The sequence below is a fragment of the Syngnathus scovelli genome, chromosome 9 (assembly GCF_024217435.2).
Source record: "Syngnathus scovelli strain Florida chromosome 9, RoL_Ssco_1.2, whole genome shotgun sequence".
In the NCBI taxonomy this organism is placed as follows: Eukaryota; Metazoa; Chordata; class Actinopteri; order Syngnathiformes; family Syngnathidae; genus Syngnathus; species Syngnathus scovelli.
This window is the reverse complement of record NC_090855.1, coordinates 15,767,907-16,055,256: the sequence shown is the minus strand read 5'-3', so window position 1 is coordinate 16,055,256 and position 287,350 is coordinate 15,767,907. Positions and strand designations below refer to the sequence as shown.

At 46.2% G+C, this 287,350-nt stretch overlaps 8 protein-coding genes and 6 long non-coding RNA genes across 29 annotated transcripts; 5 read left to right on the top strand and 9 right to left on the bottom strand.

Moving 5' to 3' along the window:
- Positions 1 to 17,106: 17,106 nt before the first annotated feature.
- Positions 17,107 to 38,153, bottom strand: LOC137840594 (uncharacterized). The gene is made up of 5 exons (XR_011087345.1): positions 35,263 to 38,153; positions 34,405 to 34,690; positions 23,477 to 34,261; positions 19,137 to 23,190; positions 17,107 to 18,421 (listed from the first exon to the last, which is right to left on the bottom strand). It is a non-coding gene; the product is annotated as an uncharacterized lncRNA (long non-coding RNA).
- A 16,784-nt stretch (positions 38,154 to 54,937) lies between these two features.
- decr1 (2,4-dienoyl CoA reductase 1, mitochondrial) lies at positions 54,938 to 58,736 on the bottom strand. 3 transcript variants are annotated; one of them, XM_049729787.2, is made up of 10 exons: positions 58,501 to 58,736; positions 57,649 to 57,851; positions 57,432 to 57,489; positions 57,256 to 57,342; positions 55,954 to 56,101; positions 55,780 to 55,873; positions 55,504 to 55,576; positions 55,274 to 55,420; positions 55,146 to 55,208; positions 54,938 to 55,075 (listed from the first exon to the last, which is right to left on the bottom strand). In XM_049729787.2, the coding sequence occupies exons 1-10, from the start codon at positions 58,546 to 58,548 to the stop codon at positions 55,016 to 55,018; spliced, it is 981 nt and encodes a 326-aa protein (XP_049585744.1). In that variant the 5' UTR covers positions 58,549 to 58,736; the 3' UTR covers positions 54,938 to 55,015. The 3 variants fall into 3 exon arrangements, with proteins under 3 accessions (XP_049585744.1, XP_049585743.1, XP_049585746.1); XM_049729786.2 differs by having other exon boundaries at positions 55,780 to 55,879; positions 58,501 to 58,733; XM_049729789.2 differs by lacking the exon at positions 57,256 to 57,342 and having other exon boundaries at positions 55,780 to 55,879; positions 58,501 to 58,734.
- Positions 58,737 to 59,164: 428 nt separating this feature from the next.
- On the top strand, positions 59,165 to 268,145 carry LOC125974886 (uncharacterized). Of its 3 annotated transcripts, none has more exons than XR_011087340.1 (5): positions 59,165 to 60,238; positions 67,930 to 68,272; positions 68,351 to 68,602; positions 68,682 to 69,948; positions 265,227 to 268,145. It is a non-coding gene; the product is annotated as an uncharacterized lncRNA (long non-coding RNA). The 3 variants fall into 3 exon arrangements; XR_007483751.2 differs by lacking the exon at positions 265,227 to 268,145 and having other exon boundaries at positions 67,930 to 68,063; positions 68,195 to 68,272; positions 68,682 to 78,472; XR_007483750.2 differs by lacking the exon at positions 265,227 to 268,145 and having other exon boundaries at positions 68,682 to 78,472.
- pmvk (phosphomevalonate kinase) lies at positions 89,254 to 91,540 on the top strand. Its single transcript, XM_049729793.2, has 5 exons — positions 89,254 to 89,467; positions 89,564 to 89,627; positions 90,266 to 90,418; positions 90,490 to 90,619; positions 90,717 to 91,540. Exons 1-5 carry the CDS (start codon positions 89,373 to 89,375, stop codon positions 90,857 to 90,859), a joined length of 585 nt encoding a protein of 194 aa, XP_049585750.1. The 5' UTR covers positions 89,254 to 89,372; the 3' UTR covers positions 90,860 to 91,540.
- LOC125974880 (tropomyosin alpha-4 chain) lies at positions 91,538 to 96,668 on the bottom strand. Its single transcript, XM_049729791.2, has 9 exons — positions 96,475 to 96,668; positions 95,893 to 96,033; positions 95,691 to 95,824; positions 95,508 to 95,625; positions 92,571 to 92,641; positions 92,299 to 92,374; positions 92,169 to 92,231; positions 92,002 to 92,071; positions 91,538 to 91,926 (listed from the first exon to the last, which is right to left on the bottom strand). Exons 2-9 carry the CDS (start codon positions 96,022 to 96,024, stop codon positions 91,844 to 91,846), a joined length of 747 nt encoding a protein of 248 aa, XP_049585748.1. The 5' UTR covers positions 96,025 to 96,033; positions 96,475 to 96,668; the 3' UTR covers positions 91,538 to 91,843.
- On the bottom strand, positions 96,780 to 112,360 carry arhgef2b (rho/rac guanine nucleotide exchange factor (GEF) 2b). Of its 3 annotated transcripts, none has more exons than XM_049729750.1 (23): positions 112,344 to 112,360; positions 112,057 to 112,270; positions 109,997 to 110,144; positions 109,823 to 109,890; positions 109,416 to 109,479; positions 109,164 to 109,296; positions 108,981 to 109,084; positions 108,768 to 108,911; positions 108,420 to 108,670; positions 108,200 to 108,325; positions 107,534 to 107,651; positions 103,424 to 103,672; positions 103,268 to 103,344; positions 103,017 to 103,189; positions 100,560 to 100,627; positions 100,274 to 100,495; positions 100,125 to 100,202; positions 99,999 to 100,048; positions 99,717 to 99,758; positions 99,222 to 99,272; positions 98,879 to 99,154; positions 98,253 to 98,412; positions 96,780 to 97,449 (listed from the first exon to the last, which is right to left on the bottom strand). In XM_049729750.1, exons 2-23 carry the CDS (start codon positions 112,111 to 112,113, stop codon positions 97,400 to 97,402), a joined length of 2,709 nt encoding a protein of 902 aa, XP_049585707.1. In that variant the 5' UTR covers positions 112,114 to 112,270; positions 112,344 to 112,360; the 3' UTR covers positions 96,780 to 97,399. The 3 variants fall into 3 exon arrangements, with proteins under 3 accessions (XP_049585707.1, XP_049585708.1, XP_049585709.1); XM_049729751.1 differs by having other exon boundaries at positions 108,768 to 108,908; XM_049729752.1 differs by lacking the exon at positions 99,717 to 99,758.
- Positions 130,526 to 132,790, top strand: LOC125974881 (transmembrane protein 79). The gene is made up of 5 exons (XM_068651895.1): positions 130,526 to 130,664; positions 131,706 to 131,822; positions 131,902 to 132,096; positions 132,188 to 132,419; positions 132,481 to 132,790. The coding sequence occupies exons 1-5, from the start codon at positions 130,607 to 130,609 to the stop codon at positions 132,677 to 132,679; spliced, it is 801 nt and encodes a 266-aa protein (XP_068507996.1). The 5' UTR covers positions 130,526 to 130,606; the 3' UTR covers positions 132,680 to 132,790.
- Positions 133,782 to 148,253, bottom strand: gon4lb (gon-4 like b). 8 transcript variants are annotated; one of them, XM_049729736.2, is made up of 29 exons: positions 148,118 to 148,216; positions 147,562 to 147,657; positions 147,367 to 147,482; positions 146,859 to 146,933; positions 146,728 to 146,778; positions 146,616 to 146,654; positions 146,448 to 146,543; positions 146,272 to 146,331; positions 146,083 to 146,199; positions 144,318 to 144,552; positions 143,637 to 143,744; positions 142,970 to 143,010; positions 142,769 to 142,884; positions 142,378 to 142,555; positions 142,231 to 142,317; positions 141,972 to 142,152; positions 141,750 to 141,900; positions 141,454 to 141,604; positions 141,275 to 141,391; positions 138,682 to 139,449; positions 138,381 to 138,615; positions 138,068 to 138,228; positions 135,611 to 135,805; positions 135,165 to 135,308; positions 134,798 to 135,094; positions 134,648 to 134,731; positions 134,259 to 134,593; positions 134,090 to 134,192; positions 133,782 to 133,976 (listed from the first exon to the last, which is right to left on the bottom strand). In XM_049729736.2, the coding sequence occupies exons 1-29, from the start codon at positions 148,149 to 148,151 to the stop codon at positions 133,863 to 133,865; spliced, it is 4,485 nt and encodes a 1,494-aa protein (XP_049585693.1). In that variant the 5' UTR covers positions 148,152 to 148,216; the 3' UTR covers positions 133,782 to 133,862. The 8 variants fall into 8 exon arrangements, with proteins under 8 accessions (XP_049585693.1, XP_049585688.1, XP_049585691.1 ...); XM_049729731.1 differs by having other exon boundaries at positions 134,259 to 134,731; positions 147,562 to 147,654; positions 148,118 to 148,253; XM_049729734.2 differs by having other exon boundaries at positions 134,259 to 134,731; positions 142,231 to 142,308.
- On the top strand, positions 148,547 to 154,247 carry LOC125974871 (ankyrin repeat domain-containing protein 34A). Of its 2 annotated transcripts, none has more exons than XM_049729773.2 (3): positions 148,547 to 149,120; positions 151,167 to 152,795; positions 153,056 to 154,247. In XM_049729773.2, exons 2-3 carry the CDS (start codon positions 151,199 to 151,201, stop codon positions 153,193 to 153,195), a joined length of 1,737 nt encoding a protein of 578 aa, XP_049585730.1. In that variant the 5' UTR covers positions 148,547 to 149,120; positions 151,167 to 151,198; the 3' UTR covers positions 153,196 to 154,247. The 2 variants fall into 2 exon arrangements, with proteins under 2 accessions (XP_049585730.1, XP_049585729.1); XM_049729772.2 differs by having other exon boundaries at positions 148,549 to 148,979.
- LOC125974883 (ras GTPase-activating-like protein IQGAP3) lies at positions 154,241 to 155,471 on the bottom strand. Of its 2 annotated transcripts, XM_049729795.2 has the most exons (3): positions 155,000 to 155,471; positions 154,435 to 154,543; positions 154,241 to 154,371 (listed from the first exon to the last, which is right to left on the bottom strand). In XM_049729795.2, exons 1-3 carry the CDS (start codon positions 155,104 to 155,106, stop codon positions 154,360 to 154,362), a joined length of 228 nt encoding a protein of 75 aa, XP_049585752.1. In that variant the 5' UTR covers positions 155,107 to 155,471; the 3' UTR covers positions 154,241 to 154,359. The 2 variants fall into 2 exon arrangements, with proteins under 2 accessions (XP_049585752.1, XP_049585751.1); XM_049729794.2 differs by having other exon boundaries at positions 154,360 to 154,543.
- On the bottom strand, positions 197,247 to 198,195 carry LOC137840621 (uncharacterized). The gene is made up of 3 exons (XR_011087397.1): positions 198,051 to 198,195; positions 197,742 to 197,912; positions 197,247 to 197,596 (listed from the first exon to the last, which is right to left on the bottom strand). It is a non-coding gene; the product is annotated as an uncharacterized lncRNA (long non-coding RNA).
- LOC137840620 (uncharacterized) lies at positions 199,717 to 200,546 on the bottom strand. Its single transcript, XR_011087396.1, has 2 exons — positions 200,422 to 200,546; positions 199,717 to 200,060 (listed from the first exon to the last, which is right to left on the bottom strand). It is a non-coding gene; the product is annotated as an uncharacterized lncRNA (long non-coding RNA).
- Positions 203,849 to 205,624, bottom strand: LOC125974887 (uncharacterized). The gene is made up of 5 exons (XR_011087395.1): positions 205,511 to 205,624; positions 205,124 to 205,279; positions 204,163 to 205,015; positions 204,008 to 204,078; positions 203,849 to 203,871 (listed from the first exon to the last, which is right to left on the bottom strand). It is a non-coding gene; the product is annotated as an uncharacterized lncRNA (long non-coding RNA).
- LOC125974888 (uncharacterized) lies at positions 262,212 to 264,509 on the top strand. The gene is made up of 2 exons (XR_007483754.2): positions 262,212 to 262,947; positions 263,045 to 264,509. It is a non-coding gene; the product is annotated as an uncharacterized lncRNA (long non-coding RNA).
- Positions 268,146 to 287,350: the final 19,205 nt, after the last annotated feature.

Below are 287,350 nucleotides of genomic sequence, written 5' to 3'. Positions count from 1 at the left end.
TTCAACCCATTCCAACTTTATTCACTTTGGTCACCTCATCCTTACCATATTCACCACCTTCACCCCCACTTCCACTATGCTTACAAAATTCAACCCTTGACCCCCACTTCCAGTGTGGCGGCCATCTTGGATTGACCCTGAAGTGCTCCCAATGAACCTAGAATGAACCGGAAGTGCCCCAAATCGAACCGGAAGTGACCTTAGGTAAACAGGAAGTGACCTCAGGTAAACCGGAAGTGACCCCAAATCAAACCGGAAGTGACCTTTTTAAACCGGAAGTGACCTTTTTAAACCGGAAGTGACCCCAAATCAAACCGGAAGTGACCTTTTAAAACCGGAAGTGACCTTTTTTAAACCGGAAGTGACCCCAAATAAACCGGAAGTGACCTCAGCTAGACCGGAAGTGCCTCTACTCAAACCGGAAGTGACCCAAATAGACCGGAAGTGACCCAAATCACCCCGGAAGTGACCTTATTTCAACATTAACTGCCCTAAATAGCTACATTAGTCGCTAACTTTGGCATTTTTTGTCCGATTGAACCCATTTCAACATTTTAACCCCAAAAGTGAACCTCCTGAAGCCGTTTTCCTCCTTTTGTTCCAAATTTCAAAAAATTTTGGCGCAATTGCTTTTTCTTTTAATTCCCATTCATTCTCTATGGGGATTCAAGATTTGCTCTAACTTCTACATTTTTTAACCGTTTCAACCCGTTCCAACATTCAACTGTTCATCTTTTGCCTACCTATTCCACAACCTCCCACTTACCAAAAATCCCAAACTTTCAAATTTGTGATTCAACCAAATTCTCCAAAATTTAGTATTACACTTCTATTTTCCACATTTCTCAAGAAATTCAACTAATTTCAACATCATTCGGCATGATTCCCCAAGAAGTGATTCAAAGTCTTCGCCTTCACACGCAATTTCTCCAGAAATTGCATTTTCTAGTTGTGTGAAGGCGATGGCCTTCACACATATGTTATTCTACACCATTCTCTATTATTATTATTATTATTATTCTTCTATTTTATTCTCCACACTTTTTTGTCCCGCTTCTTCTTCCACATAGTTCATCCGATTCACTCCGTTCCACTTTTGATGTATTCCAAATATTCACGAGATGAGCGCTTCCATTTTTCTCGTTCCGAAAATTTTCCGATTTCGCAAAATTCGCGAATTTACGACAAATTTTTCCCCATTCATTCTCAATGGCAGATTCGACATTTCACATTTACGTCATTCCCCTTTTAAATTCACCTCATTCAGCACATTCAAACCACATTCGGAATGATTCTCGACATTCCCAAAATTCCCAAATTCAAAAATTTCACGTTTTCACGTTAAAAATTCCGACAAAATTTCACGAAATTTCGTTTTTCACCTCTAATTTCTACATTTTTCGACCGATTCAACCCGTTCCAACTTCCAACTGTTCATCTTTTGCCTACCTATTCCACAACTTCCCACTTACAAAAAAATTCCAAATTTTCAAATTTGAAATTCAACCAAATTCTTCGTAATTTCGTTTTTCTACTCTAATTTCTACATTTTTCAACCGATTCAACCCATTCCAACTTTCAACTGTTCATCTTTTGCCTGCCTATTCCACAACTTCTCACCTATCAAAAATTCCAAAATTTCAAATTTGAAATTCAACCAAATTCTCCAAAATGTCGTTTTTCTACTCTAACTTCTACGTTTTTCAACCGATTCAACCCATTCCAACTTTCAACTGTTCATCTTTTGCCTACCTATTCCACACCTTCCCACTTACCAAAATTTCCAAATTTTCAATTTTGAAATTCAACCAAATTCTACAAAATTTGGTTTTTCTACTCTAATTTCTACATTTTTCAACCGATTCAACCCATTCCAACTTTATTCACTTTGGTCACCTCATCCTTACCATATTCACCCCCTTCACCCCCACTTCCACTATGCTTACAAAATTCAACCCTTGACCCCCACTTCCAGTGTGGCGGCCATCTTGGATTGACCCTGAAGTGCTCCCAATGAACCTAGAATGAACCGGAAGTGGCCCAAATCAAACCGGAAGTGACCTTAGGTAAACAGGAAGTGACCTCAGGTAAACCGGAAGTGACCCCAAATCAAACCGGAAGTGACCTTTTTTAAACCGGAAGTGACCTTTTTAAACCGGAAGTGACCCCAAATAAACCGGAAGTGACCTCAGCTGGACCGGAAGTGCCTCTAATCAGACCGGAAGTGACCCAAATGGACCGGAAGTGACCCAAATCAACCCGGAAGTGAACTTATTTCAACATTAACTGCCATAAATAGCTACATTAGGCGCTAACTTTTGCATTTTTTGTCCGATTGAACCCGTTTCAACATTTTAACCCCAAAAGTGAACCTCCTGAAGCTGTTTTTTTACGTTTTGTTCCAAATTTCAAAATATTTTGGCGCAATTGCTTTTTCTTTTAATTCCCATTCATTCTCTATGGAGATTCAACATTTGCTCTCACGTCTACATTTTTTAACCGATTCAACCCGTTCCAACATTCAACTGTTCATCTTTTGCCTACCTATTCCACAACCTCCCACTTACCGCAAATTCCAAACTTCAAATTTGAAATTCAACCAAATTCTCCAAAATTTAGTATTACACTTCTATTTTCCACATTTCTCAAGAAATTCAACTCATTTCAACATCATTCGCCATCATTCCCCAAGAAGTGATTCAAAGTCTTCGCCTTCACACGCAATTTCTCCAGAAATTGCATTTTCTAGTTATTATTATATTTTATTCTCCACACTTTTTTGTCCCGCTTCTTCTTCCACATAATTCATCCGATTCACTCCGTTCCACTTTTGACGTATTCCAAATATTCACGAGATGAGCGCTTCCATTTTTCTCGTTCCGAAAATTTTCCGATTTCGCAAAATTCGCGAATTTACGACAAATTTTTCCCCATTCATTCTCAATGGCAGATTCGACATTTCACATTTACGTCATTCCACTTTTTTCTACATTGTTCAACCGATTCAACTCATTCCAACTTTTAACTGTTCATCTTTTGCCTACCTATTCCACAACTTCCCACTTCCCAAAAATTCCAAATTTGAAATTCAACCAAATTCTCCAAAATTTCGTTTTTCCACTCTAACTTTTACGTTTTTCAACCGATTCAACCCATTCCAACTTTCAACTGTTCATCTTTTTCTAACTATTCCACAACTTCCAACTTATGAAAAATTCCAAATTTTCAAATTTGGAATTCAACCAAATTCTCAAAAATTTTGTTTTTCTACTCTAATTTCTACATTTTTCAACCGATTCAACTCATTCCAACTTTCAACTGTTCATGTTTTGCCTACCTATTCCACAACTTCCCACTTACCAAAAATTCCATATTTGAAATTCAACCAAATTCTCCAACATTTTGTTTTTCTACTCTAATTTCTACATTTTTTAACCGATTCAACTCATTCCAACTTTCAACTGTTCATGTTTTGCCTACATTTTCCACAACTTCCCGTTTACCAAAAATTCCAAATTTGAAATTCAACCAAATTCTCCAAAATTTCGTTTTTCTAATCTAATTTCTACATTGTTCAACCGATTCAACCCATTCCAACTTTCAACTCTTCATCTTTTGCCTACCTATTCCACAACTTCCCACTTACCAAAAATTCCATATTTGAAATTCAACCAAATTCTCCAACATTTTGTTTTTCTACTCTAATTTCTACATTGTTCAACCGATTCAACCCATTCCAACTTTCAACTCTTCATCTTTTGCCTACCTATTCCACAACTTCCGACTTACCAAAAATTCCAAATTTGGAATTCAACCAAATTCTCAAAAATTTGGTTTTTCTACTCTAATTTCTACATTTTTTAACCGATTCAACTCATTCCAACTTTCAACTGTTCATGTTTTGCCTACCTATTCCACAACTTCCCGTTTACCAAAAATTCCAAATTTGAAATTCAACCAAATTCTCCAACATTTTGTTTTTCTACTCTAATTTCTACATTGTTCAACCGATTCAACCCATTCCAACTTTCAACTCTTCATCTTTGGCCTACCTATTCCACAACGTCCGACTTACCAAAAATTCCAAATTTGAAATTCAACCAAAATCTCCAAAATTTCGTTTTTCTACTGTAATTTCTACATTGTTCAACCGATTCAACCCATTCCAACTTTCAACTCTTCATCTTTTGCCTACCTATTTCACAATTTCCCACTTACCAAAAATTAAAAATTAAAAATTTGAAATTCAACCAAATTCTCAAACATTTTGTTTTTCTACTCTAATCTTTACATTGTGCAACCGATTCAATCCATTCCAACGTTCAACTTTTCATCTTTTGCTTACCTATTTCACAACTTCCCACTTACCAAAAATTCCAAATTTGAAATTCAACCAAATTCTGCAAAATTTCGTTTTTCGACTCTAATTTGTACATTTTTCAACCCATTCCAACTTTCAACTCTTCATCTTTTGCCTACGTATTACACAACTTCCCACTTACCAAAAATCCCAAATTTGAAATTCAACCAAATTCTCCAAAATTTCGTTTTTCTACTCTCATTTCTACATTTCTCTACCGATTCAACCCATTCCAACTTTCAACTCTTCATCTTTTGCTTACCTATTCCACAACTTCCCCTTACAAAAAATTCCAAATTTTGAAATTTGAAATTCAACCAAATTCTCCAAAAATGTGTTTTTCTACTCTAATTTTCACATTGTTCAACCGATTCAACCCATTCCAACTTTCAACTCTTCATCTTTTTCCTACCTATTCCCCAAATTTCCACTTGCCATTAATTCCACATTTTAAGATTTTAAACTCAACCAAATTCTCCAAAATTCTGAAATTCCACCAAATTCTCCAAAATTCCGTTTTTCACCTCTATTTTCTACATTTCTCAAGAAATTCAACTCATTTCAACATCATTCGGCATCATTCCCAAAGAAGTGATTCAAAGTCTTCGCCTTCACACGCAATTTCTCCAGAAATTGCATTTTCTAGTTATTATATTTTATTCTCCACACTTTTTTGTCCCGCTTCTTCTTCCACATAGTTCATCCGATTCACTCCGTTCCACTTTTGACGTGTTCCAAATATTCACGAGATGAGCGCTTCCATTTTTCTCGTTCCGAAAATTTTCCGATTTCGCAAAATTCGCGAACTTACGACAAATTTTTCCCCATTCATTCTTAATGGCAGATTCGACATTTCACATTTACATCATTCCACTTTTTTCTACATTGTTCAACCGATTCAACTCATTCCAACTTTCAACTGTTCATCTTTTGCCTACCTATTCCACAACTTCCCACTTACCAAAAATTCCAAATTTGAAATTCAACCAAATTCTCCAAAATTTCGTTTTTCCACTCTAACTTTTACGTTTTTCAACCGATTCAACCCATTCCAACTTTCAACTGTTCATCTTTTTCTAACTATTCCACAACTTCCAACTTATGAAAAATTCCAAATTTTCAAATTTGGAATTCAACCAAATTCTCAAAAATTTTGTTTTTCTACTCTAATTTCTACATTTTTAAACCGATTCAACTCATTCCAACTTTCAACTGTTCATGTTTTGCCTACCTATTCCACAACTTCCCACTTACCAAAAATTCCATATTTGAAATTCAACCAAATTCTCCAACATTTTGTTTTTCTACTCTAATTTCTACATTTTTTAACCGATTCAACTCATTCCAACTTTCAACTGTTCATGTTTTGCCTACCTATTCCACAACTTCCCGTTTACCAAAAATTCCAAATTTGAAATTCAACCAAATTCTCCAAAATTTCGTTTTTCTAATCTAATTTCTACATTGTTCAACCGATTCAACCCATTCCAACTTTCAACTCTTCATCTTTTGCCTACCTATTCCACAACTTCCCACTTACCAAAAATTCCATATTTGAAATTCAACCAAATTCTCCAACATTTTGTTTTTCTACTCTAATTTCTACATTGTTCAACCGATTCAACCCATTCCAACTTTCAACTCTTCATCTTTTGCCTACCTATTCCACAACTTCCGACTTACAAAAAATTCCAAATTTGGAATTCAACCAAATTCTCAAAAATTGTGTTTTTCTACTCTAATTTCTACATTTTTTAACCGATTCAATTCATTCCAACTTTCAACTGTTCATGTTTTGCCTACCTATTCCACAACTTCCCGTTTACCAAAAATTCCAAATTTGAAATTCAACCAAATTCTCCAAAATTTCGTTTTTCTAATCTAATTTCTACATTGTTCAACCGATTCAACCCATTCCAACTTTCAACTGTTCATGTTTTGCCTACCTATTCCACAACTTCCCGTTTACCAAAAATTCCAAATTTGAAATTCAACCAAATTCTCCAAAATTTCGTTTTTCTAATCTAATTTCTACATTGTTCAACCGATTCAACCCATTCCAACTTTCAACTCTTCATCTTTTGCCTACCTATTCCACAACTTCCCACTTACCAAAAATTCCATATTTGAAATTCAACCAAATTCTCCAACATTTTGTTTTTCTACTCTAATTTCTACATTGTTCAACCGATTCAACCGATTCCAACTTTCAACTCTTCATCTTTTGCCTACCTATTCCACAACTTCCGACTTACCAAAAATTCCAAATTTGAAATTCAACCAAAATCTCCAAAATTTCGTTTTTGTACTGTAATTTCTACATTGTTCAACCGATTCAACCCATTCCAACTTTCAACTCTTCATCTTTTGCCTACCTATTCCACAACTTCCCACTTACCAAAAATTAAAAATTAAAAATTTGAAATTCAACCAAATTCTCAAACATTTTGTTTTTCTACTCTAATCTTTACATTGTGCAACCGATTCAATCCATTCCAACTTTCAACTTTTCATCTTTTGCTTACCTATTTCACAACTTCCCACTTACCAAAAATTCCAAATTTGAAATTCAACCAAATTCTGCAAAATTTCGTTTTTTGACTCTAATTTGTACATTTTTCAACCGATTCAACCCATTTCAACTTTCAACTCTTCATCTTTTGCCTACGTATTACACAACTTCCCACTTACCAAAAATCCCAAATTTGAAATTCAACCAAATTCTCCAAAATTTCGTTTTTCTACTCTCATTTCTACATTTCTCTACCGATTCAACCCATTCCAACTTTCAACTCTTAATCTTTTGCTTACCTATTCCACAACTTCCCCTTACAAAAAATTCCAAATTTTGAAATTTGAAATTCAACCAAATTCTCCCAAAATGTGTTTTTCTACTCTAATTTTCACATTGTTCAACCGATTCAACTCATTCCAACTTTCAACTCTTCATCTTTTTCCTACCTATTCCCCAAATTTCCACTTGCCATAAATTCCAAATTTTAAGATTTTAAACTCAACCAAATTCTCCAAAATTCTGAAATTCCACCAAATTCTCCAAAATTCCGTTTTTCACCTCTATTTTCTACATTTCTCAAGTAATTCAACTCGTTTCAGCATAATTCGCCAGCATTCCCCAAGAAGTGATTCAAAGTCTTCGCCTTCACACGCAATTTCTCCAGAAATTGCATTTTCTAGTTATTGTGTGAAGGCGATGGCCTTCACACATATGTTATTCTACACCATTCTCTATTATTATTATTATTGTGTGAAGGCGATGGCCTTCACACATATGTTATTCTACACCATTCTCTATTATTATTATTATTATTGTGTGAAGGCGATGGCCTTCACACATATGTTATTCTACACCATTCTCTATTATTATTATTATTATTATTGTGTGAAGGCGATGGCCTTCACACATATGTTATTCTACACCATTCTCTATTATTATTATTATTATTATTATTATTCTATTTTATTCTCCACACTTTTTTGTCCCGCTTCTTCTTCCACATAGTTCATCCGATTCACTCCGTTCCACTTTTGATGTATTCCAAATATTCACGAGATGAGCGCTTCCATTTTTCTCGTTCCGAAAATTTTCCGATTTCGCAAAATTCGCGAATTTACGACAAATTTTTCCCCATTCATTCTCAATGGCAGATTCGACATTTCACATTTACGTCATTCCCCTTTTAAATTCACCTCATTCAGCACATTCAAACCACATTCGGAATGATTCTCGACATTCCCAAAATTCCCAAATTCAAAAATTTCACGTTTTCACGTTAAAAATTCCGACAAAATTTCACGAAATTTCGTTTTTCACCTCTAATTTCTACATTTTTCGACCGATTCAACCCGTTCCAACTTCCAACTGTTCATCTTTTGCCTACCTATTCCACAACTTCCCACTTACAAAAAAATTCCAAATTTTCAAATTTGAAATTCAACCAAATTCTTCGTAATTTCGTTTTTCTACTCTAATTTCTACATTTTTCAACCGATTCAACCCATTCCAACTTTCAACTGTTCATCTTTTGCCTGCCTATTACACAACTTCTCACCTATCAAAAATTCCAAAATTTCAAATTTGAAATTCAACCGAATTCTCCAAAATTTCGTTTTTCTACTCTAACTTCTACGTTTTTCAACCGATTCAACCCATTCCAACTTTCAACTGTTCATCTTTTGCCTACCTATTCCACACCTTCCCACTTACCAAAATTTCATAATTTTCAATTTTGAAATTCAACCAAATTCTACAAAATTTGGTTTTTCTACTCTAATTTCTACATTTTTCAACCGATTCAACCCATTCCAACTTTATTCACTTTGGTCACCTCATCCTTACCATATTCACCCCCTTCACCCCCACTTCCACTATGCTTACAAAATTCAACCCTTGACCCCCACTTCCAGTGTGGCGGCCATCTTGGATTGACCCTGAAGTGCTCCCAATGAACCTAGAATGAACCGGAAGTGGCCCAAATCAAACCGGAAGTGACCTTAGGTAAACAGGAAGTGACCTCAGGTAAACCGGAAGTGACCCCAAATCAAACCGGAAGTGACCTTTTTCAACCGGAAGTGACATTTTTAAACCGGAAGTGACCCCAAATAAACCGGAAGTGACCTCAGCTGGACCGGAAGTGCCTCTAATCAGACCGGAAGTGACCCAAATGGACCGGAAGTGACCCAAATCAACCCGGAAGTGAACTTATTTCAACATTAACTGCCATAAATAGCTACATTAGGCGCTAACTTTTGCATTTTTTGTCCGATTGAACCCGTTTCAACATTTTAACCCCAAAAGTGAACCTCCTGAAGCTGTTTTTTTACGTTTTGTTCCAAATTTCAAAATATTTTGGCGCAATTGCTTTTTCTTTTAATTCCCATTCATTCTCTATGGGGATTCAACATTTGCTCTCACTTCTACATTTTTTAACCGATTCAACCCGTTCCAACATTCAACTGTTCATCCTTTGCCTGCCTATTCCACAACTTTCCACTTACCAAAAATTCCAAAAATCAAATTTGAAATTCAACCATATTCTCAAAAATTTAGTATTACACTTCTATTTTCCACATTTCTCAAGAAATTCAACTCATTTCAACATCATTCGGCATCATTCCCCAAGAAGTGATTCAAAGTCTTCGCCTTCACACGCAATTTCTCCAGAAATTGCATTTTCTAGTTATTATTATTCTTCTATTTTATTCCCGCCACTTTTTTGTCCCGCTTCTTCTTCCACATAATTCATCCGATTCACTCCGTTCCACTTTTGACGTATTCCAAATATTCACGAGATGAGCGCTTCCATTTTTCTCGTTCCGAAAATTTTCCGATTTCGCAAAATTCGCGAATTTACGACAAATTTTTCCCCATTCATTCTCAATGGCAGATTCGACATTTCACATTTACGTCATTCCCCTTTTAAATTCACCTCATTCAGCACATTCAAACCACATTCGGAATGATTCTCGACATTCCCAAAATTCCCAAATTCAAAAATTTCACGTTTTCTCGTTAAAAATTCCGACAAAATTTCACGAAATTTCGTTTTTCACCTCTAATTTCTACATTTTTCGACCGATTCAACCCGTTCCAACTTCCAACTGTTCATCTTTTGCCTACCTATTCCACAACTTCCCACTTACAAAAAAATTCCAAATTTTCAAATTTGAAATTCAACCAAATTCTTCGTAATTTCGTTTTTCTACTCTAACGTCTACATTTTTCAACCGATTCAACCCATTCCAACTTTCAACTGTTCATCTTTTGCCTGCCTATTCCACAACTTCTCACCTACCAAAAATTCCAAAATTTCAAATTTGGAATTCAACCAAATTCTCCAAAATTTCGTTTTTCTACTCTAACTTCTACGTTTTTCAACCGATTCAACCCATTCCAACTTTCAACTGTTCATCTTTTGCCTACCTATTCCACACCTTCCCACTTACCAAAATTTCCAAATTTTCAATTTTGAAATTCAACCAAATTCTACAAAATTTGGTTTTTCTACTCTAATTTCTACATTTTTCAACCGATTCAACCCATTCCAACTTTATTCACTTTGGTCACCTCATCCTTACCATATTCACCACCTTCACCCCCACTTCCACTATGCTTACAAAATTCAACCCTTGACCCCCACTTCCAGTGTGGCGGCCATCTTGGATTGACCCTGAAGTGCTCCCAATGAACCTAGAATGAACCGGAAGTGCCCCAAATCGAACCGGAAGTGACCTTAGGTAAACAGGAAGTGACCTCAGGTAAACCGGAAGTGACCCCAAATCAAACCGGAAGTGACCTTTTTAAACCGGAAGTGACCTTTTTAAACCGGAAGTGACCCCAAATTAACCGGAAGTGACCTCAGCTAGACCGGAAGTGCCTCTAGTCAAACCGGAAGTGACCCAAATAGACCGGAAGTGACCCAAATCAAACCGGAAGTGACCCCAAATGAACCGGAAGTGACCTCAAGTAAACCGGAAATGACCCCAAATCAAACCGGAAGTGACCTTTTTAAACCGGAAGTGACCTTTTTAAACCGGAAGTGACCCCAAATAAACCGGAAGTGACCTCGGCTAGACCGGAAGTGCCTCTACTCAAACCGGAAGTGACCCAAATAGACCGGAAGTGACCCAAATCACCCCGGAAGTGACCTTATTTCAACATTAACTGCCCTAAATAGCTACATTAGTCGCTAACTTTTGCATTTTTTGTCCGATTAAACCCGTTTCAACATTTTAAAGGGAAAAGGGAACCTCCTTAAGCCGTTTTTTGTCCTTTTGTTGCAAATATCAAAATATTTTGGCGCAATTGCTTTTTCTTTTAATTCCCAGTCATTCTCTATGGGGATTCAAGATTTGCTCTAACTTCTACATTTTTTAACCGTTTCAACCCGTTCCAACTTTCAACTGTTCATCTTTTGCCTACCTATTCCACAACCTCCTACTTACCAAAAATTCCAAAATTCAAATTTGAAATTCAACCACATTCTCCAAAATTTAGTATTACACTTCTATTTTCCACATTTCTCAAGAAATTCAACTCATTTCAACATCATTCCCCAAGAAGTGATTCAAAGTCTTCGCCTTCACACGCAATTTCTCCAGAAATTGCATTTTCTAGTTATTATTATTATTCTTCTATTTTATTCCCGCCACTTTTTTGTCCCGCTTCTTCTTCCACATAGTTCATCCGATTCACTCCGTTCCACTTTTCACGCGTTCCAAATATTCACGAGATGAGCGCTTCCATTTTTCTCGTTCCGAAAATTTTCCGATTTCGCAAAATTCGCGAACTTACGACAAATTTTTCCCCATTCATTCTTAATGGCAGATTCGACATTTCACATTTACATCATTCCACTTTTTTCTACATTGTTCAACCGATTCAACTCATTCCAACTTTCAACTGTTCATCTTTTGCCTACCTATTCCACAACTTCCCACTTACCAAAAATTCCAAATTTGAAATTCAACCAAATTCTCCAAAATTTCGTTTTTCCACTCTAACTTTTACGTTTTTCAACCGATTCAACCCATTCCAACTTTCAACTGTTCATCTTTTTCTAACTATTCCACAACTTCCAACTTATGAAAAATTCCAAATTTTCAAATTTGGAATTCAACCAAATTCTCAAAAATTTTGTTTTTCTACTCTAATTTCTACATTTTTCAACCGATTCAACTCATTCCAACTTTCAACTGTTCATGTTTTGCCTACCTATTCCACAACTTCCCGTTTACCAAAAATTCCAAATTTGAAATTCAACCAAATCTTTCTAAATTTCGTTTTTCTACTCTAATTTCTACATTGTTCAACCGATTCAACTCGTTCCAACTTTCAACTGTTCATCTTTTGCCTATCTATTCCACAACTTCCCACTTACCAAAAATTCCATATTTGAAATTCAACCAAATTCTACAACATTTTGTTTTTCTACTCTAATTTCTACATTGTTCAACCGATTCAACCCATTCCAACTTTCAACTCTTCATCTTTTGCCTACCTATTCCACAACTTCCGACTTACCAAAAATTCCAAATTTGAAATTCAACCAAAATCTCCAAAATTTCGTTTTTCTACTCTAATTTCTACATTGTTCAACCGATTCAACCCGTTCCAACTTTCAACTCTTCATCTTTTGCCTACCTATTCCACAACTTCCCACTTACCAAAAATTCCAAATTTGAAATTCAACCAAATTCTCAAACATTTGGTTTTTCTTCTCTAATCTTTACATTGTGAAACCGATTCAATCCATTCCAACTTTCAACTTTACATCTTTTGCTTACCTATTTCACAACTTCCCACTTACCAAAAATTCCAAATTTGGAATTCAACCAAATTCTCAAAAATTTTGTTTTTCTACTCTAATTTCTACATTTTTTAACCGATTCAACTCATTCCAACTTTCAACTGTTCATGTTTTGCCTACCTATTCCACAACTTCCCGTTTACCAAAAATTCCAAATTTGAAATTCAACCAAATTCTCCAAAATTTCGTTTTTCTAATCTAATTTCTACATTGTTCAACCGATTCAACCCATTCCAACTTTCAACTCTTCATCTTTTGCCTACCTATTCCACAACTTCCCACTTACCAAAAATTCCATATTTGAAATTCAACCAAATTCTCCAACATTTTGTTTTTCTACTCTAATTTCTACATTGTTCAACCGATTCAACCCATTCCAACTTTCAACTCTTCATCTTTTGCCTACCTATTCCACAACTTCCCACTTACCAAAAATTCCATATTTGAAATTCAACCAAATTCTCCAACATTTTGTTTTTCTACTCTAATTTCTACATTGTTCAACCGATTCAACCCATTCCAACTTTCAACTCTTCATCTTTTGCCTACCTATTCCACAACTTCCGACTTACCAAAAATTCCAAATTTGAAATTCAACCAAAATTTCCAAAATTTCGTTTTCTACTCTAATTTCTACATTGTTCAACCGATTCAACTCATTCCAACTTTCAACTGTTCATCTTTTGCCTACCTATTCCACAACTTCCCACTTACCAAAAATTCCAAATTTGAAATTCAACCAAATTCTCCAAAATTTCGTTTTTCCACTCTAACTTTTATGTTTTTCAACCGATTCAACCCATTCCAACTTTCAACTGTTCATCTTTTTCTAACTATTCCACAACTTCCAACTTATGAAAAATTCCAAATTTTCAAATTTGGAATTCAACCAAATTCTCAAAAATTTTGTTTTTCTACTCTAATTTCTACATTTTTCAACCAATTCAACTCATTCCAACTTTCAACTGTTCATGTTTTGCCTACCTATTCCACAACTTCCCGTTTACCAAAAATTCCAAATTTGAAATTCAACCAAATCTTTCTAAATTTCGTTTTTCTACTCTAATTTCTACATTGTTCAACCGATTCAACTCATTCCAACTTTCAACTGTTCATCTTTTGCCTATCTATTCCACAACTTCCCACTTACCAAAAATTCCATATTTGAAATTCAACCAAATTCTCCAACATTTTGTTTTTCTACTCTAATTTCTACATTGTTCAACCGATTCAACCCATTCCAACTTTCAACTCTTCATCTTTTGCCTACCTATTCCACAACTTCCGACTTACCAAAAATTCCAAATTTGAAATTCAACCAAAATTTCCAAAATTTCGTTTTTCTACTCTAATTTCTACATTGTTCAACCGATTCAACCCATTCCAACTTTCAACTCTTCATCTCTTGCCTACCTATTCCACAACTTCCGACTTACCAAAAATTCCAAATTTGAAATTCAACCAAAATCTCCAAAATTTCCTTTTTCTACTCTAATTTCTACATTGTTCAACCGATTCAACCCGTTCCAACTTTCAACTCTTCATCTTTTGCCTACCTATTCCACAACTTCCCACTTACCAAAAATTCAAAATTTGAAATTCAACCAAATTCTCAAACATTTTGTTTTTCTTCTCTAATCTTTACATTGTGAAACCGATTCAATCCATTCCAACTTTCAACTTTTCATCTTTTGCTTACCTATTTCACAACTTCCCACTTACAAAAAATTCCAAATTTGGAATTCAACCAAATTCTCAAAAATTTTGTTTTTCTACTCTAATTTCGACATTTTTAACCGATTTAACTCATTCCAACTTTCAACTGTTCATGTTTTGCCTACTTATTCCACAACTTCCCGTTTACCAAAAATTCCAAATTTGAAATTCAACCAAATTCTCAAAAATTTGGTTTTTCTAATCTAATTTCTACATTGTTCAACCGATTCAACCCATTCCAACTTTCAACTCTTCATCTTTTGCCTACCTATTCGACAACTTCCCACTTACCAAAAATTCCATATTTGAAATTCAACCAAATTCTCCAACATTTTGTTTTTCTACTCTAATTTCTACATTGTTCAACCGATTCAACCCATTCCAACTTTCAACTCTTCATCTTTTGCCTACCTATTCCACAACTTCCGACTTACCAAAAATTCTAAATTTGAAATTCAACCAAAATCTCCAAAATTTCGTTTTTCTACTGTAATTTCTACATTGTTCAACCGATTCAACCCATTCCAACTTTCAACTCTTCATCTTTTGCCTACCTATTCCACAACTTCCCACTTACCAAAAATTAAAAATTAAAAATTTGAAATTCAACCAAATTCTCAAACATTTTGTTTTTCTACTCTAATCTTTACATTGTGCAACCGATTCAATCCATTCCAACTTTCAACTTTTCATCTTTTGCTTACCTATTTCACAACTTCCCACTTACCAAAAATTCCAAATTTGAAATTCAACCAAATTCGGAAAAATTTCGTTTTTCGACTCTAATTTGTACATTTTTCAACCGATTCAACCCATTCCAACTTTCAACTCTTCATCTTTTTCCTACCTATTCCCCAAATTTCCACTTGCCATAAATTCCACATTTTAAGATTTTAAACTCAACCAAATTCTCCAAAATTCTGAAATTCCACCAAATTCTCCAAAATTCCGTTTTTCACCTCTATTTTCTACATTTCTCAAGTAATTCAACTCGTTTCAGCATAATTCGCCAGCATTCGCCAAGAAGTGATTCAAAGTCTTCGCCTTCACACGCAATTTCTCCAGAAATTGCATTTTCTAGTTATTGTGTGAAGGCGATGGCCTTCACACATATGTTATTCTACACCATTCTCTATTATTATTATTATTATTATTATTATTATATTTTATTCTCCACACTTTTTTGTCCCGCTTCTTCTTCCACATAATTCATCCGATTCACTCCGTTCCACTTTTGACGTATTCCAAATATTCACGAGATGAGCGCTTCCATTTTTCTCGTTCCGAAAATTTTCCGATTTCGCAAAATTCGCGAATTTACGACAAATTTTTCCCCATTCATTCTCAATGGCAGATTCTACATTTCACATTTACGTCATTCCCCTTTTAAATTCACCTCATTCAGCACATTCAAACCACATTCGGAATGATTCTCGACATTCCCAAAATTCCCAAATTCAAAAATTTCACGTTTTCACGTTAAAAATTCCGACAAAATTTCACGAAATTTCGTTTTTCACCTCTAGTTTCTACATTTTTCAACCGATTCAACCCATTCCAATTTTCAACTGTTCATCTTTTGCCTGCCTATTCCACAACTTCTCACCTACCAAAAATTCCAAAATTTCAAATTTGAAATTCAACCAAATTCTCCAAAATTTCGTTTTTCTACTCTAACTTCTACGTTTTTCAACCGATTCAACCCATTCCAACTTTCAACTGTTCATCTTTTGCCTACCTATTCCACACCTTCCCACTTACCAAAATTTCCAAATTTTCAATTTTGAAATTCAACCAAATTCTACAAAATTTGGTTTTTCTACTCTAATTTCTACATTTTTCAACCGATTCAACCCATTCCAACTTTATTCACTTTGGTCACCTCATCCTTACCATATTCACCCCCTTCACCCCTACTTCCACTATGCTTACACAATTCAACCCTTGACCCCCACTTCCAGTGTGGCGGCCATCTTGGATTGACCCTGAAGTGCTCCCAATGACCCTAGAATGAACCGGAAGTGCCCCAAATCGAACCGGAAGTGACCTTAGGTAAACAGGAAGTGACCTTAGGTAAACCGGAAGTGACCCCAAATCAAACCGGAAGTGACCTTTTTAAACCGGAAGTGACCTTTTTAAACCGGAAGTGACCCCAAATAAACCGGAAGTGACCTCAGCTAGACCGGAAGTGCCTCTAATCAAACCGGAAGTGACCCAAATAGACCGGAAGTGACCCAAATCAACCCGGAAGTGAACTTATTTCAAAATTAACTGCCCTAAATAGCTACATTAGGCGCTAACTTTTGCATTTTTTGTCCGATTGAACCCGTTTCAACATTTTAACCCCAAAAGTGAACCTCCTGAAGCTTTTTTTTTACGTTTTGTTCCAAATTTCAAAATATTTTGGCGCAATTGCTTTTTCTTTTGATTCCCATTCATTCTCTATGGGGATTCAACATTTGCTCTCACTTCTACATTTTTTAACCGATTCAACCCGTTCCAACATTCAACTCTTCATCCTTTGCCTGCCTATTCCACAACTTTCCACTTACCAAAATTCTCTACAATTTCGTTTTTCTACTCTTTTTTCCACATTTTTCAACCGATTCAACCCATTCCAACTTTATTCACTTTACCTTATGCTTACCATATTCACCTCCTTCACCCACACTTCCAGTGTGGCGGCCATCTTGGATTGACCCTGAAGTGCCCCCAATGAACCCAGAATGTACCGGAAGTGCCCCATATCAAGCCGCAAGTGACCTTAGGTAAACAGGAAGTGACCTTAGGTAAACCGGAAGTGACCCCAAATCAAACCGGAAGTGACCTTTTTAAACCGGAAGTGACCTTTTAAAACCGGAAGTGACCCCAAATAAACCGGAAGTGACCTCAGCTGGACCGGAAGTGCCTCTAATCAAACCGGAAGTGACCCAAATCAAACCGGAAGTGACCTTATTTCAACATTAACTGCCCTAAATAGCTACATTAGTCGCTAACTTTTGCATTTTTTGTCCGATTGAACCCGTTTCAACATTTTAACCCCAAAGGTGAACCTCCTGAAGCTGTTTTTTTTCGTTTTGTTCCAAATTTTACAATATTTTGGCGCAATTATTTTTTCTTTTAATTCCCATTCATTCTCTATGGGGATTCAATATTTGCTCTAACTTCTACATTTTTTAACCAATTCAACCCGTTCCAACATTTGACTGTTCATCTTTTGCCTACCTATTCCACAACCTCCCACTTACCAAAAATTCCAAACTTCAAATTTGAAATTCAACCAAATTCTCCAAAATTTAGTATTACACTTCTGTTTTCCACATTTCTCAAGAAATTCAACTCATTTCAACATCATTCGGCATCATTCCCAAAGAAGTGATTCAAAGTCTTCGCCTTCACACGCAATTTCTCCAGAAATTGCATTTTCTAGTTATTATTATATTTTATTCTCCACACTTTTTTGTCCCGCTTCTTCTTCCACATAGTTCATCCGATTCACTCCGTTCCACTTTTGACGTGTTCCAAATATTCACGAGATGAGCGCTTCCATTTTTCTCGTTCCGAAAATTTTCCGATTTCGCAAAATTCGCGAACTTACGACAAATTTTTCCCCATTCATTCTTAATGGCAGATTCGACATTTCACATTTACATCATTCCACTTTGTTCTACATTGTTCAATCGATTCAACTCATTCCAACTTTCAACTGTTCATCTTTTGCCTACCTATTCCACAACTTCCCACTTACCAAAAATTCCAAATTTGAAATTCAACCAAATTCTCCAAAATTTCGTTTTTCCACTCTAACTTTTACGTTTTTCAACCGATTCAACCCATTCCAACTTTCAACTGTTCATCTTTTTCTAACTATTCCACAACTTCCAACTTATGAAAAATTCCAAATTTTCAAATTTGGAATTCAACCAAATTCTCAAAAATTTTGTTTTTCTACTCTAATTTCTACATTTTTCAACCGATTCAACTCATTCCAACTTTCAACTGTTCATGTTTTGCCTACCTATTCCACAACTTCCCACTTACCAAAAATTCCATATTTGAAATTCAACCAAATTCTCCAACATTTTGTTTTTCTACTCTAATTTCTACATTTTTTAACCGATTCAACTCATTCCAACTTTCAACTGTTCATGTTTTGCCTACCTATTCCACAACTTCCCGTTTACCAAAAATTCCAAATTTGAAATTCAACCAAATTCTCCAAAATTTCGTTTTTCTAATCTAATTTCTACATTGTTCAACCGATTCAACCCATTCCAACTTTCAACTCTTCATCTTTTGCCTACCTATTCCACAACTTCCCACTTACCAAAAATTCCATATTTGAAATTCAACCAAATTCTCCAACATTTTGTTTTTCTACTCTAATTTCTACATTGTTCAACTGATTCAACCCATTCCAACTTTCAACTCTTCATCTTTTGCCTACCTATTCCACAACTTCCGACTTACCAAAAATTCCAAATTTGGAATTCAACCAAATTCTCAAAAATTTTGTTTTTCTACTCTAATTTCTACATTTTTTAACCGATTCAACTCATTCCAACTTTCAACTGTTCATGTTTTGCCTACCTATTCCACAACTTCCCGTTTACCAAAAATTCCAAATTTGAAATTCAACCAAATTCTCCAAAATTTCGTTTTTCTAATCTAATTTCTACATTGTTCAACCGATTCAACCCATTCCAACTTTCAACTCTTCATCTTTTGCCTACCTATTCCACAACTTCCCACTTACCAAAAATTCCATATTTGAAATTCAACCAAATTCTCCAACATTTTGTTTTTCTACTCTAATTTCTACATTGTTCAACCGATTCAACCCATTCCAACTTTCAACTCTTCATCTTTTGCCTACCTATTCCACACCTTCCGATTTACCAAAAATTCCAAATTTGAAATTCAACCAAAATCTCCAAAATTTCGTTTTTCTACTGTAATTTCTACATTGTTCAACCGATTCAACCCATTCCAACTTTCAACTCTTCATCTTTTGCCTACCTATTCCACAACTTCCCACTTACCAAAAATTAAAAATTTGAAATTCAACCAAATTCTCAAACATTTTGTTTTTCTACTCTAATCTTTACATTGTGCAACCGATTCAATCCATTCCAACTTTCAACTTTTAATCTTTTGCTTACCTATTTCACAACTTCCCACTTACCAAAAATTCCAAATTTGAAATTCAACCAAATTCTGCAAAATTTCGTTTTTCGACTCTAATTTGTACATTTTTCAACCGATTCAACCCATTCAAACTTGTAACTCTTCATCTTTTGCCTACGTATTACACAACTTCCCACTTACCAAAAATCCCAAATTTGAAATTCAACCAAATTCTCCAAAATTTCGTTTTTCTACTCTCATTTCTACATTTCTCTACCGATTCAACCCATTCCAACTTTCAACTCTTCATCTTTTGCTTACCTATTCCACAACTTCCCCTTACAACAAATTCCAAATTTTGAAATTTGAAATTCAACCAAATTCTCCAAAAATGTGTTTTTCTACTCTAATTTTCACATTGTTCAACCGATTCAACTCATTCCAACTTTCAACTCTTCATCTTTTTCCTACCTATTCCCCAAATTTCCACTTGCCATAAATTCCACATTTTAAGATTTTAAACTCAACCAAATTCTCCAAAATTCTGAAATTCCACCAAATTCTCCAAAATTCCGTTTTTCACCTCTATTTTCTACATTTCTCAAGTAATTCAACTCGTTTCAGCATAATTCGCCAGCATTCCCCAAGAAGTGATTCAAAGTCTTCGCCTTCACACGCAATTTCTCCAGAAATTGCATTTTCTAGTTGTGTGAAGGCGATGGCCTTCACACATATGTTATTCTACACCATTCTCTATTATTATTATTATTCTTCTATTTTATTCCCGCCACTTTTTTGTCCCGCTTCTTCTTCCACATAATTCATCCGATTCACTCCGTTCCACTTTTGATGTATTCCAAATATTCACGAGATGAGCGCTTCCATTTTTCTCGTTCCGAAAATTTTCCGATTTCGCGAAATTCGCGAATTTACGACAAATTTTTCCCCATTCATTCTCAATGGCAGATTCGACAATTCACATTTACGTCATTCCCCTTTTAAATTCACCTCATTCAGCACATTCAAACCACATTCGGAATGATTCTCGACATTCCCAAAATTCCCAAATTCAAAAATTTCACGTTTTCACGTTAAAAATTTCGATAAATTTCACAAAATTCCGTTTTTCACCTCTAATTTCTACATTTTTTGACCGATTCAACCCATTCCAACTTTCAACTGTTAATCTTTTCATTCAGCATCATTCCCCAAGAAGTGATTCAAAGTCTTCGCCTTCACACGCAATTTCTCCAGAAATTGCATTTTCTAGTTGTGTGAAGGCGATGGCCTTCACACATATGTTATTCTACACCATTCTCTATTATTATTATTATTATTATATTTTATTCTCCACACTTTTTTGTCCCGCTTCTTCTTCCACATAATTCATCCGATTCACTCCGTTCCACTTTTGACGTATTCCAAATATTCACGAGATGAGCGCTTCCATTTTTCTCGTTCCGAAAATTTTCCGATTTCGCAAAATTCGCGAATTTACGACAAATTTTTCCCCATTCATTCTCAATGGCAGATTCGACATTTCACTTTTACGTCATTCCCCTTTTAAATTCACCTCATTCAGCACATTCAAACCACATTCGGAATGATTCTCGACATTCCCAAAATTCCCAAATTCAAAAATTTCACGTTTTCACGTTAAAAATTCCGACAAAATTTCACGAAATTTCGTTTTTCACCTCTAGTTTCTACATTTTTCGACCGATTCAACCCGTTCCAACTTCCAACTGTTCATCTTTTGCCTACCTATTCCACAACTTCCCACTTACAAAAAAATTCCAAATTTTCAAATTTGAAATTCAACCAAATTCTTCGTAATTTCGTTTTTCTACTCTAATTTCTACATTTTTCAACCGATTCAACCCATTCCAACTTTCAACTGTTCATCTTTTGCCTGCCTATTCCACAACTTCTCACCTATCAAAAATTCCAAAATTTCAAATTTGAAATTCAACCAAATTCTCCAAAATTTCGTTTTTCTACTCTAACTTCTACGTTTTTCAACCGATTCAACCCATTCCAACTTTCAACTGTTCATCTTTTGCCTACCTATTCCACACCTTCCCACTTACCAAAATTTCCAAATTTTCAATTTTGAAATTCAACCAAATTCTACAAAATTTGGTTTTTCTACTCTAATTTCTACATTTTTCAACCGATTCAACCCATTCCAACTTTATTCACTTTGGTCGCCTCATCCTTACCATATTCACCCCCTTCACCCCCACTTCCACTATGCTTACAAAATTCAACCCTTGACCCCCACTTCCAGTGTGGCGGCCATCTTGGATTGACCCTGAAGTGCTCCCAATGAACCTAGAATGAACCGGAAGTGGCCCAAATCGAACCGGAAGTGACCTTAGGTAAACAGGAAGTGACCTCAGGTAAACCGGAAGTGACCCCTAATCAAACCGGAAGTGACCTTTTTAAACCGGAAGTGACCTTTTTAAACCGGAAGTAACCCCAAATAAACCGGAAGTGACCTCAGCTGGACCGGAAGTGACCCAAATCAAACCGGAAGTGACCCAAATAGACCGGAAGTGACCCAAATCAACCCGGAAGTGAACTTATTTCAACATTAACTGCCATAAATAGCTACATTAGGCGCTAACTTTTGCATTTTTTGTCCGATTGAACCCGTTTCAACATTTTAACCCCAAAAGTGAACCTCCTGAAGCTGTTTTTTTACGTTTTGTTCCAAATTTCAAAATATTTTGGCGCAATTGCTTTTTCTTTTAATTCCCATTCATTCTCTATGGGGATTCAACATTTGCTCTCACTTCTACATTTTTTAACCGATTCAACCCGTTCCAACATTCAACTGTTCATCCTTTGCCTGTCTATTCCACAACTTTCCACTTACCAAAAATTCCAAAAATCAAATTTGAAATTCAACCATATTCTCAAAAATTTAGTATTACACTTCTATTTTCCACATTTCTCAAGAAATTCAACTCATTTCAACATCATTCGGCATCATTCCCCAAGAAGTGATTCAAAGTCTTCGCCTTCACACGCAATTTCTCCAGAAATTGCATTTTCTAGTTATTATTATTATTCTTCTATTTTATTCTCCACACTTTTTTGTCCCGCTTCTTCTTCCACATAGTTCATCCGATTCACTCCGTTCCACTTTTGACGTGTTCCAAATATTCACGAGATGAGCGCTTCCATTTTTCTCGTTCCGAAAATTTTCCGATTTCGCAAAATTCGCGAACTTACGACAAATTTTTCCCCATTCATTCTTAATGGCAGATTCGACATTTCACATTTACATCATTCCACTTTTTTCTACATTGTTCAACCGATTCAACTCATTCCAACTTTCAATTGTTCATCTTTTGCCTACGTATTCCACAACTTCCCACTTACCAAAAATTCCAAATTTGAAATTCAACCAAATTCTCCAAAATTTCGTTTTTCCACTCTAACTTTTACGTTTTTCAACCGATTCAACCCATTCCAACTTTCAACTGTTCATCTTTTTCTAACTATTCCACAACTTCCAACCTATGAAAAATTCCAAATTTTCAAATTTGGAATTCAACCAAATTCTCAAAAATTTTGTTTTTCTACTCTAATTTCTACATTTTTCAACCGATTCAACTCATTCCAACTTTCAACTGTTCATGTTTTGCCTACCTATTCCACAACTTCCCACTTACCAAAAATTCCATATTTGAAATTCAACCAAATTCTCCAACATTTTGTTTTTCTACTCTAATTTCTACATTTTTTAACCGATTCAACCCATTCCAACTTTCAACTGTTCATGGTTTGCCTACCTATTCCACAACTTCCCGTTTACCAAAAATTCCAAATTTGAAATTCAACCAAATTCTCCAAAATTTCGTTTTTCTAATCTAATTTCTACATTGTTCAACCGATTCAACCCATTCCAACTTTCAACTCTTCATCTTTTGCCTACCTATTCCACAACTTCCCACTTACCAAAAATTCCATATTTGAAATTCAACCAAATTCTCCAACATTTTGTTTTTCTACTCTAATTTCTACATTGTTCAACCGATTCAACCCATTCCAACTTTCAACTCTTCATCTTTTGCCTACCTATTCCACAACTTCCGACTTACCAAAAATTCCAAATTTGGAATCCAACCAAATTCTCAAAAATTTTGTTTTTCTACTCTAATTTCTCCATTTTTTAACCGATTCAACTCATTCCAACTTTCAACTGTTCATGTTTTGCCTACCTATTCCACAACTTCCCGTTTACCAAAAATTCCAAATTTGAAATTCAACCAAATTCTCCAAAATTTCGTTTTTCTAATCTAATTTCTACATTGTTCAACCGATTCAACCCACTCCAACTTTCAACTCTTCATCTTTTGCCTACCTATTCCACAACTTCCCACTTACCAAAAATTCCATATTTGAAATTCAACCAAATTCTCCAACATTTTGTTTTTCTACTCTAAATTCTACATTGTTCAACCGATTCAACCGATTCCAACTTTCAACTCTTCACCTTTTGCCTACCTATTCCACAACTTCCGACTTACCAAAAATTCCAAATTTGAAATTCAACAAAAATCTCCAAAATTTCGTTTTTCTACTGTAATTTCTACATTGTTCAACCGATTCAACCCATTCCAACTTTCAACTCTTCATCTTTTGCCTACCTATTCCACAACTTCCCACTTACCAAAAATTCCAAATTTGAAATTCAACCAAATTCTGCAAAATTTCGTTTTTCGACTCTAATTTGTACATTTTTCAACCGATTCAACCCATTCCAACTTTCAACTCTTCATCTTTTGCCTACGTATTACACAACTTCCCACTTACCAAAAATCCCAAATTTGAAATTCAACCAAATTCTCCAAAATTTCGTTTTTCTACTCTCATTTCTACATTTCTCTACCGATCCAACCCATTCCAACTTTCAACTCTTCATCTTTTGCTTACCTATTCCACAACTTCCCCTTACAAAAAATTCCAAATTTTGAAATTTGAAATTCAACCAAATTCTCCAAAAATGTGTTTTTCTACTCTAATTTTCACATTGTTCAACCGATTCAACTCATTCCAACTTTCAACTTTTCATCTTTTTCCTACCTATTCCCCAAATTTCCACTTGCCATAAATTCCACATTTTAAGATTTTAAACTCAACCAAATTCTCCAAAATTCTGAAATTCCACCAAATTCTCCAAAATTCCGTTTTTCACCTCTATTTTCTACATTTCTCAAGTAATTCAACTCGTTTCAGCATAATTCGCCAGCATTCGCCAAGAAGTGATTCAAAGTCTTCGCCTTCACACGCAATTTCTCCAGAAATTGCATTTTCTAGTTATTATTATTCTTCTATTTTATTCCCGCCACTTTTTTGTCCCGCTTCTTCTTCCACATAATTCATCCGATTCACTCCGTTCCACTTTTGACGTATTCCAAATATTCACGAGATGAGCGCTTCCATTTTTCTCGTTCCGAAAATTTTCCGATTTCGCAAAATTCGCGAATTTACGACAAATTTTTCCCCATTCATTCTCAATGGCAGATTCGACATTTCACATTTACGTCATTCCCCTTTTAAATTCACCTCATTCAGCACATTCAAACCACATTCGGAATGATTCTCGACATTCCCAAAATTCCCAAATTCAAAAATTTCACGTTTTCTCGTTAAAAATTCCGACAAAATTTCACGAAATTTCGTTTTTCACCTCTAATTTCTACATTTTTCGACCGATTCAACCCGTTCCAACTTCCAACTGTTCATCTTTTGCCTACCTATTCCACAACTTCCCACTTACAAAAAAATTCCAAATTTTCAAATTTGAAATTCAACCAAATTCTTCGTAATTTCGTTTTTCTACTCTAACTTCTACATTTTTCAACCGATTCAACCCATTCCAACTTTCAACTGTTCATCTTTTGCCTGCCTATTCCACAACTTCTCACCTACCAAAAATTCCAAAATTTCAAATTTGAAATTCAACCAAATTCTCCAAAATTTCGTTTTTCTACTCTAACTTCTACGTTTTTCAACCGATTCAACCCATTCCAACTTTCAACTGTTCATCTTTTGCCTACCTATTCCACACCTTCCCACTTACCAAAATTTCCAAATTTTCAATTTTGAAATTCAACCAAATTCTACAAAATTTGGTTTTTCTACTCTAATTTCTACATTTTTCAACCGATTCAACCCATTCCAACTTTATTCACTTTGGTCACCTCATCCTTACCATATTCACCACCTTCACCCCCACTTCCACTATGCTTACAAAATTCAACCCTTGACCCCCACTTCCAGTGTGGCGGCCATCTTGGATTGACCCTGAAGTGCTCCCAATGAACCTAGAATGAACCGGAAGTGCCCCAAATCGAACCGGAAGTGACCTTAGGTAAACAGGAAGTGACCTCAGGTAAACCGGAAGTGACCCCAAATCAAACCGGAAGTGACCTTTTTAAACCGGACGTGACCTTTTTAAACCGGAAGTGACCCCAAATTAACCGGAAGTGACCTCAGCTAGACCGGAAGTGCCTCTAGTCAAACCGGAAGTGACCCAAATAGACCGGAAGTGACCCAAATCAAACCGGAAGTGACCCCAAATGAACCGGAAGTGACCTCAAGTAAACCGGAAGCGACCCCAAATCAAACCGGAAGTGACCTTTTTAAACCGGAAGTGACCTTTTTAAACCGGAAGTGACCCCAAATAAACCGGAAGTGACCTCGGCTAGACCGGAAGTGCCTCTACTCAAACCGGAAGTGACCCAAATAGACCGGAAGTGACCCAAATCACCCCGGAAGTGACCTTATTTCAACATTAACTGCCCTAAATAGCTACATTAGTCGCTAACTTTTGCATTTTTTGTCCGATTAAACCCGTTTCAACATTTTAAAGGGAAAAGGGAACCTCCTTAAGCCGTTTTTTGTCCTTTTGTTCCAAATTTCAAAATATTTTGGCGCAATTGCTTTTTCTTTTAATTCCCAGTCATTCTCTATGGGGATTCAAGATTTGCTCTAACTTCTACATTTTTTAACCGTTTCAACCCGTTCCAACTTTCAACTGTTCATCTTTTGCCTACCTATTCCACAACCTCCTACTTACCAAAAATTCCAAAATTCAAATTTGAAATTCAACCACATTCTCCAAAATTTAGTATTACACTTCTATTTTCCACATTTCTCAAGAAATTCAACTCATTTCAACATCATTCCCCAAGAAGTGATTCAAAGTCTTCGCCTTCACACGCAATTTCTCCAGAAATTGCATTTTCTAGTTATTATTGTGTGAAGGCGATGGCCTTCACACATATGTTATTCTACACCATTCTCTATTATTATTATTATTATTGTGTGAAGGCGATGGCCTTCACACATATGTTATTCTACACCATTCTCTATTATTATTATTATTGTGTGAAGGCGATGGCCTTCACACATATGTTATTCTACACCATTCTCTATTATTATTATTATTATTATTCTTCTATTTTATTCTCCACACTTTTTTGTCCCGCTTCTTCTTCCACATAGTTCATCCGATTCACTCCGTTCCACTTTTGACGTGTTCCAAATATTCACGAGATGAGCGCTTCCATTTTTCTCGTTCCGAAAATTTTCCGATTTCGCAAAATTCGCGAACTTACGACAAATTTTTCCCCATTCATTCTTAATGGCAGATTCGACATTTCACATTTACATCATTCCACTTTTTTCTACATTGTTCAACTGATTCAACTCATTCCAACTTTCAACTGTTCATCTTTTGCCTACCTATTCAACAACTTCCCACTTAACAAAAATTCCAAATTTGAAATTCAACCAAATTCTCCAAAATTTCGTTTTTCCACTCTAACTTTTACGTTTTTCAACCGATTCGACCCATTCCAACTTTCAACTGTTCATCTTTTTCTAACTATTCCACAACTTCCAACTTATGAAAAATTCCAAATTTTCAAATTTGGAATTCAACCAAATTCTCAAAAATTTTGTTTTTCTACTCTAATTTCTACATTTTTCAACCGATTCAACTCATTCCAACTTTCAACTGTTCATGTTTTGCCTACCTATTCCACAACTTCCCACTTACCAAAAATTCCATATTTGAAATTCAACCAAATTCTCCAACATTTTGTTTTTCTACTCTAATTTCTACATTGTTCAACCGATTCAACCCATTCCAACTTTCAACTCTTCATCTTTGGCCTACCTATTCCACAACTTCCGACTTACCAAAAATTCCAAATTTGAAATTCAACCAAAATCTCCAAAATTTCGTTTTTCTACTGTAATTTCTACATTGTTCAACCGATTCAACCCATTCCAACTTTCAACTCTTCATCTTTTGCCTACCTATTCCACAATTTCCCACTTCCCAAAAATAAAAAATTTGAAATTCAACCAAATTCTCAAATATTTTGTTTTTCTACTCTAATCTTTACATTGTGCAACCGATTCAATCCATTCCAACTTTCAACTTTTCATCTTTTGCTTACCTATTTCACAACTTCCCACTTACCAAAAATCCCACATTTGAAATTCAACCAAATTCTCCAAAATTTCGTTTTTCTACTCTCATTTCTACATTTCTCTACCGATTCAACCCATTCCAACTTTCAACTCTTCATCTTTTGCTTACCTATTCCACAACTTCCCCTTACAAAAAATTCCAAATTTTGAAATTTGAAATTCAACCAAATTCTCCAAAAATGTGTTTTTCTACTCTAATTTTCACATTGTTCAACCGATTCAACTCATTCCAACTTTCAACTCTTCATCTTTTTCCTACCTATTCCCCAAATTTCCACTTGCCATAAATTCCACATTTTAAGATTTTAAACTCAACCAAATTCTCCAAAATTCTGAAATTCCACCAAATTCTCCAAAATTCCGTTTTTCACCTCTATTTTCTACATTTCTCAAGTAATTCAACTCGTTTCAGCATAATTCGTCAGCATTCCCCAAGAAGTGATTCAAAGTCTTCGCCTTCACACGCAATTTCTCCAGAAATTGCATTTTCTAGTTATTGTGTGAAGGCGATGGCCTTCACACATATGTTATTCTACACCATTCTCTATTATTATTATTATTATTATTATTATTATTATTCTTCTATTTTATTCCCGCCACTTTTTTGTCCCGCTTCTTCTTCCACATAATTCATCCGATTCACTCCGTTCCACTTTTGACGTATTCCAAATATTCACGAGATGAGCGCTTCCATTTTTCTCGTTCCGAAAATTTTCCGATTTCGCAAAATTCGCGAATTTACGACAAATTTTTCCCCATTCATTCTCAATGGCAGATTCGACATTTCACATTTACGTCATTCCCCTTTTACATTCACCTCATTCAGCACATTCAAACCACATTCGGAATGATTCTCGACATTCCCAAAATTCCCAAATTCAAAAATTTCACGTTTTCTCGTTAAAAATTCCGACAAAATTTCATGAAATTTCGTTTTTCACCTCTAATTTCTACATTTTTCGACCGATTCAACCCGTTCCAACTTCCAACTGTTCATCTTTTGCCTACCTATTCCACAACTTCCCACTTACAAAAAAATTCCAAATTTTCAAATTTGAAATTCAACCAAATTCTTCGTAATTTCGTTTTTCTACTCTAACTTCTACATTTTTCAACCGATTCAACCCATTCCAACTTTCAACTGTTCATCTTTTGCCTGCCTATTCCACAACTTCTCACCTACCAAAAATTCCAAAATTTCAAATTTGAAATTCAACCAAATTCTCCAAAATTTCGTTTTTCTACTCTAACTTCTACGTTTTTCAACCGATTCAACCCATTCCAACTTTCAACTGTTCATCTTTTGCCTACCTATTCCACACCTTCCCACTTACCAAAATTTCCAAATTTTCAATTTTGAAATTCAACCAAATTCTACAAAATTTGGTTTTTCTACTCTAATTTCTACATTTTTCAACCGATTCAACCCATTCCAACTTTATTCACTTTGGTCACCTCATCCTTACCATATTCACCCCCTTCACCCCCACTTCCACTATGCTTACAAAATTCAACCCTTGACCCCCACTTCCAGTGTGGCGGCCATCTTGGATTGACCCTGAAGTGCTCCCAATGACCCTAGAATGAACCGGAAGTGCCCCAAATCGAACCGGAAGTGACCTTAGGTAAACAGGAAGTGACCTTAGGTAAACCGGAAGTGACCCCAAATCAAACCGGAAGTGACCTTTTTAAACCGGAAGTGACCTTTTTAAACCGGAAGTGACCCCAAATAAACCGGAAGTGACCTCAGCTAGACCGGAAGTGCCTCTAATCAAACCGGAAGTGACCCAAATAGACCGGAAGTGACCCAAATCACCCCGGAAGTGACCTTATTTCAACATTAACTGCCCTAAATAGCTACATTAGTCACTAACTTTTGCATTTTTTGTCCGATTGAACCCGTTTCAACATTTTAACCCCAAAAGTGAACTTCCTGAAGCCTTTTTTTTTTCGTTTTGTTCCAAATTTTAATTATTATTTTTTCTTTTCATTCCCATTCATTCTCTATGGGGATTCAACATTTTCTCTAACTTCTACATTTTTTAAACCAATTCAACCCGTTCCAATATTCAACTGTTCATCTTTTCCCTACCTATTCCACAACCTCCCACTTACCAAAAATTCCAAACTTCAAATTTGAAATTCAACCAAATTCTCCAAAATTTAGTATTACACTTCTATTTTCCACATTTCTCAAGAAATTCAACTCGTTTCAACATCATTCGGCATCATTCCCAAAGAAGTGATTCAAAGTCTTCGCCTTCACACGCAATTTCTCCAGAAATTGCATTTTCTAGTTATTATTATTATTCTATTTTATTCTCCACACTTTTTTGTCCCGCTTCTTCTTCCACATAGTTCATCCGATTCACTCCGTTCCACTTTTGATGTATTCCAAATATTCACGAGATGAGCGCTTCCATTTTTCTCGTTCCGAAAATTTTCCGATTTCGCAAAATTCGCGAATTTACGACAAATTTTTCCCCATTCATTCTCAATGGCAGATTCGACATTTCACATTTACGTCATTCCCCTTTTAAATTCACCTCATTCAGCACATTCAAACCACATTCGGAATGATTCTCGACATTCCCAAAATTCCCAAATTCAAAAATTTCACGTTTTCACGTTAAAAATTCCGACAAAATTTCACGAAATTTCGTTTTTCACCTCTAATTTCTACATTTTTCGACCGATTCAACCCGTTCCAACTTCCAACTGTTCATCTTTTGCCTACCTATTCCACAACTTCCCACTTACAAAAAAATTCCAAATTTTCAAATTTGAAATTCAACCAAATTCTTCGTAATTTCGTTTTTCTACTCTAATTTCTACATTTTTCAACCGATTCAACCCATTCCAACTTTCAACTGTTCATCTTTTGCCTGCCTATTCCACAACTTCTCACCTTTCAAAAATTCCAAAATTTCAAATTTGAAATTCAACCAAATTCTCCAAAATTTCGTTTTTCTACTCTAACTTCTACGTTTTTCAACCGATTCAACCCATTCCAACTTTCAACTGTTCATCTTTTGCCTACCTATTCCACACCTTCCCACTTACCAAAATTTCCAAATTTTCAATTTTGAAATTCAACCAAATTCTACAAAATTTGGTTTTTCTACTCTAATTTCTACATTTTTCAACCGATTCAACCCATTCCAACTTTATTCACTTTGGTCACCTCATCCTTACCATATTCACCCCCTTCACCCCCACTTCCACTATGCTTACAAAATTCAACCCTTGACCCCCACTTCCAGTGTGGCGGCCATCTTGGATTGACCCAGAAGTGCTCCCAATGAACCTAGAATGAACCGGAAGTGGCCCAAATCAAACCGGAAGTGACCTTAGGTAAACAGGAAGTGACCTCAGGTAAACCGGAAGTGACCCCAAATCAAACCGGAAGTGACCTTTTTAAACCGGAAGTGACCTTTTTAAACCGGAAGTGACCCCAAATAAACCGGAAGTGACCTCAGCTGGACCGGAAGTGCCTCTAATCAGACCGGAAGTGACCCAAATGGACCGGAAGTGACCCAAATCAACCCGGAAGTGAACTTATTTCAACATTAACTGCCATAAATAGCTACATTAGGCGCTAACTTTTGCATTTTTTGTTTGATTGAACCCGTTTCAACATTTTAACCCCAAAAGTGAACCTCCTGAAGCTGTTTTTTTACGTTTTGTTCCAAATTTCAAAATATTTTGGCGCAATTGCTTTTTCTTTTAATTCCCATTCATTCTCTATGGAGATTCAACATTTGCTCTCACGTCTACATTTTTTAACCGATTCAACCCGTTCCAACATTCAACTGTTCATCTTTTGCCTACCTATTCCACAACCTCCCACTTACCACAAATTCCAAACTTCAAATTTGAAATTCAACCAAATTCTCCAAAATTTAGTATTACACTTCTATTTTCCACATTTCTCAAGAAATTCAACTCATTTCAACATCATTCGCCATCATTCCCCAAGAAGTGATTCAAAGTCTTCGCCTTCACACGCAATTTCTCCAGAAATTGCATTTTCTAGTTATTATTATTATTATATTTTATTCTCCACACTTTTTTGTCCCGCTTCTTCTTCCACATAATTCATCCGATTCACTCCGTTCCACTTTTGACGTATTCCAAATATTCACGAGATGAGCGCTTCCATTTTTCTCGTTCCGAAAATTTTCCGATTTCGCAAAATTCGCGAATTTACGACAAATTTTTCCCCATTCATTCTCAATGGCAGATTCTACATTTCACATTTACGTCATTCCCCTTTTAAATTCACCTCATTCAGCACATTCAAACCACATTCGGAATGATTCTCGACATTCTCAAAATTCCCAAATTCAAAAATTTCACGTTTTCACGTTAAAAATTCCGACAAAATTTCACGAAATTTCGTTTTTCACCTCTAGTTTCTACATTTTTCAACCGATTCAACCCATTCCAATTTTCAACTGTTCATCTTTTGCCTGCCTATTCCACAACTTCTCACCTACCAAAAATTCCAAAATTTCAAATTTGAAATTCAACCAAATTCTCCAAAATTTCGTTTTTCTACTCTAACTTCTACGTTTTTCAACCGATTCAACCCATTCCAACTTTCAACTGTTCATCTTTTGCCTACCTATTCCACACCTTCCCACTTACCAAAATTTCCAAATTTTCAATTTTGAAATTCAACCAAATTCTACAAAATTTGGTTTTTCTACTCTAATTTCTACATTTTTCAACCGATTCAACCCATTCCAACTTTATTCACTTTGGTCACCTCATCCTTACCATATTCACCCCCTTCACCCCCACTTCCACTATGCTTACACAATTCAACCCTTGACCCCCACTTCCAGTGTGGCGGCCATCTTGGATTGACCCTGAAGTGCTCCCAATGACCCTAGAATGAACCGGAAGTGCCCCGATTCGAACCGGAAGTGACCTTAGGTAAACAGGAAGTGACCTTAGGTAAACCGGAAGTGACCCCAAATCAAACCGGAAGTGACCTTTTCAAACCGGAAGTGACCTTTTTAAACCGGAAGTGACCCCAAATAAACCGGAAGTGACCTCAGCTGGACCGGAAGTGCCTCTAATCAGACCGGAAGTGACCCAAATAGACCGGAAGTGACCCAAATCAACCCGGAAGTGAACTTATTTCAACATTAACTGCCATAAATAGCTACATTAGGCGCTAACTTTTGCATTTTTTGTCCGATTGAACCCGTTTCAACATTTTAACCCCAAAAGTGAACCTCCTGAAGCTGTTTTTTTACGTTTTGTTCCAAATTTCAAAATATTTTGGCGCAATTGCTTTTTCTTTTAATTCCCATTCATTCTCTATGGGGATTCAACATTTGCTCTCACTTCTACATTTTTTAACCGATTCAACCCGTTCCAACATTCAACTGTTCATCCTTTGCCTGCCTATTCCACAACTTTCCACTTACCAAAAATTCCAAAAATCAAATTTGAAATTCAACCATATTCTCAAAAATTTAGTATTACACTTCTATTTTCCACATTTCTCAAGAAATTCAACTCATTTCAACATCTTTCGGCATCATTCCCCAAGAAGTGATTCAAAGTCTTCGCCTTCACACGCAATTTCTCCAGAAATTGCATTTTCTAGTTATTATTATATTTTATTCTCCACACTTTTTTGTCCCGCTTCTTCTTCCACATAGTTCATCCGATTCACTCCGTTCCACTTTTGACGTGTTCCAAATATTCACGAGATGAGCGCTTCCATTTTTCTCGTTCCGAAAATTTTCCGATTTCGCAAAATTCGCGAACTTACGACAAATTTTTCCCCATTCATTCTTAATGGCAGATTCGACATTTCACATTTACATCATTCCACTTTTTTCTACATTGTTCAACCGATTCAACTCATTCCAACTTTCAACTGTTCATCTTTTGCCTACCTATTCCACAACTTCCCACTTACCAAAAATTCCAAATTTGAAATTCAACCAAATTCTCCAAAATTTCGTTTTTCCACTCTAACTTTTACGTTTTTCAACCGATTCAACCCATTCCAACTTTCAACTGTTCATCTTTTTCTAACTATTCCACAACTTCCAACTTATGAAAAATTCCAAATTTTCAAATTTGGAATTCAACCAAATTCTCAAAAATTTTGTTTTTCTACTCTAATTTCTACATTTTTCAACCGATTCAACTCATTCCAACTTTCAACTGTTCATGTTTTGCCTACCTATTCCACAACTTCCCGTTTACCAAAAATTCCAAATTTAATATTCAGCCAAATCTTTCTAAATTTCGTTTTTCTACTCTAATTTCTACATTGTTCAACCGATTCAACTCATTCCAACTTTCAACTCTTCATCTTTTGCCTACCTATTCCACAACTTCCCACTTACCAAAAATTCCATATTTGAAATTCAACCAAATTCTCCAACATTTTGTTTTTCTACTCTAATTTCTACATTGTTCAACCGATTCAACCCATTCCAACTTTCAACTCTTCATCTTTTGCCTACCTATTCCACAACTTCCGACTTACCAAAAATTCCAAATTTGAAATTCAACCAAAATCTCCAAAATTTCGTTTTTCTACTCTAATTTCTACATTTTTCAACCGATTCAACTCATTCCAACTTTCAACTGTTCATGTTTTGCCTACCTATTCCACAACTTCCCGTTTACCAAAAATTCCAAATTTAATATTCAGCCAAATCTTTCTAAATTTCGTTTTTCTACTCTAATTTCTACATTGTTCAACCGATTCAACCCGTTCCAACTTTCAACTCTTCATCTTTTGCCTACCTATTCCACAACTTCCCACTTACCAAAAATTCAAAATTTGAAATTCAACCAAATTCTCAAACATTTTGTTTTTCTTCTCTAATCTTTACATTGTGCAACCGATTCAATCCATTCCAACTTTCAACTTTTCATCTTTTGCTTACCTATTTCACAACTTCCCACTTACCAAAAATTCAGAATTTGGAATTCAACCAAACTCTCAAAAATTTTGTTTTTCTACTCTAATTTCTACATTTTTTAACCGATTCATCTCATTCCAACTTTCAACTGTTCATGTTTTGCCTACCTATTCCACAACTTCCCGTTTACCAAAAATTCCAAATTTGAAATTCAACCAAATTCTCCAAAATTTCGTTTTTCTAATCTAATTTCTACATTGTTCAACCGATTCAACCCATTCCAACTTTCAACTCTTCATCTTTTGCCTACCTATTCCACAACTTCCCACTTACCAAAAATTCCATATTTGAAATTCAACCAAATTCTCCAACATTTTGTTTTTCTACTCTAATTTCTACATTGTTCAACCGATTCAACCCATTCCAACTTTCAACTCTTCATCTTTTGCCTACCTATTCCACAACTTCCGACTTACCAAAAATTCCAAATTTGAAATTCAACCAAAATCTCCAAAATTTCGTTTTTCTACTGTAATTTCTACATTATTCAACCGATTCAACCCATTCCAACTTTCAACTCTTCATCTTTTGCCTACCTATTCCACAACTTCCCACTTACCAAAAATTAAAAATTAAAAATTTGAAATTCAACCAAATTCTCAAACATTTTGTTTTTCTACTCTAATCTTTACATTGTGCAACCGATTCAATCCATTCCAACTTTCAACTTTTCATCTTTTGCTTACCTATTTCACAACTTCCCACTTACCAAAAATTCCAAATTTGAAATTCAACCAAATTCTGCAAAATTTCGTTTTTCGACTCTAATTTGTACATTTTTCAACCGATTCAACCCATTCCAACTTTCAACTCTTCATCTTTTGCCTACGTATTACACAACTTCCCACTTACCAAAAATCCCAAATTTGAAATTCAACCAAATTCTCCAAAATTTCGTTTTTCTACTCTCATTTCTACATTTTTCTACCGATTCAACCCATTCCAACTTTCAACTCTTCATCTTTTGCTTACCTATTCCACAACTTCCCCTTACAAAAAATTCCAAATTTTGAAATTTGAAATTCAACCAAATTCTCGAAAAATGTGTTTTTCTACTCTAATTTTCACATTGTTCAACCGATTCAACCCATTCCAACTTTCAACTCTTCATCTTTTTCCTACCTATTCCCCAAATTTCCACTTGCCATAAATTCCACATTTTAAGATTTTAAACTCAACCAAATTCTCCAAAATTCTGAAATTCCACCAAATTCTCCAAAATTCCGTTTTTCACCTCTATTTTCTACATTTCTCAAGTAATTCAACTCGTTTCAGCATAATTCGCCAGCATTCCCCAAGAAGTGATTCAAAGTCTTCGCCTTCACACGCAATTTCTCCAGAAATTGCATTTTCTAGTTATTATATTTTATTCTCCACACTTTTTTGTCCCGCTTCTTCTTCCACATAATTCATCTGATTCACTCCGTTCCACTTTTGACGTATTCCAAATATTCACGAGATGAGCGCTTCCATTTTTCTCGTTCCGAAAATTTTCCGATTTCGCAAAATTCGCGAATTTACGACATTTTTCCCCATTCATTCTCAATGGCAGATTCGACATTTCACATTTACGTCATTCCCCTTTTAAATTCCCCTCTTTCAGCACATTCAAACCACATTCGGAATGATTCTCGACATTCCCAAAATTCCCAAATTCAAAAATTTCACGTTTTCATGTTAAAAATTTCGACAAAATTTCACAAAATTCCGTTTTTCACCTCTAATTTCTACATTTTTTGACCGATTCAACCCATTCCAACTTTCAACTGTTCTTTTTCCTACCTATTCCACACCTTCCCACTTACCAAAATTTCCAAATTTTCAATTTTGAAATTCACACCAAATTCTACAAAATTTCGTTTTTCCACTCTAATTTCTACATTTTTCAACCGATTCAACCCATTCCAACTTTATTCACTTTGGTCACCTCATCCTTACCATATTCACCCCTTCACCCCCACTTCCACTATGCTTACACAATTCAACCCTTGACCCCCACTTCCAGTGTGGCGGCCATCTTGGATTGACCCTGAAGTGCTCCCAATGAACCTAGAATGAACCGGAAGTGCCCCAAATCAATCCAGAAGTGACCTTAGGTAAACAGGAAGTGACCTCAGGTAAACCGGAAGTGACCCCAAATCAAACCGGAAGTGACCTTTTTAAACCGGAAGTGACCCCAAATAAACCGGAAGTGACCTCAGCTAGACCGGAAGTGTCTCTATTCAAACCGGAAGTGACCCTAATAGACCGGAAGTGACCCAAATCAACCCGGAAGTCACCTTATTTCAACATTAACTGCCCTAAATAGCTGCATTAGGCGCTAACTTTTTCATTTATTGTCCGATTGAACCCGTTTCAATATTTTAACACCAAAAGTGAACCTCCTGAAGCCGTTTTTTTTCGTTTAGTTCTAAATTTCAAAACATTTTGGCGCAATTGCTTTTTCTTTTAATTCCCACTCATTCTCTATGGGGATTCAAGATTTGCTCTAACTTCTACATTATTTAACCGTTTCAACCCGTTCCAACTTTCAACAGTTCATCCTTTGCCTGCCTATTCCACAACTTTCCACTTACCAAAAATTCTCTACAATTTCGTTTTTCTAGTCTTTTTTCCACATTTTTCAACCGATTCAACCCATTCCAACTTTATTCACTTTGTTTACCTTATGCTTACCATATTCACCTCCTTCACCCACACTTCCAGTGTGGCGGCCATCTTGGATTGACCCGGAAGTGCCCCCAATGAACCCAGAATGTACCGGAAGTGCCCCATATCAAACCGCAAGTAACCTTAGGTAAACAGGAAGTGACCTTGGGTAAACCGGAAGTCACCCCAAATCAAACCGGAAATGACCTTTTTAAACCGGAAGTGCCCTTTTTAAACTGGAAGTGACCCCAAATAAACCGGAAGTGACCTCAGCTGGACCGGAAGTGGCTCTAATCAAACCGGAAGTGACCCAAATCAAACCGGAAGTGATCTTTTTTCAACATTAAGTGCCCTAAATAGCTACATTTTAGCTAACTTTTGCAATTTTTGTCCGATTAAACCCATTTCAACATTTTAACCCCAAAAGGGAGCCTCCTGAACCCGTTTTTTGTCCTTTTGTTCCAAATTTCAAAATACTTTGGCGCAATTGCTTTTTCTTTTAATTCCCATTCATTCTCTATGGGGATTCAAGATTTGCTCTAACTTCTACATTTTTTAACCGTTTCAACCCGTTCCAACTTTCAACTGTTCATCTTTTGCCTACCTATTCCACAACCTCCCACTTACCAAAAATTCCAAACTTTCAAATTTGAAATTCAACCAAATTCTCCAAAATTTAGTATTACACTTCTATTTTCCACATTTCTCAAGAAATTCAACTCTTTTCAACATCATTCTGCAGCATTCCCCAAGTATTTATTCAACCTCTTCACCTTCACACGCAATTTCTTCAGGAATTGCAAATTCTAGTTATTATTATTATTCTACTTATTCCGCTCACTTTTTTGACGCTTAACTACTTCCACATACTTCAACCGATTCACTCCATTCTACTTTTCACTGATTCCAAATATTCATGACACGGCTGCTTACATTTTTTTTCGTTCAAAAAATTTTCCGTTTTCACAAAATTCACAAAATTCCGGCAAATTCTTCCCCATTCATTCTTAATGGAAGATTCAACATTTCACATTTACGTTGCTCCAGTTTGAAATTCACTTAATTCAACATATTCAAATCACATTGGGGACAGTCCCAAACTTGCCAAATTCAAAAATTTCACGTTTTCACTAAATTTAGTTTTTCACTTCTAATTTCTACATTTTTCCACCGATTCAACTCGTTCCAACTTTCAACTCTTCATCTTTTGCCTACCTATTCCACACCTTCCCACTTACCAAAAATTCCAAATTTTCAATTTTGAAATTCACACCAAATTTTCCAAAAATTTAGTCTTTCCCTTCTAACTTCTACATTTTTCAACCGATTCAACCCATTACAACGTTATTCATTTTGTTCACCTTATGCATCTCAGGCACGGCACATGACAGATATGAACGTAAAGGAGCCGTGTGAAACCAGGCAAGCGAGCCACGGGTTGGCCACCCCTGAACTAGCGGCTTGTCGCCATCCCCTATAAGAAATTCAAACTACAAAAGCATTAAAAGTGTACTTACATTGTATGTGAGCAGGGTGGCGGACAATCTACAGGTTTTTCTGATCTGAGCTCATTAAGGGGAGGCTCATAAGGAGCTTGCGGCAAGCAGATCCTCACCTGAGTGTTTGCCCATGTGATTGCTGTCAGGGTTTTCCAGGTTATCTTTATCGTATGATTATGTTGTAATGCAACCTGTAATAAATAACCTAGCTTGTCCCATCCTACACAACGTCGTAAAACACCCCCTGATATGCTTTGACTAGAGGTCAAGGGCTTCAACCCTATCCAGTCCACTCTTACCCCCACCCTGTTCCTCTTAATCAAAATGCTCTTGCAGGAGGCGCGAGTCAGACCTCCATTTGATCATCGCTGTACGCACACCGACGAATGGACTCTCCACCTACAGGTGTCTAAAAGGACTTACTTGTCTCCCGTGTGGTTCTTGCTAAATAAGTTAGAGTGAGCACCACTCTAACAATTGCCTCCACGCCCGTGTATTCGCACTCTGATCTACCCTGTTCGCCTTCGCCACATCTCCTAGCTCTCCGGTCTGCCCGTTCGCCCTCTGCCGCGTTACAATCGAACCATCTGACAAATCTATTGTTGTCTTCCAGCTCCTGGATCCACCTCGCTGACCTCACGATAGAATCCACTCCTCCATGGCGGCACTTCACACACTCCACCTTCGAGGGACCAGTTCTGTTATTCCTGTCCTGGACCCTCAGCTCTGCTATTCCATTCCCCATTTTCAATAAACACTTAAAGATCACCTCGGTCTCCTGAGTGTGTTCTGCATGTGGGTCAAACGACCGCTAAAACCATAACACTCATATCACTGGATTCGGAGTCCAGAGTCCTAACCATTACACCATAGAACCCTCCGGTTTTGGGAGGCAAATAGTTTCATGGAGCAGCACACAAGCTACCATTTTGCAAATTTTTCCCATCTAAAGGACAAAATATTTGTGGTCCCACCGAGACTTGAACTCTGATTGCTCACCATTACACCATGGAACCCTGGCAGTGATCCAAGGAAGAGCATAATTTTTCTGAGCGAAATGTACTAAGGTTTTACTAAATTGACAAAATTAGTGGTGGTAGGGTTTATAGACTCATAGCGCTGTACACAAAGTACTGAATTGAATTTCAAAATGTTTGTTCCAGGTAAATGACAAATTGGAACTTGCACCTATACTTTAACTTATATTACTAGATTCAGTACTCACAATCACACCATGTAAACATTACACGGTAATTCAGGAGATCATTAGCTTTAGGACCATCCAAGATCTAAATTAAGTTCCACCAGTTGACAATGCAACTCTGAGAACACGTGATTACTTAAAGGGCTAGGGACATCCCTTTTTTTTTTTTTTTTAAATTAGAACGGAATTTGATAGAATGTATAAACTGAACACATTTGCCGCATTGGAAATTAAAAATGGACACCGATTACTAAGAATAAAGCTGAAATGAAATGTCAGTTTATCGATCGGGTCCCGCACGAAGCCAAACTGGCGGCGCCATTACTGTGACGTCACAAGTTGTACATCTGGATGTCAACAAACCCAAACAACATGGCAGATGATAGCGAGAGCTCCGTTTCTAGCGGCAATATTAGCATCATTTTATCCAATTCAGAAACCTCTTTTGACGCAGAATATGAAGAATCTAGCAGTTCACTTGGGCTGAGCTGAGCACATTTTCTGAATTGTGCCCCTCCCGTCACTCTGGTTAGGTTGGCATAGTAAAAAGTGCTCTTGGGGGCTTTAGAGTGCCGAGTTGATCTCGGCACATGAAGACATGACCACCTGCAACGTTTGGTTTAGGTTTTATAAGCATTTTTAATTTTATTGCTTAAATCGCATTTTTTCGTCGAGCTGAGCACGTTTTCTGAATTGTGCCCCTCCCGTCACGCTTCGACATACTTTTCAAAGTCAAAGTCTCAAAGTCTCCTTTATTGTCAATTCCTCCGCATGTCAAGACACACAAAGTGATCGAAATTACGTTTCTCACTATCCCAGGGTGACAAGACAGCGTTCACAACGCACATACAAGTAAACAACACAGGAAAAATAAAACAAGAAGATGAACAATAAGAGTGATAGCACGCTAGCCGCTCCCGATGCACAGCAGAGTCCGGAAAGATGACAGTCAACCAGGCCACTGTGAACACGAGCACACAGCAGGCACGCACTGTCCGGTTCGTGGATCCTATCAGGCGAACTCAACCCATCTTGTCGTCCCGCAAACGAACGTACGCCAGGATAATGGAAGGCACGGCTAGGCGAGCTGGGTTGGCCGCAAACCTGGCCCGACGTCTCCGCGCTGGCCCCGCTTCTCTTTTTGTTTACATTCACTGAAACTAAACGCGTACAACTTGAGACGTCATGAGACGTCACTTCCGGCTGGCGGCTCGGTGCAGTCAAACTCGTCTTTGCGGCAAATTTAAATTATATTTTTCAGAGCAACAGCTTCCTTTTCGTTGTTTCGAGCGTCAATTTATATTTATAAGCCCATAAGCTAACTAAAACCCATTTATACATATACCGGTGTCTCTAGCCCTTTAATACATAAATCTAAGATGGCAGCGCGCGCGGGTGCAGCGGCTCTTAGCGCTCCAATTAGAAAATTGGCATGACAATGTGATTGGAGCAACAAAAGTAAAACTTGGTGCAAGTCCTAAACCAGGGATGGCCAACCTACGGCTCACGAGCCGCATGCGGCTCTTTACCTGGTTTCATGCGGCTCTTTTACGTTCATATCAACATTTGTGTTTATTTTTCGTGCGTATTCGCTTCGCTTGAGTTCAATATGGTATTTTGGTCAAACGCGCATGCGCATGAGGTGAAATCCCGCTAAGGAGGAGGGACAAACCCATTCGAGGAGTGTCAATTTCGCTCTCAAAATGGCAAGGAAAAAATGCACAGCTAAACGAATATATCAATACACAGGACGTTTCTAACAAAGTGGGAAAGTTTACATTTTTTTGTTGAACGTAATGGCAAGCTATTCTGCCTGATATGTCGGACGTCATTAGCGTATTTAAAAGCTTCAAATCTTCAGCGCCACTTCAGCTCACTTCATGCAATATCGATAGATCAAGATCATCAATATCGATAAGAACTTCCAAAAGGGACTGAATTTTGCAAGCACAAGTTGGACACTTTGAAAAGTCAGGCAGAAAAACAGGTACAGTTTTTCAAAAAAATTACGAAGCATTCAGGACTGTCACGCTTGCATTGTTTCAACTGGCTTGGAACATTGCATGGGCTAAAAAGCCATACAATGAGGGGGAGTTCGTTAAGAAATGCCTCAGTGACATTATTGAAATCTTGTCTCCTGAAAACGGCAAACTAAAACGAATGGTAAGTGAAAAAACGCGATTGTAAATTATTTTGGTTTTTGTTTGTGGACTTTGGTGAACTGAGAGTTTGTCTGTGTGTGACAATGCACACACTGTTCATTGTTGAAAATGTGGTCTATGGTCTTAGTACTTTGTGTGTGTGTGTGTGTGTGTGTGTGTGTGTGTGTGTGTGTGTGTGTGTGTGTGTGTGTGTGTGTGTGTGTGTGTGTGTGTGTGTGTGTGTGTGTGTGTGTGTGTGTGTGTGTGTGTGTGAGTGTGTGTGTGTAAGAGGATTGGGTGATATTCATGTGTGCTCGCGTATGATGTGGCTCTTTGCGGTAACGCAGTAAAATATGTGGCTCTTAGTCTCTGATTGGTTGGCTCGGACCTAAACCAAACGTTGCTGGTGGTCATTTCTTTATGTGCCTTGGTCAACTCGGGACTCTGAAGTCCTCAAGAGCATTTTTTACTACGCCAACCAAACCACAGTGAAGGGAGGTGGACGATTAGAAAACCTGCTCAGCTCAGCCTGAAAATGCGACTGGAGCAATATAAGTAAAAGTTGGGATAACACCAAAACCAAATGTTGCAGGTGGTCATTTCTTCATGTGTCTTGGTCAACTCGGCACTTTGAAGTCCCCCAAAGTTTTTTTTACTATGCCAGTTATAAACCAAACCACAGTGAAGGAGGTAGGCAATTAGAAAATGTGAGGTTACGGATTCTAGTTATTGATCTGACTCCAAATTGCGATCAACACGCCTCTCTTTATTTACTGCTTGTTCAATCAACTGTACAATACTCTGATCCGCCCTTTCGCCTTCGCCCTCGACATCCACTACTATCCTGCCACCCAACATTTAGTTTAGTTTAGTTTAGTTTATTGTTTAGCACAAATAACAGTGCAAGGAGGGAGACGAAGCCTAGGGCTTGTAAGAAGCTCCACTCCTGCTATATATACAAATAAAGTGCAGAAACAAACAAAGTGTTGTGCAGTCAAATGTCATTCAAGTGTTTAAGAAAAGAGAAAAAAAATATATATATATATATATATATATATATATATATATATATATATATATAATATATATATATATATATATATAAGTATACAAGTAAATAATGAAAAGCATAACAAGCTAAGTATTAATTTTTTCATATCTATACATGCATATATAGGAGCATGCATGTATACATACATAAACAGATACATCCATCCATCCATCCATCCATTTTCTGAACCGCTTAGTCCCCACGGGGGTCGCGGGCGTGCTGGAGCCTATCCCAGCCGTCATCGGGCAGTAGGCGGGGGACACCCTGAACTGGTTGCCAGCCAATCGCAGGGCACACAGAGACAGACAACCAATCGCACTCACACTCACACCTAGGGACGATTTGGAGTCTTCAATCGGCCTACCAAGCATGTTTTTGGAATGTGGGAGGAAACCGGAGTGCCCGGAGAAAACCCACGCGGGCCCGGGGAGAACATGCAAACTCCACACAGGGAGGGCCGGAGGTGGAATCGAACCCGCACCCTCCTAACTGTGAGGCGAACGTGCTACCCAGTGCGCCGCCGAGCCGCCCCATAAACAGATACATGATACAAAAATAAGAAACAAGCGAAACAAAATGGACACTTATCGATGTTGAAGCAATCAAAGAGATACCAGATAGGACTAGCTAAAAGGAAAGAGAAGAACTGTAAACAGAAAATAACAAAACAAAACAAAGAAGAATCTGAGTCAAAATTGTGGATTAAGTTGATGATCATAGTATGGATCAGCTGAGTGCGGCGGAGTAATTATGGACTGGTAGGATCATGAGTGGAGAAGGTGGTGTTTCAGGTGCTTTGTAAAAGCAGCCTGTGCAGATATGGATCGGATATGGATTGGTAGCTTATTCCAGAGTGAGGGCCCTCTAAAGTGGATATTATATTGATGGCGTGATGTTCGACAGAAAGGTGGGTGAAGATTGTCCCTCTGACTTGTTGGATAAGAGTGAAAGTCTGATGCAAATGTGAAGAAATTATGAAAAGTGGCTGGAAGACAGTGTTTCCTATATATGTATTTATGGATGAGTAGACAGTTTTGATGAATGTTTACTTTATCAATTGGCAGTAATGAATAATTTCTAAACAGTGGTGCTGATGGTTCATATCTATTTGAAAAAGAGATTATTCTTAGGAACTTCTTTTGTAAAATGAGTACCGTATTTTCCGGACTATAAGTCGCTCCGGAGTATAAGTCGCACCAGCCATAAAATGCCCCAAAAAGTGAAAAAAAAAAGATATATAAGTCGCTCCGGAGTATAAGTCGCATTTTGGGGGCAATTTATTCGACAAAATCCCACACCAAAAACAGTCATGAACGAGCAACAACAGGCTAAACGATAGCAACAACAGGCTAAACGATAGGTATGCTAACGTGACAAACACAAACAAAGAGCTGAGAACGGGCCTGACGTAACATATAGAGTGATTAAGGACAACTATTACATGAATAACATGTTTATAAAACCATCGGTGTCACTCCAATTCATTAAATAGCAACAACAGGCTAAACAATAGGTATGCTAACGTGACAAACACAAACAAAGAGCTGAGAACGGGCCTGACGTAACATATAGAGTGATTAAGGACAACTATTACATGAATAACATGATTATAAAACCATCGGTGTCACTTCAATTCATTAAATCCATCGATCGTTCTTTGTCAACAATGGGTGCGCACGGCTGAGGGCGCTTGCATTTCAAAATATTCCACAGGCTCATATAACGATAGATAAACTATATTTCAAATAACTATAATACAAGCCAATAATATTATCAAACCATCCGTGCATTTTAATTCCATTAAATCCATCGATCAAATTCCTCGTCCTTTGTCAACATCGCCGCGCGTGCGCCCTGACATCAGCCTCGTCTTCATTCCACAGATCTACTATATAACTATATTGTAGCGTTAACAAAGTACAAGGATAGACGTGGGTTTGGTAAACGGCTCTTTATTAAACAAAACAAACTTCCAAGCGTGTGGCGGCGTGGACTTCCAGACAGACCGGGCGTGCGTAATGGCCATGTCCGAGCCCCGCGCACCGTTCGCGGACAACCACTCGGCCGAGCACCGGCCCCCGACTCAGTAGAGTAGGACCGGGCATGCGTAAAAGCCATAAAAGTTTTTCAAACCTTCTATGTCACTCCAAATCCTTAATTCCTTCAAACTCTTTGTCCTCCGTGTCACTTAGAAATGATCACCGCGAATGATGCCGGTAGTCCTTGCGTTTGTATGTAAACAACCGCGCGCCGCGCTACTGACGTCACTTGAAATAGTAATCCATTGGTACATCATGGTTCTCCAAACTTTCTTTCTGCTGCTCGATTACTGTTTTCAGCTGCATATTTTACAACTTGAAGTTTGGAACCTGCAAAATATGAGTTTCTTTTTGGTGCCATTTTTCTAAAGCCCACCCAGTTGATGAGCCACGGCCAACGGTGAAATTTAGAGCGCCCTCATCCAGTTTCGTCTGAAAATAAAAATTTTTTTGGTTGTTTTATCAAAGTCAAAGTCTGCTTTATCGTTGATTTTTTTTTTTTTTTACATACTAAGACACGCAAAGAGATTGAAATTACGTTTCCACTATCCCTTGGTGAGATAGTACACATATGCATACAAGCAACACAAAAAAAAAACAAGAAGGCACAAACAATGAATAAATAAGAGTGTTGAATAAATGATAAATAAACAAATAATAATAAATAATAATAATAAATATAATAGGAGCAAAAATTGAGAAAGTGTACATACAGCAGACAGTGGACTTGGATATGGTGCTTTAAAGTGTTAATTGCTTTATTTGATGTTTTCTCTATTTTTTATGTTTTGAATATGTTCAAGATAAAGATATAAAAGCATGTGAAGTGATCAACTATACTAAAAATAACATGGGAAGTGGTCAACTATACTTGTAAGTGATGTCTTAATGATCAAGTAAAAATTTGTGAAAAAAAAACATATATAAGTCGCTCCTGAGTATAAGTCGCCCCCCCACCCAAACTATGAAAAAAACCGCGACTTATAGTCCGGAAATTACGGTAATTTGTTGAGGTATGTTGGATATGTGGCTGCCCAGATTATGTTGCAGTAATTGAGTAAAGGAAACAGGAAACTATAATACAGAGTGAGATGAGCAGAAGGATGGACCAAGGGACAAACTTTTCGTAAAATACCTAGCATTTATATATATATATAACTCCTACGAATTTGGTGCTAGTAACTTGATGGATTTCGTTATTATGTAAATTTTGGTCTGATCTTTGGGGTAAGATTTGTTTATATTGCAGAAGATCATGAAGTTACATTTTTTTATATTTAGTGTCAACTTATTTAGTTTGAACCATTTTGTAATAGCGTACAACTCAGCATTCACACTTGCAATGAGGGAATTAAAATCATCGTGGGTGGCAATGAGGTTGGTATCATCCGCAAATAACAAAGGGAGAAAATTTGAACAAGACATGGAAAAATCATTTATGTACACCAAAAATAATAGAGGACCCAATATTGAGCCCTGCGGGACCCCAAATAGTATTTTAGATCTGTTGGAAGAACAACCATTTAAATATACATATTGTTCTCTGTTGGCAAGATAGTTTGTGAACCATTTCAGGGCAGAATCCTTCACTCCATATCTCTCTAGCTTAGCGATAAGGATCTTATGGTCGACAGTATCAAATGCTTTAGTTAGATCTAGAAAGACATCAAGAGCGAATTTCTTATTGTCAAGAGCTGTTGAGATATGATTGACAAGCTGAAGCAGTGCATGCTCAGTGGAAAACTTTTTGCGGAAACCATATTGATGCTTGTAAAGAATATTATTTGTTTCTAGGTGCTTTGCCAATCTTGAATAAACCAATTTTTCTAGAATCTTGGAGAAGCATGGAAGAATGGATATAGGCCGAAAATTACCATATTCATTTGTCTCGCCAGCTTTGAAAATAGGAATGACTTTAGCAATTTTTAGTTCTTGGGGTACAATGCCAAATTTTAAAGATAAGGAGAAAATGTGTGTTATTGGGATTATTATTGAATGGATGATTCTCTTAATAAGTAAGCTTCTGATCTCATCATGGCCAGGGGCCGAGTTTTTCAAGCTCATGACAATGCTGTAAACTTCCTCAACACTAGGAGGGTCAAGAATGGAGAGTGAAGGAAACTGTCCTTTAATTAGGCAACAGGGGCTTGTATCAGAAGTTGAGAAGCTAGATGCCAAGGTAGCGCCAACATTTACGAAGAAATCATTGAAACCATTAGAAATGTCTACTGGGTTTGAATGGGCTCCATTTTTCCCCAGCATCTCATTTGGGGTAGATGTTTTAGATTTTTTGCGATGTAATAAATGGTTGATAAGATTCCATGTTGTTTTGATGTCACCAGAGGCTTAAGTAAATTTGTCAGCATAGTAAGTTTGTTTGGTTGTCCTTAGTAATACTGTAAATTTATTTTTATATTTCTTGTATGTTTCTATATTTATAGGAGTGGGATTTGCAATAGATTTTCTATAAAGTTTATTTTTTTTACGTGAAGATTTTTTTAGTTCATCCGTTATCCATGGTTTCCCTTTGGAGTTATTTTTACGATTAGAGATTAAAGGAAATGAGGACTCTAATGCATTTGTGAGTATTGTTAAAAAGGAGTGATAGGCTTTGTTGACATCTTGCAACAGGATAACCTCATCCCATGACACAGAGCTGATGATAGATATAAAAGATACCATGTTTTTCTCGGTAAATTTGCGGAATTTCATTTGATCACCAGTATAACCTTTGATTTTTGGACCACTATCATTGTGGATGAAATTGAAGACAGGAAGATGATCAGATACATCACAGATCAACAGGCCAGATGTTATTTTGTAGTCTAGAGAATTAAATAAAATGTTATCAATGAGAGTGGCCGTTGAGCTTGTGATCCTGGAGGGTTTGTTAATAAGAGGGAAAAAGTTACTGGAGTATAATGTATTAAGGAAGTCTGTTGTATATGACTGCTTAGTTTCAAGTAAATTAATATTATAGTCACCAAGTAGGACACACAATTTATTTTCTTTGTTTATGATTTCTAGAGTGGAGTCAAGGGCTTCATTGAAAGTGATTTTATCAGAGTCTGGTGGTCTATATATACATCCAATTATCACATTTTTGTTGTTTATAAGTGAGCAAGATGAAAGTTCTATAAACACAGATTCTGCTATAGTCATATCAAAGTTACCACTTAGATCCTTTCTGGGAGAGAAATTAAAATTATCAATCACATACAGTGAGACTCCTCCACCTTGCTTGTTTGGTCTACATGAGTGTATAGGAGTGTAGTGAGAGAGAGGGTAGCTAGATGTATTATCAACCATCCAGGTTTCAGTAAGAGCTATTACTGAAAAGGAATGTGTTAAGGTTGATATTTAGGTTTGCAGACTATCATGATTTTTAGAGATACTCCGTACATTAAAGTGAACAGTGGAGAATACATTTGTTAGGCAGTGGCCAGGAGGAGTATTGCACAGTTTGTTAAACATATCTTCAGAAAAATATTCGCATGACAATTCAACAGATTTTAGGGCAGTGTAATTAGTATCTGGGTTCAAGAAGGACTCATAAATACCAGCAGTAACATTCTCTAGGTCAGGGGTCACCAACACGGTGCTCGCGGGCACCAGGTCGCCCGTGAGGACCGCATGAGTCGCCCGCAGGACTGTTCTAAAATTAGCTCAAATAGCGGGACTTGTCTGTGAGCTGCATCTATTTATTTTAAAGTCAAACCTCGGTTTTCGAACGTCCCAGTTCTCGAACAAATCGGAATTTGAACAAAAAATTCGAGATTTTTTTTTCTTCGGTTGTTGAACAAAATTCGGAGGTCGAACCTCGCGAGATGAGGCGGGAGGACCCGAGAAAACCCGACCGCGCGGCCCGGATGCCGACTGACTCCGTAGTTAACGTATTTTCGTCACTTTGAGGATTGTATTATCCCCTAATCATGCTTCCAAAGAAAGCAAGTGGGAGCAGTAAAGCCATCCTAAAACACAAAGACGCTCTTAAAGCAATGCGACAGTGAGCGCCCGCCGGCGCGCTGTGGTTGCGCGATCGGACCAAATTAAGCTCCCTGCGCACTGAGGTCCACTAAAATTTAAGAAAGTACATCAGGACTTTAAAAATATTTTCAAAATTTCAGCGACGGCTCTGTCACAATAATGCGACCAGCGCGGTGCAGTTGCGCGGTCGGCCACGCGCTACGGTTGCGCGTTCGGCGGTGCGCTGCAGTTGCGCGATCGGACAAAATTATGCTCCCTGCGCACTTGGGTCCAGTTAAATTCTGGAAAGTACATCAGGACTTTAAAATTATTTTCTAAATTTCAGCGACGGCTCTGTCACAGTAATGTGACCAGCACGGTGCAGTTGCGCGGTGGGCGACGCGCTACGGTTGTGCGTTCGGCGGTGCGCTGCAATAGCGCGATCGGACAAAAATGCGCAAATGAAAAAATGCTTAATAAAAGAGGTTTTTTTTTTTTAGTCTTGGAACGGACCAATTTTTTTTCCTATTATTTGTAATGGGAAAAATAGATTCGAAATTCAACCGATTCGCTTCTCGAACCGCCTTCTGGAACGGATTGTGGTCGAAAACCGAGGTTTGACTGTATTTTTGCTATTCTTGTTAAAATCACACTTACATGTGAACTGGAAATGACAATAATAACACATAGTGAAAGCTAAATTGAGCAAATTGGCTATTTCAGAAGTGTGTGTCAAACTGGTAGCCCTTTGCCTGAATCAGTACCCAGGAAGTAGCTCTAGGTTTAAGAAAGGTTGGTGACCCCTGCTCTAGGTCAAATGAATTAAATAATAGAGTCTAGATTCGGTGGGACAGAAATTCCTGCATTTTTGAGAGTGTCACTGGATGCCATGAAGGGTGTAAAGGGACGGTCTACCTGAGTTGGATGTCCTCCCCGCCAGTTTCTGTTTGCCATGTTGTACTCCGCTGTAATCCACCATTCTCGTCAGGAGGGTCCAATAGGTACCAGTTTATGGTCATCAGTTCAGCCATTGTAGATGTTAGGTTGCACCAGGCCATAGATCTTCAGTTCTTCCAGTTCACTCACAACGAGGGTTTTGACCTCTTCTGGTGTTGCTCCGTTTGTTTTAATCCATACTTTGCAGTTTCTGACCCACGTTGCGAGAATCTTGTTTTCCTTCTTCAGTTTGCGTGCGTTCCAGGCTATCTCAGCATTCTTCGTAGTGAGGTGTTCATTTAGCTAAACACCCGTTCCTTTTAGTTTCCTCCCTTGCTTCAAAAGATCCACTTTATGTTTCCTATTGACGAACCGAATGATAATTTTCGGAGCATCTTTTGGTCGTTTTCGGTTTCTTGGGAGTGTGTGACAAGCGGCAATGTTTCCTTTCTGGAGATCCATATGCTTACTCTCGAAAAACTGTACTACCTGATTTTCCAGCGTTGACAGTTCATCCGATGGAGAGTCATCTGTCGAGGGATCCGGAGGACCCGCCGCCCTGGCATAGGAGCGGTGTGTTGTTTTAAGACCAGTGATTATGAGGTCTTCTTGTCGGGAGTACTGCTCCAGTGCATCTACTCTCCGTACAAGCGACAGGATTTTTTCATCTTTCTCCTTGGATAATTTCTTAAGCTCCGTTAGTTCAGACGTTAGCTGGAGCAGGGTGGCTTGCTGCTCTAACGTCACCACAGGAGCCATTACTCCGGGGTCGCCGTACGGCGGCGGTCCAACATAGCTCACTCCGAGTGTCGGGGCACTCGGGTGTGTCACATCATGCAAAGATGGATAAATGCCCTTGTATTCATTTTTTTTCCTTGTCTATTTTCACTGCTTTCTCTACCCTTCTTTCTCATGCTCTTGTTAGCCTGCAATTGTCCAAATCAAAAATGTTATTTTCTTTTAACTGTCTTTCTTTTGAACCTCTAAATCGCTCGTGTTGCTAACCTAACCTTAAATAAAGGACAAACAGATTACTCCCAATAGCTCCTCATTATTTACGAGTTAGCCCCCCTTTCTTGAACATTCTCTGATCCATGCCGTCTTCCTCCTCACTCGCCTGCACCCACACACGGTGTGCACATAAACGCACACACCGAGCGCGCACACAACCGCACGTACACACACACACACACACGCATCCGCACGCACGCACACACAGACAAAGGGATTCGAATCCATCTCTCATGTAGCTTCTTTGCCACTTTCTATCGGTCAATACCACTCACAATTCGCGCTTCCACATCAGCATATACATTCCTTCAATCTCACTGCTTCAAACATTCACTGAGAAACTCACACTGTCCCTGCCCCGCCCGGGCCATAGCACCACCCGTGCGAGGGGGGTCGCGGCATCAATGTTGACTGGTTACAGGCTGGCCATTTCCTGCAACAATCATGATGCCGGCCCACCGCCCGCACGAGCATAGCACAGGCCCACGCGCACAGCCCAGACCCGCGACTACGCGCGAGTGCAGGCACGCTCATCAGTCTCAACCTCTCAAAGGGCAGGCCAACTTTGCTGTTGCGCCCTTCATCATGTTCACATTCGACATCTTTCAATGTCTTCTACACAACATTTGTTGTCTCTTATTCACATCCTATCAAGCCACCGTTCTAGTAACTTTCTGTCACATGCCTTATTTTCTCTACTGCCACACCTTGCTCATCTTAGTTTCTCTAACCAACTTAAACACACCATTGTCCACTTCTCAATTTCCCTATTATCGCTCAAAAGCCTCCTAAACATTCTCCATTACTGATTTCTTCCATAGAACACACATCTCACTCACACACACTCATATACACACCCACTCATGAGGATCCTCTGCGCGCACACACACTCTCCCCCCAATTTGGTTCATTTTGGATATTTTAGCGGTCTGATCTCTCACAGGAGGAACTGTTACCACCGGATATTTTTTGAGGAGGCCTCACTTCCCCTCGAGGATCTCTGAAAAACCCCAGCTATTTGAATACGATCGTCACCGCACCCTTGTCCGCCACGACGAAGCACTAGGTCCCTGACCTATCCTTAGTACGCGTAAGTCCCTGACTTTACCGTACACGTTACACACGTAAGTTCCAAACTTATTCACCGTATGTATCTTAACTTCATGCACACCTTATTTGATCTGAACGACAGTCTCCTCTTAAATTTCCTCTTTCAATTTGCAGCATTTCGACTTATAGTAACAGGTATTCTGCTTACCTTATTGGTGATGAGCTCAGGGTTGAGGAGACGTCGTACCAGCTCAACGTTGTGCGCTTATTCCAAACGGTTCGCCGACCGGGAGACAGTGTCCCTGACACTGTCCGGTGTCTTGGCTAAAGACCACGAGTTGTCAATTACCCTTCTCTTGACATCACGTCCGCGGTCACCAAGAAATTGTTAGGTTATGGATTCTAGTAATTGATCTGACTCCAAATTGCGATCAACACTTAACACATAAATTGCTATGTCCTAATCCACACACTGGCGCACCTAACAATTTTGCGAGTTCGTTCTGTCAAAGAGAAGACCAGTAGATGAATCAGACCAAATTTACCAAATGTTTATTCCTGACAAAGCGCACTAATACAGGCCTGGGTCTCGGGTCCCTCACACTAAAACTCGTGCGTTTTTGTGACCACCAAAAGACGACACATTCTTCCGGGTTGCCCAGTTTTAACGAAACACAATATGAATATTAAAGCATGCAAAATATTGTGAGATGATTGGTCGATGGCCATCTCCTCCCCGTCTCGGTGCTATCGCTGAGGTCAGGTGGTTGGATTTTCCCGCGAAGCCCGGGCCACATAGACGTGCTGTTGTTCTCGTTCCTCAACGACCTTGAGGTGTTCTCGTCCGGTACTCCCTGTCTGGGCCTATACACAACACTTCGAAGAAAACAAGTTCATGCAGTTTGCCTGCACATTCTTCGCCCCCCACCAATCCACACGAGCACTCCAATACTAGATATTAATATGATTATAAGTTTAACACAACCTTAAAAAATATGTTTGCAAACTCCCAAAAGCACATTTCCCTTTAAAAACCTGCTCAGCCCACCCTGAGAATGCGATTGGAGCAACAAAAAATAAAAAGTAAAAGTTAGTGTAACTTCTAAACCATAAGTTGTATTCTGTGAAGCTCCTGAAGTATGCGGACGACACCACTCTCATCGGACCGATCCGGGACGGTGACGAGACTGCGTACGGACAGGAGGTGGAGCGGCTAGTCCACTGGTGCAGCCAAAACCACCTGGAGCTGAACCCGCTCAAGACCGTGGAACTAACATTGGACTTCAGGAGAAACCCTTCGCCACTTCCACCCCTCACCATCCTCAGTAATGCTATTCCCACCACAGACACCTTCAAGTTCCTGGGATCCACAATCTCCCGGGACCACATAGACTCTGTCCAGAAGGATGCCCAGCAGAGGTTGTACTTTCTGAGACAGCTCAGGAAGTTCAACCTGCCTCAGGAGCTGCTGAAGACCTTCTACACTGCCATCATCCAGTGTATCCTCTGCATCTCCATCACTGTCTGGTTTGGATCGGCCACCATACAAGACAAGCACAGACTGCAACGGACAATCAGGACTACGGAAAAGATAATCCGGACCAACCTCCCATCTATCCAAGACTTGTACCTGTCCAGAACCAGGAAACGTGCAAGTAACATCTCTACAGACCCTTCTCACCCAGGTCACAGTCTGTTCGAACTACTCCCCTCCACACGGCATTACAGAGCGCTGTACGCCAAAACCAGCAGACACAGACACAGCTTCTTCCCCCAGGCTGTCGCTCTGATGAACTCACACCACTCATAAAGTCTCAGAGTCATTACTGTGCAAGAACATCCTGCTCTCGATGCTTTGCCTTTGGATTGTCCATATTATGTGTACTATGTGTCCTCTCTGCATCCATTGCAGCCTGGTCATCCTGGAAGAGGGATCCTCCCATCTGTGGTCTCTTCTCAAGGTTTCTCATTTCCCCTAGTATGAGTTTTGAGTTTTTCCTTGCCCTCCTGGGAGTTTTAAGATTAGGGGATGTTTGAGAATAATTGTAATTTTTTGCACGTTGTCCTGAATGTTGGTAGCTACCTAAATATTGTACAGAAGCAGAGATGTACCGGAGTCAAATTCGTTGTTTGGCATGCTCAAACTTGGCAAATAAAGATTGATTTGATTTGATGTATTTATATTGGACTTCGACACGAAATTGTTTTTTGGCAAATGGACAGCAAGTTCAACGAACAGCGCCAGTTTACAGCGAGTGTGCAAAAACAGCTCTTGTTCCAAAATGACTTCTGTATGAGCACGTCGCTACACACTGGAAATACCAGCATACAAAAAGCGTGTTTAGCGTACAAAAAAACGTACTTGTACACACTTTGGAGTATGCTTGCATTTGTTTATTATGTTGACAAAAACGGAGAAGCTCAGTTTGACCGTGACATCACAGAGCGGGAAGCTCTTTAGGCTCCTTTGGTGCTCCTGATCATCGTTTCCATCACCTTCCATTGATCAGCCGTGACCTGAGCATGGCAGAAGAAGCAAAGCTAAAGCGAAGAAGAGCGAGAAGAGAAAAGGCGGAAAAGCTCCAACCATGCGCAGCTCGTTGAATTCTCCCGCCATCATCACATACTCGCCACCATCAAAGCGAATCACCTGAAGGCAAACAATTGGGTTAAACTCTTGGCCGTCTTATGGGAAAAAGCGATGGTGCAACTCACCGCTCCCGACATCCAACTGGCGTAGTCGCTGCACACGTACGATGCCAAGTTGGCCATTTCAGCAGGTCGGCCCAGTCGACCCGTTGGAATACGACTCAGCATTCCGGCTTCAAATTGCCCCTTAGGGTCCAAGCGGCTGAAGGCGCCCTTGAAGTATTATGAACCTTATTATGCAAACATCACCGCAGCAGCTCGACATGTGGAAAAAAACAGAGGAATGCATACACTACCTTGGTTCTGATGGGTCCAGGTTGGATGATGTTGAAGCGGAGCCCGTAGCGTCCCCACTCTCCCGCCAAAGACCTGATGAGGCACCCGTCACTGTGGTGACCACCTTGACAAGGGTCCCAGCACTATGCCAGCTTAAGAAGGTGCCGGTTGGCGTGGCGACCCCATTTCAAAGACGCCGGTAATCCTAGTGGCCAGCTCGCCGAGGCGGCGGTCACAGCAGGGACCCCATGGATGAGGTTCCGGACATCAGTGCTTGTCGCGCGTGCATGACTCACTTATAGAGCGCCTCGACCCCGGCCTTGGCGGCAGCGCTGGGAACCACAAAGCCGGAACCCGACTCAGCGTAGATGGTGGTGACGGCCAGGAAGGCTGCACCTGACGGACACAGGACTGCAAGTGAGCCAGTGACGCCTGACCTTAGCTGCCCCAACACTTTGGCACCCTATGACCTTTCTGGCTGCGGACCAGTCTCTTCCCCAGCTCCAGCGTGACGAACGCGGTGCCGTTCAGGACGATGTCACTGATGCTCTTCCAAGCGTTGGCCGACAGATTTTCCGACGGACACACAAAGTTTCCCGCCGCGTTGTTGATGATCACCTGCGCGCACAACTGTGATGTCATCCGACAAGCCGACTTTCCCTTTGCCATGACACGTCTGTCAATCTGCATCCACTCATGATGGTGACAACCAGGGCTGTGGACTCGGGGACTCGGTCGGACTCGGTCATTTTTGCCGGACTCGGTGCTGATTTTGACCGAGTTCACCGAGTCCGACAATAAAAAAAATACGTTAAATTTTATTTTCATCACGCTGCTGAGAATGCGCGTAGGAATACTGTCCAAAGCCCTGCTTACGATCAATGCGGCCACGTTGAGTTGCACTTAGGCTAATGTTTACATTATGTACTAATGTCAAGGACGATTATGTCACCCAGCTTATATCATTGATGTGTTTCGATAGTTGTGGGGTCGTCACTAATTATTTGGGTTTAGATAAATGTCTGAGCTATAATGGTGTAATTAATGATTAAAAAATATTCTTACATGTCCTGTGTTTCAGAATGGTTATTTAATTGGGCGAGAGTGTGTTTTCAAGCATTTTGCCTTTTGCCTCATGCCAATGGCACTCAGGGCTAAGGGTGGGCTTCAATTACTATTTTTGTAAAGCCATGCATTTAATACCATGTCAAATAATATATAAGAGTGTAGGTTATGTTTCAATGTATCCACTTCTATCGGTTAAATTGTCAACCGTACATTTATGACTACGCCATGAGTGATCTACGTTCTGAACTAGCAGGGAAAATGTTATCGATCCGACGTCCGATTGGAACGTCGCCTCACTTTTACGTCCGCGCTCTCAGCAAGGGATCCTATATAAGCCGAACCAGCCAGTGTGAAAGCAGTTGCGTTCGTTCTGGTAGATCTTAATTAGCCTTGAATAAAGACTAAGCAGTCACATGAATTAACAGAAAAAATGCACAGCCGGACTCGGTGGTCAAGAGGCCGGACTCGGACTAGGTGCAAAAATCCGACCGAGTCCACAGCCCTGGTGACAACAAAGGCCATCGCGCGATACAAGGCGCCAGGCGAGAAGCGTGGCTGACGAGTTGTCTGATTGGTTCATTTCATCGCCAGGAAAACTTTGTGATATTGCTTCATCCACAAATGGCGGATGATTCTCAGCTTAACTTCATCGCATAGGAAACATGTCGGATCTGCACGCTAGGTGTGTGCGGTTGCACTCTTACGTCAGGCAAGCCTGTCAGACTTTCCACATGTTCCATACAACATGTGACAGCCTGAGGATCTCTGACATCAAGCTGGACCACATGGACCTCAAAGATCAAGGCAAGACCACACCGGTGAATCAGGCGGGCTGAGACCAAGACCAGCATGTTGTGCCTTTGTTTCTTTGATCTTCCACCTTGTTTCCAGTCCGACTGCTGATCTCATCCGCCGTCTGCTGCAGAACCTCCAACTTCCTGTACCATAAACACTTCACATTAGCCTCAGCTCGCACATATGGCCAGACACCAAAACTTGAAGATAGACGCTGTCGCCAAACTCAAGCGTGAACTCCCACCCCATATCTGACCATGACTAGATCGAATTCCTACTTAGGAACTACGCGGGGGTTTGACCTGCTAGCGATGATGCACTGCGCCCCCAGGTGAGAAAGCATGGTGGTCATGGCGCGCCCCAGTCCGGTCCCGCCCCCTGTGATGAAGGCCACTCGGTCCTGAAAGGTTCCAGGCGGCAGCATGGCCGCCTCCAGCGGCGGGAAGAAGCGCGACTGAGGAAGAGGCGGCTGCTGAGCGACAGCCGGCGAGCTGTGGAAACACGACTGGCAAGGGACCACGTGGCCACGTCATGTGTGGACCAACGCTTGATGAGACAGATGCAAAGTGCTTCACATTTGAGCCTTTTATAAACTTTGGGTTATTTCTCAGGGTCCTTTAATTGATTTTTTGTATTTACTTTTATTAAAGTGCATTCCACAGGGCATTTTCAAGGTTGAATTTATGCAACCCAAATGTTTGGAATAAATGGGTCAGATTTCCTCATACATTGCTGACTATTGCTCTTTGCCTGAATTGTATCACTTGGTCAAGTCCTCTTGAACATTTCATACTAAAAACATAATAAATAAAACCACGTATCCGATATCGCAACAGAAGTTTAAAAAAACAAAACAAAGTTGTCTCGAGACAATCTAAACGCCAGCATGGTCAACTCGGGACTTCGGGCTTTCTGCATCAGACTGTTAAATTTTTAGTTTGTCCCACATTTGAACTAATAAGACGGTGTAAAATAAATGCCCAAAATTCAAATGTACCTGGCAAAGTAGCAGAACGAAATTTTCAGAACGCAAAGGCTGCAGTTTTTTCATATCGATTAGTCATCTAAAAAATTGTCTTGACTAATGTTTTAAGCGAGCCCAACCATCTAGACTAAACACGATATTGATATTCACAAAGGAAAGTGAGGCTCACCGCCATGAAAGTTTGAAAAGTTTTCCGTCCAAGAACCAACGCCGCCATGTTGCCAAAATCTTCCGAATCTGAACTTTGTCCATGATGTAAACGCGCACCTTTTCAAAAGAAAGTGTTGAGAAAAAAATAAAGAAAGTAATACTAAAAAGTAAAGGAAGAAATAAAGTCAACAGCAAAGAAAGCCGATATGCCATCGTATTGTCGCAGTTTCGTTGCGTGAAGGACTGAAACGCGATGTGAACTAGTGTTGGCTCGTGAGCAAACGATTCGTTCAAAAAGAAAGACTCTTTTCAGTGAACGAATCACTTCCTAAAGCGAGTCGTTCTTTTTTCCTTTCATATAACTTCAACCAGTAGATGTCAGTAATGCCCATTGAAGCTGGTGCTACCTCGCCGTAAAATAAAACGAAGAAGAAAATGTTGAAACTTCCCGTTCACGAACGAGTCGTGAATTGCATTTCCCGTTCACCAACGAACGAATCTGTGAGTAAACAAATCACTCAGTGAGTGAATCACTCACTGAGTGATTCGCATTTCTAGTTCGCCGCGAGAACGGATTAGTGAGGGAACGAATCCTGGCTTTCCCGTTCCCAAACGAGTCAATGAGTGAACTGCCTTCCTGTGCATCAACGGATCCGTCAGTGAATATGTTGCGTCTCCTGGCGTCAAGTATGGAAGCCAGAATGTAGATTTACGATTTACTTATAGTAGTTTTAAATAACGTGTATATATGCCTAAATGTTGTTATCCAATATATCGACTGCAGTTTCACATTAGATTGCTGGTTTGAAATGTACTTTTATTATTATTATTATTATTATTATTATTATTATTATTATTATTATTATTATTATTATTGTAAACATGTACGTATATATTATAACTTGTCTGGTGTTTTATTCCTTGTTTTTATATTCGCCAATCAAAACATAAGAATCTGACATTTGGTTAACTGCTTTATATGACAGTATGTATGTGTTTTACGTTGTTATATGAGTTGGTGTCCCCAAAATTGACAAATGTCGGCATAACGGTTTTTTTTTTTCAACCTTTTATTCAAACACAAACACATTCGGTATAATAACACCATCAACTACTAGCCAACAAATACAAAATTAAAATATCAATGTCGGCATAACGCAGGGGTGTCCAAACTTTTTGCAAAGAGAATCAGATTTGATAAAGTGAAGGGGCCCGGGGGCCAATACTTTTTTCAGACATTTTTTAGCTACAGACATTTTATGCGAATACATACTGTTATGAAACAAATTTCATTGTCTCAATTGTTTTTATTTTTTAAATGACAAAATAACCAAATATAAGCCACTCAGGCAGATGTGAACAACTTTAAAAACACAAATTCTGCCTTTCCATCATATCTGAAGAGTCAGATAACATTGAACAAACTGTATGAAATAATTTAATTTACAAGAGTTTAAAATTATTTTTGCCTCATGAACATTTTAAACAGGAGTTATAAGTAATGCAACGTTGTCTGTCACTCCCTGTTAGCTTGTCGTATGTGTTAGCATGTTTAGATGGTGTCTCTTTAGCTTGAAATCCTTAAACAAGGCAACAGTCTCTTTACGAATTAGACACAATTGCCTTGATTTTTAGTGAAGAAGTATTGTAATTCCCATTTCTCTTGAAAGCGATGGCCCTCAATGTCAACTTTCCTCGTTTTCTTTGCAGTCGCCATGGCAGAAATGAGCGAAGAGGGCTGGTGCTGCCACCTTTTGGTAATAGGAGGAATTACAGTTTCAAGTTTCATGATTATTTTTTTTTATTCAGTCTGACAGTGCAGGCGGACCATAGAGAGATGATCAATGCATAAAGCTTTAATGTCTATTCATATGCAAATGAGCTATCCATCCATCCATCTTCTTCCGCTTATCCGGGGTCGGGTCGCGGGGGCAGCAGCTTTAGGAGGGACTCCCAGACTTCCCTCTCCCCAGCCACTTCGTCCTGCTCAATCCGGGGGATCCCAAGGCGTTCCCAGGCCAGCCGAGAGACATAGTCTCTCCAGCGTGTCCTGGGTCGTCCACGGGGTCTCCTACCGGTGGGACATGCCCGGAACACCTCCCCAGGGAGGCGTCCAGGAGGCATCCTGATAAGATGCCCGAGCCACCTCATCTGGCTCCTCTCAACGTGGAGGAGTAGCGACTCTACTCCGAGTCTCTCCCGGATGACCGAGCTTCTCACCCTATCTCTAAGGGAGAGCCCGGACATCCTGCGGAGAAAACTCATTTCGGCCGCTTGTATCCGAGATCTCGTTCTTTCGGTCACGACCCATAGCTCGTGACCATAGGTGAGGGTAGGAGCGTAAATCGACCGGTAAATTGAGAGCTTTGCCTTTTGGCTCAGCTCTCTCTTCACCACAACGGACCGGTACAGGGTCCGCATTACTGCCGACGCTGCACCGATCCGCCTGTCGATCTCGCGCTCCATCCTCCCCTCACTCGTGAACAAGACTCCAAGATACTTTAACTCCTCCACTTGGGGCAGGATCTCATCCCCGATCCGGAGAGGGCATTCCACCCTTTTCCGATCGAGGACCATGGACTCGGATTTGGAGGTGCTGACCCTCATCCCGACCGCTTCACACTTGGCTGCGAACCGTTCCAGCGAGAGCTGGAGATCACGGCCTGAAGAAGCCACCAGCACCACGTCATCTGCAAAAAGCAGAGACGCGATGCTGAGGTCCCCAAACCGGACCCCCTCAACGCCTCGGCTGCGCCTAGAAATTCTGTCCATAAAAATTATGAACAGAATCGGTGACAAAGGGCAGCCTTGGCGGAGAACGAATCCGACTTACTGCCGGAAATGCGGACCAGACTCTTGCATCGGTGATACAGGGACCGAACCGCTCTTATCAGTTGGCTCGGCACCCCGTACTCCCGAAGCACCCTCCACAGAACCTCCCTAGGGACACGGTCGAACGCCTTCTCCAAGTCCACAAAACACATGTGGACTGGTTGGGCGAACTCCCATGCACCCTCGAGGATCCTGCCGAGGGTGTAGAGCTGGTCCACTGTTCCACGGCCAGGACGAAAGCCACACTGCTCCTCCTGAATCCGAGGTTCGACCTCCCGACGGACCCTCCTCTCCAGCACCCCTGAATAGACCTTACCTGGGAGGCAGAGGAGTGTGATTCCCCTGTAATTGGCACTGTCCCCGATGTCCACGCAACGTTGTAGAGGCGTGTCAGCCATGACAGCCCCACAACATCCAGAGCCTTTAAGGACTCCGGGCGGATCTCATCCACCCCCGGGGCCTTGCCACCGAGGAGTTTTTTAACTACCTCAGTGACTTCGACCCCAGAGATTGGAGAATCCGCTTCAGAGTCTCCAGGCCCTGCTTCCTCAATGGAAGGCGTGTAGGTGGAATTGAGGAGGTCTTCGAAGTATTCTCCCCACCGACTCACGACGTCCCGAGTCGAGGTCAGCAGCACGCCATCCCCACTGTAAACAGTGTTGACGTTGCACTGCTTCCCCCTCCTGAGACGCCGGATGGTGGACCAGAATTTCCTCGAAGCCGTCCGAAAGTCATTCTCCATAGCCTCAACAAACTCCTCCCACGCCCGGGTTTTTGCCTCAGCAACCGCCGAAGCCGCGTTCCGCTTGGCCATCCGGTACTTGTCAGCTGCCTCCGGAGTCCCGCAGGCCAAAACGGCCCGATAGGACTCCTTCAGCTTGACGGCATCCCTTACCGCCGGTGTGCACCAGCGGGTTTGGGGATTGCCGCCACGACAGGCACCAACGCCCTTACGGCCACAGCTCCGGTCGGCTGCCTCGACAATGGAGGCGCGGAACATGGTCCACTCAGACTCAATGTCCCCCGCCTCCCCCGGGACGTGGGAAAAACTCTGCCGGAGGTGGGAGTTGAAGCTCTTCCTGACAGGAGATTCTGCCAGACGTTCCCAGCAGACCCTCACAGAGCGTTTGGGTCTGCCAGGTCGGACCGGCATCTTCCCCCACCATCGGAGCCAACCCACCACCAGGTGGTGATCAGTTGACAGCTCCGCCCCTCTCTTCACCCGAGTGTCCAAAACATGCGGCCGCAAATCCGATGACACGACTACAAAGTCGATCATCGAACTGCGGCCTAGGGTGTCCTGGTGCCAAGTGCACACATGGACACCCTTATGTTTGAACATGGTGTTCATTATTGAAAATCCGTGTCGAGCACAGAAGTCCAACAATAGAACACCGCTCGGGTTCAGATCGGGGGGGCCGTTCCTCCCAATCACGCCCCTCCAGGTCTCACTGTCATTGCCCACGTGAGCATTGAAGTCACCCAGTAGAACGATGGAGTCCCCACAAGGGGCGCTCTCCAGCACTTCCTCCAGGGACAAGGGTGGGTACTCTGAGCTGCCGTTTTGGTGCATAGACACAAACAACAGTCAGGACCCGTCCCCCCACCCGAAGGCGGAGGGAGGCTACCCTCTCGTTCACCGGGGTGAACCCCAATGTGCAGGCGCCCAGCCGGGGGGCAATAAGTATACCCACACCTGCTCGACGCCTCTCACCGTGGGCACCTCCAGAGTGGAAGAGAGTCCAGCCCCTCTCGAGAGGGTTTGTACCGGAACCCAAACTGTGCGTGGAGGCTAGTCCGACTATATCTCTTCGATATAGTCGAGCTCCTTCTGGGGACTCCATCTTTCTGCCTCGCACACCAGCTCGGGCTCCTTTCCAGCCAGAGAGGTGACATTCCATGTGCCAAGAGCCAGCTTCTGCAGCCGGGGATCAGACCGCCAAGGTCCCTGCCTTTGGCTGCCGCCCAGCTCACATTGCACCCGACCCCTTCGGCCCCTCCCACAGGTGTTGAGCCCATGGGAAGTGAGCTAGGGGTCATAAAATTTTATGACCTTTTTATGACTTGTTATGGTATCACCCCCTTTTGAATTGGGGCGGGGTTGGGGGCATCAAGATGGCGCCAGTCGTGACGGCGCCGTTTTGGTTTGCTGGCGCCATTTTTAAGATGTGGATATGTATGGGCATGTATTTTTATGAATCAAGACAGGTGTAGCATCTGAGCTAGCTTTGCTACCACCCCTCTGAGCTAGCTTTGCTACCAGCCCGCACGTGTGGCTTGAAGGGGCCCGTTTTGTTGAGAAGGCGAAGGGGAGGGGTGTTTGTGTCAGCGTGGGAGGGGGGGTCGTCATTATTGGTGCCAAAGTTGTCTGTAAGCGAGAGAGACGCATGTAATTTGAGAAACAATAGTTTAGCCAAAGTTATCTGAAAGCGTAAATGGACTTAGTTTTCCCTCGCCCGGACGCGGGTCACCGGGGCCTCCCTCTGGAGCCAGGCCTGGAGGCGGGGCTCGAAGGCGAGCGTCTGGTGGTCGGGCCTTCGCCCATGGGGCCCGGCCGGGCATAGCCCGAAATGGAAACGTGGGTCCCCCTTCCCATGGGCTCACCACCTGTGGGAGGGGCCGAAGGGGTCGGGTGCAATGTGAGCTGGGCGGCAGCCAAAGGCGGGGACCTTGGCGGTCTGATCCCCGGCTGCAGAAGCTGGCTCTTGGGACATGGAATGTCACCTCTCTGGCTGGAAAGGAGCCCGAGCTGGTGTGCGAGGCAGAAAGATTCCGACTAGATATAGTCGGACTAGCCTCCACACACAGTTTGGGTTCCGGTACAAGCCCTCTCGAGAGGGGCTGGACTCTCTTCCACTCTGGAGTTGCCCACGGTGAGAGGCGTCGAGCAGGTGTGGGTATACTTATTGCCCCCCGGCTGGGCGCCTGCACATTGGGGTTCACCCCGGTGAACGAGAGGGTAGCCTCCCTCCGCCTTCGGGTGGGGGGACGGGTCCTGACTGTTGTTTGTGTCTATGCACCAAACAGCAGCTCAGAGTACCCACCCTTCTTGGGGTCCCTGGAGGAAGTGCTGGAGAGCGCTCCTTCTGGGGACTCTATCGTTCTACTGGGTGACTTCAATGCTCACGTGGGCAATGACAGTGAGACCTGGAAGGGCGTGATTGGGAGGAACGGCCCCCCTGATCTGAACCCGAGCGGTGTTCTATTGTTGGACTTCTGTGCTCGACACGGATTTTCAATAATGAACACCATGTTCAAACATAAGGGTGTCCATGTGTGCACTTGGCACCAGGACACCCTAGGCCGCAGTTCGATGATCGACTTTGTAGTCGTGTCATCGGATTTGCGGCCGCATGTTTTGGACACTCGGGTGAAGAGAGGGCCGGAGCTGTCAACTGATCACCACCTGGTGGTGGGTTGGCTCCGATGGTGGGGGAAGATGCCGGTCCGACCTGGCTGACCCAAACGCTCTGTGAGGGTCTGCTGGGAACGTCTGGCAGAATCTCCTGTCAGGAAGAGCTTCAACTCCCACCTCCGGCAGAGCTTTTCCCACGTCCCGGGGGAGGCGGGGGACATTGAGTCTGAGTGGACCATGTTCCGCGCCTCCATTGTTGAGGCGGCCGACCGGAGCTGTGGCCGTAAGGTCATTGGTGCCTGTCGTGGCGGCAACCCCCGAACCCGCTGGTGGACACCGGCGGTAAGGGATGCCGTCAAGCTGAAGAAGGAGTCCTATCGGGCCGTTTTGGCCTGCGGGACTCCGGAGGCAGCTGACGGGTACCGGATGGCCAAGCGGAACGCGGCTTCGGCGGTTGCTGAGGCAAAAACCCGGGCGTGGGAGGAGTTCGGTGAGGCCATGGAGAATGACTTTCGGACGGCTTCGAGGAAATTCTGGTCCACCATCCGGCGTCTCAGGAGGGGGAAGCAGTGCAACGTCAACACTGTTTACAGTGGGGATGGCGTGCTGCTGACCTCGACTCGGGACGTCGTGAGTCGGTGGGGAGAATACTTCGAAGACCTCCTCAATTCCACCTACACGCCTTCCATTGAGGAAGCAGGGCCTAGAGACTCTGAGGCGGATTCTCCAATCTCTGGGGTCGAAGTCACTGAGGTAGTTAAAAAACTCCTCGGTGGCAAGGCCCCGGGGGTGGATGAGATCCGCCCAGAGTTCTTAAAGGCTCTGGATGTTGTGGGGCTGTCATGGCTGACACGCCTCTACAACGTTGCGTGGACATCGGGGACAGTGCCTCTGGATTGGCAGACTGGGGTGGTGGTTCCCCTCTTTAAGAAGGGGGACCGGAGGGTGTGTTCCAATTACAGGGGAATCACACTCCTCAGCCTCCCTGGTAAGGTCTATTCAGGGGTGCTGGAGAGGAGGGTCCGTCGGGAGGTCGAACCTCGGATTCAGGAGGAGCAGTGTGGCTTTCGTCCTGGCCGTGGAACAGTGGACCAGCTCTACACCCTCGGCAGGATCCTCGAGGGTGCATGGGAGTTTGCCCAACCAGTCCACATGTGTTTTGTGGACTTGGAGAAGGCGTTCGACCGTGTCCCTCGGGAGGTTCTGTGGAGGGTGCTTCGGGAGTACGGGGTGCCGAGCCAACTGATAAGGGCGGTTCGGTCCCTGTATCACCGATGCCAGAGTCTGGTCCGCATTTCCGGCAGTAAGTCGGATTCGTTCCCAGTGAGGGTTGGACTCCGCCAAGGCTGCCCTTTGTCACCGATTCTGTTCATAATTTTTATGGACAGAATTTCTAGGCGCAGCCGAGGCGTTGAGGGGGTCCGGTTTGGGGACCTCAGCATCGCGTCTCTGCTTTTTGCAGATGACGTGGTGCTGTTGGCTTCTTCAGGCCGTGATCTCCAGCTCTCGCTGGAACGGTTCGCAGCCGAGTGCGAAGCGGTCGGGATGAGGGTCAGCACCTCCAAATCCGAGTCCATGGTCCTCGATCGGAAAAGGGTGGAATGCCCTCTCCGGATCGGGGATGAGATCCTGCCCCAAGTGGAGGAGTTCAAGTATCTTGGAGTCTTGTTCACGAGTGAGGGGAGGATGGAGCGTGAGATCGACAGGCGGATCGGTGCAGCGTCGGCAGTAATGCGGACCCTGTACCGGTCCGTTGTGGTGAAGAGAGAGCTGAGCCAAAAGGCAAAGCTCTCAATTTACCGGTCGATTTACGCTCCTACCCTCACCTATGGTCACGAGCTATGGGTCGTGACCGAAAGAACGAGATCTCGGATACAAGCGGCCGAAATGAGTTTTCTCCGCAGGATGTCCGGGCTCTCCCTTAGAGATAGGGTGAGAAGCTCGGTCATCCGGGAGAGACTCGGAGTAGAGTCGCTACTCCTCCACGTTGAGAGGAGCCAGATGAGGTGGCTCGGGCATCTTATCAGGATGCCTCCTGGACGCCTCCCTGGGGAGGTGTTCCGGGCATGTCCCACCGGTAGGAGACCCCGGGGACGACCCAGGACGCGCTGGAGAGACTATATCTCTCAGCTGGCCTGGGAACGCCTTGGGATCCCCCGGGATGAGCTGGATGAAGTGGCTGGGGAGAGGGAAGTCTGGGAGTCCCTCCTGAAGCTGTTGCCCCCGCGACCCGACCCCGGATAAGCGGAAGAAGATGGATGGATGGATGGATATCTGAAAGCGAGAGAGACGCATGTAATTTGACAAACAATAGTTTAGAGCAGGGGTCTCAAACTCATGGCCCGCGTGCCAATTGCGGCCCTCGGGACAATATTTTGCGGCCCCCTCCGTGACATCTAAGCTGTGTGTTAGTGCGGCCCGCGAATTTCTTTTCGCACATGCATCTGGCCGTTTTACTTTTTTTGACACGTATGGGCTCCCGTAGCTCAGGCTCGTGACAACTGGGCGAATTAGCAATTGGCTAATTGGCGAATTAGCACTTTGACATGTTTGAATGAGCGAGTGGAGGGAAATATCTTGTCACTGTCACCTAGTGCTGTACGTTGTTTGTCAGCCCCCGTCATGTCTGTTTCAAAACCTGCCGTGAAGAGAAAAGTTGCGGATGAGCACAGGCAATTTCAGGAGAAGTGGGAGGCGGAATATTTTTTTGTTGAGCACAGGAACGTCGCAACCTGTCTAATATGCATGGGTAAAGTTGCTGTTAACAAAGAGTTTAACATCAGACGTCATTACTCAACTAAACATGCTGAGGAGTATGCAAAATACCTGGGAGATGAGCGAGAGGATCGGGTCGCCAAACTTAAATAATCTCTACTGAGGCAACAAGTTTTTTTCAAAAAAACAAGCAAAGAGAACGAAGCGGCTGTGAAAGCTAGCTATGTTATGAGTGAAATGATAGCAAAAGCTGGAAATGGATTCAGGCACAGCATTCAGTGGTGAGAAGTATGCTGATACCATTGGGAAGCTACAAGAAGAATTTGATCACAGGTTTGCAGACTTCAAGACACACAGAGCCACTTTCAGCATGATGCCAAAGGTATCTGAAAGATAAAAAAATCAAGGTGTTGGCGCATGTAATTTGACAAACAATAGTGGCGTCGGCATTATTGGGGCCAAAGATATCTGATGAGCTAGAGCCTTTGATACGTCATCAACATACGGCCAAAGTTATCTGATTTCCCGCGACACGTGATCCCATAGGCGTGGTCTTATCCCTGCCGAATTTAAAGTTTGGTGTGGATGAGCATCATTTTGGAGAAGACAAGACAAGACAAGCCATCGCTCTGAGCAACGGAGTCGAAGCGCGTCAAAAAGCTGTTTCGAGAATGGTTAAAGTTAAGTCATTTTAGTACTTTTCTTGTGATAATAATGATAATAATGACAAATAATAATAATAATAATAATAATAATAATACACCGCGGTTATTTTATAAAACAATATGTAATGTTTATATAATATTTGCAGACATCATCGCTCTTGCTGATGTCCACGCATCTTTTGACGACGATTTTAGCGACGTTTACCTAACACAATCAGACTACGGTGAGTCAATAGTGCATCTACGATAGTTCATATAAATGTCAGTAGTTGATGATTTTATTTTATGTATGTATGTATCAGATCTCGTGGCCGCGGCCACTAGGAAAAACAATCGGCCGACACAAGCTGCCTTCGACCGCCATATTGGAGCAGTCGAAACGACAGAGCCATCTAGACCAGCAACATCAAAGTCACGTGCTACTGTTGAAACCAATCCAATTGCATCCCACGCCGACCGACAGGAAGCAGCGACGGACTCAGAACTAGTTGAAGCTCTATCTACTTACGAGGGTTTAAACCATCACCATCAAGAGTCGACAAACAAAGTTGGAGGTATTCCTTATATTTTTTCTCTCTTTGTATGCTATCGTCCGACATGCTATTTTCGATATTATAAAGGATTAACTTGCAGGTGAGCGTCGTGACACGGCGGCACAGAGAGAGAGGAGGAAGAGGAGGAGGAGGGGGCACCCCTTCTACAACACGCGCCACTCAACTAGCAGGGGGCCTGTAAAGTGCCGTGGTAACTGTATCTACAAAAGACGGTTACAAGAATGTTTTAAGATTATACGTGCTCTTACAGATGTAGCCGAATCAAAATAGGTTTGTGTTGTTTCTGTTGTGTTTTGTAAAAGAAAATATAATGGATCATCCAAACCTTACGTCAACGGAGTCAGATTTCTTAGCAAACATTGATGAAATAGATTTGCCACCATTTAGCGAAACAAGCCAAAGAAGTGACACCCCAGAGCTAGATTTATCAAACGTTAACAATACGTCTACGAGTTAAATAACAGATTTGCTCAACAATGTGAGCACGGCTTTGTTAGAGGGGGAGAGACCAGACAGTCCTGCTTTTCTTACCCATTTACAAGCTGTCATAGATGAATTGAACAATCAAAGTCTGAATGAAGGTGGACAGAGTCCTACACAAATCCCGTCACAATTGCTAAACATGATAGCAGAATTAAACAACCAAGCTAATGACAACAACGGGCGTATCAGTCCTGACATTCCTGTCCAGTTGCTAAACATTATCCAAAATCTAAATACGCAGCCTCTGGTTGACCCGTCGACCGCTAACACTGTCGATTCATCGCCGGTTGCTATTGACGACCTTCCACCGACATTTCAGCCTAACAACTGCTCTGTTATAATTGATCACGAAATAGATGTTATTGGTGACAACACACCCCAGCAATCTAACAGCGGTTCTGTATTAGCTGATCAGCGCGGCGGTTCTGTTGTAATCAATAGGCCGCATTTCAATAATGTAGAGATAAGGCGACAGTTAAATATACCATCGCAACAGAACATTAATGATTTTGCGACCTTCTACCTCCAGATTGAAGATAAAATAGATGATGTCATGCAAGAGGTAGCTAGCAGACCCCAAACAGGTGATGTAATTCAGATCGACCTAGCGGGTGGTAACGATAGAGCTCACATCTACCAGCAAACTAGTGATATAAACTCTATCAGAGATAATGTATCAGACATGCTTGAACGTTTAGCCCAGTGGTTCCCAAACTTTTTCAGACTAGCGCCCCCTTGGCTCCGAAGTGAATTCCTAGACTGACGAAGCAATGGTTTGGCACAGATTGTGTTGATGAATTTCTCAGATTTTTTTCAAAGGCCACGGTTTAAACAAACTACGTTTGTTGCACATAATGCGAGAGGTTTTGATAAGGAGAATGCTTGAATTAGGTCTCAAACTTGACATTCTGATGCAAGGGAGTAAAGTTCTATCATTTGTCGATTTAGACAAAATCTCGATTCATAGACTCTCTCTCATTCTTGACGATGCCTCTAAGTGCAATGCCTAAGGCCCTGGGGTTTGAGGACAAATCAAAGGGTTACTTCCCACACAAATTCAGCTCTTTAAAGCATCTAAACTATGTAGGGTCTCACCCTGACCCCGCGTGCTACGGTACCGAGCGAATGTCACCCTCCCAACGATCAAAGTTTGACGAGTGGTATGCCAAAGAAGCTAACAATGTGTTTGATTTTGCTAAACAGGCAATAGCCTACTGCGAGAATGATGTTGATCTGTTAATGTGTGAAAAATTCAGGAGCGAGTTTTTTGAGGCCACCGGAACAGATCCATTCAATGCGGTAACAATTGCCTCGGCGTGCATGAAAGTTTTTCGAGCTAATTTTCTAACCCCTCAAACACTAGCCATTACACCATCAGACAACTATATGCGTCAGCACAAAGCTTTCTCGCACGATTCTATTCAGTACATGCAATGGATCATGCACAGCCAAAATATCCAAATTAGACATGCATTGAACGGTGGTGAAGTTAGGATAGACAACTACTTTGTAGATGGTTATTGTGAAATCGGGGGCGTAAAAATAGTGTTTGAGTATTTTGGTTGTTATCACCACGGCTGCGCAGAATGCTTCGACCTCTCTAAAATATGCCCGACAACCAAACGCCCTTTTCAGGAGAGGTTTGATAAAACACAAAAGAAAATTCTGGATCTACAGCTTAGACAGGATGTGTACCTTGTAATTATGTGGGAGCATGAATGGTTGCAAATGAAAAAGGTGAAGGAATTCCTTAAAAAAACAAATTTCCTACACCGCTCAAACCGAGGCAGGCTCTTTTTGGGGGCCGAACAAACGCATTCGTTTTAAGATACACGGCAGAGCCAAACGAGCGTGTGTTGTATGTTGATGTGACGTCATTATACCCTTTCATCAACAGTACAGGTACCTACCCTATCGGTCATCTAACGATTATCCACGATGATTTTAAAGACCCTAGGTCGTATTTCGGTTTCATCAGCGCCACAGTCAACCCACCCCGTGGTTTGTATTTTCCTGTTCTACCCTTCAAAACAGCTAAAGGTAAACTCGTCTTCACACTGTGCCGTACATGCGCCGAGTGTAACAACCAGCAGACGGCGTGTACACATAGTGATGAGCAAAGATCGTTAACAGGTGTTTGGACAACCCCTGAATTTGTTAAGGCACTTGATCTCGGGTACACGGTTGCAGATATTACCGAGGTATGGCATTACACAAGAACGAGCGTCACAATTTTCCGCGATTATATGCGTACATTTCTAAAAGGTAAACAGGAATCTTCAGGTTATCCGGCTCACGTGGTCAACCAGGCTGATAGAGAAAGATATATACAAGAGTACGCCATTCATCAGGGTATCCAACTAGACCCTTCCAAAATTGCTGTAAACCCTGGCAAAAGGCAAGTGTCAAAACTCTGTCTTAACAATCTGTGGGGAAAACTCGCGCAACGTGACAACATGGCAAACACAAAAATTGTGACAAAATCTGAGGATTTTTTTGAACTTCTGTTTTCAGGTCTGTACAATGTGAAATTCTTCCATTTTATCAGTGAGAAGCTTTCAATTGTGCAGTATTGTATCAACATAAACAATGAGATCCCCGCCTCAAAAACATCAAACGTGGCTGCAGCGTGTTTCACAACAGCCTATGCACGCCTAAAAATGTACAGCTATTTAGAAATTTTACAGAGGCGTGTCCTTTACACCGATACAGACAGCCTCGTGTACACGGTTAAGTGTTCTCCCTCTAGGGGATTATCTGGGTGATTTGACAGATGAGCTTTCGAATGACAGCATTTTAGAATTTGTCTCAGCGGGGCCAAAAACATACGCTTACAAAACACGAGGATCATCTCAGATGGTCATGAAAGTGAAGGGGATCATGCAGTCTCACGAAAGCGGTCAGAGCATCAATCTCGATAGCATGCTCAGTTTGGTTCAAGGGTACATCGATACAGCAGGTGCAACCTCAGATGTGCTATACGCTCCCCAACATAATATCGTTCGCAATAAGAGAGGGTTTCATCTCAGAAACATGTCATTTTCCAAGCGGCTTCGTGTGGTGTACGATAAAAGAAGGCTGCTAGAGCGAGGCACCACTGAACCGTTTGGCTACTGATATTTCTATCTATCCATACGTGTGTCTGTGTGTGTGTGGAAATGGCTTTTAACCAGATTGAATTTGACCCTAGATTAGAACTTTCTTTTTCATCTCTAGTAGCAGGGCCTTCAGGTTGTGGCAAGACTTTCTTTGTAAAAAATGTATTGGAAAATCCTGAACATGTTATGAGAAAAAAAACTGATAATATTGTTTGGGTTTATACTTCATATCAACCAATGTACGATGAGCTGAAAAACCTGAATAAAGACATTGTTTTTATCAAGGGGCTGCCTGAATCTTTTGATGACGAGAAGCTGTTCCTGCCACAGCAGCAACATCTACTGATTTTGGATGACGTCATCTTCCAAGCTTCGGATAACCCGGAAGTGGTCCGAGTATTCACCCAATATAGACATCATAAAAATTTAAGCGTTATAATGCTAACGCAGAATGTATTCCATCAGGGCAAATTCAGATTTTGTTCAAAAACCCCCGCGATAAACTTGCAGGTGAGTGTCCTGGCAAATCAAATTTCTCCCAGCAACCGGAAGTTTTTCCTGGAATGCTTTGAAGATGCTACAAGAGAGCCGCATGGGTATTTACTGGTAGATTTGACACCTTCATGCCCAGAACAATATAGACTACGTACAGGTGTACTACATAACCAGTGGCCTGTCATTTATATACCCAAACAATAAAACGATGACGAAGCTTTTAAAAACAAACGCGCCGTTACTCAAATCTCTGTTTACATCCAAACCGGCCAAACGTAAGCATTTGCTACTCAGAGGTCCCAGTAGTTTAGTGAAAGCATTATGTGAGATTGCTCTAAATCTTCTTAAAGGACATGTACCCTTAAAATCAAAACTTTACAAGAGACTTAAAAAGCAAAAGAAAAATATCTGCTTTTTGGCTGATAAGAAAAATACTTTGAAGAAGAAAAGAGCTGTGTTAGTTCAGAAAGGTGGTTTTATATTGCCGTTACTGGCCGCTTTCGTACCTGTTCTCGGAAGTGTCATTAGTGGCTTTATGAACAAATCATAAAATGAGTTTGAAAACGGCTCAGAAAATGTTCCTGATTTCACCTTATCAGCTCGAGAGGCTGAATCGACCCGCTCCGACCATCCGTGATACAGCAGAGCATTCTTTGGATGAAGAGATGAAACAGGTTTTGGATAATAAAAATTTAAATCAATATGAAAAGATCAAAATTTATCAAACCTTAATGCAGCGTTACATGGGGTTGGTCAAACAAAAAGACTCCGAGCAAATTCCTATTACGATTCGCAACGAAGCCAATGAGAGGGGTGAAATAAAGACCACGGATGAGGCCACAATTGAGGTGACAGGTAGACGCTATGAGGATATTTTGGACGCCATAGGTCCACGTTTCCGACGCAATGCCAACTATGTGCTGAAAAGACTGTCGGCAGAAGATGTAAGCTGGACGCCGTTAAGTGAATTTATTTTTAGAGGAAAAACTATCAAAGGCTCCCATATGAGCGATTTGTTGAGACATTTGTGTGCGAGTGGGAAAAAAATCAACGAGAAACCGGTGGGATGGAGTGAATTTCTTCGGACGCTAGCCCGGTTAAACTTACCGGAAACAAGCATCTCCAACCCCTTGGCTCGCGCAGATTTTAAACGTTTAAAATACGCTACAGGTGATGAGGATGTTTCTTATGTAGAATATGTAAGCATGATGAATAAAAAAAAAAGAAAGAGGACATCGCCGATACTAAAATGGGTTAGTTATTAGATAATACTCTATTGTTGTTAGTGAAAAAAAAACGCATGACTCTGTAACTCTCTTTAACAATGTTTATTGAATAAAAGAGATTTTTATAAAACATTAACACGGTTTCAGACAATGACATTTTTTAAATTTATGCAATGAACATGATGTTTTCCCGCCGCACATCCGGTCTGGCCTTCGACATTTTTTGACAAACTCACTAACCATGGCGTCGTTATGGAGAGGATCGGAATTGTAATGAGTCAGCACTTCACGATAGGTGAGCCCCCACCCACGTTGACTTAGATAATACACACAGTGTTGGCCACAGGTGTCTGTCAGCTCGTGTTGCAGCTGCCCGTTCTGATATTCGACCCGTTTAGAATGCTTCTTCAAAAATCTGTATATACTTGACGGGTAACATGGACTATCCGGTGGCAGACCGAAAGGATCAAAGAATGTGGCCGAACCGTCCGATTCTAAAGTCAAAGCGAGCCAGTGCTCTCCAGGTAGATGTCTTGGATGGGTGTTGACGATGTAATATTTTGGAGGCGGGTCTCTGACGTCAGCTAACTCATCCGATGCGAAAACACCTCCAAATAAGGTTCTCTGCTTCCGAGTCATAATCAAGTCCAATTCACGACCGTTCATAGCGTTAATAATAGTCCATCAATACTTCCCTCTTAGCGTTAATCTTGTCATGTAACATGGGGGGTAGAGATGGTGCAAATGGTAGAATATGGATTGTTCACAGGAATAAATTGGCAGAGTTGAAATTCCAAATTTGTCCAAAAGATGGCGCCAGACCAAAACGTAGGACCAAAAGAGGGGCCAGAATAAGCTAAGCCAGTTAAAATAGAAATAAAAGAGGAACACGGTGTCAGAGTGTGAGTCACGCATGGAAGCACAAATGTGATTTTTATTTTTTGATTTCTTTGCTTGGCTAAAAATATATTCTGTAACCGCTTTAAGCAATATTATTTGTCAATTCGATCAAGAGACCCGTCACTATGAGAATAGTGGCGTGACATAAATTGTTTGGAGAAGCACAAATGTGATTTTTATTTTTTTATTTCTTTGCTTGGCTAAAAATATATTCTGTAACCGCTTTAAGCAATATTATTTGTCAATTCGATCAAGAGACCCGTCACTATGAGAATAGTGGCGCGACATAAATTGTTTGGAGAGGCACAAATGTGATTTTTATTTTTTGATTTCTTTGCTTGGCTAAAAATGTATTCTGTAACCGCTTTAAGCAATATTATTTGTCAATTCGATCAAGAGACCCGTCACTACGAGAATAGTGGCGTGACCTAAATTGTTTAGAGAAGTAGGTCAAGGGTTTGGATTTTTATTTCAGAGTTAATTGAAGCGTAACTTTAAAAAGTTATTTTCATGGAACAGGAAGAGAAGAAAAGGGGAAGTGAAAGGTTTTACCAGGGGCTAGCTGTGCATTTGGTGGAAAGTACTGCGTGGTCAGGGCGGAAACAGCTGCTGAAGGCCACAGATGTCCAAGCGTGGGAAGAAAACTGGGCACTCCTACTCTATAGTAGGCGTGGGAAAACTGACCAGTTCATTCTATAGGCGTGGGAAAACTGGGCAGTCTTACCCTATAGGGAAGGTATAGAACAAAGAAAGGGGAGGGGGGGGACAGAGAAGTCTATAAAAAGTCCCGCAGGGACAGCTTCAGGGCTTTTTCCCCCAAAAGAGCGCTCATACGTGAAGAAGCCCGGAGGAGTTTCAAGATTTTTTTTCCAAAGTCCCGAAGATCTTTGTGTGAGACGCAGGATCGTTGGTCTGAAATTAACTTGGATTTACTCCCAAAAATTGGACTGGACAACTTTACAGGAGAAAGAGGTGAGGGATTACCGTTTCTATGTATTTTAGCGAGAGGGGGGAATAGTCATCGGGCCGCCGGCTCCCTCAAGGCCAGCCTGTTTCTCTAATTTGGATTTTAGAAGTAAGATCGAATTGATCACTCGACTTTGCTTCCACCAAAAATAGCACGCAGCTGGTATTTACCTCTTCCCTCTTTCATGAACTGTGTTTTGCAATCGAATTGTTCTGGGATTGAATGATTTTATTGACACGGGTATCAGTGAGTGAAATTGTTCGGTTTCTGGAGTAATTGAGATTTGTAATTCTATTCCATGTTTCTTCAATAAATGTGTTTTGTATATTACTTACTTCGTTGTGCGCGGATTTGTACTGAATATGCAACCGATGGTTTGGGGCCGATTTAAATAAAATAAATTAACGGAAGTAGTTATTTGAGCCACGAGTGAATTTCGATCCGTTCGAAAGTTTGTTTCGTCTGAATAAATTAACGGAAGTGTTTAAATCGGATTATTGGCTTTGTGTAGAACGGAAAGTTATTTAACTATTTGAAAGGCTCAGGCCCGCTTCCCCCTTTTTGACGGGCCGCGTAAAAAGTAACTCCGAACACGTTAGAGAATTAAATAACTTTCGTAAATATTTAACGGAAGAGTGGATTTCGTTAAAAGTGAATTCGGTTGAAAATTTACTTCTTCTAAATAACATAACGACGACGGTTAAAATAAATCATTGGAGTTGGTGGAGGATAAAAGTATTTCGATCGTCCGTCGGGCGCGGCCCAGTTCCTAAATTTGTCGGGCCGCGTCAAAAGTTAAAAGGGACACGATCAAAAAATAGACTTGCCTTCCAAATTAATTATTGGGCAAATCTAAATAATCTCTTTTTATCCGGTTTAAGAAAGTTGTTATTCTTTTTAAAGCAATTAAGTGGGGTGAAGAACTCCTACGGTTAAGTGCTAGATCTACGTATAGGAAGTTAGAATTAATCACATAAAGTGCATTAATTTTCTACTTAAATGCTATTATTGTCACGCTTTTATTAATTCGATTCTCTTTCGAATAAAAAAGTTGGTCGGCTCGCTGCATGAGCGACCAATTGGAACGGACCCATATCAACATTTACTTCGGCAAAACTAGTGCTTGGGTGCGCTATACAAACGAATCCCTGAGGTCTTAACAAAGACATCTAAAAAATATCCGTAACAAAATAAGAACTTCAAACACTAGCGGGGAGCCATCATTACGATGCGGTCACTTCGAAGTCTTGCCTCGAATTGAGTTACTCGGCTCGAGCTTCGGGTGACTTGAGAGGGATTGGCGTCGTACAGAAATTAGATTGATTCCGGTGGAGTTAATTTAACTCGGGTGGTTAGATTACGGACGAATCTCCGAACCCGGCTAAAACAAACCCGTTACCGGGAAGCCGGGGGCACCTTAATCCAAGAGGTGCGTTTGACAATCTCTATAAGGGAATCGTATGCAGCATATACAACGAGAGTTGCTGTGTGCGGTAGCGGTACACGGAAACGCAAATCTAGTCTTAAAACCCCATTGTTTATGGGCGTTAACGCGCCGGAATCATCTGCCTGACTTAAATTGAAAACAAAAAGTGAGTAGCCCTGACTAAAATTCTGTTGATCTATACAGAGAGGTAGATCTTTCAAAAAACGACCTGTTGCTGTGTATAAATTATGAAATTCACGTGTACATTTCCCAGCTTCGAAATTGGGCTGAAAAGCTTTGGCAGGTATCTGTCGACCTTCGTGGCTGAGAGCTAAATACTCTGTTATAATGCAAAAAATTAAACGGGTTTAAATCTCTCCGTCCCATGAAACTGTTGTGGTTTGCGAGCGCTATTACAATTTGTTTAGGTATATGTCCGAGGAAGAGATTATCCTGATGTTGGAATAATTTTAAGTGAAGCTTTGGCCTGCCAGACCTGGAGGCCTCGCCTTTACGAGTTTATCTTTCCTTTTATCTAGGTTCTTCCTTTTTAGTGATAGGGATGTCTTTTGATCCCTGTCAGCCATTTGTATCCTTCCTGTCCTTATGTTGTCTGTGTGTTTTCGTTCCCGTAAGAGGCCTTCACAAACAATGAGCAGGGCTTATTTGCATGGGTGACATGTTCTTTGTTTGATTCACAGGAACTTCATTCCTTTTCATTTGGATGTAGGTTTGGTTCATAGATTGTAGTTTATCAGAGCTGTTTTTCTTTGTTAAAGGTTACATACAGTTAGAAGTAGTTGCATAAAAGTTATCCCATATTTACTCAATGTTTGTTTAAGGAACTGCATACCGGTTACCTCAAGTTTGCTTAATGTGTGTTGAAATGTTTAGGACAAGTTACTTATTATTATTATGTGTTAATTACCAAGTAGATAAAGTTAGCAAAGGTCTAGTTGCATTTGTTCCACAGCAAAGCGGCAATCAACATGCTTAAGTCGAGAACGAGTCAGCCAACTGTGAGGGAAGACGGCTGGGGACGGCCTCTGCGGGGGGTCAAGAGCCAACAACGAAGTGCTAATTCACACCACACTACATTCTTTTGCTAATCAGCGTTGCTCCAGACACAATCCCCCCTCCCTTAGTGTAGCAACGCCTCTGTAACCAGGGCAACCATAACATTAAAAAGAGGGGCACGTGGAGTAAGGACTCAGAACTGATGGAGGTTGTAACTGAGATTGCTTTCTCTATCGTTCTCCTCGCGAGTAAACCTGTTCTGGTTGTCTTCTCCTCTTCATTCCAGCGAGTGATTTAATGTCTAATCGTATTTAGACCTAACACCTGATGACAAATTCTTGAGTTTTGTGGGATCGAGAAAGTCTTCATGTTTATTCGAGTTAACGGATACAGTGCATTACCTTTCTGTAAAGCGGCCGCGTGGCCTATTGCTACAGCCGGTGAGACTGTTACTTTTTTCACAAATAAGGATGCTCCTAGTATTTTGAGACACGAATCGCTGTCTGGAGCGCTCATGAGACAGAAATCATCAGAAGCTCTAGTTAACTTTAGACGCAGATCCACATTATTCAATAGATGGCGTTCGGAAAAGAAAATATCTCCATGAAGCGGTCCCGTTAGATGGAATTCACGTGAGCCTGCAATCTGCTGTGCGCGCCGCACAAAACCATCGTTGGCCCCCACCCCTTCGAGAGCGACGGAGTCCATGCGCCCCCTAGTGTCTTTTGCAAACGTTCCTGCTGTGAATTGTGACTCCAAAGAATCGTTTGAAAAGTTTAACAGCAGCTTGATGATGGATCTGTAGGCGTGTGTGGCACTAGATTGTGAGATTAGCCGCCCGCCCAACGAAATATCTAATTGACTAAAAATTGTGTTTATAGGGAAATTCACGATGCCAACTTGTTCTTGCGGTGGAATATTTGTCCCATCCCTACGCGTCACCTTTGCACGGAGATGTAGTAAAGTGTCGGATAAATCTAAATATTTTGAGCCGTCCCCGGGTATATAAAATTCTATGGGACCCTGGTCCACGATTGCGGACAAAGGTTGAAATTCGACATATGAACTATCTTCTATGGAGAATTGCGTCAAAGGGGCCGAAAACAAATCGAGACTTGATAAGGTTGCCTCTTGACTTTTAAAATGTAGATTTTTTTTAAGAGAAAATATCTGCCTTGCGTCTACTTCGCTTTTTCTTAACGACTGATCTGAGACCGGCCGAGCGCCTTTTCCTTTTAATGCTCCTTTTTCTCCGCCCACCAGGATGGAGCCCCCCACGTGACAATACAGCTAGCCCGAAACCTTGTTGCTCGGGGCCTTGTTTCTGGTGGATTCTTTGAATGACGCGCCCTGCTACATCCGTTGCTATGTTTTTAGCGGCGGCTTGAAGATGCGGCTTCGCCAAGTTAAACCCGTTTTTGAACATAGGCATCACGAAACGGAATAATTTTGCAAAAATAGACCCTAGGCCACGCCCATATTGCACTGGGCTTCCGGAATATCCCTGGAAATTCCCGCCAACTTGTGTTTCATAATAATCGATAAAACGATACAAGTCGGGATGTGTTGCTGATGTCGTCATTTTTTATCATTATTATTTCGATCTAAAATGCAGAATGAGAATGACCTTCCCGTATTCAAAATCTATTGGATTGTTCTGGTCTGTTCGCAGGTAAACCGAAATGGTTTCAATATGGCTTCTGCACACATCTAAATAGTAAACAGGATTAAAAGTTTTGTTTATAACGTCGCCATAGCTACCCTCAAGAGGTAGGGTCCTAAGCATTGGAGTGTAGGCGTCACCAACTGTCTGATGATGTATGACGTCAGTGTAGATGAACATGAAATATGATCCGGCTCGTCTGTCGGCAGGATGTTGTGCGTTTACGCCTTCCGGCTTGAGTGAGAGCCAATGTTCAGGGTTCATTCCAACAATGTACGCTAGGGGGCTCTTGAACATAGTTCTCAATCCTTCTTCGCCCGAAAACATGAACCTCTGTTTATGTTGATCAAATTGGACGTCAATCTTTTTGTTACTCGCTTTAGTTAATAGAGTTTGAATATCCAAAGCTAACGAGTCATGATTTTGATAAACCCCTCCTTTAGTTTTGAACATGGTTCGAACTTCTGAGTCATCTTGAAACGCGTCCCCTCTCGGAAGCGGGAGCTTAGGCTGTTTCAGATAGAAATTCCGTTTCTTCTCAGGAATGGTGGGTATTGAGTTGATGTATGAAATTTCACATAAACCAACCTCCCACGAACCTTTTAAATCGATATGTTGAGCCAGTTCCATTTTAAATTCTGTGAGGCTGTTTGAGCTAAATAGATCCATACTAGCATTTGACGCTAATGTTACGTAGAATTCTCTCTGGCCTTTACCCATCTTGTAATTTTTACAGAATGGCCGTTTTACCGATCGTCAGATGTTTTTAATACTCTTTGTGGGTACCCAACTGTCGAATTTGGCTAGCCAGCCCACCCAGTGGACGAGTGACTCGCGTTTGCCTGACACGGTGCGTGATTTAAGAATTGTCTGTATGCGAAATGTTTTTTATTTTTTTATTTTTACTTTTTGTAACTCCCCTTCGTAAAAGCTGCCTTCTACAGGCATACCATCCAAGTCGGATATTTTATAGACGGGAGGAACGCGATGGAGACGTTGTCTTATTCTGAAAATTTAATCTGTGTAACTTTGTAAATAACCTTTTTCAAAATTGCCTTTTATTTTGGAAATTCTCACAGTTTCACCCGGTGCGAACCGGAACTTGTCCCCCTGTCGGAAAGGATTTTTGGCGTACAGGTTGGTGAAAACAATATCCTTATTCTCTTCGTTTACGGCGTTCGGTGTCATTTTTATACTGCTGTGAAAACTGTCGTTATAACTGTCAATAAAATCCTGAATTACATCCACGTATCGTTGTGTGTTCTTAGCTGTGAAATAGCGCCACATTCGTGATTTTAGAGTTCGGTTAAATCTTTCGATGGTTTGCGCCTTGGTGTCGGACATGGTGGAAAAATGTGTAATACTGTACTTTCTCATTAATTTCTGGAAATGTTTGTTAAAAAACTCCGCCCCTTTATCTGTTTGAAGGCGTAATGGTGAACCGCTAACTGATAGGATATCTTCAAATGGTTTGGTGACCTGCGTACCTGTTTTAGCTTTCAAAACGCGTACATATGCACATTTCGAGAAAATATCGATTACGGTTAGTAAATATTTATATCCATCGTTGTAGCGTGCTAGTGATTGCATATCGCATAAATCTGCTTGGAATTGTCTCATAGGACCTCGAACAAAAACTTTATTTCTAGGAAAAGTTATTCTGGCTGGTTTGGGTAAAGTGTAAGCATCTTGATCGGATAAAAAAGCTTTCACTTTTTTAATATTAGTGTTTTTACACCTAACAGCCGCTGTTCTGTGTAGGCGTGTCTCTCCCCCAAAACTAGCTGGATTCTTAGCACAATAATAGAGTCTCTGAAGACATCTCTCGCCACCCATTGTTAGGTAAGTTCTGTTGGATATCAGAGTGTGATGCTGTTAATAAAACAAACTATGATTGACACCTTGTGATTTTAAATTGAATAAACACAGAGAAACAATCGCTTTTCCGGTCACAATAGTTTATTACAGAAAAAAATCAAACTAGTTCTTAAAAAACATTACTAATAAACAGAAACAAGTATAAAACATGGTAAAAATAAAAATATGGTAAAAAAATGTTTTTCTATAAATCCTAAGGTTTAACATAACGCATGAATGAATGAAGATAACATAGATGGTGTTACTTTGGACCCTATTAGAGTTTTAAACTTCTTTAGCTGCTCTCCTGTTAAATCTAGAAGTACTGTTAGGAAAGTCATCAATTGGCCCCACATTTTCTTCACAAAACCTCCCATTGTGTCTTTCCAAACGTTCTAAATAATAGAGCGACTTCGTTGCTACTCAACACAGTGTCACGCGCTTCTTGTTTTATAGCACGGAGCCGCGTAAAGATCTTGCACTCGTGAGCTAGGTCATGTAGAATGGCAGAAACAGAATTGCGAATGTTTGTAAGAGATGCAGAGGTTTTAAAATAGAAAAGCATTGTCGACAACGTGTGGAGGAAGTCAGCATTGCACAACTCAGCCGTCACTGCTTCATAATTCACGTAGAAATAAAAGTTTCGATCCTCAACATACAGGCACGTATGATGCATCTGGCTAAGATCATCAAGAGCACATCCGTCACACTTAAATTTAGCATGCTTCATTAAGGCATCATACAAAAGATGAGCCACCATAAATTTCAGGCGTGTATAATCTTCAATCATCAACCATTTAAGCGGCTCTACCCTCATATTATACTCTGAGTCCTGTTGTGTGTTGATTCTCACAGGCGTCGAAGTCACCGGAGGAACGACACCAAACTCAAGATCCATCAGTGGGATGTTTCCAGCTGTGGGCGATGGGTCATTGTCAGCGATCGTGTCGTCAGCCTCCTCAAAATGACCGGGCACCTCTGCCTCTGTCTCTTTGAGCATGACTCTAATGTCAGCAGCAGACAAGCAGGGCAAATCCATGCCATTTTCAGGATAGCGTGCGCAGGCATTGTCAAACAATTCGATGGCTCGTGACGAGGACCATGGTTCATGCTGTTGCGGCCTCTGCTTCTGCGGCTGCTGCTGTTGCTGCCCCGTCGTGCTTGCTAGGTTGTACCCCGAGGTTTCAGGGGTTTCAAACACGTCAAAGGTTGATGACAAAGCTCCATAGAGAGAATCGGGTTGCAGATCGTCGAGGCAGATCGGTGACATGCGTTCGCTCGGGTCGGGAGTAGGCAGTGGAAGAATCTCAAACCTTTACGCCCTTGTCTCAGGCCCCGCTGGCGTTGGTTCCGGTTGTTCAGCCACCGTGCTTGGCCGTGGCGCCGCTATGAAAGCTGTGTCCGCATCATCATCTGTCTCTGCATGAGAGTTGTCAGGGCTGGACCAGAATGTGATGCCTGGCTCATTGCCCATAGGTACAAAACGTGGTAAAAGTCTTCTGGCAAGCATTTTTTGAGCCATCTTTCTCTCTTGTGCGTGTGTGTGTGTGTGAAAGAGGCGTCTGCAAGTCCGCTCTTATACATTTTAGATAGTTATGCTAATGACTACAACCCCACCTTTCTGTGACTGCAGGTGAGAAAAAGAGGGGGGCTAGGAGGGGGTAGGAGGAACACAATCTTGTGTGCTGAGGAGGGCCAGGGGTGGGTAGTTTAAAGTTAATTTTTTAGTAAGGGTTAATCTAAAGCCAGTTTACGTTTCACTCCGACGACGTTTGTCCAGACACGGCTTGATAGAAAAAGTCCCGTAATAGTCTCACCAAATGCTTGCATCCTTTCCTACCATGCGGTCAATGGTATATTCAATATTGTCTGGAAAACTCCACATTTGCTGTTAAACACTTCTAGCTTTAGAAACATTAGATCGATTAGCTCTCCATCTTCTGCCCCATCAACAGTTTGAGGAGAAACTTTAAGCCGGAAAAATCATCTCCCGCTGGCTGTGATTTTTGAAATTCAAGTTGCATTCAGCTCACCTTCTAACCCGTATTCATTGAGAAATTCAGACAAGACCTTTGGCAGGAGTTGATTTAAAACACCCCGGTCATTTGAGTTCAACGTACCATATGCACCGGCCTGCTCATAGTTTCTGTTGTTTGATCCAGAGCTCTCTTGGTTTCTCATAAAGAAAGACAACTCACCAGTCTCGTAAAAAAATTTAAATCCCCATAGAGTCTCTGGTGTTAGATGCCAGCTCCGCTCAAGTTTTTCTGTAGGCCTTTGTTGCATACGCCTTAGATACATTTGTTTCTTCCTAGGGGCATCTAGCAAACCATCGGGGCCTTTACGGCAAAGATGGATACTGACCAGCGTTTCTGCTATCATGATTTGAGCTTCAGGTTTGCAGTTTAACACCACAGCTTTAGCTTAGCTCTTTTCTATGATCTAGCAGCACAATACTCTGGCGCAATATATGAACAACAGGTCCAGCCCCCCTCTCTCAAACCACACCTCTGTGTATCACGTGTTTTTTTTTTTTAATCAGGATATGTTTTAAACTTAGACAGCCTTCATAAAAACAGAGGCCTTCATCTGTCTCCCTCCAAAATTAAATGATTCCAACAGTCTCTAGCTCATCAGATATCTTTGGCCCCAATAATGCCGACGCCACTATTGTTTGTCAAATTACATGCGCCAACACCTTGATTTTTTTATCTTTCACATACCTTTGGCATCATGCTGACGATACTTCAATGATTTTCTCAACAAAACCCCCCTTGATCCTCTAAACCAGGGGTCTCAAACTCAATTTACCTGGGGGCCGCTGGAGGTAGAGTCTGGGTGAGGCTGGGCCGCATCAAATCGTAATCCACAAAAGTAATCCATAAAAAAGGTCCTGATCCAATCTTCTCAATTTGAACAAATTAACAGTCAGAACATGCAGAACATGAAGAACAGGAACAGTTCTTCAGAACATAGGCTTCATTTCTACTTCTTCCTACTCCTTGCTGCCAGAGACTTGGCAACGCTTCTTGAGGGAGGAGGCAACTGAGACCCTCAGTATGGCTTTAAGATGCTCATCTTTAATTCTGGACCTGTACTTTGACTTATTGAAGTTCATTGTGGAGAAGAGCTTTTCACACAGATAGGTGCTGCCAAAAAGGCACATGGTCCACTTGAACATCCTGGAAAGCTCAGGGAAGCTGGGGGGCAGTTCTCTCAAAAATTGTCCAAGCTCCACTGTTCTTCCACTCACTTCCCTGAACTTGGCTTTGAGTTCAGTATTGCACTGCAGGTCAATTAGCTCCATCTGCAGAACAGGGGGGGCATCCTCAACATCAAAGGAGAAGGGGTCAGCAAAAATGTTAAAAGTGGCTCTGTGTGTCTTGAAGTCTGCAAACCTGTGATTAAATTCTTCTTGTAGCTTCCCAATGGTATCAGCATACTTCTCACCACTGAATGCTGTGCCTGAATCCATTTCCAGCTTTTGCTATCATTTCACTCATAACATAGCTAGCTTTCACAGCCGCTTCGTTCTCTTTGCTTGTTTTTTTGAAAAAAACTTGTTGCCTCAGTAGAGATTATTTAAGTTTGGCGACCCGATCCTCTCGCTCATCTCCCAGGTATTTTGCATACTCCTCAGCATGTTTAGTTGAGTAATGACGTCTGATGTTAAACTCTTTGTTAACAGCAACTTTACCCATGCATATTAGACAGGTTGCGACGTTCCTGTGCTCAACAAAAAAATATTCCGCCTCCCACTTCTCCTGAAATTGCCTGTGCTCATCCGCAACTTTTCTCTTCACGGCAGGTTTTGAAACAGACATGACGGGGGCTGACAAACAACGTACAGCACTAGGTGACAGTGACAAGATATTTCCCTCCACTCGCTCATTCAAACATGTCAAAGTGCTAATTCGCCAATTAGCCAATTGCTAATTCGCCCAGTTGTCACGAGCCTGAGCTACGGGAGCCCATACGTGTCAAAAAAAGTAAAACGGCCAGATGCATGTGCGAAAAGAAATTCGCGGGCCGCACTAACACACAGCTTAGATGTCACGGAGGGGGCCGCAAAATATTGTCCCGAGGGCCGCAATTGGCACGCGGGCCATGAGTTTGAGACCCCTGCTCTAAACTATCCATCCATCCATCCATTTTCTGAACCGCTTAGTCCCCACAGGGGTCGCGGGCGTGCTGGAGCCTATCCCAGCCGTCATCGGGCAGTAGGCGGGGGACACCCTGAACTGGTTGCCAGCCAATCACAGGGCACACAGAGACAGACAACCAATCGCTCTCACACTCACACCTTGGGACAATTTGGAGTCTTCAATCGGCCTACCAAGCATGTTTTTGGAATGTGGGAGGAAACCGGAGTGCCCGGAGAAAACCCACGCGGGCCCGGGGAGAACATGCAAACTCCACACAGGGAGGGCCGGAGGTGGAATCGAACCCGCACCCTCCTAACTGTGAGGCGGACGTGCTACCCAGTGCGCCACCGAGCCGCCCCCTCTAAACTATTGTTTGTCAAATTACATGCGTCTCTCTCGCTTTCAGATAACTTTGGCTAAACTATCCATCCATCCATCCATTTTCTGAACCGCTTAGTCCCCACGGGGGTCGCGGGCGTGCTGGAGCCTATCCCAGCCGTCATCGGGCAGTAGGCGGGGGACACCCTGAACCGGTTGCCAGCCAATCGCAGGGCACACAGAGACAAACAACCATTCGCACTCGCACTCACACCTAGGGACAATTTGGAGTGATCAATCGGCCTACCAAGCATGTTTTTGGGATGTGGGAGGAAACCGGAGTGCCCGGAGAAAACCCACGCTGGCTCGGGGAGAACATGCAAACTCCGCACAGGGAGGGCCGGAGGTGGAATCGAACCCGCACCCTCCTAACTGTGAGGCGGACGTGCTACCCAGTGCGCCACCGAGCCGCCCCCTCTAAACTATTGTTTGTCAAATTACATGCGTCTCTCTCGCTTTCAGATAACTTTGGCTAAACTATTGTTTCTCAAATTACATGCGTCTCTCTCGCTTTCAGACAACTTTGGCACCAACAATGACGACCCCCCTCCCACGCTGACACAAACACCCCTCCCCTTCGCCTTCTCAACAAAACGGGCCCCTTCAAGCCACACGTGCGGGCTGGTAGCAAAGCTAGCTCAGAGGGGTGGTAGCAAAGCTAGCTCAGATGCTACACCTGTCTTGATTCATAAAAATACATGCCCATACATATCCACATCTTAAAAATGGCGCCAGCAAACCAAAATGGCGACAGTCAAAGATGGCGCCGTCACGACTGGCGCCATCTTGATGCCCCCAACCCCGCCCCAATTCAAAAGGCGGTGATTTATGATACCATAACAAGTCATAAAAAGGTCATAAAATTTTATGACCCCTAGCTCATTTGCATATGAATAGACATTAAAGCTTTATGCATTGATCATCTCTCTGACCATGAATAATACATTGTAAGACCGAATCTGTGGGCCGTATGAAATATGGCCGGGGGCCGGATTTGGCCCGAGGGCCGGACTTTGGACATGGCTGGAGTGACATTGAGTGAGTGAGTGAGTGAGTGAGTGAGTGAGTGAGTGAGTGAGTGAGTGAGTGAGTGAGTGAGTGAGTGAGTGAGTGAGTGAGTGAGTGAGTGAGTGACAGACAGCATTGCTGCTATGCTATTGCCAGCCGACACACGTAGCATAGCAGCAATGCTGTCTGTCACTCACTCACTCACTCACTCACTCACTCACTCACTCACTCACTCACTCACTCGTGAAGACCAATCAGCAGCGCCAGCGAGCGTTAGATGGAGGAGGGACTTTACGAGTCAGTGACGTAACTTCCCGTTCACGAACGAGTCGTCATTATTATTATTATTATTTATTTTAATAAACATTTATGTTAAAACTTTTCTAGTTTTTTTATTCTTTGTTTTTATACTCGCCTATTAAAACATAAAAATCAGACATTTGGTTAACAGCTTTATATGACAATACGTATGTTTTACGTTGTTATATGAGTTGGTGCCCCCCAAAATAACAAATGTCGGCATAACGGGATTTTTTCAGCCTTCTATTAAAACACAAACACATAACACCATAAACTACAAGCCAACAAACACAAAATTAAAACATCAATGTCGGCATAACGTGTGTCGGCTGGCAATGGTTTTAGCAGCAATCACTCACTCACTCACTCACTCACTCACTCACTCACTCACTCACTCACTCACTCACTCACTCACTCACTCACTCACTCACTCACTCACTCACTCACTCACTCACTCGTGAAGACCAATCAGCAGCGCCAGCGAGCGTTAGATGGAGGAGGGACTTTACGAGTCAGTGACGTTACTTCCCGTTCACAAACGAGTCGTGAATTGCATTTCCCGTTCACCAACGAACGAATCTGTGAGTGAACGAATCACTCAGTGTGTGAATCACTCAGTGTATGAATCACTCACTGAGTGAATCACTCACTGAGTGATTCGCATTTCCAGTTCACCGCGAGAACGGATCAGTGAGAAAACGAATCTTGGCTTTCCCGTTCATGAACGAGTCAATGAGTGAACTGCCTTCCTGTGCATCAGTCAGTGGACGTGTTGCGTCTCCTGGCGTGAACTATGTAAGCCAGAATGTAGATTTACGATTTACTAATAGTAGATTTTAAATAACGTGTATGCATATATATGCCTAAATATTGTTATCCAATATATCGACTGCAATTAGATTGCTGGTTTGAGATGTACTTTTATTATTATTATTAGTATTAGTATTAGTATTATTTTAATATACATTTAAGTTATAACTTGTCAGGTGTTTTATTCCTTGTTTTTATATTCACCAATCAAAACGTAAAAATCAGTTAACTGCTTTATATGACAATATGTATATGTGTTTTACGTTGTTATATGAGTTGGTGTCCCCAAAATGAACAAATGTCGGCATAACGGTTTTTTTTCAACCTCTTATTCAAACACAAACACATTCAATATAATAACACCATCAACCACAAGCCAACAAATACAAAATTAAAACATCAATGTGTCGGCTGGCAATGGCATAGCGGCAATGCTGTCTGTCACTCACTCGTGAATCTTCGCGAACGACCAATCAACAGCACCAGCGAGCGATAGCTGGAGGAGGGACTTTACGAGTCAGTGACGCAATTCCCCTTTCACGACCGGGTTGTCACCCACTTTTGCCAACGGATCAGTGTGTAAGTGTTGTATTGTAGAAAGAAATGAGTTAATTACCCGAGCCAATTATTATTATATATAATATTTTTTTTTGGGGGGGGAGGGGGTAGTTGTATTGTTTGATGTGTATGGGTTGTTTCCACTGGATGTAAAAAAAAAAAAAAAAAAAAAAAGAAGCCGTGTGTGTGTGTGTGTGTGTGGGGGGGGGGGGGGTAAGTGGGGATTCATTGAACGATTCTTTTGAACCGATTCTAAAGATTCAGTTCACTTAAAAGAACTGGAATGCACATCACCAATGTGAACGCCGCGCTACGACTCTTGTTTTGGAGTGCCTCCAGTCTGGTCCGTCACTTCCGGCATCTCTCAAAGCGTGAGACGTGAAAGATAATTTGATCGACTAATGAACCCTCATCTTGTGTGATAGCCACCTCTTCTGCTATGGAATGTTCACACTCGGAACCAAAACTCATTTTGATTTTCAGCGGTAAACGAAAGTCGGGGAAAGATTACGTCACGGATGTCATCCTCGATCGGTAAAGCCCACCTCTCTTAAAAAAAGAAAGTCCACCTCGCTTCCTCCGTTGATCACGTTTTGATACGCTCATTGATCGTGTGTTGTCGTGCTGCAGTTTAGGAGAAGACGTCTGTGGCGTCGTTCGTCTTTCTGCGCCCCTCAAACAAGCATATGCTCAGGTCAGTGACGTCATTCTTACGCCGCGGTTAGCGTCACACGCACCCATTAATTTCTTGGGGGAAGAAGCAAATGCCAGCGAACATTCAACGAAACTAGCAAGCGTGTTAGAACGACACTTAAATCGCAAACAGGATTTCTCTTATAAAAACGACGCAATGGAATAATAAATCCCAAATTTAACAATAATCCAAGTCCACTTTTCAAAAAATCTATACGGATCTTTGACGTAAATATACGGGACAGTAACGTAACTTATTGATGGAGCGCTGAGAGAAAATACAGCTGCAAACAAAGTGCTGTACTTGGAGTAAAAACTGACTTAAAATTAACGAAAGTCAAAACGACATATTAATCAACTAAAGAGACACAAGAAATAGGCTACAATCAAACAATCAATGCCGTGTCAAAAGCTGAAGAATTAATTTGACACGTCATAACAGTCATCCACACATGCGTACACGTTGCACGTCTTGAGCGTTCCCCTTCCACCAGTGACTGAGTCGGCTTCAAGTTGGCTCAACTTGCGTACTAGGTTTGGGTTAGGGTCATCTTGGTCTCACAACGGAAAGGCCTGTTCGGCACACGCTCGTGTGAATGTGTGCTCGTCATTGTCACGGTGTGTACCGCGCATGTGCAGGAACATGGACTGGACGCCAAGCAACTATCGGGTTCCGGCCCTTACAAGGAGCTCTACCGGGTCGACATGGTCAGCTGGGGCGAAGCTCGGAGACAGCGAGATCCCGGATTTTTCTGCCGGCTGGCAACAAGAGGAGCGCACCAGCCCGTTTGGGTTCGTTCCTCCACGACCTCTGATGTAGCCGTGGCAACCGGCGAGCGCTGCCCTACTCTGTGATTGCTCAGGTGGTGAGTGACGCACGGCGGATGTCGGACCTTTGCTGGTTTTGGGCCAAATTCCCTCAACAGACTCGCTGTGTGCGTGTGGAAAGTCGAGAAGAAACGCGCAGGCGTAGGGGGTGGATCTTCACCCCGGGTACGACGGACCGGGTCCCGTTTAGGTGCCTGCCTTCTTTTCCATCTTAATTCGGTGTGTGTGTGTTTGCGTGCGTGTGTGTGCATGCGCACGACAGGCGTGGATGACGCAGAGTCTGAGTGCGGGTTGGACAGTGGGGTGGACTTCGATTGGACCATCACAAATGAGTCCGACGCCCCATCATTAGATGACCAGTTGCGGCCAATCCTTGCACTGGCGGCAGAGGCGACCCGTCACTGATCGACCAAAACCAGCCAAGCCGCATTCAACAAAGCCTTATGACTCGGCTGATCATAACTGAATTACCCCCCAGGGATCAATACAGTATTGATCTATCTATCTATCTATCTATCTATGTGACGACACTTGACACTTTCCAAATTAGACCGCCTGGAAGGAATGTTTTCCACAGAACGAAACCAATGTTTACATCTGAGATGTAATTGCTAGAACTCGCTATTTTGGCCAAGGCCATCAAAGGCCTATTACACCAGTTTTGAAACAAAATTAATTGGTTTCAAAATCATTGATGTGCGTCTTCGCGACTAATCCCGGTTCACAATTTTGTTGGTTATGCTATAGCAAACATTTGAGTCATCTGTTTGTTCAACATATTAGACTCTAACCCGTGTTCCACTCACGATCAATACCTAAAGCCCACAGTCCCCTTCCAACTCACGATCAATACCTAAAGTCCCACCCTCCTGCTCGCGATCAATACTTAAAGCCCCAGATGTGTATTTGCAAGGGCACAAGCTTGCTTGTTTGATTCCTGTTGGCAAATCCCCCGTGCTGGTGGTAACCAACACAGACGTCCACTGTTTGTATTTGTAGGTACAAACTGGCCAAACCATGTCTGTTCCATTTGGTGCTGATTATCAGTCCGTACTTAACCTCCCAATAAAGATGGCGAACAAATGACATGGTGCTTTTATTTCAGAGAAAAAGGCTGTCATGACATCATGACAACTGACAGGTAGGCATCTATGATCTCTGATTGTTTTTTTTATGCTGTAATGATGTCACACATTAACATCACAGCCTAAATGAGCAACAGCCGCTGCGGAACGCAGTGGTGTGACTGACCTATAATTGGCCCCATAGAGTTGGCAGAAAAGCCTGATTGGCTGCTCCCTTCCAAGCACATGTCCACAAAGCGAGCAAGAAATAAAGCGCGTGTTTGATTATTGATCCCACTGACGAAGGTGAAAGGATGAGGAATGTTCAGCAGGCATTGAGCTCCTCCATGGTCCGGTTGAGCGTGGCGTGCAGCTCTAGGTTGGCCGTCTTTGCCAACGCCAGCGATTCTGCAAACACGCAAAGACGGACGGGTCAGCGTTGCGCGGCTTTGGAGTTGTCGGCCCACCGGGGGTGCGCCGCACCTTCCAGATCGTCCACTGTTCTCTCCAGCTTGGCCACCATGCGCTCGGCAGAATCGGCCCTGTTATCCGCCTGGACGTGCGGTAAAGAGGAAGCAGCGTGAGTGCTGCGTGAGCATCAATGCCCTCAGCCTAACCCAAACCGGGGACAGCTCAAGAGCATGTCTCACCTCCGTCAGTTTACTCCTGAGGCTGCTGATCTCCAGCTCGCTGCGCTCCTCCTGCATAGAGAACTACAAGAACAAACAGCGAGATGAAACACGCTGAGCCAGAGAGCAGGTCTCACGGCCCATCTCTCACCTTCTCGGCCTGAGACTCAAAACTCTTGGAACTGGCTACCAGACTCTTCAGCTCCTCCTCCAAGGCGCGAGTTTTGCTGTGGGGCCGAGGTCACAAACACAGTGGGGAAAAGCACAGGCCGAGGTTTGAGTTGGAGGAGGCGGTCGACTACCGGCGGGTTCAGGTGACCCTTTACCAAATGGCCCAAACGCCTCGGCTGCTAGCATTACCGTTAACCACTAGGGAAAATAACAGGATGCACACTGTGTGTGTGTGTGTGTGTGTGTGGTAACCTCTCAGCCAGCTCAGCTCGGGCTTCAGCACGCTCCAGCTCCTGCTCCCCCATCACCAGTTTGCGAGCCACCTGTCAATCAAACATCAGCTCAGCAAACAAGCCACACCGCACAACAAATGTGTGTACCTGCAACAAGCAACTCAAGAAGCTCAATGTGTTGATGCAGTGCGCTGTTATCCAGCGTATCCCGCAGAAACCACTAAATGGCATTGCACGACAGGACACCGTCCAAAACGGCTGTTATTGCGTATTATTGACGCCAAAGCGTTTCCTCATCCAGTGATGCAAATGGCAGTGCTCCATTCTTCAAAGTCAAAGTCAAAGTCTCCTTTATTGTCAATTCCTCCGCATGTCAAGACACACAAAGAGATCGAAATTACGTTTCTCACTATCCCAGGGTGACAAGACAGAGTTCACAACGCACATACAAGTAAACAACACAGGAAAAATAACATAAGAAGTCAACATCAATGAACAATAAGCGTGATAGCACGCTAGCCTTCACTCCCAGAAATTAAACTATTGCTGTATTTTCTGGGCTTGCCCTGCTCATTTGAGCTGAAAGCATCTTTGGCGACAATGACATTGTAAGCAATGGAGAGTTCCATATGGACGACATTTCATATCCCAATAACAAGATCCATCCTCTTGATATCTTTTTCCCAGTCTACCACCAATTTTTTTGGTGGCGGTGCAAGGAAAACGACTTGTCGCATGCCCTCAAGTGAATGCGGTGCATTGGTGACACATGCTGTCGTCATTGATCCGGCAAATTGGTGATCGGGCAATACGTCAGGTCGACAAGTCATTTTGTTTGTTTGTCTGACGCTTTGCTTTTCCTCTTAAAAGTGCTTCGTCACTTGCCATTTGTCTGTCCGTGACGCACACGGGCGCGGTCGTTGTAATTGGCGTCATCCATGATGTCGATAAAAAAACAAACACCACGCTGAAGCAGTTCCTAAGCGGCGCTAAAGGCAGAGTTCGAAGGTCAGGGCCCAATTTAGCCAAAACACTTTACGTGATGCAAAGCTGACTTTCACAGCAGCACAGTGGGATGCACGAGCACCTTGCGGCCGATGCTTGATAGCGTTTCCGACATGGCATAGTCTGGAAGCTCGCTTACTGAGGCGTTGGAGAGGCGACATGTTTGGTCGCTGCCTAATACTAATAGGGCAAAGCAATGGCATCAATTAGATGGTCAGCTAACATTCAAGTATTACAAAGCACAGGTAAGAAAACGACAGGATTCTCTCCGCAGCGGCAAAGAAATCAAACAATTGGAACAATAGAGGGTTATTTGGTACAAGCCAAATAGATTGAATGGCACCATTGCAAGTTAACATTGAACCCTCACCGGCAGGTGCAGTGCGAGGCACCCATCTGGTAAACATTGCAATTAAAATACGTATACATGTATTCACCACCATCACAAATTGTTTTACATGAATACCCGGATAATTCTTACTTGATAATTCGGATTACAATATTGATCAAAATGCCTGCCTACCTGCCTGCCTCCCCCCTACACTCGACCCCCATCAGTTCACATACCGGGCAAACAGATCCACGGACGATGCCATTACCATAGCTCTGCATGCTGTGTTGAGACACCTGGAACAGCAGCAGAGCTATGCGAGAATGCTCTTTGTGGAATACAGTTCGGCTTTCAATACAATCATCCCAAGCGTTCTGGTCACGAAGCTGGACACTCTGGGCCTCCCCCCTCTCACTTGCACCTGGATCAAAGACTTCTTGACCAACAGGCATGCTGAGCCCTCTCCTCTACTGTCTTTATACCCATGACTGCTGTCCGGCCCAGGGCAACAAATTGGTTGTAAAATTTGCCGATGACACCACAGTGGTCGGGCTGATCTCAAATGGTGACGAGATAGCCTATAGGGAGGATGTCCAGAAGCTCACAAACTGGTGCTCTGCAAATAACCTGGCTCTGAACACCAAGAAAACAAAAGAGATCATCGTGGACTTCAGAAGGAAAAAAAAGAGATCCCCCCCCCCACGCATCAACAGCGAAATTGTGGAGAGGGTCCACGACATCAGATTCCTGGGAGTCCAGATCTCTGATGACCTCTCCTGGACACGCAACACCTCAGCTGTCATCAAGAAGGTTCAGCAGCGTCTACACTTCTTAAGAGTCCTTAGGAAGAGCAGTATGGATCGGAAGCTTCTGCTCACCTTCTACCATTCCTCCATTGAGAGCCTGCTGACATACTGCCTCACCAGCTGGTACGGGAGCAGCACTGCTGCAGATAGAGGGAGGCTACAGAGGACAGTCAAAGCAGCGCAAAGGATCATCGGCTGCCCTCTCCCCTCCCTGACGGACATATACAACACCCGGTGCGTCAGCAGAGCTCACAACATCATCAAAGACAACACACATCCCGCCTCCCAGCTGTTTGAATAGCTTCCTTCTGGGATGCGCTACAGAGGCATTCGAACAAGGACTACCAGACTGAAAAACAGTTTCTTCCCAAGAGCCATCATCGCTCTGAACTCTGAGAGAAAACAACACCAGCTATAATACAACACCAACACTCCTTTAAAAACTACGTGCAATAACCATTTACTATTTATTATTTACTTTCTGTACAAACCTCATTCATGTTAATACATATACCCACATTGAACATACTGTAAATAAGATTTTTTTTAACCTTCATTCTTAGACTAATAGCTATACTGTGAATAAGATCTTTCATTTTTATTCTCAGACTTCCTTTTATACTTTTTTTAAATTTTGTATGTTTGCACTAGGAAGGGAGCAGCTATCCGAATTTCGTTGTATCACTAAGTTGTAAAATGACAATAAAGGGCATTCTATTCTATTTTAAAATAGTCGTGATGATCATTTAGACTGTATTTGTCCTACTGTGTGCGTGTGTGCGCGTGTGTGTGCGTGTATATATTGCATACATACTTCCTCATATTTGCGGTCAGCCTCCTCAGCAATAATTTGAGCTTGCTTGAGTTCAACGGCCAAACGTTCCATCTTCTCCTCATCCTTCATGGCTCGAGTCTCAATTACACGAATCCCTCTGGGAACATCGTCATCATCATCGTGATCGCCATCAGCATCGCCATCACTCGAATGGGCGCTGACCTCTCACTCTCGTCGGCCACCTTCTCCAGCTTGTCCAGCTTTTCAATGGCAGAAGTGAGCTGCTCATGTGTCTGGTCCAGGTTGTCCTCTGTCATCTGAAGACGCCGACTGAGTGATGCCACTTCCGCCTCTGCCTGCACGTCAAATGACAGCCAATCAGCACACGCAATGGTCAAGGTCACAGTTGTGTGCATGCTTTAACCTCATCTCGAGCACTCTTCTCCTCCTCCAGTTGTCTTTGCAGCACCTCTGCTCGTTCTTCAGCTTCTTCCGCTTGCCCCTGAAGAACTTTGATCTTCTTCTTCACTGCCTCAATGCTGCTTACTCCACTCATGTTCTTGTTCTATCAAGGAAATAGCAATAAGATACTTTTTGGTGTGAATGACAATGAGAAGGGAACAAGTAGAAGGCGCCAAAATCAAAAATGTGGCTTCATGAAAAAGGATCACAAACATTCCCACTGACGCTTAAGTGTAGTGGAGCAGGTTCGGGCGGATCCAGGCGTGTCGTTTTCTTGTGACGTCACAAGACGAACGTGTCATGACGCGTTCACTGTCCTCGTTCGCTCATTAGTAGTAGGTAAAAAAGTGGCAAACATGGCGACAAACGATAGCAGCCGAGTTACTCGATGGCACCATGCTAGCTCGCCCCTGAACCTAAAAGAGGACCACCGGCCCTCGCGGTCTCATTGGCCTGTTATCAAACGTACACGCGTGTGTGGTAGTGTGTGTGTGTGTGTGTGTGTGTGTGTGCGCGTATGCGCGCGCTTTACACGACATGTTACCTGGACGAGTCGTCAAACGACAGTAGCTAGCAGACTAGCTGATAGCAGGCGAAATGTGAATGACGGAAGCACAACTTCCTCTCAGTCTCCAGCAGATCACCCGTGTCTCGATTTTGGCGAAAATTCCGGTTTGGGTGTTGCTTTAGGTTGCGCTCAGCTCGACTCGGTTTCCGTATTCAACCAACTCCCAACCTGGAACTCCGCCTTTTTCCGCGTTTTTGCAAACAGGAAGTGACGCAGAAAGACGACCCTCGCCAACTTTGGTCAATAAAATATAATAAACTAGATTAATGACTTATGAATAGTTATATGTATAGACTATTGTATAGTCCTTTATTGTCGTAGTTTGTATTTCGTAAACACTGCCCAAAATATTCAAGAATAAGAGAGCATGCAGCAGTAATGACAAGCTTATTTGATTTACAGCACAAGTAATGTACATGTATTTTAAACGTTTTTATAAAATAAAAAAAACACAACAACAACAAAGAGTTCTCCTGAGGACTACAAAGAAAAAAATGGACGATAACAAATTAAGAGCAGCCCGGATACCCCTTGAAATGGAAGTGCCTCAAAATGTCTCAGAGACAAATGTCTGCCCTCTATTTTGAAATCACCTTCTCCCTCGCATGCTAAGAGCTTCCCTCTTTGCTTTCGTCAGTCATTAAAAATCAGATGCAAGGTTTCAGTCTTTTCTACTCTAGGCAAATAAATAGTCTTGAGGATTTTGGCCGAAGGCATTTTGGCGAGTGTAGTAGACAAGTCTCTGAGTGAGCTTTACGCACATCACCAGCCCCACCCACTCCTATGTGCTTCCTGTTTCAAGTTATTAGACAGTATTGTTGGGAAAAGAATATCTGGAGCAGGCAATGACGTCTTCGTGTGCTGACTCTATTCTATTTGCCAGTGACATCACAGTGAGACATTAACTGGGTTCAGCTCCACACTCGCTCTCCTCTGGGATGTCCTGTAAATCTGAAAGGTCAGAGGTCATTGTTAGCCATAACATGTATTAGCCATAAACTACAACATCCAGCACATCACCACTCACCAAGAGGATTTGAAAGGATGACATCAACATGAAATTGTAAACTTAGAATGTTGTAGAATTTGTGCATATACTGTATTTTTTGATGAGCAGCTTGAATAGTAAATAATCTAAAGTTGTTTTGTTCATCCGTGTTGTCCGATTATGTAAAGCCTACCGCTGACGTATTTCCAGTCATCCTTCCCCAAGCACTTCGTATTACAAGTTATGCATGCACAGCAGTTCCTCTTTGATACAAACGTCGTAGCATTAGAAGCACACGGAACCAGCTCAATGGACCACGCAGATTTTTTTGCGTTCAGCGGGCGGCCAGTAAAGTTTGGGTCGGCCAAGATTTGTCCATGTCTTCAATGATGCTCTCATGCAAACATGTTTTTGGAATGCGGGAGAAGGGCAGAGACCAAAGAAAAGCCACAAACGTGAACCATGGGCAGCCTTGGCCAAGTGGTTAATAGCGTCACCTGCCACCGGTGCAACTGGTTCAAGATGCACTACGCCCCCCAGCCCCCGAGCCCTTTGAGAGGCCATCCTGACTCCATACAGGGATACTAGTATACAACACGCACTACGAACAGAACTTGTCAGTAATAGTAGCAATCTAAGATGGTCGCACTCCGGCTTCAGCCGCGAGGGACAATTTGTACAACAACACACATACATTCAGAGGACCGGGCCAACGTGCTTTCCGCAGTCCTGTATGTGCCCTTGGCGCTCTATACCGGTGACTGACCTCTGGGGCTGTCAGGTCGAGGAGAAATCTTCACGACCTGTTGGTCTTGCTCATCCTCGTTGGCTTCCCGAAGTCCGTCTAATTGGTCAAGAGGGTCGTGAGTGGCCAAAGGAGCAAGGGGGTTGAGTTCCAACTCTCGACTCCCCCGCCTCTTTCTCGCCTGGTCAAAGTGCAAAGCAGAAATTAGTCGTGCGAGGAAAGGCGTAGGACACATCAATGTATCAACCCAAGGCCACTTCATTAGGAACACGATTGAAAAAAAGAGGCCCCACCTATTTTGGCTCACTGCTCGCCATGCATACTGCCATCTGCACTTGCCTTTTCAGCATTGTTTTGAACCTCTATGGTCCCCGAGTCTAGGATAATTTCATTGATTTTCAATTTTCTCTCTTTTTTTCCAAATAATTAAATTCACTTCATTCATCCCAAACAAAATTACATACACTGTATCTACTGTTTTGATACTGTTGGATGTCGCCTGGTAGCTGGAAAATACATTTTCTGCGGCGAAAGCTCATGTTTGATTGGCCATTACATCAGCCATGTTGCGACTCAAATAGCGCTTGCTCATTAAAACATGAGGCAGCGGCCCGCATCACACTCGGGTGCCGTCGCTCGTTCCTTACCGACTCTGCCTTGACAATGTCGCTCAGGTCTCCGTTGCTCCTCCTCCTGCCAGCCGACTGCGCCTCCTGCTTGCCAAGCCCCTCCTCTCGAGACCGCAGCCGTTTCACTTCGTCCTGCAGAAGCTCTACTTGCCGTCTCAGCAGCGCCGCCTCGCCGCCGTCAAGACACAAGTCCCATGACATCGAGCGGCTGAGGAGAGGTCCTGAGGCGGGCTTGGGGGCGGCGCCAGTTCGGACAAACAGCTCCACCGCCGAGTCCTGGCGAATGACAGCAGCCTGGGGGCGGAGTCAAAGTGAGCCAAGAGGAAGCCGGGCGGGCCAGACCACGGTAACGACCCCTGACCTGAAGAGCATGAAGCTGCGTGCTCACGCTGACCAGACGCTCGCGCACTTCCTGCAGAAAGTATACGATTACCACGTGTTAGAGTGGTGCTCGCTCTAACTTATTTTTGCAAGAACCACACAGGAGACAGTATGCCCTTTTTAAGCATTTGCAAATGGAGAGCCCTTCGTCGCTGTGCGTACAGCGATGATCGAATGAGGTCTGGCTCAGGCCTCTTGCAAGAGCATTTTTATTGAGAGAAACAGGGTGGACTGGATAGCGCTGAAGGCCTTGACCTCTAGTCAAAGCATATCAGGGGGTGTTTTACGACGTTGTGTAGGATGGGACAAGCGAGGTTATTTATTACAGGTTACATTCCAACATAAGCATAAAACTAATCTAGCTAGGTTATTTATTACAGGTTACATTCCAACAAAATCATACGATAAAGATAATCTGTAAACCCTAACAGCACGGACACAGAAGCACTCGGCACACGCGTGACAGGAGGCTCACCTCCTTCAACACGGCTTCCTGCAGCTGGTTTCCATTTGTGTCCTGCAGCAAGAACAAGCAGGTGACGAAGACTGTCCGTAGTCTTGGCCAATGTGTAAAAGGCTCCATAGCAAGCATTAGAGCATTTCAGGAAACAATTGAATTGCCATTGTCCTGACTGATCATGCAATTTGGATTCAATTCACTACGCCCTCGCCCCCCCCATCATATATAACCTTTGCCCCCCAAAGCGCCCAGTTTCATCCATTTGAATGGTGCCTGCTTGACAGCCGGTCAACTTACTTTTGAAGCGTTGAGCTCGAGAGAAGTGTTGAGTGTCGCGGGTTCACCGTCTGATGCAAACACAACAACAGGTGAAGATGAAGTATTGTTCTTACTCTGGAAGTGTTGAGGACAGCGGCCCCTCACTGCTCAATTCCTGGTTGCAGTTGGCAAGCGACGCTTTGATGATGCTGCATCCTGCCAGCAGATGGCTCAGTTTGTCCACTGGAACAAGGGGTTACATACAGTCCATCATCCTTTCCAGCAGACCAGCGACAAGCAACTTTGGTTTTCACCTTCACAGATGGCGCTTGCGAGCAGCGGGCCGGCGAGAGGCACGTGAGTGACGTCCGCTCGGAACAGCTTCCTGTTGTTGGACGACCTGGAAGGTGCGCGGCCAACATCTGGAGCTTCTTCCCCTGCTCCGCTTTTTCCCGTCGCCACGGCCAGCTCCGAAAACAAAGTCACGCGCTCCTGGAGTAGCTCCAAAACCTCACGATCCTTCTGCAAGATGTCCGCTGACCAACAAGCGCACAGTCAAGACAATGATAACAATGAGTGAGTGCAGTAAGGCGGCGCTACCTTTAAGTCGTCGCAGTAGAGCTTTGTCTTCGGTTTCAATTAGAGGCAATTCTTCTCTGGAAGGGCAACTGCGCATGCACACAAAGACACACACGCACAGGCAGAAGATGTGGACAGACAACGTGAATTTACGTACGTCATGAGTGCAGTGGTGCGGTGTCCATGTGCGCACTGAATACAACAGGAAGGCCCTGCAGGGCATAGTGAGCACAGCTGGAAGGATTATTGGTGCTTCACTCCCCTCCCTGAAGGACATTTGCACCTCCCACCTCACCCGCAAGGCGACCACGATTGTGAGTGATGCGAGTCACCCCGCTCACACTTTGTTTGATCTACTGCCCTCTGGGAAGAGGTACAGAAGCCTGCGCTCCCGCACCACCAGACTCACCAACAGCTTCATACTCCAGGCTGTTAGGATCCTGAACTCTCTCCCCCCTCCACCCTCGGCTGCATAACGTCCTGGCCTTTTGGGCAACAATGGCTGCCTTGCACTCCTCCACTTGCACTACTCCACTTGTACTTTTGTGCTATTATACTGACTGTCTGCTGTATGCACAATTGCACCATTTCATTCATTTTTTACTTTTTGTATTGTTTACTTGAATGTCTTGTTTGTCTGTGGACCAATTGGGTGTAATATGTCTTGTCTCCACCGTGGGATAGTAGGAAACGCAATTTCGATCTCTTTGTATGTCTTAACATGTGAAAAAATTGACATTAAAGCAGACTTTGACTTTGATGTTATTAACTGTCGTCGCACATGGAATGGAAGAGTCGTCTCTCGTCAAATCCCGGCTTAATTTTCATGCTCTCAATGAATCCCAAATGTTTCATTCAATTGCATATACTTGCTTTCTATGGCAGATTTCTTGCTACATGGCAGGATTACGTTCACACAGTAATGAGTGCCAAAAAAGTGTGCCCGAGACAGACATTTGGCATCATTTTACACCTCACGAGAGACAGTGTCAACTGTAAATGTTCAAGATGGCTAGATACTTACTTTCATGCCTCGTACTACTGCAAATTAGATGCGATGGTAATCCCTCCACAAGTGGTCACGGATACCCACCCATCGCTTTATTGTTCAAACGGTGACAAAATCAAACACAGTCCCTTCATACACAAGTCGCTTTGGCCATAAAGCACGCACTTGGGCAAACCTGAGCTATCAACGTTCACCGACTGCCTCCCACATCACTCGCCAGGCCAGGCCTCGCCTTTTAAAGGCACGCCGATTCAAGGACCCAGATGCGACAGATTACAACATGAGAATGGCAAACCCAAATGGACAGAAAGAATACCTTTGCCTCACCATTGATGAATTGGATGGGTTTGTGGAAAAAAATCATTTCTATGCACTCATTTGTACAATTCATGAGATGGTGGCTTGGATTCTAAAAATATTCCATGGACCCAGCCCTACAAGTTAGTTTGTAAGAGTACGGGAAAGGTTAATGAGAGTGTCGTAAAATAAGAAACTACTAAATACCCCTTCATAAATCTAAGGTTGCTTTGATCAGGATTTGACGCCACTGATTTCCCGTGCCAGCTATCCAAGGGGGAGATTGGACGATACCGATTCTGATCATGAGCAGCACATTCTCAAATTGCACAACAGCTCGTACGACCGCAGGTTTGTTTGCTTTGTGGCGTGCTCGTGCAGTGTTCAGCAAAGGGATGAGTGGACGCTACATTGCACGCAGGCTGCGGCAGTTTTTTGTGGTAGGCAATGAACAGCATTGATCAACATAGGCCGACTTATCCACAGAAATGGAGCGATCGAAGCGCCGCTAAATAAAGGGTGTTGACAGTTGCATTCTAAACCACTCGCCCATCCATTTTCAACACCGCGGCGTGTGCCGGAGCCTATACCGGCAGACATTGGACCAAAGGCAGACTGCAGCCCAAACTGGTCACCAGTCGGTCGCTGGGCACATATTGAGATGAACAACCAGCCACAGCCGCACACATGGCACCACTGAACGGGAATCAATCCCTCACTGCCCGCGTCGGGCGAGCATACCCCAACACCACTTAGCGTTCCAAAACTCCCAGCCAGCTCAGTGGCCTAGTGGTAGAGTGTCCGCCCTGAGACTGGAAGGTTGTGGGTTCAAACCCCGGCCGGGTCATACCAAAGACTATAAAAATGGGACCCATTGCCTCCCTGCTTCGCACTCAGCATTAAGGGTTGCAATTGGGGGGTTAGATCACCAAAATGATTCCCGAGCGCGGCACCGCTGCTGCTCACTGCCCCCCTCTCCCCCAGGGGATGGATCAAAATCACACGGGGATGGGTTAAATGCAGAGACAAATTTCGCCACACCCAGATGTGTGTGTGACAATCATTGAGACTTTAACTTTAACTTTAATAAATGACCAACATGCACATTCGGCGTTACTAAGTTGCGCAGCTGCGCTACCCGAGCCAGGCAACGACAGCGTAGCGGGGCTCACCTGAGCGAGGCCTGCTGTATGAGGTTCATCCAAGTGCGTCGGTCATCTTTGGAAGAGGCGTGCAGCTCATACATCTCCGGGGGGGTGGAGTCACTGATCAGGTACATCCCTCGCTCCTGATTGGCTATGTCTCTGACAATGAGCTTGGTCAGAGAAACCACCGGAGACTTGTCCTGTCACGCACACAACACGCACATTGTAGCCGCAGCAGGCAGGCAATGAATCCCTAAGGGTCACCGGCAAGAACTTACAAAGGACGCAAAGGTGAACTTCTGGTCCTTTTCCTGGAGAAAAACCAAGATGTCCGACATCAACAGGACGTGCACATCTGGAAATACAAATAAGATGAAGTCATCTGATTGCCTAAGCGCCGGCTGGCCGGCCGGTTTGCATCTCCCGCCTGGTACCTTTCATCCTGGAGCCTTGGACTCTCCAAAGGAGCATTCCTTCATGAAGGAGCTTTCTTCGCAGAAGCTCCCCTCCTCGGAACACACCTCCGCCACGTACCTCCGCTTGAGCCCGGGGGTCCAGACGAGCTTGTACTTCCTGCAGCCTTCTGCTACGGTCCAGCTCCAGAACCTCCTTATTCACCGAGACGATCAGGTCCTTGAGGAGGACCAAGGCTCGGTCGAGAGCTTGCGCCTCCTCCTCGTTGCCTAGCGGGAGGGAGGTCAGGAGATGGTGAGCGGTCGACAGCGGCGACCTTGATGAGCAACCCGCAACCGGGGACCCCCTTTGCCATTTTAACCTTGAAGATTCACATGTTAACATGATCTTTGGGGGACTGGCGAACTGACTGCTTTGGTGCTCCAATTAATGGTACATACATGCTTTCTTTTCAATGGATAGCGCAAAGGCCTTCCACAAGCCAGATGATGGAGCCTTCGCTTCCCAGGCTGACCCTTTCCAAGTCTTGCCATATACTGTGTCCAGCTATTTAATAATAATAAAATAATAATAATTCATTATATTTGTATAGCGCTTTTCAAAAACCCACAGACGGTTACAGGGAACAAGGCAAAGACATACAGGGGGGAGGGGGACGGGGAAGAGACAATGGGATAAAGTTAAGAAGAGGACACCAGTTATGGGTAGGGGAGGTCATAGGCTTGAGAAAAGAGGTAAGCTTTTAGACGGGACTTAAATATGGGGAGTGTGGGTGAGTCACAGACAGACTGAGGGAGAGAGTTCCAGAGTCGTGGTGTGTGGGTAAGGAGGCGGGCAGCAGAGTTTTGGACTAGTTGAAGTCTATGGAGTGAGTGAGCAATGAGAAGGGAGTTGCAGTAGTCAAGCCAAGATGAGATGAAGGCGTGGATGAGGGATTCAGCGGCAGGGAGAAAGAGGCAGTGTCAGATTTTGGCAATGCATCAGAGGTGGAAGTAGGAGGTCTTAACAACTGAGCTAACATGAGGGTGGAAGGACAGTGTAGGGTTAAAAATAACACCAAGGTTGCGTGCCAGAGGGGAGGGAGTGATGGTTGAGGAGTCAATGGTGAGTGTGATGGATCCAGTTTTATTGAGGGAGGATTTAGTGCCTATGAGGAGGAGCTCTGTTTTGTCACTGCTGAGTTTGAGAAAGTTGTGGGTCAGCCATGTTTTTATTGTAGAGATGCAGGTTTCAAGGTGGGTGAGGGGAGGGTTTTGGGTTGGTGTGGTGCGTGTATAGATCTGTGGAATTCCAGATTGAGTTTGCGGATGACATTACCAAGGGGAAAGAGGTAACAGATGAATAGCAGGGGGCCAAGAAGTGATCCTGTGTAACTGGGGAGAGGATGGATGTGTGGCCAGAGAGAGAGGTGAACTGGTTTCTATTGGCGAGATAGGAGGTGAGCCAGTCGAGTGCAGTGCCCTCAACACCTAGTTGGCGCAGCCTTTCAAGGAGGATGGAGTGGTTCACAGTGTCAAAGGCTGCGCTACGGTCGAGTAGTAACAGGATGTTGAGGGCACCAGCGTCTGCAGAAATGAAGAGATCGTTGGTAACTTTAACAAGAGCTGTTTTGGTGCTGTGAAGTGGGCGGAATCCGGACTGGAAGGGTTCATAGAGGTTGTTGGAGATGGGTGTGGAGTCGGGCGGGGACAATGCGTTCGAGGGTTTTGGAAAGGAATGAAAGGTTGGAGATGGGACGGTAGTTGGAGAGGTTGACTGGGTCCAAAGTGGGCTTTTTGAGGACGGGGGTGATGACTGCAAGCTTATAGACAGTGGGAAAGTGGCCAAGGGATAGAGACTGATTAAAAAGGGTGGTGAGGTGAGGGAGGAGGACAGGGAGGCAGGCCTTAGTTAAGGTCGTTGGAAGGGGTCGAGAGAGCAGGTCTTAGATGTCTAGGATGGAGGAGTCGACAAGGGAGAAGGCAGTGAGAGAGGTGAAGGGCGGGAGGTCAGGAAGGGGGGCAGGAGAGCAGGGGAGGTGGGGGAGGAGTTATTGATGGTGGCAATCAGAGAACTGTTGATTTCGGCGATTTTGTTGTTAAAGTTGACAAGGAAGGAGTTACAGAGGGCGGGTGAGGAGGATGGGTTGATGGCCGGTGGCTGGAGCAATTTGTTGATGGTGAAGAACAGTATGCGGGGGTTCCAGTTGTTGCCATTAATGAGCGATGAGAAGTAAGCAGATTTGGCAGCAAGAAGAGCATCACGATAGGAGATGTGTTGTTTGAAGGTTTCAGCATGGACGGTGAGGCTGGTTCTTTTGTAGAGGCATTCAAGTTGACGGCCAGTTTGTTTCATGGAGCAGAGTTCCGGGGTGTACCAGGGGGCAGAGTTAGTGACTGTAACAGCATGGTGGCGAGGTCATCGGGGAGGAAGGGGTGGGGTTGGAGGGAAGGGCAGAGGGTAAGAGCTGGCAAAGCGTGATTGGGTTCACAGTCTTGATGGTGCGTTTTGTGGAATTATGAGGCGAGGGTAGGGGGGCGGAGAAGAGGATGCAGAGATGATCTGACAGGGAAGGCGAGAGGACGGGAGTTGGATGTGAGTGGAAAGAAGGAGCATACTATATCTAGGGTGTGGCCTTTGGTGTGGGTGGGGAAGTTGATGTGCTGGGTGAGATGGAAGCAGTCCAGAAGAGAGATGAAGTCGGACGTCAGTTGGGCAGTTGGCTGGTCGATGTGGATGTTGAAGTCACAGATGAATAGGAGGCGATAGGAGACTGAGGATACAATGGTGAGGAGTTCAGAGAGTTCAGAAAGAAAAGACGGATGTGACTTTGGGGGGTGGTAGATGAGAACAGCAGTAGTAGAGTTAGGAAGGGAAAAAGCGAGATATTCAAAAGAAGAAATAGATGGGAGGTTGAGGTTCAATTCAGTGATAGTAGGGACTGCTCATGGAGGTAGGCAATGCCACCCCTTCGGCCAGAGAGGCGGGGTTTGGCGATGTAGCTGTAGTTGGACGGAGTGGCTTGGTTGAGAGCAAACAAATCCCGGGGCTGTTGCCATGTTTCACAGAGAAGGAGCAGATCTAATTTATTGTCCAATAGTAGTTTAAAAATAGCTGGTGATTTGTTGGACAGGGAGCGACAGTTCAGCAGCGCGAAGGAGATGGATGGAGGAGCGTGGGTGGAGGGGGAGCGGAGGTTGTTGTGGTTGGCAGTACGGGAGGTAGGGGTGACGGGGGGCGAGAGGTAGTCCAGAAAGAGGGGATGGGTGAGCCATCAGGGAAATGACGGTTCAAAGATAGTCCGGAGCTACGATGGATGTAGCGGCGACGGCGAAGGATCCTTGCTGACAGCTGAGGCAGCAGCAGTAGGGAGGGAGACGTTGATTATTGTTGAGGCGATGAAGATCAGCAGCACTGTAGACAAATGGGCGAGAAGTTGGTGGAATAGGAGGCCAGAGTAGCAGAAGTGATAGTTCATGGAAGAGATGAGACGTGATAGCAGTTGGGAATAATCAAGATAAAATGCTAGAAGTGGCTAGTAGCTGGTTAGCTAGAAGTTGGTAGGCAGTGAAATGCATGACAGCAGCAGTGGACCAAGGAGTGGGTGGTGGTGTTGGTCGATCCCGACTGTACCCGCACAAACCGCAAGCCCCAGTGTGTCATGACGGCACGCAGCCGAGCTACGACCGGCGAGCTCGCAGCGAGCGGGTGCTCCCCCCGAGGATGCCGGCCGAGTGGCCAGAGAGTTGGGTCAAAGCTTTTTGCCGAGCCAAGAGCGAGCAACCACAGGCTCAGAGCCGGGAGGCGTCGGAGGGAGCGAGAACAGAGAGGTGCGCGCAGAGCTGCAGAGATACGTGGTGGACGGGACAAAACAAGAAAAATAAAAGAAGAAACGGGCACACTTAAAACGGGAAACAAAAAAACAAATAGCAGACAAACAAGTAGCGGACACAATTCGGGACAGGCGCGGCAGTCAACAATCCAGACACCACCGTTGCTCTAACCTGGAAGACAAAACAAAACGACCTTCACGACTTGAGTGATAATGTTGTCCTTGAAATTCTGCCTCTGCCCAAAGTGGGCTGGAAGGACTCCAGCACACCTGTGGTATGTGGGGTCCCAAACGGATGGGCGGGCAATGGCGTGCGTACCTTTGGTGTTGTCTAGGATTCTCTGAATGAGAACAGGGTATTTGGTGATCCTCTGGGTGACCAGCAGGATGCATTCCGGAACGCCATGACGACGCAGCAGAGGACCGCGGCAGGCGCGCTGAGCAGGATGGGAAACAAGCATAGGGCACCACTCTTAGTGGACAAGCTTCAACAGCAACCAGTGGAGCACAGACACCAACAGAGATATGTCACTCAGTCCAACGAGTGCATATACTAATGGGTAAATCTAACTAGTCGAGGCCGGGCTGTCTATTTCAACCTTTTGCAGATCACCAAAACCCCAACGAGTGTCAGTCTCCATAGGCCAGACCTGTCTGTGTTGGGACCCAGACTAGGCCTGCCTATCTATTTCAACCTTTTGCAGATCACCAAAACCCCAACGAGTGTCAGTCTCCATAGGCCAGACCTGTCTGTGTTGGGACCCAGACTAGGCCAACTACTTGGGGGTAGCCCATTATGCTTGACTGTTGCGGATAGGTCTAAGATCTGGCAAAATGCCTTCCTTGCATTGGAGTCATGTCTGAGGACCGAGGCTAGGGGACCTGATACAGATCTCATGTCCTCCTACTGCTTCAACTGAAATTCAGGTGTAGGTGTTTTCCTCCTACTGCTTCAACTGAAATTCAGGTGTAGGTGCTTTCTCACCCTGATGAAATACTGCAGTCTTCTGTCACGAGTTAAAACATCCTTGTAGAGTTTCACAGCTTTCGGGTGACGACTGCAAAATTCCGAGTAAACTTTTTTCATGTCGTCTGCGCTCTGACCTGAAAACTAGACGCGCAAACACACACACGCGCAGAGACAGCCGACTGATTATCACCTTTCCCGATCCCGACATCGCCAGCCTTCAGCGTGGCATTACCACCTGCGCGAGGAGCAGCTCTCCAATGTTGGGGATTATGAAGTTGGCGTCACTGCCCTCGGCCGTGCCCTGCTTCCTGCGGGCCACGAGCTGGGCCAGGAAGGCGGTGTGAAGCTCCAGCAGCTGGTCCAGGCACGGGAAGATGGTATGGACCACGCCCGCCTCCAACATCACCTCCTCCAGCATGCCCCGCCTATACACGCCCTCCATGATGCGTAGCGTGCGGACGTGGTTGAATTCCGTCTGAATCAACTCTGCACAGCGAGCAAACGGAGGGCCGTGGCCATCGTCGTCGTGACAACGAGGACACTCAAAGCTGTGGGTTAGCATCCCATGTGGGATGCGGCGTACCGTAGATGACGTCTTGCTGTTTAATCAGGTCTTTGTGGAGCGTCTGCAGGAATTTGGGCTCCACCACCAGACTCCAACTGTCGGCTTGTACGCTCCGGCCATCCGTCTGCAGCTCCTCCAGTAGGGGGCTCCACCACCAGTCTCCTAAGACACGGCAGCCTTAACTTTCACCCCACCCCGACAAACAATAAGCAGTGGCGGAAAAATACACACCGTCATCAGTGAGTGACTCCATGGACAAAGTCCTGCTTCGAAAGTTGAGAGACTCGGTGGACTGAGACAGAATCCTCCTGAGGCCGACCGGGTCCTCGCTCACGCTGGACACACGGATGGATTTCTTCTAACAGGTAGGCTACGATGTGACACTGGGCGGAGGAGAAGTCGGCCAGCGCTCACCCTGCGATATTATTGGTGGAGACGCTCTTGGCAAGCGAGAGGCCCGAGCGGACCCGTCGGGAACCCAGCAGAGACTGGCGGAGGCTGTCTGACGGGTAGATGGCCGAACTCGGACGCTGCTTCATTGCCGGTGCTGAACAGCCAAGTGACGAACTTGTCACATCACTCTCACCCATCCATGAACAATACACAAACTCGTGCGCGCTCGCACATACACACACACACCGGACCGGCACAATCAAGTCAACTCACTTTTTGCCCGCAGAGCAACGTTCTGTAGAGCTGAACTGTTTCTGACCATCGCCAGCTTCTGTTGCTGTTAACCAGACAGGCAAGAAACAGACAGGTAGACACATAAGAGCGAGACAAGTCCGCTGCCATTCAGTACTACTAGAAGCACGACGGACTCCTGCGTATTTGTGCTTTGCCTGTCACAAATTCTCACATTCTGTTGCAGACTTTTTTTGTGGCGACCTCTTTTTATCTACATGTTTTTAAGATCCCTTGGTTACTTGCGATTTACCGCTTTTTTTTTTAAATGGCACTCACAAAGAACGTTAAAAATTTCCAATTTTGCCCATTCCCATTTGTGAATGAGATTTAGTTCTTTGGAAGCAGACTAAAGTCCCTCGTGGACCAGGTCTTGTGTTGTCAATTACCTTCTGCTTCATCTTGGCACAGCTCGCCAAACTGTCTCGGCAACGGTTGTGAATGGTCACGTTACAACCTGACAGACGGACCAATTAGAGACAGACAGGTGGTCAATCGTTCACCCATCGTCACTTGACAGCACCGATGCTGTCAATTGCCGCGATTGCCTGTGTGCATGTTACCAGGGCAGCTGAGGGCCTCCTTGGCGGTGATGCTTCGGTTGCACGCCGAGCACAACGTGGTGGATGAGACCGTGAGGGACGTGAACAGGTGACCTTTGTTGGAGCGAGCCTCCTTCTCGCGCTCCTTAACTCGCTCCTTTTCCTTGTTCTGACGACAACACACACACACACACGCACGCACGCACGCACGCACGCACGCACGCACGCACGCACACACACACACACACACACACACACACACACACACATACACAAACACACAGTGACCTCAGGAGATTAAATGTTATTATTAGAATTAGTTTCAGTGCCACACACCCAGGACAGGAAGTGTGTGTGTGTGGGTGCGTATAGTAGTTTACATGTCTTCACACAACAGGCCGATTTATAATTACCGCTTGCAGCTTTGCCTTCAAATGTCAACAATTAAAAGTCATGCACGGATATAAAATAACAATAGAAAGAAGACCGGTGTCTCTTTTGCCTCTCAAATAGTTCAGAAATCAGCTGACAAGACTCAAGACTCTCACTGTGCATGCGAGTGTGCAGGTGTCATGAGACACCAGTCACACTGCTTGACCACCATCAAAAAGTACACCCTCATAGCACCTCACAGGAAAGATGTAAGCATGCCAGTGCAAAGAAATACCATATACCGTATTGGCCCAACGGTGTTTTTTGCATTGGAATAAGATTGAAAAAGTGGGGGTCGTCTTACATTCGGGTCTCGACATTATACCCATTCACAACGCTAGATGGCGCCAAATATCTTTAAAGCGAATGCTGAACTTAACTCTCCAGGCCAAAGCCATTAGTTTCAGATGTACTGTAATTATTTTCTGTATAAAAATTAAAATTGGTGTTCAAAAAGTCTTTTTTCAAACTTGAGTCTTGAAAAAGAGGGGGCCGTCTTATAATCAGGGTCATCTTATATTCGGGCCAATACGGTACTTTGGCCGAGACTTGGCCTAGAGCTTGGACTGGTCGCTAGTCGGTCACAAATCAAATCCATTTTCCAGAACCGTTTTCATACATTCAAAACACACCACAGACATTTCAAATGGTGAGAAAAAAAAAAATTACATAAGCCCACCCTTGGTACCAGAGACAAACATGACACCCAGATCCCAGATTGAGACATGGCAACGTACAGCTGTGCTTTATCTGTGTAAATATGAAAGCTGATGTAGGGAAGGAGGTCAAACTGAAAAAGAATTGGACCTCAAGTTGATTGACCCTTGAGTCACCCCACTCTCAATTTCATTTGTAAAATTGCAGCTTTGGGGTCAACGTGCAATGTAACAGGCACGCAAGCACGTGTAATGTCTCATGAACTGTTAAATCATCATTTCAATCCATCCCTAACACTAATTATTTAAACAGTATTTGATTAACCGTTACTAAACTTTTTTTATAATGACCAATACAGTTGTAACCATTACAACTCTGCAATAATAATTCATAATAAAGTATTCGATGAAGTGCGCTTAACAATTTGTAGTTGTACATTTTCACTTCCTGTTTAGACACGCGCACTTCGGGCCTCCCCTCCCCCCGCCCGTTTCCTCTGTAGGACAAAGCGGCCACGCTGAGAGTAACGGACTTAAGACACACACGAAGCTCAAAAGAAGCGCTAACGCGATACGCAAGATCACAATCATAACATGCCACCGCGCGCGCACGCCACTACCGGGAGTTAAAACGTCCTATATTATTATTTTGTTTTTCAAATCTCAACAGGAAAAAAACGCTTCAATTTCCGCCAAGTTGCTTCTGATCACGCGCGCGCAAACTCTTCCCACTGTTACAAACGCAAAGTGCTCGCGCGACCAATCACCCGATCACGGGTCAATATCGGCTTTACAGACTTTAAGTAGATGAAACATTAAAGGAGCGGTGTGGGAGTGTGTGTGTGTGGGGGGGGGGGGGGGGGGGGTGGGGTAAAAAAAAAAACGGAACCAAAGAAAAGGCTCAAAGAGACGTGCTTTTAACTAAATCTTTGGACGGCTAATAGTCAATTATCCATGACGGCATTCGTTCTTTTTGCTTTCAAGAGGGCTCACCTTTGCGTTCATTTCTTTCATCTTGTCCTTGTTCCTTCCCTCCAACAGCCGGGACATCCTGCCCGCCCAAGTGTTCACGTGGAGCCAACAGTCAGTCAATACTAAATCAATCAGTCATTCGATCAGTCACCGATTAATATCCGTCGGATTGGGTTGAGGTTCGGGTCCAGGTCCACGAACAGGCTGCAGTCTGGGCGAGGGGGCGGGGCTTGCCCTGGAGTGACAGGCAGCATCAGCGGTGCTGCCCAATAGCAGCTCAGGCAGCAGTAGGAGCCTTTGACCAATACCTGAGACGATCCTAGGCGAAGCCCCGCCCAGTCCACTCTGGAAGGGATCGCTTTGTACGCCGGGACGTGGCGGAGGGCGGGGCGGAATCGTGTGGGCGGAGTTCATCACAATCACAACGTGTCGACTGATCACGCGGCGCTTTAGAGCCATTCAGAATCCTGTCGGAAGTGAAGTGGCTGGCTCCACATTCTTCTGATGACGTGGAACCTGCTATGGTATCCCCACCGATTGGGGTACGCCAGTGACATGGAGGGACAATATAGTTAGGTTACGGATTTTAGTTATTGATCTGACTCCAAATTGCGATCAACACTTAACACATAAATTGCTATGTCCTAATCCACACACTGGCGCACCTAACAATTTTGCGAGTTCGTTCTGTCAAAGAGAAGACCATTAGATCAATCAGACCAAATTTACCAATTGTTTATTCCTGACAAAGCGCACTAATACAGGCCTGGGTCCCGGGTCCCTCACACTAAAACTCGCACGTTTTTGTGACCGCCAAAAGACGACACATTCTTCCGGGTTGCCCAGTTTTAAAGAAACACAATATGAATATTAAAGCATGCAAAACATTGTGAGATGATTGGTCGATGGCCATCTCCTCCCCGTCTAGGTGTCGCTGAAATCTGGCGGTTGGGTTTTCCCTGCGAAGCCCGACCACATAGACGTGCTGTTGTTCTCGTTTCTCACCGACCTTGAGGTGTCTCGTCCGGTACTCCCTGTCTGGGCGTATTCCACAACACAAGTTCATGCAGTTTGCCTCCACATTCTTCACCACCCACCAATCCACACAAGCACTCCAATACTAGATATTATATTAATATGATTATAAGTTTAACACAACCTCAAAAATATGTTTGCAAACTGCCGAAAGCACATTTCCCTTTAATGTGTATATATATATATATATATATATATATATATATATATATATATATATATATATATATATATATATATATATATATATATATATATATATATATACACACACACACACACACACACACACACACACACACACACATACGGCTATATATACGGAACGGCTGACTAGCTCAATCAGTAAGTCACATGACTTACAAACGGGAGACCCAGGTTCGATTCCCGGCAGGGGCACAATATGAGCAATGAGCGATTACCTTACCAACAGTCAGTGTGGGTCCTTAGGCAAGACCCTTAACGATACCGCCTACCTCAGAGATAATGAGAGTACAAGAAACGAAAGACATGCCGGCTCAGACGTCGCCCGGACAAACAAGGTCTGCGTCAGGTGCTGGGGAACCAGAGCACCCTGATGAAAAATGGGCTACTGGAACAAGACACAAATGAGCGAGATGCGAGAATAAGGATCTGTTGGAATGCTACTACTACAGCAACCCGAGCGAGAGAGGTTACATCCGGAGAATGTGGGAACAATGGCAACTTCGATACCCACAGTCAACACTATCAGCCAAGCAACTAGTAGCTCAATGTTCCAATATCCATAAACGGCACCTGCTATCACAGTTCAAGATTGATGAGATACAACACAAATGCCATAGCAAAGGTCAACCAGAGCACCAGGTCAGAGACGAGTTAAATCCATGTACAAGTCCAGAGGTTGGGTACGAAACCCCAATAAGCACAATCAAGCTGAACGAGGCAGCAACTGACCTGAAGAACAAGATCATGACGAAAATGAATGCTCGGGAACCTATATACACACTGCAGAGGCTAAGTGAAGTACCCTCAGAAAATCTCCCAGAAGATGTGAATGCAGCCTTGACAACAATTCCTACGGCTACCATCACTGAAATCAATGAGCTGATATACACATCAGCAGCAGTGATCCTAGAAATGCTTGGCTACAAGAAGAATGACCATATGCGACCACAACAGTGCCCACCATGGAAAATCAAGATAGCACGGAGAGAAGTGAGCCAAATGACAGAGGCCCAGAAAGGTGCAATGAAAAAGCAAGTTCCCAAGAAATACAGCCAGATGCCCATACCTGAAGCACTCGAAACTGCCAAACAAAGACTCCAAGCCTTGGCCAGCCGCCTAAAGAGGTACACAAGAGAGAATGAAGCCAGACGAATAAACAGGTTGTTCACAACACAACCAGCGAAAGTGTACGCTCAGTGGCAGGGGAATAATAGCATACCAAGGCTGGAAACTGAACAGTACTGGAAGGATATATGGGAGCGGGAGGCATCACATAAGAAGGATGCACAGTGGCTGGTGGCTCTGAGAAAGGACCACAGCAAGCTCCCTGAACAGAACCCAGTAACCATCACAGTGGCAGACATCCAGAGAAGAGTCTCAGGAATGAAAAACTGGACAGCACCAGGCCCTGACATGATCCACAGCTACTGGCTCAAGAAACTTACAACTCTCCATGAGCCTGGCAGCACAAATGAACCAGCTGCTAAGGGATGGGACTCACCCTGAATGGCTAACCCAAGGGCGTACGATCCTGATCCAGAAGGATCCTTCAAAGGGCCCATCCAACTACCGGCCAATCACCTGCCTCTCCACAACATGGAAGCTGATGTCGGGCACATTATCAGATAAGATCAGTGGGCACATGGATCAATACATGAGCACTGCTCAGAAAGGGATTGGTAAAAATACCACAGGAGCAAAACATCAACTCCTGGTGGATAGAACAGTCACCCAAGACTGCAGAACCAGACGTACCAACCTGAGCACGGCCTGGATTGATTACAAGAAAGCATATGACTCAATGCCACATACTTCGATCACTGAATGCTTGAGGCTGTACAACATCAATGGGACTCTGAGAACCTTCATCGCCAACTCGATGAAACAGTGGAAAACCACACTTGAAGCTAATAGCAAACCACTTGCACACGTGGCCATCAAATGTGGTATATACCAAGGAGACGCTCTGTCCCCAATGCTGTTCTGTATAGGACTGAACCCCCTCAGCCAAATAATCAACAAGACGGGCTATGGATACCAACTCAGGAATGGGGCCACCATCAGCCACCTCCTCTACATGGATGACATAAAGCTGTACGCTAAGAACGAGCGGGACATTGACTCCCTGATCCACACTACCAGGATCTACAGCTCTGACATTGGAATGTCATTCGGACTTGAGAAATGTGGCCGCATGGTGACTAAAAGAGGAAAGGTACTGTAATTTCCGGTCTATAAGCCGCGACTTTTTTCCAAAATTTTGGACCCTGCGGCTTATAGTCAGGTGCGTCTTATATAAGATTTTTTTTCGGGATTTTTGTGATGACTTGATCACTTTTACTCTTAACACTATTATATACAGTAAAAGCTACAAAACAAACTGACAAATAACTCGTTTTCAAATCAGACGAGTAAAAACTGGTCAAATATTTAAAAAAAAAGATATTATTAAAAGTGAAGACAATTTGCAATTCTAGTAATGACACACGAATTTGATGCACAATTTGTCTTCGCGGGCCACACAGAATGATGTGGCGGGCCGTATCTGGCCCCCGGGCCTTGAGTTTGACACCTGTGCTCTAAACTCTTTCTCTTACTCATGTCACTCAGAGATTACACAAAGCAGTGGCGCTGTTTGGACCATCTGCATTGTATTAAAACCCAATCAATCAGCATTTAAATTCAATTCTTCTGACATTTTGCTCACCAAAAAAAAGCTGTAATGAATGTGAACTTTTAATACATTTTATTCAGAAGGTTACTTTGAACCTTAAACGGCGGCGCGGCGTACTTATGGATTTTTACGGCCTCCGGCCTCCAGGGGGCGCTCTAGCAGAAAGCAAGCGCGAGACAGGCGAAGAAGAGATAATGCGCCGAAGAAGACGTGTTGGTTTTTGTTTACATTTCACGCAGAACGCGATCAAGACGGACATTACTGAAAGGAAGCCTTTATACACAAACCGTCATCATGGGGGACAAAAGAAATGCATATGATGCCGCTTTTAAGCCAAAGGCAGTCGATGTTGATGACATTATCTTGTGTCTACTCTGGAGCGTACTTGTGGATTTTTACGGCCTCCGGTCTCCAGGGGGCGCTCTAGCAGGAAGCAAGAGCGAGACAGACGAAGAAGAGATAATGCGCCGAAGAAGACGTGCTATTTTGTGTTTACATTTCGCGCATCACGCACACACCCACATTCACACAAAGACAGGAAGCCTTTATACACAAACCGTCATTATGGGGGACAAAAGAAATGCATATGATGCCGCTTTTAAGCTATACGTGTCGCTCGCTAGTTTAATGTAATTTAGTGCTTCGTGCATGAATAAGATTAGCATGAACAGACCCTTTTCACACTCGAAGAAATGCATAAAACCGACGACGAAAGAGAGACTGAGAAAGTGTGAGGCGAAGGATATCTAACGCTATTCCAATCGGACACTAAGTAGGAAGACTTCGATGGTTTCAGTGCACAGGAGGAAGATGAAGACGGCTCTTTTTTTACTTTTACTGGTATGTTTTTTTTAACCAGCCCTGTTAGTGCTGTGCTACTGTTTTGCTGCTGTGTTACCGCCGCGTCTCAGTGACTTTGCTGTGTTACTTCCGTGTTGCTGCGGTATTACTGCCGCGTCACAGGCAGTGTTTGGAAAGAAATGTTAAGGTATGTTATTAAAGCTTTAAAAAAAACTTTCTGTCTCCAGTCTTTCTTTGCTAATAACTCGCGTGCACACTTCCGTGTTGCTGCGGTACTACTGCTGCGTCACAGGCAATGTTTAGAAAGACATGTTAAAGTATGTTATTAAAACGTTAAAAAGGCTTTCTATGTACTGTCTTTCTTTGTAAAAAACTCGTGTGCACGTGCGGCTTATAGACCGGTGCGGCTTATGTAAGAAAAAAACTGAAATATCCCTGAATTTTAGCTGGTGCGGCTTATAATCCGGTGCGGTTTATAGTCCGGCAATTACGGTAATCCACACAGAGGGGGTCTCACTCCCAGAAGGAACAATAGCAGACATTGAGGACAGCTACAAATACCTTGGAATCCCACAGGCAAATGGCAACCTTGACGAGGAAACAAGGAAAGCAGCCACAGCCAAATACCTCCATCGAGTAAGGCAAGTCCTAAGAAGTCAGCTCAACGGCAAGAACAAGTCCCTAGCCATTAACAGCTACGCCCTACCAGTAATCAGATACCCTGCAGGAATCATACAGTGGCCAAAGGAGGATATACAGACCACAGATATCAAGACACGGAAGCTCCTAACCATGCATGGAGGGTTCCATCCCAAGTCCAGCACCCTGAGACTGTACACTAGCCGTAAAGAAGGAGGCCGAGGACTAGCGAGCGTGAGAGCCACTATCCAAGATGAAACATCCAAGATCCATAAGTACATCAGGGATAAGGCCCCAACGGATCACGTGCACAGTGAATGTCTCAGACAATGGGCATCAAAGGAAGATGAGGTGCTGGAGGGACCATCATGGGAGGACAAGCCCCTACATGGGATGTACCACCGAAACATAGCTGAAGTGGCTGATATCCAGAAATCCTACCAATGGCTAGAAAGAGCTGGTCTTAAGGACAGCACAGAGGCACTGATCCTGGCTGCACAAGAACAGGCCTTGAGCACCAGAGCAATAGAGGCCCAAATCTACCACACCAGACAAGACCCCAGGTGCAAATTGTGCAAAGAAGGTCCTGAGACAATCCAGCACATAACTGCAGGGTGTAAGATGCTGGCAGGTAAAGCATACATGGAGCGCCATAACGAAGTAGCTGGAATAGTGTACAGGAACATCTGTGCAGAGTATGGACTGGAAGTCCCAAGATCCAAGTGGGAAACACCTCCAAAGGTGGTAGAGAATGACCAAGCCAAGACCCTCTGGGACTTCCAGATCCAGACACACAGAATGGTAATGGTGAACCAACCGGACATTGTGGTGGTGGACAAAGAGCAGAGGAAAGCCATTGTGGTTGACATAAATGATGGTAACATTAGGAAAAAGGAACATGATTCAAGATTCAAGAGTTTTTTATTCGCCATGTTTGAGCGTGCCAAACAAGGAATTTGACTTCGGTAAATCACAGCCTCTGTTCAACATTTAGGTGACTAACAACAACACTCAGGACATGTGAAGAACGAAAGATATTCTCAAACACCCCCTGATCTTAAACTCCCAAGAGGGCAAGGAAAAACTCAAAACTCCAGCTAGGGGAAATGAGAAACCTTGAGAAGAGACCACAGATGGGAGGGTCCCTCTTCTAGGATGACCAGGCTGCAATGGATGCAGAGAGGACACATAGTACAAACAGTGTAGACAAAAAAGGTGTGGCAAGCGGGATGTTATTGCACAGTAATGACTCTGAGACTCTAAGAGTGGTGTGAGTTCATCAGAGCGACAGCCTGGGGGAAGAAGCTGTCTCTGTGTCTGCTGGTTTTAGTGTACAGAGCTCTATAACGGCGTCCGGAGGGGAGTAGTTCAAACAGGCTGCAACCTGGGTGCGAAGGGTCTGTTGAGATGTTACTTGCACGTTTCCTGGTCCTGGACAGGTACAAGTCTTGGATAGATGGGAGGTTGATTCCAATTATCTTTTCTGCAGTCCTTATTGTCCGTTGCAGTCTGTGCTTGTCTTGTTTGGAGGCCGATCCAAACCAGACAGTGATGGAGGTGCAGAGGACAGACTGGATGATGGCAGTGTAGAAGGTCTTCAGCAGCTCCCGTGGCAGGTTGAACTTCTTGAGCTGTCTCAGGAAGTACAGCCTCTGCTGGGCCTTCTTCCGGACAGAGTCTATGTGGCCGGTCCATTTCAGGTCCCGAGAGATTGTGGTTCCCAGGAACTTGAAGGTGTCTGATGAGAGAATAGTATTACTGCGGATAGTGAGGGGTGAAAGTGGTGAAGGGCCTCGCCTGAAGTCCACTGTCATCTCCACGGTCTTGAGCGGGTTCAGGTCCAGGTGGTTTTGGCTGCACCAGTGGACCAGCCGCTCCACCTCCTGTCTGTACGCAGTCTCATCACCGTTCTGGATCAGTCCGATGAGAGTGGTGTCGTCTGCATACTTCAGGAGCTTCACGGAAGAGTCACTTGCGGAGAAATCGTTGGTGTAGAGGGAGAAGAGCAGTGGGGAGAGGACGCATCCCTGAGGGGCTCCAGTGTTGGTGGTCAGGGTGTCAGATGTGATGCTCCCCAGCCTCACACACTGTCTCCTGTTGGTCAGGAAGCTGGTGATCCACTGACAGGTGGAGGCAGGCACCGCAAGCTGGATGAGCTTCTGTTGGAGGATGTCAGGAGCGATGGTGTTGAACGCCGAGCTGAAGTCCACAAACAGGATCCTGGCGTACTTTCCTGGGGTGTCCAGGTGTTGCAGGATGTAGTGCAGTCCCATGTTGACCGCATCATCCACCGACCTGTTTGCCCGGTAGACAAACTGGAGGGGGTCCAGCAGGGGGCCCGTGACATCCTTCAGGTGGTTCAGTACTAACCTCTCGAAAGATTTCATGACCACAGATGTCAGTGCAACAGGTCTATAGTCATTCATACCTGTGATGGTGGGCTTCTTGGCCACTGGAACGATGGTGGAGCTCTTGAAGCACGAGGGCACCTCACACAGCTCCAGGGAACGGTTGAAGATCCGTGCAAAGGTGGGCGCCAGCTGCTCAGCGCAGACTTTCAAGCAGGAAGGTGACACGCCGTCTGGGCCCGGTGCCTTCCTGATCTTTTGTCTCCGGAACATCTGGCGTACTTCCTCCTCGCGAATCTGGAGTGCGGGCGCGGCCTCTGCAAGAGAGAGAGTCGGTGACCACGGTGATGGAGGTGTGGACAGAGCAGTTGTGGGGGGAGGTGAGTATGTGGATTGTGTGGATTGTGCTGCAGGAGGTCCTGTTGTGTGGGAGGACCGATCAAACCTGCAGTAGAACCTGTTTAGCTGGTCAGCGAGCCTTGGGCTCTCCACAGGACGGGGGGTTCGTTTCTTGAAGCCCGTGATGCTCTGCAGGCCTTTCCACACTGTTGGATTGGCAGAGAAGTGTCTCTCCAGGCTCTCCCCGTAACACCTCCTGGCTTTCCTGACCTCTCGGTTCAGTGTGTTTCTGGTCTGCTTGAACAGGTCCCGGTCGCCGCTCCTGTAGGCCTCCTCCTTGACTTTGCGCAGCCTCCTAAGGTTCGGTGTAAACCAAGGTTTGTCGTTGTTGTACGTGCAGAAGGTCTTAGTCTGCACACACAGATCCTCACAAAAACTGATGTATGATGTGACAGTGTCAGTGAGTTCATGCAAGTCTGAATTTGCAGCTTCAAAAACACTCCAATCGGTGCAGTCAAAGCAGGCTTGGAGGTCCTGCCTTGACTCCACTGTCCACTTCCTGACAGTCCTCACCACAGGCTTAGAAGTTTTTAGTTTCTGTCTGTAGGCAGGGATCAGATGAACTAGACAGTGGTCCGAGAGTCCTAAAGCTGCACGAGCCACAGAGTGGTATGCATCCTTAATTACGGTGTAGCAGTGGTCCAGTGTCTGTGCCCCTCTGGTGGGACACGTTATGTGCTGTCTGTATCTGGGGAGTTCGTGTGCGAGGTTCGCCCTGTTAAGATCACCCAGAACAATGATTAGTGAATTTGGTAGAAGTTTCTCCATGTCTGTCACCTGGTCAGCCAGCATCTGCGTGGCTTCACTCGCACGTGCGTGTGGTGGGATGTAAACAGCCGCCATGACGATCGAGGAGAACTCCCGTGGTGAATAGAACGGCCGGCAGTTTATGAAAAGTGTTTCTAGGAGAGGGCTGCAAAACTCTTTCAACACCATGACATCGGTACACCAACGTTCATTAATGTAGAAACAGAGACCACCTCCCTTTGATTTTCCGGAGAGCTCCGCGCTGCGATCTGCACGCGTTAGCCGAAACCCAGCTAACTCCATGGCGTGGTGGGGGGTTCGTTCGCTAAGCCACGTCTCAACAAAACACAGCGCGGCGGATCTGCTGAAGTCCGTGTTCCTTGAAGTGAGGAGCAGCAGTTCGTCCATCTTGTTCGCCAGGGAGCGGACATTCGCCAGATGAATTGACGGTAGGGCAGAACGGAACCCTCTCTGCCTCAGCTTTACGAGGGCTCCCGCCCGTTTTCCGCGTCGCCGCCGTCGCGCTAGCTTGTATAGCACCGACGCTCCGGCTAAAATCTCCGACAAACAGTCTGAATCAGAGAGAACAGGAGAGAAAATACCAGAAGAAGACTGACCGATGTTTAACAGTGCTTCTCTAGTAAAAGTGATCCGGGATGGACAGCAGAAGACACAGAAAACACACAAAATAAGACAAAGAAACAGAGAGCGACTCACCGTGGCAGCCATCCGCGGCGCCATGAAATGTGGCATGAGAAACTTGAGAAATATCAAGGGCTCAGAGAAGAGCTGGAGAAGACCTGGGGAGTGAAGACTTCAGTGGTACCTGTGGTCATTGGAGCACTAGGGGCAGTAACCCCCAAACTGGAGGAGTGGCTGAAACAGATCCCAGGAAAAACATCTGACATCTCAGTCCAGAAAAGTGCAGTACTAGGAACAGCAAAGATACTGCGTAGAACCCTCAAGCTCCCAGGCCTCTGGTAGAGGACCCGAGCTTGAAGGGAAAAAGAGACCACCCACGGGGGGTGAGTAGTAGTTTTTATATATATATATATATTTCTTGGTCGCGCGCGCACATGCACGCGCACGCACACACACACAGGGAATTGAACTCACGGTGTCGGCACACAAGACAGGCAAGTATACCCCTACCAGGGGTCTCAAACTCCAGTCCTTCGGGGCCGCATTCCTACATGTTTTCCAAGTTTCCCTCGTTAAACACACCTGATTCAATTATGAGGCTCCTGCAGAACGTGAGGATGAACTGATCATTTGAATCAGGTGTGTTTAACGAGGGAAACTTGGAAAACATGTAGGAATGCGGCCCCCGAGGACTGGAGTTTGAGACCCCTGCGCCTACACCATAAAAAAAAAAAAAATATATATATATATATATCGAGAGGTTAGTGCTGAACCACCTGAAGGCTGTCACGGGCCCCCTGCTGGACCCCCTCCAGTATGCCTACCGGGCAAACAGGTCGGTGGATGATGCGGTCAACATGGGACTGCACTACATCCTGCAACACCTGAACACCCCAGGAAAGTACGCCAGGATCCTGTTTGTGGACTTCAGCTCGGCGTTCAACACCATCGCTCCTGACATCCTCCAACAGAAGCTCATCCAGCTCGCGGTGCCTGCCTCCACCTGTCAGTGGATCACCAGCTTCCTGACCAACAGGAGACAGCGTGTGAGGCTGGGGAGCATCACATCTGACACCCTGACCACCAATACTGGAGCCGCTCAGGGGTGCGTCCTCTCCCCACTGCTCTTCTCCCTCTACACGAACGATTTCTCCGCAAGTGACTCTTCTGTGAAGCTCCTGAAGTATACAGACGACACCACTCTCATCGGACTGATCCAGAACGGTGATGAGACTGCGTACAGACAGGAGGTGGAGCGGCTGGTCCACTGGTGCAGCCAAAACCACCTGGACCTGAACCCGCTCAAGACCGTGGAGATGACAGTGGACTTCAGGCGAGGCCCTTCACCACTTTCACCCCTCACTATCCGCAGTAATATTATTCTCTCATCAGACACCTTCAAGTTCCTGGGAACCACAATCTCTCGGGACCTGAAATGGACCGGCCACATAGACTCTGTCCGGAAGAAGGCCCAGCAGAGGCTGTACTTCCTGAGACAGCTCAAGAAGTTCAACCTGCCGCGGGAGCTGCTGAAGACCTTCTACACTGCCATCATCCAGTCTGTCCTCTGCACCTCCATCACTGTCTGGTTTGGATCGGCCTCCAAACAAGACAAGCACAGACTGCAACGGACAATAAGGACTGCAGAAAAGATAATTGGAATCAACCTCCCATCTATCCAAGACTTGTACCTGTCCAGGACCAGGAAACGTGCAAGTAACATCTCAACAGACCCTTCGCGCCCAGGTTGCAGCCTGTTTGAACTACTCTCCTCCAGACGCCGTTATAGATCTCTGTACACTAAAACCAGCAGACACAGAGACAGCTTCTTCCCCCAGGCTGTCGCTCTGATGAACTCACACCACTCTTAGAGTCTCAGAGTCATTACTGTGCAATAACATCCCGCTTTCCACACCTTTTTTGTCTACACTGTTTGTACTATGTGTACTCTCTGCATCCATTGCAGCCTGGTCATCCTAGTGAGGGACCCTCCCATCTGTGGTCTCTTCTCAAGGTTTCTCATTTCCCCTAGCTGGAGTTTTGAGTTTTTCCTTGCCCTCTTGGTAGTTTAAGATCAGTTTAAGATCAGGGGATGTTTGAGAATATCTTTAGTTTTTCACATGTCCTGAGTGTTGTTGTTAGTCACCTAAATGTTGAACAGAGGCTGTGATTTACCGAAGTCAAATTCCTTGTTTGGCACGCTCAAACATGGCGAATAAAAAACTCTTGAATCTTGACTCCAAATTGCGATCAACACTTAACACAAGTTGCTATACCCTAAGCCACACACTGGCACACCTAACAATTTTGCGAGTTCGTTCTGTCAAAGAGAAGACCAGTAGATCAATCAGACCAAATTTACCAATTGTTTATTCCTGACAAAGCAAGCTAATACAGGCGCCTGGGTCCCGGGTCCCTCACACCAAAACTCGTGGGTTCTTGTGACCCACAACAAGAGACGACACATTCCCCCGGGTTGCCCAGTTTTAAAGAAACACAATATGAATATTAAAACATGCAAAACATTGTGTGATGATTGGTCGATGGCCATCTCCTCCCCGGCTGGGTGTTATTGCTGAGTGCAGCTGTCCGGCCTCAGCTGTCTGGCGGTTGGGTCTTCCCCGCGAAGCCCGACCACCAGGACGTGGTGTTATTCTCGTTTCTCACCGACCTTGAGGTGTTCTCGTCAGGTACTCCCTGTCTGGGCCGATGATACATGCTGTTTCACAACCAGGGCTGTGGACTCGGACTCGGGGACTCAGACTCAGTTGGACTCGGTCATTTTTGCCGGACTCGGTGCTGATTTTGACCGAGTCCACCGAGTCCGACAATAAAAAAAATACGTTCAATTTTATTTTCATCATGCTGCTGAGAATGCGCGTAGGAATACTGTCCACAGCCCTGCTTACGATCAATGCGGCCACGTTGAGTTGCACTTGGGCTAATGTTTACATTATGTACCAATGTCAAGGACGATTATGTCACCCAGCTTATATCATTGATGTGTTTCCATAGTTGTGGGATCGTCACTAATTATTTGTGTTTAGATAAATGTCTGAGCTATAATGGTGTAATTAATGATTAAAAAATATTATCTTACATGTCCTGTGTTTCAGAATGGTTATTTAATTGGCCGAGAGTGTGTGTTTTCAAGCGTTTTGCCTCATGCCAATGGCACTCAGGCCTAAGGGTGGGCTTCAATGACTATTTTTGTAAAGCCATGCATTTAATACCATGTCAAATAATATATTTGAGTGTAGGTTATGTTCCAATGCGTCCACTTCTATCGGTTAAATTGTCAACCGGTGACAAGACATAGTACACAATATGCATACTAGTAAACAACACAAAAAACCCCAAGAAGGCACAAACAATGAATAAATAAGAGTGATGAATAAATAATAAATAAACAAATAACAATAAATATAAGAGGAGCAAAAATGGAGCAAATGTGCATACAGCAGACAGTAGACTTGGATATGGCGCTTTAAAGTGTTAATTGCTTTATTTGATTTTTTCTCTATTTTTTATGTTTTGAATATGTTCAAGATAAAGATATAAAAGCATGTGAAGTGATCAACTATACTAAAAATAACATGCGAAGTGGTCAACTATACTTGTAAGTAAGTGATGTGTTAATGATCAAGTAAAAATTTGTGAGAAAAAAACGTATAAGTCGCTCCTGAGTATAAGTCACCCAAACTATGAAAAAAAAACGCAATTTATAGTCCGAAAATTACGGTGTGTGTATATATATATATATATATATATATATATTAAAGGGAAATGTGCTTTCGGCAGTTTGCAAACATATTTTTAAGTGTTAAACTTATAATTATATTAATATAATATCTAGTATTGGAGTGCTCGTGTGGATTGGTGGGTGGTGAAGAATGTGGAGGCAAACTGCATGAACTTGTGTTGTGGAATACGCCCAGACAGGGAGTACCGGACGAGACACCTCAAGGTCGGTGAGAAACGAGAACAACAGCACGTCTATGTGGTCGGGCTTCGCAGGGAAAACCCAACCGCCAGATTTCAGCGACACCTAGACGGGGAGGAGATGGCCATCGACCAATCATCTCACAATGTTTTGCATGCTTTAATATTCATATTGTGTTTCTTTAAAACTGGGCAACCCGGAAGAATGTGTCGTCTTTTGGTGGTCACAAAAACGCACGAGTTTTAGTGTGAGGGACCCGGGACCCAGGCCTGTATTAGTGCGCTTTGTCAGGAATAAACAATTGGTAAATTTGGTCTGATTGATCTACTGGTCTTCTCTTTGACAGAACGAACTCGCAAAATTGTTAGATGCGCCAGTGTGTGGATTAGGACATAGCAATTTATGTGTTAAGTGTTGATCGCAATTTGGAGTCAGATCAATAACTAAAATCCGTAACCTAACTATATTGTCCCTCCATGTCACTGGCGTACCCCAATCGGTGGGGATACCATAGCAGGTTCCACGTCATCAGAAGAATGTGGAGCCAGCCACTTCACTTCCGACAGGATTCTGAATGGCTCTAAAGCGCCGCGTGATCAGTCGACACGTTGTGATTGTGATGAACTCCGCCCACACGATTCCGCCCCGCCCTCCGCCACGTCCCGGCGGATATATATATATATATATATTGCAAGCCTTTTATTATACTAATATTGCTGATTATGGCTTACAGCTTAAGAAAACTCACAAATCCTATCTCAAAAAATTTGAATATTTCCTCTGACCAAGTAAAAAAAAAAGATTTAAAACAGCAAAACAAAATCAAACATTTGAAAATGTTCATTAATGCACTCAGTACTTGGTTGGGAATCCTTTTGCACGGATTACTGCAACCAATGATGCGTGGCATGGAGGCAATCAGCCTGTGGTATTGCTGAGGTGTTAAGGATGCCCAGGATGCTTCAATAGCGGCCTTTAGGTCATTTGCATTGTTGGGTCTGGTGTCTTTCAGCTTCTTCTTCATAATACCCACAAATTCTCTAATGGGGTTCAGGTCAGGGGAATTGGCAGGCCAATCGAGGACAGTAATGCCATGGTCAGTACACCATTTACTGGTGGTTTTGGCACTGTGGGCAGGTGCCAGATCATGCTGGAAAATGAAATCATCATCTCCATAGAGCTTTTCAGCAGACGAAAGCATGTAGTGCTCTAAAATCTGCATTTACTCTGGACTTGATGAAACACAGTGGACCAACACCAGCAGCTGAAATGGCTCCCCAAACCATCGATGACTGTGGGAACTTCACACTGGATTTCAAGCAACTTGGATTTTGCTCCTTTCCAGCCTTTCTCCAGATTCTGGCACCTTGACTTCCAAATGAAATATAAAACTTTTTGTCTGAAAAGAGGACTTTGGACCACTCTGCAACTGTCTAGTGCTTCTTTTCCATAGCCCAAGTCAGACACTTCAGAAGTGGGAATACTCCCATGGTCAAGCCGTATGGCTATTGTAGCCCATTTCCCGGACACGTCTGTGAACAGTGGCTTTTGATACCTGGACTCTAGTTTCAGTCCACTGTCTTTGAAGCTCCCCCAAATTCTGGAAGCGACTCTTCTTCACAAGGCTGCGGTCATCTTTCTTGGTTGTGCAGCGTTTCCTGCCGCATTTCCCCCTTCCAATAGACTTTCTGTGGATGTGCTTTGAAACTGCACTCTGTGAACAGCAGAGTCAGTTCCTCCCCAGTCATGAACCTCACCGCACGTCACTGATATATACTATATATACACATTCATACATACATACATACATACACACACGCACACACGCACACACACACATATACACGGTGGAGCCTCGGTTTTCGACCACAATCCGTGGCTGTTTGAGAAGTGAATCGTTCGAATTCCGAATCATGTTTTCCCATTACAAATAATGCGGAAAATAATTAATCCATTCCAAGCAACAAAAACGCCTTTTTTTAAATCATTTTTTCATTTGCAAATGCAGCGCACCACCGAACGCACAACCGTAGCGCTTCGCCGACCGCGCAACTGCACCGTGCTGGTCGCATTTTTGTGACAGAGCCGTCGCTGAAATTTAGAAAATATTTTTAAAGTCCTAATGTACTTTCCAAAATTTAAGTGGACATCAGTGCGCAGGGAGTTTAATTTTGTCCGATCGCGCAACTGCAGCGCACCGCTGAACGCGCAACGTAGCGCGCCGCGGACCGCGCAACTACACCGCGCTGGTTATTGCGACAGAGCCGTCGCTGAAATTTAGAAAATATTTTTAAAGTCCTAATGGACTTTCCAAAATTTAAGTGGACCTCAGTGCGCAGGGAGCTTAATTTGATTCGATCGCGCAACCGCAGCGCGCAGGGCGCTCACTGTCACATTGCTTTAGGAGCGTCTTTGTGTTTTAGGATGCCTTTACTGCTCCCACTTGCTTTCTTTGGAGGCATGATTAGGGATTAATACAGTCCTCAAAGTAACGAAAATACAATAACAATGAACGGAGTCAGTCGGCATCCAGGTCGCGCGTTCGGGATTTCTTGGGTCCTCTCGGCTCATCTCGCGAGGTTCGACCTCCGGATTTTTGTTCGACAACCGAAGCAAAAAAATTTCAAATTTTTCGTTCGAATTCCGATTTGTTGGAGAACCGGGACGTTCTGGGACGAGGTTTGACTGTGTATATACAGGACTGTCTCAGAAAATTTGAATATTGTTATAAAGTTTTTTATTTTCTGTAATGCAATTAATAAAACAAAAATGTCATACATTCTGGATTCATTACAAATCAACTGAAATATTGCAAGCCTTTTATTATTTTTAATATTGCTGATTATGTCATACAGCTTCAGAAAACTCAAATATTCTATCTCAAAATATAAGAATCTCATGAAAAAGTATACTAGTAGGGCACAGGTGTCAAACTCAAGGCCCGGGGGCCAGATATGGCCCGCCACATCATTTTATGTGGCCCGTGAAGACAAATTGTGCATCAAATTCGTGTCATGACTCTTTTTTTTTTTTATATTTGACGAGTTTTTACTCGTCTGATTTGAAAAGGAGTTATTTGTCAGTTTGTTTTGTAGCTTTTAGTGTATTTAATATGAGGTGCTCATACATTTATTTGGGTTGACAGTCATACTGGCCCTCCTGGGAAAGAAGCTATGACTACAATGCGGCCCGCGAAAAAAATGAGTTTGACACCCCTGTTAGGGTATTCAACTAATCACTTGAATCGTCTAATTAACTCGAAACACCTGCAAGGGTTTCCTGAGTCTTGAAAAACACTCAGCTTGGTTCAGTAAACTAAATCACAAGTATGGGGAATGCTGATCTGACTGCTGTCCAGAGGACCATCATTGACACCCTCCATCAGGAGGGTAAGACACAAAAATAAATTTCTCAAAGATCAAGCTGTTCACAGAGTGCAGTTTCAAAGCACATCCAAAAAAAGTCTGTTGGAAGGGGGAAATGTGGCAGAAAACGCTGCACAACCAAGAGAGATGACTGCAGCCTTAACAAGAAAAGTCGCTTCCAGAATTTGGGGGAGCTTCAAAGGCGATGGACTGAAGCTGGAGTCCAGGTATCAAAAGCCACTGTTCACAGACATGTCCAGGAAATGGGCTACAATAGCCGTATTCCCATGGTCAAGCCACTTCTGAAGTGTCTGACTTGGGCTATGGAAAAGAAGCACTAGACAGTTGCAGAGTGGTCCAAAGTCCTTTTTTCAGACGAAAGAAAGTTTTGTATTTCATTTGGAAGTCAAGGCGCCAGAGTCCGGAGAAAGGCTGGAGAGGAGCAAAATCCAAGTTGCTTTAAATCCAGTGTGAAGTTCCCACAGTCAGCGATGGTTTGGGAAGCCATGTCAGCTGTTGGTGTTGGTCCACCGTGTTTCATCAAGTCCAGAGTAAACGCAGCTGTGTACCAAGAAATTTTAGAGCATATGCTTCCGTCTGCTGAAAAGCTCTATGGAGATGATGATTTCATTTTCCAGCATGATCTGGATCCTGCCCACAGTGCCAAAACCACCAGTAAATGGTGTACTGACCATGGCATTACTGTCCTTGATTGGCCTGCCGATTCCCCTGACTTGAACCCCATAGAGAATGTATGGGGTATTGTGAAGAAGAAGCTGAAGACACCAGACCCAACAATGCAAATGAGCTAAAGGTCCTGGGCATCCATAAGACCTCAGCAATGCCACAGGCTGATTGCCTGCATACCATGGCGTACTGATGCAGTAATGAGTGCATTAATGGACATTTTCAAATGTTTGATTTTGTTTTGCTGTTATAAATCTTTTTTTTTTTTTTTTTACTTGGTCTGAGGAAATATTCAAATTTCTTGATAGGATTTTTGAGTTTTCTTAAGCTGTAAGCCATAATAAGCAATATTAAAATAATAAAAGGCTTGCAATATTTCAGTTGATTTGTAAGGAATCCAGAATGTATGACATTCTTGTTTTTTTTTAATTGCATTACAAAAAATAAAGAACTTTATCACAATATTCTAATTCTCTGAGAAAGTCCTGTATATCAGCTCCGGTCATCCGCCTTAATGGAGGGATGGAACATGGTCCACTCAGACTCAAAGTCCCCTGACCCCCCCAAGGATGTGGGAAAAGCTCTGCGGGAGGTGTGAGTTGAAACCCTTTCTGATTCTGCCAGACCTTCCCCGCAGACCCTCACAAATACCACCAGCGGTAAGGGATGCCGTCAAGCTGAAGGATGAGTCCTATTGGGCCATTTTGGCCTGTGGAACTCCGGAGGCACCCGTCAGGTAGCGGGCAAGGAACATGGCTTCGGCAGTTACTAAGGCAAAACCCCTGGCGTGGGAGGAGTTTGGCGAGGCCATTGAGAATGACTTCCAGACGACTTTGAGGAAATTTTGGTTCACCATCCGGCATCTCAGAAGGGGGAAACAGTGCGCCGTTAACACTGTGTGCAGTGGAGACGGTGTGCTGCTGACCTCGACTTGGGACGTCGTCAGTAGGTGGGGAGAATACTTCAAGTCCTTAAATTCACCGACACGCCTTTCATTGTGACTGCGGAGATGGAAGTCTGGGCGCCCCTCCTAAAGCTGCTGCCCCCAGGACCTGACCCTCGGTAAACGGTAGAAGATGGATGGATGTACCACTCGCAGTTCAAGTTGCAAGATGAAACATCAACGATAGACTCTTGTTCAGGTTTCAACTTCAAACTCTCTTCAACGTCATGTTTAACCGTAAATGAGACACAAAACAAGTAATTAGATTATTACGTGATGAAATAATTACATGACTGGAGATGTGAAATTCAGGTGTAGAAAGTAAAAAACCTGCTAACCCTTAGTTTCAGCCACTGGTGTTTTTCTCGTGCCCAAGCAGGTAAATGAGCTCGAGCATCATTTACCTGCTTGAGCACGAGAAACAATGCTGCAGACTGTAGCTTACCTGCTGGTTCAGTAGAAACACCCGTAGCTAAACCCAAATTGTGGAAGGGTTTTGACTTTCTGGACCTGCATTTACCTTCTCTTCACAAGTTTGACGTCGTTTCGAGTGGAATTGTAATGGAAATGCCACTTCCGCTTTCGAACTTTTCAAAGGAGGAGTTTGCTAAATTTACATCGCTCACCTGAAGCACACTCAACTTTTTTTAACGCCAGCTGGCCGGTCGGCCAACTGCCCCGACAGGAATAAACACAGGACGGAAGCTCTCAGTGGTCAGTCGAACTTCGTTCAAATCCTTTCAAATGTCTGACTTCTTGCTGTCGTCAGTTAGCATGTTAGCCTGTGAACGAGAATCGAGTCCGCCTTGAACGTTCACAATTGATCTGATTTAGGCAATGTTCATAATCGTACTGACGTGGGGGGGTTTGTTCTGTTTCCCAAATTCTCAGCTCAAAAGGTTGATTTGAGTCGGGTTACAGTTGAGGACGACGCAATAGCTGCCATGATCTTGGCTATGACATCATCAACAAACGCTTGACGCCAACTCGATTTAATGTGCTGCTCATTGATCTGATTTAGGGTTTGTGTGTCCAATCAAGCGTCCTGTCGCTTTTGTTATTGGAACTGTCATAATTCGTTCCAATGATTTACTTATTGTGAATAAAATCAAGTTCATACAGGTTTGCATATTGGCCGTATTGTGACATTCCTACATGGTGCTATTCCAAGCACTATTCTAAATTAACCCACAAATATGCAAAGTCAAAGCATGTAATTGTCATGCTCCCCGCTGAGCAGGCCTGACACCCATGGCCGAGCCCGAAGAGGCCCACGCATTCTGGGAAAGGGATGAGAGGAACCTCGCCAAAGGTCTCAAGCAATGCAGCTACTGGGGTGACAGGTCCCCCGCTGGAGGTAAATCCTGGGAACTTTTCCAACCCTGGATAGGTCAGTGCTTCCTGCTTGGCCACCCTTTTTTCCTTTTATGTCTCAGGCACCCATGGCTGTCCCAGTCGCGATATCCTGAAGGTGGGCGTGTCTCTGCTGACCTCAGCGATCTTCTTCCCCTTCCTGGTGTGGGGGGGGTTTGTCTTTTTGCCCTTTGATGCCCCCCTGCTGGACAGCGCGCCCCTCAGGATGCTCTACGTGTTACGCTGCTCCGTCTTTGGTGCCACGCCGGTCGCCCTGGGTGACTACAATCTTTGCTGACCCATCCACTCGCTCGGTCCTTCTGTGCGTACGACTTACCTGTCCTTTGCCTTTTTGTGCACGCCGGTCAGGTTGGCTGGCGGTGGGCATAGCGCGTCTCAGGTTTGGTGTGGTTAGGCCGCTTTTGAACGAAACGGAGGTGGTGGCGGATGTTGAGGACCTCAGCATTCACAGGAACTACACTCGCCAGTCTGTCAGCCTCTTCCTGCTGTACTTTCTGCAGCTGGTAGTCATGGCAATGTACCTGAGCCAGGAGCTGCTGAAGCTCGTGCCTCTGCTCGCCCTCGTCTTCGCCTTAGGACGGTGAGGCCAGTTTGGCCTTGGGCTCTGGCGTAACGGGCATAAAGCAACCTTCTCTCTGCAGGGCGGTTTATTGGCTGGCCGCCGCGTTCGGCAGCAGCGTTCGCGCTTTTGGACAGGGCTTGTCCTTGCTGCCCAGTCTCGCCATGATGACAGCCAACTTGGTGTTCGTCTTCACGGCAGAATCGTCTGCATACCTGTGGAGCTCGCCCCAGCGTACCGACGCCACGGCGCCTGTGGGCCGCCAGAGGTTCTGGGGATGAAAAGCAGCAAGAGTTGCAGCGAAACAATTGTGGTGACATCAACTTGACCTTGCAGTTTTTAAAGCATTTGCTTGGTGCTTTAAAAATAAAACAAATTATTCTCACTATGAAGATTGTAGACGACTTCCTCTGTAAACTTGAACACATCTCATACAGGGTCCGGCAAAATGATCTGATACATTTGTTGTCAAATAGATTAAAGAAACAGACTGCAACGGACAATCAGGACTGCAGAAAAGATAATTGGAATCAACCTCCCATCTATCCATGACTTGTACCTGTTCAGGACCAGGAAACGTGCAAGTAACATCCCTACAGACCCTTCTCACCCAGGTTGCAGTCTGTTTGAACTACTCCCCTCCGGACGGGGTTATAGAGCTCTGTACGCCAAAACCAGCAGACAGAGACAGCTTCTTCCCCCAGGCTGTCGCTCTGATGAACTCACACTACTCTTAGAGACTCAGAGTCATTGCTGTGCAATAACATCCTGCTCTCCACACCTTTTTTGAATTGTCTACATTATTCTTGAATCTTGAAGCAAAGTTTTTTTTATTTTCGAAAAGTACATACAATGCCATTTTGTTTCATTTCATTTTCGTTTCGTTTTCGAATAATGTTATTTTGGTCTTACCGCTGCCACTTTTTCTGGAGTTCTGGCAGTGCGAGGACAGCCGGTTGATTTTTGTTTCAATGCTCTGAAGTTAGTAACCCATAACAAGATTGTGTTTCGAGCAGTTGAAAGTTCCACAATGAAAGTGCGATGCTCACTGTTCCAATTCATGTTAGCAACTGAAACAAAATAAGATTATTCGAAAACGAAACGAAATGAACCGAAACAAAATAAAACGGCATTATATGTACTTTTCAAAAATAAAACTTTTTTGTTTCTTAAATTCATTTGCATTTTATTAAACCTACAAATGTGTCAGAGCATTTTGCCGGACCCTGTAGAAACGTCAGTTCTCGGTTGCCAAACAAATTGGCACTTGAACCTTCCTGTTTAGAATGACTCAGATTAGAGGGGAAAGTCTCCAAAATGTTCTTCTTGGCGAACGTCCTTGTTGGCTGCCCTTAGTCCATGGATGTCAAAGGGAAACCAAAAGTCCGCAGGTTATTTTATTCTCATACACCTTTCAATAGTGAGCAGAGGACACTTGTTTACAGGTGACACATCCCAAACAGATCATTCCTGTTCTTCATTAGCCACAAGTTCAGTGGGCGGAACCTCATCCTCTGAGCCTGCGTTACGAGTCGCGCTCTGAAAAAGACGCATTAAGTCCCGAAAGCGTCGCGAAACCTGCAACAAAAGCACAACGACAATGTCAGCCTCTGACTGACTGAACCTGCAATAAAAGCACAACGACCGACCGAACAAGAGCTTCTGCTCAACGCATCACAGTGGCCAATCACCTCGCCGGGAGTCTTGTTCCCCAGTCGACCGGAGATGCCCTGGAAGGTGTTCTGATTGGCTCCTTCCTGCCGGCACGTGGTCAAAATGACTCGATCGGCTTCTCTAAAAAACAGGTCGCGGCTTATTGAACTCTGCACACCCTGACCAATCAGAGGGAAGGGCCGGCACCTGGTCCACAGGATGACCTTCTCTCCACTCGGCGTCACAGAAATATTCTTGGCACGCACAGGGAGGTCCGGAGGCATCGGGGCTGGGCTGGAGGAGCCCAGGAAGGGAGGATGAAGCTCCTCTCCCCTTTTCCTCTTGGGAAGCGGCGACTCCACTGTGTCGCCGTCGTCTGTTTCTTCATCACAGACCGACAGGAACGAACGTTCCCAAGAGGGCACGCCGGCACGCTGGCATTCTGCGACCTTGGTCTCGCCATCTTTGTCCTCTGAGGCGGAGCCTATCTGAGCGTAGAGCGGCTCGAGACTCTTCATGGCCCCAGACACGCCTCCTGAGGCCTGGACAGGATGCATCACATGGCTGACGGCGTGGTCGAGGTATGGCATGCGCACCTTGCTGGTGTGGCAGCGAGCGCATCCTCTGCGACGGTGCGTGCGGCTCTTGGAGTGGTGACAGAAGCACAGCCAATTGGACTCCTGACAATAAAGTCCAAAAATGAGCACGCATAGGCCGGTTCTGTGAGTCTTCCTGTCTGTTCCCACCTCGTCGGCCGCGTGCGACTGGAGCTTCCTTCTCTGGCGCCGGTTCAAGGTAGCGTCCATTTTGTGTCCGTCTTCATCCATATCCACGTCCGGTAAAGTGACTTCCTCAAAAACGCTATCGGCCCTGGCCCCGATCACGTGGCCCGGGCCCTCACCTGTTCCGCCTTCCTCCGGCCAATGAGCTTCTTCGAATTGTCCCGGGCAAGCGGGCGGCGGGCGGAGCTCGTCGAAAAACACCCAGAATTCGGCTTGCAGATGAGGGTGTCCTTTGAGCAGCGCGGCCATTTGCGCCTTGAGCTGAGGGACGGGCAGCGGCAGACGGGCAGAGTTGACGACGAGCAGCCACAGAGGGTAAAGTGGAACATACCTCGTTGACGCCGGCGGGGCTGAGGTGTGGTCCGGGCTGCAGGGCCTTGATGATTTTGCTGTAGTGAGACGGATTATCTCCAAACGTTATCTCCAGTTGCCGCAAGAAGCGTCGACTGCGCTCGAAGGCTTGCTGTTCTTGGAACTGCACACAGCACAGCACACGCTGCAAATTACCGACATGGAGAAAGTGGGCCTGGGACCCGCATTTGTCGCCACCTACTTGGAGAAGCCGATAACAATGGGTTTGCAATGCATTTGTCGCGAGCACAAGGAAAAGGAACAGTTCTTGTCCCTTTCCCTTCATGTGTGGCAACTTTTTCACCAGCTGCGACCCACTCCCCAAAAGAGAATGAAAGCCAGAAGGCCTCTGTAAATTGGCGAGGGAGGGGTAACCACTGATGCTTTTCAATGGCCTTGCGCTTTTCCCCGCAAGCGTCTTCTTACCAGTCCGCACTCAAGTGCTTGCTCGGGATGCAGAAAGGCGGCAAAGTCCCGCATCAATTCTGTGCGGCTTCCCAGGATGCAGCGCAGCTTCCTGAAGACGCAGACCACTTCCCGCCCTTCCAGCCGCTCCAAATCGTTGAGCAGCGACACAAACTCCTCCATCTTCTCCGGGACGTCACGCAGCGCCTCCCGGACCTCGGGGGCCAAACGAGTAACCACGTGACTTGGAGGCCAATTTTCACGCGAGGTGAGCCAAAGCAAGTACAGTCGTATGCAAAGGTTTGGGCACCCCAGATCATTTTCAAGATTTTCCTTTATAAATCATTGGTTATTCGGGTCAGCAATCTCAGTTAAATATATCATATAGCAAACAAACACAGTGATATTTGAGAAGTGAAATGAAGTTTATAGGATTTACAGAAAGTGTTGTCACGCCCGTGCCACAGAACGCTCGGCCTGCACTTCGCTCGGCCACACCCCTTTCGTTACCGTAATGTCTGTCACCTGCTTCCTCTTGTTACCCTGTGTATTTAAGCCCTGCCCGTGTGTTTCTCCCTGTCGGTGTCTACTGTTGTGTCCATTCCTGTTCGTGCCCAGTGTTCCTGTTCTTGTCATCTGGTTTTCCCTCGGTCTGTCTGAAGGCTCACGGTCAGAATTTTAACCTTGTCCAAGGGGACTTCATGTCGGTCAGTCTGTCTGTTTTGCTGGCCGTGAGTCTCCCTCCCGTCTGTGTCGTCGGTTCCCCACCTGCCTCCCTTCCAACTCCCTTTCCCTGTAATAAATCCTGGTTCAAGCTGCATTTGGTCGCCCTGGCTCAACTCATTCCTGACAAGTGTGCAATCATTACTTGAACAAAAGTAGGCAGGTGCATAAATTTGGGCACCCCAACAGAAAAATGACATCAATATTTAGTAGATACTCCTTCTGCAGAAATAGCCTCTAAACCAGTAGTGTCAAACGCACGGCCCGCCAGGGAGTTTAGTACGGCCCGGGGATGAATTTGCATTAAAAAAAAAAAAAGAAAAAAAAAATAATTTCCTGTATAATGTGCAGTTCCTATGTTGGTCGCTGGGTGTGTTGTGTTTTAGCCAGTTCAATCGCTTTACCCGCTTTTTCTCTTGGAACAGGCACCCTCATCAGCGAAAAAGAGAAAAGTGGACACAGTGTCAGATTTTTCAAGAAAAAATTGACTTCTCCCAATATGTTCACCGAGGTGAATGGGAAACCCGTGTGCCTGGTGTGCATGCAGTAGGTTTCGGTGCTTAAAGAGTACAATATTCGGCACCACCATGAAACTCAGCATGGTGAAAAACTCAACAGCTTGCACGGAGAATTGAGAAAACAGAAGGTAAATGAAATGTTGGTTGGTCTGAGGAAACGACATTCTGTTTTCACCCGGAGCCAAGATGTCAGTGATGCTGCCCCTTGTTATGTCCAAATAACTAAATTTTAGTTTCATCAGTCCACAGCACCTTATTCCAAAATTAAGCTGGCTTGTCCAAATGTGCTTTAAAATACCACAAGCGACTCTGTTTGTGGCATGTGCGCAGAAAAGGCTTCTGCTGCATTATTCTCCCATACAGCATCTCCTTGTACAAAGTGCACTGAATAGTTGAATGATGCACATTGTCAACATCTGCATGAAGATCATGTTGTAGGTCTTTGGCGCTGCTCTGTGGGTTGACTTTGGCTGTTCTCACCATCCTTTGCCTTTGCTTATCTGAGATTTTTCTCAGCCTGCCACTGCTGGCCTTAACTATAACTGTGTCTTTGCTCTTCCATTTCCTCAGTATGTTCCTCACAGTGCAAACTGACAGGTGAAATTTCTGAGCTAGTTTTTTGTATCCTTCCCCTAAACTATGACGTTGAACAATCTTTGTTTTTAGGTCATTTGTCAGTTGTTTTGAGGATTCCACGTTGCCACTCTTCAGAGAAGATGCAAAGAGGAGAACAACTTGCAACTGGCCACATTAAATACCCCTAACTGGAGATGTTTTGTAAAGAAGAATGGTCAAAATACCTTCAACCAGAATCCAGACTCTCATTGGAAGCCATAGGAAGCATTTAGAGGCTGTTATTTCTGCAAAAGGACAATTTTTCTGTTGGGGTGCCCAAATTTATGCACCTGCCTACTTTTGTTCAAGTTATGATTACACACTTTCTGTAAATCCTATAAACTTCATTTCACTTCACAATATCACTGTTTGTCTGCTATATGGTATATTTAACTGAAATTGCTGATCCGAACAACCAATGATTTATAAAGGAAAATTATGAAAATGATCAGGGGTGCCCAAACTTTTGCATACATCGGGAGGGAGCGAGAACAAGAAGTCACACCTCGAATGACAGACAAACCACATTGCGGGCCTCGCTTCACTCAAGCAGACAGCTTGCAGCTTGCAGAAAAGAATGGGGAAGCAGTGGTGGAAGGAAACTTGTGCAAGAGCACCTCACCCTATCGAGGTAGCTCTGAGCGAAGGCCACATCTTTGCTTTGCCGCTGAGGGTCGTTCTCCAGCATGTTTTCATCGTAGAGCAGACACACTTTGCTCTGGTCTTTCCTGTGATGCTCCCGACGAGCTCGCCGCGTCCCCCCGAGAGCTCGACTCGGCTGACCTGATGCACACAAACAAAGCCACACGTTGCTGGATCCGGAAGTGCTTTTTCATTTGGGGTCCTGACATGTTTTTGTTTTTGGGACAAGGTCAACGCAAAGAGTGCCTGGAAATTTAGAGGGCGACAGAGTAAGGCAGTTAAAGAAATCTCACCTCTTCCTCGCCTGCCCCCTCCTCTTCGCCCTGCTCGGGACGCTTCTTCCTCGCCAGCGTTTGCAGCGTCTTCGTCTTCGGACACCACGGCAGCTGTCCTTCGAGCGGCCTGGTGGCTTTTCGGCGACTCTTCTTCCTCCTCATCCTCCTCCTGCGATCCGGGCGAGTGGTCTTCCTCCGACTCGGCAGCTGGCCTCCTCCTGGACGCCAGCCGGGCCAGCTGCTTCATGGTTTCCTGAGCAGGACAGGGGTCAAAGGTCAGCTGCTTGGGGCACTCCCACAGGCCAAGCCCAATGGTCACCTGCAGCTCTGGGATGGACAACAGAGACTCTTCCGAGGCTGACGACATCGCCCCCTCCTCCTCATCTTCATCCTGTGTCAGCTCATCAAAGTCTTCGTCGTCATCCTCCTCCTCCTCCTCCTCCTGCTTTTCTCGATCTTCATCTTTCTCTCCGTCACCTTGCTCCTGTTCCTCTCCTTGTTCTTCTTCCCTTGCTTCCTGCTCCTCTTCCTGCCGTTTCCCTGCCTCTTCTCCTTCCCGCCCCACCTCCTCTCCTGCTCCTTCATCTACCCCTTCCTGCTCCTCTTCCTCACCTTGTCCTTCCTCTGCTGGCTCCCGCTCCTCACCGCAACGCCCCTGTCCTTCTCCTCTGTGTCGCTCGTCACCCTCACTAGCATGGGTCTGGCGGCGTCCGAGCTGTTGGCAGTGGGATGCCTTTTGATGGCGCGCCTTGCCCAGCTCTATGGCTGCGTTGGGAGTTGGCACAGGTGCGGAAGATGCATGTTGCGGGGTGGCGTCCCTTTGAAGGAGGAAGTAGCTGGCTTGGATCGCACGTGGCTCAGACTCAGAGGACAGGAGGAGCTCCGTCTTTCTTTCTGCTGAGCAGATGGGCTGCAGCGATGCATTATGGGCCAGCGTGAAAAGACGTCTCTGGGAGGAGCCAGGTTGGCGTGAGGGCTTTTGGAGGCGGGAGGGGTAAAGCCTCAAGTTGCAGCCTTTGGGAAGGAAGCGAGGGTATTCTAGCGAAGAGGCGTTCACGTGGGTCATCTGGATTACCTGGTGGCTATTCTGCAAAGCAGACAGTGATGCTGATTCTGAGGAGAATAAGGACTTGAGAAGCAAGACTGCCGTATTCAGAAGCATCCATCCATCCATTTTCTGAACCGCTTAGTCCCCACGGGGGTCGCGGGCGTGCTGGAGCCTATCCCAGCCGTCATCGGGCAGTAGGCGGGGGACACCCTGAACCGGTTGCCAGCCAATCGCAGGGCACACAGAGACAAACAACCATTCGCACTCGCACTCACACCTAGGGACAATTTGGAGTGATCAATCGGCCTACCAAGCATGTTTTTGGGATGTGGGAAGAAACCGGAGTGCCCGGAGAAAACCCACGCCGCTCGGGGAGAACATGCAAACTCCGCACAGGGAGGGCCGGAGGTGGAATCGAACCCACACCCTCCTAACTGTGAGGCGGACGTGCTACCCAGTGCGCCACCGAGCCGCCTGTATTCAGAAGCAGCACCATTTTTTTGGACACTCCTGAACTGTGGCTTTTTTTTTTTGACACACCTGAACCATTCTGGAGTTTCTGTATACTAAATGCCAACATAAAGGAATCTCTTTTGGGATATTGCAATCAAATAACTTGTCTTTATCATAGAATGTATTGTGTTTTAAAAGTGCTCAATAAATAGAATTGTCTTGAAAAAATGTCCCTCCTGTTATTTCCATTTGATTGATTCAAGTATGCTGGAGTGGGGGCTCGAAGGCGAGCGTCTGGTGGCCGGGCCTTCGCCCATGGGGCTGTGCTGCGCACAGTCCAAAAAGGGAACGTAGGTCCCCCTTCCCATGGGCTCACTCCCGGTGGGAGGGGCCAAAGGGGTCGGGTGCATAGTGAGCTGGGCGGCGGCCAAGGGCGGGGACCTGGGTGGTCCGATCCCCGGCTGCAGAAGCTGGCTCAAGGGACAAGGAATGTCACCTCTCTGGCTTGAAAGGAGCCCGAACTGGTGTGCGAGGCAGAAAAGTTCCAACTAGATATAGTCGGACTTGCCTCCACACACAGTTTGGGTTCTTGTACAAGCCCTCTCGGGAGGTGCTGGAGTCTCTTCCACTCTGGAGTTGCCCACGGTGAGAGGCGTCGAGCAGGTGTGGGAAGACTTATTGCCACCCCCGGCTGGGCGCCTGCACATTGGGGTTCACCCCGGTGAACGAGAGGGTAGCCTCCCTCCACCTTCGGGTGGGGGGACGGGTCCTGACTGTTGTTTGTGCCTATGCACCAAGCGGCAGTTCAGAGTGCCCACCCTTTTAAGAGTCCTTGGAAGAAGTGCTGGAGAGCGCTCCTTCTGTGGACTCCCATCGTTCTACTGGGTGACTTCAATGCTCACGTGGGCAATGACAGTGAGACCTGGAAGGGCGTGGTTGGGAGGAACAGCCCCCTCGATCTGAACCCGAGTGGTGTTCTATTATTGGACTTCTGTGCTTGACACAGATTGTCAATAATGAACACCATATTCAAACATAAGGGCGTCCATGTGTGCACTTGGCACCAGGACACTCTAGGCCGCAGTTTGATGATCGACTTTGTAGTCATGTCATCGGCTTTGCGGCCGCATGTTTTGGACACTCGGGTGAAAAGAGGGGCGGAGCTGTCAACTGATCACCACCATGTCCCACCGACAGGAGACCCCGTGGACGACCCAGGACACGCTGGAGAGACTATGTCTCTCGGCTGGCCTGGGAACGCCTTGGGATCCCCCGGATTGAGCAGGACGAAGTGGCTGGGCAGAGGGAAGTCTGGGAGTCCCTCCTAAAGCTGCTGCCCCCGCGACCCGACCCCTGATAAGCAACTTCCGATCACGAGGACAGAACTCTGCCCCGATTCAAGGACTCGTACCTTGAGCCAAAAGGGCATGATGGAGGAGTTTCTATCCACTGGGGGGCGCTGGTCTCCAGGTTGCACTCTTGCACAGGCCAGCGGCAGCGGCGTAGCAAACTGCCGAGCGAGGAACATCTGCAAAGAGCAGAAAGAGCTCAACTACTTGTGTCCAACACAGGACCCTTTCCCATATTCACCTTGAGCACATTTTCACGCGGGGCTCTGGAGCTGCTCATCTCACGGATGTGTTTAGTCAACTTCCAAGAGCTTTTGCAGAGCAGGTAGGAGCTGATCAAATGCTCGGGCTGGACGGCCCCCTCAAAGTGCTTCAGGCCTAAAACAATCAGCCTCGACGCCGACACCATTTGTTATAACATGGTTGAGCAAAGGTTTTATGGAAAATCTTATTCAGAGAGCCGGCCGACCTTGTCTAAATAAGTTGGGAAACTTAACTTATCAAGTTGCCTAAGAATGAACGCATGTATTTATTTACCCGTCCTCTCCTGCAGTAAAAATACTGCGATGGGGTCGTGGGTGGTGGGAGGGATCCAGGTTACAAACAGGAAGTAGTTCTGGGTAGAGGAAAACCACTCGTGTGGCAAGCAGCCAAGCAGTGTCGGAGGGCAATACGGGGAAGGCGTGGCCTAAACACAGCAGGAAGTTCAGCCACAAGGCTTGGAACAGGTGGGGGGGGTGGGGGGTCATTTGTCCTTACTAATGGTTGACGAAGACATTACAGGGAGCCAGCGCCTGGACACGGGAGGTGGGGGAGGAGGAAGATCCACTCGACGCTCAATCTCCCGAAGAAGGTCCAGTGCTCCCTGCAGGTTGCACGCCCGGAAAGACGAGGCGTGCAATAGTTGCTCCTGCTGCACGGCAAAACGCTGCAGCTCCTCCTGCTCGACACGTTACAGTGTGCTTTGGTTTGTGTGTTTGGTTATCAGTGTTTCTGCCCTGTTCTTGATTCGACTGACCAGGAAGTGTTTGGTGACAGACGCTTCGTGTTTCAGGGCGCCGACGCCGCGACTCAGCAGATGAACTTCTGCCAGAAGCTGCACGTGCTGAGAGAGGGGAGCAGATCAAGAGACTCTATTGGGGGAAAGGAAGGAAAGGGTGAGCACCTGTTGGATTTGTTGTTGCAGTTGGCGTTTGTGGGCCGAGTTGGGGCACAGCGCTTTAGGAAGCAACAACGGGGCGGGTGCAGCTGCGGGCCACGTGTGGTTGGTGGTGTCCTGCAGGGGTCTCCTGAATGGTTCCAGTCTCCGCATAGTTAGCATGCCAGTTAAAGGTGGCTCCAAGCTACAAAGGGCAAACATGGCAAACAGTGTGAACGGAAAGCCCCCCCCCCCCCCTTCCCAAGAATGTTTCCTCTCTAGGTCAACCAGTCTTCCTTCGCAGGGCAGAGGAGCACGTTGCTCTTCCTCCTGACCCAAACGCTCACAGCACATCTTTGCTGGAGCGTCCCGACAAGAGGGCGCATCGGGACGCAAAACCCGAGCTGTGTTGTCTTACCACAAAGGCTGCGGGACATTGAAGCCGGGTCTGGCCTCTGGCTCCTCCCCCACAGCTGGATGCTCCTCTTCCTCCTCATCGTCCTCCTCGTCTTCTTCCTGATGGTCATCCCAGAGCTGCAAACGCACAATGACAAAGCCTATCGACTCCTCGAGCATCTGGTCTGCATCCTCGCGGGCGGCAGAAGCAAGACGAACCCACCGTGTCAAAGAGCTCCTCCAGCAGCTTGTTAACTTCCCTCTCTGAAAAAGGAGAGAGAGAGGTGCACACGCTGCGTGTCAAGCATCACAACGCTCGCAGCTCTCGTCCAACTCTTGGCTTTTGCGGCTGGACATGAGTCCACGCTCGGTCGCCATGGAAGTTTGGGAAATTGCACACTTCTGCTCGCTATTGACTGAAAATGACATCACGGTGGCTTTGGGCTTAGGTAACGACGACCGCCCATTTTCTGAGTTTGGTCTCGTAACGCCCCCCACTCCCCAGATGCTGACACATGAGTGGGTGGCTTTGGCGGCCTCATTCCATCCATCCATTTTCTGAACCGCTTAGTCCCCACGGGGGTCGCGGGCGTGCTGGTGCTATCCCAGCCGTCATCGGGGGACACCCTGAACCGGTTGCCAGCCAATCGCAGGGCACACAGAGACAGACAACCATTCGCACTCACACTCACACCTAGGGACAAAAATGACATACAGCCGAATGGCATCTTTGGATGAGTGGAGCAGCATAGAAGATGTTATTGTCAAGAGCATTTGGGATTTAACTTGCCCATCATTTGAATCAATTGGTATCAATAGTTGGGATCTCAATACTAGGACTGACAAGCGGGATGTACATGATGGCCCAAACATCATCATGGGACACGTACTGGTGATCTGAACAGCCCGGTCTGTCCTGTAGTCCTCCAGGTCAGGTTCATCCAGGTCGTCCAAGAAGTTATACTCTGGGTCGTCGTCGTCGTCGGCGTCGGCTTCCTCTGCACAAAGGCATTACACATTCTGCCAGCGTCATCCAACTGATGAACACAACTGTGTCATGATGTTCGAATTCAAAATAGGAACAAGTGAAAATAGGGATGGATGCCTTCAACAAAGTTTAGAAAAGTCTCCAAACACTGCTCTTTCTGGGCCAAAACTATTTAGAGAGTTTTCAAGGTTAACCTTTGTTTTGTCTCATGGCCCTTGACAAATCGCTGGGCAGTAACCTCTTACGTCCAATTTTGGTCAACATTTTAGACATTTTTATGTGTGGTTTTTGGGTCTCCTTGAGACGGGAAGATTGTGCGGCGCAAGGATTGGGTCAAGTCATAGAAAAAAGGAGGAACTTGCATTGAGGGAGCGAAGTCTTTCTTACAAATACTCACATTGGTGTTGATGAGTAACTTTCAACTGAAAATAACTGAACTGAAAATACCAACACGTTCTACAAGTACATGCCAAACGACAAAGGAAAAAGGTGGTCGTAATGGAGTGGCATAGCGTGAGAACAGGGCTGAAGCTTTGCAGTTTTGCCCAAGTGGTGAGCGAGCGATCATTCATTTTTTGCTGACCTTGGTTGTCGGTGGCCATGAGTCCTTGCAGCCAGCGAGCCCAGTAGCGGTCTTCCTCCTTGCAGCATGGGCTTTGCTCATACATGTCGGCTGTGATGTCAGGAGGCAAAAACTCCGCCTCTAGCTGTTCCAGGGGAACGTTGACCAGGCGAAGTTTAGAACGCGTGCGGAACGCCAACCCGCTGGAGCCTTCGTCCCTCTGCTCCTCCTCCTCTATATCTTCTGTCCTGTGAGACTGCACACAAAACCAAATGAACTGGAGGCCCGAGCGTTGTTGAAGATCCAGCCGGTGGTGTAGGTACGCTACGATATTATCATCATTCCTGCACCATCTGTTCTCTTTGATGTTCCGGAAGCCGGTTTTGGTGGTTGCGGCGCCGCACAATGACAATGAAGGTTTTCGAATGGACGTATGTTCAGTGTTGATGTACCGCAGGGGTCGCCAACATTTTCAAAACGGAGAACTACTTTTATAATGCAAAGAGCATTGTCTGTTTATTACATACCGGACAAAAACATTTCCAAAAAAATCAGCTTTATATGACTTTTCATAATAAATGACATTCATTTCTGTATTAACAATTTCTCAACCATTGAGCACAGTGGTTCTTAACCTTGGTTCGATTGAATTCTAGAGGTTCGGTGGGTCGGTCTCAGGAGTTCAGCAGAGCGTCCACTGCGGAGGTCCGAACACACCTGTATGTTGTGTAAATTTGTCACACTGATTTCCTGGTATGTAATTTGTTGTGAGTTCATGCATTGTGTTGGTTTTTTTCTTTGAACAATGTGATGTTTATGCACGGCTCATTTTGCGCACCAGTAAAAAAAATCTGTCTTAAATGTGAAAAAAAAAATCATTTTAATTTTACTAAAGAGGGATTCGGTGATTGCGCATATGAAACTGGTGGGATTCGGTACCTCCAACAAGGTTAAGAACCACTCTTAGCAGAATGTAAGCAATTCTTTTCATGACACGTTGCCAGGTTTTTTACATTTTCAAACGGTCACTTCAAAAACTTTGCAAGAAAATACAGTGGAGGCTGTTCGAGAAGTGAGTCATTCGAATTCCGAATCATGTTTTCCCATTACAAATAATGGAAAAAAAATAATCTGTTCCAAACAAAAAAAAAAAAAAAACGCCTTTTTTAAGCATTTTTTCATTTGCGCATATTTGAACGAGCGCGCAACTGCAGCGCACCGCCGAACGCCCGACCACAGCACGTAACCGACCGCGCAACTGCACCGCGCTGGTCGCATTATTGTGACAGAGCCGTCGCTGAAATTTAGAAAGTATTTTTAAAGTCCTAATGGACTTTCCAAAATTTAAATGGACCTCAGTGCGCTTTAGGAGCGTCTTTGTGTTTTAGGATGGCTTCACTGCTCCCACTTGCTTCCTTTGGAAGCATGATTAGTGTTGATGCAATCGTCGGAGTAACGAGAACGTAATAACGAACGGAGTCAGTTGGCATGCAGGTCCTCTCGGCTCAACTCACGAGGTTCGACAACCAAATTTCGTCCGACATCCGAAGCTAAAAAATCTCGAATTTTTTGTTCGAAATCCGATTTGTTCGAGAACCGGGACGTTCGAAACCCGAGGCTCCACTGTAATCTCAAATAGCAGGTGGCGCGCTATTTTAAGAAGAGGCCCGCCTGACGGTTACTCCTGCACTCCTTGGCGGCCACCTGCTTGGTGACCCCTGATGCCGCGGCCGTTTTTCAAAGCTCGTGTGCTGCCATGTCCCACACGCCGACTGTGGATGTTTACCGGCAAGGACGCACAGGCGGGACCACAGTTGAGCTCCTCCTCCACAGCGTTCAGGCGTTCCAGGAAGGAGGGACCGGCGGTGTCTGTGAGCTGGTGGGCGGCCAACATCGAGTGCCTCTGAAAAAGAATCCCGCCAGAGGCCACGTCAACGCACACCACCAGGCAACATAGGGGGAGGTCACAGGTTACCTGGGAGCTGGAGTCACAACGTTTGTCAGGCGAAATGACGTCACCATCACTGAGGAAAGTCTACGTCCGCACAAAAGAGCAAACAAGAGAACCTTTGAGTCGTGATGCAGCAACATGACAGGCGGAAGCCATACGCTTCAAAGCGCTCATCAGGTTGCTCTCAAAGTCGGACAGACCTCTTCAAATGTGTCATCGTCTTCATCTTCGGGACAGTACTCTTCATCCGACGAGTCTTCGTCGGCATCGAGATGGATGTCGACAAACTGAGGATGCTTGAAGACAAAACACGGCGTCAGCATTTGATTCAGCCCGCTGACATTGGAGGGGCGGCTATCCTGTTTTACCAGCAAACTTTGCTCTGCGGGCAAACTCCAGTCGAGACACTGGCACAAGGACAGTTTGTCAAGTAGATGACACCGATGACGACAACGAAGTTGTGGATAGCGAACCGGTTACCTGTCCCTGCTGGATGGCTCTCTTCAATCTTGAGCGCGTCATCTTTGGCTCCTGGTTTGGCGACAAGGGACAAGGCATCATAAGCACACGGGCTCATGAAGGGCATTCATGTGAGCGCCGGCATAACCTACAAACATGGGCATGTCCTGGGTTGCTCTGATGGCAGCTTTCATCATGTCCACCACGTGCTCGTGAGTAATCACCTCCTGAGAATAGTGTTAAGTGCACAAAAGGTTTCGCACCCCTGATCGGGAGGATTCCGCTTCCCTTTGGTTTCTTACAACAATGGCATTTACTTGCAGACCTTGCACACGTTTTACCCTTAGATGCAAAAAAAAAAAGGAAGAGAAATGGTCCCCTTTATACCATTCTCGGACCTTTCCCACCCATAAACAGCACTTATTTGTGGCTATTGGTTCAATTGTGAAGCCTACAGGATACATCGCAAAAATTCGACTTAAGCTCTAATTCAGACGTCTTGTGAATTGTTTCGATGATAATAATACAATAAATACGCCCGTAAAGATGTTTTGTTCAGCAGAGTAACATCTTGGGGGCGCAACTCGAAGTCATGGTTGACATGAATTTCGCTGCCCTCAGCTATGTGTGCTCATCAGAGAGCGACAGAGAGAGACTGACATGCAGGATGGTGCGCACGTTGCCAGACGTCAAGTTGTGCCGTCTGGATTTTCTGTCCAGATCGATGTCCAGTCGGCCCAGCTCGTCTTCACTGTACTCCTGCGGCTGTTGCCCACCTGAGCAACATGGCAGATCAGTCGTGTGACTGTGCTGATGTTGCATGATGGTGATGATGTCACATTCGTTCTCAGTCACCTGACAAAGGTTTCCATTCATCTTCCAGTCCAGCACTCCTGATATTGACCAAAAAAGACACTTCTCCCTTGTCCGCATCTTCCTTGCGCATCCCTGCTGATGACATCGACAAAAAACAGATACTTGGTTTGTATGTCTCCTCTCGATCTATCTACACGAAGACAGACATGCAATTATTTTATTATGACCGTTGAGGGATTAATCAAACCTAACTATGCAGGCTATCGCTCACCACGGAGGACAGATTTATTGAACGCGAATCAACTGCTTGCGTTATACAAGAGCACGAGCCTACGGTGAAGTAAACTAAAAATAAAGCGACAAAAATAAACGGCAACTGAGATGTGCTTGTGTCGCTTGAGCCGTCAAAGATGATGAGGACGTTTTGCTCCGTCACTAAAAATCTGGAACATTATGCACGACAGCCTGAAAAAGCCAGTCAGAATAAATGCCACTGCGCTTGTAAATGACAGCAAGAATCGATGTCCCAAATTGTTGAACAAATGTCTGTTTCAAAGGCTCGAAGACGCAGAAACAGTAGAAGAAGATAATTTACCGTCGAATGTTTGCTTCAAGCCAACTGGCAGCATCCTGGCTTCATTTCCGCCAACAATCCGGCTCCGGCTGAAATGGCGGCAGATGGTGCAGCAACAGCGATATGTCGCCACCTGCCGACCTGGAGGTTGACCGGGACATCAAGCGAAAAACTACGAACACCAACAAAAATCAATTCAACGTGTCATGCGGTGTTTATGTACCGTTTATCATAAACGACGATGGTGTAAATGAAATACGGTATATAACATACATAAACGGTTTATGCATGTAATGTACCGTATTTCATTTACATCATCATTTCATTCTTTCAATATTTATTTCTGTACTGTCGTATTTAAATATGCCACAAAATACTTAAAAAAAAAAAAAATACTTTGGCACTGACCTCACTAACCCGTTCCCGTGTACACAAAGGCCTTTCTCGCAAATACTGCACACAAAGCTCTCCAGAGCTGTTAAAATACAACTCATCTCGCAGGTGTGGCACATCAAGATGCTGTTTGGACAGCCTGACTTGTGCACAAGTGCGCCTGGGGCTTCCCTCAAAAACAGCTCATGAATAAAGGAAGCAAAAATTAAAGTGTTTAGACACCTGCACTCTCACGGCTCGAGCTGATTCGTCTGTGGGTACGGATTTAGGCACCTGCAAACAAGTGGCTGTTCTCGGTTGTCATAGTGACAGTCAAGTTATATGCTGATGCTAACGTAGCCACGTGACTCGGATGCAGCCAGCTAAGAGTTAAACTGCTCAGTGAGGACGAGGAGGAGGAAGAAGAGGAGGATCAATGCGTCAGTCGTTCACGGCTTTCTTATGAAGATGAGAAAGATGAGGATGGCGATGAAGAATCTCTCGCCCGGCGGTAGGAAGAAAAATCTATTCTCTTCGCGTGAGCGCCCCTTCGTTCGTGCGTGTGCGTGCGTACGAGAAAGAGGCAGCAGTCTTGAAATATCGACAAAACGTGACGGTGCGCGTGCAGCGATACGTGACGGCATCATGTCAGGTAAATGCTATGCTAACGAGTAGTTCGCATACTTGCTCGAGACATCTAACCTCGCTGTTTTGAAGTTGCCGTGACATCATCATCATCCTACCAGCCATGACTTCATTGGGATGCCATTACAAACCCCTATGATGTCATCATGATACCAAGGTGACAGTGACGTGCGGTGAGGTTCATGACTGACGTCCCCCCCCCGTAAAATTTGTCCGACACATAACCGTGTCACAAAAAAGGTTGGGGAACGCTGCTCTAGAGTAGCTTATGCATTATTTTATTTGAACTATTTTAATTAAACTCCCATATCAGCAGTCTTCACACATAAAAACACTCAATAAAGCACATGGAATCAAAAACTTGTTTAAGATCGTGCGTACCACTCCGTTTGAAAAGACATGCTCCGAAGTCCCGTTTGTCATGGAACGGACGGCGGAGCAGGGCGACCAAACGCAGCTTGGACCAGGGTTTATTGACCAAACTCAAAAGGTAAACTATAGATACTCGACTATGGACACGAATAACGGAACAGAAAGACAAAACAAGACTAGAACAGACTGCAGACAAGAACAAACCGACAGAGAATGACGCGCAGACAGGACTTAAATACACGCGACAGGTAACGAGAGGCAGGTGACCGTGATTAGTCATAGATTGAGAGACACAGGAAGGGAGGGGCGAGCACACAGACACTGACACCGTTGTCCGAATTAAACCTTTTAACTCCGGAGTTAGTAACTGATGACCTGCTTCAACCGAAAATCCATAGCTGAAAATCGTTTGAGTTTGTATATGTAATCCTCAATTGTAAAACGAAATGTAAAAACAAAAAAGCCCGAATGTAAAACGAAATAAATGGACGACTACTCCTCAGTTGTTCACTGTAAATTTGAACTGGAGATCACTTATTCTACAGATGGGCGCATGAAGCATCACTAGCGCTCCCTGCCATAAGGCTGGAGAACTTGTTTTCGTTGCCTCCTTTGGGTCTCTTTTCAAAGCCGATTTGTTCATCTAAAGAAACAAGACGTTACAGACAGATGACAAAAAACACAAGGTATTATATACATCAGCTTAACTACGGAAATGAGTTAATATAGCCACAGTGTTTGAACACTTAAACAGCGACACAGAGACAGACAGCAGTTCAGTCTAACTGCATAGCCTGTCAGCATAGGCAGCCGTGTGATTACGCAATCCTCAGAGGAGGCAAGGCAGGAAGTTGCCTCCTCCGAGCGACTCGTCTTCGACAACTATAAAAATTCAGCGATTTTGGTTCAAAATGATGCAAAACTACTGAAATTAAAAGGAAAATGAATTTGTAATAAAAACAATTGGATTTGTTTTTTTCCCCTTTTCATGATGGCAGGGGAGGCACGATCTCCCTTGCCTCCTCTGACCGCACGTCCCTGCAAGGTGACATCACAAACGCAACTGTGATGTCACTATTACATAAACATGTCACCGCGATGTCACTAGCCAGGTTCCCGTGGTGACCAAATCAAATGAAACACCTCAATCCAGTGCTTTAAGTGGGTAAAAGTGCCCCGTGTGCCTAGAGAGAGAGAGAGAGAGAGAGAGAGAGAGAGAGAGAGAGAGAGAGAGAGCGAGAGAGAGGCAAATGTACCCCAAGACCACCAGCGACTGTGGCACAAAGCATAACACAGAAGAGAAGATACTGTGGGCTCATTCTGAAAAATTGGCTGCACAATAGCTAGAGGCTAACATTGAGAAGTGCTGGTACCCCAGACTGGCCACTTAAAGCACCACATCGATCGGAATGACGGGCTCCGATTGGCAGGGGTGCTCTGTTCTTTTCGCCCATCGCAACACCCTGTAATGGGAGTGTGCAGATTGGTCAAGGCCTGGCGACGTTGTCGTTTACGCACGCGAAAATGGCGGCTTCCAAACCGAACCAGTCAGCCCTGGATGGGAAGGCAATGTTTTGAAGCATTTGGCACCTGTTGCTTTGCTAAGATGACCAGAGACGGAATGACAAATAAAACACCTACAGCGAAACCCACCAACACTTTCTCTGGGCTCCTTTCCCAGGTCCGGCAACATCCTGAGAAAACCTCCTGACCATGGGAGACGCGGACCGGCCGCAGATGGAAGGCAACGCCCTCCTCAAAGCCGTCTCCCAGGGGAAGCTAAGGCTGACCCGTCTGCTGCTGGAGGGCGGCGCCTACATCAATGAGGGGAACGAGCTGGGCCAAACTCCGGTGTCAGCGTCCTGCCTGGCCGACTACGAGGATCCTCAGACCCGCCTGCGCATGGTGCGCTACTTGCTGGAGAAAGGTGCTGACCCCAACATCCCAGACAAGAGCGGCAGAACGGCCTTGATGCACGCCTGCGCCAAGCGGGCCGGGAAGGAAGCCGTCTCCCTCTTGCTGGAGAATGGGGCCGACCCCAGTCTCAAAGACTACTCGGGATGCTCGGCCCTCATGCATGCCCTGAACAAGGGCGACCGTGACACCCTGCAGGTCCTGCTGGATGCCTGCAGGGCCAAAGGCAAGGAGGTCATCATCATCACTACTGACACGTCACCATCCGGTACCAAAAAGACAAAGCAGTACCTAAACTCTCCTCCGTCTCCGGGCGTGGCCGACAAGGTGTCTCCTGAGTGCACACCCGCCGCCTGCATGTCTCCATCGGACGTGGAGATCGTCACCTCATCTCCAGCGGGGTGCGACACGGGAGGAGATGAGGATCGAATTTTCAGCTTCCCGCAGGCCTCTGCGTTGCCGCTACTCGACAGCCGGCCTCAGGGAGATAAGAGAGCGGCGGCAGCAGCGGCACCTCCTCGCAAGTTGCTCAAGAGGCTCAACTCAGAGCCTTGGGGTCTGGTGACCCCCTTGGCCTCGGGCGGGCTTCCTCAGGAGAGCGTCAGGGGGCTTCTTGAGGAAGCGGAGGGCGTCTGCTGTCTCAGTCATCGAATGAACGGACTGTGCCTCAGCGAGTTTGCCAGACCTCTCTTGTCACGCCGACACAGCATCGAGACCCACGAGCCTTGTTCCCTAGAAGGCACGGAGCAGCCCGGCTCCGAGGTCCTCGCCCACTCCTCCTGGGTGGACAAGGTTCAGCAGCACCAAACGTTACATTGCAGGAAACCACCGCCGGAGTCCCAAGAACACGCTGCCGGTCCACAGAGCTTGGTATATCCCAAACTGACCCGGACGGAGTATTACAAGGCTGACGGCCACGCGGGCCCAGAATCCATCCCCGCATCCCCTGAATCTGGGCGGGTGTCTGTGGAGCGGAGGAGGTACAATGCGTCCCCCCTTTCCCTGGTCGCCAGCTCATCTCGGGAGTCTCTAGAGAACATCCCCAACCCCGTGTCCCCTGTTGCAGCGCGTCACCGGAGCCCCGGACTCCTGGAGCGGCGCGGCTCCGGCACCTTACTCCTGGATCGCATCGCCCACACCAGGCCCGGTTTCCTGCCACCGCTTAACATCAACCTCCAGAGACCCATCCCAGATATCCGCTGCAACAGCAAGCCCCCCTCGCCGGTCCACGCCGCTCACAAAATCTTGGCTCCCGTGGTCCCACCTTCGCCTAAATGCAATCCTGACTTCAGGGTGAAAAAAAAGCTCACGAGGAGGCACTCCATGCAAACGGAGCAGATGAAGCAGCTCTCCACCTTCCAAGAGATTCTGGCAGAGAAGGTCATGGAGTCAAACGGTGATTGACATCTTCATAGATGGGCCAACCGTTTCCGCTCTTCAACGGGGTGTCCTGCTAAGAAACATCTCTTCATTGATATCGTCACTTTCCTAATTAGACACACAAAGGGGCAATATACATACTGGATATTGATGTGTCAGCTTAATTATTGGCAAAATATGTGTTCTCAATGTGGATCAGATCTATTTTAGCTCGGGCCGACAGAGTGTTGATGGGTGGAGCTTATGTGTTTGATATCTTTTCATCATCCGAGGTAGAAGCTGTGACCGTCGGGCCGGGGGACTGCCGAGGCTCCGGCTGGAGGACATCTTCGTCGGTCTCAAGACCACCAGAAGGTTTTGCGGGATCACTGCTTGTTCATTTGAATGGAGAGCTTGCGATGTGTGCTGCCTGCTAATGTTTTTCTTTTTTTTTTTCATCCACAAGTTTGAATATTTCTTCAATCTGTACGCATGAATTAGTCAATATGAAAAAACATAACACATGTTTCTACAGCTTGACGAGTTGACGCTGGCCGATTGACTTCAAAGCAGGCAACGGGCGTGCGCAATAGATAGTACGCCCAACATCTGTCGGCCAATCAGAGGATAGTGACGACACGGCCCGCTGGTTCGTTCTGAGGAACGGTTCCAATGTGACTGCAGGGCCCCAAAAACCTGGCACGGGAACCTAGCTGTTTTGGGTACAACGAAAACGGCTAGCAAGTGGAGGCGAGTGAGAGGGGAGAGCGGTCGTCCTCAGACGAGCTTCCATAGTAGAAGCTATACATTGCGCATTAGTAATGACAGTGGGGCACAGCTCCTTACAGAATCCCCAATCCAACCCTTAATGCTGAGTGTCAAGCAGGGAGGCATCGGGTTCCATTTCTTTTACAGTCGTTTTGGTATGACTCGGCCGGGGCGGGGATCGAAACCACCACCTCCCAGTCTCAGGGCAGACACTCATACGACAAAGCTGGAGGGGATGGGGCTGAAAAGTGGGCAGACCCGTGCTGGGTTAAAATATTTTCTATAACACTAGACAAGATAGGCTAATTGTTCATTTGCTGAGAATCTATTGATTTTTCACTCGCTCGATCAATCGATTGATTTACTTCCCAAGGTGGCACGACAAGTGACCGAAGGCTTATTATGCTTCTACTTCAGCTGAAAAGATGTTTCTTTGGCCAGTCATGTTTTTCGATGCTGACTTGTCTTCGGCATGGGTTTCTATTGATGAGCCTTTCGCCTGAGCGCACATTGGTATTCGCAAGGAGCACACACAAGTGCCACATGGCCACATGCATGTTGTACTGTTCACACGTGCTTGTCAAAAAACACTTCCATGTTTTGTCTCGCACAGGACAGTTCTTAACAAATGTGAAGAAAGTTACAAATATGTACACAGTACAAAAGTGATGGTGGTTATCTGTGGATCAATTGAAAGATGAAAACATAATAAGTTCCCCAAGGTTTATTTTTCATTTGTTGCAGAACTTTTTGTTGAGGAGGAATATGAGCAAGTTGACGTTGACTTTGGCTTTGTCAAACGTCTTCATCACCTCCACGCCGTCATACTGCAGCTAGAGGAGGTCCTTGAGGCACACGAGCGATTGATTGATGGCTGGCTCTGCAGTGACACATGCGCTTAGCATTACCTGGTATTTGATGTGGAATTCTTCCACGTCCACGCCGAGGAAGTGAGCTTTGACAAGGAAGCTTCCTTTTTCTGCGTCGTTGGTGATATTGAAGACCACATTCTTGAACCTTCAGCCAAAAGAGAGACGACAGGAGCCTTATGAGAAGGCTCAACTCTTCTGGTTGGATTTGGCGATGACTCTATTGTGCGTATTCACTCAAAATGCAATCTATTTGTATTCATTTATTTATTTTGAATACTCATACTATCTAACTGGTGGTGACATTTCAACGTAATTTTCTATGAATACGATATATGAGGAGCGTTATTTGCTGGCGATCATCTCCAACCAGTAGGGTCCCACATGCCAACGTGTAAGAAAAGTACGATTAGACGCAGGAGCTTTCTTTTTAAAAAGGGGCCAAAGTGCCAGCAGGTGTTGCAACTTGGTGGCATCTGGCCGGATGAGGAGCACCATCTTTTGAGTCCGTCTTTGATTTTCGTCATGAAAGCTAAGGCCAAATTGCTCCTCTTAGCGCTGACCAGTTTTATTTCTCCAAACCAACCACCGCATGCACACTCACTGAGTGGGGGGCAGGTCCTGGATCTCCAGCAGAACGCCTTTCTCGTGCAGGCGCGTGGCCGTGTAGCTCACAAGCGGAACTTTCTTTTTGGCTCGCGCATCCTCCATTTTCTTATCACCGGGTCGCCGACAAAGGCCAGTGGGTGCCAAGGAGCAGCTGACAAGCGGCTGACGAGCGCCTTACCCGACGGCCGTCAGCCAGTCCAAACAGGAAGCAATGCAATGTCCATACTAGTCCACCTGCTGGCCCAGGAAGCCGCTCTTGGTGCGCAGGCAGCACAGAGTCTGGCCCAGTTTCGTGAGCTCCACCCCTCGTCTGTGCTTTATGAGGCATCATTTGGAGCTTGGACGCGACGCCCGAGTGCATCTCCAGCCGTTCGGCTGGCCTTTTTTCTGCTTTATCGGTCGGACTTCGTGCATTTTGCAAGAGTAGGGAAGGGGTAGGGTTTCAGCGGCTGACTTCAAAAAGTAAAAAAAAAAAAAAAAAAGAGCTTTTGCACTTTGTGCAATTTCAACCGAAAGTAAATGTCCGGCTGTGGAGCGGCCGTTACATGTGGCAAAGGCAATCGGCCATTGGGCATTGCCGTTCCGATTGGCCATTGCGTGCGGTCTTTGCGCACGGCAATTCCGATCGGCCATTGCAATTTCAACCGAGAGGAAGCGTGGTGCTTTGGAGCGGCCGTTGCACATGGGAATTTTGATCGGACGTTGCGCAATGGCCTTCCGATCGGCCTTGTGCGGGGTCTTTGTGCGCGGCCGTTCCGATCTGCCATTTCGCGCGGTCGTTGCGCACAGTCGTTCCGATCAGCCATTGCGTGCGGTCGTTTTTCCGGCAATTGCGCGCGGCCATTGCAAGCGGCAGTTGCGCTCTTCAGGTGGTTACCTTTATTTATTACTTGACTATTGTTATTTTTAGTTCCTATATTCGTATTTATATTAACTTTTTTCTGGACTATAAATTGTGTTTTTTTTTATTTATATGTGAAATTCTTAACACAATATTACTTGATATATATATATATATAGTATAGTTGATCACGTCACATATTATTTGCACTTTGAACCACAAGAGGGCGCACTAGACCTGTGGAATAACTGGCTTGTTCACGGCAATGATCTTAAAAGGCCTGCCTGATACTTATAAACCATTCTCTGTACACGTCACGCAGAGTGATGAGAAGATGACCTTTGCTGAGTTTAAGACCAAACCGAGGAGCTATGAGATTACAGAGAAGTTTGGCGCTTCTGGTTCTGGAGAGGACAGTGTGATGAAAGTCAGAGGAAGAGACAATTGGAGCGCAAAGCTTACATGTTACACCCGTGGTCAGAAGGGGCACAAAGCCACGGACTGTGCGTCGGCTGCTGGAGAGCGCAGAGAGCCGAGGCAGTGGTGCAGCTTCTGCAAAAGCGCCACTCACAAAGACGCGCACTGTCGACGCAGAAAGTGGGACAAGGTGAAGCAAGCGGTGGATGAGGAGGACCATACGCTTGCATTCAAGGTCCAACTGGAGGATGCCCCAGTCAGAGTCAAGGCGACGGGTCTTCTGGTCGACTCAGGAGCGACAAAGCACGTCATCACTGACATCGGGAGATTTTTGCAGTTTGACCCAACTTTCAAGGCTCCAAGCCATATTCTGGAGTTGGCTGATGGAGAGTGTGACACCGGGATTGCGCAGAGGAAAGGCACTGCCAAGTTACGCTTGAGAGACGGTAAAGGCCTCGTTGTGGATATGTTCCTGATGGAGGCGCTCTATGTGCCATAATTTTCCCAGGACATCTTTTCTGTTAAATCGGCTACAGCGCAAGGAGCGACAGTCATCTTCAAGGAGGGACAGAATCAGCTCATCCATAAAAATGGTGCGGGTTTTGATATTCATATGAATTTGTTTGCTATGACCAAAACAGTTCATCATATCTTATTTTCTACCCAGAGACAGAGAAAGTAACCAAAAATAGACTGGTGAAGTTTGTTACAAAACGTTTTATTGAATGTGACACTCAGACAGAGGACCTGTATGAACATTTTGAGTCTAGAAAGAGGGTGGAGACCCCACAACCAAAACCGGATGAGACACAACCAACCCCACCTGATGTAAAAATAGAGTTTTGTGATTCAAACTTAAAATGTGATGGTGAGAGCAACCAGAGTGGTCGTTATCCAAAGCAAGAGAGGAGAGCCCCTCAATATTATTCAGATTGTGATTATGAGGTAAAATGTGATGAAGCATTCACAAGTATTGATTATTGTTATCGTGTGACTTGTGATGTCCTAAGAACCCCAAAAGAAGCTTTGAGCTCTTCTAAATCAAAGCAGTGGGCCAGCTATGAAAGAGGAAATGGAGTCTCTAATAGAGAACGCGACTTTTACTTTGACGAGCAGTCAAGTGGCAGGATTTGACTGTAAACAGTGGGCCAAAGCTATGAAAGAGGAAATGGACTCTCTAATAGAGAACGATACTTTTACTTTGACGACTTTACCAGATATGTAGCAAAAGGTTGTAGTCAACTGGCAGGATTAGACTATAATGAAACCTTCTCACCAACTGCTGATATGACTTCTGTTCCTATTTTGATGCAGCTCGCAGTACAGTACAATTTAGTGCTACATCGGATTAATGTTAAAACAGAAGTTCTCCATGCTCTACAGACTGTGTGATTTACAAGGAGCAGCCTGAAGTGTTTGAGGTTAAATCTAAAACAGGAGAGAAACTAGTGTGTAAGCTCAATAAGTCACTGTATGGTTTGAAACAGTCAGGACAAAACTGGACTAGGATGTTACACGATTTCCTTATTGAAAATGGTTTTGTTCAAAATATTGCTGACTATTGTGTTTATTGTAAAAATGTTGGAAATGACAGAATCCTGTTGATTATTTGGGTTGACGATCTTCTTGCAGCGAGTAATGTTGAAATGGTCAGGGAAGTGAAGGAAATGTTAGGGTATAAATTCAAAATTAAAGATCTTGGGAAACTAAGACATTTCCTTGGCAATGATTTTACCCAGACAAAAGAGGAAGTCAAAATGAAACAAAATTGGTATATCACAAAAATTCTTGGCAGGTTTGACAAGACTCACTGCAAGCCAAGGTCGACACCATGTGAAATGAAATTTACATTTTACAATGATGATCTACATACTGATGCTGTAAAATATCATGAAGTGGTTGGAAGTTTGATTTATGTAATAACATCTACTCGACCAGATCTAAGTTTTGTTGCTGGTAAATTATCCCAATACTTGTCTGAACTTAAAGAACAGCACTGGGTGGCAGCTAAACATGTTCTGAGATGTTTGAGATGCACTCTGGACCAGGAGTTGTGCTATAAAAAGCAAAATGTAAACTTGAAGCTTGTTGCCTATAGTGATGCAGACTGGGCAGCTGACCAGAATGACCGGCGCAGTGTTACTGGTTAGTGCTTTAGTTTGTCTGAGGCTGGTGCTATTGTTTCCTTGAAATCTCAGAAACAGCTCACAGTCGCCTTATCCACATGTGAGGCCGAATACATGGCTCTGTCTGCAACAACTCAAGTCAACATGTGACTGTTTTTGAGGACAATCAGGGTGCTATTGCGCTCTCCAAAAACCCTGTGTGTCGACAGCGATGCAAACATATTGACATCAGATACCATTTTGTTCGCTCTGTTATTTCAGAAGGCAAAATTCTTCTTCTCTATTGCCCTACGGGTGATATGGTGGTCGATGCTTTTACTAAGCCTGTTGGTAAAGTCAGGATGGAGAAATTTGTATGTTTTCTATTTGGTAACTGAACTATGGACTATGGATATGTCATGTACCTAATTGACCCTGTGACCCAGTGAGTGTGGGTGTGGTTACACACCTGTGTGCAATCCATAAATGGCAGCAGCTCATTCACAAAGGTGATCACATGCAGGCCACACCAAATTCATGTCTCTGCCTTATATTTGTCCTCCGTATTTATCTGTCTGCACCGGCTCTTACCGCGATGGCTGGGCCAAAAATAGTTCATGTATTATATGCTTATAAAAAGCATTTAGATTTTTGACGCTCTAGACAGTTATTTCTTTTTTGGGGGAGGGGTCAATATGGCTCTTTGAACATTTTGGGTTGCCGACCCCTGATCTAGGCGGTCAAAGACACGCTTCAGATAGACAGGTCCGCCAGGGAGTTAACCCAGAATGAAGCCAAACAGTACCACATCCATCAAGGTTTTGTGGTTTGCTGCAGAATGTGCACAATATCAGAGCAAATCTTTAAAGAAAATGACCGGAGAACAGCGGCAGCAAGTCGGGCCAGCGTTCGCTCACATCCGGTTCACTCCAATATATTTACTGTTACAGTCAAACCTCGGTTTTGGAATGTCCCGGTTCTCGAACAAATCGGAATTCGAACGAAAAATTTGTGATTTCTTTGCTTCGGTTGTCAAACAAAATTCGGCGGTCGAACCTCGCGAGATGAGCCGAAAGGACCCGAGAAAATCGGACTGCAAGGCCCGGATGCAGACTGACTCCGTTCGTTATTGTATTTTCATTACTTTGAGGAGTGTATTAAACCCCAATCACGCCTCCAAAGAAAGCAAGTGGGAGCAGTAAAGCCACCCTAAAACACAAAGACGCTCTTAAAGCAATGCGACAGATAGTGCCCGGTGAACTGCGATTGCCCGATCGGACCAAATTAAGCTCCCTGCGCCCTGAGGTCCACTTAATTTTTGGTTTGTACATCAGGACTTTAAAAATATTTTATAAATTTCAGCGACGGCTCTGTCACAATAATGCAGTGTTGCCGTCGGTGGCGCCCTAAGGTTGCGCGTTTGGTGGTGCGCTGCAGTTGCGTGATCGGACAAAATAGCGCAACTTAAAAAATGCTTAAAAAAGGTGTTTTGTCTTAGTCTTGGAACGGATGAAAATTTTTTCCATTATTTGTAATGGGAAAAACAGATTCGAAATTTGACCGATTCACTTCTCGAACCGCCTTCTGGAACGGATTGTGCTGAGCTGCGCTGAGAAGGCCAACTCGGCGCGGCGCCCTGTCGGCGGAGCACGCGGCCCGTTTTGGCGCAGCGCGCGCACCCTCTCGGCACAGGTCACTCTTGGCACTCAGCGTGGCGTCCACTCAGAGCTGCGCCCTCTTGACGCAACACGGTGCCTTCTCGGCACGGCCTGACACGGCGCCCTGTCGGCACAGCGTGGCGCCTTCTTGATGCAGCACGGCGCCCTGTTGACACCGTGCCCTCCCGGCGCAGCGCGTGCACGCCTAGAGGGAGTGCGCAAAGTGAACGCAGCGTTGAGAGGGTGCACCGAGAGGGTGCCGCACCAATAGGCCGCAGCGCCGAGTGGGCGCCACTCTCGCCTCGCGGCACTCTCTCGGAACAGTGCCCTTTCGGCACAGCGCACGCACGCGTCCTCTCGAGCGCGGTGCAGCGCGGTGCAGTGCGGTGCAGCGCGGTGCAGCGTTATGCAGCGCGGTGCAGGGCGGTGCACTGCCGCAGCGCGGTGCAGCGCGGTGCAGCGCGGTGCAGCGCATTGCAGCACCATAGCGTGGTGCAGCGCGGTGCAGCGCGGTGCAGCGCGGTGCACCGCCGCGGCACGGTGCACGGCCGCAACACGGTGCAGCGCGGTGCAGTGCGGTGCAGCGCGGTGCAGTGCGGTGCAGCGCGGTGCAGCGGTGCAGCACGCTGCAGCATGCTACCGCGCGGTGCAGCGCGGTGCAGCGGTGCAAAACGGTGCAGCGCGGTGCAGCACGGTGCAGCGCGGTGCGGCACGGTGCAGCGCGGTGCAGTGCGGTGCAGCACGGGGCAGCGGTGCAGCGCGCTGCAGCGTGCAACCGCGCGGTGCAGTGCGGTGCAGCGTGTTGCAGCACCATAGCGTGGTGCAGCGCGGTGCAGCGCGGTGCAGCGCGGTGCAGCGCGGTGCAGCGCGGTGCAGCGCGGTGAAGCAATGCAGCGCAGTGCGCAGTGCAGCGCGGTGTGGCGCAGTGCAGTGCGCTGCAGCATAGTGCAGCGCCGCAGCGCCGCAGCGCGGCGCAGCGCGGTGCAGCGTGTTGCAGCGCGGTGCAGCGCGGTGCAGCGCGGTGCAGCGCGGTGCGGCACAGTGCAGCGCGGTGCAGCGCGGTGCAGCGTGCTGCGGCGCGGTGCAGTGAGGTGCAGCGCGGTGCAGCGCGGTGCAGCGCGGTGCAGCGCCCTCTCCTCGTGGCGCCCTCTCTGCGCGGCGCCCTGTCGCGGCAATCCTCTTGCCGCCACGCAGGGCACTCTCATCGCGGCGCCCTCTCACCACGTTGTCCTTTCAGCACTGCGCACATTCGCCACCACGCCGAGGGTTGCGCACTGCGCAGAGAGGGCTTTTGTCGAGAAGGAGCAGCACCCTGACAGGGCGATGCCTTCTCACGGTGAGGCCCTTTTAAGACAGCGTGGACCGCTCTTGTTATGGCATCCTCTTGCCGTGGCACCCTTTCGGGAAGGCGCCCTTTCGGGGCGGTTCCCTCTAGGCGCAGTGGTCTCTCGGCGCAGTGCCCTCTCAGCACAGCCCGCAGGCCCTCTCGACACGACGCCCCCATGGCGCGGCGTCCTTCTGGCCCCCTATCGTTGCGACAACTTCTTGGCGCAGAGTTCTCTGGGCGCGGCTTTTTCTCGGTGCCCTCGCGCTACCCTCGTGGCACGTCACCCTCTTGGCGCGGCTGACTCCAGGGATGAGAACGGCAAGTGTGAAAAACCACTGAAAAGTAGCCGGGGTTCGGGGTACGCATGACCCCATTGGGGAGTCGCATACCTCATTGGGGAGCCGCATTACTCCATTGGTGTATTCGAATGGACAATGATCCGTGCCGACCTGAGGTGTGGCCATAAGGTTGTCGGTGCCTGTCATAGCGACAATCCCCGAACCCGCTGGTGGAATTTGGCAGTAAGGGATGCCGTCAAGCTGAAGAAGGAGTCCTATCATGCCGTTTTGGCCAGTGGGACTCCGGAGGCAGCCGACAGGTACCGGTCGAACAAGCCGAACTAGGCTTTATCAGTTGCTGAGGCATGGGAGGAGTTTGGCCAGGCCATGGAGAATGACTTCCGGATGGCTTCGAGGATGTTATTTTCCACCATCCGGCGTCTCAGGAGGGGGAAGCAGTTTACAGTGGAGATGGCTTGCTGCTGACATCAACTTGGGAGGTCGTGAGTCAGAGGAGAGAATACTTTGAAGACCTCCTCAATCCACCAACAACCCTTCCATTGTGGAAGCAGGGCCTGGAGACTCTCAGGTGAACTCACCAATCTCTGGTGTCGAAGCCACTGAGGTAGTTAAAAAACTCCTCGGGGCAAGGCCCCAGGGGTGGATGAGATCCGTCCGGAGTTTTTAAAGGCTCTGGATGTTGTGGGGCTGTCATGGTGGACACGCCTCTACAGCATTACGTGGACATCGGGGACAGTGCATCTGGATTGGCAGACTGGGGTGGTGCTTGCCCTCTTTGAGAAGGAGGACCAAAGGGTGTGGACTAACTACAGAGAAAATACTCCTCAGCCTCCCTGGTAAGGTCTATTCAGGGGTGCTGGAGAGGAGGGTCCGTCGAATCACGGATTCAGGAGGAGCAGTTTTGCAGAAAACGTGATGCTGTTGGCTTTTTCAAGTTGTGATCTCCAGCTTTCACTGGAGCGGTTCACAGCCGAGTGTGAAGCAGTCGGGATGAGGTTCAGCACCTCCAAATCTAAGTCCATGGTCCTCAGTCGGAGAAGGGTGGAATGCCCTCTCCGGATCCGGAATGAGATCCTGCCCCAAGTGGAGGAATCAAGTATCTTGGGGTCTTGTTCACGAACGAGGGCAGGATGGAGCGTGAGATCGACAGGCGGATCGGTGCAGTCGGCTGTCGGCTGTAATGTACTGGTCCGTCGTGGTGAAGAGAGAGCCGAACCAAAAGGCAAAGCACTCAATTTACCGGTCAATCTGTGCTCCCGCCCTCACCTATGGTCACAAGCTATGGGTCGTGACCGAAAGAATAAGATCCCGAACGCAAGCGGCAGAGATGAGTTTCCTCCGCAGGCTTTCCCTTAGAGATAGGGTGAAAAGCTCGGTCATCCTGGAGAAACTCTGAGTAGAGCCGCTGCTCCTCCACGTTGAGAGGAGCTAGATGAGGTGGCTCGGGCATCTCATCAGGATGCCTCCTGGATGCTTAGTTGGGGAGATGTTACGGGCATGTCCCACCGGCAGGGGACCCAGTAGATTCCCCAGGATGCGCTGGAGAAACTATGTCTCAGCTGGCCTGGGAACGCCTTGGGATCCCCAGGGATGAGCTGGACGAAGTGGCTGGGGAGAGGGAAGTCTGGGAGTCCCTCCTAAAGCTGCTGCCCCCGTGACCCGACCCCAGATAAGCGGAAGAGGATGGATGGATGGATGGATGGATGGATGGATGGATGGATGGATGGATGGATGGATGGATGGATGGATGGATGGATGGATGGATGGATGGATGGATGAAAACTTAATATTTTGCAACATATATACAAACACATCTTGTTATCAAAGAACACTCATATTACCTACCTTTTGGAAATGAATTGTGAAAGACAAATTATTAAGTTATAGTTAGCATATAAATCAAAATATATGACAAAATATAAAAACTGAAGTACCTTACCTGTCACGGTCGGGTGGAGCATGGAGCAGAACGACCAAGTGCAGCTTGGATCAGGGTTTATTGGTGAACTCAAAAAAGGCAAACTAACAGACTCGGCAACTGACATGACTTAACAAAACCTAACAACGAGACTGACCAAAAAGACGTGAAACAAAAAGACAGGGTGACATTACCAATGACACTTCACTGGTTTCTTTTATATCAAACAAATTGTTTTAGGTTATTCACCTGACATGTTTCGGCGGTTTCTTCCGCGGCGGAAGAAACCGCCGAAACATGAGTATGTATGTGTATGTCCTGTTTCCACTTTTTCCAGATTGCCATCTACGTAGCGTTCCCATAATGTGGGTCTGTATTCATTCAGGGCTGTTGAGTTCTTTCTGTTGCAGGTCCTCTATGAAAAAACTGCACATGGTGGCAGACTGTGGATCTCGCATGGGGAATCCTTCTTTCATTCTGTAAATTGTGTTTCTGAATTGGAAGTGTATGGAAGTGGCAATGAGATGGAGTAGCTGAAGGATGTCCTGTACTGTTTGAATGATGTCCTGTACTGTTAGATTTGTGGACTTTTTGAGTGTCCTGTCTGCTAATAATCTGTCATGCACTATGTGTATGGTGGCCTGTGTGGGTGTTTTTGTGAAGAGTGAAATAACCTCATTTGATATGAACATTTCATGTTTTTGTACTTTTATGTGGTTGAGTTCTGTGGTGGGATGTTTTAACTTTTTGCAATGATCATCTGAGTCCCAGAAATGGTTTTATTATTTCTGTGAGTGATTTTGAAAGGTTGTATGATCCTATGCTGTCTACAATGGGGCGGAGAGGTGTACCTCGTTTATGGATTTTAGGTATACCGTAGATCCTGGGAATGATGTTTGCTGTGGGTAATAAGTGATTGTATGATTGGTTTTGAATTTTATTTTCATCGAGTAATGGTTTCAGTCACCAGTGTCGAACTCAAGTTCCGGGGGCCAGATTTGGCCCGCCACATCATTTTATATGGCCCGCAAAGACAAATTGTGCATCAAATCCGTGTGTCATTTCTAGAATTGCAAATTGTCTTCACTTTTAATAATATCTTTGTTTTGTTTTTAATATTTGACCAGTTTTTACTCGTCTGATTTGAAAACGAGTTATTGGTTAATTTGTTTTGAGATTTTACTGTATATAATTTGAGGTGCTCATACATTTAATTGGGTTGACAGTCATAATAACCCTCCGAAAGAAGCTATGACTACAATGCGGCCTGCGAAATAAAAGAGGGAGGTAATTCCCTGCTACAGCTGCAGCGGCAGCGCTGAAAAGTCTCCCCGAGCCCCTGGAACTCTTCACGGGGGGTAGATGTGTCCCATGCAACGTACCAGATCGCGCTCCACGGTCAGCAAAGCCGCTTTTGGTGGGCTAGCGGCCCGCTGGAGTCTAATAACGCTTCGTGATCTCCGCCGCGTTTCCTCGTCAGCTTTTCCAGGTGGCAAAACCCGACGCATTTCTCGCCGTAACTATCAATTAATAGTTGTACTAAGTTCATTTTGTCTTCACTTATAAATTAGTTGATTGGTTCTTTTATCACTGACAAATCATTTAGGTAGTTTTAATGCCCGGGGTGAAGAACGCCGTTTAGAAGAAAATGGATTTTTCATTCTTTTTGAGATTGGACCAAAATCTACTAAGATGAATTTCCAGAGTCTTCAAATTGGACTTATTAAAGGTTTAGTTGCATTGTTCCACAAGAAAGCGGCATTCAACGTGCTTCAAATTATCTGACCACAGTCGAGGACAAGTCAGCCAACCATGGAGAAGACAGCGGGTTGAGGAAACAGGACAGACTCTGCAATTCCAGTGCTGGGGTCACGGGCCAACAATTAAATGCTGAATCACACCACACTACATTCCTTAGATAGAAAGGGTTGCTACAGTTCCAAACCCCCTCCCTTTAGTGTAGCAATGCCTCTGTAACCAGGGCAACCAAAACATTAAAATGAGGAAGGACTCAGAATTGATGAAGATTGTAACTGAGCTTCCTTTCTCTATCATTCTCCTCGCGAGTAAACCTGTCCTGGTTTTCTTCTCTTTGTTCCAGCGTGTGGTTTAATGTCTGATGGTACTTAAACCTGACAGGCAGTGATGTCCCCCCCCCCCCTCCCCAGTTGAATTTGTCCGTGTCACCTAACCGTGTTACAAAAAACATTGGGGAACGCTGCTCTAGAGTATCTTATTCATTATTTAATTTGAGCTATTTTAACCCTTGTGTGGTGTTCGGGTCCGTGGGACCCGTTTATATTTTTTTATTAAAAGAATAATGATACCATGAATTAATTTTTCAACTGAGACTCACTGGCTTTGGCTCATTTTCTGTGAAGAACATATATCAGAATACATATTTAATGACCACACACACCATACACCCCCCCCTACACATTTCTATTACATATAAGATGTCCACTGGACCCTGGGCTAATAGAAGTGTAGAAATTGATGTTCTGTGTACCACACACACACACACACACACACACACACGCACACACACACACACACACAAATGCACACGCACTCACAAAGGCACACACATGCACAGCAGGCCTAGAGAGGAGGAGGACAAAGTGTAGGTACACGGAACATCAGTGGGTCTAATGTGCAAGAAAATGAGAGCGGACAGTGTTGACAACCAATGTTGCAACCTCGTGTGGGAACCATAGGTGCAGAAACACAAAAGAAACTGTTCCCATACATTGTTTGTCAACACTGTCTGCTCTAATTTTCTCGCACATTTGACCCTTTGTCAATCTGCTTCAAATTGGAGGCGGGGCACTATAATTACAACTTTGCCAGTGTGGTTTCTTATCACATCAATCAATATGACCAAAAGGTACTCTGCGCAGAGGGCCTTTGAATTGATTTTGGAAGAGAGTGAAGTTTTTGATTATGATGTAGAAGGAGAGGATTCAGAAGAAGAGGTTTCAGATTTTGAGGATCACATTTCTGAAAATTCAGTCTGACAGTGACTCAGAAGAAGATGATGAGATTGAGCATCAGCCAGTTCCAAAACAAACACGAGCCACAGGATCGGGCTGTCAGCAGCCAGCCCAAGGACCAAGCAGTCAGCAGCCAGCCCCAGGCCCAGAACAAGCCAATCAGCAAAAAAAAAATGAATGTAAAACATACAGTGAAGAACTGAGGATTAGTCATCCATTTATTATGTTTTACATTCGTTTTTTTTTTTTTTTTTTTTTTTTTTGCTGATTGGCTTGTTCTGGGCCTGGGGCTGGCTGCTGACCTCCAGTTCAAATATACAGTGAAGAACTGAGGAACAGTCATCCATTTATTATATTTGAACTGGAGCTCACTTATTCTAGAGGTGGGCGCATTAAGCATCCAGGGATTACTAGCGCCCCCTGTCATAAGGCTGGAGAATTTTTCTGTTGCCTCCTTTGAGTCTCTTTTCAAAGCCGTTTTGTTCATTTAAAGAAACACCAAGTTACAGACAGATGACAAAAAACACTAGATATTATATACGTCAGCTTAACTACAGAAATTTGTTAATATAGCAACAGTGTTTGAACGACCAAACAGCGACATAGAGACAGACAGTTCAGTCTAAATGCATAACCTATCAGCATAACTGTGTGATTATGCAATCCTCATAGGAGGCAAGGCACGAAGTTGCCTGCTCCGAACGACTTGTCTAGTTTCAACATAACTATAAAAATTCAGCGATTTTGGTTCAAAATGATACCAAACTACTGAAATTGAAAAGAAAATGACTTTATAATACAAATAATTAAATTTGTTTTTTCCCCTATTACTGATGACAGGGGAGGCATGGCCTTCCTTGCCTCCACTGACCACACGTCCCTGGAAGCCATAGAAAGTCAGTCGGCATCCGGGCCGCGCGGTCGGGTTTTGTCGGGTCCTCTCGGCTCATCTCGCGAGGTTTGACCTCCGAATTTTTGTTTGACAACCGAAGCAAAAAAAATCTCCAATTTTTCGTTCGAATTCCGATTTGTTCGAGAACCGGGATGGGGTAATGTTCATACAGTATCTCACAAAAGTGAGTACACCCCTCTCATATCTGCAATGTTTTGATTATATCTTGTCATGGGACAACACTGAAGAAATTACACTTTGATCCAACGTTAAGTAGTCACTGTAAAGCTTGGATAGCAAAGTATATTTATTGTTACTTCTAAGTAACTCGATATACAACAATGAATGTGTTTAATGCTAGCAACAGAAGTGAGTGCACCCCAACTGAAATTGTCAAAATCGGACCCAAATATCAATGTTTCGAGTGGCCACCATTATTATTTCCATTGTTTACTCATCTCACTGAAACATTTAAGCCTACCAAGCAGAAACATATCTATTCTTGACGTAGAGTCTCTCCTAAAATTGATCACAGTGACTAACTGGCCTTAATCATTATTGACAAAATCAGTCAATTGTACATATTTTGAACAAAATGGTTGGGTGGGAGAAGGGGTTAGGCCCTAACCCCTTCTTCTCTGCAGCTGCCAAGACATAAGTTTACACAGCACTGTGAAGCCATGGCTGAGTATGTCATTCAGCAGATTTAGAAGGATAACAGTGATTGTGTTTTTCACTGCAGTTTGACGAATCTACTGACGAGCGTGACACAGCACAGATGTGCATTTTCATTCATATAGTGTTTAGTGACCTCACTGCAAGAGGAGTGGACAATACTTCCCATGAAAGAAAAAAAAGCGAGAAGACAAATTTCAGTCATTTAATTTTTTATTGAGAAAACTCCCAGTATACAAATTGGCGTCTATTACGATTGAGGGAGCACCTGCAATGGTTGGCCGCGTATTGCCAAATGCAGGCAGGACGATGCTTTTGCAGATTTCTTGAACTACCATTGTATAATGCACCAACAAACGTTTTAGCGCTAAAATGCTTAAATTGAAAGAGATCATGGATGTGACAACAAAGATTGCCTGTTCTGTTCGAGCCAGATCTCTTCAAAGATGGTTATTCCGTGAAAATCTACCTGGAGAAGTTTGACTAACTGAAAATGTGTGAGCACCCCTGCTCTATATGATGATCATCACCCATTAAGAACATTTACTAAGAAGAGCTATAGTCAAAAACCATGAATGACACTGACTATAAATGCTTGGGAAAAGAAAACATTAACATTTTTGACATTCTGAACTAAAGAAGCTGATTTACATTCCAAACGTCTACATGTGATCATCTTTCAATTTAACTAGGGACACATTTTCAATATTTCCACAGCAAAATATTTGTATTTTCACCAGCATAATCGACATTCTAACAGATTCTAACTGAATTCCCCACTCATATGTGGGTTTGGATTTCGGACATGCCGTGTATTTAAAATTGTGCGGTGCGTAATTCACTTTACCATATGTGTGTTCTGATATATGTTGAGGAGTTCTGATTAAATTTAGAGTTGCGGTTCCTTTAAGAGTTCCGGTGACGGCTTTTTCTGTCATGCGCATGGGATGTACTTTGGTCAGTTAATAAACATGGCTCACAGAGTCTGAATGTGAGAAGTTTTCTGCTTGTTTTCTACGCCTTTAAAGTACTACATGGTATCTGCCCTCGGAAGTTCTACAGCTTTGAGGGTGGTTGTTAAACGTCCTCCTCTGACAAGAAAGTATGAATCTCTGAAGGAATACTTACTAAAGACGTTTGAACTGTCTGGCACTGAGAGGGCCTGTAGGCTTTTCTCTTTTCAGGGGCTTGGTGACAGCAAGCCCTCAGAACTAATGGAATGGATGCTCGATCTGCTGGGTGACCACAAGCCGGATTTCCTTTACCTCTACCCTTTCCTGCGCCAACTACCTGCTCATGTGAGAGCTGCTTTGGCCAACACTGCCAGCACAGATTGCAGAGATGTTTTAGCTGAGGCTCTCAAGTGTGTCCAGGCTAGTCAGCAGCCCTGCGCAGCTGCCCTCCTCCCAACTGGTCTTGGATCTGATGTACTGGATGGTCACACGCTCGTCGCAGCAGCAGCTCCGCCTCATCAAAAGTCTTCGGGTGTGTGCTTTTACCATGCCAAGTTTGGCTCCAAGGCAAAACAATGCCGCTCTCTATGCAGCTTCGGGGTTGTGGGAAACATCAAGGCCGGCGCTCACGAGTGGCCGTGAGCGTCGGCCATGCCGGCAGGCTGCTCTGCATCAAAGACTCCGTCTCCGGCCGACGTTTCCTCTGTGACACAGGGGCGCGGCGGAGTCTACTGCCTGCCTCACAGTAGGACGTGGTGGCGCACACCCACGGCCCCCCCATGGAAGCTGCCAATGGAACCCCTATCCGTACGTACGGCACAAGGCGTGTCGAACTGTGTATTTGGGGGCATCGCTTTGGCTGGGACTTTGTGATGGCCAAGGTTGCTGCCCACCTCTTCCACAGCAAAGCACGGTGTCGAGCACCACATTGACACCACTGGCCCGCCCCTATACGCCCGCGCTCGTTGCCTCGAGCCAAACAAGTTTGCCGTAGCCAAGACGGAGTTCGAGTCCATGGAGCGCCTGGGGATTGTTCGACACTCCAATAGTCCTTGGGCCTCCCCCCTGCAACTCGTCCACAAACCAGGAGGGGGCTGAAGTCCTTGCGGGGACTACCGACGGGTCAACGACGTGACAACGACTGACCGCTACGCGGTGCCCCACATCCAGGATTTTTCAGCACACCTAGCTGGCAAGGTCATTTTTTCCGAAGACGGTTTCCTTCAGGTGCCCGCACACCCTCTCAACATCCCAAACAGAGCTGTGATCACATCATTTGGTTTGAGTTCCTGCGCACACCAGTTTGGCACAAAAATGGACTACGTGTTACAGGATCTGCCTTTTGTGTTTGTGTACCTTGACAACATCCGGGTGGCCAGTTCATCACCTTCAGAGCACCTTTTGCACCTTCGCACTCTGTTTGAGCACCTTACAGAGCATTGGCTCATCATCAATCCTGTCAAGTGCGAGTTTGACCTTTCCACCATGGACTTTCTGGGGCACAGAGTCACCAAGGACGGGATCGGTCCTCTCCCGTCAAAAGTAGTGATCATCACTATTTTCTCGCGCCCAGTCACTGTCAAAGCCTTACACGAGTTCCTTGGCATGGTTAACTTTTACCACTGTTTTCTCCACAGGGCTGCCCAAACCATGTGACCCTTGTATGAAGCTCTGAAAGGTGGGTGGCAAGCCAAAACACCCTGTGGACTGGAACCCAGGAAGGGACAAGGCTTTTGCAGACGCTAAGACTGCCCTGGCTAAGGCTGCCATGTTGGCCCATCCTGCCTCCTCTGTCCAATCGCACTTACCACATACGCCTCAGACTACGCAGTTGGTGCGGTTTACAAACTATGGGTGGGTAATGCTTGGCAGCCGCTCGCCTGTTTCAGAAGGCAGTTGTGTCCCAGTGAACGGAAGTATAACACCTTCGACCGGGAGCTACTTGGTGTGTACCTCGCCATCCGACACTTTCATTCACTGCTGGAGGGACGCCGGTTCACCGTTTTTGTGGACCACGAGCCTTTGACTTTCGCAATGTCCGAAGTCGTTCAACCATGCTCTGACAGGCAACAGCGGCAGCTGACTTACATCTCGGGATTCACAATGGACATTGCACACCTTTCTGGAAAACACAACCAGGTTTCAGACTGCCTCTACGTGCTGTTGCGGGAGCGGTCCACCTCGGCTTGGCCTGCAGCAGCATGGCAGAAGAGCAGGCCACTGAGCCAGACGTGCAGGCATGCTGTTTATCCACTGCTGGACTGCAGCTGCATGAGGTGGCATTCGACGACGCTGGCACCACTCTGCTTTGTGACATCTCTATGGGCTCTCCTAGGCCTGTTTGCCTGTGAAGTGCAGGCCTGATTCCGACGCCATCCATGGCCTCTCACACCCCGGTACCAAAGCCTCACAACGGCTGGTGGCAGCCAAGTATGTGAGGCACCGACTTAAAAAGGACGTGAGGGACTGGGCGAACTTTGATCTAGAAGGGTATGAACTAAACTTCATTAATAGGGCTGACAAAAGGGGAGTGGGCAGCCTTATATGTAGATAAAAGACTAAAATACAGGATTGTCAACTGTATGACTGCTGCCATTAAGGATATATGTGAATGTATTACCATAGAGATAAACATGGAAAAAAGAAAAGTATCACTGTCAGCTGTGTTTATAGAGCTCCTAGCTCCAGTATAGATACATTTAAGGAAATAATGGAAAAGATCTTTACAAACATTGAGCAGAAGGTCACTTTTATTTGTGGTGATTAGAACATAGATGTATTAAATCCTAATAATTTACCAGCCATTGATGAATTCACTGCTACAATGTACAGTATGAGCCTTTAACCGACCATTACAAAACCCAGCTGTCATGCTGTCATGTGTCGTCCGGTGCATTTCCTGTTTTATTGTGTGATTTCCTCTCGTTCCAGTCAGTGTGTCCTTCCCCTGTGCGTCCGGTCACGTGATCCCCTGATTCCAAGTGTGTGCACCTGCGTCAATGACCAACTGTCTTCACCTGTGTTCCCCTCCTGTGTCCATATAACCCGCGTCTTTCCCCGTATCCAGTGCCAGTGCGTCTTGCCTTGTCAGAACACTAGCGATCACGAAACCCTCGAGTTCCACGTAGAAGCCTTGTTAGAGCCACCTTGATCACCGATGTTAACTTGGTTACATCGTTACCTTGTTTTTGTATTTCCCTCGGTTCGAGGCGCTTTGATTTCCCCTTTTTCTCCCTCGGTTCGAGGCGCCTTTGTTTTCCCTTTTTTCCCTCCTAGTGAGGCGTTTTTTGTTCGACTGTCAGTGGCGACAATAAAAGCCTTTTTGGACATTGAACTCTCTGCATTCGAGTCCTCTCCCTGCTCTGCGCCTGACATTACGCACTGGCCAGACATGGACTCGGCAGAGACAGCGCAGCTGGTCGCCCAAGTACGCTCCCAGACTGCGCGACTGGGCCAACAGCAGAAGCAGGTCGACGCTCTGAGTGTTGGCGTTCAGGAACTGGTAAAGAACCGGGAAGGCTCCAGAGAGGCGGTGGCCACCCAGGTGGATTCGCTGAGTCGTCAGATGCAAGACGTCCTCGCTCTGCTGACCACGGGGCGAGCTGCGACGCCCTGTTCCACAGCGGCGCCCCCTGTGGACCACCCGGCGCCTGCTCCTCTGGCGAGGGGGATCAGACTGGCTTCCCCAGAACGATATGCAGGTGAACCCGGGCTGAGTCGAGCCTTTATAACGAATTGCGAGATGCAGTTCGAGCGAGCTCCCGGCGACTTCCCAACGGAACGCTCCCGGGTGGCATACACGATCTCCTATTTGACGGGAAGAGCCCGGACGTGGGCGACCGCAGAATGGGCCAGGAATTCCGCTACCTGTCACTCGTTTTTCGGATTCATCGAGGCCCTGCGCATGGTGTTCGATCCAGTTCCCACGGACCGAGAGAAGGCACGAGAGCTGTCCCACATCACCCAGGGTCGAGAGACAGTCAGTCTACGCGATCCGCTTCCGCACTCTGGCCGCGGAAAGCGGATGGAACTCGACGGCTCTGTACGATGCTTTTCTCCAGGGTCTTTCCGGGACCATCCAGGACCAACTAATTTCCCTTGATCTTCCTGTGGAGCTCGACGCTCTCATCGCGTTGGCCGTCCGAACTGACAACCGACTAAAGGAATGGAGGAAGCAGCGCGCAAGCCGGGGTGCGATCATTACTCCTTCCGCATCATTGGGCGGGCGGTCATCCCACGAGACGCACCACCAAAGATCGATCCCGGCCGGGCCACTCGAGGGGACGGAACCCATGCAGCTCGGCCGGGCCAAATTGAGCGAAGAGGAAAGACAGCGTCGACGCCAGGAGGGCAGATGCTACTACTGCGGGGCGCTTGGTCATCTCCTCCTCTCCTGCCCGGAGCGGAGGGCGCTGAGGGTAAGCACCTTCTCCGTGGTCCGGCAGAAGAATAGGGTTCTACCCGTCGGGACGCTAACCTGCCAAGGCAAGGAACTCGAGCTCGGGGTGTTGATTGACTCGGGGGCCGACGAGAATCTGATCGACGGGGCTTTTGCTCGCAGCATAGGTGTAAAGACCGAACCCTTGAACACAACCATAAAGGCTAAAGCACTTAACGGACAAGCCCTTTTTGACATATCTTATATAACCGAACCCCTCTCATTGTCGTTTGGCACTCATCATGAACTAGTAAGACTGCATGTAGCCACCTCCCCCCTGAATCCGCTTATCCTCGGTTATCCGTGGCTAAAACACCACAACCCTGTAATAAACTGGGAGTCAGGGGAGATAAAGGGGTGGGCATCCCAGTGCCAAGTATCGTGTGTCAAACCAAAACCTTCGATCGAGTCCACCTGCACTTCTCCCTCGGACCTTGCGTCTCCTGAACCAGATTTCAGAGCTCCAGATCTAAACCAAGTACCCAAATGCTACCATCACCTTGCGGAGGTATTTAGCAAAGCCAAGGCGAGCTCCTTACCACCCCACCGTCCCTACGACTGCGCCATAGACCTATGGCCCGGTGCTTCGATCCCCAAGGGTAGACTTTATTCCCTTTCGGGCCCCGAAAAGAAGGCCTTAAATGACTATATTGATGCGTCACTTAAAGCAGGTCTGATCAGGCCGTCATCATCGCCTGCAGGGGCCGGATTTTTCTTTGTGGAGAAGAAAGACGGAACCCTGCGCCCCTGCATAGATTACAGTCCCCTCAACCAGATCACTATAAAGAATCGGTACCCCCTCCCACTCATGTCGGCCGTGTTTGATCAGTTGCAGCAGGCTCGGGTATTCACCAAGTTAGATTTACGTAACGCGTATCACCTCGTGCGCATTCGGGAAGGTGATGAGTGGAAGACGGGCTTCAACACCCCCCGGGGACACTTTGAATACCGGGTAATGCCGTTCGGCCTCACCAATGCCCCCGCGGTCTTCCAAGCCATGATCAATGACGTTCTGAGTGATTTCTTAGACCACTTTGTTTTCGTTTACTTAGATGACATCTTAATTTATTCACCCGATTTGAAGACCCATGAGAGTCATGTTAAGTCGGTCCTGCAACGACTCCTGGACCATCGACTTTATGTCAAGGCCGAAAAGAGCGAGTTCCATGTAGAAACGATATCGTTCCTTGGCTTCATCATAGCCCCAGGAAAGGTCCAGATGGACCCAGCCAAAGTAAGCGCGGTGACCCAATGGCCGGTACCGGATAGCCGCAAAAGAGTGCAGCAATTTCTAGGATTTGCTAACTTTTATAGGCGATTCATACGAGGCTTCAGCGCCACCGCGGCTCCCCTGCATGCTCTCACCTCCCCGACAGTTCCGTTTCGCTGGACGGCGGAGGCTGAAGCCGCCTTCCAGGAGCTGAAGAGGCGGTTCACCACCGCTCCAATTCTTACCTTGCCTGACCCATCTCGTCAGTTCGTGGTGGAGGTTGATGCCTCCTGCCAGGGAATCGGCGCCGTCCTGTCTCAGAGATCCCAGGTCGACAACAAGCTTCATCCCTGCGCCTTTTTGTCCCGACGGCTGACCCCCGCGGAGCAGAACTATGACGTCGGAGATCGGGAATTGTTAGCGGTCAAAAAGGCTCTGGAAGAATGGAGACACTGGCTGGAGGGAGCCCAACAACCCTTTCTGGTTTGGACCGATCACAAGAACCTGCAATATATCAAGGAGGCCAAGCGATTGAACTCCCGCCAGGCTCGTTGGTCCCTCTTCTTTAACCGTTTCCATTTCACGTTGTCTTACAGACCGGGGGCCAAGAACACCAAACCTGATGCGCTGTCACGCGTCTACAGCCCAGACCCGGTGTCCACAGAGCCAGAGCCCATTCTCCCCCCTCACTGCGTGGTGGGAGCCGTAACCTGGCCCATAGAGGACTTAGTAAAGCGGGGAAACCACGATGATCCACCCCCTAGGGGTTGTCCCGAGAATAGACTGTTTGTTCCGCCCCAACTACGATCCCAAGTGATCCACTGGGCGCACACCTCCCGGCTCACGTGTCACCCGGGCGTGCGAAGAACCCTGCACGTCCTCCAACAAAGATTCTGGTGGCCCTCCATGGGGGCGGACGTCCGGGAGTATGTTGCAGCCTGTTCCATCTGTGCGCGAAGTAAGAACACTCCGGGCCGCCGGATGGGGTTGCTGCAGCCTCTCTCCATTCCCTCTCGACCATGGGCCGACATCTCTGTGGATTTTGTCACGGGACTGCCGGTGTCTAGCGGTAAGACGACGATACTCACCGTCGTGGATAGGTTCTCCAAGATGGCCCACTTCATTGCCCTGCCCAAATTACCTTCGGCCAAACGTACGGCAGTAGTTCTCATGGACCACGTCTTCAGGATCCATGGATTTCCTAGAGACGTCGTGTCAGATAGGGGCCCCCAGTTCGTGTCCCGCTTTTGGAAGGCCTTCTGCAAGCTTATAGGGGCCACCGTGAGCCTCACTTCGGGCTACCACCCGGAAGCAAACGGCCAAGCCTAACGCATCAACCAACAGCTGGAAACGGGCCTCCGCTGTCTGGTAACCCAGAACCCCTCGTCATGGAGTCAAAACTTGACCTGGGTAGAGTACGCCCATAACTCCCTTCCCACCACGGCGACCGGGATGTCCCCCTTCATGTGCGTCTTTGGATACCAGCCCCCGCTCTTCCCCGCCAACGAGCCGGAGGTGTCAGTTACCTCGGCACGCGCCGTGGTGAGACGCTGTCGGCGCATCTGGGCGGCGGCAAGGGCCATACTGGTCCGCCAGGGCGACAGGGTGAAGAGGATGGCTGACCGGAGACGTCGTCCGGCGCCTGTCTACCAGCCCGGCCAGCGGGTCTGGCTGTCCGCCCGGGACCTTCCCCTCCAGATGGGCTCCAGGAAGCTGGCCCCCCGTTTTGTGGGGCCGTTCCCAATTTCCAAGGTCATCGGTCCAGCGGCTGTGCGACTCCGTCTGCCTCGGTCCCTTGCGGTGCATCCCACCTTCCACGTCGGGAAGGTCAAGCCGGTGAGGGAGAGTGGGATGGTGCCGGCTCCCGCGGCACCTCCGCCTCCGCGGACGGTGGGGGGTGGGCCTGCCTACACAGTTAAGAAGTTACTGGACGTGCGCCGGAAGGGCCGTGGCTGGCAGTTCCTGGTAGACTGGGAGGGTTACGGGCCAGAGGAGCGGCAATGGGTGCCGCGTAGTTATATCCTGGACCCCGAGCTACTAGATGACTTTTACGCGGCTCACCCCGATGCTCCGGGTCCGTCTGGGATCCGGCCCTAGATGGGGGGGTTATGTCATGCTGTCATGTGTCGTCCGGTGCATTTCCTGTTTTATTGTGTGATTTCCTCTCGTTCCAGTCAGTGTGTCCTTCCCCTGTGCGTCCGGTCACGTGATCCCCTGATTCCAAGTGTGTGCACCTGCGTCAATGACCAACTGTCTTCACCTGTGTTCCCCTCCTGTGTCCATATAACCCGCGTCTTTCCCCGTATCCAGTGCCAGTGCGTCTTGCCTTGTCAGAACACTAGCGATCACGAAACCCTCGAGTTCCACGTAGAAGCCTTGTTAGAGCCACCTTGATCACCGATGTTAACTTGGTTACATCGTTACCTTGTTTTTGTATTTCCCTCGGTTCGAGGCGCTTTGATTTCCCCTTTTTCTCCCTCGGTTCGAGGCGCCTTTGTTTTCCCTTTTTTCCCTCCTAGTGAGGCGTTTTTTGTTCGACTGTCAGTGGCGACAATAAAAGCCTTTTTGGACATTGAACTCTCTGCATTCGAGTCCTCTCCCTGCTCTGCGCCTGACACCAGCAGAATAACATCTCAATCAGCTACAATTATAGATAACGTATTTAATAATAACTTGGAAGACAATATGATAAGTGGACTACTAATAAATGATAAAAGTCACCATCTGCCAGTGTTTGTTATTTATGACTGTCTTAGTAAGTTTTCCTCCTTAGGCCTTTTATAATCACAGAGGAGAGTAAGAACGGAGGATACCCTTAAAGTATTGAGATCTGAACTGCTGAGGCAGGATTGGCAAAAAGTATACGAAGCAATGGATGTTGAGACCGCGTATGACTCTTTCTAGAAAACGATGACCATATATGACAGAAGCTGTCGGAGCAGTTTTCTTTGGCACAGGTACGATGGTGGCAGCCTTGAAACACGAAGGGACGATGGCTTGTTGCAGGGAAATGTTAAAGATGTCCGTGAAGACACCCATCAGCTCCCCAGCACAGTCCTTCAGCGTTCGACCTGGGATGTTGTCAGGGCCCGCCGCCTTACGGGTGTTGATAGCGGCAAGCACCCTCCTCACGCTATCGGCAGAGAGGCACAGGGGCTGCTCATGTGGAGGGGGAGGGGCCTTCAGCGGGCAAGTGCTGTTCTGAGTGTCGAAGCGAGCAAAGAAGCAGTTCAGATGTTGAGCAGACGGGTGTTGCCCTCACAGCTCTGCGGTGTGGGCCTGTAGTCCGTGATGGTCTTAATGCCCTGCCATAGGCTCCGTGCGTCCCTGCCGTCCTTGAAGTGGGCGGTAATCTTGCAAGAGAATGCCCTTTTCGCTTCCTTGATGCCCCGGGACAGGTCGGCCCTCACTGTTCTCAAGCCAGCCTCATCCCCCGCTCTAAAGGCTTTGTCCCTGGCCCTCAGCAGCCTGAGGACAGCCCCTGTCAGCCATGGCTTCCAGTTAGCCCAAGTGACGATGAATTTTGTGTGGGTCACATCATCAATGCACTTCGTGATGTAAGAGGAAACAGCGTCAGTATACTCCTCTATTTAATAATTTCTTTGTAAATGTGGGGCCTAAATTTGCAATGGAAATAAACCGTCCACAAGGAAGAGGTGTTGAGAGATTCCAGGGAGAGAGGAATAAAGGAAATTATTGATGTTCTCAATAAATTTAAGAACAAAAAATGATTAGACTGGAATGGTCTCGATATGACTTTAATAAAGCATGTAATTGACACCATTGCAGACCCCTTAACATACATTAGTAATCTGTCTTTCAACCAAGGCTACTTTCCGAACAAAATGAAAACTGCCAAGGTGATCCCAGTATACAAAGCTGGAGACAAAAATAGCTTTAGCAACTATAGGCCAATTTCACTACTCTCCCAGTTTTCCAAGATTCCCGAGAAACCTTTTGTTGTACGATTGGACAGCTTCATTGACAAACATAAATTGCTCACAGACAGTCAGTATGGCTTCAGAACGAACAGGGGAACTGCCATGGCTTTAGTGGACTTAGTGGAAGAAGTAACAAGGGCCATTGACGATAAGAAATTTGCAGTGGGTGTATTTATTGATCTGAAAAAAGCCTTCAACACAATAAATCATGATATATTATTGCAAAAACTTGAAAGGTATGGGATCAGAGGGGTGGGGCTACACTGGTTAAAAAGTTACATTGAAAACAGAAAACACTTTGTGCAGGCGGGTGAAATAAAATCCTCTCTTTTGGATATAACTTGTGGTGTACCGCAAGGGTCGATATTGGGAACAAAATTATTCATATTATACATAAACAAAATCTGCGATGTCTCAACAATTCTGAAATATGTCATTTTTGCTGATGACACAAACATCTTCTGTATAGGTAATGATCTCCAGCAGCTGTCAGAGGCTGTTACAGCAGAATTGCGGAAGCTTAAGTTGTGGTTCGACGCAAACAAACTATCCTTAAATTTAAAAAAAGACCAAATGCATGGTCTTTGACAAAAGAAATAAACACCCATATACTTCTGCAGAATTAATGATCGATAGTGTTAAATTGGAAAGAGTGTTTGAGAATACATTTTTAGAAATGATAATCGACCACAACCTAAACTGGAAACCACATATCAAGCATATCAGATCCAAGCTGCCAAGTACTGTGGGGATTTTATGTATGTAAAACAAGAACAACTGAACAACAAATCACTGCAAACACTGTACTGTACACTCTTTTTACCATATCTGAATTATTGTGTTGAAGTATGGGGAAACACCTACAGGAGTAACCTGCAGACAATATACAACATGCAAACGAGAGCAATACAGATAGTAAATAAGGTAGGATATTATGAACACACAAATGCACTGTTTCTAAAGACACAGTCATTTAAATTTTGGGATCTGGTAGAACTAAAAACTGCTGAATTTCTGTTTAAAGCACGTCAAAATCCACTCCTCGGAAATATTCAGAGATTGTATAGTGAGCGAGAAGGGGAATATGAGCTGAGAGGCAGATTGAACCTCAAACAACCGATTGCTCATAGGACTTCGAAGAGCATGTGTCTGTCTGTCTGTGGGGTGAAACTGTAGAACACATTGCCGGAAGAGATCAAGGAATGTAAAAATCTTGTCCAGTTTAAAAGAAAGTACAAAAACTTTATTCTGGAGAAGTACAAATATGATGGGAGGTAAATAAGGACCTATGGGACATTTTGTATTTCTATTTTTTTATGTGTATTTAAATGTATAGGTGGTAGGTGGCGTGTAAATGGGTATTTATGTTTATGTATGAACACTAGGTGTTGTAAATATATACATTTGTGTATTTAAATGTATGCATGTGTACTGCATATGCCTCCATATAAGACTTAAAGGCAAACAGGTTATGGCATTTACAAGCTATTTAGCTTCAGCCTTAACCATTTCGGTCAGCTTTCTGAACTTTGAGCCTTATGGCTCTTTTCACTTTGTTTTGTTTCTGTTTTATCGTTTGTTTGTTTTTAATTTGCTTTCTGTGGATACTTTAGTACTGAATATGATGTATATATTTTGATGATCGAAATAAACTAAACTAAAAAAAATAGGTTGTTCAAATGTGCATCATTAGGCTAAAATGCTTTATTGTGTTAAGAACGTTTTCTCACCATCACAAGGTGAATGAATACTGACACAAAGTAGTACATACATAGAAGACCATTACAAACACACCTCGGCAAATATGGAGACAGATTGACTAGCCACACAGTTCACGCAACAAACGACGAGCCTAAACGCACGGAGTCCTTTTTAAATAGCAGGTTCAATCAGTGCACCTGGTGGCACATCTGAAACCAATCACTGATGAAGCCACGCCCACCCTGCACTGATGGGTCAGATGGGTATGAGGGGGACCAATCAGGGATCGCCACCATTCATATTATGAACTGCCACAAAATATTGTGGCAACGGAGGATAAATTTGCTAAAGCAGAACTAGCCGTAACAGCTTAAAGCAATATTATCACATGATTAACAAAGGGATGCCCACTGCCATATGATTGCATGGTGGTGTGTTAAGAATTAGTCAAATAAAGTGGTTGATCCAAATGTTTTTAATTTTTTAATCAGTGCCATTTAATCAACAGGTTGATTCAAATGTTTGTATGATGTTTTAATCAGTACAGTTTATCAACAGTTTGATTCAAATATTCTTGTTTTAATTAGTATGGTTCATCAACAGGTTGATTAAAATGTTTTTATGATGTTTTATTCAATATGGATAATCAACAGGTTGATTAAAATGTTTTAGGAGGTTTTACACTACACTACAATACACTACAAGGACAACATATTTAATGCTCAAACATGTGAAGGCGAACAATTTGAATAACGTCTTGGAGAATGCTGCCGAAAGATGTTGAAACGAGTTGAATTACTTGAGAAATGTGTGTGAGTGTGTGCGTTTCTGAATGTGATTTGAATGTGGTGAATGTTGTGGAATAGGTAGGAAAAAGATGAAGAGTTGAAAGTTGGAATGGGTTGAATCGGTTGAAAAGTTTTAGAGGAGAAAAACATTTTGGTGAATTTGGTTGAATTTTAAATTGGAAAATTTGGAATTTTTGGTAAGTGGGAAGTTGTGGAATAGGTAGAAAAAAAATGAACAGCTGAAATTAGGAATGGGTTGAATCGGATGAAAAATGTAGAAATTAGAGTAAAAAAATAAAATTTTGGAGAATTTGATTGGATTTCAAATTTGAATATTTGGATTTTTTGGTAAGTGGGAAGCTATGTTGACCAGCTCAGTGGCCTAGTAGTAGAGTGTCTGCCCTGAGACTGGAAGGTTGTGGGTTCAAACCCCGGCGGGGTCATACCAAAGACTATAAAAATGGGACCCATTGCCTCCCTGCTTGGCACTCAGCATTAAGGGTTGGAATTGGGGGGTTAGATCACCAAATGATTCCCGAGCGCGGCACCGCTGCTGCTCACTGCTCCCCTCTCCCCCAGGGGATGGATCAAAATCACAAATTTCACCACACCCAGATGTGTGTGTGACGATGATCATTGGGGGGGGGGACTATGGAATAGGTAAGGAAAAGATGAACTGTTAAAAGTTGGAATGGGTTGAGTCAGTTGAAAAATGTAGAAATTATAGATAAAAAACAAAATTGTGGAGAATTTGATCGAATTTAGAATTTTTGGTAAGTGGGAATTTGTGGAATAGGTCGGACAAAAATGAACAGTGGGAAGTTGGAATTGTTTGAATCAGTTGAAAAATGTAGAAATTAGAGTTGAAAAACAAAATTTTGGAGAATTTGGTTGAATTTCAAATTTGAAATTCCCCCGCTCCCCCCACTGGGGAAGTCAGACCACAACCTGATCCACCTACAACCAGAGTACACCCCCCTGGTCAAAAAACAGCCCGTTGCAACCCGCACCATCAGGAAGTGGACCCCGGAGGTGGAAAGTGTCCTGAGAGACTGTTTTAACACCACAGACTGGGATGTGCTGATCGATCCACACCGTGAGGACATAGAGGGGTTGACACACTGCCTGACGGACTACCTGAACTTCTGCATGGATGTGGTCTCTCCTGTTAAGACAGTCCGCTACTACCCGAATAACAAGCTTTGGGTAACGCGGGAGGTCAAAGCCGTCCTGAACAGGAAGAAAGCTGCCTTCAGGAGCAGAGACAGGGAGGCCATGAAGGCAGCACAGCAGGAGGTGAAACACTGTGTGAGGGAAGCCAAAGACACCTACAGGACAAAGGTGGAGCAGAAGCTGAAAGAAAACAACATGAGGGCCGTCTGGGAAGGTGTGAGGACTATCACGGGCCACAACACCAAGACCAGGGTCGTTGAAGGGACAATGGAGAGGGCGAACGAGCTGAACAACTTCTTCAATAGGTTTGATCGGCCCATGACCCCCCCACCTCTACTGCAGCCATCTCTCCTTCCCTCCACAACGCACCACCCCCAAAACAACACAGCACCCCCACCCTCCTCCTCCTGCCCCCCCCACCCCAGATACCACAGCACACCACCCCCGAAACACCACAGCACCCCCACCCTCCTCCTCCTGCCCCCCCACCCCAGATACCACAGCACCACCACTCTCCTCCTCCAGCCCCCCCACGCCAACACAAGCTCTGCCTTACATCACAGCAGACCAGGTCAGAGGACAGCTGAGGAAACTTCGACCCAGGAAAGCACCAGGCCCGGACAAGGTGTGTCCCAGACTACTGAAAACCTGCACTGCTGAACTGGGGGAACCACTTCAACGGATCTTCAACCTCAGCCTGCAGCTGGGGATAGTGCCTACACTATGGAAGACATCCTGCATCACGCCGGTTCCTAAAAAGACCCGGCCCAGTGAACTGAATGACTTTCGGCCGGTGGCACTCACTTCACACCTGATGAAGACATTGGAGCGGCTCTTCCTCGGTCTCCTCAGACCTCAAGTGCGACATGCTCAGGACTGCCTGCAGTTTGCATATCAGCCAGATGTTGGAGTGGAGGACGCCATCCTCCACCCACTGCACCGAGTTCACTCCCACCTGGATAAGGGAAGCGCCACAGCGACGATTCTGTTCCTAGACTTCTCCAGTGCGTTCAACACCATCCAGCCCCCCCTGCTCAGAGACAAACTGGGCAGGATGGGAGTGGACCCATACATGGTGACCTGGATCTCCAGCTACCTCACAGACAGGCCACAGTACGTCAGACTAAAAGACACCATCTCTGACACTGTGGTCAGCAGCACTGGAGCCCCACAGGGCACAGTGCTGGCCCCTGTACTCTTCACCCTGTACACCTCAGACTTCTGTTACAACTCTGAGCTGTGTCACATACAGAAGTACGCGGATGACACAGCCATTGTCGGGTGTATCAGGGACAACAAAGAGGAGGAGTATAGGAGCCTGGTGGGGGATTTCGCCACCTGGTGCCGTGCCAACCAACTGGAGCTCAACATCTCCAAGACCAAGGAGCTGTTCATAGACTTTGGGAGGAACAGACCCAAGCCTAGGCCCGTACTGTTGGAGAAGGCTGAGGTGGAGGCTGTGGACTCCTACAAGTACCTTGGGGTGTGGCTGGATAAAAAACTGGACTGGTCAATTCACACCAACCACCTTCACAGGAAGACACAGAGCAGGATGTACTTCCTGAGGAGACTACGTTCTTTTAACATCTGCAACAAACTCTTGGAGATGTTCTACCAGTCTGTGGTTGCCAGTGTCCTGTTTTACACCGTGGTGTGCTGGGGCAGCAGCACATCCAAGAAGGACACCTCCAGACTGGACAAACTGGTCAGGCGAGCCGGCTCTGTGATCGGCAAGAAGCTGGACTCACTGGAGACAGTGGCAGAGGCAAGGACACTAAAAAAACTGTTGGACATTATAGACAATGTCAGTCACCCTCTGCACACTGTCATCACTAATCAGAGGAGCCGGATCAGTGGGAGACTGCTCCTCCCCAAATGTAGGACAAACAGACTGAAGAACTCCTTTGTCCCCCAAGCCATCAAGCTGTTCAACTCCTCACTGGGGGGGAGGAGGTGACATGGACATGAACAGGGACATGGAGATACTTGTAATAACTGTACACATTCACATCAATATACAATGTGCAATATTTCCCATTCCATCCTATTTACTACATTTGTCATCATTTGTGCAATTACTTTTTTCACACTGCCCAATAATAATACATGGCAATAATACATGGCAACTACTGTGTAGTGTTTTTACCTCCCTCAATTTTCTTACCTAATTTATCTTATGCCTTTTTACATTTCATTTGCTAATTCTTGCACTGTATATATTTCTGCATATTTCTGTATATTTTTATCTCTTATATTTTTTTTGTATATTTTGTATGTTACTGCTACTGGACACAGAATTTCCCTGAAGGAGTAATCCCAAGGGATTAATAAAGTTGAGTCTAAGTCTAAGTCTAAGTCTAAGTCAAAATTGAGAATTTTTGGTAAGTGGGAAGTTGTGGAATAGGTAAAAAAAGATGAACAGTTGAAAGTTGGAATGGTTGAATCGGTTGAAACATGCAAAAATTAGAAAAAGTAGAAAAATGACATTTTGGAGAAGTTGGATTAATTTCAAATTTGAAAAGTTTGAACTTTTGGTAAGTGGGAAGTTGTGGAAAAGGTAGAGAAAAATGAACAGTTGAAAAATAGAAAGGGTTTAATCAGTTGAAAAACTGTAGAAATTAGAGTAGAAAAACAAAATTTTTGGAGAATTTGGTTGAATTGCAAATTTGAAAATATGGAATTTTTGGTAATTGGGAAGTTGTGGAATAGCTAGGCAAAAAATGAACAGTTGAAAATTGGAATGTTTGAATCGGTTGAGAAATGTAAATATTAAAGTTGAAAAACAACATTTTGGAGAGTTTGGTTGAGTTTCAAATTTGAAAATTTAGAATTTTTGGTAAGTGGGAAGTTGTGGAATAGGTAAAAAAAGATGAACAGTTAGAAGTTGGAATGTGTTGAATCGGTTGACAAATGTAGAAATTAGAGTAGAAAAATGAAATTTTGGAGAATTTGGTTGAATTTCAAATTTGAAAATTTGGATTTTTTGTAAGTGGAAAGTTGTAGAATAGGTAGGCAAAAGATGAACACTTGAAAGTTGGAATGGGTTTAATCGGTTGAAAAATGTGGAAATTATTGTAGAAAAACGAAATGTTTGGAGAATATGATTGAATTTCAAATTTGAAAAATTGGAATTTTTTAAGTGGGAAGTTGTGGAATAGGTTAAAAAAAGATGAACAGTTGAACATTGGAATGGGTATAATCGGTTGAAAAATGTAGAAATTAGAGTACAAAAACAAGCTTTTGGAGAATTTGGTTGAATTTCAAATTTGAAAATTTGGAGTTTTTGGTAAGTCGGAAGTTGTGGAAGACCTAGGCAATAGATGAAAAGTTGAAAGTTGGAATGGTGTGAATCAGTTCAAAAATGTAGAAATTGAAGTTGAAAAACAAAACTTTGGAGAATTTGGTTGAATTTCAAATTTGAAAATTTGGAATTTCATGTAAGTGGGCTGTTGTGGAATAGGTAGGCAAAAGATGAACACTTGAAAGTTGGAATGGTTTGAATTGGTTGAAAAATGTAGAAATTAGAGTTGAAAAACAATTTTGGAGAATTTGGTTGAATTACAAATTTAAAAATTTGGAATTTTTGGTAGGTGGGAAGTAGTGGAATAAGTAGAATAAGATGAACAGTTGAAAGTTGAAATGGGTTGAATCGGTTGAAATATGTAGAAATTAGAGTTGAAAAACAAAATTTGGGAGAATTTGGTTGAATTACAAATTTGAAAACTTGGAATTTTTGGTAGGTGGGAAGTTGTGGAATAAGTAGAATAAGATGAACAGTTGAAAGATGAAATGGGTTGAATCGGTTGAAAAATTTAGAAATTAGAGTCGAAAAACCAAATTTTAGAGAATTTGGTTGAATTTAAAATTTGAAAATAGGGAAATTTTGGTAAGTGGGAAGTTGTGAAATAGGTAGAAAAAAGACGAACAGTTGTAGTACAAAAACAATTTTTTTCCACTTACCAAAAATTCTGACTTTTCAAGTTTGAAATCCAACCAAATTTTTCAAAATTTCGTTTTTCTCAAAACTTTTTCAACCGAATCAACCCATTCCAACTTTCAACTCTTCATCTTTTTTCTACCTATTCCACAACATTCACCACATTCAAATCACATTCAGAAACGCACACACTCACACACATTTCTCAAGTAATTCAACTCGTTTCAACATCTTTCGGCAGCATTCTCCAAGACGTTATTCAAATTGTTCGCCTTCACATGTTTGAGTATTAAATATGTTGTCTTTGTAGTGTATTGTAGAATTGTGTAAAACCTCCTAAAACATTTTAATCAACCTGTTGATTATCCATACTGAATAAAACATCATAATTTTTTTTTAATCAACCTGTTTAGTTCTACCAGATCCCAAAATTCCCGTGGAGGGGAGCCTGTGCTGAGGGTGATGACATCAGAGGTGTTCTGGCCGACCCGACTGAGGTCTGTTGGTGAGGAAGTCTAGCAGCCAGTTGCGAAGGGGGGTGTTGAAGCCCAGGTGTTCCAATTTTCCTACCAGATGCTGTGGGATGATGGTGTTAAGCGCTGAGCTGAAGTCCAGGAACAGCATCCGCACATGGGTGTTCTTCTCCTCCAGGTGAGCCAGGCTCAGGTGAAGAACGGAGGAGATGGCGTCCTGAGTGGAGCGGTTTTGCCGGTCGGCAAACTGGAACGGGTCGAATGTTGGGGGGAGTCTGGAAACGATGGGATCTTTAAGCAGCCTTTCGAAGCACTTCATCATGATCGGAGTCAGTGCAACAGGCTGGTAATCATTAAATGAGGTGATTTGAGGTTTCTTCGGCACCGGAATGATGGAGGCAGTCTTAAAGCACGCTGGCACTGTGGCTTGGCCCAGCGAGGTGTTAAAAATGTCTGTGATGACTCCAGCCAGCTGACTTGCACATTCCCTGAACACACGCCCATGAATGTTGTCGGGGCCAGGGGCCTTACGGGGGTTGACTCTCCTCAGGGTCTTCAACACATCGGCGGAGTCAAGGCAAAGTACCTCCTCTTCCTGATGGGGGACAGTTTTAACTGCTGGAGTGCCATTTAGTGCCTCGAACCTCCCAAAGAAGTTATTTAGACCATTTAGAAAGTCAGCATCAACTTCACCCACCGGGGGGGGGGGGGGGGTGTTGTTGGCGTCGTGGAAACGATCCTGAATTTTTCGACTGTGGTCTCGCTTCGCTACCCTGATGGCACGGTTCAAGTTGGCTCTCGCTGTCCTCATTGTCTCCTTGTCGCCAGACTTGAAGGCAGAGTTCCGCGCTCGTAGCGTTTGACGTACCTGCTCAGTCATCCAGGGTCGTTGGTTGCCCCGGGTGATGATATTCTTAGTGGTGCTGACGTCCTCGGTGCATTTGTTGATGTAGGCTGACACAGTCATGGCACACGCATGTCAAATCTACATCGGGAAAACTGGGAGGGAGGGAGGCAGGCAGGCAGGCAGGCAGGGAGGCAGGCAGTGTCTGTCTGTTGAGGTTTTCACCTTGTTCTTCTCCTGCTGAAGTTCTAACTGGACGTCCATCAGTTTGGCTCTCAGCTCGTCATTGGCGGCTTGAAGGGCGTCCATTCGCTCCGCCTTGGCCCGCCCTGCCGGAGCTCGTTTGGACATCTCTTACTCGAGTCTCGCCCGGTCGTCAGTCAGAGATCACAACATTTGTACCTGGAGAGCACAAACGCAGCTCTGTTTTCCACTGGCTTCGGACTCAACTTCAATCGGTACCGTAACTTACAACATCATAAACATAGATCTAGCTTGACTTATTCATTGAATAAATGCATTTGGTTCTTCAAATCTGCGTCACGCAACATAGCGTGACCGAGACGGCCGTTATCCACCTGCGTGAAGTTATTTGGTGAAATGAATGAGATGTTTAAGACACCATCGTTCTGTCTCTATGTAGATGAAGGGAAATAATCGATTGCTGAAGGTCCAAAGGTGTTGTGATGAACAAATAAACATATTAGTGATTAGTGACATATTTGTGATAAACATATTGGGCAGTATAATCACATATGTTAACTTGAGTGCCCACACGTTATTTATTTATGGTTATTTGTTAAATTGAGTACTGTTAGACATAAAATAGGAAGTGTTTAACATAAATGGAAGACGAAAGGAGTACTCACCATTGTAGCTCCTGCTGGTCAATGATACGAGCCTCTTCTTGCAGCGGAAAACATACAGCCAACAAACACCGTGGAACCTAAAGGAATGAAATTAAACATTAACATTTAGCCTCAACCAACATTCACAGATACAACGCAACGCAAACGTAAATCTTTTTAAACACAATGAGTTGTACTTACCGTGTACGCTCTAGATGGTCCACTTGCAAGCAGAAAATAAAGATATTTCCGTTGATAATCGTCGTTGCTCAGTGGCTCACGGCCATCGCGCCAACAGATTTGAATTTTGGTGGAAGTTCCGCCAATTACGTGTTTGTATCCGTTGTCTCTCTCAAGGCCATTGCGCCCACAGATTTAAATTTTGGCGAGAGTTCAGCCTATTGACGTCATTTTCGCGGCACATGCCTGCGATGTAATACCCGCATATCTGAAACGGCAAAGTTAAGAGTAGAGTTAAATAAAGTTTTTAATCAACGCAATAATTTACAACCGTTGACCAGTCGAAATAAATTTGGCGTCTGTGGCTGGAAGCAGAAGCCAAGTTCGACGTTCCTCCCAAACGCCACACCCCCTCGCTTTTCAGGGCTACAAAAAAAACATATTTTTCAAAACAATGAGTTGTAATTACCTTGTACGCTCTAGACGGTCAAGTTGCAAGCTGAAAACAAAAATATTTGTCTTGTTAGTCGTCGTGTTACTAACCGCTGTGTCTTGTTTGCCAGCATTGCCGCTTTCCTACTTCCTTTTGCAAGCCACGCCCACGGATTATAATTTTGCCTTGAGTTCCGCCTATTGACGTCATGTCCGCGTCACATGACTGCGATGTACAATTATCTAAAACTGTTTGTGTGGTATTGTGTTGTTCTGTGCGGTATTGTGTTATTTTGTGCGGCGTTGTGTTGTTCAGTGCGGCATCGTGTTGTTCAGTGCGGCATGGTGTTGTTCAGTGCGGCATGGTGTTGTTCAGTGCGGCATGGTGTTGTTCAGTGCGGTATGGTGTTGTTCAGTGCGGCATGGTGTCGTTCAGTGCGGGATGGTGTCGTTCAGTGTGGCATGGTGTTGTTCAGTGCGGCATAATGTTGTTCAGTGCGGCGTCCTGTTGTTCAGTGCGGCATGGTGTTGTTCAGTGCGGCATGGTGTTGTTCAGTGCGGCATGGTGTTGTTCAGTGCGGCATGGTGTTGTCCAGTGCGGCATGGTGTTGTTCAGTGCGGGATGGTGTTGTTCAGTGCGGGATGGTGTCTTTCAGTGTGGCATGGTGTTGTTCAGTACGGCATGGTGTTGTTCAGTGCGGTATCGTGTTGTTCAGTGCGGTATCGTGTCGTTCAGTGCAGTATCGTGTTATTCAGTGCAGTATCGTTGTGTTGTTCGTATTGTGTTGTGTTGTTCGTAATGTGTTGTGTTGTTCGTATTGTGTTGTGCTGTTCGTATTGTGTTGTGTTGTTTGTATTGTGTTGTGTTGTTCATATTGTGTTGTTCGTATTGTGTTGAGTTGTTCGTATTGTGTTGTGTTGTTCGTATTGTGTTGCCTCTAACACTTAGCCTCTAAGACTTAGCCTCTAACACTTAGCCTCTAGCACCTAGAAGGTGAATAAATAGGAAGGAAGGACTCACCGGTGACGTCTTCGCCCACGTCCAAGCGTTGTACTTTGTATTTTCATCCTTCTGACAGTGGAAAACATATAACCAACAAACACCGTGGAACCTAAACGAATGAAAGAAAACTATCATTTGGCCACAACCAACATTCACAGATACAACACAATGTGACGTGCAGGGTTGAGGTTAAAGGTTGAGTGAAGGGCCCTCGTTTTAAACTACTTTTTTGAAAAGGAGCGGGAACAAGTAAGACGTATTTAATTTATTTACTGGGAAGTAGTAAGAGCTATTGAATTTAATCTATGTATTATATTCTATTGTATTGTATTCTGTTGTATTCTTTTGGATTGTATTCACACTAACCCCACTAAACCTTCAGCCCACAAAAACTCGCCTCTGGCGCCTAGCCTCTGGCACTTAGCCTCTAACACAGGTATGGGCAAACTACGGCCCGCGGGCCACATCCAGCCCACGGGACCGTTTAATCCGGCCCGCCAACCCTAAATAAATTGTATTATTAAACTTTTTTTTTTTTTTGGTCATTTTGCCTGCAATGACTGCGTTTCCCCAGTAGATGGGGAACCACTCGCCTGCGCATTTACTACCGGAAGCCGTGTCAGAAAGCTCGGTGCACACTCACAAGTGCGTGTACGTACTCAGTAGTACGGAAATGGCGCACTCGCGCTCTATTTGTCTCAGGGCCGAATTTAGAGCGTGGGCTGTGACGACAGCATTCTTGTAATTTGCGCGCCGAGCTTTCGGATACAGTTTTATGCTAAAGCCACGCACGCACAAACCTTCCCCTGCCCTGGAATCCTTCCATTAAAATGAGTCGCCCAAGGAAAAGCAAGGTGGACACTGAGTGCCGAGTGTTTAAAAAGAGTGGCCAATTTGGCTCGACGTATGCGACGTGACGTTCAGCCACATGAACATCAACATCAACCCGTCACAGATATAGGTAAACGGACCAACACCTTGGATCTCTCCTAAGAATTGCCACAACAGATTTTACTCCAGACTATGACACGCTAGCAAAAAAAAGGGAGACCAACTGACTTGAAAGCCTCCCCTTCATTTTCCCACTGAAAATGAAGGGGAGGCTTTCAAGTTTGTTGTAAAAAAATGCATTTTGAATATGAGCTGTACAAATACCAGGGATTGAAACTAGCGACCATTCTCATTTTCAAACAATGCAGGATGCTCAAGGACATTGATGCACCACCTGTTTGTGACTAATCTTAACCTGTAAAGTTCTTAAGGCTTACTTTAAGGAAGTGTTTCCCGTTTCCTCACCTCTGTTACCAGGTGTTTGTGAGTTAAAACTCTGCTCTGATTCTGAGATACCCCTCACCGTGTTGCCGTTTTGATTACTTTATTTCGATGTATGCTTTCACCGATTCTTCAAGATTATATATTTGGTCAGAATGTTTGCCGTTTGATGTGATCTCATAAGATAAACATACATCTTTCATTAATCTGACCTGCAGGCACTGAAGTGATGGAGACTGTTATTCATAATAACAGTGTCATATTTTATGAGAATCACTGATAGCAGTTTTTTAGGGATGTTTTTTTTTTAATGTTGTTAATAAATGCATTTGTTTTCAAAAAACTTTTTTTGAATATCCATGCGTTACTACCTACTGAAGGCCCAAATCTTTTATGCAATGACCTTTACAGGTCGTTTATATTACTTCACACAAACACTACATCAAACTGCTCCTGGTTCGGCCCCCCGGTCAAAATTTAGAACCCAATTCGGCCCGCAAGTCAAAAAGTTTGCCCACCCCTGCTCTAACACTTAGCCTTTAACACTTAGCCTTTAACACTTAGCCTAGAAGGTGAATAAATAGGGTTAAAGGTTGAGTGAAGGGCCCTCGTTTTAAACTACTTTTTTGAAAAGGAGTGGGAACAAGTAAGACGTATTTAATTTATTTAATGGGAAGTAGTAAGACTTTTTTTATCTATTTAATTTATTTAATCTACTTTTCTTCCCAGGCAAAATTTGATGTGCTGCAATTGCAAATTTCCAAAGTGAATGAAGGAATGAAATCCTTTAAATTATGATTTTGTATAAATACTAGGCATAAACACAAAATCTACGGCACAAAATGGGCAGACTTTACTTGTTTGAAAAGGACTGGTTACACGACAGACTTTTTAAATTTATTTAATGGGAAGAAGACTTATTTAGTTTAATTGATCTATTTTTGTTCCCTGGCAAAATTCGATTTGCTGCAATTCCAAATTTCCAAAGTGAATGAAGGAATGAAGTCGTTTAAATTATTATTAATTATATTTGTTTAAATACGTCATCTGATGGCGCCGCGGATGGCTGCCACGGTGAGTCGCTCTCTGTTTCTTTGTCTTATTTTGTGTTTTCTGTGTCTTCTGCTGTCCATCCCGGATCACTTTTACTAGAGAAGCACTGTTAAACATCGGTCAGTCTTCTTCTGGTATTTTCTCTCCTGTTCTCTCTGATTCAGACTGTTTGTCGGAGATTTTAGCCGGAGCGGCGGTGCTATACAAGCTAGCGCGACGGCGGCGACGCGGAAAACGTGCCGGAGCCCTCGTAAAGCTGAGGCAGAGAGGGTTCCGTTCTGCCCTACCGTCAATTCATCTGGCGAATGTCCGCTCCCTGGCGAACAAGATGGACGAACTGCTGCTCCTCACTTCAAGGAACACGGACTTCAGCAGATCCGCCGCGCTGTGTTTTGTTGAAACGTGGCTTAGCGAACGAACCCCCCACCACGCCATGGAGTTAGCTGGGTTTCGGCTAACGCGTGCAGATCGCAGCGCGGAGCTCTCCGGAAAATCAAAGGGAGGTGGTCTCTGTTTCTACATTAATGAACGTTGGTGTACCGATGTGATGGTGTTGAAAGAGTTTTGCAGCCCTCTCCTAGAAACACTTTTCATAAACTGCCGGCCGTTCTATTCACCACGGGAGTTCTCCTCGATCGTCATGGCGGCTGTTTACATCCCACCACACGCACGTGCGAGTGAAGCCACGCAGATGCTGGCTGACCAGGTGACAGACATGGAGAAACTTCTACCAAATTCACTAATCATTGTTCTGGGTGATCTTAACAGGCCGAACCTCGCACACGAACTCCCCAGATACAGACAGCACATAACGTGTCCCACCAGAGGGGCACAGACACTGGACCACTGCTACACCGTAATTAAGGATGCATACCACTCTGTGGCTCGTGCAGCTTTAGGACTCTCGGACCACTGTCTAGTTCATCTGATCCCTGCCTACAGACAGAAACTAAAAACTTCTAAGTCTGTGGTGAGGACTGTCAGGAAGTGGACAGTGGAGTCAAGGCAGGACCTCCAAGCCTGCTTTGACTGCACCGATTGGAGTGTTTTTGAAGCTGCAAATTCAGACTTGCATGAACTCACTGACACTGTCACATCATACATCAGTTTTTGTGAGGATCTGTGTGTGCAGACTAAGACCTTCTGCACGTACAACAACGACAAACCTTGGTTTACACCGAACCTTAGGAGGCTGCGCAAAGTCAAGGAGGAGGCCTACAGGAGCGGCGACCGGGACCTGTTCAAGCAGACCAGAAACACACTGAACCGAGAGGTCAGGAAAGCCAGGAGGTGTTACGGGGAGAGCCTGGAGAGACACCTCTCTGCCAATCCTGATCCCTCAACAGTGTGGAAAGGCCTGCAGAGCATCACGGGCTTCAAGAAACGAACCCCCCGTCCTGTGGAGAGCCCAAGGCTCGCTGACCAGCTAAACAGGTTCTACTGCAGGTTTGATCGGTCCTCCCACACAACGGGACCTCCTGCAGCACAATCCACACAATCCACATACTCACCTCCCCCCACAACTGCTCTGTCCACACCTCCATCACCGTGGTCACCGACTCTCTCTCTTGCAGAGGCCGCGCCCGCACTCCAGATTCACGAGGAGGAAGTGCGCCAGATGTTCCGGAGAAAAAAGATCAGGAAGGCACCGGGCCCAGACGGCGTGTCACCTTCCTGCTTGAAAGTCTGCGCTGAGCAGCTGGCGCCCACCTTTGCACGGATCTTCAACCGTTCCCTGGAGCTGTGTGAGGTGCCCTCGTGCTTCAAGAGCTCCACCATCGTTCCAGTGGCCAAGAAGCCCGCCATCACAGGTCTGAATGACTATAGACCTGTTGCACTAACATCTGTGGTCATGAAATCTTTCGAGAGGTTAGTACTGAACCACCTGAAGGATATCACGGGCCCCCTGCTGGACCCCCTCCAGTTTGCCTACCGGGCAAACAGGTCGGTGGATGATGCGGTCAACATGGGACTGCACTACATCCTGCAACGCCTGGACACCCCAGGAAAGTACGCCAGGATCCTGTTTGTGGACTTCAGCTCGGCGTTAAACACCATCGCTCCTGACATCCTCCAACAGAAGCTCATCCAGCTCGCGGTGCCTGCCTCCACCTGTCAGTGGATCACCAGCTCCCTGACCAACAGGAGACAGCGTGTGAGGCTGGGGAGCATCACATCTGACACCCTGACCACCAACACTGGAGCCCCTCAGGGATGCGTCCTCTCCCCACTGCTCTTCTCCCTCTACACCAACGATTTCTCCGGAAGTGACTCTTCTGTGAAGCTCCTGAAGTATGCAGACGACACCACTCTCATCGGACTGATTCAGAACGGTGATGAGACTGCGTACAGACAGGAGGTGGAGCGGCTGGTCCACTGGTTCAGCCAAAACCACCTGGACCTGAACCCGCTCAAGACCGTGGAGATGACAGTGGACTTCAGGCGAGGCCCTTCACCACTTTCACCCCTCACTATCCGCAGTAATACTATTCTCTCATCAGACACCTTCAAGTTCCTGGGAACCACAATCTCTCGGGACCTGAAATGGACCGGCCACATAGACTCTGTCCGGAAGAAGGCCCAGCAGAGGCTGTACTTCCTGAGACAGCTCAAGAAGTTCAACCTGCCGCGGGAGCTGCTGAAGACCTTCTACACTGCCATCATCCAGTCTGTCCTCTGCACCTCCATCACTGTCTGGTTTGGATCGGCCTCCAAACAAGACAAGCACAGACTGCAACGGACAATAAGGACTGCAGAAAAGATAATTGGAATCAACCTCCCATCTATCCAAGACTTGTACCTGTCCAGGACCAGGAAACGTGCAAGTAACATCTCAACAGACCCTTCGCACCCAGGTTGCAGCCTGTTTGAACTACTCCCCTCCGAACGCCGTTATAGAGCTCTGTACACTAAAACCAGCAGACACAGAGACAGCTTCTTCCCCCAGGCTGTCGCTCTGATGAACTCACACCACTCTTAGAGTCCCAGTGTCATTACGGTGCAATAACATCCCGCTTTCCACACCTTTTTTGTCTACACTGTTTGTACTATGTGTCCTCTCTGCATCCATGGCAGCCTGGTCACCCTAGAAGAGGGACCCTCCCATCTGTGGTCTCTTCTCAAGGTTTCTCATTTCCCCTAGCTGGAGTTTTGAGTTTTTCCTTGCCCTCTTGGGAGTTTAAGATCAGTTTAAGATCAGGGGGTGTTTGAGAATATCTTTCGTTCTTCACATGTCCTGAGTGTTGTTGTTGTTAGTCACCTAAATGTTGAACAGAGGCTGTGATTTACCGAAGTCAAATTCCTTGTTTGGCACGCTCAAACATGGCGAATAAAAAACTCTTGAATCTTGAATCTTGAAAATACTAGGCATAGACACAAAATCTACGGCACAAAACGGGCAGACTTGTTTGAAGAGGACTGGTTACAAGACAGACTTTTCTGATTTATTTAATGGGAAGAAGACTTATTTAGTTTATTTAATCTATTTTTGTTCCCTGGCAAAATTGGATTTGCTGAAATTGTATTTTGCCAAATCTTGACTTGAGACCTGATAGGAAGTATTAAACGCTTAGTTAAATCGATACAAGTTGGTAATAAGAGCGAGTAATGTTGGTTGAAGCGATGAATGAAGGTTGAAAGCAATTTAAATTATGACTTTGTATAAATACTAGATATTAACAGAACATCTACTGCGCAAAATGGGCAGAGTTTACTTATTTGAGAAGGAGTGGCTTATTTAAGACTAAGATTTATTTAATCTGTTTGTTCCCAGGCAAAATTGGATGTGATGCAATTCCAAATTTCACCACATGATGGTGCCCAATTTTGACTTCATAGGACATATTAAACACTTAGCTTGTTATTATGTTCAAGGTAATCAGATTTGTTTATTATTCTAATGACATTTTCAAAACTATTCTGGATTACTACTTTGGATCTATTCTACATTACTTGGCAACAACATACTCTGTAACAGATTAGGCAGTATAATCACATATGTTAACTTGAGAGTGCCCACACTCAATCTACTTATTGTGATGTGTTACATCAAAGTCAAAGTCAAAGTCAGCTTTATTGTCAATTTCTCCACATGCCAAAGACACACAAAGAAACCGAAATTTCGTTCCCCCTATCCCACGGTGACAAGACATGGCTCACAACAGACAAACAAGTAAACAAGTATAACAAAAGCGTGCTGAATAAATAATGAATAAATAACACAACAATAAATAAATAAATGGAGCAGAAAAAAAAGGAGCAAGTGCGCGTACAGCAGACATTCCCGAAAATAGCGCAACAGTGCCGCACGCTACGCAGAAGGGGGTAGCGAGTTCAGGGCCCTAACAGCCTGGAGAAAGAAGCTGTTGGCGAGTCTGGTGGTGCGGGAGCGCAGGCTCCTGTACCTCTTCCCAGAGGGCAGAAGGTCAAACAAAGAGTGAGCCGGGTGACTCACATCTCTGGCAATCGAGGTTGCCTTGCGGGCGAGATGGGAGGTGTAAATGTCCTTCAGGGAGGGGAGCGAAGCACCAATAATCTTACCAGCCGTATTCACTATGCGCTGCAGGGCCTTCAAGTTCTGTTCAGTGCAGTTACCACCCCAGACAGCGATGCAACTGGTGAGGACGCTCTCAATGGTGCCATGGTAGAATGTAGACAGGACTGCCTGAGGAGCACATGCACGCCTGAGCTTCCGCAGGAAGTACAGGCGGCGCTGAGCTTTCTTTGCCAGTGACGAGGTGTTTGCGGACCAGGAGAGGTCCTCACTGATGTGCACCCCCAGGAACTTGGTGCAGCTCACCCTCTTCACCACAGCACCGTCGATCAATTACTGTTAGACATTATTTGTCTGATAATCTACCAAATCTTTGAATTGAAGAATTTGTGATTTAATTAATAGCTTGTTATTATGTTCAGGGTAATCAGACTTGTATATAATTCTAATGGCCTTCTTTTGAAAACTATTCTGAATTACAACTTTGGCTCTTATATTACTTTGCAACAATATACTCGGTGAAAGATTAGGCAGTATAATCACATATGTTAACTTCAGTGCCCACACTGTATTTATTTATGGTTATTTCTTAAATCAAGTACTGTTAGACATGAAATAGGAAGTGTTTAACACATATGTTATGGCTACTCACCATTGTAGCTCGCTCCTGGTCAATATACGAGCCTCTTCTTGCAGTGGAAAACTTGCAGCCAACAAACACCGTGGAGCCTAAAGGAATCAAATTAAACATTAACATTTCGCCTGGACCAATATTCACACGTACAACGCAACGCGGCTACACTTCTGCTAGCGCCTCAGCTACACGTTGCTATTACAAACGTAAATCTCTTTAAACACAATGAGTGTTACTTACCGTGTACGCTGTAGACGATCCAGTTGCAAGCAGAAAATAAAGATATTTCTGTTGATATTCGTCGTTGCTCAGTGGCTCACGGCCATCGTGCCAACAGATTTGAATTTTGGTGGAAGTTCCGCCAATTACGTCATATCCGCGGCACATGACTGCGACGTAATACCCGCTTATCTGAAACGGCAGTTAAAAGTAGAGTTACATCACGTTTTCTTTTTTAATCAACGGAATCATTTCCCCCCAAACGCCACACTCACTCGCTTTTCAGGGCAACAAAAGTACTTCTTTTTAAAAACGATTAGTTGTAATTACCGTGTACGCTTTGGACGGTCCAGTTGCAAGCAGAAAATAAAAATATTTCTCTTGTTAGCCGTATGTTACCATCCGCTGTGTCTTTGTCAACATTGCCATTTTCCTACTTCCTGTTGCGAGCCACGCCCGCGGATTTAAATTTTGGCGGAAGTTCCGCCGATTGGCGTAGTTTTCGCGTATAGCAAATCCGATTGGTTGGGAAGGGGGCGCGGTTATGCAGCCGAGGGGTCCTGTGATCGGTGGGATGTAAAGTAGGCGTCGACGTCACGTCCGCGTCACGTGACCACGACGTGGCAGACGTCATATAGCAACCGCTGTTTTGTTTAGTAGACTTACAGTTGTTATGCATTGACATAATGGCGCACACTCCAAATAGATTTAAATAAATTAAATAATTCTTCTGCCCACTCCCTTTTAAACAAGTTAACTCTCCTCGCGGATTTGAATTCCGGCGGAAGTTCCGCCCATCGACGTCACGTCTGTCACGTGACCACAACGTGGCAGATGTCATATAGCAACCGCTGTTTTGTTTAGTAGATTTACAGTTGTTATGCATTGGCATAATGGTGTGCACTCAAAATAGATTTAAATAAATTAAATATTTCTTCTGCCCACTCCCTTTTAAACAAGTTAACTCTGCCCACGGATTCTAATTTCGGAGGAAGGTCCGCCCATTGACGTCTTGTCTGCGTCACGTGACCACGACGTAGCGACGTCATATAGTAACCGCTGTTTTGATCAGTACACTTACAGTTATTATGCGTTGACATAATGGCGCACTGGTTAGCATGTCCACCTCTTAAGCATGATGTTGCGGGTTCGACGCCTGATCAATGTTAGCATGGAGTGAGCTGAAGTGCATGGCGCTTTGAAATGCGCTGAGGTCTGACATATCAGGCAGAATGGTTTGCCATCACGTTCAATAAAAAATAGAAACTTTCCCACTCTGATAAAAACGTCCTGTGTTCATCTACATATTTTCGTTTTGCTGTGCATCTTTTCTCTGCCATTTCGAGAGCCCAATTGACACTAATAGTTTACTGGAATGTGTTTGCCCATCCTACTTTGTGGAATTTCACCACATCTAGCTCAGTGGCCTAGTAGTAGAGTGTCCGCCCTGAGACTGGAAGGTTGTGGGTTCAAACCCCGGCCGGGTCATACCAAAGACTATAAAAATGGGACCCATTGCCTCCCTGCTTGGGACTCAGCATTAAGGGTTGGAATTGGGGGGTTAGATCACCAAATGATTCCCGAGCGCGGCACCGCTGCTGCTCACTGCTCCCCTCTCCCCCAGGGGATGGATCAAAATCACATGGGGATGGGTTAAATGCAGAGGACAAATTTCACCACACCCAGATGTGTGTGTGACGATGATCATTGGGACTTTAACTTTAACTTGGGACTTTAACATGCGCTTTTGACGAAAATACTAAATTGAACTCAAGTGAAGCCAACACGCACAACCCCCCCCCCCCACACACACCTACACACACACACACACACACACACACACACACACACACACACACACACACACACACACACACACACACACACACACACACACACACAGACACAGACACACACACACACACACACACACACGCACACGCACACGCGCGCGCACACACACACACACACACACACACACACACAAATGTTGATATGAACATAAAAGAGCCGCATGAATCCAAGCAAAGAGCCGCATGCGGTTCGGGAGTTGCGGCTTGGCCAAACCTGTACTATACAACTTTATTTGTATAAAATTTTCACAACAGCTGTCACACAAACAAAGCGGGAAAAACCGAAGACGTGCGTGTTCCGCCCACGCTGGATTTATTTGCACCTTTGAAAAGACACCGTATTGCCGCAGATGTGGCAAAGAGTACTTTTGGGCAGACGGAAGGATGTCCAAAGCATCACGTCACCTGCTCTGGTAGGAATGGTGGTGGGACGTTGAGGTCAACCGCTTTGGGGTTGGCTGAATCTTTGGTCGCAGGATGCCACACACTTGAAGACAGAAGCAGAAAAGCAGAGCTAAATGCAAAATGTACTTACCGGTGACTCAAATTTCCCCCCCCCCCTGAAGAAATGGATGGACGGGTGGCCGGTGGGACTCTTGTTATTCTGACCCTTTTTAGTGTGCGTTTGGGGCAACAACCGTTTTTTTGTGGCGCTCTCTTCTGGTTCAAGAGTGCCCTGCACGTGAATTTACCTTTCCTGCCCTCTGATTGGATGAGCGCCGGTGTGACGCGGTGCCTCTGTCACCGTGGCGGGGGGTATACGTCGGCATCCGAGCGTCTGCCAACGTCTGAGACCGGCTGGGAGTGTATCGGAGGTGTCGAGTGCGGTGCCGCTGGAGCTCACTCACCAGCTGGTGTTAGGGCCACAGAATGAAGGCCAAGGAGAAGACTAGAAAGAGAAACAGAAACTTCTCCAATTGTTTGATTTGTCTCTTCTGAGCTTCGATGAATTCTTTCAGCTCTTTGTTCCTCTAGGACGGACAAATGGAAAGTAGCCTTCAAAAGCCAGTAAGCGTGCAAGTAAGTGCCGGGCTGGCTTTGGTCCAGTAATGCCAGACGAATGAGTGACTGAAGAATGTAGCTATTTTGTCTGAGAAAAAGGTGTGCTCATTGATAAGCTTACCTGTCCTCGTTGCTTCAGCGCTGACTCCAGATCTGCTACTCTGCTTTGATAGTGACCCATTTCTACTGTCATGTAACATGGGGGGAAGAGACGGTGCAAATGGTAAAATATGGATTGGTCACAGGAATAAATCGGCAGAGCTGAAATTCCAAATTTGTCCAAAAGATGGCGCCAGACTAAAACATGAGACCAAAAAAGGGGCCAAAATAAGCTAAGCAAGTTAAAATAGAAATAAAACAGGAACACGGTGTCGGATTGTGAGTCACGCATGGACGCACAAATGTGATTTTTACTTTTTGATTTCTTTGCTTGGCTAAAAATGTATTCTGTAACAGCTTAAAGCAATATTGTTAGTCAATTCGATCAAGGGACCCGTCACTATGAGAATAGTGGCGTGACATAAATTGTTTGGAGAAGCACAAATGTGATTTTTACTTTTTGATTTCTTTGCTTGGCTAAAAATGGATTCTGTAACAGCTTAAAGCAATATTGTTAGTCAATTCGATCAAGGGACCCGTCACTATGAGAATAGTGGCGTGACATAAATTGTTTGGAGAAGCACAAATGTGATTTTTACTTTTTGATTTCTTTGCTTGGCTAAAAATGAATTCTGTAACAGCTTAAAGCAATATTGTTAGTCAATTCGATCAAGAGACCCGTCACTATGAGAATAGTGGCGTGACATAAATTGTTTAAAGAAATAGATCAAAGGTTTGGATTTTTATTTCAGAGTTAATTGAAGCGTAACTTTAAAAAGTTATTCTCATGAAACTGGAAATGAAGAAAAGGGGAAGTGAAAGGTTTTACCAGGGGCTAGCTGTACATTTGGTGGAAAGTAATGCGTGGTCAGGGCGGAAACAGCTGCTGAAGGCAACAGGTGTCCGAGCGTGGGAAAACTGGGCAATCATATCCTATAGGAGGCGTGGGAAAACTGACCAGTTTTATTCTATAGGGGCGTGGGAAAACTGGGCAGTCTTACCCTATAGGGAGGGTATAGAAGAAAGAAAGGGGGGGGGGGGACAGAGAAGTCTATAAAAAGTCCTGCAGGGGCAGCTACGGGGCTTTTTCCCCCAAAGAGCGCTCATACGTGAAGAAGCCCGAGGGAGTTTCAAGATTTTTTCCAAAGTCCCGAGATCTTTGTGTGAGACGCAGGATCGCTGGTCTGAAATTAACTTGAATTTACTCCAAAGAATTGGACTGGACAACTTTGCAGGACAAACTAGGTGAGGGGAAAGACTTTTCTGTATTTTAGCGAGGGTGGGGAATAGTCATCGGGCCGCCGGTCCCCTCGAGGCCAGCCTGTTCCTCCAATTTGGATTTTAGAAGTAAGATCGAATTGATCACTCGACTTTGCTTCCACCAAAAATAGCACGCAGCTGGTATTTACTTTTTCCCTCTTTAATGAACTGTGTTTTGCAATCGAATTGTCCTGGGATTGAATGATTTTATTAACACGGGTATCAGTGGGTGAAATTGTTCGTTTTCTGGAGTGATTAAGATTTGTAATACTATTTCATGTTTCTTCAATAAATGTGTTGTGCGCTGATTTGTACTGAATGTGCAATCGATGGTTCGGGGTTGATTTGACAATTTGATTAATGTGCGGGGGGTTATTATGGTATAACATAGGACCGTAATAAATAAAAGTAACATCAGACAATTTTAGAGAATTGAATAACTTTCGTAGTTATTTGAGACACGAGTGAATTTCAATCCGTTTGAAAGTTTGCTTCGTCTGAATAAATTAACGGAAGTGTTTGAATCGGATTATTGGTTTGGTGTAGAACTGAAAGTAATTTAATTATTTGAAGGGCGCAGGCCCGTTTCCCCTTTTGACGGGCCGCGTAAAAAGTATCTCCGAACATGTTAGAGACTTAAATAACTTTCGTAGATATTTAAGGGAAGAGTGAATTTCGTTAAAAGTGAATTCGTTTGAAAATTTACTTCCTCTAAATAAAATAACGACCATGGTTAAAATAGATTATTTGAGTTGGTGAAGGATAAAAGTATTTCGATTGTCCGTCGGGCGCGGCCCAGTTCTTAATTTTGTCGGGCCGCGTCAAAAGTTAAACAGGACACGATCGAAAAATAGACTTCCCTTCCAAATTAATTACTGAGCAAATCTAAATAGAGTAAGACATTTTTATTCGTTTTAAGAAAGTTGTTATTCTGTTTAAAGCAATCAAGTGGGGTGAAGCACTCCGACAGTTAAGTGCTAGATCTACATATAAGAAGTTAGAATTAATAACGTAAAGTGCATTCATTTTCTCCTTAAATGCTATTATTGTCACACTTTTATTAATTCGATTCTCTTTCGAATAAACAAGTTGGTCGGCTCCCTGCTTGAGCGACCAAGTAGAACGGACCCATATCAACATTTACTTCGGCAAAACTAGTGCTAGGGTGCGCTATACAAACGAATCCCTGAGGTCTTATCCGTAACATAATAAGAACTTCAAACATTAGCGGGGGGCCATCAATACGATGCGGTCACTTCGAAGTCTTGCCTCGAATTGAGTTACTCGGCTCGAGCTTAGGGTGACTTGAGAGGGATTGGCGTCGTACAGAAATTAGATTGATTCCGGTGGAGTTAATTTAACTCGGGTGGTTAGATTACGGACGAATCCCGGCTAAGACAAACCCCTTACCGGGAAGCCGGGGGCACCTTATTGAAAGAGGTGCTTTTGACACTACCATCAGCTTTTCTCTGGTCTGAAAGGAGGAGGAGGGAGGCTCCTCCTCCTCCTTTCAGACCAGAGAACACCCGAGGCTGGGTGAGAACGGGGAGGCTGCGACCCGGCCGGGGGTTGCGGGAAGGGGCGCCACCTTGATCTCCTTCTCGGCGTCGTAGTCCCCTCCGCTGGTCTGGGCTAGCAGAGCGTAGGCTCGTTGCAGCGCTTGATATTCTTGCGTCAGCTGGCGGTAGCGAAGCTCCGCCTCCTCATACACACACAATGCAACACAGCACTAGTACCAGAATCAGTCAGACCGGCGACAAAGCACCCGCGACGCAAAGACGAGTCCGATTCCAGGCTGAAGAGGAATGTTTGGCGCCAATACGCTGGCAGAAATGGCGCGCTAACTCTTCGGGTTCCGTGTCGAGGGTTCTGTCGGTGTGAAAAGACAAGGACGATCCGTCCGAGTCCACCAACACGCCGTAAAATGTTTCGATGACCTGCGGGCGCGGAAGCAAACATCTCTCTGAACAAACTGAAGCGACACCTCACGATGAATCGACGAGAGGAACGATAGCGAGAAAAAGGCCATTTCATCTTGCGCATCACCAAGCAGCCGCAAACAAATAGACTCACCTTGCAGGACCTCACACTTTGTTCCTCCTCAGAGATTCTCGATGTCGGTATCGTAGCAGCAAATCTCTCTCCTGTCGACACAAATAATCCGCCTTTGAGATTCTTTGGATGCAAAGGGAACGAACGGCTCCGGCGCAGAAACAAACGGGACTCACAATGACATTTCTGACATGAGCTCCTGTCTCCAGAGCCTGAAAAACACGTCACCGGCGATGATTGGAGGGACGCTCGTCTTTTCCAAAAGTGACAACTACAGGGTGTGTCAGGGTTTTCCAGATTATCTTTATCGTATGATTATGTTGCTTTGACTTTGACTGCAACCTGTAATAAATAATATTATTTATCCCTTATTTATCCCTATCGCTTATCCCTTCCTACACAAAGTCGTAAAACACCCCTTGCTATGTTTTGACTAGAGGTCAAGGGCTTTCTCTATTCAATCCACTCTTACACCCACCCTGTTTCTCTTAATAAAAATGCTCGTGCAGGAGCCGAGAGTCAGACTTCATTCGTACAACGGATGGACTCTCCACCTGCAGGTGTCCAAAATAACTTACTTGTCTCCCGTGTGGTTCTTGCTAAATAAGTTGGAGCGAGCGCAACTCTAACAGGGTGCATTTTGCCACTAGCTGCATACGGATAATGACGTCGCGCTCGCGGCTCATGGTTGACTGGCTGAGCAGCCGGGCGAGTCCGTCGTTTTCAGCGCACAGCGAGTGGCAAAGGCGCTGACAAAACGGGAGCTTTGAGCTGCTGAAAACGGCAAAACAAGTCTAAAGCGTGTTCAAACGCGTGCGCACAATGCTCCTGCTTGAAAGGTCGGAATTTAAGGGCCCAATTTTTTGGATGGCGGCCGCCGGCCAAGCTTTGGACGGAAAAGGTTTCCTAGCGACAGCGAGCCAGCGCGGCGCTGCCGTGCGTGCACCGAGTCGCCTGCCGTTAGACCTTGGACAAGTCGGCGATGATGTGCCGCTGCTCCACAACTTGAAGGAACTCCATTTCACCGTCCTGCTGGCCGCAACTGCGGTCCAGGTCATTGAGCGCACTAGGCCTTCTCTGTGGAACACAAATGCAGTGGACTCTGGTGGCACGCCGCCGTTGTCCGCGTCGACTTACCAAGCTTGCCATCTCCTCGTTCTCCCGGGTGACAAAGCGCACTTTGTTTTCAAGGCGACACAGCACCAGCGAGAGTTCTTCATTCTTCCTGCTCAGGCGTTTGTTTTTGTACAGGAGTGGCAGAAACTGGCTTTCTGTTTCTCTCAGTCGCTTTAGCTGCAAGCATGAAGTGCGGGATGTGAAAGACGCACAACGTGCGGGCCAGATCGTATCCATTCCTTTTGCATCGGTTTGAACGGAATCGTGGCTTTGGCTCCCAATAAAAGACATCTACCAGGCAACCGACTCGCCGCGCTGCTCAACTAATAAGCAAGCGCAATGGGTGCCTCGCTGGATGGCGCGCATCAAACGTAGCGCAAACCTTCAAGCGTGCCGTCAATAAATTACCAGTTCATTGCGCTTTTCAGAAAGCAGGGCGTTTCGATCCTCCAGTTTCCTGATGACTGCGCTGAGCTCAGCGATTTTCAGATGAAACCTTCGCGTGTCCCGATCCTCCTGAGACTGAAAACGCCCCGCAACACACACACACAACCACTCGTTCAAAGTTCAAAACTGTTTTTGTGCTACCTTCCTCCAGCAACGAACTAAGTCATGCGTACTGCAAGTGTGTGATGAGGTGGCTTACGCTTTGAAGAGGATTGCTAGTAGCGGCGTTGACCCCACTTTCAGGCAGCATCCCCGGGCGGCGGGCGGGAGGAGGCAGCCTCCCGCAAGTGGAACTTAGCCTCGTCCGAGTGGAACTTAGTCGTCGGAGGATGACAGCGGGCATGCGTAAGAGGCTCGTCCGGGGATGAGGCAGCATCCCCGGGCGGCGGGCGGGAGGAGGCAGCCTCCCGCAAGTGGAACTTAGCCTCGTCCGAGTGGAACTTAGTCATCGGAGGATGACAGCGGGCGTGCGTAAAAGGCTCGTCTGGGGATGAGGCAGCATCCTCGGGCGGCAGGCGGGAGTAGGCAGCCTCCCCTTAGTTTAGCTTAGTCTCTGGAGAATGTTAGCGGGCGTGCGTAAGATAACGTATGTCCGCCTCTCGGTCACTCTGGCCGGGCGTGGGCTTGCGTCCGCGACCGGTGCCTTCTGGAACCCAATTCGGCCCGCGGACCAGCTACCCAGGCTTCTCTTGAAAGTGTGTCCGCCTCTCGGTCACTCTGGCCGGGCGTGGGTGTGCATCCGCCCCCGGTACCTTATGGAACCCTGTTTAGCCCGCGGACCAGCTACCCACGTGGTAGAGTGTCTTGTGAGCCTCCAAGTCGAACTTAGTCTGCGGAGGATGACAAAGGGCGTGCGTAAGAGGCTCGTCCGGGGATGAGGCAGCATCCTCGGGCGTCAGCCGGGAGTAGGCAGCCTCCCCCAAGTGGAACTTAGCCTCGCCTAAGTGGAACTCAGTCTCCGGAGAATGACAGCGGGCGTGCGTAAGAGGCGCGTCCGGGGATGAGGCAGCATCCTCGGACACCGGCCAGGAGCGCGCGGGCCTGTGGAAGTAAGTGTTAGGGTTTTCCAGGTTATCTTTATCGTAGGATTATGTTGGAATGTAACCTGTAATAATTACCCTCGCCTGTCCTGTCTTAACAAAGGTAGTAGAACAAAGTGCTAAGATCTTTTGAACTGATTGACTAGCTGCAGAGGAAGCAATCAAAGTTGTTTTGTTTACACAACATCGTGAAAGACCCCCTGCTGTGCTTTGATCAGCAGGCCAGGGCCTTCGGCCCCATCCTGTTTGCTCTCACGCCCACTCTCAACCCCCACTCTGTTTCTTTCAATAAAAATGCTCCTGCAAGAGGCCTGAGTCAGACTTCATTCGATCATCGCTGTTCAGACAGCGACGAATGGACTCTCCACCTGCAGGTGCTTAAGAGGACTTACTTGTCTCCTGTTTGGTTCTTGCAAAATAAGTTGGAGTGTGCACAACTCTAACAGTAAGTACATCCACTCCTGGTACCTAAAAATTCCTCCAGCGGCGGGCCCCGGGACTAAACTTTCTCCGGGCCGCACAACACGCACTTTCCGCCGGACACCGACGAAGGCAACGTCCCCCTCCTGCGGTGACCAAAAAAATCCACCCCTGGTACCTAAAAATTTCTCCAGCGGCAGGCCCCTGGCCTAAACTTTCTCCGGCCCGCGCAACACGCACTTTCCGCCGGGCACCGACGGAGGCAACGTCCCCCTCCTGCGGTGACAAAAAAACCCACCCCTGGTACCTAAAAATTTCTCCAGCGGCGGGCCCTGGGCCTAAACTTTCTCCGGCCCGCGCAACACGCACTTTCCACCGGACGCCGGTCCCAAAGCACCACCCCTGACCGCCACAAGGCGACCGCCACCATCTCGAAGCGCCACCCCCGATCGCCACAAGGCTACCGCCACAAGGCGACCGCCACCATCCCCAAGCGTTACCCCCGACCGCCACAAGGCGACCGCCACAAGGCGACCGCCACCATCTCCAAGCGCCACCCCCCGACCGCCACAAGGCGACCGCCACAAGGCGACCGCTACAAGGCGACCGCCACCATCCCCAAGCGCCACCCCCGACCGCCACCCCCCGACCGCCACAAGGCGACCGCCACCATCCCCAAGCGCCACAACCGACCGCCACCCCCCGACCGCCACAAGGCAACCGCCACCATCCCCAAGCGCCACCCCCCAAGCGCCACCCCCCAACCGCCACAAGGCGACCGCCACAAGGTGACCGCCACCATCCCCAAGCGCCGACCGCCACCCACCGACCGCCACAAGGCGACCGCCACCAGGCGACCGCCACCAGGCGACCGCCACCATCCCCAAGCGCCACCCCCTGACCGCCACCCCCCGACCGCCACAAGGCGACCGCCACCAGCCGACCGCCACCAGGCGACCGCCACCATCCCCAAGCACCACCCCCCGACCGCCACCCCCCGACCGCCACAAGGCGACCGCCACCATCCCGAAGCACCACCCCCCGACCTCCACAAGGCGACCGCCACCAGCCGACCGCCACCATCCCCAAGCGCCACCCCCCGACCGCCACAAGGCGACCGCCACCAGCCGACCACCACCAGGCGACCGCCACCATCCCCAAGCGCCACCCCCCGACCGCCACCAGCCGACCGCCACCAGGCGACCGCCACCGGCCGTTCGCGGTGTGCGCCGTAGGCGCCGCCGTTCGCGGTGTGTGCCATAGGCGCCGCCGTTCCCCAAGCACCATCCGGGACAAAGCCGGAGCCAGAGAATAGCAGCGGTCGTGCGTAAAAGCTGCGGCCGGGCCTCGTGGAAGGTCCTCGGGCAGCGAGCTGCCGAGCGCCGGCCTCCCACTTCCACCAGGTAATAGGAGCGGGCTCGCGTAAAAGCTGCGGCCGGGCCTCGCGGAAGGTCCTCGGGCAGCGAGCTGCCAAGCGCCGGCCTCCCACTTCCACCAGAAAATAGGACCGGGCGTGCGTAAAAGCTGCGGCCGGGCCTCTCGGAAGGTCCTCGGGCATCCAGCGAGATCACACGGCCCCCACCGGAGGTGGCGAGCGTCTCCGTAGAGTAGTACCGGCCCGTGGAAGCGGCCGCCCATCAGCCTGTGGTGCCGCTGGGCGAAAAAAGTGCCAAACCCCATTCATTTACAACGGCGTGTCCACCAGAGGGCGCCATTCCCCCCGCGGACCGGCCGGCGGGGCTCGTTAGAGAGTGTGTCCGCCTCTGGGCGGCTTTGGCCCGGCGTGAGTCGGCGTCCTCTGTCGGTAGCTTACGGGACCCCGTTTGGCCCGCGGACCAGCCGGCGGGGCTTCCGTGAACGTGTATCCGCCTCTCGGTGGCTCTGACCCGGCGTGGGTCGGCGTCCGCGCCCGGTAGGTTACGGGACCCCGTTTGGCTCGCGGACCGGCCGGCGGGGCTTCGGTGAAAGCTCATCTGCCTCTCGGTGGCTCTGACCCGGCGTGGGTCGGCGTCCGCGCCCGGTAGGTTACGGGACCCCGTTTGGCCCGCGGACCGGCCGGCGGGGCTTCGGTGAAAGCTCATCCGCCTCTCGGTGACTCTGACCCGGCGTGGGTCGGCGTCCGCGCCCGGTAGGTTACGGGACCCCGTTTGGCCCGCAGACCGGCCGGCGGGGCTTCGGTGAAAGCTCATCCGCCTCTCAGTGGCTCTGACCCGGCGTGGGTCGGCGTCCGCGCCCGGTAGGTTACGGGACCCCGTTTGGCCCACGGACCAGCCGGCGGCGCTTCCGTGAACGTGTATCCGCCTCTCGGTGGCTCTGACCCGGCGTGGGTCGGTGTCCGCTGCCGGTAGGTTACGGGACCCCGTTCGGCCCGCGGACCGGCTGGCGGGGCTTCGGTGAAAGCTCGTCCGCCTCTCGGTGGCTCTGACCCGGCGTGGGTCGGCGTCCGCGCCCGGTAGGTTACGGGACCCCGTTTGGCCCGCGGACCAGCCGGGAGGGCTTCCGTGAACGTGTATCCGCCTCTCGGTGGCTCTGACCCGGCGTGGGTCGGCGTCCGTGCCTGTCCTTTGCGGGACCCCGTTCAGCCCGCGGACCAGCCGGCAGCGCTTCCGTGAACGTGTATCCGCCTCTCGGTGGCTCCGACCCGGCGTGGGTCGGCGTCCGCTGCCGGTAGGTTACGGGACCCCGTTCGGCCCGCGGACCAGCCGGCGGCGCTTCCGTGAACGTGTATCCGCCTCTCGGTGGCTCTGACCCGGCGTGGGTCGGCGTCCGCTGCCGGTAGGTTACGGGACCCCGTTCGGCCCACGGACCAGCCGGCGGTGCTTCCGTGAACGTGTATCCGCCTCTCGGTGGCTCTGACCCGGCGTGGGTCGGCGTCCGCGCCTGTCCTTTGCGGGACCCCGTTCAGCCCGCGGACCAGCCGGCAGCGCTTCCGTGAACGTGTATCCGCCTCTCGGTGGTTCTGACCCGGCGTGGGTCGGCGTCCGCTGCCGGTAGGTTACGGGACCCCGTTCGGCCCGCGGACCAGCCGGCGGTGCTTCCGTGAACGTGTATCCGCCTCTCGGTGGCTCTGACCCGGCGTGGGTCGGTGTCCGCGCCCGGTACTTTGCGGGACCCCGTTTGGCCCGCGGACCAGCCGGCGGCGCTTCCGTGAACGTGTATCCGCCTCTCGGTTGCTCTGACCCGGCGTGGGTCGGCGTCCGCTGCCGGTAGGTTACGGGACCCCGTTCGGCCCGCGGACCAGCCGGCGGTGCTTCCGTGAACGTGTATCCGCCTCTTGGTGGCTCTGACCCGGCGTGGGTCGGCGTCCGCGCCCGGTACTTTGCGGGACCCCGTTTTGTCCGCGGACCAGCCGGCGGCGCTTCCGTGAACGTGTATCCGCCTCTCGGTGGCTCTGACCCGGCGCGGGTTGCCGTCCGCGCCCGGTACTTTGCGGGACCCCGTTCGGCCCGCGGACCAGCTACCCGGGCTTCCCTTGAAATTCTATCCGCCTTCGCCGGTTCCCCGGCCGGCCACGAATGGCGTGAATTCGGCCTCCTCCCCCGGAGCGCGGGTCAACTTTGGCAAAAGTGCACTAAGTGCCAAACCCCATTCATTTACAACAGCTTGTCCGCCAGAGGGCGCCGTTCCCCCCTGCGGACCGGCCGGCGGGGCTCGTTAGAGAGTGCGTCCGCCTTCGCCGGTTCCCAGGTCGGCCACAAATGGCGAAAATCCGGCCTCTTCCCCCGGAGCCCGGGTTGGCGAAAATTTTTTCTAAGTGCCAACGGCTCTCGCGCCGCGATGCGTCCGCCTCGGCCGGTTCCCCGGTCGGCCACGATGGCGAAAAATCGGCCCAGGCCAACTTCTGCTGATATTGTACCGTATAACGATAACAAGTGTAATAGTATTATGCATGATATACGTAATAATTAAATAAATATTAACATCGCATATAAATATATTATTAATAAACTAACGGTGATTTTACATGATTTGACTATATACGTGATTATGATGTAGTGCCAAGGGCTCCCGCGCCGTCACACGTCCGCCTTGGCACGTGAGGTACCACGTGGCAGCGAGCGTTCGGCCCGCGGTCGGCTCGCGGGGGTCCGCGGGGTCTTATTAGGGAGTGCAGCAGCCGTCCCGAGGCTCCGGCCGGCTGCCGGAAGTCCCGCGGAGGACCGACGAAGCGCCGGCCGGGGAGCCTCTTAGTCATCACCCGGGCCTGCCGGAGGATGGTTTGGCCGCTTCGCGCGTGCGCACGGCCGCCTGAAGTCGAATGAGGCTCCGTAATCTCATCCGCGGTGCTTACAAACAGCCGATCCGCTGGTCTTGGAGCTATTTCCGGCCACCCGGCGCACGCGCACGACCTCCCGGTGGTCCCGGTCGCCTCCGCGAACCGTCAAAAAAATGTCAAGTGAGCCTACCTTAAGAGAGTCGCGGCTACTCACGCCGTTTACCCGCGCAGAGCGTCATCGGACGCGGAGCCATGCGAGAGTGCGCGCTAAGTGCGAGAGGCGGTGTATTTACGCGGCGTGTCCGCAAGAGGGAGGCAATTCCCTGTTACGACCTCCGGGAGATCAACGGTCCGCCGAAAACGCCGGAAGCCTCCTCGAGAGTTAGGAGGAAAGCACCCTGAGAACCGGATGGAGGTCCTCTGGAAGCTCAGCGGGCCGTTTAAAACGTTAGCCGAGGCGCTGGAAGCCTTGGCCGGCTTAAAATGTGAGGAGGAAAGCACCGGGAGAACCGGCTGGAGGTCCCCTGGAAGCTCAGCGGGCCGTTTAAAACGCTTAGCCGAGGGGCTGGAAGCCTCGGCCGGCTTAAAATGTGAGGAGGAAAGCACCGGGAGAACCGGCTGGAGGTCCCCTGGAAGCTCAGCGGGCCGTGGGAAACGCTTGGCCGAGGTGCCGGAAGCCCCGGACGGCTTAAAAAGTTGGGAGGGGGCACCCGGAGAACCGGCTGCCGGAAGCCTCCTCGGGCGTCAAGAGTGAGGAGCAACTCACCCCCGAGAACCGGCCGGAAGTCCCATGGCTCCTCCACCCACCTTTAAAAAGACGTCAAGTCAGCCTACCTTAAGAGAGTCACAGTTACTCCCGGCGTTTGGCCGGCTGGGTTATTTTCTCGCCGCGTCCGCCAGAGGGAGGCAATTCCCCGCTACAGCTTCACCGGCAGCGCTGGAAAGTCTCCCCGAGCGCCCGGAAGTCCGCGCGGGGGGGAGATGAGAGCATTGCAAGATACCGAATGGAGCTGGACGGTCACCGGTGCCGCGCGCCGGCCGCTGGAAGTCGAATGCGGCTCCGCGATCTCATCCGCGGTGCTTGTAAAGTGCCGATCCGCTGGGACGGGGCTATTTTCGGCCACTTGGCGCATGCGAACGCCCTCTCGGTGGTGCCGGGTCGCGTGCGCGAGCGCGCCGGCCGCTGGAAGTACACTCCAGTGATAGTACACCTACCAGGCAGGTCCGAAGATCAATACCACCAACTCAAAAGACCGACAGAGTTCGAGGTGCACCTGACCTGTCCGGGAGTCAAGACGGATAGCCTGGAGGCCCCTCTCGCCATCTCGCATCACCGAGTTGGTGGCTGCCCAGGCCGCGGACCAGCCTGACCACACCACCGCGTCGCACTATCCGCCCCTTCCCTTCCACCCGCACCCCCTGGTCGCAGACCCGTATTCAGCACTGTCCGGTGAATCGGCCACAGGAGTAAGACAACGTCCCTCCATTAGACCGACCGTTCGGGTCAGGGCCTAGCACGAGCCAACAAGACGCAGCAGCATGCGTCCCAGAGGAATGCGGGCGTTAGCGTTCGAGTCGCGTGGATAAGGGAATCCACGCTAATAAATATGAGATGGGCACAGGTGCTGCCACAACCCACCCTGCGAGCAGCCCACACTCGGGCGACGAGTCGCCCAATTCCATGTCCAATATCGCCTAGTTCCCCAATACATGCAGGAGAAGATCATAAGAAACCGAGTCACAGAAGCTCCCTCGCAGCCGATAGACGCAGTCGTCGGTGCGGGGCTCACCCCGCCACCACAGGTACGCACCCGCAGTGGCACCCAGCCCTAGGGGCAGCCAGCAGCTACAACAACCGGTGTCGGACTCCTTGAGAGTTCGGGGGTGACTCCACGTATCGTTCACGTTGCAAACAGCCTCGCAGTTGCTTCTTCGCCGGACCCCGCCCAGGGAGCCTATCCCTGTTCCTGCCTGGGCCCGCCACTGAGCATCCCACTAGCCAAGATCGACCCATGCAGCCCCGCGGCCCGACATGGCATCCGAAGCAGGAGACTCGGTCGGTTCAGGCCCCCGATCTACTTCCTCGACTAGCGCAGCAGCGGTCCAATTATTCCTTTCGCTGCCTGCCGTATCGTCGCACAGGGACCTCCCATTCCTCCTCACTCGTTTCACCCAACATGCTCTTACCCTCATTGAGCATATGCACCGTGCCACCATCGACCGCGTGCGCTCCACATCGCATCAAAGTGGCCGTGGGGCACTGTATACCCGGCTCTCCCAACGAGCTGTGGCCCATATCCGACGCCCGCCGACCCTACCCTCATTACGAGAGGGCGGACGCCATGGTCCACAGAGGAGTTCTCAGAGGCTTCGCGAGCCTGGATCCACCCGCTCCTACGGCCAGACTGACTGTGACCCCGACCTGTGCAGCTGTGTATACGGACTTCCGAACCAAAGGAGTTTTCGCAGCCGTGGCCTGTAGAAGTGAATACAGGCCGGTTGGGGACCCCGAGCAATCATCCGGTGGTTGGTCCCCGTGGCCACCGGAGAGGTTGAAGCGCACACGACGTGCCCAACCTTAAACACGCCGCCGGAAGAGGTTAAGTGTGGCTGCTTGGTCTCTTCAGCCACGCTCGGGAGGGAGTATTCATTAGCCCCTGTCGGGAACAGGCAGGAGCCCGGGCACCCTCGCAGTCTCAAAGTTTCATCCCCACCATCAGAGATATCAGACTGCCGCAGAGTCCGAGACATTACACTCAGGGAGAATCTCTCACCTTTCGGGTCAGGAAGGTCGCCCAGGACGTGCAGCCCCTTTCAACTAACTGCACGCCTGCCGATTTGTTGAGCCAGCACGGCAATTCTGGCCGGAACCTTGTCACTCACTGTGCGGGAGGATAATGTGCGGGCGCGGTTCCCCCCCTAAGCTGATTGCGTTAGCCGGCCCCAAATGCGCTGTGTATAAGGAAACGCACGGCCGTTACCAGCGGGCACCACGTGAGGTGCAATCTTACATGACGCGACTGACAGCTGAGGAGCAGCCCGCCTCCAACTGCTCCCCTTGGGCGACTGCCATGGCCCATGACCCCCGGTCTCCATGTTCAAGAGTTATAGTTACTCCCGCCGTTTACCCGCGCTTCATTGAATTTCTTCACTTTGACATTCAGAGCACTGGGCAGAAATCACATCGCGTCAACACCCGCCGAGGTGCTGGAAGCCTCCTCGGGCGTCAATAGTGAGGAGCAACGCACCCCCGAGACTCGCCTGGAAGTCCCCTGGGTCCTCCACCCACCGTTAAAAAGACGTCAAGTGCGGCTACCTTAAGAGAGTCACGGTTACTCACGCCGTTTACCCGGCTGCGGTAATTTCTCGCTGCGTCCGCCAGAGGGAGGCAATTCCCCGCTACAGCTTCACTGGCAGCGCTGGAAAGTCTCCCTGAGCGCCCGGAAGTCCGCGCGGGGGGGAGATGAGGGCATTGCAAGGTACCGGATGGAGCTGGACGGTCACCGTTGCCGCGCGCCGGCCGCTGGAAGTCGAACGCGGCTCCGCGATCTCATCCGCGGTGCTTGTAAAGTGCCGAACCGCTGGGCCGGAGCTATTTTCGGCCACTTGGCGCGCGCGCACGGCCTCCCGGTGGTGCCGGGCGGCGCGCGCGAGCTCGCCGGCCGCCGGAAGTCGAACGAGGCTCCGCGATCTCATCCGTGGTGCTTCTAAAGTGCCGATCCGCTTCAGCTGGGAGCTATTTCCGGCCACCCGGCGCGTGCGCACGGCCTCCCGGTGGTGCCGGGCGGCGTGCGTCACTACGCCGGCCGCTGGAGGACGAATGAGGCTCCGCGATCTCATCCGCGGTGCTTGTAAAGCGCCGATGCGCTGGTCTTGGAGCTATTTTCGGCCACTCGGCGCATGCGCACGGCCTCCCGGTGGTGCCAGGGGGTGGTGCGTGAGCACACCGGCCGCTGGAAGTCCCGCGGAGGACCGTCAGAGCTCCGCGAGGCCGGCTGGGGAGCCTCTTAGTAATCACCCGGGGCCGCCGGAGCATTATTCGGCCGTTCTGTGCGCGCGCATGGCCTCCCCGTGCTCCCGGTTGCCTCCACGAACCGTTAAATAAATGTCAAGTGAGCCTACCTTAAGAGAGTCACAGTTACTCCCGCCGTTTAGCCGCGCAGAGTGTCATCGGAAGCGGAGCCATGCGAGTGTGTGCTAAGTGCGAGAGGTGGTGCATTTTCCCGCCGTGTCCGCCAGAGGGAGGTATTTCCCCGCTCCAACGGCACCGGCAGCTTTCGAGCGTCTCCCCGAGCGCTCGGAAGTCCGCGCATGGGGTGAAGCGGGCCGTGCGAGGTACCGGACGGAGCTGGACGGCGCGGTGCTTACAAACAGCCGATCTGCTCGTCTTGGAGCTATTTCCGGCCTCCCGGTGCTCCCGGTCGCCTCCACTAACCGTTTAAAATGTCTCAAACGAGCCTACCTTAAGAGAGTCGTAGTTACTCCCGCCGTTTGACTGCTTAAAGTGTGATCGGACGCGGAGCCATGCGAGTGTGCGCTAAGTGCGAGAGGCGGTGTATTTACTCGCTGTGCCCTCGAGAGGGAGGTAATCCCCCGTTACGACCTCCGGGAGCTCATTGGGCCGTCGGAAACGCTCAACCGAGGTGCTGGAAGCCTCCTCGGGCGTCAAGAGTTAGGAAGAAAGCACCGGGAGAACCGGCTGGAGGTCCCCTGGAAGCTCAGCGGGCCGTGGAAAAAAGCTTAGCCGGAGTGCTGGAAGTCGAATAAGGCTCCGCCATCTCGTCCGAGGTGCTTATAAAGTTCATATCCGCTCGGCTGGAGGTAATTGGCCCGCGGACCAGCCGGCGGGACCTCCGTGACCGCCTATCCGCCTCCCGGTGCCTCCGGGCCGGCGTGGATTCCGGGCCGCTACCGCTAACTTACGGGACCCCGATTGGTCCGCGGACCAGCCGGCGGGACCCACGTGACCGCCTATCCGCCTCCCGGTGCCTCCGGGCCGGCGTGGATTCCGGGCCGCGACCGCTAACTTGCGGGACCCCGATTGGCCCGCGGACCAGCCGGCGGGACCTCCGTGACCGCCTATCCGCCTGCCGGTGGCTCCGGGCTGGTGTGGATTCCGGGCCGCGACCGCTAACTTACGGGACCCCGATTGGCCCGCGGACCAGCCGGCGGGACCTCCGTGACTGTCTATCCGCCTTCGCTGGTTCCCCGGTCGGCCACAAATGACGAGTATTCGGCCTCTCGCTCTGGAAGTCCTGCCAACTTAGCCGAAAATTTTCTAAGTGCCATCGGCTCTCGCTCGGAAAAGTGTCCGCCTCGTCTGGTTCCCCAGTTCGGCCACAGAATGCGAAAATTCGGCCTCTCTGAGGTACCAAGGGCGCAATACAAACTTTGGTCTTTCGGTGCGCCAGAGTACGATAAGGTGGTCCCCCCGGTCAGCGTACTCATTACCTTTACTCCCCTTTCGCAAAATATTGTCGGCACGTATATGGAGGGATGTGTTTTTGTGATATTTCGAAAAATTTTCTAAGTGCCAGCGGATGCTGTCACACGAACTGTCCGAGCTACGATGGTGCCCAGGCCGGACAGCGACGGCGAAAAAGCCGATGTGTGTTTGATGGAAGTTTCGAATAATTTCTAAGTGCCAACGGCTGTTCCGCCGTAAAGTGTCCGACTCGGCCGGTTCCTCCGGTCGGCCCGAACGAGCGAAAATTCGGCCTCTTCCCCTGGATGTCCAGACGACTTTGGCGAAGATTTTCTAAGTGCCAACGGCTGTTGCGCCGTAAAGTGTCCGACCCGGCCGGTTCCTCCGGTCGGCCCGAACAAGTTAAAATTCGGCCTCTTCCCCTGGAGGTCCGTTCAAGTTTAACGAATATTTTCTAAGTGCCAACTGCTCTTCTGCCGTAAAGTTTCCGCCTCGGCTGGTTCCTCCGGTCGACCTGAACAAGCGAAAATTCGGCCTCTTCCCCTGGAAGTCCGGCCGACTTTGGCGAATATTTTCTAAGTGCCAACGGCTCTTCCGCCGTAAAGTGTCCGCCTCGGCTGGTTCCTCCGGTCGCCCTGAACAAGTGAAAATTCGGCCTCTTCTCCTGGAAGTCCGGCCAACTTTGGCGAATATTTTCCAAGTGCCAATTGCTTTTTCGCCGGGGTGTCCCCACCTCTCGGTGGTTCTCCTCTGGCGTGGCTAAGCATCCGCGCCCGTTGCCTTATGGAACCCCGTTTGGCCCTTGGACCAGGTACCCAGGCTTCTTTTGAAAGTGTGTCCGCCTCTCAGTCACTCTGGCCGTTCGTGGGTCTGCATCCGCGACCGGTACCTTATGGAACCTCCTTTGGCCCGCGGACCAGCTACCTATGCTTCTTTTGAAAGTGTGTCCGCCTCTCGGTCGCTCTGGCCGGGCGTGGATTGGCGTCCGCGCCCGGTACGTCACGGGACCACGTTTTGCCCGCGCGCATACCTACAGTCCTGCTACCTTCTGCGAATATTTTCTAAGTGCCATCGGCTCTTGCTCTGTAAAGTGGCCGCCTCGGCCGTTTCCCCCGGTCGGCCACAGAATGTGAAAATTCGGCCTCTTGCTCATGAAGTCCTGCCAACTTCTGCGAATATTTTGTAAGCCCCATCGGCTCTTGCGCCTTAAAGTGTCCGCCTCGGCCGGTTCCCCCGGTCGGCCAAAGAATGTGACAATTCGGCCTCTCGCTCCAGAAGTCCTGCACACTTCTGCGAATATTTTCTAAGTGCCATCGGCTCTTGTTCGGCAAAGTGTCCTCCTCGGCCGGTTCCCCCGGTCGGCCACGGAATGTGAAAATTCGGCCTCTCGCTCCGGAAGTCAAGCCAACTTCGACGAATATTTTCTAAGTGCCATCGGCTCATGCTCGGTAAAGTGTCCGCCTCGGCCGGTTCCCTCGGTCGGCCACGGAATGTGAAAATACAGCCTCTCGCTCTGGAAGTCCTGCCAACTTCTGCGAATATTTTGTAAGTGCCATCGGCTCTTGCGCCTTAAAGTGTCCGCCTCGGCCGGTTTCCCCGGTCGGCAAAAGAATATGACAATTCGGCCTCTCGCTCCGGAAGTCCTGCCAACTTCTGCGAATATTTTCTAAGTGCCATCGGCTCTTGCTCGGTAAAGTGTCCGCCTCGGCCGGTTCCCTCGGTCGACCACAGAATGTGAAAATTCGGCCTCTTGCTCTGGAGGTCCGGACGATTTTGGCAAATATTTTCGAAGTGCCAAGGGCGGTTCCGCCGTAAAGTGTCAGACTCGGCTGGTTTCTTCGGTCGGCCTGAACAAGCGAAAATTCGGCCTCTTCCCCTGGAGGTGCGTTCAAGTTTAACGAATATTTCCTAAGTGCCAACGGCTATTCCGCCGTAAAGTGTCCGACTCGGCTGGTTCCTCCGGTCGGCCTGAACAAGCGAAAACTCGGCGTCTTCCTCTGGAAGTCCGGCCGAGTTTGGCGAATATTTTCTAAGTGCCATCGGCTCTTGCTCGGCAAAGTGTCCGCCTCGGCTGGTTCCCCCGGTCGGACACAAAATGTGACAATTCGGCCTCTCTCAGGGGTACGCTCTTAGGTACCAGGGGGGATCTCTGAGGTACCAGGAGTGTTCTTTTAGGTACCAGGGGAGATCTGTGAGGTACCAGGGGTATCAGTTGGTCCCCCCAGTTAGTGTACTGATTACCTTACCCTAACCCTAACCCTATCTGTCTACAAAATTGTGACGTTCAAATAACCCACAACAATGACGATTTAATGGGACTCTTTGTAAACAAAACAGTTGGTTTTAAAACAATATATAATAAAAAATATATTAGTTCAAACACAACTAAGAGTTAATAGACACAATTTAAGACAAGGGTAGTCTCGTAGGTCTGTACTTTTCTGTCGCTTTTCACTGTATTTCCATCTTGCTGGCTAAAGACCTGGGTGGCGCCTCAGCTACCCGGGGGAGGTTCTGGCAGAGGTGCATTCTCACTTCGCCGTCCTTCGTACCCAATCCAGATTTTATGTGACCTGGTACGGCGAGGTTTACTGCAGCGACATGAGTAGGCCCGTGCCTTCCGTTGCCTTCTATCTAACCGACAGGGTCGGCGGACCCCTTTGGGGAAGATTTAGCGAGATAAACTTAAAATACCTAACCAGCCAGTGCCCTTCGGACATCCCAGTATTACCTTAAGCCAAATTATCGGGTCGCATACTTTTCTAATTTTCCCGTTTCCTTTATTCGCATATCTTCACCCTCTCGTCCCCCCTCCCCTTCTCTCAAGGGTAGAAGAGGGACAACACCACGTGTCGGGTCAGAAAACCCAGGGTTTTGGTCGAGATGCAGTCACATTTCCCATGACCTATCCGTGGACTCTCCTTTTCGTTATTTTTTCTCTGACGCTTACTTTCTTGTTAAATAGCTTCTCCCTCCCGTCCCTCCTCCCCTTCTGTCAAGGGTCGGAGAGGGAGAGGACCATGTGTGGGGTCAGAAACCCCTGGGTTTTGGTTGAAATGGTCTCATTTCCCATTGCCTTTCCGTGGTCTCTCTCTTTTATATTTCTCTAATTCTCACTTTCTCGCTATTGGCTAGAATAAAAATGGCGCAGAGAGGCAACTTTTCCAACCGGGTTAGGACCATCTAAGGCAGTGGAATGCTTGCAATCTACCCTAACCCTCTGAAGCGCCACGGGGGGGAGAGAAGATCCATCTCTCTCTCACTCTCTCTCTTTTTTTCTCTCTCTCTCGCTCTCTCTCTCTCTCGTTCTTTTTTCTCTCTCTCCCTCTCTCTCTCTCTCGCTCTCTTTCTCTCTCTCTCTCGTTCTCTCATTCTCTCGTTCTCTCTCTTTCTCTCTCCCTCTCTCTCTCTCTCCCTTGCTCTCTCGCTCTCTCTCTCTCTCTTTCTCTCTAACCCTAACCCTAACCTCTCTCTCGCTCTCTCCCTCTTTCTCTTGTTCTCTTGCTCTCTCGTTCTCTCTCTCTCTTTTTTCTCTCTCTCACTCTCTCTCTCGCTCTCTCTCTCTCGCTCTCTCTTTCGCTCTAACCCTAACCCTGACCCTAACCTCTCTCTCTCTCTCGCTCTCTTGCTCTCTCGCTCTCTCGTTCCCTCGTTCTCTCTCTCTCTCTCTCTCTCTCTCTCTCTCTCTCTCTCTCTCTCTCTCTCTCTCTCTCTCTCTCTCTCTCTCTTTCTCTCTAACCCTAACCCTAACCTCTCTCTCGCTCTCTCCCTCTTTCTCTTGTTCTCTTGCTCTCTCGTTCTCTCTCTCTTCTTTTTTCTCTCTCTCACTCTCTCTCTCGCTCTCTCTCTCTCTCTCTTTCTCTCTAACCCTAACCCTGACCCTAACCCTAACCTCTCTCTCTCTCTCTCGCTCTCTTGCTCTCTCGCTCTCTCGTTCCCTCGTTCTCGCTCTCTTTCTCTCTCTCTCTCTCTCTCTCGCTCTCTCTCTCTCTTTCGCTATCTCTCTCTCTATCTCTCTCTCTTTCTCTCTCTCTTTTTCTTCTTTTCTCTCTCTCTCTCTCTCTCTTGCTCTCTCGCTCTCTTGTTCTCTCTCGCTTTCTCTCTCCCTCTCTCGCTCTCGCGCTCTCTCTCTTTCTCTCTCTCTTTCTCTCTCTTTTTTTTTAATTTTGACCAAAATAAAAAAGAAAAGTCTAAACTTTAATCAGACTCTATTCTTAACTCGAACAAATTCTAAGGGAGTTTTCTTTCCAGACTAAAAGAGAAGATAGAGGACGGGAGAGTACACATTAGGGCGCCATAGACACATAAAATAGCTGTCTTGCAAACAGGGTTTGGTTGGATAGAATCACTAATTGGTTATTATTATCTTTTAAATGTAGAAAGAAGGAAATAAGTGGGAAAAACGCTAATAGATAGTATTAAATTGTTTTTTAACATTTTGTTTGATTTTGATCGCTTTTGGGGTGGATATTGTGATAAATACGCTGGGGGACAGTTGGTTGCCATGACAATGTAAGCGTCATCACGGATACTTCCGGCTTGGCTAATGTTTACTAGCCACTTGACGCGCACGGCTATTTCGTTTTAATTGCACGGTTTTATTATTGTGGTGGGCGAGTAGATTTACGGACAATAGTGACTGGGTAGTGCAAGTGAACAATAGCAATCGAAATGTATTCTGTTATTATCACTGGGATGGGTAATTTTAATAATATTATCGATTAACGGGGTCCACGAAGACTTTTTGCAGGGGTTATAGGTACTTCCGGGTTGCTAATGCGAGGGCTTGTGGGTACTTCCGGGTTGCTAATGCTCATGACGTTAGCGGCGGTACGCCCAAAAAAGAAAAGAGAAGAAGGAGGAGAAAGGGCGATTTCGTCCCAAATATGCGATCTTATTAATGTTAGCAATTGAATTTACGGATAAATGGGACCGGTTAACACATTTGAATAATACCAATGACCTTAATGGAAGTTTATTCGATTTTTATCACTTTGTGGTATGAGTTTTGGAAAATATTAGTGGTACGGAAGCCGTTAGGATACTTGGCAAGGGCTTGTGGGTACTTCCGGTTTGCTAATGCTAAATAGCCGCGATATGCGTTAATCGATTTATTTCCGAATATGCGCCCTGGCCCTATGTCATGCCACCAGGGCGCCCCATTGTTTCGGATTGTGGAAGCCAGTCCTACGGCTCAGCCGAATTATTGGATCATTATTTGAATCCATTGTCGGTGATACATCCGAGTTACATCAAGGACACCAATGATTTCATTCAGAAAGTACAAGCCTTGACCTTGCCTCGAACGTGTCTGTTGTGTTCCATGGATGTGGAAAACTTATACACTAATATTGAAATAATGTCCTGACACGTAATCCGATATTAGGCCGCCCGGATAAACCCATTTTGGAGTTGCTAGAACTTAATCTGACCAAGAATGATTTTCAATTTAACAATGAGTGGTTTTTACAGGTCAAAGGGACAGCTATGGGGAAGCGTTTCTCTCCAGCCTATGCCAACATCTGTATGGCTGAGTGGGAGGAGGGTGCCTTGGCACGGTGCACTAAGAAACCCATTGCCTACATAAGGTACTTGGATGACATTTGGGGAATCTGGGGGGACTCCCGGGAAGACTTTGATCTCTTCCTAAAAACTCTAAATGACCAACATCCCTCAATTAACCTTACGGCACAGATTAGCGAAAGGGAAATTAATTTTCTCGATACGACCACATTTAAGGGATCGGAATTTAATACAACGGGGAAGTTGGACGTACGAGTTTTTTTCAAACCCACAGACACTCATGCGTTATTACACAAACAGAGTTTTCACCCTAAACACACATTTAAGGGGTTGATCTACTCACAACTCTTGAGATTCTAAAGAATTTGCACTCGTTCAGAGGACAGGGAAGAAGCAACCAAAGTTTTGTTCAAGGCATTACGACAACGGGGGCTATTCCCGGTCATTTCTTCGTAGGGTCAGACTACAGGCAAGGGGAACGGCTAGGGGAGGAGAGACGCAAGAGGTCAAAAGAATCATAATTCCTCTGATTTCGACCTATAACACCTACACAGTCAATGTTCACAGAAAGATCAAGCAGAACTTAGAAAGATCAGCACTAATGGACCTGAAGGCGAGACATAAGGTGGTTTCGGCCTGTCATGTAACATGGGGGGTAGAGATGGTGCAAATGGTAGAATATGGATTGTTCACAGGAATAAATTGGCAGAGCTGAAATTCCAAATTTGTCCAAAAGATGGCGCCAGACCAAAACGTGAGACCAAAAGAGGGGCCAGAATGAGCTAAGCAAGTTAAAATAGAAATAAAACAGGAACACGGTGTCAGAATGTGAGTCACGCATGGAGGCACAAATGTGATTTTTATTTTTTGATTTCTTTGCTTGGCTAAAAATGTATTCTGTAACCGCTTTAAGCAATATTATTTGTCAATTCGATCAAGAGACCCGTCACTATGAGAATAGTGGCGTGACATAAATTGTTTGGAGAAGCACAAATGTGATTTTATTTTTTGATTTCTTTGCTTGGCTAAAAATGTATTCTGTAACCGCTTTAAGCAATATTATTTGTCAATTCGATCAAGAGACCCGTCACTATGAGAATAGTGGCGTGACATAAATTGTTTGGAGAAGCACAAATGTGATTTTTATTTTTTGATTTCTTTGCTTGGCTAAAAATGTATTCTGTAACCGCTTTAAGCAATATTATTTGTCAATTCGATCAAGAGACCCGTCACTATGAGAATAGTGGCGTGACATAAATTGTTTAGAGAAGTAGGTCAAGGGTTTGGATTTTTATTTAATTGAAGCGTAACTTTAAAAAGTTATTTTCATGGAACAGGAAGAGAAGAAAAGGGGAAGTGAAAGGTTTTACCAGGGGCTAGCTGTGCATTTGGTGGAAAGTACTGCGTGGTCAGGGCGGAAACAGCTGCTGAAGGCCACAGATGTCCAAGCGTGGGAAGAAAACTGGGCACTCCTACCCTATAGTAGGCGTGGGAAAACTGACCAGTTTATTCTATAGGTGTGGGAAAACTGGGCAGTCTTACCCTATAGGGAAGGTATAGAAGAAAGAAAGGGGAGGGGGGGACAGAGAAGTCTATAAAAAGTCCTGCAGGGGCAGCTTCAGGGCTTTTCCCCCCAAAAGAGCGCTCATACGAGAAGAAGCCCGGAGGAGTTTCAAGATTTTTTTTCCAAAGTCCCGAGATCTTTGTGTGAGACGCAGGATCGCTGATCTGAAATTAACTTGGATTTACTCCCAAAAATTGGACTGGACAACTTTACAGGAGAAATAGGTGAGGGATTACCATTTTTATGTATTTTAGCGAGAGGGGGGAATAGTCATCGGGCCGCCGGCTCCCTCGAGGCCAGCCTGTTTCTCTAATTTGGATTTTAGAAGTAAGATCGAATTGAGCACTCGACTTTGCTTCCACCAAAAATAGCACGCAGCTGGTGTCTACCTCTTCCCTTTTTCATGAACTGTGTTTTGCAATCGAATTTTTCGGGGATTGAATGATTTTATTAACACGGGTATCAGTGAGTGAAATTGTTCGGTTTCTGGAGTAATTGAGATTTGTAATTCTATTCCATGTTTCTTCAATAAATGTGTTTTGTATATTACTTACTTCGTTGTGCGCGGATTTGTACTGAATATGCAACCGATGGTTTGGGGCCGATTTAAATAAAATAAATAAAAGTAACATCAGACAACTTTAGAGAATTGAATAACTTCCGTAGTTATTTGAGCCACGAGTGAATTTCGATCCGTTCGAAAGTTTGTTTCGTCTGAATAAATTAACGGAAGTGTTTAAATCGGATTATTGGTTTTGTGTAGAACGGAAAGTAATTTAACTATTTGAAAGGCGCAGGTCCGCTTCCCCTTTTGACGGGCCGCGTAAAAAGTAACTCCGAACAAGTTAGAGACTTGAATAACTTCCGTAGTTATTTGAGCCACGAGTGAATTTCGATCCGTTCGAAAGTTTGTTTCGTCTGAATAAATTAACGGAAGTGTTTAAATCGGATTATTGGTTTTGTGTAGAACGGAAAGTAATTTAAATATTTGAAAGGCGCAGGCCCGCTTCCCCTTTTGACGGGCCGCGTAAAAAGTAACTCCGAACAAGTTAGAGAATTAAATAACTTTCGTAAATATTTAAGGGAAGAGTGAATTTCGTTAAAAGTGAATTCGGTTGAAAATTTACTTCTTCTAAATAAAATAACGACGACGGTTAAAATAAATCATTGGAGTTGGTGGAGGATAAAAGTATTTCGATTGTCCGTCGGGCGCGGCCCAGTTCCTAAATTTGTCGGGCCGCGTCAAAAGTTAAATGGGACACGATCAAAACATAGACTTGCCTTCCAAATTAATTACTGGGCAAATCTAAATAGAGCACGACATTTTTATTCGGTTTAAGAAAGTCGTTACTCTCTTTAAAGCAATCAAGTGGGGTGAAGAACTCCGACGGTTAAGTGCTAGATCTACGTATAAGAAGTTAGAATTAATAATCTAAAGTGCATTAATTTTCTTCATCCATCCATCCATTTTCTGAACCGCTTAGTCCCCACGGGGGTCGCGGGGGTGCTGGAGCCTATCCCAGCCGTCATCGGGCAGTAGGCGGGGGACACCCTGAACCGGTTGCCAGCCAATCGCAGGGCACACAGAGACAAACAACCATTCGCACTCGCACTCACACCTAGGGACAATTTGGAGTGATCAATCGGCCTACCAAGCATGTTTTTGGGATGTGGGAGGAAACCGGAGTGCCCGGAGAAAACCCATGCGGGCTCGGGGAGAACATGCAAACTCCGCACAGGGAGGGCCGGAGGTGGAATCGAACCCGCGCCCTCCTAACTGTGAGGCGGACGTGCTACCCAGTGCGCCACCGAGCCGCCGCATTAATTTTCTTCTTAAATGCTATTATTGTCACACTTTTATTAATTCGATTCTCTTTCGAATGAAAAAGTTGGTCGGCTTGCTGCATGAGTGACTAAGTGGAACGGACCCATATCAACATTTACTCCGGCAAAACTAGTGCTTGGGTGTGCTATACAAACGAATCCCTGAGGTCTTAACAAAGACATCTAAAAAATATCCGTAACAAAATAAGAACTTCAAACACTAGCGGGGAGCCATCAATACGATGCGGTCACTTCGAAGTCTTGCCTCGAATTGAGTTACTCGGCTCGAGCTTCGGGTGACTTGAAAGGGATTGGCGTCGTACAGAAATTAGATTGATTCCGGTGGAGTTAATTTAACTCGGGTGGTTAGATTACGGACTAATCTCCGACCCCGGCTAAAACAAACCCGTTACCGGGAAGCCGGGGGCACCTTAATGCGAGAGGTGTGTTTGACAGGCCTTTAAAAGAAATCCAAATTTAAAAGAATTGTTGGTGAGTACTAAAATGCGGACTAGGTCCTCTCGCTCAGCCAGGAGATCAGTAGGGGTAATAACAGACTCTCAGAAGAAAGAACATGTTTTCATTCAAACAGGCAAGGATGTGGTCTACTGCATGAGCTGTCGGCTGTGTGGCGTTATGTATGTGGGACAGACTCGGAATGATGTCAGGAGCAGATTGCGATCCCACCACTATAACATCACACACAACCAGAAGCGTAACACTCACGTAGTGCGCCATTTCCGCCGGCACGGGTTGCATAACTTGAGCATACGGGTTTTAAAGAGCTGTGCGGGCTGGACACAAAGAGATAGGGAAAACGCGGAGATGAGATGGGTTAAGAGTTTGAAAACTAAATATCCACAAGGACTCAATTTGACAACAAAGGAAGCGGAAAACACTTGAATATCTGGGTTAAAATAGAAATTCTAGTGGTAAAGTTTACACGTTTAAGAAAATTTAAAAGGAATGCCCTCCCAAAACGATATATAGAAATTAGGGAAAATATCATAATAGTTCCTTGGTTTATGTTCTGGTGGGGTGTGTGGTTTTTTTTTGGTGTGTTGGGAGACGGCTGAAAAGAGGTTGGACCGGGACTGAAAGTGAATGAGGAACTTAGCCCTGACAGGAGTATGACATTGTGCGTCACGTCTGATGGGCTTCTGACACTTTCCATTTAGTCAAAAAGTCTAACTCTGGTTGGCTGGTTTTCCGGACAGCATAAATACAGTGCCCAACTCGGACACCAAATTCTAATCTTCATCCTTATTTGGAATTTACTCTAACATTAAATCCTAACACCTAATCAATTCACAAAACTTACATAAGTGCAGATTCAGGAAAAAAAAACTAACCCAAACCCTAATTCTAACCTTGACCCCTGACCCCAACCCTTAACCCTAAATTAATGAGGAAATTACACCAAATTTCAACAAAATTAATCTAAACTGAACCTTATTTTGATTCTAAATGCAATGAGATTCCAGAATGAATTTTAAATCCAACCAAATCTGAAAATTTACGATTAAATTTAATTAAATTACATAACAAAAAATAGGGGGAACTATACTCGAATTATGTTTTGGATTTTAAGCAAACTCTAAAATAAAAATAAAAAAAAAGAAGGATTTTTCTTCAAACACATAAAAGAAAACATAGTACGTGATAGGACGCTTGAGGGCGCCCTTGTCACACTAAATCGCTGTGGTACGAACAGGGCTCGGTTAGATGCAAATATTAGGGGATTAATGATACCCTTTAAATTCAGAAATGAATACGTTGGAAAACACTATTAAGTGGTATGGAAAGGTTTTTCAACTCTAGACGTGATTCTAATCTGGTTTGTTCTAACGGATACTTTGAATTGCAGAATGGTTGACGGAGGGTTGCCATCAAGTCAAGTCAAGTTTATTTGTATAGCCCTAAATCACAAACAGTCTCAAAGGGCTTCACATAGCCAAAATTGACAATTATTCTCAAAGCATCCCCTGATCATAAGCTCCCAAAAGGGCAAGGAAAAACTCAAAAAAACCCTGCCAGGGGAAAATGAGAAACCTTGAGAAGGGACCACAGATGGAAGGATCCCCCTTTCAGGATCACCAGGTTGTAATGGATGCAGAGAGTGCACAAGTAATACATAATATGAAAATCAATGAAAAAAATGGATGTCGGAGGTGCCCTCGATTGTCCTGGCAGTGTCCTCAAGGGGGCCGAGCCGCAGCTCCCCCATCCTGAACTGGTCCCCGAGAATCCAGCCAGCCGCTATCAGCTTTTGAGCCACCTAACCCCCTCCCCAGCCGGGGAGGAGGTGGGCAGAGAGAACAGAACAAACTCCGGCCAAATCGGCCATGACAAGTTAGTTAAAGGCCATCTCATAGAAATGTGTCTTTAAACGTGTACGGTAGTAGTTCTAATATCCATTGGTAGGGCATTCCAAAGCTCTGGAGCCCGAATAGAGAATGCTCTAGACCCTGCAGACATTTTCTTGGCCCTCGGTATAACTAAAAGACTAGCGTTTTGCGAACGAAGGTTACGAGACGGAACATAAGGAACGACTAGGTCGACGAGATATGAAGGCGCTAAGCCATGCAGTGATTTATAGGTTAGTAGAAGAACCTTGAAGTCACAACTTAAATGGACCGGGAGCCAATGTAATTTGGCTAATATTGGGGTAATGTGATCAAATTTTCTTGACCGTGAGAGCAGCCTCGCAGCGGCATTTTGCACTAACTGTAGACTTTTGATACTGGATTTAGGAAGACCAGAGAATAATACATTACAGTAGTCCAGGCGCGACGTGACGAACGCATGTATAATAGTTTCCGCATCCCCGGTCGAGAGGATAGGACGAATCTTAGCAATATTACGAAGGTGAAAAAACGCAATCCTGGTTATATTCTTAATGTGTTTTTGAAAGGAGAGCGTTTGGTCAAATATTACCCCGAGATTAGTTACCGTATCACTCTGAGTGATAGTACGGTTATCTATAGTTATAGTGGTTTCCTTAAATAAATGTTGATAACGAGTAGGACCAATTATCAACATCTCAGTTTTATCCGGGTTAAGACGAAGGAAGTTGAGAGACATCCATTGCTTAATCTCCGCAAGGCACGCCTCGAGATTACAGCAGTCCTGTGGATCTGTCATCGATAATGGCATATATAATTGGGTGTCATCCGCGTAGCATTGAAAACTAATATTATATTTACGTATTATGTCCCCAAGCGGAATCATATACCGTATTTGCCGGTGTATTGGTCGACCTTTTTCGATCCAAAATCGACCGAAAAAAATCGACCTCGACTTATACACCGAGTCATAAAATTTAACTTCGTATTCATCGCTTCAAATGTGATGGTAACCAAGGCCGTTTCTCATGTATCTCATTGTGCGTTGCACTTAGAAAATTTGAAACGGGCGGCGTGCGCGAGTGCGCGGCCCGCTGGAAGTCGAATGAGGCTCAGCGATCTCCTCCGCGGTGCTTATAAACAGCCGATCCGCTCGGCGGGGGCTATTTTCGGCCACTCGGCGCGTGCGCACGGCCTCCCGGATGTGCCGGGCGGCGTGCGCGAGTGCGCGGCCCGCTGGAAGTCGAATGAGGCTCAGCGATCTCCTCCGCGGTGCTTATAAACAGCCGATCCGCTCGGCGGGGTCTATTTTCGGCCACTTGGCGCGTGCGCACGGCCTCCCGGATGTGCCGGGCGGGTGCGCGAGCTCGCCGGCCGCTGGAAGTCGAATGAGGCTCCGCGATCTCCTCCGCGGTGCTTATAAAGTGCCGATCCGCTCGGCTCGGAGCTATTTCCGGCCACTCGGCGCGTGCGCACGGCCTCCCGGATGTGCCGGGCGCCGTGCGCGAGTGCGCGGCCCGCTGGAAGTCGAATGAGGCTCAGCGATCTCCTCCGCGATGCTTATAAACAGCCGATCCGCTCGGCGGGGGCTATTTTCGGCCACTTGGCGCGTGCGCACGGCCTCCCGGATGTGCCGGGCAGGTGCGCGAGCTCGCCGGCCGCTGGAAGTCGAATGAGGCTCCGCGATCTCCTCCGCGGTGCTTATAAACAGCCGATCCGCTCGGCGGGGGCTATTTTCGGCCACTTGGCGCGTGCGCACGGCCTCCCGGATGTGCCGGGCGGGTGCGCGAGCTCGCCGGCCGCTGGAAGTCGAATGAGGCTCCACGATCTCCTCCGCGGTGCTTATAAAGTGCCGATCCGCTCGGCTCGGAGCTATTTCTGGCCTCCCGTTGGTGCCGGGCGGCGTGCGCGAGCTCGCCGGCCGCTGGAAGTCGAATGAGGCTCCGCGATCTCCTCCGCGGTGCTTATAAACAGCCGCATGCGCACGGCCTCCCGGAATTTGAACACATTTCGTCAATAAATTTCGCATATTGAATTTTGAAGTTTAATATAATGCAACAATTGAGCTCGACTTATACAAAGGATATATCATAAAATCGTAAATTTCCGTCGAATTTTAGGGGGTCGACTTATACAACGAGTCGACCTGTACACCGGCAAATACGGTAAATATTAAATAAAATCGGTCCGAGTACCGATCCCTGTGGGACACCACACGTAACATTATAAAGCTCAGAGGACGTATTACCATGGGCCACTCGGTGCGTCCTGACTGATAGATAGGAATTGAACCACTTAGTGCTGACCCTGAGATACCAACACAACTTTTAAGACGCCCTAATAAAATATCGAAGTCTACAGTGTCAAAGGCAGCACTAAGATCAAGTAGTAACAATACAGACGACGTATTTGAATCCATAGCTATGAGGAGATCATTAGTCACTTTAGCAAGTGCTGTCTCTGTAGAATGATTAGCTCTAAAACCAGACTGAAAAGAGTCATATCGATTATTAGCGACCATGTAATCAATAAGCTGCTGTGCTACTACTTTTTCGAGAAGTTTTGCTATGAATGGGAGGTTTGAAACTGGCCTATAATTACTGAGACAGTCCGGGTCAAGATTTGCTCGCTTAAGTAGTGGTTTAATAATAGCGGTTTTAAAGGCTATTGGCACTATCCCAGAGGAAACAGACAGATTGATTATATTTAAAACGGACGGTCCTAAAATTGGAAATAATTCTTTAAGTAGTTTGGCTGGAAGCAAATATTATATATTATAATATATATATAATATTATATTATATTGCCATGACGCAATGGGGAGTGTGGAACTTCCGGATTGGCTAATATTGACTAGCTACGTTGTATACGGCTATTGACTCCGAATGCAAAGTCGGATTAAGGTGAGTGAGTGTTTTTTACGGACAGAGGGGACCGGGTGGGGCAAGTAAACAATACTGATCTAAATGGATTTTATTATGGTGACTGCGAGCGGTAAGTTTAATAATATTATTGTATAAAGGGGGCCGCCATGACCTTTCGCAAGGGCTTATGGGTACTTCCTGGTTGGTAATGCTTGTTAGCTGCAGTACGCGCAGAACGATATCGCCCCAAATAGGTAACTACTTCAATGATCGCTATTAAATTGGTGGATAAATGGGACCGGGTATCAATAAAGGAACGGTGTCAAGAGGTGGAATTAAAATTTATTTGATTCTTAATTATGGAACGTTTTCGGTAATATTAGTGTCTAGGGGAGACGCCATTGGGCTTTGCTGGGGCTTATGGGTACTTCCGCATTGCTAACCCTCATAACATTAGCTACGATACGCTTATAGTGATTTCGTTACAAATATACACTTTAATAATACCAGGGGGTTTAGGAGAATTTTTATTCCATATTGATCGTTTATTTGGGCGAGGTGAGGTTTTGGAAGATAGGAGCATTACAGAAAAAAGAGCCGCCAGAGTAATTGACAGGAGTTTACGAGTATTTCCGGGGGGCGGGGCTTAGGGGGATCGCGATTTACGTAGATGAATGTATTTTTAAGTATATGATTTGATTTAGATTATGAATTCAATTTACATTTAAATGTTTCACGACTAACCCAATTAAACGGTACCACTAGGTTTTAATTTTTTAGTGCTTATCAGTTAGATGTGGTAACGTGATTGGATGACGAGAGCCGTCAGTTGCTTCGCTGAGGCTCGTGGGGGGTGGCGTTCGGCGGTGGCACTGTGACTCAGGAGAGTGGCACTGGGGAAGACCTTCTTTCCAGGTAAGTTGTAAGATTCTTCCGATTCTTTGAGAGAAACAGGTGAACCCTTTTTAATCGCTAAAGCTACGTTATGCGGTACTACGCTATGCTAGACTTTATTGGGATAGGATATGCGGGAGTATGCTAAGCTAAAAGAGAACGAAAAGAAAAGAAAGAAAATATTAAATTGCCGGATGAATGGGACCGGATATCAGTAAAGGAACGGGTTCAAGAGGTGGAATTAAAATTTATTGGCTCCTTATTAATTTATGGAACGGCTTTGGGAATATTAGTGTCTAGGGGAGAGGCCATTGGGTTTTACTGGGACTTACGTGTACTTTCGCAGAGCTAACGCTCATAACATTAGCTACGATACGCTTACGGGGATTTGGTTACAAATATACGATCGTATTAATGTTATAAATTAATTCTACGAATGAAGGGGATCGGGTAACACACTTTAATAATACCAGGGGATTTAGGATAATTTTATTCCATTTTGATCGTTTATTTGGGGGAGGTGAAGTTTTTGGAAGATAGGGGGATTACAGAATAAAGAGCCGCCAGAGTGATTGACAGGAGTTTACGAGTATTTCCGATTTACGTAGATGAATGTATGATTTGATTTAGATTATGAATTCAATTTACATTTAAATGTGGCACGACTAACCCAATTAAACGGTACCAATAGGGGTTGCCGGAATTTTTTAGTGCTTATCAGTTAGAGGGGGGAACGTGATTGGATGACGAGAGCCGTCAGTTGCTTCGGTGAGGCTCGTGTGTGTGTGTGTGTGTGTGTGGGGGGGCGTTCGGCTGTAACTAAGGAGAGTGGCACTGGGGAAGACCTTTTTTCCAGGTAATGTGTAAGATTTTTCAGATTCTTTGAGAGAAACAGGTGAAACCGCTTTTAATCGTTAAAGCTACGTTATGTTGTACTACGCTATGCTAGACTTTACTGGGATGGGATATGCGGGAGTATGCTAAGCAAAACTATACCAGGTTAGCTCTAAACTATGTTTTACCAGACTTATGGCATGCCATACAAAGGAATACAAAGGTTGTGTATGTATGTTTAATGGTTGAACAAATCAGTACAACAAAAGGACTAAAAGACTGACCAATTGATTTACACTGTCTGCGTTAAAGCTGGACAGTTGACTAGACAAATACTGAAATTTAGATTGAGGAGGTAGACACACTCCGGGGCTTGATCGACCCCGGTGGGGCCTCCCTTGGGCGAGGGTGTCTGGTGATAATGGCCGAAACACTCTGAGACCCCAAGGTCCACTACTGATGAGGTGTCTACAAAATTCTGACGTTCAAATTAACCACAACAATGACAACTTAATGGGACCCCTTTTGAAGAAAGCTGTTGGTTGAGTATAGAAACAAGATATTGGGTCAAAAATGCTTCAAGGTTGGTAGACATGATGTGGTCCAAGGGTAGGACTTTGGGTTGCTTTCTTCTCTCACGTCCCGCTGTTTTTCCATCTTGCTGGCCGAGGACCTGGGGAGCGCCTCGGCTGCTCGGGGGAGGTTCTGGTTGAGGTGCAGTCTCACTTCGCCGTCCTTCGTACCCATTCCAGAGTTTGTGCGACTCCGGTTCGGCAAGGTTTGCTGAGGGGGACATGCGGTTAGGGTTAGGGGTTAGGGTTAGGATTGGATTGTGGAGTCAACCCCCTACCAGGGACGGGGAACTGATGCCCCCCCCCCAGCAGAAGAGGACAACGCACGGTCCATCCATCCGTGGCCATACCTCGCCACCCGCTCCCGCCCCCGGGTTGCAGGCTGGCGCTGTCGCCCCCTACGGACAACTGTCCATTCCCCGTTGTAATTAAATGACATATTAATTTTTGGACTTCAAATTTTTATTATGTCTTATTTATATATTTTTAATTTTCAAATTTCAAAGATCTACAAATGAGTGGGTAAAATTTGAATTTTTAGACTTTTTATTCTAAAACCAATTATCAAATGTCTATTTTTTTTAAAAAGTTTTAGTGTCTAAATTGTCAGAATTTAGCAACGTATTTTATTGCAATGAAATAAAATAAATTATTTGTAAATAACTGTAAATAAAATAAACAATAGTAAATTATTAAATCGACTGTAAATAGTAAATTATTGAATTGAATGTAAATAGTAGTGTGCCTTAACAACATTTCGGCTATACTAAGCCTTCTTCAGGTCTGGCACACCCGTATTGAATGAAATATTTTTGTTTCTCATAGGGTACAACGATGTGTCTTGCTTGAAATCCGAATTTGTACTGAAGGCCTTTTGTCTTGCGAGTTCCTTTTAATAAATATTTTTGGTTTTTCAAAATTTCGTTCTAGAAACGTAACATGTTTTAGCTTGTATTTGCGTTTTCCAATTGACTTTAATAATATACTAGTCTTCTTATTAGGTTTAAACGAAATAATTACAATTAGTCAAATTGAAATTGTATATTTCTATAAAGATAAGAATTTTTTATTTTTTTTCTCTCCAGGGGTCCAGGGTGCAAGATTGCGGTTCCAACTGCAGGTAAGTAGTTCAATCTACAGGTAAGCAGTGAAGGTATATTTTTATTTTATTTTTTGTGGGTGAGTATGGGTTAGGGGTTAGGGATGGGGTTAGGGTTGGGGTTAGAGTTGGGGGTGGGGTGGGGTTGGGTTAGGGTGGGGTTGGGGCTAGGGTTAGGGTTTAGGGGATAGGGTTAAGGGTTAGGGGTTAGGGTTAAGTAGGGAGTTCCTCCCCCGAAGGAGAGGAGCAAAGGCACGGTCCTACCATCCACTCCCACGTCCCACATCCAGCCCCAGAGCACCCTGTCCGTCGTGGCTGCACCAGCCATGCTGGTCAGGCCAAATTGGGCTTAATAAACATGTATTTGCTTTGTAGTTGTTGTTTGTTTTTGTGTTTGTACTTTGCCTATCCGGTCGCCTTTGTTATATATGTAATAAATGAGTCTCGACTTGGCATGATAGATTGACAGCTGCATTTGCGGTCAAATTAGTCGTACCTCGCACTTAATTCATCGACTCCCCTATCTGGGTGGAGCGAGAGCATCTTGCTCTGTGCGGCATCTATGCGCTCTCCTATCTGGGTAGAGCGTGGGTAAATTATAATTCTGCGTCTAATTGTTTTCCTATCGGCGCTAGTTTGCGCTCCCTTTTATTTCCTCCGTGTGGCCATTGACAACGTTTCGGCATCTTTTGTGCCTTCCTCAGGTCTGGCACACGGGAATTGCAGCTAAATTTAGTTTTATTGCATGTGAAGCTGTTTCCTCCTTCATGGCCACATCGAGACTGAATTTCCTGCTCCGAGCGGTCCTTATATGTGTTTCATGTCAGCAATTTGCGTTTCGTTCCGGATAATTTTCCATCTACTCATTTTAGCTTATTAACTTGTTGTTTTTGCTCTTTTCTTGCAGGTACCGATTGGGCGTGAATATGTGAACTCGGCATAGGTAAGTATAACTGTGTTTTTCTGTTTCAGGTTATCCAGGTAAGTATTGTTTTTTTGATAGAGTAAATCTTTACTTTCAACCACTTTTTAGGATATATTCAATTTTGTGTTTGTGTTCAAATTTTTGACTTAATTTCCATTTTTTGATTTGCAGGTTGAATTTTTTTTCATAACGGGAGTCAGGGAGGGATTTGGATTAGGGTTAGGGTTTGGGGTTAGGTTAGGGTTAGGGTAGGATCGGTTTAGGGGACAGCGCACAGACGCAGCAGGAGCTCAATGGAAACTGGAAACGTGGGGGGGCAGTGGAGGTGGCACAGGCGAGTTAGGATTAAGTAGGGAGTTCCTCCCCCGAAGGAGAGGAGCAAAGGCACGGTCCTACCATCCACGCCCACGTCCCACATCCAGCCCCAGAGCACCCTGTCCGTCGTGGCTGCGCCAGCCATGCTGGTCAGGCCAAATTGGGCTTAATAAACATGTATTTGCTTTGTAGTTGTTGTTTGTTTTTGTGTTTGTACTTTGCCTATCCGGTCGCCTTTGTTATATATGTAATAAATGAGTCTCGACTTGGCATGATAGATTGACAGCTGCATTTGCGGTCAAATTAGTCGTACCTCGCACTTAATTCATCGACTCCCCTATCTGGGTGGAGCGAGAGCATCTTGCTCTGTGCGGCATCCATGCGCTCTCCTATCTGGGTAGAGCGTGGGTAAATTATAATTCTGCGTCTAATTGTTTTCCTATCGGCGCTAGTTTGCGCTCCCTTTTATTTCCTCCGTGTGGCCATCGACAACGTTTCGGCATCTTTTGTGCCTTCCTCAGGTCTGGCACACGGGAATTGCAGCTAAACTTAGTTTTATTGCATGTGGAGCTGTTTCCTCCTTCATGGCCGCATCGAGACTGAATTTCCTGCTCCGAGCGGTCCTTATATGTGTTTCATGTCAGCAATTTGCGTTTCGTTCCGGATAATTTTCCATCTACTCATTTTAGCTTATTAACTTGTTTTTGCTCTTTTCTTGCAGGTACCGATTGGGCGTGAATATGTGAAGTCGGCATAGTTAAGTATAACTGTGTGTTTTTCTGTTTCAGGTTATCCAGGTAAGTATTGTTTTTTGATAGAGTAAATCTTTACTTTCAACCACTTTTTAGGTTATATTCAATTTGTGTTTGTGTTCAAATTTTTGACTTCTTAATTTCCATTTTTTGACTTGCAGGTTGAAATTTTTTTCATAACGGGAGTCAGGGAGGGATTTGGATTCCTTGTTGGCTTCCGTCAGTCTCGAAAGACTATGGATTATGTGCCTTGGTGGTCATTGGTTGCTGGACCTGCAGTTCCTTCTGTGACTAAAGAGTCCAATTCTGGAGCCGCATGCCCTGTTGCAGATGTCACAGCTAAAGGCAATAGAGTTTCGGGGTAGCTGAGCATCTCTTCTGTGTCTTTGAGCCCTTTTCTCTTCCATTTTCTTCTCTCTGTTCTCTTCCATTTTCTTGATGACTGATTTGGTAACGGCTTTCCACCCAGAGCGATCTGCGGCCAGTGTCTCAAATTGTGCTGGTGCGATGTTGCCCTCCTTCAAGCTCCGTTTACAAACATCTTTGAAGCGGAGAAGTGGTCTTCCGAGTGGTCTAGAACCAGAGGCGAGCTCACCATACAATATGTCTTTGGGAAGTCGACCATCTTGCATACGGGATACATGGCCAATCCACCGCAGACGTCTGTTTGTAAGGATGGCAAACATGCTGGAAATTCCTGCTCTGGTCAAGACCTCTTTGTTGGAAACGTGATCCTGCCATGAGATGTTGAGGATTCTCCTTAGACAGCGCTGGTGAAAACTGTTCAACTTGCGTTCCTGATGACTATACAGCGTCCAGCTCTCGCTCCCATACAGAAGTGTATTCAGCACGCAGGCCTGATACACTGAGATCTTGGTTTTGATGGTGAGCGAGCTATTTTCCCACACCCTCTTTGCTAGGCGGGCTAGCACCGATGAGGCCTTGCCGATCCTGACATTGATCTCTTTGACGAGGCTGAGACTGTTAGAGATGTTGGAGCCAAGGTAGGTGAAATCTTCGACCACATCGAGGCAACAGTCGACAATTGAGATGTGAGGGGTAGAGCTGACACCTTGGGCTAAGATGTTCGTCTTCTTTATGCTGATTGTCAGACCGAACTCTCTACAAGCATGGGCGAAGGCATTTATAAGGTCTTGGAGGCCGGCTTCGGTATGTGATGTCAGTGCCGCATCATCCGCGAACAGCATTTCACGAATGAGAACTTTGCGCACGCGTGTTTTTGCTCGAAGGCGGGTAAGGTTAAATAGGCTGCCATCACTTCGGGTGTGCAGGTACACTCCTTCTTCGGATGTCTCGAAGGCATATCGTAGCAATAGTGAAAAAAAGATGCCAAAGAGAGTTGGGGCAAGGACGCAGCCTTGCTTTACCCCACTTGTAATTGGGAAGGGTTCAGATTTTAATCCATTGCACTGTACAGTACCTTTCATATCCTTGTGAAAGGAGACAATCAGTCTCAGTAATTTAGGAGGACAGCCAATTCTGTGCAGGAGTGTGAACAGACCCGTTCTACTGACCAAATCAAAGGCTTTCGTTAGGTCTATGAAGGCGATATACAGTGGTCGCTGTTGCTCATGACACTTCTCTTGCAGTTGCCTTAATGAGAAGATCATGTCGATGGTGGATCTCCCTGTTCTAAAGCCACACTGGGATTCTGGATAAATCCGTTCAGCCAGTGGATAGAGTCTGTTTAATATAACTCGGGCAAATGTCTTCCCCACGACAGAGAGTAGGGATATTCCGCGATAGTTGTTGCAAACACTTCTATCGCCTTTGTTCTTGTATAATGTGATGATCTTGGCATCTCTCATGTCTTGAGGCACGTTTCCTTCATCCCAGCACTGTAAGAGTAGCTTGTGGAGATGCACGAGGAGGCTGGTTTGTTTGGCTGCTTTGATGACCTCTGGGGGGATGCCGTCATTTCCTGGGACTTTACCGCTGGATAGGGAATCGACAGCCTTATACAGCTCTTGAATAGTGGGCGGTTCATCAAGCTCTTCCATGACAGGTAGTGGTGTTATGCCTTCCACAGCATTTACCGTGACTTCAGTTTCCCTCGTTAAAATGTAATGTAGCCCATCTCTCCATTTGTTTGGTTCGATCTGTAATGATTGAACCAGTGCTTGACTTCAGAGGGGCAGTTTTGGTGACAGTGGGGCCGAATGCTATTTTCATCCCATCATACATTGCCCGGATATTGCCACAATCAGCAGAAGTTTGGATATTCTGGCATATACTCTGCCAGTATTTATTTGCGCACTGCCTGGCAATCTTCTGGGTGTCAGCTCTGGCTTTCCTCAGAGCTTCAAGTGTTTTGTCACTGGGATTGGCTTTGTAGTTGAGGAGGGCTGATCGTTTACGTGAGATGGCCGGTTCAAGATTCATGATTCCCGCTTCAAACCAATCCGGGTTCATCTTCGTTCTTATTCCAAAGGAGTCGAGAGCAGTTGTGTATATTGCACTTCGCATGTGATTCCATTTTTCTTCTGCACTGCCAGTTGAGCATTTGTTAAGGGCTTCTTCGATGTTAACAGCAAAGCTTTTAATTAACTGAGGGTCCTGGGTCTTGGTTGTGTTTATGCGAGGCTGGCCCTTTGGCTTTGATCTATGAGCTCGTTTGGGTTGGAGGCATACTTTACTGGCGACCAAAGCATGGTCTGTATCGCAGTCTGCGCTGTGATAGCTGCGAGTGATGTTGACGCAGTTGAGGAAGGATCGTCGAGTGATAAAGAGATCCAATTGATGCCAGTGACGAGATCTAGGGTGCCGCCATGATACTCTGTGGCTGGTCTTTGTAAAGAACTTATTTGTGATGCAGAGATCATGAAAGGAGCATAGTTCCAACAATCTTTGCCCATTTTCGTTCACCTTGCCAACTCCAAACTGGCCAATACAGCAGGGCCAAGAGGAATTGTCCGAGCCGACACGAGCATTGAAGTCTCCCAGCAGGACCAGGTGCTCAGATGCAGGTATTTCCCTGATGAAGGTCTCAAGCTCGTCGTAGAATTGGTCTTTTTCCTCTTCTGATGAGGTGAGTGTTGGGGCGTAGGCGCTCACGATGTTTACAAGGCCAGACGTGGTTTCAATGCGCATGATGAGGATGCGGGCGGTGCCCACTGTTGGTGGCGTACAAGCAGGCAGGAGGGAGTTCCTCACTGCGAAACCTACACCATGCATACGATGTTCCCCTGGGGCCTTTCCTTGCCAGAAGAATGTGTAGTCTTTCTCTCTGATGCTGCCGTTGGATAATAGCCTGGTTTCTTGCAGTGCAGCAACGTCGATGTTCAGACGTGTCAGCTCGCGGTTGATGACAGCTGTCTTTCTAGCATCGTTTATCTGTTTCGGGTCATTGGTGATCCCTGGACATAAAGTTCTAACATTCCATGTTGCCAGTCTAAGCGCTGGCGGCTTTGTTTTATTTTTATCATTGCTTGGTGCATGGATTACAGTCCGCCGTTCGGATTTTATCCTAGCTCCAAGCACCCATTGAAGCAGACGGACTGTGGCGGGTCAGCACCTAATTGGCTAGGGGCTGCCCAGCTTAGGCGGGCGGTAGCTGACCAGTGGGATGCGATGATCCCTCCCACCGTTGGAGACAACCCGTAGCGCCTGAGCTGACGCCAATTGGCTCAGGCTTAGAACTCGTAACTGCTGTCTCCCGAATTGTTTCTGTCACTAAGACAGCGACAATGAGTGACCTATCCAAGGCACAAGCCTGGGCACAGTGTATGGAGACCTTGGGTTGCCCAGTCGTCAAGATCCCCCTCTCGGCTTTGTTGGTGTGGTCCAGAGGAATGCAAGCAATACATTTGGCACCAACTGGGCTGCAGGAGCTGCCGGAGTCAGTGAGCGTTCTACACTGGTCCGCCTTCGGGGCCCCACTCCTGATTTGTGAGGTTTACTCCTCTACACTTGGCCGTTGGGTCTGGGACCTCCTCCGCCCTCTGGCCGTTGGCTGCTCATGCAGCTCCTCCGCCCAGTGTCGTAGTGCAGTGTAGACATTCCGTAGGCTGGTTATTGGTTTGAGCGCCAATCGTTCGCTTTCGCACCTAGCTCATTTAGCAAAACCAGTGTCGCCACGAGGAGGCAGAGCTGAGGAGCTTGTCTGGCAGAGGTGATCAAGTTACACAAGCCTTATGGAGCCATTTTATAGGTCACCGGGAGCTTAACCCTGAGAGCCCAGCTCCGGCATTACCAAACCATTTTGACACTGTTTGGGGTTAGGGGTCCAGGGTGCAAGATTGCGGTTCCAACTGCAGGTAAGTAGTTCAATCTACAGGTAAGTAGTGAAGGTAGGTGTATATTTTTATTTTATTTTTTGTGGGTGGGTTTGGGGTTAGGTTAGGGTTAGGGTAGGATCGGTTTAGGGGACAGCGCACAGACGCAGCAGGAGCTCAATGGAAACTGGAAACGTGGGGGGGGCAGTGGAGGTGGCACAGGCGAGTTAGGATTAAGTAGGGAGTTCCTCCCCCGAAGGAGAGGAGCAAAGGCACGGTCCTACCATCCACGCACTTAATTCATCGACGTACGACTAATTTGACCGCAAATGCAGCTGTCAATCTATCATGCCAAGTCGACTCATTTATTACATATATAACAAAGGCGACCGGATAGGCAAAGTACAAACACAAAAACAAACAACAACTACAAAGCAAATACATGTTTATTAAGCCCAATTTGGCCTGACCAGCATGGCTGGCGCAGCCACGACGGACAGGGTGCTCTGGGGCTGGATGTGGGACGTGGGCGTGGATGGTAGGACCGTGCCTTTGCTCCTCTCCTTCCGGGGAGGAACTCCCTACTTAACCCTAACCCCTAACCCTTAACCCTAACCCCTAAACCCTAACCCTTAACCCTAGCCCCAACCCCACCCTAACCCAACCCCACCCCACCCCCAACTCTAACCCCAACCCTAACCCCAACCCTAACCCCAACCCTAACCCATACTCACCCACAAAAAATAAAATAAAAATAAAAATATACACCTACCTTCACTACTTACCTGTAGATTGAACTACTTACCTGCAGTTGGAACCACAATCTTGCACCCTGGACCCCTGGAGAGAAAAAAATAAATTAAAAAAATTCTTATCTTTATAGAAATATACAATTTCAATTTGACTAATTGTAATTATTTCGTTTAAACCTAATAAGAAGACTAGTATATTATTAAAGTCAATTGGAAAACGCAAATACAAGCTAAAACATGTTACGTTTCTAGAACGAAATTTTGAAAAAACAAAAAGATTTAATAAAAAGAACTCGCAAGACAAAAGGCCTTCAGTACGAATTCGGATTTCGAGCAAGACACATCGTTGTACCCTATGAGAAACAAAAATATTTCATTCAATACGGGTGTGCCAGACCTGAAGAAGGCTTAGTATAGCCGAAATGTTTTTAAGGCACACTACTATTTACATTCAATTCAATAATTTACTATTTACAGTCGATTTAATAAGTTACTATTGTTTATTTTATTTACAGTTATTTACAAATCATTTATTTTATTTCATTGCAATAAAATACGTTGCTAAATTCTGACAATTTGGACACAAACTTTTTTTAAAAAATAGACATTTGATAATTGGTTTTAGAATAAAAAGTCTAAAAATTCAAATTTTACCCATGGAATGAAGTTGTTAGTTGTTAGAGAGGGTGTTGGAAAGGAGGGTGAGGTCACGGGTAGAGGTGGACAAGATGCAGTATGGCTTCATGCCTGGTAAAGGTACAACAGACGCAATTTTTGTCATCCGACAGATGCAGGAGAAACACCAGGAGAAGAGGAAGAGGTTGTACTTCGCTTTTGTTGACCTGGAAAAAGCATTCGACAGGGTGCCAAGGGAGGTGGTGAGATGGGCCCTAAGGAAGTCGGGCTTGGAAGAGGGACTGGTTAAGGCTGTGATGACTCTCTACTGCAGAGCATGCACAGCTGTTAGAACAGGAGTTGGCGACAGTAATGGGTTTGAAGTAAGGGTAGGGGTGCACCAGGGATCGGTGCTCAGCCCATTATTGTTTGCTATCGTGATGGATGTGGTATCGAGGGAAGTGAGGGGTGGACTACCATGGGAGCTGCTCTACGCGGATGACCTGCTATTGATGGCTCACAGTCGAGAAGACCTAGCTAGGAAGCTAGCAGCATGGAAGACCTGCCTGGAAGTGAAAGGAATGAAGGTGAATGCGGCAAAATCAAAGGTCATGGTCGGTGGTGCTGGCCTGGGAGTGGTATCACAGTCAGGAGCATGGCCATGTGGAGTTTGCCGGAAGGGGGTGCAAGCTAACTCTATCCGGTGCAAGGGTTGTCAGAGATGGGTACACCGGAGATGCAGCGGAGTAAAAGGCAGCCTACTAGCTGCAAGTGAGACCTTCAAATGCAAGCGGTGCAGGGGAGAAGTCGCCCAAGCAGACCCAGCTGAGCAAGAGGGGCTCATAGTAGATGGGGAGATGTACGAGGTGGTGGACAGCTTCTGCTACCTTGGAGACATGCTTGACGCTGATGGTGGGGTGGACCTAGCAGTGACTGCAAGGGTGAGAAGCGGGTGGAAGAAATTCAGGGAACTCATGCCCTTCTTAACATCAAAGGCCCCATCCCTGAAGATGAGAGGCCAAGTGTACTCCGCCTGCGTCAGAAGTAGTATGACGTACGGAAGTGAGGCATGGGCCCTGAAAACAGAACACGAAGAAAAACTAAACAGAGCAGAAATGAGGATGATCAGATGGATGTGTGGTGTGTCAATGAGGGAGAAAAAATCCAGTGCAGAGCTGAGAAAGAAGATGGGAGTGGAGGCCATAGTGGATGTGGTGAGGAGAGGCAGACTGCGATGGTACGGACATGTAGTGAGGAAGGACGAGAACGACTGGGTGAAGAAAGTTATGTCGTATAACGTAGAGGGAACAAGACCCAGTGGCCGACCTAAAAAGACCTGGCAGACGACCGTGTCAGCCGACATGAAGGCACTCGGCATCAACCACGAGATGGCCATGGACCGTTCCCGGTGGAAGAAAGACATATCAAGAACCCAGTCCAACCCAGCGGCGCCTGGAAAACGGACTTTAAGCCGATGATGATGATGATGACCCACTCATTTGTATATCTTTGAAATTTGAAAATTAAAAATATATAAATAAGACATAATAAAAATTTGAAGTCCAAAAATTAATATGTTATTTAATTACAACGGGGAATGGACAGTTGGCCGTAGGGGGCGACAGCGCCAGCCTGCAACCCGGGGGCGGGAGCGGGTGGCGAGGTATGGCCACGGATGGATGGACCGTGCGTTGTCCTCTTCTACTAGGGTGGGGACATCAGTTCCCCGTCCCTGGTAGAGGGTTGACTCCACAATCCAATCCTAACCCTAACCCCTAACCCTAACCGCATGTCCCCCTCAGCAAACCTCGCCGAACCGGAGTCGCACAAACTCTGGAATGGGTACGAAGAACGGCGAAGTGAGACTGCACCTCAACCAGAACCTCCCCCGAGCAGCCGAGGCGCTCCCCAGGTCCTCGGCCAGCAAGATGGAAAAACAGCGGGACGTGAGAGAAGAAAGCAACCCAAAGTCCTACCCTTGGACCACATCATGTCTACCAACCTTGAAGCATTTTTGACCCAATATCTTGTTTCTATACTCAACCAACAGCTTTCTTCAAAAGGGGTCCCATTAAGTCGTCATTGTTGTGGGTAATTTGAACGTCAGAATTTTGTAGACACCTCATCAGTAGTGGACCTTGGGGTCTCAGAGTGTTTCGGCCATTATCACCAGACACCCTCGCCCAAGGGAGGCCCCACCGGGGTCGATCAAGCCCCGGAGTGTGTCTACCTCCTCAATCTAAATTTCAGTATTTGTCTAGTCAGCTGTCCAGCTTTAACGCAGACAGCGTAAATCAATTGGTCAGTCTTTTAGTCCTTTTGTTGTACTGATTTGTTCAACCATTAAACATACATACACAACCTTTGTATTCCTTTGTATGGCATGCCATAAGTCTGGTAAAACATAGTTTAGGGCTAACCTGGTATAGTTTTGCTTAGCATACTCCCGCATATCCCATCCCAGTAAAGTCTAGCATAGCGTAGTACAACATAACGTAGCTTTAACGATTAAAAGAGGTTTCACCTGTTTCTCTCAAAGAATCTGAAAAATGTTACACATTACCTGGAAAAAAGGTCTTCCCCAGTGCCACTCTCCTGAGTCAGAGCCGAACGCCCCCCCCCCACACACACACACACACACACGAGCCTCAGCGAAGCAACTGACGGCTCTTGTCATCCAATCACGTTCCCCCCTCTAACTGATAAGCACTAAAAAATTCCGGCCCCCCCACCATTGACCCTTTCCAGTTTGCGTACCGTGCCAAGCGGTCCTCTGAGGATGCCATCTGCTCTGCCCTCCACTCGGCCCTCACCCATCTGGAGAGAAAGGACTCATATGTGAGGTTGCTGTTTGTGGACTTCAGCTCTGCCTTCAACACCATTGTGCCGCAGCGACTCATCTGCAAACTCGACGAGCTGGGCCTCAGTACCTCCCTCTGCAACTGGATACTGGACTTCCTCTGTCAGAGGCCTCAGGTGGTGCGTGTTGGCGAAAAAATCTCCGCCAGCATCACGCTGAGCACGGGGGCCCCCCAGGGCTGCGTGCTCAGTCCATTGCTCTTCACCCTGCTGACGCATGACTGCACTGCGACCTACAGCGACAACCGCATAGTGAAGTTTGCTGACGACACGACTCTGGTGGGTCTCATAACGAAGGGCGACGAGACTCGGTACAGGTCGGAAGTTGACCTTCTGACCACGTGGTGCAGGGACAACAACCTCCTGATGAACATCAATAAGACCAAGGAGATCATTGTTGACTTCCGGAAGGGTCACACAACACACCTGCCGCTGATCATAGACGGTGCTGTGGTGGAGAGGGTGAGCTGCACCAAGTTCCTGGGGGTGCACCTCAGTGAGGACCTCTCCTGGTCCGCAAACACCTCGTCACTGGCAAAGAAAGCTCAGCGCCGCCTGTATTTCCTGCGGAAGCTCAGGCGTGCATGTGCTCCTCAGGCAGTCCTGTCTACATTCTACCATGGCACCATTGAGAGCGTCCTCACCAGTTGCATCGCTGTCTGGGGTGGTAACTGCACTGAACAGAACTTGAAGGCCCTGCAGCGCATAGTGAATACGGCTGGTAAGATTATTGGTGCTTCGCTCCCCTCCCTGAAGGACATTTACACCTCCCATCTCGCCCGCAAGGCAACCTCGATTGCCAGAGATGTGAGTCACCCGGCTCACTCTTTGTTTGACCTTCTGCCCTCTGGGAAGAGGTACAGGAGCCTGCGCTCCCGCACCACCAGACTCGCCAACAGCTTCTTTCTCCAGGCTGTTAGGGCCCTGAACTCGCTACCCCCTTCTGCGTAGCGTGCGGCACTGTTGCGCTATTTTCGGGAATGTCTGCTGTACGCGCACTTGCTCCTTTTTTTTCTGCTCCTCTTATTTATTTATTTATTGTTGTGTTATTTATTCATTATTTATTCAGCACGCTTTTGTTATACTTGTTTACTTGTTTGTCTGTTGTGAGCCATGTCTTGTCACCGTGGGATAGGGGGGAACGAAATTTCGGTTTCTTTGTGTGTCTTTGGCATGTGGAGAAATTGACAATAAAGCTGACTTTGACTTTGACTTATTCTGTAATCCCCCTATCTTCCAAAAACTTCACCTCCCCCAAATAAACGATCAAAATGGAATAAAATTATCCTAAATCCCCTGGTATTATTAAAGTGTGTTACCCGATCCCCTTCATTCGTAGAATTAATTTATAACATTAATACGATCGTATATTTGTAACCAAATCCCCGTAAGCGTATCGTAGCTAATGTTATGAGCGTTAGCTCTGCGAAAGTACATGTAAGTCCCAGTAAAACCCAATGGCCTCTCCCCTAGACACTAATATTCCCAAAGCCGTTCCATAAATTAATAAGGAGCCAATAAATTTCAATTCCACCTCTTGAACCCGTTCCTTTACTGATATCCGGTCCCATTCATCCGGCAATTTAATATTTTCTTTCTTTTCTTTTCGTTCTCTTTTAGCTTAGCATACTCAACGTAGCTTTAGCGATTAAAAAGGGTTCACCTGTTTCTCTCAAAGAATCGGAAGAGTCTTACAACTTACCTGGAAAGAAGGTCTTCCCCAGTGCCACTCTCCTGAGTCACAGTGCCACCGCCGAACGCCACCCCCCACGAGCCTCAGCGAAGCAACTGACGGCTCTCGTCATCCAATCACGTTACCACATCTAACTGATAAGCACTAAAAAATTAAAACCTAGTGGTGCCGTTTAATTGGGTTAGTCGTGAAACATTTAAATGTAAATTGAATTCATAATCTAAATCAAATCATATACTTAAAAATACATTCATCTACGTAAATCGCGATCCCCCTAAGCCCCGCCCCCCGGAAATACTCGTAAACTCCTGTCAATTACTCAGGCGGCTCTTTTTTCTGTAATGCTCCTATCTTCCAAAACCTCACCTCGCCCAAATAAACGATCAATATGGAATAAAAATTCTCCTAAACCCCCTGGTATTATTAAAGTGTATATTTGTAACGAAATCACTATAAGCGTATCGTAGCTAATGTTATGAGGTTAGCAATGCGGAAGTACCCATAAGCCCCAGCAAAGCCCAATGGCGTCTCCCCTAGACACTAATATTACCGAAAACGTTCCATAATTAATAAGAATCAAATAAATTTTAATTCCACCTCTTGACACCGTTCCTTTATTGATACCCGGTAACATTTATCCACCAATTTAATAGCGATCATTGAAGTAGTTACCTATTTGGGGCGATATCGTTCTGCGCGTACTGCAGCTAACAAGCATTAGCAACCAGGAAGTACCCATAAGCCCTTGCGAAAGGTCATGGCGGCCCCCTTTATACAATAATATTATTAAACTTACCGCTCGCAGTCACCATAATAAAATCCATTTAGATCAGTATTGTTTACTTGCACCACCCGGTCCCCTCTGTCCGTAAAAAACACTCACTCAATAGCCGTATACAACGTAGCTAGTCAATATTAGCCAATCCGGAAGTTCCACACTCCCCATTGCGTCATGGCAATATAATATAATATTATATATATTATAATATATAATATTCGCTTCCAGCCAAACTACTTAAAGAATTATTTCCAATTTTAGGACCGTCCGTCTTAAATATAATCAATCTGTCTGTTTCCTCTGGGATAGTGCCAATAGCCTTTAAAACCGCTATTATTAAACCACTACTTAAGCGAGCAAATCTTGACCCGGACTGTCTCAGTAATTATAGGCCAGTTTCAAACCTCCCATTCATAGCAAAACTTCTCGAAAAAGTAGTAGCACAGCAGCTTATTGATTACATGGTCGCTAATAATCGATATGACTCTTTTCAGTCTGGTTTTAGAGCTAATCATTCTACAGAGACAGCACTTGCTAAAGTGACTAATGATCTCCTCATAGCTATGGATTCAAATACGTCGTCTGTATTGTTACTACTTGATCTTAGTGCTGCCTTTGACACTGTAGACTTCGATATTTTATTAGGGCGTCTTAAAAGTTGTGTTGGTATCTCAGGGTCAGCACTAAGTGGTTCAATTCCTATCTATCAGTCAGGACGCACCGAGTGGTCCATGGTAATACGTCCTCTGAGCTTTATAATGTTACGTGTGGTGTCCCACAGGGATCGGTACTCGGACCGATTTTATTTAATATTTACCGTATTTGCCGGTGTACAGGTCGACTCGTTGTATAAGTCGACCCCCTAAAATTCGACGGAAATTTACGATTTTATGATATATCCTTTGTATAAGTCGAGCTCAATTGTTGCATTATATTAAACTTCAAAATTCAATATGCGAAATTTATTGACGAAATGTGTTCAAATTCCGGGAGGCCGTGCGCATGCGGCTGTTTATAAGCACCGCGGAGGAGATCGCGGAGCCTCATTCGACTTCCAGCGGCCGGCGAGCTCGCGCACGCCGCCCGGCACCAACGGGAGGCCGGAAATAGCTCCGAGCCGAGCGGATCGGCACTTTATAAGCACCGCGGAGGAGATCGCGGAGCCTCATTCGACTTCCAGCGGCCGGCGAGCTCGCGCACCCGCCCGGCACATCCGGGAGGCCGTGCGCACGCGCCAAGTGGCCGAAAATAGACCCCGCCGAGCGGATCGGCTGTTTATAAGCACCGCGGAGGAGATCGCTGAGCCTCATTCGACTTCCAGCGGGCCGCGCACTCGCGCACGCCGCCCGGCACATCCGGGAGGCCGTGCGCACGCGCCGAGTGGCCGAAAATAGCCCCCGCCGAGCGGATCGGCTGTTTATAAGCACCGCGGAGGAGATCGCTGAGCCTCATTCGACTTCCAGCGGGCCGCGCACTCGCGCACGCCGCCCGTTTCAAATTTTCTAAGTGCAACGCACAATGAGATACATGAGAAACGGCCTTGGTTACCATCACATTTGAAGCGATGAATACGAAGTTAAATTTTATGACTCGGTGTATAAGTCGAGGTCGATTTTTTTCGGTCGATTTTGGATCGAAAAAGGTCGACCAATACACCGGCAAATACGGTATATGATTCCGCTTGGGGACATAATACGTAAATATAATATTAGTTTTCAATGCTACGCGGATGACACCCAATTATATATGCCATTATCGATGACAGATCCACAGGACTGCTGTAATCTCGAGGCGTGCCTTGCGGAGATTAAGCAATGGATGTCTCTCAACTTCCTTCGTCTTAACCCGGATAAAACTGAGATGTTGATAATTGGTCCTACTCGTTATCAACATTTATTTAAGGAAACCACTATAACTATAGATAACCGTACTATCACTCAGAGTGATACGGTAACTAATCTCGGGGTAATATTTGACCAAACGCTCTCCTTTCAAAAACACATTAAGAATATAACCAGGATTGCGTTTTTTCACCTTCGTAATATTGCTAAGATTCGTCCTATCCTCTCGACCGGGGATGCGGAAACTATTATACATGCGTTCGTCACGTCGCGCCTGGACTACTGTAATGTATTATTCTCTGGTCTTCCTAAATCCAGTATCAAAAGTCTACAGTTAGTGCAAAATGCCGCTGCGAGGCTGCTCTCACGGTCAAGAAAATTTGATCACATTACCCCAATATTAGCCAAATTACATTGGCTCCCGGTCCATTTAAGTTGTGACTTCAAGGTTCTTCTACTAACCTATAAATCACTGCATGGCTTAGCGCCTTCATATCTCGTCGACCTAGTCGTTCCTTATGTTCCGTCTCGTAACCTTCGTTCGCAAAACGCTAGTCTTTTAGTTATACCGAGGGCCAAGAAAATGTCTGCAGGGTCTAGAGCATTCTCTATTCGGGCTCCAGAGCTTTGGAATGCCCTACCAATGGATATTAGAACTACTACCGTACACGTTTAAAGACACATTTCTATGAGATGGCCTTTAACTAACTTGTCATGGCCGATTTGGCCGGAGTTTGTTCTGTTCTCTCTGCCCACCTCCTCCCCGGCTGGGGAGGGGGTTAGGTGGCTCAAAAGCTGATAGCGGCTGGCTGGATTCTCGGGGACCAGTTCAGGATGGGGGAGCTGCGGCTCGGCCCCCTTGAGGACACTGCCAGGACAATCGAGGGCACCTCCGACATCCATTTTTTTCATTGATTTTCATATTATGTATTACTTGTGCACTCTCTGCATCCATTACAACCTGGTGATCCTGAAAGGGGGATCCTTCCATCTGTGGTCCCTTCTCAAGGTTTCTCATTTTCCCCTGGCAGGGTTTTTTTGAGTTTTTCCTTGCCCTTTTGGGAGCTTATGATCAGGGGATGCTTTGAGAATAATTGTCAATTTTGGCTATGTGAAGCCCTTTGAGACTGTTTGTGATTTAGGGCTATACAAATAAACTTGACTTGACTTGATGGCAACCCTCCGTCAACCATTCTGCAATTCAAAGTATCCGTTAGAACAAACCAGATTAGAATCACGTCTAGAGTTGAAAAACCTTTCCATACCACTTAATAGTGTTTTCCAACGTATTCATTTCTGAATTTAAAGGGTATCATTAATCCCCTAATATTTGCATCTAACCGAGCCCTGTTCGTACCACAGCAATTTAGTGTGACAAGGGCGCCCTCAAGCGTCCTATCACGTACTATGTTTTCTTTTATGTGTTTGAAGAAAAATCCTTCTTTTTTTTTATTTTTATTTTAGAGTTTGCTTAAAATCCAAAACATAATTCGAGTATAGTTCCCCCTATTTTTTGTTATGTAATTTAATTAAATTTAATCGTAAATTTTCAGATTTGGTTGGATTTAAAATTCATTCTGGAATCTCATTGCATTTAGAATCAAAATAAGGTTCAGTTTAGATTAATTTTGTTGAAATTTGGTGTAATTTCCTCATTAATTTAGGGTTAAGGGTTGGGGTCAGGGGTCAAGGTTAGAATTAGGGTTTGGGTTAGTTTTTTTTTCCTGAATCTGCACTTATGTAAGTTTTGTGAATTGATTAGGTGTTAGGATTTAATGTTAGAGTAAATTCCAAATAAGGATGAAGATTAGAATTTGGTGTCCGAGTTGGGCACTGTATTTATGCTGTCCGGAAAACCAGCCAACCAGAGTTAGACTTTTTGACTAAATGGAAAGTGTCAGAAGCCCATCAGACGTGACGCACAATGTCATACTCCTGTCAGGGCTAAGTTCCTCATTCACTTTCAGTCCCGGTCCAACCTCTTTTCAGCCGTCTCCCAACACACCAAAAAAAAACCACACACCCCACCAGAACATAAACCAAGGAACTATTATGATATTTTCCCTAATTTCTATATATCGTTTTGGGAGGGCATTCCTTTTAAATTTTCTTAAACGTGTAAACTTTACCACTAGAATTTCTATTTTAACCCAGATATTCAAGTGTTTTCCGCTTCCTTTGTTGTCAAATTGAGTCCTTGTGGATATTTAGTTTTCAAACTCTTAACCCATCTCATCTCCGCGTTTTCCCTATCTCTTTGTGTCCAGCCCGCACAGCTCTTTAAAACCCGTATGCTCAAGTTATGCAACCCGTGCCGGCGGAAATGGCGCACTACGTGAGTGTTACGCTTCTGGTTGTGTGTGATGTTATAGTGGTGGGATCGCAATCTGCTCCTGACATCATTCCGAGTCTGTCCCACATACATAACGCCACACAGCCGACAGCTCATGCAGTAGACCACATCCTTGCCTGTTTGAATGAAAACATGTTCTTTCTTCTGAGAGTCTGTTATTACCCCTACTGATCTCCTGGCTGAGCGAGAGGACCTAGTCCGCATTTTAGTACTCACCAACAATTCTTTTAAATTTGGATTTCTTTTAAAGGCCTGTCAAACACACCTCTCGCATTAAGGTGCCCCCGGCTTCCCGGTAACGGGTTTGTTTTAGCCGGGGTCGGAGATTAGTCCGTAATCTAACCACCCGAGTTAAATTAACTCCACCGGAATCAATCTAATTTCTGTACGACGCCAATCCCTTTCAAGTCACCCGAAGCTCGAGCCGAGTAACTCAATTCGAGGCAAGACTTCGAAGTGACCGCATCGTATTGATGGCTCCCCGCTAGTGTTTGAAGTTCTTATTTTGTTACGGATATTTTTTAGATGTCTTTGTTAAGACCTCAGGGATTCGTTTGTATAGCACACCCAAGCACTAGTTTTGCCGGAGTAAATGTTGATATGGGTCCGTTCCACTTAGTCACTCATGCAGCAAGCCGACCAACTTTTTCATTCGAAAGAGAATCGAATTAATAAAAGTGTGACAATAATAGCATTTAAGAAGAAAATTAATGCGGCGGCTCGGTGGCGCACTGGGTAGCACGTCCGCCTCACAGTTAGGAGGGCGCGGGTTCGATTCCACCTCCGGCCCTCCCTGTGCGGAGTTTGCATGTTCTCCCCGAGCCCGCATGGGTTTTCTCCGGGCACTCCGGTTTCCTCCCACATCCCAAAAACATGCTTGGTAGGCCGATTGATCACTCCAAATTGTCCCTAGGTGTGAGTGCGAGTGCGAATGGTTGTTTGTCTCTGTGTGCCCTGCGATTGGCTGGCAACCGGTTCAGGGTGTCCCCCGCCTACTGCCCGATGACGGCTGGGATAGGCTCCAGCACCCCCGCGACCCCCGTGGGGACTAAGCGGTTCAGAAAATGGATGGATGGATGAAGAAAATTAATGCACTTTAGATTATTAATTCTAACTTCTTATACGTAGATCTAGCACTTAACCGTCGGAGTTCTTCACCCCACTTGATTGCTTTAAAGAGAGTAACGACTTTCTTAAACCGAATAAAAATGTCGTGCTCTATTTAGATTTGCCCAGTAATTAATTTGGAAGGCAAGTCTATGTTTTGATCGTGTCCCATTTAACTTTTGACGCGGCCCGACAAATTTAGGAACTGGGCCGCGCCCGACGGACAATCGAAATACTTTTATCCTCCACCAACTCCAATGATTTATTTTAACCGTCGTCGTTATTTTATTTAGAAGAAGTAAATTTTCAACCGAATTCACTTTTAACGAAATTCACTCTTCCCTTAAATATTTACGAAAGTTATTTAATTCTCTAACTTGTTCGGAGTTACTTTTTACGCGGCCCGTCAAAAGGGGAAGCGGGCCTGCGCCTTTCAAATATTTAAATTACTTTCCGTTCTACACAAAACCAATAATCCGATTTAAACACTTCCGTTAATTTATTCAGACGAAACAAACTTTCGAACGGATCGAAATTCACTCGTGGCTCAAATAACTACGGAAGTTATTCAAGTCTCTAACTTGTTCGGAGTTACTTTTTACGCGGCCCGTCAAAAGGGGAAGCGGGCCTGCGCCTTTCAAATAGTTAAATTACTTTCCGTTCTACACAAAACCAATAATCCGATTTAAACACTTCCGTTAATTTATTCAGACGAAACAAACTTTCGAACGGATCGAAATTCACTCGTGGCTCAAATAACTACGGAAGTTATTCAATTCTCTAAAGTTGTCTGATGTTACTTTTATTTATTTTATTTAAATCGGCCCCAAACCATCGGTTGCATATTCAGTACAAATCCGCGCACAACGAAGTAAGTAATATACAAAACACATTTATTGAAGAAACATGGAATAGAATTACAAATCTCAATTACTCCAGAAACCGAACAATTTCACTCACTGATACCCGTGTTAATAAAATCATTCAATCCCCGAAAAATTCGATTGCAAAACACAGTTCATGAAAAAGGGAAGAGGTAGACACCAGCTGCGTGCTATTTTTGGTGGAAGCAAAGTCGAGTGCTCAATTCGATCTTACTTCTAAAATCCAAATTAGAGAAACAGGCTGGCCTCGAGGGAGCCGGCGGCCCGATGACTATTCCCCCCTCTCGCTAAAATACATAAAAATGGTAATCCCTCACCTATTTCTCCTGTAAAGTTGTCCAGTCCAATTTTTGGGAGTAAATCCAAGTTAATTTCAGATCAGCGATCCTGCGTCTCACACAAAGATCTCGGGACTTTGGAAAAAAAATCTTGAAACTCCTCCGGGCTTCTTCTCGTATGAGCGCTCTTTTGGGGGGAAAAGCCCTGAAGCTGCCCCTGCAGGACTTTTTATAGACTTCTCTGTCCCCCCCTCCCCTTTCTTTCTTCTATACCTTCCCTATAGGGTAAGACTGCCCAGTTTTCCCACACCTATAGAATAAACTGGTCAGTTTTCCCACGCCTACTATAGGGTAGGAGTGCCCAGTTTTCTTCCCACGCTTGGACATCTGTGGCCTTCAGCAGCTGTTTCCGCCCTGACCACGCAGTACTTTCCACCAAATGCACAGCTAGCCCCTGGTAAAACCTTTCACTTCCCCTTTTCTTCTCTTCCTGTTCCATGAAAATAACTTTTTAAAGTTACGCTTCAATTAAATAAAAATCCAAACCCTTGACCTACTTCTCTAAACAATTTATGTCACGCCACTATTCTCATAGTGACGGGTCTCTTGATCGAATTGACAAATAATATTGCTTAAAGCGGTTACAGAATACATTTTTAGCCAAGCAAAGAAATCAAAAAATAAAAATCACATTTGTGCTTCTCCAAACAATTTATGTCACGCCACTATTCTCATAGTGACGGGTCTCTTGATCGAATTGACAAATAATATTGCTTAAAGCGGTTACAGAATACATTTTTAGCCAAGCAAAGAAATCAAAAAATAAAATCACATTTGTGCTTCTCCAAACAATTTATGTCACGCCACTATTCTCATAGTGACGGGTCTCTTGATCGAATTGACAAATAATATTGCTTAAAGCGGTTACAGAATACATTTTTAGCCAAGCAAAGAAATCAAAAAATAAAAATCACATTTGTGCCTCCATGCGTGACTCACATTCTGACACCGTGTTCCTGTTTTATTTCTATTTTAACTTGCTTAGCTCATTCTGGCCCCTCTTTTGGTCTCACGTTTTGGTCTGGCGCCATCTTTTGGACAAATTTGGAATTTCAGCTCTGCCAATTTATTCCTGTGAACAATCCATATTCTACCATTTGCACCATCTCTACCCCCCATGTTACATGACAGGCCGAAACCACCTTATGTCTCGCCTTCAGGTCCATTAGTGCTGATCTTTCTAAGTTCTGCTTGATCTTTCTGTGAACATTGACTGTGTAGGTGTTATAGGTCGAAATCAGAGGAATTATGATTCTTTTGACCTCTTGCGTCTCTCCTCCCCTAGCCGTTCCCCTTGCCTGTAGTCTGACCCTACGAAGAAATGACCGGGAATAGCCCCCGTTGTCGTAATGCCTTGAACAAAACTTTGGTTGCTTCTTCCCTGTCCTCTGAACGAGTGCAAATTCTTTAGAATCTCAAGAGTTGTGAGTAGATCAACCCCTTAAATGTGTGTTTAGGGTGAAAACTCTGTTTGTGTAATAACGCATGAGTGTCTGTGGGTTTGAAAAAAACTCGTACGTCCAACTTCCCCGTTGTATTAAATTCCGATCCCTTAAATGTGGTCGTATCGAGAAAATTAATTTCCCTTTCGCTAATCTGTGCCGTAAGGTTAATTGAGGGATGTTGGTCATTTAGAGTTTTTAGGAAGAGATCAAAGTCTTCCCGGGAGTCCCCCCAGATTCCCCAAATGTCATCCAAGTACCTTATGTAGGCAATGGGTTTCTTAGTGCACCGTGCCAAGGCACCCTCCTCCCACTCAGCCATACAGATGTTGGCATAGGCTGGAGAGAAACGCTTCCCCATAGCTGTCCCTTTGACCTGTAAAAACCACTCATTGTTAAATTGAAAATCATTCTTGGTCAGATTAAGTTCTAGCAACTCCAAAATGGGTTTATCCGGGCGGCCTAATATCGGATTACGTGTCAGGACATTATTTCAATATTAGTGTATAAGTTTTCCACATGCATGGAAAACAACAGACACGTTCGAGGCAAGGTCAAGGCTTGTACTTTCTGAATGAAATCATTGGTGTCCTTGATGTAACTCGGATGTATCACCGACAATGGATTCAAATAATGATCCAATAATTCGGCTGAGCCGTAGGACTGGCTTCCACAATCCGAAACAATGGGGCGCCCTGGTGGCATGACATAGGGCCAGGGCGCATATTCGGAAATAAATCGATTAACGCATATCGCGGCTATTTAGCATTAGCAAACCGGAAGTACCCACAAGCCCTTGCCAAGTATCCTAACGGCTTCCGTACCACTAATATTTTCCAAAACTCATACCACAAAGTGATAAAAATCGAATAAACTTCCATTAAGGTCATTGGTATTATTCAAATGTGTTAACCGGTCCCATTTATCCGTAAATTCAATTGCTAACATTAATAAGATCGCATATTTGGGACGAAATCGCCCTTTCTCCTCCTTCTTCTCTTTTCTTTTTTGGGCGTACCGCCGCTAACGTCATGAGCATTAGCAACCCGGAAGTACCCACAAGCCCTCGCATTAGCAACCCGGAAGTACCTATAACCCCTGCAAAAAGTCTTCGTGGACCCCGTTAATCGATAATATTATTAAAATTACCCATCCCAGTGATAATAACAGAATACATTTCGATTGCTATTGTTCACTTGCACTACCCAGTCACTATTGTCCGTAAATCTACTCGCCCACCACAATAATAAAACCGTGCAATTAAAACGAAATAGCCGTGCGCGTCAAGTGGCTAGTAAACATTAGCCAAGCCGGAAGTATCCGTGATGACGCTTACATTGTCATGGCAACCAACTGTCCCCCAGCGTATTTATCACAATATCCACCCCAAAAGCGATCAAAATCAAACAAAATGTTAAAAAACAATTTAATACTATCTATTAGCGTTTTTCCCACTTATTTCCTTCTTTCTACATTTAAAAGATAATAATAACCAATTAGTGATTCTATCCAACCAAACCCTGTTTGCAAGACAGCTATTTTATGTGTCTATGGCGCCCTAATGTGTACTCTCCCGTCCTCTATCTTCTCTTTTAGTCTGGAAAGAAAACTCCCTTAGAATTTGTTCGAGTTAAGAATAGAGTCTGATTAAAGTTTAGACTTTTCTTTTTTATTTTGGTCAAAATTAAAAAAAAAGAGAAAGAGAGAGAGAAAGAGAGAGAGCGCGAGAGCGAGAGAGCGAGAGAGCGAGAGAGCAAGAGAGAGAGAGAGAGAGAGAGAGAGAGAAAAGAAGAAAAAGAGAGAGAGACAGAGAGAGAGATAGATAGAGAGAGAGCTAAAGAGAGAGAGAGAGCGAGAGAGAGAGAGAGAGAGAGGGAGAGAGAGAGAGAGAGAGAGAGAGAGAGAGAGAGAGAGAGAGAGAGAGAGAGAGAGAGAGAGAGAGAGAGAGAGAGAGAGAAAGAGAGCGAGAACGAGGGAACGAGAGAGCGAGAGAGCAAGAGAGAGAGAGGGAGAGAGAGAGAGAGGTTAGGGTTAGGGTCAGGGTTAGGGTTAGAGAGAAAGAGAGAGCGAGAGAGAGAGAGCGAGAGAGAGAGTGAGAGAGAGAAAAAAGAGACAGAGATTACGAGAGAGCAAGAGAGCAAGAGAAAGAGAGAGAGAGCGAGAGAGAGGTTAGGGTTAGGGTTAGAGAGAAAGAGAGAGAGAGAGAGAGAGAGAGAGAGAGAGAGAGAGAGAGAGAGAGAGAGAGAGAGAGAGAGAGAGCAAGGGAGAGAGAGAGAGGGGGGGAGAGAAAGAGAGAGAATGAGAGAATGAGAGAACGAGAGAGAGAGAGAAAGAGAGAGAGAGAGAGGGAGAGAGAGAAAAAAAGAACGAGAGAGAGCGAGAGAGAGAGAAAAAAAGAACGAGAGAGAGAGTGCGAGAGAGAGAGAAAAAAAGAGAGAGAGCGAGAGAGAGATAGATCTTCTCTCCCCCCCGTGGCGCTTCAGAGGGTTAGGGTAGATTGCAAGCATTCCACTGCCTTAGATGGTCCTAACCCGGTTGGAAAAGTTGCCTCTCTGCGCCATTTTTATTCTAGCCAATAGCGAGAAAGTGAGAATTAGAGAAATATAAAAGAGAGAGACCACGGAAAGGCAATGGGAAATGAGACCATTTCAACCAAAACCCAGGGGTTTCTGACCCCACACATGGTCCTCTCCCTCTCCGACCCTTGACAGAAGGGGAGGAGGGACGGGAGGGAGAAGCTATTTAACAAGAAAGTAAGAGTCAGAGAAAAATAACGAAAAGGAGAGTCCACGGATAGGTCATGGGAAATGTGACTGCATCTCGACCAAAACCCTGGGTTTTCTGACCCGACACGTGGTGTTGTCCCTCTTCTACCCTTGAGAGAAGGGGAGGAGGGACGAGAGGGTGAAGATATGCGAATAAAGGAAACGGGAAAATGAGAAAAGTATGCGACCCGATAATTTGGCTTAAGGTAATACTGGGATGTCCGAAGGGCACTGGCTGGTAAGGTATTTTAAGTTTATCTCGCTAAACCTTCCCCAAAGGGGTCCGCCGACCCTGTCGGTTAGATAGAAGGCAACGGAAGGCACGGGCCTACGCATGTCTCTGCAGTAAACCTCGCCGTACCAGGTCACATAAAATCTGGATTGGGTACGAAGGACGGCGAAGTGAGAATGCACCTCTGCCAGAACCTCCCCCGGGTAGCTGAGGCGCCACCCAGGTCTTTAGCCAGCAAGATGGAAATACAGTGAAAAGCGACAGAAAAGTACAGACCTACGAGACTACCCTTGTCTTAAATTGTGTCTATTAACTCTTAGTTGTGTTTGAACTAATATATTTTTTATTATATATTGTTTTAAAACCAACTGTTTTGTTTACAAAGAGTCCCATTAAATCGTCATTGTTGTGGGTAATTTGAACGTCACAATTTTGTAGACAGATAGGGTTAGGGTTAGGGTAAGGTAATCAGTACACTAACTGGGGGGACCAACTGATACCTCTGGTACCTCACAGATCTCCCCTGGTACCTAAAAGAACACTCCTGGTGCCTCAGAGATCCCCCCTGGTACCTAAGAGCGTACCCCTGAGAGAGGCCGAATTGTCACATTTTGTGTCCGACCGGGGGAACCAGCCGAGGCGGACACTTTGCCGAGCAAGAGCCGATGGCACTTAGAAAATATTCGCCAAACTCGGCCGGACTTCCAGGGGAAGACGCCAAATTTTCGCTTGTTCAGGCCGACCGGAGGAACCAGCCGAGTCGGACACTTTACGGCGGAATAGCCGTTGGCACTTAGGAAATATTCGTTAAAGTTGAACGGACCTCCAGGGGAAGAGGCCGAATTTTCGCTTGTTCAGGCCGACCGGAGGAACCAGCCGAGTCTGACACTTTACGGCGGAACCGCCGTTGGCACTTAGAAAATATTTGGCAAGATCGTCCGGACCTCCAGAGCAAGAGGCCGAATTTTCACATTCTGTGGTCGACCGAGGGAACCGGCCGTGGCGGACACTTTACCGAGCAAGAGCCGATGGCACTTAGAAAATATTCGCAGAAGGTGGCAGGACTTCCAGAGCAAGAGGCTGAATTGTCACATTCTTTTGCCGACCGAGGGAACCGGCCGAGGCGGACACTTTACCGAGCAAGAGCCGATGGCACTTAGAAAATATTCGCAGAAGGTGGCAGGACTTCCAGAGCAAGAGGCTGAATTGTCACATTCTTTTGCCGACCGGGGAAACCGGCCGAGGCGGACACTTTAAGGCGCAAGAGCCGATGGCACTTACAAAATATTCGCCGAAGTTGGCTTGACTTCCAGAGCGAGAGGCCGAATTTTCACATTCCGTGGCCGACCGGGGGAACCGGCCGAGGAGGACACTTTACCGAACAAGAGCCGATGGCACTTAGAAAATATTCGCAGAAGTGTGCAGGACTTCTGGAGCGAGAGGCCGAATTGTCACATTCTTTGGCCGACCGGGGGAACCGGCCGAGGCGGACACTTTTCGCGGTAGCGCCGTCTGTATGCGCGCGGGCAAAACGTGGTCCCGTGACGTACCGGGCGCGGACGCCAATCCACGCCCGGCCAGAGCGACCGAGAGGCGGACACACTTTCAAAAGAAGCATAGGTAGCTGGTCCGCGGGCCAAAGGGGGTTCCATAAGGTACCGGTCGCGGATGCAGACCCACGAACGGCCAGAGTGACTGAGAGGCAGACACACTTTCAAAAGAAGCCTGGGTACCTGGTCCAAGGGCCAAACGGGGTTCCATAAGGCAATGGGCACGGACGCTTAGCCACGCCAGAGGAGAACCACCGAGAGGCGGGGACACCCTGGCGAAAAAGCAATTGGCACTTGGAAAATATTCGCCAAAGTTGGCCGGACTTCCAGGGGAAAAGGCCGAATTTTCACTTGTTCTGGGCGACCGGAGGAACCAGCCGAGGCGGACACTCTACGGCGGAAGAGCCGTTGGCACTTAGAAAATATTCGCCAAAGTCGGCCGGACTTCCAGGGGAAGAGGCCGAATTTTCGCTTGTTCAGGTCGACCGGAGGAACCAGCCGAGGCGGACACTTTACGGCGGAAGAGCCGTTGGCACTTAGGAAATATTCGCCAAACTTGGCCGGACTTCCAGGGGAAGAGGCCGAATTTTCACTTGTTCTGGCCGACCGGGGGAACCAGCCGAGGCGGACACTTTACGGCGGAACAGCCGTTGGAACTTAGGAAATATCCGCCAAACTTGGCCGGACTTCCAGGGGAAGAGGCCGAATTTTCACTTGTTCTGGCCGACCAAAGGAACCAGCCGAGTCGGACACTTTACGGCGGAACAGCCGTTGGCACTTGGGAAATATTCGCCAAACTTGGCCGGACTTCCAGCGGAAGAGGCCGAATTTTCACTTGTTTTGGCCGACATCGGGAACCAGCCGAGTCGGACACTTTACGACGGAACAGCCGTTGGCACTTCGAAAATATTTGCCAAACTCGGCCGGACTTCCAGGGGAAGAGGCTGAATTTTCACTTGTTCTGGCCGACATCGGGAACCAGCCGAGTCGGACACTTTAACGCGGAGCAGCCCTTGGCACTTAGGAAATATTCGCCGAACTCGGCCGGACTTCCAGGGGAAGAGGCCGAATTTTCACTTGTTCTGGCCGACCGGGGGAACCAACCGAGTCGAAAACTTTACGGCGGAACAGCCGTTGGCACTTAGGAAATATTTGCCAAACTTGGCCGGACTTCCAGCGGAAGAGGCCGAATTTTCACTTGTTCTGGCCGACCGGGGGAACCGGCCGAGGCGGACACTTTACGGCGGAACAGCCGTTGGCACTTAGGAAATATTCGTCAAACTTGGCCGGACTTCCAGGGGAAGAGGCCGAATTTTCACTTGTTCTGGCCGACCGGGGGAACCAGCCGAGGCGGACACTTTACGGCTCGGAAGCTGCCGGTGCCGCCGTGGCGGGGAATTGCCTCGCTCTTGCGGACGCGGCGAGTAAAAACACTACCTCTCGCACTTAGCGCACACTCTCGCGTTGCTACGCCTCCCGTGGCACTTTAAGCGGCCGAACGGCGGGAGTAACTCTAACTCTCTTAAGGTAGGCTCACTTGACATTTTTTTAACAGTTCGCGGAGGCGACCGGGACCACCGGGAGGCCGTGAGCGTGCGCCGGGTAGCAGGAAATAGCTCCAAGATGAGCGGATCGGTGTTTTGTAAGCACCGCGGGTGAGATCGCGGGGCCGCATTCGACTTCCAGCGGCCGGTGCACTCGCGCACGCCGCCCGGCACCGCCGAAAGGCCGTGCGCATGCGGCAAGTTGCCGAAAATAGCCCCGGCCCAGCGGTTCGGCACTTTACAAGCACCGCGGATGAGATCGCGGGGCCACATTCGACTTCCAGCGACCGGTGCACTTGCGCACGCCGCCCGGCACCGCCAAAAGGCTGTGCGCATGCGCCAAGTGGCCGAAAATAGCCCCGGCCCAGCGGTTCGGATCTTTACAAGCACCGCGGATGAGATCGCGGGGCCGCATTCGACTTCCAGCGGCCGGTGCACTCGCGCACGCCGCCCGGCACCCCCGAAAGGTCGTGCGCATGCGCCAAGTGGCCGAAAATAGCCCCGGCCCAGCGGTTCGGCACTTTACAAGCCCGCGGTGCCGGTGACCATCCGGCTCCACCTGGTACCTCGCACGGCTCTCATCTTCCCCCCGCACGGACATCCGAGCGCTCGGGGAGACGCTCGGAAGCTGCCGGTGCCGCCGTGGCGGGAGAGAATAATACAATGCGCCAAGCTTTGATGTGTATTCATATGCAAATGAGTTAGGGGTCATAAAATTTTATGACCTTTTTATGACTTGTTATGGTATCATAAATCACCCTCTTTTGAATTGTGGCGGGGTTGGGGGCATCAAGATGGCGCCAGTCGTGACGGCGCCATCTTTGACTGTCGCCATTTTGGTTTGCTGGCGCCATTTTTAAGATGTGGATATGTATGGGCATGTATTTTTATGAATCAAGACATAATTTGAGAAACAATAGCTCAGCCAAAGTTATCTGAAAGCGAGAGACGCATGTAATTTGGCAAACATTACTTTAGAGGATCAAGGGTTTTTTTTGTTGTTGAGAAAATCATTGAAGTGTCGCAAGGTGTTGATGCATAATTTGACAAACAATAGTGGAGTCGGCTTTACTGGAGCCAAGGATATGAGGTAGACCCTTTGATACGGCCAGAGTTATCTGACTCCCCGCGACACGTGAGCCCATAGGCGTGGTCTTATCCCCGCCGAATTTAAAGTTTGGTGTGGACGAGCATCATTTTGGAGAAGACAAGCCAAGGCATAGCCCTGAGCAACGGGGGTTGAAGCGCGTCAAAAAGCTGTTTTCGAGAATGGTTAAAGGTAAGTCATTTTAATACCTTTCTCGCGATAATAATAATAATAATACACTGCGGTTATTTTATAAAACAAAATGTATTGTTATATAATATTTGCAGACAACATCGTTTTTGCCGATGTCCACGCATCTTTTGACGACGATTTTAGCGACGTTTAGCTAACACAATCAGACTACGGTGAGTCAATCGCGCATCTAAGATAGTTAATATAGAGGGTATTAGTTGCTGATTTTATTTTATGTATGTAACAGATCTCGTGGCCGCGGCCACTAGGAAAAGCGTTCGGCCGACACAAGCTGCCTTCGACCGCCATATTGGAGCAGTCGAAACGTTCGACCGCCATATTGGAGTAGTCGAAACGTCAGCGCCAGCGCGACCGGCGGTATCAGAGTCACGTGCTACTGTTGAAACCAATCCACTCTCAACCCGCACCGTTCAGCCGGAATCAGCGACGGACTCAGAACTAGTTGAAGCTCTGTCTACTTACGAGGGCTTGAATCATCATCAAGAGTCGACAAACAAAGTTAGAAGTATTCCTTCTATTTTTTTCTCTTTCTATGTTATCATTTGACTTGCTATTTTTGGTAATATAACGGCTTAACCGTGTTTTTTTTTTATAGCTACTTCCAGGTGAGCGTCGTGACACGAGGGCTCAGAGAGAGAGAGATAGGAAGAGGAGGAGGGGGAGGGGGCAGCCCTTCTACAACACCCACCACTCAAACAGCAGGGGGCCTCTAAAGTGTCGTGGTAACTGTATCTACAAAAGACGGTTACAGGAGTGTTTTAAGATTATACATGCTCTTACAGATTTAGCCGAATCAAAATAGGTTTGTGTTGTTTCTGTTGTGTTTTGTAAAAGAAAATATAATGGATCATCCAAACCTTACGTCAACGGAGTCAGATTTCTTAGCAAACATTGATGAAATAGATTTGCCGTCATTTAGCGGGACAAGCCAAAGAAGTGACACACCAGAGCTAGATTTATCAAACGTTAACAATGTGTGTACGAGTCAAATAACAGATTTGCTCAACAATGTGAGCACGGCTTTGTCAGAGGGGGAGAGACCAGACAGTCCTGCTATTCTCACCCATTTACAAGCTGTCATAGATGAATCAAAGTATGAATGAAGGTGGGCAGAGTCCGACACAAATCCCGTCACAATTGCTAAACATGATAGCAGAATTAAACAACCAAGCTAATGGCAACAACGGGCGTATCAGTCCTGACATTCCTGTCCAGTTGCTAAACATCATCCAAAATCTAAATACACAGCCTCTGGTTGACCCGTTGACCGCTAACACTGTCGATTCATCACCGGTTGCTATTCACGACATTCCGCCGATATTTCAGCCTAACAACTGCTCTGTTATAATTGATCACGAAATAGACGTTATTGATGACAACACATCAGCATTTCAACAAGCGCCCCAGCAATCTAACAACGGTTCTGTATTAGCTGACCAACGCGGCGGTTCTGTTGTAATCAATAGGCCGCATTTCAATAATGTAGAGGTAAGGCTACAGTTAAATATACCATCGCAACAGAACATTAATGATTTTGCAACCTTCTACCTCCAGATTGAAGATAAAATAGATGATGTCATGCAAGAGGTAGCTAACAGGGCGCAAACAGGTGATGTAATTCAGATAGAGCTAGTGGGTGGTAACGATAGAGCTCACATCTACCAGCAAACTAGTGATATAAACTATCAGAGATAATGTATCAGACATGCTTGAACGTTTAGCCCAATCAAATACAGAGCTTCTGGTTGATGAGGGCTTAGAGCTCATTGTACAAATAGTCACTCCATTGCGTGGTGGAATGCGTCGTAGGCTGTTGAACACTACCAACAGAGAGATTTTGAGGTTGAAAAAACGACACCTACACATACCTCGTAATAAAGACAATAATTTGTGTTTCGCTCTCTCACTAACCTATCTGCTAAATGACACACTTACAACAAAACAGGCCACAAGACAAGCGCGGCTCTTACATGAGAGTGTAGGATTGGATTGTCAAACACCTGTGAGTCTGGGCGATGTCCATAAATTTGAGAAAGTCCTCAAACGGAAAATAACTGTAATGTATCGAAAAGAGGACTGCCGCCCCATGACCTTCTTCGACACGCGTTACCCCAAAACAGATAACGATACCTTATTTGTCTTAAACCTTGAGGGTCATTTTTACGGCGTTAAAGCGATTGAGGCCTTTGTCGGCCACGTATTCTTTTGCAGGCATTGTTACAAAGGGCATGAGAATTGGCAACAGCACCAGTGTGAAGGACACTGTGGCGTTTGTCTTGATCCTTGCTGTAAACAGCGACGGTTTAAACCTGTCATCTGCCCCGACTGTAACAAATCTTGTCGTAATGAGGAATGCCTTACCAAACATAAAGAGTTTCGAACGACGAATCGTGTGAGCAACTGCACTTCATACAAAAAATGCTTGGAGTGTGGTCTACGATATTATGGGAGAGCTGATGGTACCGGTGCTAAACATCGTTGCCCCGTTAAAAAATGCACAGTGTGTGATGAGATCTTAAATCAAGATGACGCCTTGTTGAACCCCCACATGTGCTACATTCAGCCCATCAAACCACAACCACCGTGCAAAAATGTAGTCTACTACGATTTCGAAACTTATGTAGATTCAGACGGTTTACACAAACCTTTTCTCATCTGTTGCGAATCAAATAGACTGGCGAAGCATTGGTATGGCACAGATTGTGTTGATGAATTTCTCAGATTTTTCCGAAGGCCTCGGTTTAAACAAACTACGTTTGTTGCACATAATGCGAGAGGTTTTGATTCATACATACTGATAAGGAGAATGCTTGAATTAGGTCTCAAACTTGACATTCTGATGCAAGGGAGTAAAGTTCTATCATTTGTCGATTTAGACAAAATCTCGATTCATAGACTCTCTCTCATTCTTGACGATGCCTCTAAGTGCAATGCCTAAGGCCCTGGGGTTTGAAGACAAATCAAAGGGTTACTTCCCACACAAATTCAGCTCTTTAGAGCATCTAAACTATGTAGGGTCTCACCCTGACCCCACGTACTACGGCACCGATCGAATGTCACCCTCCCAACGATCAAAGTTTGACGAGTGGTATGCCAAAGAAGCTAACAATGTGTTTGATTTTGCTAAACAGGCAATAGCCTACTGTGAGAATGATGTTGATCTCCTAATGCAAGGGTGTGAAAAATTCAGGAGTGAGTTTTTTGAGGCCACCGGAACAGATCCATTCAATGCGGTAACAATTGCGTCGGCGTGCATGAAAGTTTTTCGAGCTAATTTTCTAACCCCTCAAACACTAGCCATTACACCATCAGACAACTATATGCGTCAGCACAAAGGGTTATTCAGTACATGCAATGGATTATGCACAGCCAAAATATCCAAATTAGACATGCATTGAACGGTGGTGAAGTTAGGATAGACAACTACTTTGTAGATGGTTATTGTGAAATCGGGGGCGTGAAAATAGTGTTTGAGTATTTTGGTTGTTATCACCACGGCTGCGCAGAATGCTTCGACCTCTCTAAAATATGCCCGACAACCAAACGCCCTTTTCAGGAGAGGTTTGATAAAACACAAAAGAAAATTCAGGATCTACAGCTTAGACAGGATGTGTACCTTGTAATCATGTGGGAGCATGAATGGTTGCAAATGAAAAAGACGGACATAGAGGTGAAGGAATTCCTTAAAAAAAACAAATTTCCTACACCGCTCAAACCGAGGCAGGCTCTTTTTGGGGGCCGAACAAACACATTCGTTTTAAGATACACGGCAGGGCCGAACGAGCGTGTGTTGTATGTTGATGTGACATCATTATATCCTTTCATCAACAGTACAGGTACATACGCCATCGGTCATCCAATGATTATCCACGGTGATTTTAAAGACCCTAGATCGTATTTCGGTTGCATCAGCGCCACAGTCAACCCACCCCGTGGTTTGTATTTTCCTGTTCTACCGTTCAAAACAGCTAAAGGTAAACTTGTCTTCACACTGTGCCGCACATGCGCCGAGTGTAACAACCAGCAGACGGCTTGTACACATAGTGATGAGCAAAGATCGTTAACAGGTGTTTGGACAACCCCTGAATTTGTTAAGGCACTTGATCTCGGGTACACGGTTGCAGAAATTACAGAAGTGTGGCATTACACAAGAACGAGCGACACAATTTCCCGTGATTACATGCGAACATTTTTAAAAGGTAAACAATAATCTTCAGGTTATCCGGCTCACGTGGTCAACCAGGCTGACAGAGAAAGATACATACAAGGGTATGCCATTCATCAGGGTATCCAACTCGATCCTTCCAAAATTGCTGTAAACCCTGGCAAAAGGCAAGTGTCAAAACTCTGTCTTAACAATCTGTGGGGAAAACTCGCGCAACGTGACAACATGACAAACACAAAAATTGTGACAAAATCAGAGGATTTTTTTGAACTTTTGTTTTCAGGTCTGTACAATGTGAAATTCTTCCATTTTATCAATGAGAAGCTCTCAATTGTACAGTATTGTATCAACATAAACAATGAGATCCCCCGCCTCAAAAACATCAAACGTGGCTGCAGCGTGTTTCACCACAGCCTATGCACGCCTAAAAATGTACAGCTATTTAGAAATTTTACAGAGGCGTGTCCTTTACACAGATACAGACAGCCTCGTGTACACTGTGAAGCCAGGTGAAAGTGTTATCCCTCTAGGGGATTATCTGGGTGATTTGAACGACAGCATTTTAGAATTTGTCTCAGCCGGCCCCAAAACATATGCTTATAAAACACGAGGGTCATCTCAGACGGTCATGAAGGTAAAGGGTATCACACAAAGTCATGAAAGCGGTCAGAGCATCAATCTCGATAGCATGCTCAGTTTGGTTCAAGGGTACATCGATACAGCAGGTGCAACCTCAGATGTGCTTTACGCTCCCCAACATAATATCGTTCGCGATAAGAGAGGGTTTCATCTCAGAAACGTCATTTTCCAAGCGGCTTCGTGTGGTGTACGATAAAAGAAGGCTGCTAGAGCGAGGCACCACTGAACCGTTTGGCTACTGATATCCATACGTGTGTCTGTGTGTGGAAATGGCTTTTAATCAGATCGAATTCGACCCCAGATTAGAACTTCCTTTTTCATCTCTAGTAGCAGGGCCTTCAGGTTGTGGCAAGACTTTCTTTGTAAAAAATGTATTGCAAAATCCTGAACATGTTCTGAGAAAAAAAACCTGATAATATTGTCTGGGTTTATACTTCATATTAGCCAATGTACGATGAGCTCAAAAACCTGAATAAAGACATTGTTTTTATCAAGGGGCTGCCTGAATCTTTTGATGACGAGAAGCTGTTCCCGCCACAGCAGCACCATCTGCTGATTTTGGATGACGTCATCTTCCAAGCTTCGGATAACCCTGAAGTGGTCCGAATATTCACCCAATATAGACATCATAAAAATTTAAGCGTTATAATGCTAACGCAGAATGTATTCCATCAGGGCAAATTTAGCCGTACTATTAGTTTAAACAGTAATTATTTGATTTTGTTCAAAACCCCCCGCGATAAACTGCAGGTGAGTGTCCTGGCGAATCAAATTTCTCCCAGCAACCGGAAGTTTTTCCTGGAATGCTTTGAAGATGCTACAAGAGAGCCGCATGGGTATTTACTGGTAGATTTGACACCTTCATGCCCAGAACAATATAGACTACGTACAGGTGTACTACATAACCAGTCGTTTATATAACCAAACAATAAAACGATGACAAAGCTTTTAAAAACAAACGCACCGTTACTCAAATCTCTGTTTACATCCAAACCGGCCAAACGTAAGCATTTGCTACTCAGAGGCCCCAGTAGTTTGGTGAAAGCATTATGTGAGATTGCTCTAAATCTTCTTAAAGGACATGTACCCTTAAAATCAAAACTTTACAAGAGACTTAAAAAGCAAAAGAAAAATATCCGCTTTTTGGCTGATAAGAAAAATACTTTGAAGAAGAAAAGAGCTGTGTTAATTCAGAAAGGTGGTTTTATATTGCCGTTACTGGCCGCTTTCGCACCTGTTCTCGGGAGTGTCATTAGTGGCTTTATGAACAAAGCATAAAATGAGTTTGAAAACTGCTCAGAAAATGTTCCTGATTCCACCTTATCAGCTCGAGAGGCTGAATCGACCCGCTCCGACCATCCGTGATACAGCAGAGCATTCTTTGGATGAAGAGATGAAACAGGTTTTGGATAATAAAAATTTAAATCAATATGAAAAGATCAAAATTTCTCAGACCTTAATGCAACGTTACTTGGGGTTGGTCAAACAAAAAGACTCCGAGCAAATTCCTATTACGATTCGCAACGAAGCCAACGAGAGGGGTGAAATAAAGACCGCTGATGAGACCGCAATTGATGTGACAGGTAGACGCTATGAGGATATACTTGACGCCATAGGTCCACGTTTCCGACGCAATGCCAACTATGTGCTGAAAAGACTGTCGGCAGAAGATGTAAGCTGGACGCCGTTAAGTGAATTTGTTTTTAGAGGAAAAACTATCAAAGGCTCCCATATGAGCGATCTGTTGAGACATTTGTGTGCGAGTGGGAAAAAAATCAACGAGAAACCGGTAGGATGGAGTGAATTTCTTCGAACGCTAGCCCGGTTAAACTTACCGGAAGCAAGCATCTCCAAGCCCTTGGCTCGCGCAGATTTTAAACGTTTAAAATACGCTACAGGTGAAGATGGGGATGTTTCTTATGTAGAAGATGTAAACATGATGAATTAAAAAAAAAGAAAGAGGACATCGCCGGTAGTAAAATGGGTTGGTTATTAGATGATACTCTATTGTTGTTAGTGAAAAAAAACGCATGACTCTGTAACTCTCTTTAACAATGTTTATTGAATAAAAGAGATTTTATAAAACATTAACATGGTTTCAGACAATGACATTTTTTAAATTTATGCAATGAACATGATGTTTGCCCGCCGCACATCCGGTCTGGTCTCCGACATGTTTTGACAAACTCTCTAACCATGGCGTCGTTATGGAGAGGATCGGAATTGTAATGAGTCAGCACTTCACAATAGGTGAGCCCCCATCCGCGTTGGCTTAAATAATACACACAATGTTGACCGCAGGTGTCTGTGAGCTCGTGTTGCAACTGCCCGTTCTGATATTCGACCCGTTTAGAATGCTTCTTCAAAAATGTGTATATACTCGCCGGGTAGTACGGGCTGTCCGGTGGCAGACCAAAAGGATCAAAGAATGTGGCCGAACCGTTCGCTTCTAAAGTCAAAGCGAGCCAGTGCTCTCCGGGTAAATGTCTTGGATGCGTGTTGACGATGTAATATAAAATATCTGTCTTGCGTCTTCACCGCTTTTTCCTGACAACTGGCCTGAGACCGGTGGAGCGCCTTTTTCTTTTAACGCTCCTTTTTCTCCGCCCCCCAGGTTGCAATCGCCCACGTGACAATACAGCTAGCCCGGAACCTTCTTGCTCGGGGCCTTGTTTCTGGTGGATTCTTTGAATGACGCGCCCCGCTACATCCGTTGCTATGTTTTTAGCGGCGGCTTGAAGATGCGGCTTCGCCAAGTTAAACCCGTTTTTGAACATAGGCATCACGAAACGAAATAATTTTGCAAAAATAGACCCTAGGCCACGCCCGTACTGAACTGGCGAACCTGCAAAACCTTGAAACGCGCCCCCCCCTAGTGTTTCATAGTAATCAACAAAACGATACAAGTCAGGGTGCATTGACGATGACGTCATATTTTATTTATTTATTTATTTTTTTAAATTTATTATTATTTCGATCTAAAATGCAGAGTGAGAATGACCTTCCCGTATTTGAAATCTATCGGGTTGTTCTGGTCTGTTCGCAGGTAAACTGAAATGGTTTCAATGTGGCTTCTGCACACAGCTAAATAGTATACCGGGTTAAAAGTTTTGTTTACAATTTCACCATAATTACCTTCAAGAGGTAAAGTTCTAAGCATAGGCGCGTACGCGTCACCAGCTGTTTGATGATGTATTATGTCTGTGTAGATGAACATAAAATAAGATCCAGCCCGTCTGTCGGCAGGATGTTGTGCGTTTACGCCTTCCGGTTTGAGTGACAGCCAATGCTCGGGGGTCATTCCGACAATGTACGCCAGGGGGCTCTTGAACATAATTCTCAATCCTTCTTCACCCGAAAACATGAACCTCTGTTTGTGTTGATCAAATTGGACGTCAATCTTTTTGTTACTCGCTTTAGTTAATAGAGTTTGAATGTCCAAAGCTAACGAGTCATGATTTTGATAAACACCTCCTTTTATTTTAAGCATATGTCGAGTTTCTGAGTCGTCTTGAAACGTATCACCTCTAGGGGGCGGATTTTTAGGCTGTTTTAAATAGAAGTTCCGTTTTTTCTCAGGAATGGTGGGTATTGAGTTGATGTATGAAATCTCACATAAACCGACCTCCCACGAACCTTTTAGATCGATATGTTGAGCTAGTTCGGTTTTAAATTCTGTGAGTGTGTTTGAGCTAAAAAGGTGTATACTGGCATTTGACGCTAATGTGACGTAGAATTCTCTCTGGTGTTCACCCATCTTGTAATTTCCACAGAATGGCCGTTTTAGAGATCGTCAGATGTTTTTAATACTCTTTGTGGGTACCCAACTGTCGAATTTGGCTGGCCAGCCTACCCAGTGTACGAGGGACTCGCGTTTACCTGCCACAGTACGTGATTTAAGAATTTTCTGTATGCGGAAATTTTTTATTTTTTTTATTTTTACTTTTTGTAATTCCTCTTCGTAAAAGCTACCTTCTACAGGCATACCATCCAAGTCCGATATTTTATAGACGGGAGGAACACGGTGGAGACGTTGTCTTATTCTGAAAATTTTATCCGTGTAACTTTGTAAATAACCTTTTTCAAAATTGCCTTTTATTTTGGAAATTCTCACAGTTTCACCCGGTGTGAACCGGAACTTGTACCCCCGTCGGAAAGGATTTTTGGCGTACAGGTTGGTGAAAACGGTATCCTTATTCCCTTCGTTTACAGCGTTCGGTGTCATTTTTATACTGCTGTGAAAACTGTCGTTATAACTGACAATAAAATCCTGAATTACATCCACGTATCGTTGTGTGTTCTTAGCTGTGAAATACCTCCACATGCGCGTTTTTAACGTTTTGTTGAATCTTTCGATCGTTTGCGCTTTAGTGTCCGAGGCGGTGGAAAAATGTGTAATATTGTGCTTTCTCATTAATTTCTGTAAATGTTTGTTAAAAAACTCCACCCCTTTATCTGTTTGAAGGCGTAATGGTGAACTGCTAACTGTCAGGATATCTTCAAATGCTTTGGTGACCTGTGTAGCAGTTTTAGCTTTCAAAACACGTACATATGCACGTTTCGAGAAGATATAGATTACGGTTAGTAAATATTTATATCCATCGTTGTAGTGATTGCATATCGCACAAATCTGCTTGGAATTGTCTCATAGGACCTCGAACAAAAACTTTATTTCTAGGAAAAGTTATTCTGGCTGGTTTGTGTAAAGTGTACGCGTCCTGATCGGATAAAAAAACTTTTACTTTTCTAATGTTAGTGTTTTTACAGGTAATAATCGCTTCTCTGTGCAGATGTCTCTCACCCCCAAAACTAGCTGGATTCTTAGCACAATAATAGAGTCTCTGAAGACACCTGTCGCCACCCATTGTTAGGTAAGTTCTGATGGATATCAGATTGTGACGCTGTTAATAAAACAAACAGGTATGATATCTCGCGATTTTGAATAAACACAGAGTCACTTTTACGGTCACAATAGTTTATTACAGAAAAAATCAAACTACTTCTTAAAAAAACATTACTAATAAACAGAAACAAGTGTAAAACATGGTAAAAAATTTTTTTTCTATAAATCCTAAGGTTTGACATAACGCATGAATTTACCGAGCTTTTCAGCCTCGTCGGCGCACTTAATGGTGATGAGCAATTCGGAGACCACGGCTGGAGCTTTGTCCTCGGTGAAAGTGGACACCAGCACCTCGGTTACGTCCATAAAGTTCTTATCTTGCACCTTGTTTTTTGACACCTTTATGTTACCGCGGCGGTTCACCAGAGCCTTAACAAACCTTTTGAAGTTTTCCTTGGACAGGTCTTCCAGCGCGTCCATCACGAGCCCCTTTTTAGTGGGCATTATTTCAAATTTTTAGCGGGGGGTTAAGTCGAGGTTAGTAAACGCGCGAGATGAGAGGTCCGAACGCACTGCTGCTTTGGGCGGACTTTCGCTTTCGATTTGGCTTTTTTTTTCCTCTGTGTAGGCGTGTCTCTCCCCCAAAACTAGCAGGATTCTTAGCACAATAATAGAGTCTCTGAAGACATCTCTCGCCATTGAATAAACACAGAGAAACGGTCACAATAGTTTATTACAGAAAAAAATCAAACTACTTCTTAAAAAAACATTACTAATAAACAGAAACAAGTGTAAAACATGGTAAAAAAATGTTTTTCTATAAATCCTAAGGTTTAACATAACGCATTAATGAAGATAACATAGATGGTGTTACTTTGGACCCTATTAGAGTTTTAAACTTCTTTAGCTGCCCCCCTGTTAAATCTAAAAGTGCTGTTAGGAAAGTCATCAATTGGCTCCACATTTTTTTCACAAAACCTCCCATTGTGTTTTTCCAAACGTTCTAAATAATAGAGCGACTTCGTTGCTAGTCAGAACAGTGTCACCCGCTTCTTGTTTTATCGCACGGAGTCGTGTGAAGATCTTGCCTTCATGAGCTAGGTCATGTAGAATGGCAGAAACAGAATTGCGAATGTTTATAAGCGATGCAGAGGTTTTAAAATAGAAAAACATTGTCGACAACGTGTGGAGGAAGTCAGCATTGCACAGCTCAGCCGTCACTGCTTCGTAATTCGCATATAAATAAAAGTTTCGATCCTCAACATACAGGCACGTATGGTGCATTTGGCTAAGATCATCAAGAGCACATCCGTCACACTTAGATTTAGCATGCTTCATTAAGGCATCATACAAAAGATGAACCACCATCAGCTTCAGGCGTGTGTAGTCTTCAATCACCAACCATTTAAGAGGCTCTATCGTCATATTATACTCTGTGTCCTGCTGTGTGTTGATTCTCACAGGCGTCGAGGTCATCGGTGGAACGGCCCCAAACTCAAGGACCATCGTGTCGTCAGCTTCCGTGTCCTGCTGTGTGTTGATTCTCACAGGTGTCGAGGTCATCGGAGTGTCAACGATCGTGTCGTCAGCCTCCTCAAAATCACAGGGTACCTCTGCTTCTGTCTCTCTGAGTAAGACTCTAATGTCGGCAGCAGACAAGCATGGCAAATCCATACCATTTTCAGGATAGCGTGCGCAGGTGTCATCAAACAATTCGATGGCTCGTGACGAGGACCACGGTTCATGCTGCTCCTCCTGCTGTTGCTGCCCCGAGGTTTCAGGGGTTTCAAACACGTCAAAAGTTGATGGCAAAGCTCCATAGAGAGAATCGGGTTGCAGATCGTCGAGGCAGATCGGTGACATGCATTCGCTCGGGTCGGGTGTAGGTAGTGGAAGAATCTCAAACCTTTCCACCCATGTCTCAGGCCCCGCTGGCGTCGGTCGTGGCGATGCTACGAAAGCTGTGTTCCCATCGTCAGCAGCATCTGACTCTGCATCAGAGTTGTCAGGGCTTGACCAGAACGTGATGCCCATAGGTGCAAAACGTGGTAAAAGTCTTCTGGCAAGCATTTTTTGGGCCATCTTCTTTCTCTTGTGCGTGCGTGTGTGAAAGAGACGTCTGCAAGCCCGCTCTTATACAATTTAGATAGTTATGCTAATGACTATAACTCCACCTTTTCGGTGACTGCAGGTGAGAAAAAGAGGGGGTAGGAGGAGGACGAACAGTCTAGTGTGTTGAGAAGGGGGGGTAGTTTAAACTTAATTTTTTAGTAAGGGTTAATCTAAAGCCAGTTTACGTTTCACTCCGACGACGTTTGTCCAGACACGGCTTGATAGAAAAAGCCCCGTAATACTCTCCCCATATGCTTGCATCTTTTCATACCACATTGTTAATGGTATATTCAAAATTGTCTGGAAAAGTCCACATTCGCTGTTAAACACTTCAAGTTTTAGAAACATTAGATCGATTAGTTCTCCATCTTCTGCCCCATCAACAGTTTGAGGAGAAACTTTCAGCCGGAAAAAACATCTCCCGCCGGCTGTGATTTTTGAAATCCAAGTTGCATTCAGCTCACCTTCTAACCCGTATTCATTGAGAAATTCAGTCAAAACCTCTGGCAGGAGTTGATTTAAAACACCCCAATCATTTGAGTTCAGAGTACGAAAAGCATGGGCTTGCTCATAGTTGCTGTTGTTTGATCCAGAGCTCTCTTGGTTTCTCATAAAGAAAGACAACTCACCAGTCTCGTAAAAAAATTTAAATCCCCATTGAGTCTCTGGTGTTAGATGCCAGCTCCGCTCAAGTTTTTCTGTAGGCCTTTGTTGCATACGTCTTACATTTGTTTCTTCCTAGGCGCGTCTAGCAAACCGTCAGGGCCTTTACGGCAAAGATGGATACTGACCGGCGTCTCTGCTATCATGATTTGAGCTTCAGGTTTGCAGTTTAACACCACAGCTTTAGCTCTTTTCTAGGAACTATCAGCACGATACTCTCAAGTAAATATATTAACAACAGGTCCGGCCCTTCTCCCAAACCACACCTCTGTGTATCACGTGTTTTTTTTTTTTTTTTTTAAATCAGGATATGTTTTAAACTTAGACAGCCTTCATAAAAAACAGAGGCCTTTGTCTGTCTCCCCCCAAAGTTAAACGGTTCCAGTTGGCCCCAGTAATGCCGACTCCACTATTGTTTGTCAAATTATGCATCAACACCTTGCGACACTTCAATGATTTTCTCAACAAAAAAAAAAAAACCCTTGATCCTCTAAAGTAATGTTTGCCAAATTACATGCGTCTCTCGCTTTCAGATAACTTTGGCTGAGCTATTGTTTCTCAAATTATATGCGACAACACCTTGATTTTTTCTCTTTCAGATAACTTTTGGCACCTGTAATGCCGCCTCTGTCACAAACACCCCCCTCCCTTCCCCTTCTCAACAAAAAGGCTCCCTTCAATCTCGCACGTACGGGCCGGAAGCAAAGCTAGCTCAGAGGGCTTTTAGCAAAGATAGCTCAGGTGCTGCACCTGTCTTGATTCATAAAAATACATGCCCATACATGTTAGAGATTTGCTCACTCCAACTTATTTTGCAAGAACGAAACAGGAGACAAGCAAGTTCTTTTTGACACCTGCAGGTGGAGAGTCCATTCGTCGCTGTCTGAACAGCGATTATCGAATGAAGTCTAAAAGTCTCCTCCCTGCAAGGGCATATTTATTAGGAGGAACAGAGTGGGGGTGAGTGGACAGGTTTGGTGAACCCCCGGCCTCTGATAAGATCAGAGCAGGGGGTGTTTTACACTATTGTGGGAAACAGACTCTGCATTGTGAGGGCCAGACGTGATTGATTTAATTATTACATTGTGAGGGCCAGACGTGATTGATTTAATCATTACATTGTGAGGGCAAGACAGGATTGATTTAATCATTACAGTCTACATTCCAACATAATCATAGGATCAAACTAACCTGAAAACCCTAACATCTCCCTCCTGATTTATCATATGATTATGTCACCCCAAACAACAAAGACAAGCAAGGAGGAAAAAAAACAAAACCACATATATATATATATATATATATATATATATATATATATATATATACGTATAATGAAGAAAGTAGAATGGTAAAAATAAAAACAACAAACAATGATAGCAACACTTTCCAGTGAAGATGAGGCATTACCTCAATACCCCAGATCAAACTTATTGTGTAAGCGAAAAACCTGCTGGCCAGATGTCATTAGCAGGAAAATTCTTACACGGCCCCGTTGCCACAGGCGACCAGAATGCTATCAATGAAAAAGAAAAACACAGAAACAGTACATCTGAGGGAAGAGCGCAAGGACAACTTTGTCTCCGACGGACCATACTTTATGGTCATCTGGAACGTTCGCACCCCAGACAGGGTCATGAGGGTCAAAGGTTGCATCTGCTCTGCGTCGAGTCCAGAAGAGTTGTGTGCTCCTGTCAGCTGATGATGTCATATCCTGTAGGTGTGGTCTGTCACCCACACTGGTGCACACACTCCTGTCCAGTTGGCGGGCAGCATCGGATAAACCACCTGAAATGGCTCTCTTATCTTGACACTCATCGGTGATGTCCAGAGCTCCCATCCAGTTTCCTCCTGGAGAGCAGTCGTTGTTAATGCAGACGTGGGTCTTGTTACCTTGGATGTAACATGTGTAATTCACTCCAGCTGGTCTCTCTGTGTAGGCCACTTGTGGTATTGTTTGTCCTTTAACAGTCACATTGAGATTTGCCCAGAAGTGTTCATCATAGGCACCGTGTTTCGCTTCAGTGACATTCATTGCTCTGGCCTCCAAGCGAACTTGCGTGGAGGAAGGCGGGAGTTTCGAACACACATAGCACGCCTCCTGTGTGTGAGCTCTCACAGTGAACCTGAGGGTTGTCCACCTGTGAGGGGGAGAGATCAGGCGGCAGTAAATTTGCATTGGACACATCTTTCAGTTTGAGCGTCCTGATTAGATAATCTGCCCAGGACTGCTCTTCATCTGTTGCTTGCAACTCTCGTAGTCAATTGTAGTGCCCATTTAACTGGCAAATAGGAGGTTTTTTTTTTTTTTTTTTGAAACAAGCTCTACAAAAAAAAATGTTTGTTTTGAAAATATTTTGAATATGAATCAAATCCATATGTTGTATAAAGCTGACTGACCTGCCCCACTATCCCTCCTCTTGAGCCATGTGACGCGCACCATGGCTCAATATTGCAGCCCATTTGCATAGGTTCTTTGGTAGGGTAGGTCATTTATAGATGCCATTCTCTAATCATGCCCCTGTTTTGACAACTAGCTTAGCAAGTAAATGGATGGCCTCCCCGAATGGGGAGCGACTCAGCTAGCAAATGATTAGACATTTTCACTTTGTTGTAGTTTGTTTAGTTACTTTTCAATCGTTTTCTCATTGTTTATCACAAGAATCTTAGAAATTTGAATACAAATCAAAACGTATGTTTTATTTTACTCAATTGTATGATTTAGAGAATCCATATGTAGTAAAGTTTTGTAGTACTACATATGATTTCATCATCATTTAGTTTGACTTTCTTTCCAAAACGCTTCTTAATTTCTCAGTTCACACATCTTCTACATGTGTTACTGGTTCTCCATTTTTTTCTAGTTAATTATCAATCCAAAAGCTACGTGTTTCTTTCTATCACTCTTTCATCAAAGTCGCTCTAATTTTCCATAGTAGTCGCCAACGACTTCAACCATTCAACCTTTCATTCAGGCAATCATTCATCAATGCTCATCATATGTGTTTCACACAGTCTCCAAAAAGGAGTCTTCCTATCACATCGGTCCCAATTCATCCAAGCTCACCACACAACACTCATATATCACTTTCAACTCAGGTTTCCTGGTAGAACAATCCACCAATTCAAAAAAAAAACTCAACTAAAACAAACAATTGGCAAATTAATCTGAATTTTTCTTTGTTTTTAAATTTGAAGAACTCAATCGCTCAGATTTAGCTTGCAATTAGAATTTTGCATAATCTTATAACACAACCAATCAATTATTCCTATTAAATGTAGCATTGCAAAATCTTAAATTCACAATTTAGCTTCTTCCAATTCCTGAAAGCATGTTCTGTCATTTTTTTTTCTTCGAATTTCTCATGTGGGCTCGACACTTTACATGCACTAGTGTGGATTAGTTTCTGCTTGCAAACAGATTTCTCTCTTTTTCCTCTCATTTTTATCTTTCAAAATCATTTCTGTTCTGCTGTGCAAATTGGATAGACCACAGTCTAGCAAAAATTTTTTTATACTAAAACTTTAGCCAATGTTCATCATTTTAACATACGCACACACATGCACAGCTCTCGCACGCAAAAGGTAGTTCCCAGCACCAATGATTCGTCACAGGCTGGCCATTTCCTGTGGTCGATCATGAGCTGGTCCCTCCCATGCACACGAGGACAGCACATTCTAATTTTATTTATTTATCTTCTAGAAGCAAGTTGCATTTCTTTACCACTTGAACTCTCAACTTCCTTTCTACTCCATACTTTCTCTTCCACTTTGGCATATATTGCATACAATTAAGAAATCTACTTGCCATGAACTTCTCGTTTTAAAGAAGAGCAGAGCAAGAGATTTACCGTTTTTATTTCCCATATTAATTCTAGTAGTTTTAGGTTATACAATCTCTTTGTCTCAAAAATATTATTATTATTATTATTACTATTATTACTTATTTATTTATTTAACTATTGCTTTGAGGATCCTCAATGCAGGTTTAAATTGACCTTTCAACAAATTACTAGCCTGTTTTATTGCCGTGGATCAACGCTAGAACTGCTTTTTAGTCAATTTATCCTACCAGTCACACACTCAATCACACTAACTCCAGCGCTTTTTTAGGCCTCATGGCTCGGACAAACCAAAGCCGTATCTCATAGCTCGGATAAACCAAAGCCGAATCTCATAGCTCGGACAAACCAAAGCCGAATCTCATAGCTCGGACAAACCAAAGCCGAATCTCATAGCTCGGACAAACCAAAGCCGTATCTCATAGCTCGGACAAACCAAAGCCGTATCTCATAGCTCGGACAAACCAAAGCCGTATCTTTAGCGCTTTAACTTACTTGTCCCCTGGTTCGTTGCACCGCCGGATCCCGTCAATCCACCTCTGTCAGACGAAGGCAGACCTAAGATGCTGGCCCAGCGAAGAATTCTCTTCCCAGGACTTTCTTTTCCAGGTCCTCCTAATGGACGCTGGCTTGTCGACAATGCAGCACGTCCTCCTTCGCCGGTCAGATGGTGGGTATGAGGATCCCGGGTTTCGGCACCAAAATGTTAGAGATTTGCTCACTCCAACTTATTTTGCAAGAACGAAACAGGAGACAAGCAAGTTCTTTTAGACACCTGCAGGTGGAGAGTCCATTCGTCGCTGTCTGAACAGCGATTATCGAATGAAGTCTAAAAGTCTCCTCCCTGCAAGGGCATATTTATTAGGAGGAACAGAGTGGGGGTGAGTGGACAGGTTTGGTGAACCCCCGGCCTCTGATAAGATCAGAGCAGGGGGTGTTTTACACTATTGTGGGAAACAGACTCTGCATTGTGAGGGCCAGACGTGATTGATTTAATTATTACATTGTGAGGGCCAGACGTGATTGATTTAATCATTACATTGTGAGGGCAAGACAGGATTGATTTAATCATTACAGTCTACATTCCAACATAATCATAGGATCAAACTAACCTGAAAACCCTAACAATACATATCCACATCTTAAAAATGGCGCCGTCACGACTGGCGCCATCTTGATGCCCCCAACCCCGCCACAATTCAAAAGAGGGTGATTTATGATACCATAACAAGTCATAAAAAGGTCATAAAACTTCATGACCCCTAACTGATTTGCATATGAATAGACATCAAAGCTTGGCGCATTCTATTATTCTCTGGCGGGAAATTGCCTCGCTCTGGCGGACGCGGCGAATTAAAAAACACCACCTCTCGCACTTAGCGCACACTCTCGCGTTGCTACGCCTCCCGTGGCACTTTAAGCGGCCGAACAGCGGGAGTAACTCTAACTCTCTTGAGGTAGGCTCACTTGGAATTTTTTTAACGGTTCGCGGAGGCGACCGGGACCACCGGGAGGCCGTGAGCGCGTGCCGGGTAGCAGGAAATAGCTCCAAGACGAGCGGATCGGCGTTTTGTAAGCACCGCTGATGAGATCGCGGGGCCGTATTCGACTTCCAGCGGCCGGTGCACTCGCGCACGCCGCCCGGCACCGCCTAAAGGCCATGCGCATGCGCCAAGTGGCCAAAAATAGCCCCGGCCCAGCTGTTCGGCACTTTACAAGCACCGCGGATGAGATCGCGGGGCCGCATTCGACTTCCGGCGGCCGGTGCACTCGCGCACGCCGCCCGGCACCGCCGAAAGGCCGTGTGCATGCGCCAAGTGGCCGAAAATAGCCCCGGCCCAGCGGTTCGGCACTTTACAAGCACCGCGGATGAGATCACGGGGCCGCATTCGACTTCCAGCGGCCGGTGCACTCGCGCACGCCGCCCGGCACCGCCGAAAGGCCGTGCGCATGTGCCAAGTGGCCGAAAATAGCCCCGGCCCAGCGGTTCGGCACTTTACAAGCACCGCGGATGAGATCGCGGGGCGGCATTCGACTTCCGGCGGCCGGCGCGCACGGCGAGCGGCGCCGGTGACCGTCCGGCTCCACCTGGTACCTCGCACGGCTCTCATCTTCCCCCCGCACGGACTTCCGAGCGCTCGGGGAGACGCTCGGAAGCTGCCGGTGCCGCCGTGGCGGGGAATTGCCTCGCTCTGGCGGACGCAGCGAATAAAAACACCACCTCTCGCACTTAGCGCACACTCTCGCGTTGCTACGCCTCCCGTGGCACTTTAAGCGGCCGAACGCCGGGAGTAACTCAAACTCTCTTAAGGTAGGCTCACTTGACATTTTTTTAACGGTTCGCGGAGGCGACCGGGACCACCGGGAGGCCGTGAGCGCGCGCCGGATAGCAGGAAATAGCTCCAAGACGAGCGGATCGGCGTTTTGTAAGCACCGCGGATGAGATCGCGGGGCCGCATTCGACTTCCAGCGGCCGGTGCACTCGCGCACGCCGCCCGGCACCACCGAAAGGCCGTGCGCATGCGCCAAGTGGCCGAAAATAGCCGGGGCCCAGCGGTTCGGCACTTTACAAGCACCGCTGATGAGATCGCGGGGCCGCATTCGACTTCCAGCGGCCGGTGCACTCGCGCACGCCGCCCGGCACCGCCGAAAGGCCGTGTGCATGCGCCAAGTGGCCGAAAATGGCCCCGGCCCAGCGGTTCGGCAATTTACAAGCACCGCGGATGAGATCGCGGGGCTGCATTCGACTTCCAGCGGCCGGTGCGCTCGTGCACGCCGCCCGGCACCGCCGAAAGGCCGTGTGCATGCGCCAAGTGGCCGAAAATAGCCCCGGCCCAGCGGTTCGGCACTTTACAAGCACCGCGGATGAGATCGCGGGGCCGCATTCGACTTCCAGCGGCCGGTGCACTCGCGCACGCCGCCCGGCACCGCCGAAAGGCCGTGCGCATGCGCCAAGTGGCCGAAAATAGCCCCGGCCCAGCGGTTCGGCACTTTACAAGCACCACGGATGAGATCGCGGGGCCGCATTCGACTTCCAGCGACCGGTGCACTCGCGCACGCCGCCCGGCACCGCCGAAAGGCCGTGCGCATGCGCCAAGTGGCCGAAAATAGCCCCGGCCCAGCGATTCGGCGCTTTACAAGCCCCGCGGATGAGATCGCGGGGCCGCATTCGACTTCCAGCGGCCGGTGCACTCGCGCACGCCGCCCGGCAACGCCGAAAGGCCGTGCGCATGCGCCAAGTGGCCGAAAATAGCCCCGGCCCAGCGGTTCGGCACTTTACAAGCACCGCGGATGAGATCGCGGGGCCGCATTCGACTTCCGGCGGCCGGCGCGCACGGCGAGCGGCGCCGGTGACCTTCCGGCTAAACCTGGTACCTCGCACGGCTCTCATCTTCCCCCTGCACGGACTTCCGAGCGCTCGGGGAGACGCTCGGAAGCTGCCGGTGCCGCCGTGGCGGGGAATTGCCTCGCTCTGGCGGACGCGGCGAGTAAAAACACCACCTCTCGCACTTAGCGCACACTCTCGCGTTGCTACGCCTCCCGTGGCACTTTAAGCGGCCGAACGGCGGGAGTAACTCTAACTCTCTTAAGGTAGGCTCACTTGACATTTTTTTAACGGTTCGCGGAGGCGACCGGGACCACCGGGAGGCCGTGAGCGCGCGCCGGGTAGCAGGAAATAGCTCCAAGACGAGCGGATCGGCGTTTTGTAAGCACCGCGGATGAGATCGCGGGGCCGCATTCGACTTCCAGCGGCCGGCGCGCACGGCGAGCGGCGCCGGTGACCGTCCGGCTCCACCTGGTACCTCGCACGCCTCTCATCTTCCCCCCGCACGGTGCTTACAAACAGCCGATCCGCTCGTCTTGGAGCTATTTCCGGCTACCCGGCGCGCGCTCACGGCCTCCCGGTGGTCCCGGTTGCCTCCGCAAACAGTTAAAAAATGTCAAGTTAGAGTTACTCCCGCCGTTCGGCCGCTTAAAGTGCCACGGGAGGCGTAGCAACGCGAGAGTGTGCGCTAAGTGCGAGAGGTGGTGTTTTTACTCGCTGCGTCCGCCAGAGCGAGGCAATTCCCCGCCACGGCGGCACCGGCAGCTTCCGAGCGTCTCCCCGAGCGCTCGGAAGTCCGTGCGGGGGGAAGATGAGAGCCGTGCGAGGTACCAGGTGGAGCCGGACGGTCACCGGCGCCGCTCGCCGTGCGCGCCGGCCGCCGGAAGTCGAATGCGGCCCCGCGATCTCATCCGCGGTGCTTGTAAAGTGCCGAACCGCTGGGCCGGGGCTATTTTCGGCCACTTGGCACATGCGCACGGCCTTTCGGCGGTGCCGGGCGGCGTGCGCGAGTGCACCGGCCGCTGGAAGTCGAATGCGGCCCCGTGATCTCATCCGCGGTGCTTGTAAAGTGCCGAACCGCTGGGCCGGGGCTATTTTCGGCCACTTGGCGCATGCGCACGGCCTTTCGGCGGTGCCGGGCGGCGTGCGCGAGTGCACCGGCCGCTGGAAGTCGAATGCGGCCCCGCGATCTCATCCGCAGTGCTTGTAAAGTGCCGAACCGCTGGGCCGGGGCTATTTTCGGCCACTTGGCGCATGCACACGGCCTTTCGGCGGTGCCGGGCGGCGTGCGCGAGCGCACCGGCCGCTGGAAGTCGAATGCGGCCCCGCGATCTCATCCGCGGTGCTTACAAAACGCCGATCCGCTCGTCTTGGGGCTATTTCCTGCTACCCGGCGCGCGCTCACGGCCTCATGGTGGTCCCGGTCGCCTCCGCGAACCGTTAAAAAAATGTCAAGTGAGCCTACCTTAAGAGAGTTAGAGTTACTCCCGCCGTTCGGCCGCTTAAAGTGCCACGGGGGGCGTAGCAACGCGAGAGTGTGCGCTAAGTGCGAGAGGTGGTGTTTTTACTCGCCGCGTCCGCCAGAGCGAGTCAATTCCCCGCCACGGCGGCACCGGCAGCTTCCGAGCGTCTCACCGAGCGCTCGGAAGTCCGTGCGGGGGGAAGATGAGAGCCGTGCGAGGTACCAGGTGGAGCCGGACGGTCACCGGCGCCGCTCGCCGTGCGCGCCGGCTGCCGGAAGTCGAATGCGGCCCCGCGATCTCATCCGCGGTGCTTGTAAAGATCCGAACCGCTGGGCCTGGGCTATTTTCGGCCACTTGGCGCATGCGCACGGCCTTTCGGCGTTGCCGGGCGGCGTGTGCGAGTGCACCGGCCGCTGGAAGTCGAATGCGGCCCCGCGATCTCATCCGCGGTGCTTGTAAAGCGCCGAACCGCTGGGCCGGGGCTATTTTCGGCCACTTGGCGCATGCGCACGGCCTTTCGGCGGTGCCGGGCGGCGTGCGCGAGTGCACCGGCCGCTGGAAGTCGAATGCGGCCCCGCGATCTCATCCGCAGTGCTTGTAAAGTGCCGAACCGCTGGGCCGGGGCTATTTTCGGCCACTTGGCGCATGCGCACGGCCTTTCGGCGGTGCCGGGCAGCGTGCGCGAGTGCACCGGCCGCTGGAAGGCGAATGCGGCTCCGCGATCTCATCCGCGGTGCTTGTAAAGTGCCGAACCGCTGGGCCGGGGCCATTTTCGGCCACTTGGCGCATGCGTACGGCCTTTCGCCGGGTGGCCGAGAATAGCTCAAGACCAGCGGATCGGCTGTTTGGAAGCACCGCGGATGAGATCGCGGAGCCTCGTTCAACTTCCAGGGGCCGGCGCGCTCGCGCACGCCGCCCAGCACCGCGGAGAGTTCGTGCGCATGCGCCGGGTGGCCGAAAATAGCTCCAAGACTAGCGGATCGGCTGTTTGGTAGCACCGCGGATGAGATTGCGGAGCCTCATTCGACTTCCGGCGGCCAGCTCCATCCGGTACCTTGCAATGCCCTCATCTCCACCCCGCGCGGACTTCCGGGCGCTCGGGGAGACTTTCCAGCGCTGCCGGTGCAGCTGTAGCGGGGAATTACCTCCCTCTGGCGGACGCGGCGAGAAATTACCCCAGCCGGGTAAACGGCGTGTAACCTTGACTCTATTAAGGTAGGCTCACTTGACTTCTTTTTAACGGTGGGTGGAGCACCCAGGGGACTTCCAGGCGGTTCTCGGTGCGTTGCTCCTCACTCTTGACGCCCGAGGAGGCTTCCGGCACCTCGTCAACGCGTTTTCCACGGCCCACTGCGCTTCCAGCCGGTTCTCCGGGTGCCCCCCCTCCCAACATTTTGAGCTGGCCGAGGCTTCCAGCACCTCGGCCAAGCGTTTCCCGCGGCCCGCTGAGCTTCCAGGGGACCTCCAGCCGGTTCTCCCGGTGCTTTCCTCCTCTCTTTTAAGCCGGCCGAGGCTTCCAGCACCTCGGCTAAGCGTTTTCCGTGGCCCGTTGATCTCCCGGAGGTCGTAACGGGGAATTGCCTCCCTCTCGCGGGCACGGCGAGTAAATACACCGCCTCTCGCACTTAACGTGCACTCTCGCATTGCTCCGCGTCCGATGACGCTCTGTGCGGGTAAATGGCGTGAGTAGCCGCGACTCTCTTAAGGTAGGCTCACTTGACATTTTTTTGACGGTTCGCGGAGGCGACCGGGACCGCCGGGAGGCCGTGCGCGTGCGCCGGGTGGCCGGAAATAGCTCCAAGACCAGCGGATCGGCTGTTTGTAAGCACCGCGGATGAGATTGCGGAGCCTCATTCGACTTCAGGCGGTCCTCCGCGGGACTTCCGGCAGCCGGCCGGAGCCTCGGGACGGCTGCCGCACTCCCTAATAAGCCCCCGCGGACCCCCGCGAGCCGAACGCTCGGTGCCACGGGCTACCCGTGGTACCTCACGTGCCAAGGCATCATCACGTATATAGTCAAATAATGTAAAATCACCGTTAGTTTATTATTATATTTATATTGTTTATAATCGATGTTAATATGTATATAATTATTACGTATATAATAGTATTACACTTGTTATCGTTATACGGTACAATATCAGCGGAAGTTGGCCTGGGCTCCGGGGGAAGAGGCCGATTTTCCCCCATCGCGGCCGACCGGGGAACCGGCCGAGGCGGACGCATCGCGGCGCGAGAGCCGTTGGCACTTTGAAAAATTTTTCGCCAACCCGGGCTCCGCGGGAAGAGGCCGGATTCTCGCCATTCGTGGCCGGCCGGGGAACCGGCGAAGGCGGACGCGCTCTCTAACGAGCCCCGCCGGCCGGTCCGCGGGGGGAACGGCGCCCTCTGGCGGACACGCCGTTGTAAATGAATGGGGTTTGGCACTTTGCATTTTCGCCGAAGTTGACGAGCGCTCCGGGGGAGGAGGCCGGATTCTCGCCATCCGTGGCCGGCCGGGGAACCGGCGAAGGCGGATACGATTTCAAGGGAAGCCCGGGTAGCCGGTCCGCGGGCCGAACGGGGTCCCGCAAAGTACCGGCGCAGGACGCCGACCCACGCCGGGTCAGAGCCACCGAGAGGCGGATAGGCGGTCAAGGAAGCGCCGCCGGCTGGTCCGCGGGCCGAACGGGGTCCCGCAAAGTACCGGGCGCGGACGCCGACCCACGCCGGGTCAGAGCCACCGAGAGGCGGATAGGCGGTCAAGGAAGTGCCGCCGGCTTGTCCGCTGCCCGAACGGGGTACCGCAAAGTACCGGGCGCGGACGCCAACCCACGCCGGGTCTGAGCCACCGAGAGGCGGATACACGTTCACGGAAGCGCCGCCGGCCGGTCCGCGGGCCAAACGGGGTCCCGTAACCTACCGGGCGCGGACGCCGACCCACGCCGGGTCAGAGCCACCGAGAGGCGGATGAGCTTTCACCGAAGCCCCGCCGGTTGGTCCACGGGCCAAACGGGGTCCCGCAAAGTACCGGGCGCGGACGCCGACCCACGCCGGGTCAGAGCCACCGAGAGGCGGATGAGCTTTCACGGAAGTGCCGCCGGCCGGTCCAAGATTCAAGAGTTTTTTATTCGCCATGTTTGAGCGTGCCAAACAAGGAATTTGACTTCGGTAAATAGCAGCCTCTGTTCAACATTTAGGTGACTAACAACAACACTCAGGACATGTGAAGAACGAAAGATATTCTCAAACACCCCCTGATCTTAAACTCCCAAGAGGGCAAGGAAAAACTCAAAACTCCAGCTAGGGGAAATGAGAAACCTTGAGAAGAGACCATAGATGGGAGGGTCCCTCTTCTAGGATGACCAGGCTGCAATGGATGCAGAGAGGACACATAGTACAAACAGTGTAGACAAAAAAGGTGTGGCAAGCGGGATGTTATTGCACAGTAATGACTCTGAGACTCTAAGAGTGGTGTGAGTTCATCAGAGCGACAGCCTGGGGGAAGAAGCTGTCTCTGTGTCTGCTGGTTTTAGTCTACAGAGCTCTATAACGGCGTCCGGAGGGGAGTAGTTCAAACAGGCTGCAACCTGGGTGCGAAGGGTCTGTTGAGATGTTACTTGCACGTTTCCTGGTCCTGGACAGGTACAAGTCTTGGATAGATGGGAGGTTGATTCCAATTATCTTTTCTGCAGTCCTTATTGTCCGTTGCAGTCTGTGCTTGTCTTGTTTGGAGGCCGATCCAAACCAGACAGTGATGGAGGTGCAGAGGACAGACTGGATGATGGCAGTGTAGAAGGTCTTCAGCAGCTCCCGTGGCAGGTTGAACTTCTTGAGCTGTCTCAGGAAGTACAGCCTCTGCTGGGCCTT

What these genes read in the sequence shown, in the direction of transcription:
- LOC125974883 (XM_049729794.2), bottom strand. Translation starts at nt 155,106, where the DNA reads ATGGAGGATGCGCGAGCCAAAAAGAAAGTTCCGCTTGTGAGCTACACG. An exon ending in CAGGACCTGCCCCCCACTCA is followed by an intron (nt 154,544 to 154,999) that starts GTGAGTGTGCAT and finishes TTTTGGCTGAAG; the next exon opens with GTTCAAGAATGTGGTCTTCA.
- gon4lb (XM_049729730.2), bottom strand. Translation starts at nt 148,151, where the DNA reads ATGCTGCCAGTTGGCTTGAAGCAAACATTCGACG. An exon ending in CCGCAGAGCAAAGTTTGCTG is followed by an intron (nt 146,544 to 146,615) that starts GTAAAACAGGAT and finishes TTTGTCTTCAAG; the next exon opens with CATCCTCAGTTTGTCGACAT. An exon ending in GGAACAAGACTCCCGGCGAG is followed by an intron (nt 133,977 to 134,089) that starts GTGATTGGCCAC and finishes CTTTTGTTGCAG; the next exon opens with GTTTCGCGACGCTTTCGGGA.
- LOC125974871 (XM_049729773.2), top strand. Translation starts at nt 151,199, where the DNA reads ATGGGAGACGCGGACCGGCCGCAGATGGAAGGCAACGCCCTCCTCAAA. An exon ending in GAAGGTCATGGAGTCAAACG is followed by an intron (nt 152,796 to 153,055) that starts GTGATTGACATC and finishes CATCCGAGGTAG; the next exon opens with AAGCTGTGACCGTCGGGCCG.
- LOC125974880 (XM_049729791.2), bottom strand. Translation starts at nt 96,024, where the DNA reads ATGAGTGGAGTAAGCAGCATTGAGGCAGTGAAGAAGAAGATCAAAGTT. An exon ending in AGAAGAGTGCTCGAGATGAG is followed by an intron (nt 95,825 to 95,892) that starts GTTAAAGCATGC and finishes TTTGACGTGCAG; the next exon opens with GCAGAGGCGGAAGTGGCATC. An exon ending in GTGGCCGACGAGAGTGAGAG is followed by an intron (nt 95,626 to 95,690) that starts GTCAGCGCCCAT and finishes CGATGTTCCCAG; the next exon opens with AGGGATTCGTGTAATTGAGA.
- LOC125974881 (XM_068651895.1), top strand. Translation starts at nt 130,607, where the DNA reads ATGTACCACTCGCAGTTCAAGTTGCAAGATGAAACATCAACGATAGAC. An exon ending in TGACAGGTCCCCCGCTGGAG is followed by an intron (nt 131,823 to 131,901) that starts GTAAATCCTGGG and finishes TTTATGTCTCAG; the next exon opens with GCACCCATGGCTGTCCCAGT. An exon ending in CTCGTCTTCGCCTTAGGACG is followed by an intron (nt 132,420 to 132,480) that starts GTGAGGCCAGTT and finishes TTCTCTCTGCAG; the next exon opens with GGCGGTTTATTGGCTGGCCG.
- arhgef2b (XM_049729750.1), bottom strand. Translation starts at nt 112,113, where the DNA reads ATGTCCCGGCTGTTGGAGGGAAGGAACAAGGACAAGATGAAAGAAATG. An exon ending in GGAGTCACTCACTGATGACG is followed by an intron (nt 108,912 to 108,980) that starts GTGTGTATTTTT and finishes GCCGTGTCTTAG; the next exon opens with GAGACTGGTGGTGGAGCCCC. An exon ending in TCGAGCTCAACGCTTCAAAA is followed by an intron (nt 99,759 to 99,998) that starts GTAAGTTGACCG and finishes TTCTTGCTGCAG; the next exon opens with GACACAAATGGAAACCAGCT.
- decr1 (XM_049729786.2), bottom strand. Translation starts at nt 58,548, where the DNA reads ATGGCGGCGTTGGTTCTTGGACGGAAAACTTTTCAAACTTTCATGGCG. An exon ending in GCAGTCGGACTGGAAACAAG is followed by an intron (nt 57,343 to 57,431) that starts GTGGAAGATCAA and finishes TTGATCTTTGAG; the next exon opens with GTCCATGTGGTCCAGCTTGA. An exon ending in GGGGTCGAGGCGCTCTATAA is followed by an intron (nt 55,577 to 55,779) that starts GTGAGTCATGCA and finishes GTGCCTCATCAG; the next exon opens with GTCTTTGGCGGGAGAGTGGG.
- pmvk (XM_049729793.2), top strand. Translation starts at nt 89,373, where the DNA reads ATGGAATGTTCACACTCGGAACCAAAACTCATTTTGATTTTCAGCGGT. An exon ending in ACGGATGTCATCCTCGATCG is followed by an intron (nt 89,468 to 89,563) that starts GTAAAGCCCACC and finishes GTCGTGCTGCAG; the next exon opens with TTTAGGAGAAGACGTCTGTG. An exon ending in TCAAACAAGCATATGCTCAG is followed by an intron (nt 89,628 to 90,265) that starts GTCAGTGACGTC and finishes GCGCATGTGCAG; the next exon opens with GAACATGGACTGGACGCCAA.